This window comes from Sorex fumeus, unplaced genomic scaffold, assembly GCF_029834395.1.
Source record: "Sorex fumeus unplaced genomic scaffold, SorFum_2.1 ptg000009l, whole genome shotgun sequence".
In the NCBI taxonomy this organism is placed as follows: Eukaryota; Metazoa; Chordata; class Mammalia; order Eulipotyphla; family Soricidae; genus Sorex; species Sorex fumeus.
Window position 1 is genome coordinate 9,690,769 of NW_026606066.1, and position 288,358 is coordinate 9,979,126.

The 288,358-nt window shown below is 39.7% G+C and overlaps 1 protein-coding gene, 1 long non-coding RNA gene and 2 other non-coding genes across 8 annotated transcripts; 2 read left to right on the top strand and 2 right to left on the bottom strand.

Moving 5' to 3' along the window:
• The first annotated feature begins 48,951 nt into the window (after nucleotides 1–48,951).
• LOC130019886 (U6 spliceosomal RNA) lies at nucleotides 48,952–49,055 on the top strand. The gene has a single exon (XR_008791939.1). It is a non-coding gene; the product is annotated as a U6 spliceosomal RNA (small nuclear RNA).
• A 21,735-nt stretch (nucleotides 49,056–70,790) lies between these two features.
• On the bottom strand, nucleotides 70,791–71,001 carry LOC130019861 (small nucleolar RNA U3). The gene has a single exon (XR_008791919.1). It is a non-coding gene; the product is annotated as a small nucleolar RNA U3 (small nucleolar RNA).
• Nucleotides 71,002–83,713: 12,712 nt separating this feature from the next.
• ACVR1 (activin A receptor type 1) lies at nucleotides 83,714–224,788 on the bottom strand. 3 transcript variants are annotated; one of them, XM_056110142.1, is made up of 11 exons: nucleotides 224,470–224,581; nucleotides 165,111–165,225; nucleotides 137,107–137,180; nucleotides 119,947–120,210; nucleotides 117,479–117,690; nucleotides 113,191–113,290; nucleotides 107,987–108,133; nucleotides 102,024–102,299; nucleotides 98,197–98,394; nucleotides 85,684–85,814; nucleotides 83,714–84,924 (listed from the first exon to the last, which is right to left on the bottom strand). In XM_056110142.1, exons 3-11 carry the CDS (start codon nucleotides 137,171–137,173, stop codon nucleotides 84,790–84,792), a joined length of 1,530 nt encoding a protein of 509 aa, XP_055966117.1. In that variant the 5' UTR covers nucleotides 137,174–137,180; nucleotides 165,111–165,225; nucleotides 224,470–224,581; the 3' UTR covers nucleotides 83,714–84,789. The 3 variants fall into 3 exon arrangements, with proteins under 3 accessions (XP_055966117.1, XP_055966119.1, XP_055966118.1); XM_056110144.1 differs by lacking the exon at nucleotides 165,111–165,225 and having other exon boundaries at nucleotides 224,470–224,788; XM_056110143.1 differs by lacking the exons at nucleotides 165,111–165,225; nucleotides 224,470–224,581 and adding an exon at nucleotides 164,903–164,982.
• Nucleotides 224,789–224,977: 189 nt separating this feature from the next.
• On the top strand, nucleotides 224,978–228,068 carry LOC130019615 (uncharacterized). 3 transcript variants are annotated; one of them, XR_008791878.1, is made up of 4 exons: nucleotides 224,978–225,451; nucleotides 226,101–226,308; nucleotides 226,839–226,934; nucleotides 227,356–228,068. It is a non-coding gene; the product is annotated as an uncharacterized LOC130019615 (long non-coding RNA). The 3 variants fall into 3 exon arrangements; XR_008791879.1 differs by having other exon boundaries at nucleotides 226,101–226,185; XR_008791880.1 differs by having other exon boundaries at nucleotides 224,978–225,439.
• Nucleotides 228,069–288,358: the final 60,290 nt, after the last annotated feature.

Consider the following 288,358-nt stretch of genomic DNA (forward strand, 5'->3'; position numbering starts at 1 on the left):
CTCTTTTGACTGCAAAGGAAGACCCACGCGTCCAGACTCTTCAGACTGGCTGCTTGGAGTCCAGTCCCCGAGGGTTTGCTAAATAGACTGAGCTCTGCGTCACCCCGGAATATTCCTGCCGGGCTGGTCCCCACTACCCAGTACGTACTGCCTGGAACGCTCGTCTGCGGAAGGGCGCCCTCTCTGGCCAGCCTCGAAGTAACCCCTAGACCCCTTGGGCTAGCTAGATTTTTTTTTTTTTTTTTGGCTTAACTATCTTTCCAATGACCCTGTGAATGGAGACCAAATCTGGACATCCTGTGCCAGGGGGTATAGTTATTTGCAATGCACAATCCAGGTTTGTTGGTAGAAGAATGGAGGATATCTTGGAAGTGAACAATTTCAGGAATGGAAGAACTCGGGCGGAAGGGGCGGGTGCTACACACGTTATAAGAAACTAAAGAAATACTTAAGGAGATGTATTAGAAACGTGTCTGAGTACTGTTTAAATTCCTGGAGATGTATTTTTAAATGAATGTGTTTCTTATGCGGATTGTGATTAAAATATTAATAAGTGTAGCTACTAGAAATTAACATGAATTCAACGCACTCTTGTAACTTGTGCATGAAAGTAAATGGGTTATTTAACCTGAACCACCACACACAAAGCCAATACAAATATTTTGTTTTGCTGTTGCTGTTTATTTGGTTTGGGCGACGTGTAAGGTAAGTGCCCACTGTACGACCTCTCAGACCCAATACTGGTGATGTTGCTACTGTTAGGCTGTTCTGGGGCTCTCTGAAAAAGTGATTGTCATCTAAATACAAGTTTCTTTGGTATTGTGAGTATTACTTCCTTCTTCACCCATTTCCTCTCTGTCACTGTCCTGTTGTTCATCGATTTGCTTGAGTGGGCACCAGTAACGTCTCCATTGTGAAACTTCTTTTTATTGTTTTTGGCATATCGAATATGTAAGGGGTAGCTTGCCAGGCTTTGCCATGCGGGTGGGATACTCTCAGTAGTTTGCTGGGCTCTCAGAGAGGGGAGGAGGAATCGAACCCGGATCCACCGCGTGCAAGGCAACCGCCCTACCCACTGTTGCTCCAACCTGTTTCCTCTCCAAATAATGCTATTGTTCTTTCTAAGGTCTCTGGGAGACTTATAGTGAACTAATGCATGGGTTTGACATTTCCTTTATAGAGTCACGGGTTTGGGGGTGGTATGTGTGTTTGCTGTGATGCATGAACCTGACACTGCTGGGGAGCTCACCTCCATCACCCTCACCTTGGATGAACCAAAATACTTCTAAGCATAAAAAATTATTATTCACATTTTATTCTGGATCTCAGCAAGCAGAATATGGAGATGTGGGACAAGTCTGAGTCCTTCCAAACACCCACAAAACAGATGCTTTTTAAAAGGGTGGGGGCACAGAAACTTTAGGACACAATATATTTTGGCTACTGTGGCTTGCTCATTATTGGGTAAGAACCCAACTTAGATTGTGATCTACTGTTGGATGCTGAGACTTGGAACTTAAAGGATGATATTAGTGTCCTCCGTGGACTGCTTCCTCAAAAGTCAATAGAACTTCTTATCTCCCTATTTTGTAGAATCAAAAGGGTAGTGACTGTGTAAGTACTATTAAGTCACAAGACATTTTTATACTCACATCAGGTACTTAGTTTCCTGTTTATTTTGTCTCTGAACACGGGAAGCAATATCCCTGATAATTGAAAAGCCTGTGTTTTATAAGAAAGTAAGGTTATTAGCCAACAAAATTTGTTATTGAATGACTTCAATATTCTAAAGAGAGAAATGCTTCCTCTTAATCTAATGGTGCATTGTCAATATGGTATCCACTAGTCACATGTGGATTCTGAGCATTTGAAATGTATCTAGTCTAAATGGGTGTGTGCTGTAAATATAAATCAAGGGCTAGATTTTCAAGTCTTGGTGCATAATAAGAAATTAAAATATATTCCTTATAATTTTATTTTGTTTATATGTTGAAGTGTTATTTTTAACATTTTGAGCTAAAGTATATTGCTAAAGTTGCGTCAAGCTTCTTTTTATTTAAATATTACTATGAGAAAGTCTTAATTTTATTTTTCACTCTCAGCATATCCCATTAGAGTGTGCTGATCTAATGAATTTTCTTCCAATGGCAAAGGTCATTCCCTTTGTCTTATGTGCAGAGAAAACAAAGTTAGAAGGATTGTTAGATGCCTTGACAGACAATCAACATGTCTAGCCAGCAAATGAATTAGTATCGTTTGCATTCTCAGTACAAAGTTCTGTGACACAACAGTAACTACAGAAAAAAATGTCAAAAGCTAATTTATAGGAGTACTTTAAACTACATCCCCACATAGTTCTCTCTGCCTTCTAATACACGTGTCTTTTGCCTGCATCAATATTAGGAATTTTTTCCCAGAAAAAAAGTGCCTTTTATTTACATATTCTTTTTATTTGCTTATCCATGTTTTGGCAAAATTATAGAATGTCAGAGGTTTAACTTCACTCTTGTGAATATAATACTGTCACCACCAAAGTTCCAGTGCAATTTCACCAGCAAACATACCCCTGTACTCTTTCTTTCTTTTAAACTCTCCGTCCTTCTGGAGTCACCATTATTTTCCACGTCTTGCAATTAATTTTGTTGTTTCTGGTCAGTTGATTTGCTTTAGTTATTTACATTCCACATATTTGTGAAATTATCCTTCAGTGGTCTTTCATTTCTTATTTCTTAGTATATTCACTTTAAGGTCAAAATCGTCTCTAAAGCCATGGTTTCATCTTTAATGATAAGGGAGAGTTGCATTAAGTATATATGCAAGAGATTTTTTGTCCAGTTCTCTGTCAATGGACATTTAGATTGATTCCATGTTTTAACTATAGTGAGTACTTCCATTATGAATATAGGGGTACAAATACCTGTTTGAATTAATGTTTTTGTAGCCTTTAAATAAATGCCTACGAGGGGTATTGACAGATCATATGGAATCCCCCTTTGTTACAGTTCACTCTTAGTGGTACTCAAGACAATGAATACTTGGTACAGTGGCACTTGGGGTGCATCAGAACTAAATCCAGTAGCAACAGAAATCAATATTTTTCTCACTTGAGCCACATCTGAAGACCCTCCTTTTAATTTTTAAAATGAATTCCCATATAATATGAGACTGATACCCAAGGACAATAGACACAAGGGCCAGGAATATTGCTCCATAGTTGAAAGCCTGCCTCATGAGCTGTGGGAGAAGGCAGCTCGAATAGAGAAGGGATCACTAAGTCAATGATGGCTGGAGGGATCATTCAGGATGGGAGGTATGTGCAGAAAGTAGGTAAAGGACCAAACATGATAGCCTCTCAGTATCTATATTGCAAACCATAATGCCCAAAAGTAGAGAGAGAGTGTGTGGGGGAAATTGTCTGCAATAGAGGCAGGGGAAGGGTTGGGATGTGGGAGATACTGGGAACATTGGTGGTGGAAAATGTGCACTGGTGGAGGGATGGGTGTTCAATCACTGTATGACTGAAACTCAAACATAAAAGCTGTGTAACTGTGATTCAATAAAAATTAAAATTAAAGAGAAGAAAATGTATGCTGCGACTTTTAAAGAAATAAAATGTATAAACCATTAAAAATAAAAATAAAATAAAAAGAATTCCCATACCATTTTCTATGGGACCATCACCAATTTATATTCTCACCAATAGTATGCCAGAGTTTCTTTTTCTCCATATTCTTACCAATGTTGTTATTAATCTTCTTTGACATTGGCCCTTTCCCTGGTGTGATTTGTACTATCATGATTAACCCCTTGTTAGATGCATTATATGTGAAAATAGCTTCTCCCAGTCACTGTCTTTTTGTGTTTTGTGTTTTACATAGCTTATTTTGCTATGTAAAACCTTTTAATTTGATGAGGTGTCATTTGTTTAGTTTTGCTTTTGTTTCTCATGCTATTGGAGTTTAATCTTTCAATATAATCTAATGTTGTGGTCCTAAAATATATCACCTATGTTTGCTTCTATGTGTCTTATAGTTTGTATCTAATATCCAAGTCCTTAATCCATTTTGAGTTAATGGTGTTAAATTGTCATCTAGATTTATTTTTTGCATGTGTCAGTTTTGTTTTCCCAAAAACAGTAGTTGAAGAGGCTTTTCTTTCTTCATTGGAAGGTCTTGGCTACTTAATTGAATACTGTAAAAAATTTAAAGTAATAATTTGATCACTCTTAATATTTTAGATCCCAGAAGTTAGCAAAGTATAATCTTAGAGAATTGTCAATATTTCAGATATACATGCATTCTTAATGCACCTGTCATTAATGTCAACTTCATGCCAAAGAAGGAAAGACTATCATATTTATAATACCTTTCAATCTTTTACTTAAAAGAATATACACAGATGTGAGCAGATGCCTTCACACACACACACACATTTCTCTAGGGAAATTAGTCTTATTCAATATATTTTTAAGGGTTAAGGAAATAACTTAAAGGACTGAAGCACATGCTTGGTAAAGAATGGGAATCTGGATGTGACCTCTGACACCACATGATTTCCTGAACAGCACCAGTTGTGACCCTGGTGGCCCCAGAACTGCCGGGGTGGAACCTTCAAAATAATTTTAACTGTCATAAGTAAATATTCATTAAACTATGTTGACTAACACATGTCATTCAATATAAGCAAGGCTAGAGCTACAGTAGGGCACTTCCCTTGCACAGAGGGTTTGATTTCTGCCATCCCATATGATCCCCTGAGCACTGCCATGAGTAACCCCTGAGTGCAGAGCCACGAGTAAGCCCTGAGCATCATCAGGTATGGCTCAACAACAACAAAATAAATATAAGCAATAAAAATTTGTAGTTCAGCTTGTGCTGTCTTTCATATTTTTGGTACATAAAAATATTCATGTGACTATTTTCATTATTTACTGGAAAGGAATTTAAATGAGACATTTTTCTCAAGTTTGGCCTCCCTTTCCTTCATCTATTTGTGTATGTTCATTACCATAGCAACATTACATCATGACTCCTAGATTCTCAAAGTCAGAAGAAAACAACAATAATAAATAATCACAAGTTCAAAGCCCATCAGAAAAACAGGCTTTGCGTGAGTACATCTTACATAATCAGGACAGGCCAAGTATACAGACTAAAAATTGTAAATATGTGAAGCATTTTCAGAAAATTCTTCAAATTGATAAAGACAAATAAGTGTAATATCTTAACTATGAAAATGATCATTGGTGTGATTGAGAATATTTTTAATCACATAGACTTTCTTTTATCCTTTCTAGAATCTCCAATGGCATGCATCTTAATTTTATATTTTATCTTGGAAAATGAGCTTATTAAATGAACATATGGTGAGGAGGCATACTACAATGATTTGCTATATGCTATCAAAGTCTTTAATCATTTTGCTTTGTTTTTATTTTTTGGCTCCCCTAAATTCACATTCTCCATAAAGCTGTGGCAGTGTATTTTATTATTTTCATCTTTGCTCATCTCATCTATTAATCTCAGGAATCATTGCATTGGAAAAACCTCAATTTCATTTCTGTTCTCCTTCTCCTTTTATTAATCCCATCCCATGAAAGCACTCGTGTGTTTGGGGACCTTGGTTGACAATCTACAATATGCACCTTATATGTGTCTGCTTTATGGGATATTTTTTATAAAGAATAAAATGTATGAACCTTTTCAAACATTAATAATGGAGCATATCTAACAGTTTCTTAAATACCACTACTAGAAGTCTAGGAGTTAGTCTTTTTATAGTAATTACATTATCTGTTTCACCACCTTCCAAAATGGCTGTACCCATTCACTGATTTTCATATTCTTTTAGTACTATTAATATTATATTTTTGCCTATCTCAAACTTTGAGTTCCCTTCCATTGACCAATGTCAATATGCTAGACTATTTAGCTAAATTTAATCAAAGGTTCTCTTCAGAAAAAGAAATTCAGAGATTCAGTACTGCACTACACTGTAGCACCGTCCTCCTGTTGTTCATCAGTTTGATCGAACGAGCACCAGTAACGTCTCACAACAAATTGTGAGACTTGTTGTTACTGGTTATGGTATATCAAATACGTCATGGGTAGCTTGCCAGGCTTTGGCTTGCGGACAAGATACTCTCGGTAGCTTGCCGGGCTCTCTGAGAGGGGCGGAGGAATTGAACCAGGGTTGGCCTGAAATCAAACTACCAGCATTTGGATTGTTTCCTTAGAATAGACATATGAATAAAGTATGCCAGGGCGAAATCATAAGAAGGTAAGGGAGTTACATAATTCAGTATCAATACATCCTTCCTAAGTAAATACTACAAAAGAACAATTAGGGATAGAGAAATATCTCAACATGTAGAACACTTTCCTTGCACAAAGTCTATAAAGTTTCTATTCCCTAATGTTCCTCATGCAACATCAAAATATTCCCTGAGCACAGACCCAAAAGTAAGTCCTGGGCACAACTAAGTGTGGCCCCCAAATAGAACAAAACAGAACAGAAAAATAGAACAATTACTTTCAACCCCACATACTACATTCTGATGCACCTTGACTCAAGCAAAAGAGGAGCCTAAAGTCGCTATGGAGAAGCCACTCATGGCTGCTGAGTACTTGAAACAGGACTTCTCTGATTTAGTATGTGCAAAAATATAAAATATACACTATTTCAAGGACTTTATAAGGCTCAAAATATATAATTTTTATATTAACAACACGTTGAAATAAAACATTTTGAATGAGTTATGTGGGGTAAATTGAGAATATTAGGGTATAGTGAGTTATAGATGCATATATACTGATATATTAGGTACACTGGACTAGTATGAGTTACCATTTTAATGCAGTCAGTAGAAAAGTTAGAATTATATATATATATATATATATATAGCTCAATATAATTTCACTGGATATTGCTCATCTCATGAATAGTCATTAGATATCAAGGTTTATTTTTCCTCTGTTTAAAATGGTAGGAGAAGCAAGACCTTTCTATCAGCTACTTAGGTCCAACTCCAGTTATATAATTCTTTTCATCTCTTCATAACATATGCAGTTAATAATAAAGTCACACATTTCTTTCCTGTTTAACTTTGACATTCAAACTATTATTCCCACAGTTAAAATCCTTTGTAAATTCATACCTCAGTTGTTATAATTACCAACTAAATTGACTCCACAACTCTATATTATATCCATTATAATATAGCCTCAAGGTCGTCATAAGAATAACTTTCTATTAATATGACTGATTATGTTCTTTCTGCCTATAAATCTTTACTAAATACCCTTGTTTATAAAATCAAGGCAAAAGTACTCAACTTTTTGGTATCATGTCTTGTTTACTCTACAAAAATTTTAAAAGCCCAAAAAGTTTTTATGAAGTTAGATCTATCAACATTCATTATATTGAAATTTTAAACTGATTAATTCTTAAAACACTGAAACACATAAGAACACATTCCCTTAGCCTTCAGAGCAATGAATGACATTATACATGATGTATCCCTGAAAAATCTCCATTATATACTTGTGCCAGATTGAGAGAAGAAACAACAAATTACTTATTAGCATTATTTATCATGTTTATTTCTCTTCCTCCAAATCTGAAACATCCCAAGATTTTCCTGCATTGCTCCTTCGAAACTGCTACACTAGATCATTTCTTTACACTGACCCTAAGTGATCCCATCCATTTCTATGATTTTATATTCTATTTCTGTTAAACCTCAAAATTCCCAAATATTTGTCTCTAATTCTGATCTTGCTCCTGAACTCTGGATTTATGTGTCCTACTGTCATCTTTATCTCTGTAATTCACTATGGTTAAAACAAACATGTAAGACAGAATGTGTCTCCATACCCGTAAAAAAAAAGGCAAAGGCCCTCCCGTTGATCATCGATTTGCTCGAGCGGGCCCAGTAACGTCTCCATTGGAGACTTTGTTGTTACTGTGTCTGGCATGTCGAATGCTCTCGGTAGCTTGCCGGGCTCTCCGAGAGGGGCGGAGGAATCAAACTCGGGTCGGCCATGTTGGCCGCTTGTAAGGAGAACGCCCTACCCGCTGTGCTATCGCTCCAGCCCAAACCGAGGTTGTTGTAATCAGAGGTTGTTTCTGGTGCATTTCTCTCTCCAGGATGCTTGGAATTGAAGCTAGGCCTCCCACAATCAGAGCATGAACTCAAACCATTTGAGGTAACTTCCTGGTGCCAGAGGGTATTTTTTGGGGGGTAAGGGGGGCACACCCAGAACTTCCCAGGTCTTATTCTTGGTTCTGTGCTCAGGGATCTCTTCCAGCTATGCTAAGGGGACCATATGTGGTATTGGGGATTGAACTGGGTCAACTATGTGCAAGTCCAACATCATACCAGTTCTCCTATATCTCTGACCTCATATCTCTCTGACCTCATAAAAAGATTGTTTTTGCTTTGAGGGTCACTCAGGAACACTCAAGATTTAGGTGCTGACTCAGGAATCACGCCTGGAGAAATTCGGAAAACCAGATAAGTTGGGAACCTGGTCAATCACCTTACCTGCTATACTATCTTTCTCAAAAGAATAGATTTTTAGCACAAAAGAAAATGAAAGTTGTATGACATACTCCCACTTTGAACAGTAGCTGTTCTAATATTGACATCTAAAGTTAGCTTGGCACTTAATAAGAAATCAATAATAAATTTCCTGAATGAATGAGTAAATAACATTTAAGACTCTCAACAAATTACCCCAAACCTATTTATCCTAATGTATACAGTCTACTTTCCCTCTCTCCCCCACCACTGACTCTGCAGGTGACTTAATTCAAAGCAAGAGCCCTTTTATAACTGAAGATTCACCCTCCCCCCAACTTTGTACTCACAGTATCAAATCAGTGATGGTGGTTTAAGAAAACTACAGTCAGTGAGAGTAAATGCTAAAGCAGAGTGAGCTAACCTTGAAAGTGACCCCCCAAAATGATCTATCTTTAAAAGCTCTCTAACTTGTGGGCTAAGAAAAAAAAAACTTATAAAGGAAACAAGATATATATGTTTTTAATTCAAACAAAAGAATCCTAACTTAATCAATTTAAGCAGGAATTAAATACATTAATAAATAGTAAGTTCACAGCTTCTCCAGAAATACTCTAAAACCATGTTTAGAAGTTATACAGTGAGGGACCATATGCCACATTTTGTCACCTGGACTATCTCCTGTTGCTACATTGCTCCATTGGACAAAGACAGTGCATCTTGAATCATCTTCTAGAACCTCTATAACCAATACATTTTAGTATTAGATATTACTTTCTTCACCCTACCTGTAGCTTCAAGGAAGACTTTGCAACTGAGAATCAGGGTTCTATGGACAGAGGTTATTTCCTCCAAGTAGGATGAATGTTCAAAGTGCTGACGATTCAAAATAAATGGCATACTGGGTATCCAGAATCACGATTTAGTTTTACTTTTCTAGAATTTGGTAAGCAAATTGTTCTTACCAAAGTTAGGTCTGAAATTGAGGAAATGACCTTTCTCTAAATTCATTTTAGCCACAACTTCATCATATTTTGTGTTTCTCATCTATAAAAATGTAAAATATACTTCAAAGGCTTGTTTTGTGAAGGGAATGCTTTTAGAATATTATGCAGATATTCTAAAAATATTTCCTCTCAAAGTGATGATAATTTTCCCACACAAAACTTTTGGCAATGAGGTTAGACTATGTGGAAGCCCTTATGAATTAAGAGAGGTACAAATATACAAAGCAAACTTTTTAACCACTGAGATGAGAAATAAAAGAGTAAATCATATAAATGTAATTAAGAATTATAGAGGTTTCATATTGTTGATGAATTTTTTTTTTGCTTTTTGGGTCACACCCGGCGATGCTCAGGGGTTACTCCTGGCTCTTGCATTCAGGAATTATTCCTGGTGGTGCTCGGGGGACCATATGGGATGCTGGGAATTTTGAACCTGGGTCGGCCATGTTGACTGCGTGCAAGGCAAACGCCCTACCCGCTGTGCTGTCTCTCTAGCCCCCTGTTGATGAAATTTTTTAAAAAATACTGGACCATGTTTTTCTTTTCTGTTGTGATGATAAAATAAATTTATGCACAAATATTAGGTGCCATAAGTTTCCAAATGAAAGAAATTTCATGATTGTGTTTGTTCCTTTATAGTTGCCTGCTTTCTTGTCTGGCCAAAACCAGGTCCTCCATAGTTTTCCAATTAAAATGAAAAACATGAAATGAAAAAAGATAAAAATGGTTTCAAATTTTTAAATGGCAAAAATATTTATCAAATCTAATCACTTTCAGCTACCCCAGAGTAAGCCACTCAGAAGCCAAGAGTTCGTCGAGAACCTCGCAGGAAATGAAAATAAAAAGAAAATAACTACAGTAGAAAATGTTAGTATACAAAACTCTAGAGGTATGCATCTGAGAGTGATGAGAAAGACTGCGGGAAATGCCCACAAAATCAGACTCAATGATTTTTTGTTAGATTTTCCTATGTGTTCTAAATAGCTTTGACTTTCCTGCTTCCAAATGAGGTGTTTGACTTGTCATATGTCGCTGCTCATAAGAAGTCACAATTAAAACCATTAAATTTTTTGGATGATTCCTACACTAGAATTTTTGGGGGGGAGGCTGCACCCAGGAGTGTTCAGGACTCACTCCCAGTTCTGTGCTCAGGGATCACTCCTTCCGAAATTTGGGGCACCATGTGGAGTGCTGGAAATTGAACTCAGGTTGTCCATGTAAGTCAAGCACCATACTCACTGTCCTATCACTCAGGCCCTCAACATTAAAATTACTAAGTGTACAGCACACCATAACGTTTTGGGAGATGATTATTTGATTTACTTTTTGTCCCACTTCTCTTTATCTATAGTACAGACATATAAAATACACTTAGATCCCTGAGTTCTCTGTGAATCTTCTTACCACTTTTGTTGCAGTTGGAGAAAAAGTTGCCCAAAATTCTAAGCCTGTTAACTCATATCCAGTTGAAAGTAAATGTTCCTCACCCCAAAAATAAAAATAAAATTATAACATTTGTCTTTGATATTTTCTGCCCCTTTCACAACATTTTGCTTCTTTCTTCATAAGTTCCTCTTTATCCACCCATTTGCATTCAAATGAAGAAGGTTATTAATTCAAATACTGGCAGAAAAATTTAATTTCAGAATGGAAAAAAATCAATTATGCTGTTACTACAGTCAGGTGTTTCTATATTGTCTCTTTAAAGCTTTTCTCTTCTTTTACCTTATTTTTGAAGAAAGGTTTTTTTCTTCAATCACTTTCAAAAACAGAAATCTGATTAGAGAGAAATCCAAAGACAATAGAAAATTTTGAACTTTCATTCTAAAAAAAGACTCAGAGGTCTCTAAGTTGACCAGACCAGCTTTAGTAAGTCAACTTCAATATCCCTTAAAACTGCAGTGGAGACAATGTTATGTGAGAAGGAGGAGGTCTGGTGTCTCAATAATCAATTCTGCCAATACCACGTGAACCCAGAGAATAGACGAGAAGGACACAAGTAGAAGAAAATGTTCACCCTGTAATACTCTGCCTCAAATGTGGAACACAACTGTTCTCTAAATTCCTAGTATTAGAGTCGGCTGGAACATTTTAACAAACTACATTTAAAGTTCGGATATAATAATAAAAAAAGAAACAGAAGCATTCAATCAGGCAGTAATCTCTGTAAAATATTGTTCACTTATGTTATGTCTTGTTGTCTTTTGGAGAGGCAATTTACCCACCCTCACCCCACGCACATTTCCACATGACCCTGTGGCAGACCCATCTTAACAAGGAGAGGCTGACCTGGGAATGCGATAGACCTTTGCTTTTGCTTTTCTAAAGCTTCTAGAAGTTCATTCTTTTCTGCAAATTCTCTTCATCACATCATTAAACCTCAGAATATTCAACTCTTTAAAATACAACTCCCACTCTCTCACCCCAAGACTAATTATGGATTTACTAATCCACTGATAATCACTTCAGAATCCAAAGCAATAAAAGCATCCAACACACAAACACACACACACACACATACTCTAAAAATTTAACTCAGTGAAATGGGTTTATATCTTTGTGAATTAATGTCAATTATGCAAAGAAACATATCAAAGACAAGAGGTGAATAAGGTACTCACCCATTTACCCTATTTCTTCTTTTCTTGTTTTTTGTATTTGGGGTACAGCCAGCTGTGCTCAGGCTTTACTCGTGGATCTGAGCTCAGGGATCATTCTTCATGGGGCTCAGGGCACTGCATGTGGTGCAAGGGATCAAACTCAGATTTTGTACTCATGGCCTTTCCTGTAGTACTGTCAGATCCTGCAGCTATATCTTAAGTGAACAAGCCCCAAAAGAAAGACAGAAGCAGAGAGGATATATATATACACACACATACACACACACATGCACAAACACACACACATGCACACACACACATATATGAATATATATGCATATGTATATGTCTGTGATTTGCTTCTTCAAGGTCTTGGAATAAAGAATTATAGGGTAGACATATTTAGTAAAATTTTATGTCCTTGTAACATGGAATTAGATTCAACTCAGGAAATAAAAACAAATAAAAAAATGTTGGTTTTAAAACAAAAAACAGATGGAGAATAATGATATTTATTATGCTTCTTCAGAAACTTCAGAAGTTAAGGACTTTGCTTATGGCATAGAAAAAATGCTATTAATGCTATTTTCTGCCTTAATTTTATTAACACTATTTCCACAAATTTCTTAAGTCTTACTTAAATTTTAAAGTTCTATGTCATCTTCATATTATATAACAAAATACATGGTGAATTATTTTCTTTTTTCTTATTCATTTTATAAATGGAATCTTCATATGGAATTAAAACAGTTTCTTAACACTTGGATCAAATAAACTCAAATTTCAAAATTTTTTGTTAGTAAAAATCTATCACTGTATCATTGTCGATCTGTTTTTTCTGGATTTACTCGAGCAGGTGCCAGTAATGTCTCCGTTTGTCCCAACCATGAGATTTTAGTAGCCTCTCCTTACTCGTCTTTCCCAACGCTGCCATATTGGAGGCTCTTTCAGGGTCAGGGAAATGAGACCCGTTATTGTTACTGGTTTTGTCATATCGAATATGCCACTGATAGCATGCCATACTCTCTCTGCCATGCTTGCGAGATACTCTCCCGGGTAACTTAACGAGCATATATATATATATATATATATATATATATATATATATATATCTCCCACTATTATTTGTTTCCTACTGTCTGAACCCCATCAAATATGGTGTGGTAAAAATCTAAATAAACCAAAATTATTCAGAAATGTTTGCTGAATACCTAAACATGCAAGATATTTTTCCATAGTTCTATAATACATAAAAAGATTGAGGCTGGAGAGCTAATACAGGAACAAATACATGGTTTAAGCTTACCCCCATTGAAATCTGCAAGATCACATATTATCCCCTGAGAACGACTAAGAGGTGGTCCTAAGCACAGAGGCCAAAACAACCCTTGAACACCACAGCCTATCCCCCCAAAATAAAAGATAATTTTGGTACTATTTGAAAGGTATACATCTTTTGTTGAGATCTTTGGATTATAGCCATCTCTGCTATTTGTTAATTGTGTAATTATAACCAACTTATTCTTGAGATTGTTTTCTTTTTCATAAATTCTCAGAGAGTAATTGTCAAAATCACAGAATTATTATCACATGAATTTAGCATCTTATACATTGTAAGCAATCAACAAAACATAAATGTTTGTATTCTTCTCTCCTTTTTACTAAAAATTGTGCTTAGAATTGATTTCTTCCAAAATTATATAGTGATAATAACATTGATTAAAAAAAGAATGTCTCCCAGATGAAATCATCAAATTCTTTAGAGGGACATTTCATATCAAATTCATGCAAGTGACTCATCACTTGTTAGTTTATTAAGTACATATTCTCCACAATGTACTACACAGTGCAAAAAGAAATGTCAAGATATAGAATTTTTTAAAAAGACAGATGTCACTCACTTTTCCGAGAATTTATGTTGAACAAAAGGGAAAAGTTTAAACAGCTAGTTTTGTAATTAAATTGTGGTAAGAATTAGAAAGAGTAAATATACAGCTCTATGAAAATTGTAGTAGGGTAAATCTGTCAGAGGAGCAAAGTTTTTGCTAGGAAATGTGTTGATCAGAGCTTGAAATAACAGAAATTAGTAGTAGGAGGAGGAGGTGTGTGTGTGTGTGTGTGTGTGTGTGTGTGTGTGTGTGTGTGTGTGTGTGTGTAAGAAGGACTCAAAGGGAGAAAACACTTAGTTTTAGAAAAACTGAATGAGTCAATGCTACAAGGGGCATAAAATGGCATGAATCTGGACTAGTGTTCAGATCAGGTGGATGCCTTTCAGGTGACATTCAGGATCTATTATTGCTGTCGCTAGTATGTTCACCCAGACCGCCTTCACTGGATGGTATTTGCAGAGGTCATACCATGAGGGGGCGGGGGGCAAGCTCAGGACCTCACAAACATAAGGCATGTGATCTTTCTATCTTCTGAGTCACCTTCTAGTTCTCTGGTCTTAAATTTTTGTTGTTTGTTTTACAAAAGCAGCGAACCTCTTATTCTCCAGTTCTCACTCTCAGAGAACCCGGCAGGCTACTGAGAATATCATGCCCGCATGGGATCATCTGTAAAGGTGATTAGAGGCTGCTCCAAAAACCTCTATTCCTCTTGGAGAGCCCGGCAAGCTATCGAGAGTATCCCGCCAGCACGGCAGAGCCTGGAAAACTACCTGTGGCATACTCAATATGCCAAAAACAGCAACAATGATGGTTCTCATTCCCCTGACCCTGAAAGATCCCCCAATATGTCATCGGGCACGTGACAGGGACTAATGGAGACATTACTGGTGCCCGCTCGAGCAAATCGATGAACAACAGGGTGATAGTGATCATTTGTTTTAACACCTGGTGGTGCTCAGTGGCTACTCTCTTCTCTGGGAGTCGCACTCCACAGTGTTCATCAATTTCTAATGCAGTACTGGGACCTGAACCTCACAATCGTGCACACAAGGCATATATCCAAACCATCTCATTATTTCATCTACTCTCTGGGTTCCAAATTTTTAAATGATGAGAAGTCACTAAAATTTCCCCGCAAAAGAAATGAAGTATGATCAGACTTAAATTATTACTTAGCTTTTCAGAAGGGTTATGTCTAGGCAAAATAGAAATCTGAATTTCTAGCTGGGAGGATTATTCAGTCATCTGGATAGAAAAAGATATTTGGGGGCAGGGAACCACTTTGGATAGAAGAGGTGGAAAGATGAATATTGTGTTAAGAATGTAGGAGAGTGGGTGGGAGGAATACTGGGACTGATGGTGGCAGAGAATGGGCACTGGTGGAGGGATGGGTATTCGATCATTGTATAACTGAAACCCAAGCACAAAAATTTGTAAGTCTACAACTGTACCTCATGGTGTTTCACTAATACAAATTTAAGAAAAAAAATAGACTTTGTACAAATAAAAACAGAAATTTATTTTAAAAAATGTAGGAGGGAATAAAGGTATAACTGGTTCAAAGTATACCCAGGATTCTAATGTTTGATTCAAGGGTACAAAGATGCCATTCACCCAGAGAGGGAACACTGGTGAGAAATATATTAAATGTATATGTGAATGTGCTTTCAATATTGAGTTTGAAATAACTATCAGACACTGAGAAGAACTGTTGTCCAATAGTTAGATATTAAGTTTAGGATTTAGAAGACTCTCTTAGCAAACATTTGAAATTTTTCCAGGTAAGCAGGAAGTAATTGGAACCAAGGCTGTGGGTAGATTTTCTGGATCTATATTTAGACTAGATAAGCAGTAAAGCTCTTTCAAGGTTTCTCCTTATTTTTTAAGTCTCTCAACAAAGCTCACAATTGGTTCAACCTGACTTAAAAATGTTTTCAAATGCATGCTCTGTGGTACCAAGGTTGAGACTTTTAATCAATTACTTATTGTAACTGCTTAAGAAAATCCAAAGGTCTCTCCTGAAGAAAAAAATATGTTGACTCTGTGTAGATACCACTATATTGGCCAACTCTTCTACTGGTATGTTGATCTTTTGACTGGGATAGATTTCAAATTCATGTACACAACTGACAGACCTTTGCCCCCTTCAAATCTGAGGATTAAACCATATAGTTTTCAATTGGAAGGAGACAAATAGCATTTCACTCATATGTGAAACAGGAAAAAAAAAGTGGGGGGGGGAGGGAAACAAAACCAAAACAAACAAACAAACAAACAAAAAACTTGGATTTTAATTGCAGAACTAAGTTACCAGAGGTGAGTCTGAGAGAAGAACTGAGGATGAATGGAGAGAATTGAGTGGACTGTGGTGGGGTGGGGGGCGGTATTTGGAATTTGATGGTAGTTGTGATATGGTAGCATAGGTGTAAATGTAAACTCCTAAAACAAACAACAGTGTAAACTAACAATGCCTCAATTATTTTTTTAAAAATGATGTGAGAGAGCTGGAGAGGTAGTACAGTAGTAAAGGTGTTAACCAGCTTTCCTGATGCAGATAGCCTACCCCCTGATGCACTAATCCCAGGAACCACTTATGTTCTCCTGAGTACCACTGGATATGGCCAAGTCACACCCCAAAAAGATTTTAGAAGGCATTATAAGAAACATAAAATAAAATATACATTTGATACATTAAGGGCCCAAGAACTCTATTCAGAGAAGACATTTTGCACTCCTATGTTTATTGCAAAACTATTAATAATAGCCCAAATCTTGAAAAACCCAAGTATCCAAGAATACATGACTGACTAAAAAAACTTTGATACATATACACAATGGATTACTACTTGGCTATAAGAAAAGAAGAAATTATGCAATTTCCTGCTATTTGGTTGAATCTGGAGAGAATTATGATAAGTGAAGTTAATTAGAAGGAGGGGCACAGATATAGAATAATTTCCCTCAGATTTAGGATTTAAATAAACATAGTAAGAATAAAACAAAATACCAAAATGCAATAATAACTTTATATGGGTCTTTAGTAGGAAATATATCACTGTAGGGGACATGGGAAGATAGGTGATGGGGGGCACCAGTACAATGGTGGAGGGATACTGAAGGGTATGGTGTTGGAATGTTTTATGAATGACACTACATCATTTTCAATATTACAAATCATAGTGCCTAAAATAGAACTCAAAAAAAGAACAAATATATATATTTGATGTATATTATGCAATAACATTTTATTGTACATTTATGTTAATCACTATAGTACAAACACAAGGCTTATATAAATGCTAGAAATAATCTATAATTTATTGATAATTTTAATCAGTTATAACAAATATAATACCAAATATAAGTATATTTATATGATTCATAAGATAATAATATAAATAATATAACATTATAAACATATATTCAAATGAAAAATACAAATTGAAATAGGTGGCAATTAATGATAAAATGCAAATTAATATTCAAATTGATTCTTGACAACCACTAAAATTGGATTGCAGATTTGAGTCTGACATTTTAACTGTTCAATCTATTCAAATTCACTAGTATACATAGGGACTGGGCCTCCTCCACCCAGCTCTCCCACCTTCCAGTAGCTAGACAGTTACACCCACCAACTGCTGTGTAACCCCATCAACTGCCAGGATCCAGAGACTCTAAAACCAAGTTCCCGGAAACACAGCCTCTTATTCTCTAGTTCTCACTCTCAGAGAATCCAGCAGGCTACTGAGAGTATCATATCCACCTATATGCCTGATAGGAACACCTGTAAAGGTGATTAGAGGCTGCCCCAAAAGCTTCCTTCCATCCCTCTCGGAGAGCCTGGCAAGCTACCGAGAGTATCCCGCCTGCACAGCAGAGCCTGACGAGCTAACCGTGGCGTACTTGATATGTCAAAAACAGTAACAATGAATGTTTCTCATTTCCCTGATCCTGAAGGAGCCCCCAATATGTCATCAGGCTACACTAGCATGTAAATATAAATTATGTAAAAATAAATTATGCAATTTTCTGCTATTTGGTTGAATCTGGAGAGAATTATGATAAGTGAAGTTAATTAGAAGGAGAGGCACAGATATAGAAAGATTAGCATGTGACAGGGACGAATGGAGACGTTACTGGGCCCGCTAGAGAGAATCAATGAACAATGGGGTGAGAGTGAGAGTGATAGTGATAGTGATAGTGATAGTGAATATACATAGGGATGATGTTTTCTTTTTTTGGGAGATACTTTACTTCTTGGAGAATTGTTTAGAAGGCCTTGAAAGTTATATTAGAAAAGATACTAAAAATGTTCCTATCATAAAAGCAATAGTTTTCTATAGTGGTTTATGTTAATTTTCTTCTATTCAAGACTAAATGATAATTCTAAAACCCACCCAATCCCAGAAATTCAGGGAGGTGAGAGAAATGGAGGAAAAATGGTAAATGTGGCCCAAATATGTTGCTATGTGATGATCTAACAGTCCTAGCTAAAACTTGGCCTTGGCATGGTACATGACTTCTTCACAGTCTTCAGTCACCTATCCTGAGGGATCTGATGAAAGTTCCATAATGCCAGAAAAAAAATGCCTTTACGTGTTCACGCACAATGTAATTTTCGAATACAGAAGACTCACAGATCTTTTAGGACCCAAGTTGGAATGCCGATCTTAAGTGCACATAAAATGTTATATTATTATAAGATTATACTATATTATTGTGATTAGATTATATTAAAAATTATAGGTTGTGTGATTGATTACTTATGGTAGATGATCTTCAATTTATCTCTGGCACTAGTTCTTGCTAGTGATAGAACTGAAGCATGTTCTTAACTTCTTAGCTATTTAGCTTAGCTACTTTACTTCTTAGTTTAATTTATAAACTACTTAACTTCTCTAATTTATTTTCTTCATTTATATAAAATGGGATAAATAATATGATTTATAAGGTCAAGATAAGGATTAAATGAGATAATAAACATAAGGTGCTTAGCAGACAATATCCTTAATGTAGTAGGGAATTAATATTAGCCATTATTATTAGACCAATGAATTATTAGTTGGAGCTATTATTATCAACTCTTATATTTTAATGTATGACCAGAATATTATACTGTTGTAACCAGTCCACAAACCTAAATCTTGTATCTACTTTTTCATGGTAGAATAAACATAATCTTTCCAGATTTTAAATGAAGTCTATGAATGAAAAATCTACACACGACTTAAAAAGAGATATAAACTGGGCCTGTTATTTATGAAGTATAAACTCAGCCACTTTTTTCCCACTATCTAGTGTGACAGGACATGAACCCTGGGCACATGTTTATGTTTCATGTTTCTCCAACAAATTATAGAGGCCTCATGAGTCACTAAATATCACTAAGCTCTTAAAAATCTGATTCTATTTCTAGACATTCCATCCATTACTGAATCTGCCTGACACACCCCATAAATTCTGGGATGGGCCCAAGATTCACTGACATAAGAAAAGATAGAAGAAACTCTCAGGTAAATTATTGAATTTGCATAAAGGGTAAAGACCCTTCCCAAATGCCAGTGGCCGTAATTAATTCCTTTGCATTCGGCTATGCTCTACTTTTCCATTCTCTGAATTATTTCATCCCAATCTACTCTATTCCCTCATCCTGTTCCCCAAACCAGATTTCCATTTTTTTTACCTCAAGGCCACTATATAAAGCATGAATATTCTTTTTATTGTTGACCAAACAATTGACCAGATTCTAAGTCTAAATCTTTATTCCGTTCCATACTATGTATTTCATCATGCACAAAATGTTCCCTTTTGTGCTAGGCATCAAAACTGGTTTATTGTTTTCCAATTCAGAACCATTTTGGACACTTGAAAGAGTCTCCATTCATATGATCAAGAATGTACTGTTCTGCTATAAAAATTTAAAAGCTTTAGGATTGGAACCTTTCCAAATGCCTTTATAGAATTAGGCTTAGAGGGATAAGACCTGTAGATCTAGGGGTCAGTTATTTTTCTTTATGCCTTGCCTAACTAATGTGTTCGTACATTATGTAGTTCAAATAAAAGCCAAATTGTGATTTAAAGTCACAGTTTGTTTTTAACATTTAATATAAACATTACAGCCAGGTATTTAATGCTGAAAAAAATTTTAATATTTGATCAATATTCTCACTGCAAACAAATGAGGGACCTGAAAATTTGGGGAAAAAAATCCAGTAGTTACCTACTCTAATATATGCAATCATCTGATCTTATTTTTATCACTCTTTTGTGAAGACAACCATCCTTCCAATTTTTTCAGTGAGGTTCAGAGAGTGTGATTTGCCCTTGCTCATTGAGTATAAGGTTTGATTTTTAACTCAAATTTGTCTGGCTCTCAAGCCCTTGTTTCTGTGACTAATTACGAAGGATCCAACTGATTTCATCAGAAACAATGAAGTAGCTGTATAAAATTGTGTGCTTTTGAGCTGCTGAAAATTCTAATTCAGATCTAGGCAGAACTTGGAAAACTAGTTAGGAGCCGATTAATGGTATCTATTGTTATTGGTTATGCTGCTTCAGTTTTTCTAATTAGGACCAAAAACATTAGGGAAGAGGCTATTAATATTCAAAACATTGTGTGAATATGCAAATGTGTATCTCTCTGGGAAGGATTCCATAGCCTTGCTCAGATTCTCAATGGGATCCTTGAACCAAGAAAGTTTAAAACCTCTAGCTAGAAGCAAACACAGGTCAGTTTGTCCCCCCGTCCCCCTTTTTTGGACACTTTCTGTTCACCTGGCTACACTTTATTCATCCTTTAAGAATAGTGGTATGCCATAATGCTTAAAATGAGAGACAGATAGAGAGCAAGCGAGAGAGAGAGAGAGAGAGAGAAAGAGAGAGGAGAGGTGCCTGCCATAGAGGCAGGCTGGTGAGGGGGATGGCTGGAAGGGGTGGTAGGGAAACTGGGGACACTGGTGCTAGGAAATTACACTGGTGGAGGGATGGGTGTTGAAACATTGTATGACTGAAATGCAATCATGAACAATTTTCTAATACACTATCTCATGGTGATTCAATTAAAAAAAGAATAGCAGTATCTATGGGATGACAGCATCAGTATTAATATTTTAAAAAGTTAAATTAAAATTAAGAATCATTTATAACACCCCTATGCTCAAGGCATGAGTGTTTATTGCACGTTGTGTATTTTAAACTCTTTAAGGTAGAAAATGTTGTTAAGCCTTTTCATTGTTTGAATTACAAATATCTTGAACCATAACCTTTTTTTCACACAAATGTTCTTCCATCTATACTAACATCCCAGGAATTTCTAAAGTCCATGTGATTGAAATTTCACAGCCAAACTTAGGCACAACTAGAAGCTACTAAACCTCTTGGCATAACACTAATCCTCTTGCTATAACTAAACCTCTATATTAACAAGCAACAGTTACTGAACCAAAACAATAAGTTTTCATAAATATATCTCATATGTGCAGACATACTAAGAGCATTCTTTAAATAAGATAGATCTTGTCACCAACACCACCATATTTATGATAGTGATTGCTTTTGTTTATGTTTTATTCCTCAAGCTATATGTGGACATGTATATCCAATAATTAGAAATGTCATCTAGGATCTGTTCTTTGAATTAAGTTTTAGCTATAATGTAACACACATTGTTGGCTTTTGACATTTCTTATTACCTATTCTTTTTGATTTGTTGGGTGAAACAAGTTCAGCTCCTTAAGAAGAATGTTTTTTGTCTAAATTTCTCCTCTTTGCCCATAATTGTTTTAGTGGTGGACAGATACGAGTTCTCATTTCTTAACAAGTTTGGAAGATCAACAATATCATTAAGAACTAAGGTTCTAGGGCCAGAGAAATAGTACTGGGATAAAGGTAACAGCTAGCAGCTAACCCTGGCACCACATATGATCCTCCAAACACAGTCAGATATGATACACAGCTAATCAGAAACTCTTGGTGGCTAACTGTATTTCCTCAATCGGAGAATTTGTTAAAAACATAATTTGTAATTTAGAACACTAAGTAGTACTTAATAGCCTGCATTCTTAACTTACATGGGTAGTTTTTGTGCACTGCTGTGTTATAGAATCTAAGTTCCAAAGTACTCAGTGAGACCAAAGGGAAGGACAGAAATTTAAAGTTGCATAACTATGATCTATAACCTAAATTTAGCATTCATGTAAGTTTCATAGGGTTGGCTAACATGTATTACATATTTTTATTTATAGTTTGCATTTCCTAATGCACATTTGAGAACAGGGAGGAGGGAAGGCTAAAAGGAGGGGGACAGAAAAATCAGGATATTTTTGTTCTGTTAAAAAATTACAAAATCTGAAACATTTTACCTCCATTCATAAATGGTAACAATCAACTGAGCTTGGATGCTACCTTACTGTGCAGCCTAATGGAACGGAGCTGCCTTAGTCTACAATGGGGCAAGAATTTACTTATTTTTCATTGACTCTTGCCATTCCTTCATACCTCCCTGCTTCTACAAATAAGTAATACTGTTTACCCTGGTGTTTGTGTGTTTGTGTCTGTTTAATACTTTATGTAAGGACTACTAAAAAAAATCTGTCAACAATAGAACTTTAGACATACAAGGTTCCACATCGAATCCCACCAGCAGTATCAGCACCCTTCTACAAATGTCCCAAGTTTCCCTACCTCACCCTACTCCCAGATGACCCCCTTAATAGATATATTTCTAAGTTTAACATTTGTAGTTTGGACCATAGGATTACAGTTGTGTTGGATCAAGTGATTTTATAACTACAAACCCTCAACTCTATATTATCAGTGCATGAAAGGCCTCTTATCCTTGTCCCTAAGTATCTCCAGACTGCTGCTTCTTAATCCTGGTTCTATTTATCTCCTTCCCTGGATTTTCCATCTCTGCATTGTAGGGCCAAGGGCTTGCCATACTCTGGGCATGTCAACAATGCTCTGACATGTTTTCCTATATACTACAGATGAGTGAGAATATGCAACATTTGTTCTTCTTATTTTGATTTAGTTCACTTAACTTGACAGTCTCCTTTATGTTTTTACTAATGTATGCTTACTCTAACAAAGCTTACACAAATAAGAAGAAAGTAAAATACTCTTAGATCCTTGCCTTTTTTCAAAAGGAGCAAAACAAATACAAACCAAAAAGGGAGTCTTGTAGAGGGGAAATTCAATGATAATAGGGCATCATCTCTTTCTTATAAAATTTCAAGAAAAATTGATATCGTAGTGATATCAACTTTGTCAAACAACTCTATGTCCATTTCACAATGTTAATGATACTATGGAAATTTCATTATGCCAACATTTTTCTTATATGTTAACAACTAAAAGTTCAGCAGGATTGTAGCAGAAATAAAAAGTCCACCCCAGAATGTTACACCACTTTCTACAGTATAGAATTTAAAATGATTGGGGCCAGGAACAGTTTGTCAGCTAAATCACCTTATCATAACCAGACTCCAGCTCTAATGAGAACCTCAGCACTATCTTCAAACATGTTCTATTGAATGTCCAGTCCTAAATTTAGAGGTTTGTCTGCAATTTACTTATACACTCTTATTATTTTCAATGTCATAATTGATTCTTCAATTATATTCTGAAAAATATGAATTATTTCAGGATAGATGTTAGAATTCATTCCATATTTCATGGCACATAATGCTATAGGAAGATAATCGTGATTTTTTAAAAAGCTTTAGTTACACAAGTACACATGAATATATCTTAGTTTTCAACTTTCTAGAAACAAATATTTACTAAAAATAAAAAGTGAAAATCTTTCGTACTTGTTATCTCTTATTTTTCCAAAATAGAACACTCTCCTTATCAGAGCACTTGAAACTAACACTAAGATGTGCTTTTTTTTTCATTTATAAGATTCAATTATATAGATGTTCTATATACTTTTGCCAGGAGGATCTTTTATCACATATGAAATCGCACTATATATTTTATTTGACAACATACTTTATCTAATATTATAATGTATTGGGGAAATCATTCTACTGGAACTGAATACTGGACATAACTAAGGTTCTTAGAGCAGTGCAATTAGGGAACAAGCCTTTACATAAACAAGTTCTAAAAGCCACGTGGTTTGGGAGAGTGGAGTGTCTAGAGACGTTTAATTATTACATTCATTAATGTAATAAATGTGCCCCTCTGATATTTGGTATTCATGTTCCTCTCCAATCAGCAGAGGGCGCTACCTCGATGGGACCCTACCTAACAAACCAGTGATGATGATGACGATGATGATAATTAATAGTGTTGTTTCTGTAAATTATTAAGAGAATTACTAATAGAATAATAATGATGATGATCACAGTCTAGCATTGACTAGTTGCTGTATTCTTTTATTTAATATTCCCACCAACTTATCATGAAGACATCAGATTTCGATGACCAGAAGCATCTACTCACATTATGTGAAAATGACACAACTAGTAAAGAGAAGAACCCAAATTCAAATCAAAGTCTGTTTCCAGAAGTTATTATTTTATAGTCAAGAAATTATTTTTGCTTATATTCAGATGTTGAAAATCCTTTTGCATCATAAATAGGAGGAAACTGGAGAGATAGTACAGGACTAAAGAGCTTGCCCTGTTTGAAACTGACCATGACTGATTCCACCACTGCAAATGTTTCCTCTAGCAGCATCAGGATTGATCCTTGAGCACAAAGACAGGAATAAGTCCTGAGCATAACCAGGTATGGCCCAAAATAAAAAAAAGAGAAAAAGAAGATAAATATATGACTGATCACAACAAAATCACGACCATCCTGCTGTTCGTTGATTGCTTCGAGCAGGCCCCAGTAATGTCTCCTTCATCCTAGCCCTGAGATTTTTTAAAAAGTGCCACATTCAAGGCTCTTTCAGGGTTAGGAGAATGGAACCCATCATTGTTACTGGTATTTGGCATATTGGGTACACCACGGGGAGTTTTCCAGACTCTGCCATGTGGGCAGGTTACATTCGGTAGCTTGCCAGTTTTTCCAAAGTAGGGATGAGATAATAAGATGTCGCGCAGCCACAAATGTGGCTGCGTGCTTCCAGGAGCTGGGTTTTATATTCTCTGAGTCTTGGCCGTTGATGGGATTACACGGCGCCAGGGGGCCAGTTGGTGGGTGTGACCCCTGCCTACTGGAATTTGGAGGATCTGGGTGGAGGATGTTCAGCCCTGATCTGAGCAGGCTTGGAGATCTCAGCCCCAGGACCCGCATGCCTTTGTTCCTCTGCCAGTACCTTCATGCGTGTGAAGAGTGGTCTCAGCATGGTGGTGGCTGGTTCTGGAGGTCTTCGGCTGCTGGAGCCCTGGTCGGGGCAGGAAGGAAAACTCAAGCAGCTCCCCTCCAAGGGACCCCGGAGAGGACAGCCAGGCGTGGGGGCAGGAGACTTTGCACTGTTCTCTTCTGGGAGCTGGGTTTTATAGTCTCTGAGTCTTGGCCGTTGACGGGATTACACAACTGATATTTCTAATAAAAGACCAGTAGTAGCCTCAAATGTAAAGAGCTCACAATATTTAAGAAAAGTTAAAAAAAATCTCATTTTGGAAAATGGAAAATAACCACATGATAACACAAATGGGTATTATTAGACATGTGCATTACTTTTCAACCTGACAGATAACTTTTAAATACAGAAAATAGGATCATTATGATCTACCATTTTATTTACCAGTTTGGCCATGACGAGAGAAATTAGTTTGGATAGCATTGAAAGGGGAAAGGCATTATGTAAAATGAATTATTAAGTGTTTGCATCTTACACATTATTAATTTGTGGTCCTGTGAATCATTTATCATTATAGACAGATAAATAATCTTTAAAATTAAAATCTTTAGACCGTAAGTGTATTTAGAGAAAGGAGAAAGTCAGGGACATTGCTGTTACATAAATATAAAACTACTTTATTTGACTCTGAGTTTCCCAGGCACTAATGTTTTCTACTTAATATGACCCATATATTCAAACATTAGGGAGTGTTTATAAAATAAAAGAGATATATTTACTTGTTTATGACATGTTAAAGTTTATATGCTGACATTAACCTACAGTCACTATTTTGTCCCTACTGAAAAGAAATGTTTGATGCAGAGCTTAAAATAAAAAAATATTTTATTCTGTTAAAATATAAACCAACACTGGGATTTTAAGTTATGTTAAAAAAATAGCCTCAATTCTAATTCAGAATTTTTTACTATGTATTTATTCTTTTGAAGCCTTGTGTCAGGCCAATTTACAGATGGTCTGGTGAGCCACCGGAAAATAACCCTGCTAAGCTCATGAATCATAAACAGTTACTCTAAATAGTTATTAATACAACTTCTCAAGGCATCTGCTATACCCCAAAGGAATATTTTCCCCATAAGTTTGAATCTTGCTTCAAAATCAAAATAGGTAAATTGATGCCCTGCATATAAGTTAAGCTGCCTCATAATGAATTCCTTTGGGTACTTTCTAATCTAAATTCCTCACCACTGTGAATTATTAAAATAGTTCCATTTAACACAAAAAAATTATGTTATTTAGTGAACAGTATGTAAGAAAAAGTTTTGTACTACAATTTTCACTATAGAGCATTGAACATCCTAAAATACTAAAAAGATTTTTCACTTTCAGAATTTTTTATAATATCAGCAGAAAGCATTTTGAGGGGGGTCATGAATCTTACCCTGCATTCATTAGATGTAACCAACAGTAAGTTTTCAATTTTCAAAGGAAGTCACATATTTTGCATATGTTTCAAGACTGGATTAGAATGAAATTCTCCAAGGACTAAAGAAGGCAATTCAAGACCTATTTAAAGTTAATTAAATACTTAAAAATTTGTTCCAGGAATTTGGATATACAACTTTATTATTTTCAATACATAAAATTTACACCACATATTTTTCAATATAAATATATATGATTCACTATCAATTGACATTAAATAGAATAAGTGTAGAAATATTGGACAACCCTTTATAATTAAGGATATTGGCGATAAAAAGCTAATGATAGAACCTGGGGTGTGGCCCAAGTACTAAAGCACATAAGGACATGCACAGGACCATTAATTCAGTCTCCAAAACTACAAATCCACCTGAATATTACTGGGAATATCCCTGGTGGTCCCTAAGCACTGTCTAGAGCCATCTGGAGTAGCCCTGCCATGTGTGGCCTCCCACAACAATAGCTACAACTAATACATAATTAAAATTGAATGCAAGAAATAAACATGGATAACAGGGCCCTGTAGATTGCGACAAAATATAAAAATAGTCCACCAATCCTATTTTTTAATTTAAATTTATTTATTGAATCACTGTGGGAAAAGTTACAAAGCTTTCAGGTTTAAGTCTCGAAGCAATCCTATTTTAATCAATATGTTGTGTCTATATCTATCAAACATTTAATTTCTGGGAGAGTAAAGAGCCCTTGACCCCATAAAGTGGATTTTCTAGAAAATACAGTATTGTCCTACACTTGATCTTAGCCAAAAGGCCGAGAAGCAACCGTGAGTGTGGAAAGGTCGGACTACAGCTGAATCTTACGAAGACAATGTTTTAATGAGAAACAATCTCGTTCCTGACGCTCCATTCGCTCTCAACGGAACGACCATCTCGGAATGCAACAATTATGTGTACCTAGGTTGAGAAGTCAACATGACCAATGACCTGGCACCTGAGTTGCGCAGGAGGAGGAGAGCAGCTTGGAACGCTTTCAAGAGTGAAGAAAAAATAGCTAAGAGGACGAAGAACCTCCGGCTCCAGGCACATCTCTTTGATTCCACTGTTCTTTCTGCATTAACATACACCTCAGAGACCTGGGCACTACGCAAACACGATGAGAATGCTATTTGGGTCTCCCAAAGAGGAATTGAAAGAGCTATGCTTGGAGTATCACGTTTCACTCAAATGAGAGAAAGAATCCAGAGTTCCGACCTCCATCGATGATCAAGAATCCGGGACGCTGTCTCGTTTGCCAAGGCATCAAAAATCAGATGAACTGGACACATAATGAGATTTGGAGACAACCGCTGGACTAGAGCCATTACCGACTAGATTCCACGGGATGCTAAAAGACCACATGGCCGCCCACCTACCAGATGGTCAGACTTCTTCATCAAGATCCTGAATGATCAGTTTGAGGCTCTTCGTGTTCCTAGAACGAACAGACGCCATTGGGCTACACTAGCACGCGACAGGGAGAAATGGAGACATTACTTGCGCCCGCTCGAGCAAATCGACGATTAATGGGAAGTCAAGTGATCAAGTGACTGTATTGTCCTAGAAAATACGGACATGGCTATATAAATTAGAAAGTCCACTGGATGGGAAATCAGAATATTGTGACTGCTAATAAAAAACTCCGAATTGACCAAGGGTTAGGTTAGAGAGATATTAGAGTGAGTAAGATACTTGCCTTGTCATAACATGAGGCTGACATCTAAGGATAGTAGATACACGGGACAGATAGATTGCTCCATACCTGGAAGCCTGCCTCATGAACAAAGGGGAGAAGGCAGCTGGAATACAGAAGGGATCACTATGAAAACGATGGCTGGAGGAATCAGTTGGGATGGGAGATGTGTGCAGAAAGTAGATAAAGGAACAAACATGATAACCTCTCAGGGTCTGTATTGCAAACCATAATGCCCCAAAGTAGAGAGAGATTATGGGGAATCATGTCTGCCATGGAAGCAGGGGGAGGGTGGGAAAGGGGTGGTATACCAGGGATATTGGTGGTGGGAAATGTGTACTGGTGGAGGGATGGGTGTTTGATCATTGTGTGATTGTAATCCAAACATGAAAGCTTGTAAATACCTCACAGTGATTCAATAAAATTAAAAAAAGAAAAAATACTTGCCTTGCATGTAGCTCTATGCTTAAGGATTACTTACTTAAGAGTAAGTCCCAAGAACAACTGTATATAGGGGAAAAAAATAGCAACAACAACAAAAACGAATTGACTGAGGGCCAAAGAAAAGTCTCATCTTTTGTGATTCTTAGCTAGGTTAATTTGCAAAATAAGAGGATAAAATTAAGATATTCCTAGGAATTCCTTGGGTCTAAAACAATGTAGAACAATATTTAAGAGATTGTTCTAAAAAATATCCAGCAGTTTATTAAATCTTGGCAAGTCCCATGATTCAGTTCCCACATCAGGAAAATAAAAGTATATCTGTTATTGAATTATTTAGAATTACTAATGAGATAATATGTCAAGCTCTTAATAAATTTTTAATAATAATGATAGTAACAATAAAGATAATGATGGTATTGATGTTGGTAATGATGATGATTTTCCCCTTTTGCTTATTTTAAATTAAAACATGTATTGATCTACCACTGATTTTCAAACTATACTTCTGACCTACAATGTCAAACCATGATAAATGTATATGCAATAACTTACCAACCAAGAAAATTTTACTATTACTCTTTACACACATCCACATCCACACACCACACATACAACTGATAAAACGAGACTATATCTTCTCCCCCCACACCCCAAATTGCCTCTTCTCTGGTAACCATCATTTGCTATTAGAGTCTAAGGGTTGATTTTTGTGTATTACTTGAAACTGAGAAATACTTTTAAAAAACAAAAACAAACATTAAAACATTCCTTGATATCAACTTTAGAAGTAGTACTATCTTTGGTGACTTATTTCTAACAAAAATGGAAACAAAAGTAAAGGTTTTAAATATGGGACTATACTAAACTAAAATTTCTATACAGTTAATGAGGACATCATGTGGTGTGTGTGTGTGTGTGTGTGTGTGTGTGTGTGTGTGTGTGTGTGTTTATGTGTCTGTGTGTGTGTGAGAGAGAGTTGGGGGAAAGAGAGAGGGAGACAGTCAGAGACAGAAATAGAGATGGTTTCATCAGTATAACTATGTATAGTTATCAAAGGTTAATTTGATAAAGTTGGTAATATGTACCATCCATATTTACCATATGAAAGCAACCTGTACTTTATATACTTAATTATTAGGTAATAATACTCTAATTCTATAAATTGCTTTATTTAGGAAAAGGCCTTTCAGGCAGTCTCAGGAGACTTGCTTCCTCACAACCCTCAACTAACCAGGTCAGAGTATCAATGTCGACTGGAGGATAAGATGATGCTTTTGGGCCCTGTGGTGCTAAGGATTACCTGGACCAGTCTGGTGGTGCTCAGTGTCTTCAGGACTGCAATCAACTATGCTTGGGGAATTACATGGGACCAGGGATTTAACTGGGGTTGGTCCCATGCAAATCATGTACTTTTACCCTTATACTAGCATTCTCATCCACTGCTAATTGCTTTAAATACAAAATAACTGATCTCTGGAGAAGCCTACTTTAGTGACTGACAACATGAAACAATTTAGGCAGCCCACAAGGAAGCATTATTTTGCCAAAAGATGGTGAAACTCCAGCTTGGTATTTTCCACCTCCTCAATCCATGTCTCTGTGAAACTATGAGTGAGAAGTGTGAGATTAAAAGTATATCTGTTTTGTTTTTCCAAAGCTCTATAATTAATAATTAACTGGAACTATTATCAACCTTATGTAAATGCACACAAAATGAATGAGAAATGAGGAAAAGTAGAATAAAAGGGTAAAGGACACAATTAACTTTCATAATAGGTATGCTGTTTTAGAAAAAAAAAAAGAATGTTTGGGCCAGAGGAAACACTTAGTGGGTTGACTGGTCTGGGTTTGATCTCCAGTACTACATGGTCCCCTGGAAAAAAACAAGAGTGACCCCTGAGTACTGAACCAGAAGCAGCTACAGAACACTGCTATGTTTGGTCACTTTCAAAAAAAGGTTAAAAATTAAATATAATGTTCAACTTCATCATATTCCTTATGTAAATAGCAGGGATCAAAGATATTTATTTTAAACATTTTTTGTCCATTCAGTGTACAAGTATAAACAAGCTTCCCTTTTAGTTTAAAATGTTTTATTTAAGATAAAAAAATTTGTAAGAGTAAATTGGCCAATCCTGAAATTACTGTACTGCGACTAGCAGTCTTGCCTATAGGGAATAAGAACTGATGTGGATGAAAACTGAGACACACTTGCACTGAAGTGTGGATGGTGCCATCTTGAACATTTCTGCCCCACTTACGCTCCCATCTGATTACAGTAACCAAATACATCTACATGCAATTAACAGAGCTTTCCAGGCAACCATAGAATCAGAATATGTGGTGTGAATTTTATTATTTTTAAAGTAAAATTAGAATTTAGATTCAAGAGGCCCAAGGTACCAAACAAAGTAGACTCTAACAAAATAACACCAAGAAAAATAGTAATCAAAATTGTAATAAAACAAAGAGATATGCAGAGTACTTTAAGCATCAAGAGAGACAAAAACCCTGACTACCAGGAACATAACCTAAGAATCACAACAGATCTCCCATATGATACCATATAAACAGGACAAAAAAAATGGAATGACATTCAAAATGCTGAATGAAAAAAGAAAACGTTCAACATATGGGCTCCACTGTTCTCCACTAACATACACACTTCATTTAAATACCATGGTTTACAAAGTTCTTCATGATGATTTGTTACAGGCATTCAACATTCCAACAAGAATCCCACTACCACTTTCCTCCACCGTTGTCTCCTTTTTCCCAATCACCCCTCAAACATGCCCCTGTAGTAAGTCAACAACAATTTATTTTATATTGATTGTGACTAGTAAGTGGCTAACAAAATGATCAAAAAATGTTTCTTAGAAGAAAATTTGGAAAAATTATTGTATCTCACCATGAAGACATTAAGTCCTTGCCTCAAGTTTTAACTAAGCTGTTGTTGGAAGTTAACCTGTGTTAATGTTTTGTTAGTCAAGATTAGTTGATTTCAGTCTTACATGCCATCCATCTACTATTGAAATGTGAGTGTTGTAGATATTGGAGATGACATTCCAGAAAATTCAGAATTCTTAACTGGGCAGTTTGGCTAGCATAGACTCCACTATTCTGCAAAGCTGTCATTTAGATTTTATAAAGGGATATAAGTCTTCTCGGACAAACAAAGCTAATGATATTTGCTACAACCAAACTAACCCTGCAAGAATTATTGAAAGTCTGCCTTTAAAAAGCAATTGGCCAATTGCAAAGATAACTAACGCCTGGTCCCTTCTCACCTGCCTCTACGCCCTCCCCCCCACCCCCGCCACACACACACAAATGGCAACACTGTCCTTAAATACCAATAATCTCTCTAAATGGCAATGGATTAAACTTCTATCAAAGGCATAGAGTTTTTGCTTGGCAAAAGAAACACAGGTTAAAATTAATATATAACCAATTAAATGGGAAAAATATTTGCACATAACACATCAGATAAAGGCTTAATATCAAAGATTCTAAATATATTCACAAAGATCAAAAACAAAATATCCCAAAAGTTCCAACAAAAATGGAGAAAGTGAACAGACACTTCTCTAAAGAAGGCAGATGGATGAACAATCAGCACGTGAAAAATGTTCATCACTTATAATCAGGGAAGTCTAAATGACAGGACAATGAGGTATCATCTCACACCATTGAGAATTGCACATAGTATTGAAAAACTGGGAACAATCTGCATTGCGAGGGGATATTTAGGTGAAAAGGGAAATGTCATCTACTGCTGGTGGAAATGTTGGGTTCAAATCCAATGGAAAACAGTATGGCGATTTCTCAGGTAAGTAAGAAAGAATACAGCTGCACTTCTACAGCATTTTACTTCAGGGTATGTATCTCCAGGACACAAAAACATTCATTCAAAAGGTTGTATGTATAGCATTATCCATTGCAGTACTTAGAACAATAGCTGTGCTATGGAATCGACCTAGGTGTCCAAAGATATGAGTGGATTATGAAGGCGTAGTATATATACAAAGCAGCTGCAAGGAAGGATGAAATCATGAAGTTTGCTGCAACTTGAATGGAAATGGAGGGTATCGTGTTAACTGAAGTAAGTTAGAAGAAGGAAGACAAATACAAGATGGTCTCACTTAACTATGTTATACAGAATAACAGGAGGAGGGAATGTAAGGTATGAAAGCAGAGAAACCTAGACCAGCCTTGATCCTAGAGTAGAGAGAGGGCAGGGAAGGAAAGAAATTGAGGTGGGAGAGTAAGAAGAGGAAATGATGAAGTAATAAGGCAGGGGTCAAGAGCCTCAGGCAGGCACATTGGTGTGGTGGAGGTGTGGTATATCTACAATTGCAAACCACAGATTCAACAGTAGTGAAAGCAGAAGATTCAAATGACAGCAACCAAACTTGAAAATGCGTCTGTTCAAGGAGACAGGCTGCAAGGTAAAAGGAACCTGGGTATACAGGTGGAGGAAAGTTGGAATTAATGGTGAGATTGGTGGTAGAACATTGTGTGCTTGAAACTCAACTATAAATAAATAACTTTGTAATCGCAGAGCCTTAATATTTTTTTAAAAGTAAGGAAAAATGATTAGTGATGTAAAGCATTTTCTCATGTAACTTTTAGCCATTCAGATTTCTTCTTTGGAAAGGTTTCTGTTCATTTCACCACCCCATTTTTTGATCGTGTTAGATGTTTTCTTCTTGTAGAGTTCAATCAGTGCTTTGTATATCCTTGACATCAACCCCTTATCAGATGCGTATTGGGTAAATATCCTTTCCCATTTTGTAGATTGTCTTTGTATTCTGGTCACTACAACTTTTGAGGTGCAGAAGCTTCTTAATTTAAAATAGTCCCTTTTGTTTATTTCTGTTTCCACTTGGTATGTCAGTGGAGTGTTGTCTTTGAAGTTACCGTTAGCCTCAATATCATGAAGGGGTTTGCTGACCTTGTTTTCAATCTACCTTATGGATTTTGGCCTGTTGTTGAGATCTTTAATCCATTTTGATCTGACTTTTGTGCATGGTATTAGGTCGATCTCTAAGCCCATTTCTTTTTTGCATGTGGTTGTCCAGTTATGCCAGCACCATTTGTTTAAAGAGGCTTTCCTTGCTTCACATTTCTTGCTCCCTTATCAAAGATTAGATGTTCATATATTTGGGGTTGCATGTATGGATATTTCACCCTGTTCCATTGGTCAGCAGCCCTGCCTTTGTTCCAGCACAATGCTGTTTTAATTATTACTGCTTTGTGGTAGAGTTTGAGGTTGGGGAAGGTGATGCCACGCCACGTCTTTTTCCCAAGAATTGCTTTAACTATTCGTGAATGTTTGTTGCTCCATATGAATTTCAGGAGTGATTGATCTATTTCTTTGAAGAATTTGATAGGTATCCTTATAGGAATCGCATTGAATCTGTATAATGCTTTGGGGAGTATTGCCATTTTGACGATGTTAATTCTTCCTATCCTTGAGAAATGGATATGTTTCCATTTCCTCGTGTCCTCTTTTATTTAACGGAGTAACGTTTTGTAGTTTTATTGTAGAGGTCCTTTACCTCTTTAGTTAGGCTGATTCTGAGGTATTTGATTTTATGGAGCACAATTGTGAATGGGATTTTTTTTTCATGTCATTATTTGCGTATAGGAAGACCATGGATTTTGGGGCATTGATTTTATAACCTGCGACTTTACTGTACCAGTCTATTGTTTCTAGGAGTTTCTTGGTAGAGGATTTAGGATTCTCGAGATATAGTATCATATCATCTGTGAATGATGAGAGCTTTATTTCTTCTTTTCCTATCTGGATGCCTTTAATGTCTTTTTCTTGCCTAATCGCTATTGAGAGTACTTCCAGCACTACAGGGAGACGCAGATCAAAACAGCAATGAGACATCATCTCACACCACAGAGACTGGCTCCACATCCCAAAGAACAAAAGCAACCTGTGTTGGCATGGATGTGGCGAGAAAGGGACTCCCTTTCACTGCTGGTGGGAATGCCGACTGGTTCAGCCCTTTTGGAAAGCAGTATGGATGATTCTCAAAAAATTAGAAATTGAGCTCCAATTTGACCCAGATATACCACTCCTGGGAATATATCCCGGAGAGGCAAAAAAGTACAGTCGAAATGACATTTGCCCTTCTATGTTCATTGCTGCGCTATTCACAATAGCCAAAATCTGAAAGAAAAAAAAAAACCGAGTGCCCGAGAACAGATGACTGGTTAAAGAAATTTTGGTACATCTACACAATGGCGTACTATGCAGCTGTTAGAAAAGATGAAGTCGTGAAATTTACATACAAGTGGTACTGCATGGAAAGTATCATGCTAAGTGAAATGAGTCAGAAAGAAAGGGATAGACATAGAAAGATTGCATTCATCTGGGGAACATAAAGTAACAAAATAGGAGACTAACACCCAAGAATAGCTGGGATAAGTACCAGGAGTTTCACTCCATGGCTTGGAAGCCAGCCACACATGCTAGGAGAAAAGGCAGCTCAGATAGAGAGAGGAGCATCAAATAAGGGTCTTGGGAGGATCCTCCCGGGATGAGAGATGCATACTGAAAGTAGACTATAGACCGAACATGGTTGCCACTCAATGCCTCTTTTGCAAACCACAGCGCCCAAAAGGAGAGAGAAAAGAAAAGGGAATGCCCTGCCACAGGAGTGGAGTGGATTAGGGGGTTGGGGGGTGGGAGGGATACTGGGATCAGTGGTGGTGAAGAACGGGCAATGGTGGAGGGATGAGTACTTGATCATTATATAACTGAAACCCAAGCACAAAAAAATGTAATTCTACAACTGTACCTCATGGTGTTTCACTAATAAAAATTTTTAAAAATAATAAAAGCAAGAAAAATGAAATAAAATCAGAAAAGAGTAAATTGGCCCAACATGAGGATTTGAGTGGTTTTCTTGCAAATGAAGCATATGCATGAGTTTTAGTAATTATACTGAAGGATTTCTATTTTGATAATTCAAAGGCTGATTTTTCACTTACAAGAGTTATTTTTCAAATTTAAAGATTCTTAAATCTGTGAGTTGTGATAGCAAATGAGCTGATTTGTCATTTGCTTACAGTCGCTTGGTCCATCTACATGTTTATAACACTCTCAAAAAGCATAAATCCAAAAATAGCAAAGTTCTATATCAATGAACAAGTTTTATTCAGCATGGGCCGCATAGCAAGAATATTCTTAATACCAATTAAAATCAGCAAAAGAGATTTTAAAACAATTACACCTCAAGTTGATAATAAAAAATAAATTCTTTATCTTTTAAGTTGGCATAGAGACCTCATTGTGACTCAAGCATCTTTTTATTTACAGTTCCAAGCATAGTATATGTCATTATTTGTTAACAATAAGTGAATAAAGGTCTTTTTAATCTACTCATGATGCAGTGACTGGAATATTTACCCTCCATAAATCTGTTTTGCCCTCTGTAAATCAGCTGTAATGCTCCCTATACTGAAGTGCTGTGGTGAAGAGTAACTCAAGGAACATGTTTTAATTTAGGACCTGGACAGGAGCAGGTACATAGGGGTTATTTGCAGAATTAAAATTCTACATATTTTAAATGAATACATAGGCAAGGAAGGAGCATAAATTCACCCATCCACACAATTAATTCGATCTGAACAATCTGTTTCTGGGAGACAGGTAAATTTTCCTTTAACATTTATAGGTAGTCTATAGCCCATAGGTATGAAGATTCCATTCCATTCCAATAACAGTAAAGATTTCAATTAGAATAACTTGTAGCAGTCTAGAATCTTAAATCTCTAACATTGTGATCTGAATTTATGTGCTACTGAGTCATTAGTCAATACTGATTGGACTACAGAAATTATAGCTCTTAGTCTTTTTTGAATCAACATCTCCAAAACCCAGCCTGGCTCAGACACTACTTCAAAGAATCAATACAACCAGCATTATGTTTCTAGGCCTCTGCTCTTCTTTTTGGAATATCCAAGTTTCTTCCAGTATTTTTCTGCTGTTTTGACATTATTTTTATTTTAATTTATTTTTTTGAACCCCCATTTAGGAAATGGCTAAATAAGATAGGTAAATAAGATAGGTAACATTATATCCAAGTAAAGTGTATTATTCACTGGCAATAGAAGTGGATTTAGGAAAGGCATAGAAACAGAAAACTCTACCTTTAAAACTACCCATTCCACTTATCTCAATGAGTTAAAGCTGGTATTATTTTTCAGGTTCCAGAAAAATACAAACTTCTATCTTATAAAAATTAATAAGTTAATAGATCTTTCCCTTTGATAAAGGAATATGAGTCCAAGATGTGAAATGAAAATATTGGGCAAAACAATAGCAACAAAAAATAGATTAAAAAATAAGAGTTCTTGTACTTTCCTCATTCTGACCAAAAATCACAAAGATTGAGCTGATAATGAGATTTATTAAATATCCAATGTTGACGGGCTGGAGTGATAGCACAGCAGTAGGGTGTTTGCCTTGCACGCAGCCAACATGGCCGACCCGAGTTCGATTCCTCCGCCCCTCTCGGAGAGCCCGGCAAGCTACCGAGAGTATCTCGCCCGCACGGCAGAGCCTGGCAAGCTCCCCGTGACGTATTCGATATGCCAAACACAGTAACAACAAAGTCTCCAATGGAGACGTTACTGGGCCCGCTCGAGCAAATCGATGATCAACGGGAGGGCCTTTACCTTTGCCTTTACCAATGTTGACACACACAAAACACTTACTTATCATGAGTAAGCACTCTGTGTCATTGATTCTAGATTTTATTTTGGTCTGGTTTGAGAGGAAAAACAAATCTCCTAACCTAAGAGGTACACTATTTGCTATTGGAGACATTTCTTGACTTACCACTTAAGTAACTTATAGAATATTCTGCAATTCACACCAATATTCACATGGACGCATTGTGTGATGGCAATCAACTTATTTCTTATATTGGAACAGGCACTATCATGTCGTCCCATTACTTAGCACAATCCTACAAGGTTCCAGGAATTGTGCCCAGAAAACTATGACTCAAGAGCAATAGAAAAATAGCCTTGTATTGCATGATGTTTTTGTAGACTTTTTTTCTTTGGTGTTTGAGTCACCAAAACAAATTATAGGTAGACAATAGCTACTTTTTAAAAAATTCATCACACATTCCCTACTCAGAGTTTTTTAGGACCCACTGCAGTGAAGGGAAAGAAGGAATCAGAATAGTAGAGAGACAGAATGGGTAATTTTGTCCCTGCAATAAACAAAGCACTGAGGCATGGGATTTCTTCTGAGTGCAGCAATTTCTTATGAGCAGTACCAGTAGTCCCCATATCTTTTTAATTTCAAAAAGAAATGCTTGTCTCCTTCATAGTCAATGTACTTGACCACTTAACAGTATGATTTGAGGACTGTTCAGCATCTCTCTGGCTCATAATTCACAATGTCAATTTCCATAGCCCAAAAAAATCTATTGTTAAGATTTTTCCTCTTTGGATGAACACATATGCAGGGATTCCAGAAGCAATACTCCAGAAAGCTTTAAATGTGAGACCACCACTCCAATTTTCTATATATCTTAAAGGCAATGCCTTCTCAAGAGTTATTTAGCTGCAGGAGTTGGGGGAAGGTGTTATTCTTCAGAGGAATCTAGATCAGTGCTCTACAACTTCTATGTACACATGAATCTCATGAATATTCTGTTAAAATATATTTCCTGATTCAGCAGTTGAGTTTATACCCAAGATTTTTATATTTATAACAAATTCCTTGATGCTGATGTTGCTGATTCACAAACCACACTTGGAGTAACAATCTCTTAGACTCTTCCCCCAGGATCTCCTAGATTGGAGAATGATAATAGGGGGCAGCAACTGTTTACTGTATAGAGCCAGATAGTAATATTTTAGGTTTTTCAGGCTATGTTAGTGAATCGAAGATTTCTGAGTCACAATGCCGAGAGAGAGAGAGAGAGAGAGAGAGAGAGAGAGAGAGAGAGAGAGAGAGAGAAGGTTCTTTGTACAGATCAGTCCTCATATTCAGTGTGGGAATCCTGAGATTAAAAAAAATGAATCTTCTTGGTAACCCAGAGTCAATGCTATAAAATACTAGTAGGCAATGGTCTTTAAAGTTTCTAAAGGGGGTGGAGCAATAGCACAGCTGGTATGGCGTTTGTATTTCACCCAGCCCAGGTTCAATTACTAGCATCCCATATGGTCCCTTGAGCACCTCCAGGAGTAATTCCTGAGTGCATAGCGAAGAGTAACCCCTGTGCATCACCGGGTGTCACCCAAAAAGAAAAAAAAACTTTGTAGAATTATCTCTGTGTGATAATTATAAGGATTTATATTTAAGTTTTAAAAGTCGTAAGCTGCATAATTCAGAGTTGTGCATTTTACTATCTGTTAGAGCTCACATTTTACTCTTTTAAAGGAAAAAAATGGGATAGGAAGCAAACTATGCCCTTGAAGGGTAAAGATAACACTTAAATGAGATTTTCTTCATTGACAAAATAAGCAAACTTTGTCATCTCGAATATCCCATATGCTCACTTAGTTCTCTTATCTGATTAACCAAGATCCTTAAAGCTACAAGAATTTGCAAGTTTAACAAGTCAAATAAAACAGAACCTAAAAAATTGATATTAAGGCAGTTTATGTCTTGGTCCTCTAAAAACAATAATAGAGTCTGGGATACAGTACAGAAGAACTTTTTTCCTGGCAACATATTTCATTCCTGATAACATATGCTGTCCAAGCATCATTGGGTGCAGCCTCGGGTACCTTTGAGCACAAAAATATATAGAATTTAATAATTCTATATAAATTATGTTATGTATTATATATTATATAATATATAATGTAATTCAAATTATATTATATAAATTCTATATAAATAATTTTATAAAAAAATATAGAATTTACCATGGATGAATTCATTAAATCCTCACAGCAACTCTGTGATATTAATTGCATCATTATCCCACACTATATATGAAAAACAAAGACACTTTAAATTATTTAAATATATGCTAATCCTAAACAGATTGTCTCCAGAATTGTACTTTTTGTCATTATGCTATATAATCTCTCAACCAAGGTGGCTGCTGCCTTTGGAATCCAAATTTACACAAGGACTATAAAATAATCATTTTTTTGTGAAATATATCTTGTTTCTACCATATTTTATGGTCATAATTTGGTCAAAGACTTGTATTTCATGAATATATAATAAATATTTTGCAATGATATTGAAGTACACATAGAATGTGACACCAAAGCACTGACTTAAAAAAAAAAGCCAAAATAAACAAAATAAACTAAGCAAACTAAGCCTTCTGTTCAGCTAAGAAAAGATAAACAGAGGGAAAATGACAACCTACGTATGACAGAAAATAATTGTAAACCATATTTTTATAAGGAGTTAATATTCAAAAATATCCAATTAACTCCTACGATGCAATAACAAAAATAGATATTAAAAAACACTATAATCCAAAAAGGAGGGCAAAGGAATACTATTGTAAAAAAAAAAAACAAGAGCTGTTGACAATGTGAAAAAATTACGACATTTCTACACTTTCAGCAGAAATGCAAGATGCTACAGTCAGTTTGGAAAGCAGTATGGAAGTTTCTCAAGAAACTAAAAATATCTAACAAGAATAAACTGATACAAAGTGTGGTGTATATAAGAATAGAGTACTACTCAGCCTTAAAAAAGAAAGAACACTCATCACATAGAACAAGATGGATGAACTTGGAGAATATTATGCCAAGGGAAATAAGCCAGACAGCGAAGGACAAATATTACTTGATTCTGCTTTTATGAGATATCTAAAATAGTTAAACTTGTGGTGACAGAGAGAAAAGAATGATTTTAGCTGAATTTTGAAAGAAGGAGAATTGGGGATTTGCTATCTAATGTACTTAAAATGTTATTATAGAGACCCGTGCTACATTGTTCCTATAGACAACAATAACAATATGCATATTTAACTATCTGTTAAGTGAGTATATTTCATGTTGTGTTCTTACAGCAATAATAAGCAAAGGAAAGAGAAGCTATTATATAATTAGTTTGTTTCACTATCTCAGAACTTTAATAGCTTGATTATTGAATACGTCACTGAACTCCCATTCTTTCTTTATTTCCTTGTTATAACTTATCTATAAAAATATTCAAAACGTAGTTTTAGATAAGGCGTGTGTGCGTGTTTGTGTGTGTGTGTGTGTGTGTGGCACGAATTCGGGGAAATAACAGAAGTAAGAGCAGATAGTCAACTCATAGTCTCAAATGTCACTTCCTCTGTGGAGCATACTTTAAACCCCAGCTCAGGATGATTCTCTTCATTCTCTCTGTTCTTATAACTCTGTGGCATTTATTGACTAAATGTATGTCAAAGCACAACAAGATAAAAATGTGTCATAACCAGTCTGGCTGTTCATGTATATCTCGCACATAATGGGTACTAAATAAATATTTGATTGCTAAATGAAGTAAAACAATTTTGGAAGTTCTTGAAAACTGTACGTTTTTTCATATATAAACCTACTTGAATGAAAACTGATACAAAAGTATTAATATTAAGTAATGACTGATGGTTAATTATCTGTCTACTCTGATCGTTCTTTTATTGAGTTTTAAAAAAAACTCAAAAAGGCTTGTTATCGTTGAAAGAATACCATAAATATATCTACCCCAATTTCTCCCAAATTCTATGCCCAAACCAAGTCTTTTATAAGCTACTAATGTGTTTCTCATTTTAATTCCTAGGTGCTTGACACACTAAAACATTTTATGATTCTGATTGTCTGTTCTATGCAGTAATCTAAATATCAGCATTTAACTTTGATTTCTGGATAATTCCTTAGGCTTACACCATTCTACCAAATGCCCTTGAAAACACGACAATCTGCTTTCATCCTCCCATCCCTGACTGACCTTTTTTTTCTATAGCCTCTTCCCTGAAACTTCTGAAACCTTTCAACACAACACAGTAATACAGTGCTACTAAATAACAGGGAGCTCTGATGTCTAATATTTATCTCTGTAATTTGACTATCTTTCAAACCATTTTCCCCCAGTCATTGTCTGTCTCATCCTCTCTTATATGTCTCGGAGCCACCTAAACACCCTGAACTTCATAAATTCCAAGAGTTTTAGAGATTTTTTTCCTTTATCCCCAAGGCCTTGAAGTTTTGTTCTGACCTACAAGCTCTTACAGGTCTCAAAATCTCAATTTTGGACTTAGACTTTGAACCACATGAATTCCTCTTTTTATCAGTTTTTTTTTTCTTTCTGGAATGGTATACAGAAGATTTAGTTCTTCAACACAGTCTGTCAAGGTCTTACAGCTTGAATTTCAGCAAGCACAAGAAGAATTCCCTGGTGCTTCTGAATCTACAGAAGGAAAAATAAACGAGAATATGAATCTTTAAGAGACTCCTGGAAAACATAAAGCAGGCTTGAAAAATAATTTACACGTCTCTGCTGTATACAGAGAGTCATTTTTCTCATCATTAGCACACTACTGTTATGACTGCCATATTTGGTCATAATAGAAGTTGGTTCTCAAGAAATAACATATTCCTAAGAGTGGGACCTTTGATGTTTAGAAATAGCTAAAAGATTAGATGATTCATATCTTAGATGTAATATCCACAACTCCATCCTTTAACCTATGTCTAAGTCTGTGACTCATACTATATACAATTTGAAACTCAGGGAAGAGTCACTTTTAATTGCTTATTGGCATAAATTAAGCTAAAATGAGTAATTATAGGTCTAAAACAACACCTCTTGTCTCTCTCTTCTAAGCGCATGTTTTCACTGACAAATTGCTTTTCCCTTGTGCCATGAGACTAGCCTCAGCCAAATCATCCTTGTCCATCATTATTGGTTTACGAGTTAGGTTCTCATTAGCTCACACATTTCCTATATACAGGTGATAAGAATAAATCCTCTCTTACATGAGATGGAAAAGTCTACCAGTCACAGAAGACCCAAGATGATAAGTATAATCCTCATCATATATAGAAAATCTGCCTAATAAACAAGCACAGAGGAGAGAAAAACCAAGAGACAGATTCCTGAGGGTCAGTGTTGTGACTCAAAGAGCAGAGTGCATGCTCTAGATTTGATCCTAGGCACTTCAAATCCCTCAACGCACTGTGCAGAGTACACCCAACACACACTCACAAATGGAGGATATCTCTGGTGATATTTTCTGGGCACTTAGGCTCATTCATGCACAATGCATTTTAACAATGAGTTTGTCAAACTCACGGATTGGTAAAACTTTTTGCTTAAAGTCCATTATGGAATACTATGCAGCTGTTAAGAGAGATGAAGTCATGAAATTTGCTATAAATAGATAGACATTTAGGGGGTATGGTGCCGCCAGCAGGTCAATCTGTACCTGTGAGGCGAGTGCATCAGCAGCCTCATGGCGCCTTCAGACTTCCAGATACTCCCAAATTGCTGCTGTGCCTTTGGCCAGACCCCAAAAACTTGGAGCAAAGTTTACCAAGAAAGTTAATGGCCAAAAGTTAGGTATGTGGGAAACATACCCACAAGCCACCTCCGGCTCAGCTATATAATTGGAGGCATGGCCTCTCTGGTTCCTGATTGACCTGCTTAATGGCCATCATCCCAGAGACTCAGAAACAAATCTCGAAATCCAGCAGCTTTTGGCAGAAATACGTCTGGTCCCTGTAGTAGGTTACCGGTGCTGGGCCAACCCAGGTGGGAATAGGTTTCATGCCTTGGCCTGTTCCTCCCAGTGGCCCAGTGTCCACCATTCTTCAGAGGTCACTGGACAGTCAGGCTTGGGCCCCCAGTGACGAGACACGCAGGGCCTCACGGGATGGGGGTGGAGCCAGTCCTGTCCTCCCCACCCCAACAAGAACCCAAGTCAACACCCACGAACCGCCTCCTGGCTCCTGATCAAGCTGCTTAACGACCATGATCCCAGAGACTCAGAAACAAATCTCGAAACCCAGTGGCTTTTGGCAGAAATCCCTCCAGATTTAAGTGTGAAAATTTTGGAATTTCAAAATCACATGGCCCTACTTCAGCCATGCGACATCATATGTTATTCATAACCAGCAATAGAAAACAAATTGTCTATTGTTGCCTTTTCGGCAGATCTGAGTGTTGGGGTAAAATCCCAAATAATAATGGTGGGTCTGGTGTCAAAATATTGAATGTGATCAAAGTAGAGAGAGAGTAATGTGGAAATCATCTGCCCCACGGGTAGGGGAAGAGTGTGGGATGGGGGTACACTGGGGTTTTTGGTGGTGGAGAAAGGGCACTGGTGAAAGGTACGGGTGTTTCATTGTATGACCGAGACTTAGACCCGAAAGCTTTGTAACTGCTCTCATGGTGATTCAATAAATAAAATTATAAAAAATGAAAAAAAAAGTAAGGTGAAGTTCATGCACAATTCAATCAACTAATCAGTGGCTGAGTAAATAGCAGTACTCCTACATAAATAAATAAATAAATAAATAAACAAACGAACAGTATGATGCTAAGTGAAATGAGTCAGAAAGAGAGGGACAGACATAGAAGTACTGCACTCATTTGTGGAGTATAAAATAACATAACATGAGGCTGATACCCAAGGACAGTAGTTACAAGGGACAGATAGACTGCTCCATAGCTGAAAGCCTTCCTCATGAGTGGAGGAGAGAAGGCAGCTGGAATAGAGAAGGGATCACTAAAAAAATGATGTCTGGAGGAATCAGTCGGGATGGGAGATGTGTGCAGAAAGTAGATAATGGTCCAAACATGATAACCTCTCAGTATCTGTATTGCAAACCATAATGACCAAAAGTAGAGAGAGAGTATGAGGAATCATGTCTGCCATGGAGGCAGGGGGAGAGTGGAGAAGTGGGGGCTATACTGGGAATATTGGTGGTGGGTAATGTGCACTGGTGGAGGGATGGGTGTTTGATCCCAGAAGTGCTTATTATCTCATCCTTATTTTGGACAAACTGGCAGGCTACCGAATGTAACCTGCCACATGGCAGAGTCTGGCAAACTCCCCGTGGTGTACTCAATATGCCAAATACTAGTAACAATGATGGGTCTCATTCTCCTAACCCTGAAAGAGCCTTGAATATGGCACTTTTTAAAAAATCTCAGGGCTAGGATAAAGGAGACGTTACTGGGGCCTGCTCGAGGTAATCGACGAACAACAGGATGGTCGTGATCATGATCATAAAATATATTTTAAATAAAATTTTTTAAAAAGTCCATTATAGTGCATTTGACTCACTTTAAAATACTTGCTTAATATATATATGAAATACTTACCATTATATATAAAATATAACCTTAAAATTTGAAAAACCTAAACCGTATATTACAGTATACTCATTGGGGTTACAACTATAGTTGCTGCATATAAATTACTTCCCTCAATTCCTGCCATCTAAGACTTAAAGATTTGTCTCTGCATCTTTAATAAAGTCTTCCTACTTCCTTCATATTGCATCTAAAGTTTTCAACACCCTGACTGCTATTATGTACATACCATTCTTTTTAATAAAAAATGTCTTTTTCCTTGTTTAAATTATATTATCCTAAAAGTCACAGGATTTTACATTAGTTCAGGTCCCCAGAACTCATAGATAAAGGCCTAAATCTCTCAAAATGTTTTGGGGACACATTTTTAACAGCTGTGTAAAACACTGATTTTTTTAAAATAGCAGATTATTTCAGAGATTCATTCTGATTCAGAAGCTTCTGTTAGATGTAATAAACTTTGAAGCAATTACTAAAACAGAATCTGAATGAAAAATAACCCATGATTATTGAATGTAGGCTCAAACCTACATACAATTCTGTAGATTCAGCTTCTTCTGAACTCCCTAGTTAACTATTCTGGGAAATTATTCATTTATCTACTTCTGTGCCATGAGACAGAAACATTTTGGGGAATGGAGCATTTTGTTGCATGGTGTCTAGTAAACTTAAAATCCATTCATGCCCAACTCTTATTGTAAACCTAAATTGAAATGTCTAAAAGTCTACTTTATAATGCATATTATAGACTGAATGTAATTTTTTTATTTAATAGAATATATTATTTTAAGTTTATACTTTATAACAATTTTATCACTTACAGAGTACATCATGTGGCACTCCCATCTTTTCAACCCCAGAATACATATCAGAATTTTTACTTTTATCTTACTAAATTCCTGACATATTTGATATATTTGAATGTTCCTCTCACCTAGAATCTGATTAAAAAGAAAAACAAATCAATTTGAAGAATGTAGAACTCAATTCATTTAGATAGAGTGAAAATTCAGGAATGAGTTCTTGTTTTATACACTGTCTAGTGCTTTTTTTGTAACCCCTAAATAAATCAGAGTTGACATATTATGAGACACAAATCATATCATGCTATTAACACATAACCTAAAAAACTAAATTTTCTAACACTCAAGGAACAGTGGAATTGCTTCTAGACTAATCTGCTGGTGTCTCTGTTTATTAGAGTGGGAGGAAGAGTAAGCCTTCAATGAGCAAGCTTTTTCATGAAAAAAAAAAAAGAGAGAGATGTGTAAAAACTGACACCAAGACAACTACAGTAATTCCAGCTACAAATTTGTTAAAACTGGAAAATAAGCTTAGTAAACACACAAAATAAAAGCCTACACTGGTAGTAAGGAGAGCTGAGAACTCATTTCACAAAACAGAACCCCCATCAAAACACTGGAAATGTACTAGTGCTAGCTATAATTACCATTAGAGGTTGAATGAAGATGAGCTCCAAATTAGAATAATTCCATATCTGAGCTATTAGTTAAGTACTGCAATGAATAATAGTGTGCATATGTACTTCAGGTATAATGAATGTTTTTGTGTCCTGGGGTAGATACTACATAGTGGAATTGCTGGATCATATGGTAGCTCTAGTCTTACTTTCCTAAGAAATCTCCATTCTGATTCCCACAGGGGCTGAATCAGACAATATTTTCACCAGCATGGATGATTGTTCATTTTTCACCACACTCCCTCCAACACAGATTGTTCCCAGGCTCCTTAAGTATGTATCATTCTCAACAGTATAATATCTCATTGCCATCTTGATTTATATTTTCCTGACTGATCAGATGTGACGGTGAACATTTTTTCCCAATGCCTATTAACTTCAACCTGTCTTCAGAGAACTATGTGTTCATTTCCTTTCCCAGTTTTTGATAGGGAGTTTAAATTTGGGGGTTTTGAATATGTGGTATATATAAAGGAATGCAATGCAATTGCAAGGAATGATGAAACCATGCAAATTTCTGCAACTTGGATGGATCTAGAGGATATCATGTTAGGTGAAAGAAGTCAAAAGATGAAGGATAAATGCTAGATCATCTCACTTATCTGCATTATACAGAATAATAGGAGAAAGGAATATAAGGTATCAAAGTGGAGATACCCAGGTGACCCTTTTATTCAGATTATAGAAATGAGTAGGACAAAGTAGGAAATGAACAGAGGGAAAAATAAGAAGAAGAGGTCAGGAAAGATTAGGGGCAAGGGTTAGGGACCTCTAGCTCATTGGTCAGACAGAGGTGTGGTACATGTATAGATCTAAACCACACAGCAAACAACACTGTAAGCATGAGACCCACACCACAATTAAAAAAAAACTTGAAAATGTGCCTCTGAAGAGGCAAGTAGAGAAGTGGGAGAAACTTAGGGCCATTGGTGGAGGGAAAATGACACTGGTGATGGGATTGGGGTTAGATCATTGTATGCCTAAAACTCTACTATAAATAACTGCAAATCATGGCGAATAAATAATGAATAAATAATAAAAATAAAATAAGTGGTTCCAACTTTATTTAAGAAAGTTTTCAGTCTATGTCCCCAAATACAAAATAAATAAATGAATAAGAAAATAAATAACCACAACTTGGGCAGAGAAATAGGTACACAAAGCAGGACACTTTGTGTCTGACTTGGGTTCAATTTCCAGCACCATATATGGTCCCGTGAGCCCTGTCAGGAGTGATCCTTCAGCATAAAACCAAGAGTGAGCCTTGAGCACAGACAGATGTGACAAAAGAAGGGAAAAGGGGAGAGGAAGAGGAAGGGGAGGGGGAAGGACAGGGGAGGAAAGGGAAAGAAAAGGGGAGCGGAGGAGAGGAGGAGGGAGAGGGAGTGGGTAGGAAAGAAAAAAGAAAAAGAAAGAGAAGAAGAAAGAAAGAAAGAAAGAAAGAAAGAAAGAAAGGAAGGAAGGAAGGAAGGAAGGAAGGAAGGAAGGAAGGAAGGAAGGAAGGAAGAAAGAAAGAAAGAAAGAAAGAAAGAAAAAAAGATCTCTCTTTGTCTTAAGAGAAGACCAGTTTATTATCTGGAGAAATTAAACTAGAGGATGTCTGGCTGGGAGCCCTCAGAGACTTTGATAACTGAAACCCTAACCTGAGAGAGGAAGGAAAAATGTGTATTAAAATATTGGGACTCTCAACCTTTCACACCATTTAGATTTCAGAACATTGGCAATCAGGCATACACTCTCCAGGTCAAAGATCATGGATTTTCTCTAAGGAAGAGAGCCAAAAGAAAAAATATCTCTAGCCAAGGAGAAAAAATATTTGAGATAAAGACATTAGAAATATAGTTAATCGATTCACACAGTTTTTGATCAATTTATCAAAGCCCCTCTTAAATATAACCAGCAAACACCTGTAGAACAACTCAAATATAAATGTAGAGTCAAAAATAAGAAAAACACTGAAAGAAAGGAAACAAAAATTTTTCTCTTCATGAGGGAAAAAGCCTGGCAAGCAATGTATGAGAATTTAAAGACAAACTGTATCCAATGAACAGGAATAAAATCAAGTATCTGTAAGTATCTGTATGCATATGTGCATATATAAATATATATATTCAGTAAGTAAGTAAGTAAGTAAGGCCCTCCCGTTGATCATCGATTTGCTCGAGCGGGCCCAGTAACGTCTCCATTGGAGACTTTGTTGTTACTGTGTCTGGCATATCGAATACTCTCGGTAGCTTGCCGGGCTCTCCCAGAGGGGCGGAGGAATCGAACTCGCTCGCTTCGACAGCACATATACTAAAATTGGAATGATACAGAGAAGATTAGCATGGCCCTGAGCAAGGATGACACGCAAATTCGTGAAGCGTTCCATATATTCAGAGATAACAGTAATTTTTTAAAATTTAACTTACTATTAGTAAGTTAACAGCTTTACTCTTAAGCTAGAAAAGTTCAATGAGTCAGAGGTAGAGTTGAGAAAATCTCTCGAAAAATATAGGACAATATTACAGTATAAAAATAAGGAAGAAAACATAAGATTTCAGGAAAAATTCAGATTGCCCAAAACCTTATTAATAGGGTTTCTACAAAGGAAAACAAACACAAGAGAAAATCATCAAAAAATTGATAAAATTTCTGAAACTGAATGACATTTTTTTGAACTGAAAGGCTCATGACAATCTTCCTATGAAGGAAAGCAAAACTCTACACATCCATTAAACAAATATTATATAATAAATCAGATCTTAATGGTCCACCCTCTCTCTCATTTCAGTGTCTGGTAAGGCAATAAGATCTTCCATTCTCTGAAGCAACTCACAGATGTCTCTCCTCAAGCAATAAGATGTGTTCTTGCCTTCTTCCTAAGACTATTCTGCATTTTTATCCAAGGAATATGATGCCCCATTTGACAACCACACAAATACCCACCCTGAAATTGAAAGCAAAAGATTTGACCAGTAGAGATAGGGAATTAATAGATAAAATGTACTCCTTCTTACTTCATACGTGAGCTGGAGGGATAGCACAGTGGTAGGGCGTTTGCCTTGCATGCGGCCCACCCGAGCAACCCAGGATCGATTCCCCAACACCCCCTCTTGGTGAGCCCACAAGCTACCGAGAGTATCTTGCCCAGACGGCAAAGCCTGGCAAGCTACAGGTGACATATCCAATATGCCAAACACAGTAGCAATAATTGTCACAGTGGAGACACTACTGGGCCCGCTCCAGCAAATAGATGAACAATGGGAGGACAGTGCAGTGCTACTTCATACGTATTCTCCTGAGATATATTGCATGCTGAATGATATGAGAACATTATACTTATTTTCTCCTTCGCTGATTTTATGTGTCACCTCTGAATTCTAGATTTTCACTACCAATAAATCATAATAATAAGCTTTTACCTCACCCCACTCCATGGTTATTCAATATTAAAGTACAAGAAGATATAGAATAAAATTTTAGACTAAGTAAAGTAAAGGCCCTCCCGTTGATCATCGATTTGCTCAAGCGGGCCCAGTAATGTCTCCATTGGAGACTTTGTTGTTACTGTGTTTGGCATATCGAATACGTCACAGGGAGCTTGCCAGGCACTTGGGATAAAGAATAAAATCTTAAAACTTCTGGAGAGAGAAAAATAGGTCACACAGAAAAGATCACATATTAGAAATATAGAAAAAAATAAAGCAAAGTCTTCTAAATTCTGAGAATAAAATCTTCAACTTTTATATCCAGAGGCAAAAAGTAGCATCTGAAAATATCCAACATTGATTTATGGGGAAAAAAATTCTTAGTAATTTAAAACTAAGTGACAACAAAAACTAAGTGACAAAGTTAAAACTAAGTGACAACAAAAAAATTGAAAAATGAGAAGAATAGACACTTTCTCAATGGAGACCTACAGATGGTCAATAAATATATGAAAAAAAGTTCATCATTTATCAGGAAAATGAAAATGAAAAGTGAGAGTGACGATCACGGTCACAGTCACGGTCCTCCCATTGTTCATAGATTTGCTGGAGTTGGCCCAGTAACGTCTCCATCATGAGACTCATTGTACTGTGGCTGAGCCAGGTTCAATTCCTCCACTCCTCTTGGAGAGCCCGGCAAGCTACTGAGAGTATCTCGCCCGCATGGCAAAGCCTGGCAAGCTACCTGTGATATATTCAATATGCCAAACACAGTAACAACAAGAGATTGATAGACTTTTTAAAAAAAAAGTATGAACACAACAAGTGCTAGCATGGATGTGGGGGAAAGGAGCTTTCTATTGTTTGTGGGAATATTTATTGGCTTATCCTCTATGGAAAATAGTATGAAGATGTCTTAAAAAAAAAAACCCTAAGAATTGAACTTCCATACAACTCCAAAATTCCACTGTTTGGTATCTACTCCCAAGAATTTCAAAACACTATTTTGAAAGACATAGGTACTTCTATGTTCACTACAGAACTATTACAATAGCCATGATCAGGAAACAACCCATGTACCCAAGAACATATCAGCGGATTAAGAAATTGTGCATATATATATGTATATATATGTATATATATATTTGTGTGTATATATAAATCTTGGACATATAAAAATAAATAGTATATTATAGCACTGTAGCACTGTCCACCCATTGTTCATCAACTTGCTCAAGCAGGTCCAGTAATGTCTCCATTGTGAAACTTGTTGTTACTGTCTTTGGCATATCCAATACGTCATGGGTAGCTTGCCAGGCTTTGCCATGTGGGTGAGATACTCTTGGTAGCTTGTCGGGTTCTCCGAGAGAGGTAGTATATTATAAATATAAATATATAAATATATGTAGTATATTATAAATAAATAAATATATAATATATAAATATATGTATTTCTTCTCGGCAGAGCCTGACAAGCTCCCCATGGCGTATTCAATACGCCAAAAACAGTAACAACAAGTCTCACAATGGAGATGTCACTGGTGCCCACTTGAGCAAATCGATGAACAACGGGAGGACAGTGCTACAGTGATACATGTATTTCTTCTAAAAACAAACTAGAAATAGACTTATGTACAAGCATCAATAAATACTCTAAATGTAAATAGCCCAAATGCTAAAATTAAAAGACAATGATTATCAAACTGGTAAAAAAAGGAGATGAATAAACATATAGGGGTTCAAATAGGTAAAATATAAATCATGGAAAAAAGATACGTATTATGAAAAGAAAATTGGAGTTACTAAATTAAAATCAGACAATAAAGACTTCAATTTGAAGACAATTATAATAGAAGATATTTATTTAAAATGTTGAGAAGCCAATGTTTACAAAAAGTTACATTAATATCTATATGCACATAATCACAGAACTTCAAAATAAATGAAGCAAAAAATTGAAATAACTGAAAAGAGATAGAAAAAATATTACATTTAGATATTAAAAACTTCCCTCTTATAACTGGTAGAATAAACAGACTGAAAATCAAAAGATAGAAATTCTCCAACAATACCGTTACAAAATTTGTTTGAATATAATGTTTTACCTAAAATTGCACTGTTCTGTCTTCCCGTTGTTCATCGACTTACTAGAACAGGCACCAGTAACATCTCTATCGTGAGACTTGTTGTTACAATTTTTGGCATATCGAATACATCAGTTTCCTGCCCCTGCGCCTGGCTGTCCTCACCTTGGAGGGGGGCGGGTTGAGTTTCCCCCCTTCCTCCCCGAGCAGAGCCCCAGCAGCCGAAGACCTCCAGAACCAGCCACAGCTATGCTGAGACTACTCTCCACATGTCCAGAGAAGCCTCATGCATGAAGGAACCGGCAGAGGAACCCAGGCATGTGGGTCCTGGGGCTGAGATCTCCAAGCCTGCTCGGATTGGGACTGGGCCTTCTCCACCCAGATCCCCCATCTTCCACTAGGTAGGCGTCACACACACCAGCTGCCACGGGCGCCAGGTTGGTCTCATCAAGGGCCAAGACCCAGAGACTATAAAATCCAGCTCCCAGAAGTGCGCAGCTGCGCGACGTCTTACTATCTCATTCTTATTTTGGAGAACCTGGCAGGCTACCGAAAGTATGCTTTCCACACGGCAGATTCTGGCAAACTTCCCGTGTTGTACTCAATATGCCAAATACCAGTAACAATAATGGGTCTCATTTTCCTAACCCTGAAAGAGCATTGAATATGGCTCTTTTAAAATCTCAGGGCTAGGAAGAAGGAGACATTACTGGTGCCTGCTCAAGGCAATCAATGAACAGCAGTATGATGGTGATTGTGATCGAATACATCATGGGTAGCTTGCAGGCTTTGCTGTGTGGGCGGAATACTCTCAGTAGCTTGCTGGCCTCTCCAAGACGGGCGGAGGAATCAAACCCAGGTTGGAAGCATGCAAGGCAAATACCCTACCCACTATGCTATCGCTCCAGTCCACCTAAAACTGCAGAATACCTTTTTATCTTAAGTGCACATAGTAAAGTCACCAGAGTAGACCATATGCATGGCAATAAAGTAAATCTCAATACATTACACAAAATAAATCATACAGAACATGTTTACTAAACAAAGAGATATGAACATTAGAAATAAATAACAAAATCCTAAATACTTTAAAATTATAAAAGAACCTCTTACTTTAGGAAGAAATCATAAGGGACATTGGAAATATTTTCAACCACATTAAGATGAAAATATGCATCAAAATCTGTGGGATATAGTAGTATTTGAATATGTGTAACTAATCAGTATAGTAACTACCAGCTACATGAAACTCTACATTTCAATTTTAATTATTTTAAGTTAAAAAAGTTTAATTTAATAAATCACGATAGTCATATTTCAAGCTTTCAGTAGAAATATGACTACTATTGAACAGTTCAAAATACACTTCCAGTATCACAGAAAGGTCTATTGCTAGCATTGTCTTAGAGAAAGTAAGCAATCACTAAAAGATTACTTTGAAAACCAGAGAGATAGTTCAAAGGGCTTTAGTACATGCCTTGCATGTGGACGTTGTGAATTCAATCTCCAGCACCACACAGTCCCCCAGCACAGCTGGACCAAGTATTGCTAGAAGTGACCCAAGATCCTCTGAGTGGTGTTTGTGAGGCTCTTCACCCAAACCGATTACTTAAGTGTCCAAAAGCAATTATCTAAGATTGCCCTTTAAGAATTTCAAAAGACATATCTACATAAACATTTGTACATAAACATTGTTCACAGTAGATTTATTCATAGTTCAAAATAGGAAGCAACCAGATGTCCAACATCTGGTAAATGGAGAAACAAATTATAACACATTCATACAATAAATACTGAAGCCCCGACCAAAAGGAACAGATTACTGGTACACAAAACATGGATAACAGAAACATGCTGAAAGATAAAGCCTTATAAGAATACATGTGATGGAATTACATTTGAAATGCTAATCATGGTGATAGAAGATATCAATGTTTATGTCGGCTGATATAGGAAGAGGACTGGGAAGAGGTCCCGGATTGCCTTTTATGGTAATGGAAATGTTCTGGGTCTTGATTGTATGGTAAATACACATGCATGTGAGATTTTTCTAAACTCAGCACTTGCACTGCTTAAAAATTATGTAGTTTATATGTAAATTACATCTCAACAACACTGATTTAAGAACTAAATTATAATTACAAGGTGTTCACACATGGAGAGATAGAGAAAAAATAAGAAAAGGAGCATTCTAAATAAAAGAGAATTATGACCAAGTTAGGAAAATGAAGAAGAAAAGGCAAAATGAAGAATATAAAGATAAAATGAAAGGGCTCTCTAAGCCCCTGAGGACCTAATGATATAGAGTTGGTGCTTCATATTTCACTATATGTGATTTCAAGAGCAGAAACGGAGAAGCGTTCACACCAATAATTATAGTTATTGATGTGTCCTAGTATGTTTTATGTGCCAGATATGGTCCAAGGCACTGCAAGTTTTAACTCATCTGAAACTCATAACACCTTCTCTATAAAGGTAGGTACGCCATGAAATATTCATTTTACAACAGAAAAATGAGGCAGAGAGCACTTCAATTTGAGCCAACTGCTTATACTGGTCATTCAAGATGTGAGGACATTCAAGCTCCCAGAGTCTACTTTATTGGCTATTCTCCCTGTATCAAAAAGGCTTCCAGTACTTTGTTAGTGACATACTCTAGATTTATTTGTTCAAGTGCCACGAATCTATTTAAAATAGTGCCCTTCTGATTAAACAAGTCTTTCCCTCTGGCAACTGGTTCTGATGCACTTGGCCTGGAAGCCAACAGCTTTGCACACAGGATCCTCCTACAATAGTTCTAGACAGTGATGGAAAAGTTTTTTAAGCTGAAGCAAAGAGCCATCTTTAGGGAAACCAGAGTCAATTTACTTTGATTTTAAAATGAAGGGTTTGGGGTGCTGATACCCTGCCTCCACCAGACCCAGATCGGTCTGTAACACAATCTGACTCTTGAATACTTAAAAATAGAGATAATTGAACACCCCACGCTGTGATGTGGGGCCTTGAAATTCAGTGCTGAATTCAGTGGTGGGAGTGCTGATTTGCATTAACTTAGTCATGCCCACCTCAACAACTTAGGTAACTGATGTTAGGTCCCTAGAGTTTCCTAGGAACCTGATTGTTCTTAGGAACATGCTAGACTAGAAATCAGACCAAGATTTTATTCCTAGTTCTGTGTTTAAGTAGTTCTGCAACCTTAGACAGTTTATCCAGTTTCTCTGACTTTTAGTTCTTTTATCAATACATTTTGAATACAGTCACTTACAGCTAATTCCGCAATTCTTGGAAGTCAGTCAGAAAACTTTAAAAAATTGCCTATCTGCAATAAAAGTATCCTAAATAACATGTATGTATATATGCATGAATATCTATATACATATATAGATATAATTATATATTTATATATCTATATAACTACATAGATATAATTAAGACATTTTCCTGCCCTAAAGTATTTTTTCTGAGATTTCTTTATAATTATGAGATCCTATTAGATTTTTCTTTACTTCATAATGAGGCTATTAAGTGTTCCTGTATTAGTAACAAGAGGGTAATAGACAAGTCCCAAACGGGTCAGCGCTTCATAAAGAAGTCTACATGAGCTGTAGAAGTAGAGGTGGGGTTTGGGAAAGTACTCTACAGCAGGTCTGGGTAACTCAACTTACCTCCTTCATTGTTAAAAAGACCTCCTGATTTAAAAAAAAAAAAAAAAAAGACCAATGAGACCAATGACAACTCATCCTTCCAGCAGGAAAAAAACTCAAAGGACAAAAAGTGAAAAGATAGAAAGAAATACTAAAAATATCACAGAAAATATTGTCTGCAAAATGGTTTTAATTCAAAAACAAAGAAAGTAGAGTTTATGTCACTGTGTAGGATGTCATTTGAGTTCACTAGATTTCATTTACCTAAATCAGAAAGCAGTATTTAAATATGGATACCTTCAACTCAAGAAAAAAAAGTATAAGGATGGGACAGAAAAGAGTTCAGCCTGGTAAGGCTCTTGCTTTGCATGTGGTCAATTTGGGTTTGAACCCCAGCACTTCATTTAGTCCCCTTGAGAACCACCAAGAGTGAATCGAGTGCAGAACCAGGAATAAGACAAGCATCAACAAGTGTGGCACAAAACCAAAAAAAAAGGGATAGAAGGGAAATTTGAATGAAACCTTGGATAGACCTACTTCCCCATTTTAATGTTAGGAAAATTAACAGAGAAAAACTTCTTAAATAGCAAATTTGTTACAGATCTATTGCTATCACTATTGATGTGATTATAAATTAGAATGGTTTCATAATTTCTTTCTTATATTTTATTATAACACAGAAATAAACCTAATTTTAGAATACTGATTCTTGTAAGCTGTAATTGTATTGAATCCATTATCTCATAATCTTTTGGTATTATTTTTAGGATTTTCTATATATAACATTTATATGCATGTAGATAGTTTTTTTTGTTCATTGTCAATTTAGATACCAATGACAAATCAAATTTGAATTATTTCTGTCAATTTCCTTAAAATAAAGTTTTTGAATAAAAGCATTTTGTATTAAAATATTGTACTATTTCTAGTGCTCTTCAATAATCGCAGCAACTCACAAAAGATTCAGGAAGAAAATCAGCAAGGAAACAATGCCTTAAATGAAAATTAGATGAGACAGATTTAATGTACATTTATAGGTATTCACTTACTAGCCCCAAACAGAATACACATTCTCATCCAAATGCCCACAGAACATTTACAAGTAGAATGCTATGTGTCAGATAGAAGTCAGAATTAATCCAAGAAGACTGAAATAACGTCAAGTACTTTTATGGATCACAATGTCACGAACCAAAATCAAACCAAATCAACTTAATTGGTCATAAATTCAACCATGGGGGGAAGACGGGAAAACAACAATTATGTGGAGACTAAATAAATGCTTCTGAACAACTAAGAGTCAATAAAAAAATAAAGTAAAAAATGTACCTGTAGAAAATGAACTAAACATGGCATGTCAGTACCAATGAGCTGTAGCTAAATTGGTACAAATATGGAACATGACAGCAATATAGACTGACCTCTGAGAACAAGCTCAATCACAAATTAAGAAATTTAAGCTTATATCTGAAAGAACTAAAAAAAAGAAAATACAAAGACAATATAAAGGAGGAAAATTAAAATTAAAGCAGAAAGAAAATTCAAATGATCAGTAAAGGATATTTTCACTGTATAAATCGAGGCTCACATAGTTTTTAAGTAATTCCAATGATTTTTGATTTTCAATCATGCTAAAGAAGTTTGCATTGTATTATTGTTTTATCTGTACATTTATTTCCCTCTAGAAATATCCAATGTTTCCATCACTAACTTTCAGTATTTTACATATTATACATTTTGTAGTTTTCCTTATATTTCATTTGTATTTACCTGAGAATTCAATTACATATGTTAGAGTACTTGATATTGTTCCCACATTACTGAGGTATTCTTTATTGTATTCAGCTTTTTCTTTTATAGACCCTACTTTCAACTTTTATTGCTGTTTTATCAGATTTGCTGATGAGCTTTTAATCATGATATTAATATAGTTATTCTAGTGAATAAAATGAAATTTCCATTTTGTATGTTGTTATTTCATCTCTAGATGTTCCATTTGATGTTCTCATATATCTTATACCTCTCCCTATGTTATTATGAATACATTATATATATCTTTTAGCATTTTGCTTCATAATTTCTTTCATTTCTAGTTATACTATCTATATGTATATATACATACATAGATGTGGAGTGGCTCTATTCTCTGGTTATTTGTATTTTTGTTTTGTTTTCTGAATTTGTGCAATTTTTGGTGTATGCTAGGCATTGTGAATTTTATATTAGGCATGAGATTTTTGTTATATCCTTTTAAAGAATTTTGTGTTTTGATCTTTGGAGAGCATTCAAGCTATTATGAATAAGTATGAAAATTAGCACATTGCTTTATTCTTAAGTAGACTTATGAGAACCTTTATTCTTGAGTTAATTTAGCCCCATTACTAAAGCCCACTACTATAGATAGTCCTTCTGAAGTTTTTATGGGAAGTTTAATGTATTCAGTGTGGATTCTTTACACTGGCTATTATAAACAATTTCTATCACTGTATGAGATTGGGAATTATTTTGTTTCCAGCTCCTAATGATTATTTCTTAGAATGTTTCTTGGCTCATAAAAATTTACCTGAAATATGTACAAATTGTCATTCAATGATTCAAGCACACTCTCTATGTATATTTAGAGTTCTTTATATAATTCTATTGTTTATTGCTGTTTTTGTAGATTCAAGTAGCCTTGATTTTTCCATTCAGCACAGCAAGCAATGTTCTTCCGGGAAAGAATAAAATAAAACAGTTTAGGGTCTTTGAGATGTAGAGGACAACTTCAGCAAAAATAGAATAGGAAATTTTCATGATTCTATTTTAAGGGTGCCTGCTGATTGGCTATTTGAATGATCCCTTTGAATTTTTATATGTATACTAACTGTCCTTAATGTGTCTGTCAATTTAGACAATGGTGCATATGTTGGGAGCCAGTATGGGGTAGTGATAATGACTGAATAAATGGACTGAGTGCTCACTGATAGCTGCCTGAGGGACCTTAAAACTTGGACAGTACTTATGTGTTCATTTCACTCTTTGTGTGTGTGTGACAGACCCTGTTTGATAGAGGTCAAAGGTGCCAATCTGATTGGATTCATTATGGTATATTGCCACAGAGTCTAATATTAGAAAATTTTTATATATTTTTCCATTTTTCTAATTATGGTGAAAAGTAATTCAAAACATTGTAACTCATTGTTGAAACTAGATATCTGTGCTATATTTTAAGTGATTCATTACCATTTAAGACACATTTAATGAATAATTTAAGACGTGTTGTTTGTTGGCATAATAACACCAAACATTAGCCAAGCAGCACAAATAATGGCCGACTTCGACCATGAGTGTGGAAAGGTCAAATTACAGCTGAATCTCACAAAGACAATGTTTATGAGAAACAGTCTCATTCCTGACGTTCCATTCGCTCTCAAAGAAACGAACATCTCCGAATGCAACAGTTATGTGTACCTAGGTCGAGAAGTCAACATGACGAATGATCTGGCACCTGAATTGCGCAGGAGGAAGAGAGCAGCATGCAATGCCTTCAAGAGCGTCAAAGAAATATCTAAGAGGATGAAGAACCTCCGGCTCCGGGCACATCTCTTCGATTCCACTGTTCTTGGTGCATTAACATATGCCTCAGAGACCTGGACCCTACAAAAACAGGATGAGAACGCTATTTGGGTCTCCCAAAGAGGAATCGAAAGAGCTATGCTTGGAGTATCATGCTTCACTCATGTGAGAGAAAGAATCCGGGGTTCCAACCTCTGTCGACAGTCAAGAATCAGGGACGCTGTCTCATTTGCCAAGGCATCGAAAATCAAATGGGCTGGACACGTAATGAGATTTGGAGATGACCGCTGGACTAGAGCCGTTACCGACTGGATTCCATGGGACATCAAAAGATCGCATGGCTGCCCACCTATGAGATGGTCAGACTTCTTCGTCAAGACCCTGAAATATCGGTTTGAGGGTATTTGTGTTCCTAGAATGATCAGATGCCATTGGGCTACACTAGCATGCGACAGGGACGAATGGAGGCATTACTGACACCCGCTCGAGCAAATCCATGAGTAATGGGATGTCAAGTGATCAAATGATCAAGTTGTTTGTTGGCATAAGTAGTTATGATGTAATATAAAAAACACATTATCATCTTACATTTCTGAAATCCTAAATTCCAAGACAGGTCATTGACAGTGTTGCTTTCTATTTAGCCTTATTGAGTGCAAGGGTACTGGACAGGTTGTGTCAGGGCTTCTTAAAGTTTTCCTGCTCACAACCCCTTTTAATCTGAGAAATGCAACATGGGCAAGTACTGCAATGAACACTTTGGATTCATTACGTGGTTTTATTTTAATTTTTTGTTGTGCTTAAAAACCTTTTTTTTAGCCAAAATTTTCCTAACCTACACATTCAGTTATGTGATGTGGTATGGGGTTGTAACCCACAATTTCAAATGTCAGGGCTTGTTTCTTAGTTGTACTTTATTTAGATTAGTTGGTCAGGCAGGTTAAAGACTAATTAAGCAATGGTCAGCACTATAAAAAAATTTCCTTGCTCAATCTTAGCAAGAAAACCAGTTCCAAGACCAACTATATTATTTCAAATTCAACATGATGCATGCCTCATGTTCCCTCTCTTTACAGGACAACTGGCCTTGATCCGATGATGGTCACCTCTATCTTCTGGGCCCGTCTTCTCCAGTGTCTCTGGTCCATTCAGCTTTCCAAGTGCTCCTGCTAGACTTTCTGGTTCAGATATTCAAAAAACTATACCATGCAGCAGTTAGAGCTGCAAATTGGTTTCCCTACCTAAGCAGAATAGAAAAATTTGTTCCAAATTAGAAAAGGCTCTTTGTGATTTTCACTTAAACCAACGCACTCCAAAATTCTCTGGTCAAGTGGTACCACCTGTTTTGTTCTAAAGACAATCATCACTGTGTTCTGGCCATTGCTGGGCTAAATTTATTGTTTCTATGAGCTAAGTTCAGCACTTTTTACAGAGCCAGTTGTAATACACAGCAGTTGACAAGGCACTACATTCAATGACCTTCTCTGGATAGAGACCTATCTGTACTCCATTGATTTCCCTAATTAAATACTGTCACTCTCTTAGATATCTTGGATCTGCAGATGATCACAGCCACTGGTTGGGATTACTACATGAGAACTGTGGTAGGAACTTGGTGATGTTTAATTTGTTGCAAGCCATTCCACTTTCTCCATTTCAATCTATTTTCTGTTGATTGACAGTGCATTTTCCCATAATCTCTGTGTGCAAGACTGCAGCAGGGGCTCCCAAGATAGTTCTTTTCCAATTGAATGAACCATATGTTCAGAGAAAACCAATGGTCTAGAGATACTTTGGTTTGGGAATGTGGGGGTTCATGCAATCAGATTACAACCTTTGCTGCTATACAAGGGTGCTTCGGCCTCATCTCATAGTTTAGTATTTTCTCAGTAGTGTCTTTTTCATAAATTTGTTTTTTTATGTTTAATTTTCTTGGGAATGAAATTCAGGAGTGATCTATGTTGCTATCAAGATGATGTCATCTTGTGTTTTTTATTTGGTTATGAGTTTCACTTTCATGTATGTCAACAATTTCTCGCCTGATCACAGATATAATGTCCATTATGAACATGCTCTGAGAATGATTATAGTATAAAACCATAGTTCAGTCATTATATTAAGTTTCTTAAGAAACAGGTAAAATCTAATGAGCCTGGATATTGGTCAGTACTAGTGTGCAAAATTTTAAAAAAGACTGTTTTGTTTTTCAATTTCATGTAAATGGAGTATACAATGTTAATAAGCCTTTACTTAAAAGGAGTGACAGTAGAGAGGGAAGTGTGCTTGTTTTGCACAAGGCTGACCCAGGTTCAATCCCTGGAACCCCATACGGGCCCCTGAGCACTGCAAGAGTAATCCCTGAGCACAGAAGCAGGATTAAGCCTTGAGCACTGCCAGGGGTGTCTGCCCTTCTCCCAAAAAATAAAAAATACTTATTTGCTTCTCCAGTTTCTCTTCTCTTCTCCTTCCCATTTTGCAATTTCCTCAAATATATTCTTCTGTAATTGACTGTCTACTCCCAAGACAATTTTTACAGTTCTGAAAAGATATATATCACAGTTTTTATTTTTACCCATCATTCCTCAGTGAAAGTTGCTCACAACCACATATGGTGCATAATAGGTGTTAAAGAAACATTTATAAAAATTGGCAAATGCTTCTCACTCTCCTGAAAATGGTGCCATCTTCCAGGAAATTCTGTTTAATTATGTTTTTGAGGTCTTTTTCTTTTTATTGAGGTAACATTGGTTTTTAGAGATACAGCTTCACACCTCTTTAAAGTGAATCTATCTACACTCAGAACCTAAGTACCAATATCCCTCTATCACTATTCATTGAACCCTACCTGTCGAGTCCTATTACCCTCCCCCTGCCCATCATTTTGGTGAACTCTGCAGAGTAGAGGTTAAGGATTAAAAAAAAATTTTGTTTGACTTTGCAACTCATATACTGAGCTGATTTTTATATACTTCTTAAAATACATGTATTTATATTTGGAGCTCCACAATTACAATACTGCTAACGATAAAGCTTCATACATATAAGGATCCACCACCACACTCTCCACTAGTGTCTGTCTCCCTCCACCATTGTTTCACAGTACCCTCCTAAAAATCAATTCCCAAATTCTCACTCTGCAACCCCCATCCTTGGCAATTTCAGTTCTATAAACCAGTTCTCAGGTACTGGAATTTTGGCACTGCGTTCTACACACATATAGAGTGAGTCCTACACACTACGTAAAGAGGTATAAAACCATACTCCTGAAATTATATAGTGTTGTTATGCAATGATAAATTAATCTAAAATAGAAAATAATTCCATAACACAGAAAATCCCCCCCTCAAGAAGTCTAGTACATATACTCTACCAAGCTCCAAAGGAGATGAAGTTGCATGCCTCTCATGATGATGCTACAATGGCAAAGCTTTGTAACACCTGAGCTGTGTCCTACGAAATTACACTTAATTAAAAATATTTATGAAATGTCTTATATGGACTACTAATTAGATTTTATACACTTTCCCTTTGATTCCAATTATTCTCACTGGTTCCCTTCTTACCCACATACTCTCTCTCTGAAGTCTCTGGCTCTAACTTGGTTCACCTAAATGAGCCCTGTCTACTTTCTTCATGGATTGCTTCATCTATTCGGATCTGTTATCAATAGCATGAAGAATCACCATTTTCTTGAATTATCCTAAATGTGTTTAAATATGAACGTTAAATAAAAAAAACTAAACTAATATATCTTTTACAAAAGTAAAACACAGTACTGGACCAAGGATTTTCTTGGTTTTACAGTGCTTCTAAAAACTGGTGAATTTTATGTAACTACCCAGATTTGTGGCTTTTTATGACTCATCTTTAAAATTTCAGGAAACTTGGCAACACAGGGTCTTCATTCCTATATGACAGCAATCATCTGAAAAAAGAAATCATAGCTGTCTTCTTGTTTATTTATTTTGAAGTAAGTTCAGGCACCATACTCAGTAGTGCTCTGGTTACTCCCAGTTCTGCACTCCAGGGACCTCTTGTCTGTGCTTGGGGAAACATAAAGGCGCATACGCAGCACCAGGCAGCAAACTGTGTACGAACTGTGTGTACTGTCCTTGCCATTAGCAAAACAACAGAAATACAAATTGCTTTTTCACACTACTGAAGATATTCCTTAGGTTGCCAGTGTTTCCTTCCCAAATAAACATCTGTTCCACAAGAGTCTGGTTATTGAACGGTGAATAAATTTTCCATTTGACAAGGAAAAAGCAAGCCATTTCAAAAAAGAGCAGTGATATTTGTTTCTCTTCTCTGTCCTTTCTGTCTCATTCTTAACTGGTGGGTAGGACAGGGAGGGCCATCGTGTGGCCAGAGGAGACAATGAGAGGCCAGTGTGAGGGCTTCTGAACAAACAAATCTGCCTCTCCGGGAACATGGCCCACTGCTTTTGAAAGTTGCCTTTTCTCAAGATAATTCTTTTGCCCAACACTGTTGCAACTCTTGTTTAATGCACAGTGCCCTATGGCATAAACTCATCTCCCCTATTTTTGATGATGCCAACTCCCCCTTGAAGCCAATAAACTACTTACCGGATATGGCAGCAAGGACTGTGAAACTCCCAATATTGAGAATGTGGTCCCTGTGCACAGTACATTCATTAGTTTATCTGCTTTGAAAACATTAAATGCTGAACAGGATTAGCTATTGACAATCTCCACCTTCTTGCAAACTTCTCATCTCCTAAGCTCTATTTGCTACTAAGAAAGATACTTCTAACAAAGGAACTTTAATGCTATTCCCTCTTTGCTATATTCTCTTTGGCTTAAAATCTCTTTTGTAATCTTGAATTTTCTACCTCACTGGGGTTATCATGGTCATCATGTGTGCAGGTGAGGTTGACAGCTACCTAATAATAAAGATTGAAGACACTTAAAAGTTATCTAAGACTTAATTAACGTTTTGGTTCAAGGGTTTTAGTTCTCAAAGTTTAGTACCCACCAGCATTATCTATACTGTTAAAACACGGCTTTTTGGGTCTCTACAATGACACTTTATCCACTCTTTCCAATTCCACAGGTAGAGGTGCAACCTAGTACACATTTTATCTAAGTTCTCTGGTTATACTAATAACTTGGACCTATGGGGATCCTCACTTCAAGAGTCACTGTCCTAAGGTCTCAACTTAAAATATCAAACATCACATCACTGGAGAAAATACATGCTATGAAATAGTATAAAGATTTCAACTGAGATATTTGGAGACAAAGACCTAAAACTGTTTGTAGAGAAATTAGTTGATAGTAATAAAGTATTAATAATTTCAAGTATGATAATAACTCCCAACGGGTGGAGAAAGGTGAAAAAAGATACACAAAGATTTAAAAAGAATAACCATAAGGGCAGCAAATGCTCTTGGTCTTCATGCTGTGAGGGGGTTAATGCCCATTGGGGGCTGGAGCGATAGCACAGCGGGTAGGGCGTCTGCCTTGCACGCAGCCAACATGGCTGACCCGAGTTCGATTCCTCCGCCCCTCTCGGAGAGCCCGGCAAGCTACCGAGAGTATTCGATATGCCAGACACAGTAACAACAAAGTCTCCAATGGAGATGTTACTGGGCCCGCTCGAGCAAATCGACGATCAACGGGAGGGCCTTTACCTTTACCTTTATATGTACTAAGATTGAAAAATTCATGATTCATGAAGCATAGGGTGAAATACATAACAGTCTTGCACCGTTAATGGTGAAAAATTGTTCCTAAGTATGGCATAACTTCAGGTCAATGTAACAAAACTTGAAATGATAGACCAAAGAAAGTAGAATGTTTCTAAGTAACTAAATGTCAACTTATAACAAAATACCACTACCTCCACTACCTCCACTACAAAATACCACTACCTCCACTACCCAGCAGCCGCCACGCTCCAGGACGCTTTCCGGACACATCATAAGACACTTAATACCCATCTTCCAGGATTGTCGCACCATATTTGATAGGGTTCAAATATGGTTTGAACCATGGGAACACCTACAAGGGCAATTAGAGGCTGCCCTAAAAGCCTCTATCCTCTTGGAGAGCCTGGCAAGCTACTGAGAGTATCCTGCCCACACGGCAGAGCCTGGAAAGCTATCCATGGCATATTCGATATGCCAAAACCAGTAAATACAATGAGTCTCATTCCTCTGACCCTGAAAGAGCCACCAATATGGCAGCATTAAGAAGGATGAGGAAGGAGAGGCTGATAAAATCTCAAGGCCGAACTAGGCTGCTGAAACAAAGAAAGACAAAAATGACTGTACTTTCAATACACATATACTGGCATCAGATGCATCCATTGAGGACCTGATGGTACAAGCGCAAAAGATCAAGTACGACATCATTGGTCTGACAGAGACAAGAAGGCATCAATCACATCACGCTGTTTTCAACACTGGAGAACTGTTCCTCAGAACATGAGACAAAAGAGGCGTTGTAAGTGTCAGTGTCTTTGTCAACATGAACTTGGCCATGAGCATCCATTCATTCGAATGCCTAACAACCCGATTCAGACGGTTACACTTGAATAGATGTGGCTCACTGCTGGCAGTTTCTATCTTCGTTGTCTACGCACCAACATCCAATTATGATGAAGGAGAATTTGAGAAGTTCTACATGGAGCTGGAGAAGTTCTTAAAGAAGACCACACCTTCTACAAGATCATTGTTGGTGATTTTAATGCCAAGATAGGTCCGAGAAGATCAGCCAGAGAACTCCACATCGGGACCCATGGCCTAGAATGGAACGAACAGGGTGAGGGACTGTCTGAGTTCATCATGTCGACTAAGACCATCCATGGTATCTCACAGTTCCAGAAGGCCGAATCTAAACGTTGGACGTGGGAGTCTCCCGGTGGATGGTTCCACAACTAAGTTGACCACATCATATTCAATCGACGGTTTTGCCTGACCGATGTCGCTGTTGTCCCAAAATTCCAAACAGGATCGGACCACCATCTCCTTCTTGCAAAATTCTACTTCACAGAGCAGGGAGAAAGGGCTGCAAAGTTTAAGAAGAGAACTCCCAGAATCACCACCAACTGGGAGCTCTTTGGCCCTATTGCAGAAACATGGGAAGATGCCATCATTGCCAAAATTGACAAGGAATATGATCGACTGGTTCAGCACCTCCATGATTGTGCGAGGAACGCCGAGAGATAACCTCAAAAAGAGGCCTGTCTTTGAAAACTCTTGAGATCATTCACTATTGTGGCTTGGTGCAAGCCTCAGGCAACCGCAAGCGAATGTCCAAGCTCACAAAGCAGTGCAGAGAAGCCATCAAGGAAGACCTCAAAGAGAGAAGAGCAGCAGTGGTGGCCGATGTGGCAGAAGCTGGGAAAAGCATTCACAACACCTGTGTGTCCTTCGCCAACTACAAGACCAAGATGACTGCCCTCTGACGTCCTGAGGATCTATCACAACTTCCAGAAGGGCAATGGATATTATCCATGATTTCTACTCGGATCTCTTCGATAGCCACATCCACCTACCCATATACCAAATTCCGCAGAATGGATATGTCATTCCCAATGTTGTCCCTTCCGAAATATGACACGCCATTTCGTTGGTAAAGAAATGAAAAGCACCTGGCCCAGACAAGGTCAGACCCGAACACCTGTAGAATCTGCCGTTGGTACTCATCAATACACTGGCTGGGCTCTTCACATGCTACCTGTCTGAATGCAAGGTTCCATCCCAATGGAAACTAGCAGGACTGTACTACTGTACAAAAAGGGAGACATCCACGATATTGGCAACTATTGCCTGATCTACCTGTTGTCTGTCGTCTACAAGCTATTCACTGGAGTCATCCTGAATAGGATTGGCAGAACACTAGATGAAGGACAACAATGCTAGTAAGCTGGGTTCCGCAAAGAATTCAGCACAATTGACCATATCCTCATGATAACCAAGCTCACTGAGGTTTCTCAGGAGTTCAAGATGCCACTCTGTCTAATGTTGATTGATTTAAAGAAGACCTTTGATTCTGTTGAGACGGAAGCGGTCATCGAAACCCTAGCCAAACACCGTGTTCAAATTCAATACATCAGGATCCTCCTTGAGCTGTATTATGGATTTACTACCAGGATCTCACTATTCTACAAAGAAGTGATCATCCATGTCAAGAAGGGGGTTCGGCAGGGTGATACCATTTCACTGAAACTCTTCAGTGCTACCCTCGAGGACATCATGCGATGACTAGATTGGGAAGGAATGGTTGTGAAGATAGATGGTCGGCAACTACACCACCTCTGCTTTGCTGATGACATCGTTCTAATAACACCAAACATTAGCCAAGTGGCACAGATAATGGCCGAGTTCAACCGTGAGTGTGGAAATGTCAGACTGCAGCTGAATTTCATGAAGACAATGTTTATTAGAAACAGTCTCATTCCTGACATTTCATTCTCTCTCAATGGAACGAACATCTCCAAATGCAGCAGTTATGTGTACCTAGGTCGAGAAGTCAACATGACGAATGACCTGGCACCTGTGTTGCACAGGAGGAGAGAGCATCTTAGAATGCCTTCAAGAGCATTGAAGAAATAGTTTTAAGGGGATGAAAAACCTCCAGCTCTGGGCACATCTCTTCAATTCCACTGTTCTTCCTGCATTAATATATGCTTCAGAGACCTGGGCCCTATGAAAACAGGATGAGAACACTATTCGGGTCTCCCAAAGAGGAATCGAAAGAGCTATGCTTGGATTATGATGCTTCACTCAAAGGAGAGAATGAATTTGGATTTCCAATCTCCCTCGACGGTCAAGAATCAGGGACATTGCCTCGTTTGCCAAGGCGTCAAAAATCAGATGGGCTGGACACATAATGCGATTTGGAGACAACCGCTGAACTAGAGCCATTACTGACTAGATTCCAGGGGATGTCAAAACACCATGTGACCACCCATCTACGAGATGGTCAGACTTCTTTGTCAAGACCCTGAATGATCGGTTTGAGGCTCTTCGTGTTCCTAGAACAAGCAGATGCCACTGGGCTACACTAGCATGCAACAGGGATGAATAGAGATGTTACTGGTGTCCGCTTGAGCAAATCGATGAGTATCATGATGTCAAGTGATCAAGTGATCAAGAACAAAATATAAGTACAGTTATAAAAAAATACACATACATAAATGTGGCATCAGTAATATAAAATTCACAATGACTAACATTCAATAAAAACATTACCAGGATTTTAATGAAAAAGAAAGTGTTCACTTTAATGAGAAAAAAAATGAATGGAAACTTTAGCGGAAATGACACAGATTTTAAAATTAATAGGCAAAGGCATATCCTTGCCAATACTTATTTTTTATTTTAATAAATGCTATTCTAATGGCTGTAAAATACTTTCTCATTGTGACTTTGATTTGCTTTTCCCTGATGATTCGTAGTAATGAGTATCTTTTTATTAGTTGTCCATGTCTTTGGAAAGATGTTTGTTCAGTTCTTAGGCAATTTTTTAACTTAATTGTTTTTACTTTTTAGTTTGCTCCAAAGGCTTCTTTTGATACGAGTTATATGAGATATTTATGTAACTTGGGTGTTAACCACTTATCACATACCATTTCACCAATATTTTCTCTCCATTCCATAGGTTGCCTTATATTTTGATTTTTCCTTTGTGCTGGAGCAATAGCACAGCAGGTAAGGCGTTTGCCTTGCACGTGGCTGACCCGGGTTTGATTACTCCGCCCCTCTTGGAGAGCCTGACAAGCTACTGAGAGTATTCCACTGGCACAGCAAAACCTGGTAAGCTCCTCATGGCATATTCAATATGTCAAAAACAGGAACAAGTCTCACAATGGAGATGTTACTGGAGCCAGCTTGAGCAAATTAATGAACAACGGGACGACAGTGCTATAACAGTGCTACAGTGCTTCCTTTGTGCAAAATAATTCTAGTTTGACATAGTTGATTATATTTAATTTTATTTGCATCTTTTTTGTTTGGTGTACTATGCATAAAATCATCACCAAAACTAATGTTGGAAACATATTTACTTCTAAGAGTTTTATAATCAAGGTCTATTATCAAGGTTTTAATCCATTCTAAATTGATTTTTCTGTGTGGTGTCAGACAGAGATCCAGTTTCCTTCTTTGCATGTGGCTGTTTAGTTTCCTCAATACCATTTACTAAAGAGATCATCCTTTTTGCATTGTGTAACCCAGGATTCTTTATCATAACTTCATTAATCATATATGCACAGGTTTATTTTGGGATTCTCTCTTTTCCTCCATTGGGCCATGTGTCTATTTTCATATCAGTATCAGAGTTTGGATTACTGTACCATTGTAATAGTTTGAAATCAGGAAATGAGTTGTCTTAATCTATGTTAAGACTTCTTTTCAATCTGTGTTTTCATATAAATTTTAGAATATTCTATTTGTGTGAAAAGTGTCACTAGAATTTTGATAGGGATTACACTGAATCTATAGGTTTCTTTGGGTAGAATAAAAATTTTATAAAAATAGTAGTCTACCAATCTATGAGCACATTATCTCTTCCAATTTATTATTCTTTGATTTCTTTTATCAATATCTAATTTATCTCAGTATACAAGTCCTTTCCACTAATACTTAGTTCAAATTATGTAATTTTTATCATGTTTCTGTAGTATATTACATAAACTGAACCACTCCTGAAATTAATTTCACATGACTGCAGTATATTATCATTTGGATATATTTTGTTGAATTTGGTTTGCTAATGTTTTGTTTAGTTTCTTTTTTGCTTTTGTCTTCAGCTAGGATATTAGGTGATAATTAGGTTTCTGTGATTTCCTTCTTTTGTTTTCTCTCTTTTCTTTTTCTTTTGGACACCTAGGTTAATTACATATCCTAGCTTTTGTGCTCACACTACAATGAATAACTGTGTGCATATGTCCTTGTGGATGACTGGTTTTGTATCCTGAGGGTAGAAACCAAAAAGCAGAATTTTGGGGTAAGATGCCAAATCTAGTCTTATTTTTTCTGAGAAATCTCCATACTCTCCTCCATAACAGTTGAACCAGACAACATTCCCACCAGCAGTGTATGAGAGATCCTTTTTCATCACATCCCCAATTTTGCAATTTTACACATTACATTTGTAAGAATACAAATTTTTTTCTATCCCATAGCTTATGTTTTCTCTCTGCTATTATTTGTGCAGGTTACTCATTTTATATAGTTCTACATATTTCTTATTTTGTTTTTTGTGCTTTAGCTTTATCCCCATGTTCTCTTCTAATAGTATCTAATGTCTATTGAGTATTATTGATGCCTCATCAAATATTCATTGACAAATTATTCATGGAATTATTTAGTTCTGGGCTTTTAAGTATATTCCATCAGTCCATGTACATGTTACTTGGGTTTTATGGTTTTCTTTTTTTTCCCCAAGAAACCATTCAGACTGCATCTTCTCCTTCTCACTCTTCATAGGGAACAGAAGAATGGTCGTCAATGGTAAAAGGCAGTTGCAAAAGCAACACCTAGAACCGGCTTCATGTGCAGGGAGAGGATGCTCTGACTCCTCATGGTTTCGGTGCTCTACATCATCAAAGAAACTTCTCTAGCAAAGAACTATAGAAATGATCCCTGAAAGTATAGTCTTACTCTGTATCTGTTTTATGATAGTAGCACAGTTTAAAAAAAACTTATAGTTTTAAAATAAAGCTTAAAAATTAAGAAACCTCCCAATCTTTTTTCTCAGGATTTCTTTCTTCTTTGGCTATTGGGGTCATTTTGTCATTCCAATATATCTTAGGCTTGTTTTACTTATTTTATAAAAACTTCCTTTGGGAGCCTAAAAGGGATTGCAATGAATCTACAGGTGACTTTGGATAGTAATGAATATCGTAATAACATCAATTTTATGATAAATGAACACATGCTATTGTTTCATTCATGTCTTCAGCTTCTTTCATTGTTATCTTATGGTTTTTAGTGTGACTCGTTAAATTTATTACTGTATTTTTTATTTTTCACTCGCTACCTGTCTGAATGCAAGGTTCCATCTCAATGGAAAACCAGCAGGACCGTACTACTGTTCAAGAAGGGAGACATCCATGACATTGGCAACTATCGCCCGATCTGCCTATTGTCTGTCATCTACAAGTTGTTCACTCGAGTCATCCTGAATAGGATTGGCAGAACACTAGATGAAGGACAACCATGTGAGCAAGCAGGGTTCCGCAAAGGATTCAGCACCATCGACCATATCCACACGATAACCAAACTCATTGAGGTTTCTCGGGAGTTCAAGATGCCGCTCTGCTTAACGTTCATTGATTTAAAGAAGGCCTTTGATTCTGTTGAGACGGAAGCGGTCATTGAAGCCCTAGCCAATCAGGGCATTCAAGCCCAATACATCAGGATCCTCCGTGAGCTGTATTGCGGATTCACTACCAGGATCTCACCATTCTACAAAGAAGTGATCGTTGATGTCAAGAGAGGGGTGCGGCAGGGTGATACCATTTCACCAAAACTCTTCAGTGCCACCCTCGAGAACATCATGCGACGACTGGAATGGGAAGGAATGGGAGTGAAGATAGATGGTCGGCAACTACACCACCTCCGCTTTGCTGATGACATTGTTTTAATAACACCAAACATCAGCCAAGCGGCACAAATGCTGGCCGACTTTGACCGTGAGTGTGGAAAGGTAGGACTACAGCTGAATCTTACGAAGACAATGTTTATGAGAAACAGCCTTGTTCCTGACGCCCCATTCGCTCTCAATGGAATGACCATCTCCGAATGCAACAGCTATGTGTACCTAGGTCGAGAGGTCAACATGACAAATGACCTGGCACCCGAGCTGCGCAGGAGGAAGAGAGCGGCTTGGAACGCCTTCAAGAACGTCGAAGAAATAGCTAAGAGGACGAAGAACCTCCGGCTCCGGGCACATCTCTTTGATTCCACTGTTCTTCCTGCATTAACATATGCCTCAGAGACCTGGGCCCTACGCAAACAAGATGAGAACGCCATTCAGGTCTCCCAAAGAAGAATAGAAAGAGCTATGCTTGGAATATCACGTTTCACTCAAATGAGAGAACGAATCCGGAGTTCTGACATCCGTCGACGATCAAGGATCAGGGACGCTGTCTCATTTGCCAAGGTGTCGAAAATCAGATGGGCTGGTCACGTAATGAGATTTAAAGACGACCGTTGGACTAGAGCTGTTACTGATTGGATTCCACGGGATGTCAAGAGACCGCGTGGCCGCCCACCTAGCAGATGGTCAGACTTCTTTGTCAAGGTCATGAACGATCGGTTTGAGGCCCTCCATGTTCCCGGAGCGAAGAGATGCCATTGGGCTACACTAGCACGCGACAGGAACAAATGGAGACGTTACTGGCGCCCGCTCGAGCAAATCGACGACTAACGGGAAGTTAAGTGATTAAGTGATTAAGTGATTTTTTATTGCTTTCCATGCTACTGTAACAGTTTGGTTTATCTTAATTATCAGTATAGAGAAATGCTATTTTATGTTAATTTTTATTCTGCCTATTCGTTGAATTCAGTGATTATGTCTAATAAACTATTAGATATTTGTAATCTTTAGACAATTCCATAAATAAAATAGTTCATCTGCACACCCTGAAATTTGCACTTCCTCTTTTTGAATTAGGGAGCTGTTTACTTTTCTTTCTTGCCTGAATTCGCTGCCTTGACTTCAGTATTATACTGAATAGAAGTGGCTGGACTAGACCCACTTGTTTCCAATCTTAGAGTAAAAGCTTTCAACTTCAATATCTTCATACCATGCATTTCCTACTAAGGGAAACCATCCATGTTTCATGTGCCTATATGACTATCTGTGTATGTTCTTTGGAGTTGTCCAGATCCTCTGCCCACTTCTGTTAACAGGGCTACCTAGTTAATTTTTATTAACTAATTTTCCGCTCTAGTTTTGGTGGAGCTGGTAGGGAATCTCTGCAACAGTGCTAGGAGTGACTATCCACAACACTTGACCCAGCTCTGTTGGTAGGCCTATTCAATGCTCATGCCCCAGGCCAAACCCAGCAGTACTCCAAGCCCATAGGCTACATCTAAGCATGCTTGCCTCCAAGGCCTTAAATTCACATCCTCATACACACAAGGCATGCACTTCAGGCTATCTGGATGGATCCTGTTGGGTTTAGTTATATCTTTTGGATATCAATATATTTATATATTTGGGCATTTTGGATACCATTTTGAACATATGTAGAAACATCTCTCATTCAGAAGGATGTCTTTCTATTTGGTGATAGTTTCTTTTGTTGTACAAAGTTTTTCAGTTTGATTATTTTTCTCATTTGTTTTTGGTTTTGTTTCCCTTGCCATGAGTCAAATACCCAAACCAACTTCTAGGCTGATGCTGAGGTGTGCTGTGCCTATGCTGTCTTTAATAAATGCTAGTCTTGGATCTCACATACAAGTCTTTAATCCATTTTGAATTATTTCTTGTGCATGGAGTTAGGTAGTGGTTGTTTCATTTTTTCCAAATATTTACTCAAACTTTCCCTGTTTTATTTTATGTTCTGTTTCTTTTGTTGTCAATTAGTTCCTTCTGAGCTTTTAATTTTGATTCATTGATCTGAGACTATTTTTATTCTAGTACCAAGCAGTTATTTTGGTGATAGTTGCTATAATCCTCGGGGTTCAGAATAACTGCCTACTTGTTCTTAAGGACCACTTGGTACAAGTGATTAAACCCAGATCCATTACATGGTCTTGGCTCTTTTATCGTAAATAAATTGTACTGCTTAGTTACTGTATTTTTTAGTTGAAGAAGGCAACATATTTCCGTGTCTCTTATCCATTTGATTTTTTTGATGATTAGGAATATTTTCTAATGCATACAATTTTAGGATTTTTGTTTTATGTCGATTAAGTATGCAATGGGAATCTTAAGCCAAATATTAGCACACTGCTTTAGGTAGTTTAGGGAGTTCAAGATGCCACTCTGTCTAACATTCATTGATTTAAAGAATGCATTTGATTCTGTTGAGACTGAAGCGGTCATTGAAGCCCTAGCCAATCTGGGCATTCAAACTCAATACATCAGGATTCTCCATGAGCAATATTATGAATTCACTACCAGGATCTCATTATTCTACAAAGAAGTGATCATTCATATCAAGAGAGGGGTTTGGCAGGATGATACCATTTCACCGAAACTCTTCAGTGTCACCCTTGAGAATGTCATGCGACGACTGGAATGGGAAGGAATGGGAGTGAAGATAGACAGCCAGCAACTACACCACCTCCGCTTTGCTGATGACATCGTTCTAGTAACACTAAACATTAGCCAAGCGGGGGCTGGCCGACTTCGACCGTGAGTGTAGAAAGGTCAGACTGCAGCTGAATCTCACGAAGACAATGTTTATGAGAAACAGTCTTGTTCCTGACATTCCAATCGCGCTCAACGGAACGACCATCTCCAAATGCAACAGTTATGTGTACCTAGGTTGAGAAGTAAAATGACAAATGTTGTGGCACCTGAGTTGCACTGGAGGACGAGAGCTTTTTGGAATGCCTTCAAGAGCATCTAAGAAACAGCTAAGAAGACGAAGAACCTTCGGCTCCGGGCACATCTCTTCGATTACACTGTTCTTCCTGCATTAACATATGCCTCAGAGACCTGGGCCCTACGAAAACAGGATGAGAACTTGATTCGGGTCTCCCAAAGAGGAATCGAAAGAACTAAGCTTGGAGTATCATGCTTCATTCAAATGAGAGAAAGTATCTGGAGTTCCGACTTCCGTCAATGCTCAAGAATCAGGGACGCTGTTTTCTTTGCCAAGGCGTCAAAAATCAGATGGGCTGGATATGTAATGAGATTTAGAGACAACCACTGGATTAGAGTCATTACCACTGGATTCCATGGGACGTCAAAAGATCGCATGGCCGCCCACCTATGAGATGGTCAGCCTTCTTCGTCAAGACCCTGAACGATCAGTTTGAGGCTCTTTGTGTTCCTAGAATGAGCAGATGTCATTGGGCTACACTAGCACGCAACAGGGACAAATGGAGACGTTACTGGCACCTGCTCAAGCAAATCGATGAGTAACGAAATATCAAGTCATCAAGCTTTAGGTAATGATAGCCAATATTAGCATACTGCTTTAGGCAATGATAGCCACTTTAACAATGTTTAACAATATTTATTTATCCAATAGCTTTCTATTCCTTTCCATTTATTCAATAGTACCTCATAACTTCAGTACACAGAACCGTTAATTGCATTCCTAGCTATTATATTTTCTTTGATGCAGTCACAAAGGATAATGTTTCCATTTTCCTTTCTGGTAATTTGTTGTTTCAATGTATTCCTCCTCCTCCTCCTCCTCCTCTTCCTCCTCCTCCTCCTCCTCCTCTTCCTCCCTCCCTCCTACTCCTCCTCTCCCCTCTTCCTCCTCCTCTTCCTCCTCCTCCTCTTTCTTAAGGATACCTACCCGTTCTTGAGAACTACTCCTGACTTGGGTTTTGCTTAGAAAACCACATGTAGTAAGGGAACAAAGTTGGAGCTCCAGCATGGAAAGCATGTGTTCTGGTCCTTTGATGTACCTCCCTGGTCCTCATTTAATATTTCCAATACATTTTTGCTAAAGTCTTTTTTTCCCCCTCTAAATTATCAAACATCTTCAAATAGTGAATTTTATTTCTCATTTCCAATTTGGGTATCTTTCATTTCTTTTGTTTGCTTAATTCTCTGGTCAGGACTTTAAGTTCTGTTAAATAGTAGGAGTGTGACTTGCATCCAGGACTTGTTTCTGGTCTTAGGAGGAAAGCCTTGATTTTCTCACCAGAGTATGATGTTAGAAATCGGTCTGTTCTATACAGACCGATTGGTTTATTCTACTCTATCCTCTTATTTTTTTTTTTTTTACTCATGAGTGCTGAATCTTGTAAAATGCTACATCAGCATATATAGCAATGTTCACATTTTGTTCATTTTTCGATGTATCAATATTGTTGATAAGATTTGTTTACACTGGAATATCTGAATCTTTTGGATAAATCTCATTTGACTTTTTAAGATCTTTTAAATTTGATTTTCTAATATTTTAGAAGATTTTTGATTGTAGCACTGTAGCACTGTCTTCCTGTTGTTCACGGATTTGCTCAAGTGGGCCCAGTAATGTCTCCACTGTGAGACTTGTTACTGTGTTTGGCATATCAAATATGTCACGGGTAACTTGCCAGGCTTTGCCGTTCAGGCATGATACTCTCGGTAGTATATTCATCAAAAATATTGATGTTTAACCCCCTCCCCCTTTGTGGTATCTTTACTTGGGATTTTGGTCTCATAATAACGCTGACATTGAAGGATTTTGGAAGCGTTCTCAGCTCACTAAATTTTGGAAATGTTTTAAGGATGGGCATTAACCTTAAATGTCTCAAATAATTCACCCACTAAAGCTGTCTAATCTTAGGTTTTATGTGTTAGGATGTTTCTGATTACTGATTGAAACATTTTACTTGTTAATATGTGTAAATTTTGTATTTCTTCCTGGTTTGATCTTAGTAGTCTGTGTTTCTGTAAACCTGTCCATTTTGGGGGATTGTCTAATTAGTTGAATATAATTGTTCATTCAAATCTCTTATGATCCTATGTATTTGTCTAGTATCCATTAGTTGTAAATTCTCTGTTTTCATTCTAATGTTGAAACTCAGTCTTGATAAAAATACACAAATTATTCCATTGATCTTTTCTATTGTTCTGATTTTTATTTATTTATTTATTTGCCTTTTGGGTCACACCTGGCGATGCTCAGGGCTGACTCCTGGCTCTGTATTCAGGAATCACTCCTGGAGGTGCTCAGGGGACCATATGGGATGCTGGGAATCGAACCTGGGTCGTCCACATGCAAGGCAAATGCCCTACCTGCTGTGCTATCATTCCAGCCCCTCTACTGTTCTGACTTCTATTTCATTTATTTTTGCTATAACTTTTTACTTTACCTTATCTTCTACTAAATTAGGATTTGTTATGCTCTTTCTAGTATCTTGAGGTACAGGTGAGGTTGTTTGATATTTTTCAAATCTCAATATCTTTATATATTCAGTAAATTGTTACAGTTTCCTCTCAGAATGCTTTTATTGCACCCCCTGCATTTTAATTATTCAAATCAAAATTCTTCATTTAAATATTTCTAACTTTTCTTTGATTACTTGGTTGTTCAAAACTGTATTATTTTCCATATATTTATAAATTTACCAGCCTTCCTCTTATTATTTCTGGTTTTATACCGTTGTGGTAGGAAAACTAATTTTTTAAAAGCTTGAGACAATACAAATAATTATTTCATGTCCTAGCAAATGACCTATACTTTGTAATGTTCCTTGTGTATTTGTGCATTCTGCTGATATTGAACAGAATGTTCTGTAAATCTCTATAAATGTATTCTATAACAGAGCTTCTCAAACTTTTTCAGGTATGACCCTTTTCACCCAGGAAATATTTTAGGCAATCACAGATATATAAATCACATTTGCTGATAAAGAGCCATAAATTTAAAGTAAAATCTTCAGAACTTGCCACATTTAGTTTCATGATCTCAAAAACTATAAAAACCTAGTTTTAGAAGCCAGGTTCTAAAGCATGATTTAATCTATATCTTTTTCGTTTCTCTACCTGGTTGACCCATCTATTGCTGACAGTAGGACATGGAAGTAGCCCATTTTATTGTAGTTAACTATTTCTCTTCGCAGAATTATTAGTATTATTATTATTATTTCAGTGTTATGATATTGGGTATATCTGTATATACAAAATGCATATATAGATACATCTTGTTGATGTACTTACACTTTTATTATTATATAATGGCCTTCTTTGTCATTTATTTTCTTAGTCTATTCATCTAGTACAACCGTGGTTCCACTCTGCTGATTTCCACCTGAATAAAATATCCTTTTTTGACATTGAGCTTACGTCCTTAGAGCTGTGTCCTTTACAGTCAGTGTCTAGTTGGCTCTACTTTTATTCCTTCCCCTTTCACATGACTGTTGTTGATAGTGTTGTGATGATTGGGAATTGCACTCTATCTGGACACAGTGCTTTGCACACTTTTAGCTACAGTGCCTGGTGGGGGCCACGGGACAGGTTGCAAGGTGCACTCACTTAGCTGTTGTACTCACAGAAGTTTGCAACCCTTTATTTGCAGTATATGCGTATCTGCTTGCTAGTGTTAACACTCTTTAGCTGAAGTGGTGTTAGAAATTGCTTATGGCACCAGCGATTATAGATAAGACTTCCCAGACTCAAAGAGCAGAGTTGCTAGAATTGAGAATTGTTGTCACATGTGAACACTAGGTATTTGAATTCATGGTTTGCAAGTTATGCTTGAAAGTCACACACTGCATTGTTCCTTCAAGCCTGAGTCTATTTTATTTCTTAAATTCATCCTGCTACTCTGTAACTTTCAATTGGTGAAATTAATGCATTTCAATTGGCAATTATTGGTATGTAAGAACATACTACTGCCACCTGTAATCCAGTTATTTTGTATCTTCTGTTTCTCCCTGTATTTATAAACTGTTAATTTTCCCTGGTCATTTGCACAGTCTCCTCACTTTTTAATATTTCATGAATTTAGTTTAGATTTTTGCCTTATGGTTATAATTAAGTTCACTTAAAATACTGCACAGAAAAAATCCTTTTTTACATTAATCATCAAATTATCTTGAAATATATATAAATTTTCATAATAGTTTTTCTTTACCAAAGTGTTATCTACTTTCATTTTTGTGAGTCACTAACTTTTTATTTCCGCTTAAAATCCTTCCACCTTTTTACTGCTTATGCATTTGGTGTCAGAATTTACCTTTTCAATTAACAATTAAAAATTACTATAGTTTCCAATACTTTTCCTTTAACGCTTATACTAAGTAGTTAATACATGACACAAGCACACTTCATTTCCTACTTCTAACTTCTCCTTACCAATTATTATGTACTTTCAGTTTTTGTCATTAACTTTTTTTTTATTCCAGCTTAAAGTCCTTTCATTTTTTTCGTGCAAGCAAACACAATAATGGTAAGTTTCTTCAATTTTTGTTTAAGAGAGAGTTTGTGCATTCTTTATATCTAAATATACATTTTCAGGTGAATTATTTTTACTTGGAATTTTTTTTTTTTTTGCTTTTTGGGTCACACCTGGCGATGCAGAGGGGTTAGTACTCTTGGCTCATGCACTCAGGAATTACTCCTGGCAGGGCTCAGGGGACCATATGGGCTGCTGGGAATCGAACCCGGATCAGCTGAGTGCAAGGCAAACACACTACTTGCTGTGCTATCACTCCAGCCCGTTTTGGCAATTTTTATCTTTCAACATTTTGAACATAATCCCTCTCTCTCTTGGCCTAAGATTTCTGCTGAGAAAATGGTCTAATAGGGATTTCTTTATTAATTGCTTTCTCTATTCTCCTTACATCCTTTAGCATTAATTTTTGGCAATATCATTATTGTATGTCTTCAAGGTCTCTGCATGGAGATAGTCAGCCATTCTATTAGTTTCCTGAACTTGTGTGTCCAATTTTTTCTCCAGGCGTGGGCAGTTTCAGCTATTATTTCTTTAAACTCTTCTCACTTCCATCCATCTTCTTGCAAAGCAATTATTCTTGTATTTGCTTTTTTGATTCAAGTAGATCTAATAATTTTCTTTGCTTAAGAAAATTCTTAGTTCTCCCTTCTAATTGAACCATTCCTAAACTCCCATCACCAAAGTCACTTATTCATTCTTTCATCTCATCTGTTCTGATCTCAAGTACCTTCTTCATCTCATTCATTTAATGTTGAATTTCAGAATATGGTTTTTCTTTAAAATTGAATGCTTATTGTAAAGAACTTGTGTTCATTAATTTTATTCCTGAGTTTAAAGAGTTTCCTGTAGTTTGTTAAATTTATTTATACTAGATATTTTGTTTTTTCCCTCTGAAGTATTTTATTTATTAATTTTTTATATTAAAAAATTTTTAATAGTGAGACATCATGAGGTACAGTTGCAGACTTATTGAAACCCAAGCACAAAAATGTGTTAAGTACACTAGATATTTTGAACGCTATCAGTTAGATTGCAATACTCCATTTATCTGAGTTGGGTTTTTGAAAGGTACTTCTGATACATATTTCCTTGAATTTTTCTTTATGGTTTGTGAAAACTCTTTGTGAAGCAGTTGTTTGTTTGGGTTGTTAAGAATCAATAGACTGGCAACCAGAACTCCTTATATCCTAGAAGGTGCAGCTATAGTTCCTTTTGGTTTCACCCACTAGAATTGAATCACAAACGCTCACAAATACAAAGTTGAAACTCAAATGGAGATAAAGTCTAGTTTTAACACTCTAGGGATACCTGATAGGAACATCCTTGACGGATTCCCAGAAATCTACAGGTGGATCACCTGTTAAAATCAGAAGGTAAGAAATCAATTTCTTCAATGCTTTAGGTATTCTCATCTGCCTTCTCTTTTTATTGGGATGGGGGGTGCTTTTTGGGTCACACTCAGCATGCGGGTTATTCCTGGCTCTGCACTCAGGAATTACTCATGCCAGTGCTCAGGGGCCCATATGGGATGCTGAAGATCGAACCCAAGTTGGCCACATGCAAGGCAAACTTGCCCACTGTATTATTGCTTTAGCTCCTACCTTCCCTTCTTTACCTTTTCCAAGAGAGAAGATTTCCTCCTGAGAAACTGGAAACAGATCCTTCAGTTTCAAATTCACTGGAAAAGCTTTACTCACCATTTACTTTATACCTTTTCTGGCAGTGAAGTAGCTACTATTGCCTACAAAAGCTTAGCATATTCCAATGGTGCCATAGGTGTGGCCAAGAGGAATATCATGGATGGTTATTTCCCCTCTCTTTTCTCCAAACTTGCCTCTGTTGGACTAGAATGCAAAGATCCAAATCCCTATCTCCTTTGGGTACACAAGGGTTTTGTGCTCTCCATGCTCCCTTTTCCTGATCACAGCAAGTAGAAAACCTGCATCTTTCGAAATCCCATGCACCCACTTTTAGATGAAGAGGAGAGTGGATAGCCTCCAGTTGTTCAGAGAAAATTTTCAGTTCAGTTATATATTGAATAAGTTTTAAATTAAAAGGGAAAGGAATGATAACCTGCTCTGTTTACTGATGGAACTCTAGAGAAATAAGGGTCTGCTCCTTAATGTGGACTTGTATATTTATAAAAGTACTTCTGTAAAAATAAAATACTTCAATAAAAGTTAAATGACTCCATTCCACTTTGGAGTATATAGTCAAAATAACTGAAACAGGATTCAAATTCTTTTTTGTTTGGTTCTGTTCCCAGGGCAACACCCAGATGTGCTCAGGGTTTTCTCCTGATGATGCTCAGGGGTCAATATATGGTGCAAGGGAAGAAACGAAAGCACCTTTACCCCTTACTATCCAGTCCCTCAAAGAGATTTTTAAGAATCCAAGTTCAGGAAGGGATTATTATTCAGAATAGGCAAGAGAGGGAAACAGCAGATAAATGGATAAACAGAAGATATAATATATATACGATATAATAATGAATATAACAGAATATTGCTATCCATATAAAGGAACTATTTATTTAAATTAGTTGTTACCCAAATAATGGAACTTCTGATATGTGCTACTATAATAGTTAACGTTGAGGAGCATTATGCCCGATGAATATATCCACACGTGTATTTTGGAGTAACCAAACAGAAGAAAGAGAATATTAGGTTGAGAGTAAGTTAATTATATCACTGTCATTGTCACTGTCCTCCCACAGTTCTTAATTTGCTCTAGCAGGCATGTTAATTATACACAATACTTAATTTTTTAGGTGTTTGGTCCACTCAGAGATGCTCAGGGGTTATTCCTGGCTTAGCACTCAGGAATCAATCACTCCTGACCGTGCTCAGGGGATGATATGAGATGCTGACGATTAGACCTGGGTCAGCTGTTTGCAGGTATGCGCCTTACCTGCTATACTATTTCTCTGGCCCCAGAATTTCATTTTTTTAAAGCAATGCCACACACATGCAAGGTAAGTGCTCCACTGTTGAGTCACACCACATGTCCCCAGAGTTTCACATTTGCAAAGTCTGTGGATGATGGTACTACACTTGGCCAAGACTCAGAGACTATAAAACCCATCTCCCGGAAGAGAATAGCACAGAGTCTCCTGCCCCCACGTCTGGCTGTCCTCACCGGGGCCCCTTGGAGGGGAGCGGGTTGAGTTCTCCTTCCCGCCCTGACCAGAGCTCCAGCAACCGAAGACCTCCAGAACCAGCCACCACCATGCTGAGACCACTCTCCACACACATGAAGGAACCGGCAGAGGAACAAAGGCATGCAGGTCCCAGGACTGAGATCTCCCAGCCTACTCGGATCGGGGCTGAGCATCCTCCACCCAGATACTCCAAATTCCAGCAGGCGGGGGTCACACCCACCAACTGGCCCCCTGGCGCTGTGTAATCCCATCAACAGCCAAGACTCAGAGACTATAAAACCCAGCTCCCAGAAGCGTGCGGCTGAGCGACATCTTATTATCTCATTCCTACTTTGGACAAACTGGCAGGCTACCGAATGTAACCTGCCCACCCGGCAGAGTCTGGCAAACTCCCCGTGGCGTACCCAATATGCCAAATACCAGTAACAATGATGGGTCTCATTCTCCTAACTCTGAAAGAGCCTTGAATATGGCACTTTAAAAAAAAAAAATCTCAGGGCTAGGATAAAGGAGACATTACTGGGGCATGCTCAAGGCAATCAACAATTAACAGAATGGTCGTGATCGTGATCGTGGATGATGGTAGAAATTGGCAGCATAACGACGAGTATACTCAATACTACCAAACTGCTAACTTAAAGAGATTTATGAATACAAATTCCATTAGGCATTCCTTACATGTTTTCAAAAAGTTAAATAGGACATTAATACTATTTAATTTAAACTGATGAACATTCCAGGATGTTCATCTCTCTACTCTTATTGCGTTATATTAGCTCTTCCTTTTTAACACAAGGAGAAGATAAAATAACAATGAATTTGCCCCTAAGTAGCAAAGAAGATGTGTAAGACCACTTTTCACTCACCTTTTACTAAATTCATCAACACTCTAAGGAAGGAAGGTCAGATGAGAAAGCTACCCTTACTTCAAAATCAGGGGAAAAAAGGAATTCACAGTCAAAAAAAGAAATAAAATTCAAACCTTCTGATAGGAAATGCAAACTGGAAAACATCCTTACAAACTAGAACTGAAAAAAAAATTCAATTTACATTAGTTTTTTTGTGTTTTCATAATTCTCATAAGAAAATGCTTTATATCAGATTTATACATTGAAAAAATTCACTTTTTGACTTGAAAACATTTTATTTAATTTATACAAATAACTACTAAATACAAAAAGTAGATTAAAACAAAATAGTTATTTTTTTCTGGCAGAGTTTAAATGCACATAATGGATAATTCCGAAGAAAATGCATTTTCCCCACAGCGTTCAGGACTAAAATTCTACTGAAATCTTTGCTTCTAAATCAGTAATATATTCCGTGGTGTCACATGGGTAATGGCTAAATACGTTCTGCATATGAACGGAAAAAAAGTTACAGTCTACACACATACAAATGTGAAGCACTTAAAATGTGAATTTAACTGATAACAAAAGAAAATGTCCATTTCAGAGTATAGTGTTAAAAACATTTCGGTAATAAAATCATAAGACCACATAAAAATAAGCTTTAACATATGCACGTGGCAGTTTTGTAAAAACTGCTAAGTGCACAAGTAATAAATAATTTGCAAGGTTGAGTATAAACAATTCCTAATGTTCAGCATCATTGTAAACATCAGCACATGTGTAAAATGCAGCAAAGTCTGACATTAGATTTTGTTTTGCCAAATTGAATTCCTATTATCCAAAGACAGACCAGTGGAGTACGAAGCCAACGTTTTGGCAAGTTGGGTCTTTAAAATTAAGAGTAACAGTGCAAGTAAGGAATGCAAAGAATTCCTAGTGCAATAAAGAAGAGAAGCACAGGCAATATTGCTGATTAAAAATTCACCACCTCCTTGAGTTTCCCGTGGGGAGTGTCTAGGAGACCTGTGAAAGATACGCGAAGCCACTGTCTTAATGCCCAGATCTCTTTAGGATTTCTCTGTTCCTCCAGTTCCCTACCTTTGCAACAGTGTCTGTCCAAACATTAGTCTCTGCGGTGTGAACAGTTGTGAAATGCCCAGTTCACAGTCATTGAGCGAGGTTAGGGTGGTTTTGGTGTCTCCCCAACTCGTGGCTGGGTAGATGTCTGCCATGTCCAAGCAGCCATGTAGGGAGGGAGACAAATGGATTCTGTTCTGACAAACCAGTCAGGCCAACATTAGGTCCCAGCTGGACAACATCAATTCTTCCTTCTTCACATGATAAAAATGTCAACAGTCAGCTTTCAATTTGTCTAGGGAATTATCAATTTTGGTCAAAGTCTTTTTGATACGCAGAGCTGTGAGTCTTGCGGAGGGATTCTGATACCAGCATTCTTTCATCAGCTTGGCCAGAGAGGTTAATGTCTGAGGAGAGGAAGAACATACAACACAGTGAAAACTGCTTTTCGGTGTGTGTGTGTGTGGGGGCGGGGGTAACTGTGTCAACCACTTTTGTAGATTTTTGTTAGTCTTGTCAAGTTAAGGTAATACTATGTCACCTTCAAACCAATAATGCTTTGCTGATTAATAAAAAAAAAACTATTCTTGGGTTTCTTTAATTCAGTCTTTTGGAATACTCATGCCAACCAACTGACTTTATCGGGTGAATTGCATGGAGCTCTTTAATGGTTTTATGGGTGCTAAAATCACTAATATTAACTCAGAGTTAATACTAAAATTTTCAGAAAAGATCACTTATCACTGTTTCAAGTAGTTGCAAATCTAAGCAGCGCAATAAGGATCCTCAGCACTGAAGAACTTGTACTTAGAATTTCAGATATGCAGAGAAAAAAGGTTAAAATCAGCACTCAAAACTCTTGGGTTATAAATGAAATTGCAGTTCTGGTCTAGTGGCACAATGAGTGTTCTAATTCCTGGAACTTGTCAGTCGTAAGAATTCTAGTGGATATGATATTCATAAGCAAAATCTATCATATATGTCTCTTTCAAGAATGAGACTATTCTGGGAACCTAATTAACGAAGTCTACGACCACCTATTACATAAAATAGGGATGGCAAGCAATAAATAGAACGTACAGATCTTTCAACTACTAAACCAACTGAAACTCAAGAGCAAGCAAAAGGTAAGGTCAGAACTAAATATAAGAAACTGGCATACTTACGGGGTCTGAGAACCATCTGTTGGGTATATTTGGCCTCTGTTGATCCACACAAACCACCTTTCTCATGTCTTCAAAACTTGGGTCATTAGGAACCACATCATAAAATGGTGGCTTGTAGTCTTCCACAATACCTATGCACATACACAGACAAGAATAGTGCTGGGTTGGCCAAACTGTAGGTTTTCCCCCACCCCCAAAGGTTTTAATGACGGATGACAAGAACTGTAATATAAAACAGAAAGTATGATTACTTTCCTCAAATATCAATGTGATTCTGAAAGCTACAGCTAGATCTTCAAACAAATATGAAACAAGGTAATAAATAGCAGCTTTAAAGAGAACTGGAGGAAGAATAATTGTGATATAATATGGTTATATCTTACGTAATTTGGTTGTTAACATAAAGCTTCAATAACATGAATAAAAAGACATGATGCTCAACAGGGCAGAGAACAAATATCCCCTTGGTAATAAAAAAAAAAAGACATCAAAAGAATGTATTTTAACCTTACATTTAGGCCATAAATAGAAATAAAACATAGTTCACAAACAAGAGGCAAACTAATAACTCAAGACATCATTATGTTATCAAATGATTTGGGGGGCAAGCTATTTCTACAAAATAATCCCTTCCATTAGAAAGGATGATAAGAATACCCTCATTCATTCACACTGGATAAGAGATGAGGGTTAAAAGTAGGTAAAGGATATTCTGGATAACCTTTCAGTATCAATGTTGCAAACCACAGTGCCCAAAAGGAGAGAAAGAAAGAAAAGCACCTGCCATAGAGGCGGGGGGGGGGGGGGGGGGGGAGGAGCAGGGGGTAATGGGAGGGAACCTGGGGACACTAGTTCTGGGAAATGTACACTGGTGGAGGGATGGGTGTTGGAATAGTATATGACTGAAATCCAATCATGAACAGCTTTGTTAAAACAATTTAATTTAAAAAAATAAGAAATCAGAAAAAAAAGAAAACAACAACTGAATACCTCTAGTGCTGGGCTTAGCTATGTGTGATGATCGTATTAATTACTCTCAGGGGAAGTCACAAATGCAGAGGAGGAAAGTCATTTGGGAAGGCTGACGGTGCCTAGAAAGGGAAAGTATCTCCCTGACACTCAAGCAAATAGAGAAATGGCTAGTTTCAGCTTCTGCCACCACATGGTTTCCAGAGCTTTAGAAACCTTTTATCCTCAAGAAAACCTACATCAATTCCCTTTCTCTAAGAAAAGAGTAATTCTACAAATGGAGAAATTTAAAGCTTTATCATTTGGAATTAAAGAACTGGCTCTTCCCTATCTGCAGATGAAAAAAACAAGGGTATGGCAAGGGGGAAGTATGATTTTTCTTCCATCCACAAAGGCTTCAACAATGAAGACAGAGATCTCTTTCCTTTCTCCATGTAACACTGTTCTTTTTCTAAAGGCCTAACAAGTGACTGGGAAAGACATAAAGAAGCTGTGAGAAAATATATATGCTTCTGGTTAGTACAAATCACCTAAAAGCCTTCGATACTCTTCATTTATCTAAGAAATGGAATTTCTTAACCTTGAGAATCCATTCCTATAAATCTCACATAAATATAAAGTGTTCATACAAAAGTATACCTTTATGAGGAGCATCTACTAAGAACATGCTACAGATATTTTTTTTCCTTAAACTTCAGCCAACTAAATTTATGTTTATTTTCAAATTTGAAGGCAGAGCAACTTATGTACAAAAATTAGCTAGCTGACACTCTGACTTAGCCTCTTGGTTTCATTCATTTAAGAACTAGTATAATAGCCAGCTATTTGGGAGCAATTTGACTGAGACAGGAATAGTTAGTTATGTGAATGTGAACAGTAATTCTAAATTGGATTTTTCTATAAAAAAATTTTTAAAGGCATGTCTTTTTTTTCAATAATTTTTTTTAAATAGTGATACCTTAGTGATGAATTTCAGAATATTAAACTGAAGAGGTTCTCATGTGTTGATCCTGATCACATTTTTATCTTACTATATATTCCCCATGATTTGTTTATCTTAGTTTATTTTTGGTGTCAGGGACGGATATTGAGGCCTCACACAGGCAAGGTCTGTGCTCTCTTCCACTAATCTCTAGTCCTAACTAGAAGCCCCCAGATTTTAACAAAAAGAATCATGTTAAAATGGAAGACCATTTAATTGGTTATGCCTGGGACTTAATCATACTTTTTCAATCACCAACTAATTATTGTTTCCATCTGGGCATGCTTTTCCAGAGGAAAATAATCCTGGTATTAAACTCATGCAGTCACATGGAACTCTCTCTGGCTGAGGAAAACATGCATTTCAACAAATGAAACATACACTACACACGTTCTTCTTGTATACAGACCACAAAATTACATGTTTAACCTTAGAAGTCTTACTAAAAAAAATAACAATTTTTTCCATTTCATTTCTATTTCCACCTACTTTCTACCTTAACAGGCAATAAATAGATCATAAAATCTCAATATACTTCAGTTGCAAGTTCCTAAATTCACTCAATAAACCAGTCTAGTCCTTTTACTTGTGAGTGCCAAAAACTGTGCTTGGCATTAAGAACACAAAAAACGAGAAGGAAACAAACCAAACCCCCAAACAAAACAAAATAAAAAGACAACAGATGCTACTATTGAGGAACAGAGTAATGGGCAAAGGAGATCACAAACTAATAGTTGCAGTAGGTGAAGACAGGGGGGATTTGTGGGTGACTCAGGAGTTGACAGCCTCTGTGTTGCTTTCCAGAAGACGAAGCTTGGGCAGACAGGGAAAGCTAAGGAGTTCTCAAGACAGAGACAAGGATGGGTGTGAGAAAACATCAAGAAGAGACATTTCAGGCAGATGAAACAGAGGCAAAAGGAAGAAGTTACATCTCAGCCCCATTTTTGAGAGATCGAGTGGGCTGGGGAATCTCTGTGAAAACTGGGTACACATAGGTGGGGAGTGGAAGATCAAAGTCAGAATGAAATGACTTGTGTCGTCACAGAAAGAAATTACATATAATTGTTTTCTTATTCCTGCCAAACCGACAATGTGAATAGCCAAGCCAAAAAAAAAAAAAAAAGTGAACTCTAAGTCCTTTTAAGACAGCAGCCAATGAACAAACCAGAGTACTCCAGTGCCAAGTGAGTGGTAAAACAACAAAGAATCCAGGAAGACAGGGGAAGCAGAGATCTGGAATAGTGGTCAAAGAAGGATGAACAATGCCAGCCCTTGCTTTTCCTTTGAAGGCAGCTGGTGTGACTCAATGGGGCACAGAGAAAGAAATCAAGGAATTATTCATAACCTAACTCCCCCACACTTTTTGGCATGTGTGTTTGATTTATGTGATTGTTTTTTTCCTGGGCATATGTCTAATTGAAAGTTTTCTCTGGAGCAAAACGATCCTTACCAATATGTCTACCATTAATTTGCTGCATGGTTCTGGGTAACCCCTTAATTGCCATGTTTTAGTTCCAACATCTTGAAAGTGAACATCACAGATCAATGAATATGCTGCTTCAAAAAGTATGAAATGCCAGTGTGGCCTTTCTAAAAGGCAGGTCTCCCAGGACCAGACCTTTCTCGGGCCCCTCTGCACCCATACCGTGGACCAGGGTCCCCAGCTCTTCTTTCCCCTTGACAGGGACATCTTTGAACCTAAAGCTCTCAGTCCTTTACAACTTGCTATTAGGGAGGGCAAATGACTAATAAATAAATATATACCAGGAAATAAGTTTAAGCAACGAAATAAAAGACCTGTATAGTAAAAACTGTAAGATACATTAAATGAAAGAGACAAATGTATACAAGGCCTGCAAGAATTAACAATGTTAAAAAGCTATATTATTTAAAGCAATATACAAATCCAATGCTTATCAAAATCCCTATGGCATTTTTCAGAGATAAAGAACCATAACCCCCAAATTTAGATTTATTACAAAAATATTTTTATTTGTGTTTTATGGAAAGAGCAAACATATGTAGAGCAAAAATAATTCTCAGCTAGGAAAAAAACTTAAATGGATGATTTAAATACCCAAACAAAAACTAAAACTATTTTATTATTTTTTAAAATTTTTATTAGTGAAACACCATGAGGTACAGTTGTAGACTTATAAATTTTTGAGCCTGGGTTTTAGTTATACAATGTACGAGTACCCATCCCTCCACCAGTATCCATTCTCCACCACCAAAGTTCCCAGCATCCCTCCCACCCCCTCTTCCCCCCCATCCCACCCTACCTCTGTGGCAGGGCATTCCCTTTTGTTCTCTCTCTCCTTTTGGGTGCTGTGGTTTGCAAAAGAGGCACTGAGTGGCAATCATGTCCGGTCTATAGTCTACTTTCAGCATGCATCTCCCATCCTGGGAAGATCCTCCCAACACCCTTTATTTGGTGCTCCCTTCTCTATCTGAGCTGCCTTTCCCCCCTAGCATGTGCGGCTGGCCTCCAAGCCATGGAGTAAATCTCCTGGTACTTATCTCGGCTATTCTTGAGTGTTAGTCTCCTATTTTGTTACCTTATGTTCCTCAGATGAACGCAATCTTTCTATGTCTGTTCCTCTCTTTCTGACTCATTTTGTTTAGCATGATACTTGCCATGTAGAAACATATGTATGTAAATTTCATGACTTCATCTTTTCTAACAGCTAAATAGTACTCCATTGTGTAGGTGTACCAAAGTTTCTTTAACCAGTCATCTGTTCTTGGACATTCAGGTTCAAAAACTAAAATTTTATTTATTATTTTTTTTTTGCTTTACACCCAACATTGCACAGGGGTTACTCCTGGCTCATCCACTCAGGAATTACTCCTGGCGGTGCTCGGGGGACCATATGGGATGCTGGGAATCGAACCAGGGTTGGCCACGTGCAAGGCAAACGCCCTACCCGCTGTGCTATTGCTCCAGCCACAACTAAAACTATTTTAAAAGAGACAGCAACTAAACCAGCATGGTATAGAAATAAAAATAAGACATATAAATCAACTTAATACAACTCACCTAAAAATAAACCCATGTGTATGGAAAATCATTTATGACAAATGAACAAAAAACAGCTCTGTAGAGCAAGAAAATTGTCCTCAAGGTGGCTGGAAAATCTATACAGCTGCATTCAAAAGAGAACAATTTGACCACTAACACTATTCAAATATATTGATTAAAGGCTTGATTCTACAACCCAAAATCATAAAGTACACAGAAGAAAATTAGCAATATACTCAACAGCAAGGGAAATTAAAGCAAAACTAAAAAAATAGGATTTCAAACTAAAAAGTTTCTGCCAACAGAAGAAACTCCACAAAATGATATACTGAACAGAAAAGATTATACATTGCATGTTTGACGAAGAGTTAATAACCAAAAGGTATAAAGAGTTCACAAAGTGACAACAAAATAAACTCTGATTAAAATACTAGAACTGAGTTTATAGCGCGAAAGGATGAAGAAAGGTGCTGGTTTGATCCCCAGCACCACATATGGTCTCCCAGCACTGCCAGGAGTGACCCCTAAGCACAGAGCCAGCGGTAATCTCTGAGCACTGCCAGGTGTGGCCCCCAAACAAAAACTGATTATAATAATATAAAAATCCTAACTATTGTACTATTTATCCCGAGAACAGCAATTTAAAAAGATGAATTCACATCTATGTTTATCATATTACTATGTTATTTACAGTATCCATTAGCTGGAAACATCCTAAGTGTCCATCATCAGTTGATTGCATAAAATGATGTGGCATATATTAATAATGGAATGCCACTCAGCTGTAAAATTGACGTAATCCTGCAATTTGCATGAAAATGTAAGGTATTGTGCTTAGTAAAGTAAGTCAGAGAGAGGGAGAAAGAAAAACTCAGGATTATTTCCCTCATATGGCACAGCAACTTCTGAATGATCTAAATAGAACAAAAGTAACACTTTGGCTCTAGACCCACTAGTTGTTAAAGAATAAAAGGGGACTAAGGGTTGGGAAGATTGAACAAAAGGAGTTAAATGTACGGTAAAAACATAAGTGGACTACTTAGTGGTGAAATTAATGTGGTATTTCAGATGCTGATTTCATAATAATGCAAACTTGAAACCAATAATATAATACAATGTTATTTCCATTTTTTAAGTTTAATTTTTAAGTCTAAGCTCCCCATGGAATATTCAATATGCCAAAAACGGTAACAAGTCTCAAAATGGAGACTTACTGGTGCCCGCTCAAGCAAATCGATGAACAATGGGAGGACAGTGCTACAGTGCTAATTTTTTTTTATTTTTTTTATTAGTGGAACACCATGAGGTACAGTTGTAGATTTACAAATTTTTGTGCTTGGATCTCGGTCATACCACGATCAAATACCCATCCCTCCACCAGTGTCCATTTTCCACCACCAGGATAATATCCCTCCCCCCCATCCCCCCCCTGCCACTGTGGCAGGGCATTCCCCCTTGTTCTCTCTCTCCTTTTGGGTGTTGTGATCAGCAAAAGAGGCATTGAGTGGTGAACATGTTCAGTCCAGTCTACTTTCAACCTGCATCTCCCCTCCTGGGAGGATCCTCCAAACACCCTCCACTTGGTGTTGCCCTTTCTATCTGAATTGTCCTTTCCCCTAGAATACCCGGCTGGCCTCTAAGTTATGGAGTAATTCTCCTGGTGCTGATCTCAGCTATTCTTGGGTATTAATCTCATATTTTGTTACTTTATATCCCCCAGATGAATGCAATCTTTCTATGTCTATCCCTCTCTTTCTGACTCATTTCACTTAGCATGATACTTTCCATATTGTACCACTTGTATGTAAAGTTCATGACTTCATCTTTTCTAAGAGCTACATAGTACTCCATTGTGTAGATGTACCAAAGTTTCTTTAACCAGTCATCTGTTCTTGGGCACTCAGGTCTCTTCCAGTTTCTGGCTACTGTAAAGAGTGCTGCAATGAACAAACAAGTGCAGATGTCACTTCGGCTACACATTTTTGCCTCTCTGGGATAAATTCCCAGGAGTGGTATCGCTGGGTCAAATGGGAGCTCAATTTCTAATTTTTTGAGGAACGTCCATACTGTTTTCCAAAAGGGCTGAACCAGTGGACATTCCCACCAACAGTGAAGGAGTGTCCCTTTCTCACCACATCCGCGCCAGCAACGGTTGCTTTTGTTCTTTTGAATGTGGGCCAGTCTCTGAGGTGTGAGATGGTATCTCATTGTGGTTTTGATCTGCATCTCCCTGATGATTAATGATGTAGAGCATTTTCTCATGTGCTTTTTTACAGTGCTAATTTTTAAGTCTAAAAATTAGACTACGTTTTTGTAAAGAACAACACAGTATTGGAGCAACACTGACATGGAGTTTTTGTAAACAACACCAAGAAGCGCATAAGAGCAAAGGCTGAGACTTGAGAGAAAGTCTTAAACTTAAAGAGGGAACAATGCTGCAGGAACACTTGCAAGGGATGTTGAAGATTTTGACCAGACCAAAACTAAAGGATGGAAATCTACAATTCTGACAGACCCACCGGTTTACAGAAACACGATGTAGAAGTTCACCTCAAACTGAAGTGAGCTCAAGCAAGCAGAAACAAATGTGCTTAGGGAACTCTCTAAGAAAAAAAAAGAATGTGGCCAGAGAAATAGTATTTAGAGAGAAAGGTCAATGGTTAAACACAACACTCTCAAAGGAGGAATGAACTCCTTGTAGCTTTAGAAATTCCATCAGACCTTGCAAGCAGTCTTGTTGCTTAGCCTGAGTGAGCATTTAAACATGGGGCCTTGAATATGTAGTCCTTGAACAGCAGTACCAGCATCCCCTGAGGCACCAATAAGAGAGAAAATTCTCAACCAAGCACCAGATTTATTAACTCAGAAATTCTAGGTGCCACAATCTAGTTTAAGAACTACCAATTCATGCTGTGAAATGCAAAGAAATACAGTAAGAGGATAACAAATGGTCAAAGGCAGCAGAACATGAGAACTGGTCCATAGGACAGAGCTCACCAGGGGAAATTATGGGGGTTGGGGCGGGCGGTGCAACCCTTTAGCAATGGTGAAGGGAAGTGAACCCTCAGTGGAAGGAGTAGTATTAGAACTCTGTGCACATGAAAGCCTGCCATTAACATTCCATTAACAGTAAAGCACAGTGCCTAAAATAAAAATTATTTATATATACATATGTGTGTATCTACATATATATATACACATATATACATATGTGCAAAACTCTTAGTTCCTTTCACACAGAAAGGAAGAGAAAGTGACTTTCCTTTTTATCAATTACAAAAGACAATATTGAGAAATTTTCAGATGTAAAAGTGAACATTTAACTTTCATTTCCTGTACAGAAAAAGAATGAAGTTTACTATTAATAGCTAACAAAAGTAAAATTCCAATGTAAACAGAAATGCAACACTTTTATACTCCTGCTTCACTTGAGGATCATACTGCTCCAGGAGAAGTATCTGGCCATCAATTCTTATAATGAACTCAGAAACTCAAAGGACACATAATTATAATGACCTTCCTAAGATATTCATATATTTAAATGAGGAAATTTTATAAGCAATAATTTCAAAAATATATATTCCTTCAGTGACAATTCCTAAAGCTGCTAAGATAGTGAAATAGGTATACTGCACCCTAGAGTCAAGGGATATTATAAATTAGTATGAGTCTTTTGGAAAGCAATTTGGAAATACTTGTCAAGTCACAGAAATATCTACACATTCGGACATAGTAAGTATACTTTAAAAAAAATAGTTCTGTGTTAGTTGCTACTGTTGGGGTGGAGATGGCGGGAGCTGCAGCACATATGGTAGTCCTGGGGCCACTAGAGACATAGAGTACTGGGGACTGAACTCAGTGACTTGAGCCATATCCCTTGCTCCAAATCTATACCTCTATTTAGTTAAGAATCCCCCAAATGTAACTTATGTGAGCAAACATATCTATATCGACCCAAATACAGGAGGAGACAGGACATCTAATATACGGAAATGGTCATTAAGAAAACATTACGTGAACATTAAAAATAAGAAGAAACATTCAAATAACATTAATAAACACAAAAAGAAATCTGTATGATAATCACCAAGTAAAAATAAACATACATGTGGGCAAATAGAAGAAGCAGAATGAAATATAAACATTTAATATAAGTAGAAGCAATGTTACTCTATCATTATTTCTCCATTTTGGGGTAGTGACAACTAAAATATTAGCACTGTAGGATGATCCTCCCGTTCCTCCCATTGTTCATCGATTTGCTCAAATGGGCCCAGTAATGTCTCCATTGTGAGACTTGTTGTTACTGTTTTTGGTGTATCGAGTACGTCACGGGTAGCATGCCAGGCTTTGCTGTGTGGGTGAGATACTCTTGGTAGCTTTCCGGCTCTCTGAGAGGGGCGGAGGAATAAAACCTGGATCGGCAACGTACAAGGCAAATGCCCTACACGCTGTGCTATCGCTCCAGCCCACTAAAATATTAATATTAATAAAACAGGTTTTCAAGCTGCACCATGCTTTTTTTTTTGAGGGGCCTAACAAGCAGTGTGTAGGAGGCCAGGGGGCCCCTTCCTATGGATCTCAATTAGGCCTATGGATTAATATGAGAGTCCAAGCATGTAAATTATCCTGCTCAACCCAATGGTACTGGGGTAGGAGAGACAGGGTGTTGGGAAGTGCAGGGCCATATCCTGCAGTGCTCAGGAACCACCCAGACTATACCCAGTGATGGTTGGGGACCATTTGGGGCCTCTGATAGAAGCAGGGTTGGCTGTATTCAGGACATACATCTTAATACAGGTCTCTACTTGTCTCCCCACCACTTGACAATTTTAGTTTAGATTAAGTATCTTTCTTTCCCTTTTCTTTTCCTTCCTTCTTTCATTTTTTCTATTTATTTATTTACTTTGGTTTCTGGGCGACACCCAGCGATGATCTAGACTTACTACTGGCTCTGCACCCAGGGGTCACTCCTGGAGGGTGCCAGGGAATCAAACCTGGGTCAGCCATGTGCAAGGTAAGCACCTTCCCCCACTGTACTATCTCTCTGACCCTAAGATAAAACAATTTTGTGTTACAAGTGTGTGAATATTTATATATACCCCCCGAAATTTAAAAAAGAAAAGAGGGAGGGTGTTTGCCTTGCACACAGCCAACCAGGGTTTGATCCCAGCATCCCATATGGTCCCTCCAGCACCAGCAGGAGTAATTCCTGAGTGCAGAGCCAGGAGGAACCCTTGAGCATTGCTGGGTGTGACCCAAAAAAGAAGGCAAAAAAAACCCCACCAAAATACTCCTTTTCCTTTATGCTTCATGATCTGTTTTTTTTTTTTTTCAAAACTAATGTTAAGAAGTAGACAGATCAAGCAACCAGTACCATTTGTTGAGATAAATTTTAAATAGATGTTTCTAATTTCCAACTAGTATTAATCACAGATGATCTTTAGAAGTCCATCTGGGTTTATGTCTGTGACACAAGGAATGAGTTTGTAAGATGAGTTCTTACAAAGTCCCAACCCCAAATTTCTGCCAAGTTCAGCTTTCGTCATACACACTTGCTTGGCACCATTCTGGACACCCACTGCTGAAAACAGCTCTATACTGTCTTCACTTTCCTCTGTACCTTCCTCTGTATACTGTGGGCCAACTTCCCACCAGACATTTCAGTACAATAACAAGCCTCCTCTCACTTTTCTCAAATAAACAGAGTAGAATACAATTTTGAGTTCCAAGTACTAAAGAATGATTGGGAAAGGAGAATGGAGACATGGAGCTGATGTGCAATTTCAGGCAAAGTTCAGAACACTACAAATCAGCAAAAACAAGGCCGTTGGCAACAGTTCTTAAGGCATTTGAATGCTACAAGATGCAAGTTAGTAGCTCTCAATGATTGAGAAACACTTACCAAGAAAATATTCATGATTTCATCAGGAAAAAAAAAATGCTCAATAAAGAATTGCCAGGTTACAATACACGTATGTTTCTGTTTAATCTGAAACACTGGCTTTAATACTCGTAGTTTGTTTGTTCAAAGCACAAACTCAGCAGTTGGAGAGTGGAGGGGAGAACCAGAAAGGCAAGCCAATTTTAATTACTGCACATTAAAACTGTATTCAATTATCCACATTTCACTTCCCTCACAGAAAGATGCTCTTGTGTTATTCATGAATATTATGATCGCCCCTAAGAATCTCAATCCTTACAAGAAAAGATCAGGAGAAGGTGGGAGAAAGCACAGATGTTAAGAGATTTCATGCACTACTTTTTTTTTAATACTTCAAGTCCAGAATTCCAATGGGTCACAGGAGGGGAAAGTGTCTTTGAAAAATAGTATTAATAATCGATGAATGAAGCACTTTCTTCTGTTTTCCTGGAATAATTTCAGACATGGTCTCTGTAAAATAAGATTTCCAGTTGTGCAGCTATGAAGAGGCTGATTTAGTCAATTCAAGAGATTCTGCTATAATAACCATGCTGGGCACAGGAGGCATGTGGAATTTGAAAGAGTATAGGCAGTGCTTTCAGAATACTACGAACTTACTGTAAAATTCAACAATGTATTTGTGGCTGATTTGGATACATGAAAGACAAGAGAGAGAGTTAAAGCAGAGGAGTAGAGGACAGAGATTCGAAATGACTGACAAATATTTTGAACTGCAAGTCAACACTGAAAATTGTAAGAAGACCTGCTCAGGCTTTTCAGGGCTCCTGAATTTATTCATTCATTGACTGATTGTTTTTGGTTTTTAGGTCACACCCAGTGATGCTCAGGGATTATTCCTGGCTCTGCACTTCAGATTTAATCCTGGCAGTGACCAAATGGGAAAGGGGTTATCCACTGGTACCCCATGACCAATGGGACCAAATGGGATACAGAGCATCAAACCTGGCCTACCCACTATACTGTCTCTCCAGCTCCGGACTCTTGAATTTAAAACTTCACTTATTCAGAAGGTAAAGTTGCTTTTACAAAGGAGTGAATTTTAAGTATATAAACTGAGCCTTTTGTCAATAATCTATGCTTAAATAATGATATATAACAAAGCAAAACACATCTTGGATTTATGTAAGCATTTGCCTCATACTAAATGTCACTTGTGAGAACTTAGGTGGGGAAAAGAGTGAGAAGAAAGAAAAAAAAAGATGGAAGAATAAAAAAATGTGGGAGAATCCAAAGAAAGGCAAGAAATAATTATATCCTCTTGTGTGGCTTAAAACGAAACACTATCACATTTCACCTCCCACCTAAAACTTATCTAGCATGATTCAAGGAACAATGTGGACTAAAACACTGAACAATTTGTCCTTGTTTTTTTCTTTTTGGGTCAAACCTGGTGCTGCACAGGGGTTACTTCTGGCTTTGGACTTAGGAATTACTCCTGGCGGTGCTCAGGGGACCATATGGGATGCTGGGAATCGAACCCAGGTTGGCTGTGTGCAAGGCAAACACCCTACCCACTGTATTACCGCTCCAGCCCCAATTTGTCCTTTTAAAGGTGCAGCACCAAGAAAGCTTGGACACAATAGATCAGATACCTACCATTGCTCACCATCCGCCTGGCCACTTCCCACAAAACAAGTCCGAAGGCCCATATATCGACTCTCTTGTAAGAATCGAAACAGTCCACCTGAATGGTTTCATCTAGAACTTCGGGGGCCATGTAACGTTTGGTGCCCACACGAGGGTTGTTCCCCACATCAAGCTGATTGGTGCTCTGGGAATGCATAACTGCTAGGCCTAAAAGAAAGAAAAGACAAAGGGTCAATCAGCAAATAATCAAGGGTTGCTGAGAATTTTAAATGCACCTGGTTAAAAGCGCCCTCTTGTGGTATCAATGTCACTGCTCCATTACACTCAACACTACAATGCCCATTGTGATGGCTTCTTTCAAGAGCAGGGAAAGGAACTCATGCCAGAAATACTGAGCCCTGTAAATTAATACATGAACCTGTTATATGAAAAGTTGTGGGTAAAAAACAAACCAATATGAATCCAGTGTTCAAAGTCCAGAGAAAAATGGGCTCGTGGTAAAAGGTGAGTATGAAAGGGGTTCGCAAGAAGCAAATGAAGCTCTCTACTGTACCTCCTACTAGTGCGAAGTCATTCTCCAAACAATGGGAGACAGAGAATTTGAGGTCATTTATTACAATGTAAAGAGCAAACTGTTACAATCAGTGCTCAATCCCTGAAGAAGAGCTATTCATTTGATCATTAATGATCACCAAACCCATCCGACTCCACCCCAGTCATGCAATCAGAAAACATTAAACTAACTGCACCTCAGTTCAAAGCACAATCATCTAACCAAATGGCCTTGCAACATTTTCTTAAACCATATAGCACTGTAGCACTGTCCTCCCATTGTTCATCGATTTGCTCTAGCGGGCCTAGTAATAGTTCCATTGGGAGACTTGTTGTTACTGTGTTTGGCATATCAAATACATCACAGGTAGCTTGCCAAGCTCTGGCCATGCGGGCGAGATACTCTCGGTAGCTTGCCGGGCTCTCCGAGAGGAGCTGAGGAATCGAACCTGGCTTGACCAGGCCGGCAGCTTGCAAGGCAAATGCCCTACTGCTGTGCTACTGCTCCAGCCCATTCTTAAACCATGACTTATAAAAATTCCTGAACAACTTGGCACTACTCACAGATTTGGGGGTGGGGTAGGGGACAACACACAAATACCTGGTGTATTTGACAACAGAACAATGGAATTAATTGTTGATTACTTGTTGAAGCCTAAGACCAACAGAAAAACAACACAAAATTATAGAAAGTGCCAAACTGGAACAAAAGTCCCCTATAAAATTTTACAACCTAATAAACACCATGGGAGCCTTCAAGCCAGCTAATGAGCATGCTTCTCCTCACCCGAAACGGCTTTGTATGTGTTTGGCTTCTCTTTTCTTTTACAGTTGAACACATACATTTTTCTATGCCCACCACGAACCTTTCCCAAATTACAGAACTCAACAGTAGGGAACAGAAGTGAGTGCGGATCATCATTAATCCTTTTCCCAACTCTTCCCGCTCCCCCCCACAAAAGTTTCTGGCATTTGTCCTAGAAATCTTTGAGAATGGATAGTCTATCATAGTTTTAAAATATAACTTTTATACTTTAATATATTAATAACTTTAGGTGTAATAAATGATGAAAGAAATATTGTGTTAAACATTTAGAACTGTTGTGATGTCATGACTTATTTTCAAATGAATTAGCAATTATATAATCGCGTATGTGTAAGTATAAAGTATGTATGTAAAGGAGGCAAATTTTTAATAGTTTTAAAAGAATATAGGAGTTATGGATATGAATTATTATTAAATGATTCTATCCTATTTAAATTTTTATAAAAAGTTAGAAAAATAAATATGATACTGGCATTTTGCAGCATTGATAATAGAATATGACTTTTTATGAATGACCCTTATTTTCTGAGTATAAGACTGAAAATAAAATAGAAATTATGATCTTAAAAGGACCGTATCTTGTAGTTTGGAAACACTCCCTGAAAAATAAGCCCTATATCAGTTATGTGGAATCCATATATCCCACCAAAAATGCAGTTGAACAACTGTTTACTAGGACTTACTGCAAGACCTCTCCTTCCCCTAACTCTTCCTTGTTGAATCCTATAAAACAAAGCCAGCTGCTTCCTGAATTTGTCTATCCTGATCACTGGAATACAACAACAGTTATGATGTGAACTGCTTATTTGTTAAGTATTCATAATATTTTGCCAACCACTTACAATGATTTCTGAAACTTACACTGATCCTGAGGCAGACACAAATGATTTTCAGTAACATGAGTAAAACATAATAAAAATCATAAACAACATTATGGGAATTTCAAACAATTCAGAAGTCTGGCATAGTGTCAGATGCCAAAGTTCCCCTTGCAGAGGCCCCTGTGCTAAAAGTGAGCAGGACAGCACTTAGAGAAAAGAAATAAATGAATGCAAAGAAATGTCGGGTATATAACTGGAAAACTAAATCATCCTGACTCTCAAAGTTAAAGAACTACCATGAGTCCCCACACAACAGCTAGTCATGGCCTTTCAATGTTTTCCTAAATAGTTTTCTGCTCATAATTGGAAAACACTGTAAAAATAATTTCCAAACATGAAAACAAAGGGATTTGTAAGAAAATGTCCTGACGTGGCAAATCCCTTGTGTTTAAAAACAAAAACAAATGGTTTACTTTACATAATTAGATCTAACATTATCTAAACTTTTATCAGCTTGACAATAACTGCAATGTTCTAACATAAACCATTTTTTAATCAAGTAGAGTGAGGATTCTCAATAGTACACTGAAATGAATAACCAATATTGCAATTCAGGTTCTCATTAGCATAATTATTCAGCCAATATTCTAGGGCTTTAAGAGAAATATTACTTTATATAAAATGCCACTATAAGTGAAAATAATCTTATTTACAATATAATTAAAGCTACAGTTTAGCACTATTATCCTAACACCATAAAAATGAGAAAGCCTTGCAGAACAAAGTATAAACCAGTGTGTGGAGTTTTCACTCCTCCCCTCCTTTTTGTATTTTTGCCTTCATTACAGAAGAACCACTTCAGAAAACATTTTTAAGCCAAGCTCATTCCACAGAGTATTTAAACATGCACGTACGCTGTACAAAGGTTTGTAAAACCAGAATGCAACCATGCTGGTTCCTCTGTAGGTGGGTTGGCCAGGGCCTCACTGAACAAGCATGAGACAACCTTCCAAGGGAATGGGAAAGTCGTATCATCATGGACTTTTGACAAATGTGTAAAGTCTACAACCCTGAGAATGCATTCTTTAGATTTGTGAACTTATGACAAACATAAACTTTAGCCTGAACAGGAAAAGAAAATGGGGAAATCGGGTGCATGATGGTGGTGTGAATACTGATGTCCACACTTCAGGCAGGGCATGGCAGGACTCTCATCTGCAACTGACTTGGAAATATTTATCTGCTATCTTCATTCTATTCAGAATGAAGATAGCAGACAAATGGGAGAGGGATGACCATGACAAACTTAGAAGCAGCTGGGGGCCAGATAGGTAGTATAGCAGGTTCAATTCTCAGCACGCCTTCTGGTTCCCCAAGCACCACCAGGAGTTACTGTTGAGTGCAGAGCCAGGAGTAACCAGAGCATCACTAAGTATGGCCGAAACAAAGAAGAGTAGCAACATATTAATGTGAAAATAAGGGGGTTGGCATATTTCACTGTGAACTCCTTTCAACTTGTCCAAAAGTTAGATATTTTGCATAACAAAATATTAGGGTAGTAAAAAAAAGCAGAACCTGGCTACAATGGAATATAACAAAGGGAAAATGGCAATTAAGATGAATTTTAAAAATTTTACCCAAATCTGCTATGCAACACTGTCCATTCTTCTTAACTAGAATGTTTTTGCTCTTTAAATCACGATGAGCAATGGCTGGTTTCCCTTGGGTCCCAAATATCTCGATGTGCAAATGTGCGAGACCACTAGCTATGGAGAGCACTATTCGCAGGCAGCTCACTGTATCCAGAGTAGTGAGCTGCAGATAGTCATACAACGATCCCATTTCATGATAATGTGTGATTAACCACAACTGGGTACTGGAGTGTCTCGATGTCATGTCTGAAGCAATGAAACCTAGAGAGAGCAACAACAAAATTAAGAGAATTCCAAACTTTCAGTAAATTTAAAACATTAAACTATATATCCAGTAGATATCATCTACCCCCCCAAAAGTAATTAAACTCATAAACTACCATGAGAGGAGATATACAAAGGATTCAACAGAGAAAAAAAAATACTTTAAAAGGGCATTGTTAGAATCAGAATGAGAATACAGCAGGTAGGGCATTTGCCTTGCATGCAACCAACCCGGGTCCAACCCCCAGCATCCTGTATGGTCCTCCAAGCCCACTGGGAATGGTCTTTTAGTGCAAAACCAGGAGTAGGCCTTGAGCACTGCTGGGCTTGCCCGCGACCAAAAAAAAAAAAATTAAGGGTATGGTTAATCAAAACATTTCTTGTACATTTCCATTATGAATTTATCCTTTAAGAATATTTAAGATTGCATTAAGATTTAAATAGGAGTAATATCTTTGTTACGAAGAATGTATGCCGACTTTATCATGTTGACAGCCCAAGCACAGAGCATTCATCAGCAACCCTCAAGTGACACAAAGCCTGGTACCTAGAACCTCTATTCCAACAACTACACTGCCTCTGATTTGCTCCGTAATCTTGAGAAGTCCTCTGGACCACACATTTTCAGAGGCAAAATAATGAGGTCAATTTACTTAAATAATTGATTCATCAATTTTTTAAAAAGGATAGAATATAACAAGCACCGTAATGTTCTTTATCAATCATACAAGAAAATCAAGAAGGCTGTGTTAGTTGGTGAGAAAGAGGACATAAAAAAGGAAAGACAATGGTAAATGAGAAGTACTGTTACATACACATCTACACACACACCAGGGCACATTGAGCCCAGAATAGGGAACCAGAATTCAGATCAGATGTCACAGCAGGTTTCCATCAGGAATGGCAACTGGTCTTGAAGAGGAATAAGATACCAGCAAATATAGATGGAGACAGGAAAAGATTTTTTTTTAAAGATATCCTGAGGCAACTTTTGAGCAGCACACTAAAGCATCTTAAGAACTCACAGGCATTTCCAAACCATGACATAAATTGTGATATGTATTCTTGCCTTTTCTGTTAGAGGTGCTTTCCTAACACTATCCATATACATAGCTATGTGAATAAACCTTATGGACAGTAAAGTTTGAGACTTAAAAATAGAAAAGAAAAATGTCTCTGAAAAACAGATAAGGACTGAGAAGAATTAAATGACTTGTGAAAGTGTAAAGTAAAAGGAAAATAGATAAAAATGCTTTCCATTTGCATAGTCCTTTATATAAAATGTATATTACTTTCCCATATATTTTCTCCTGGGTTTTTCTCCAAAGAACAGTTGAGACTCATAGTCTTTTTGTTTGTTTTTTAGGCCACACCCAATGGTGGCTCAGGGATTATTACTAGCTCTGGGCTCAGGGATCACTCCTGGCAGGGCTCAGGGGACCATATGGGATGCTAGGGACAGAATCTGGGTTGGCTATATGCAAGGCAAGTACTGTTTGCTGTACTACCTCGTTAGCGCCTCATTATGTCATTTTTACAAATGTATTGAGTTGCTATTTGAGAATTTAAGAATCACACCAACTTGTTACCAACTCCAAGTTGGGTGTCAGTTGTCTTATACATCAGACCTTGCTTAGGGAAGCTCCAGAAAAAGGAAGCTCCTCTGTTAGTTTATCATCATCATCCACAAGCACAGAAGCAGCTAATAATGGCTGAGTCTTTGCTATGTGTCTGGTACTGCACAGGCAGGTCCATGACACAGAGGAAGTGATGGGTGGATAACTAACAGGAAGATCAGCAGCAGCCATGAGTGCCACAGGGCCACAGTCCCCACTCTGTCTGACACCACAAGTTGACATCTACTGAGAGCGAGGCATGTTCCACGGAGAACATATGTGAACTGGGCAATGTCTCCACACTTTGATCCCTTCCTCCCAATCAGTTCCCCCAGTTCCTAAATCCTCATTCCCTCTCTCCAGTCTGCCTCTGTTTCCTGAGCTATTTCTCCTGAACCCCCCATGTATGGCTACAGCATGAATCAAAATGTGTATTGGACATCAGTGACCTTAACTCAACAAAATGTTTTCACTTCATTTTAAACCCATTGAAATGCATCTTTAATGAGTTTATCAAAATAAGTACTCCAAACTACAGCTGCATACCTCAAAAGAAACCAAATGAGTACTGTGCATTTGTGTAGCCTCTCATATCTCAACCCAAGACTTAGCAGATAAACACATTTCTATTTTCTCAGTTTCTGAGAGGTCCCCAGGTCCCGTCCATCTCCCTTACTTCAAGAGCTCAGCTGCTCTTGAGAAGCTGTGACTAATTAGACAGGCGGCTCCAATTTTATACAAAGGGGCTCTCTCGCAATGCTCTCATCAGTCCTTGGAGACAAGGGGGGGTAACTTGGCCCAGAAATGCAGGTCCGACAATCTAGAGTTTGGGCCTGGTTGTGCTGGGGGCAGGCACGCAGTGCAAGGGATACAAGACAAACTCTACTGAGCAATTTTCTCAGCCTCTGGCAGCCTAGAGTATGTATCTCTTGGCCGTTCTGAAATGGATAGAGACAGCTGCATGATGAGTATGGAGTTCACATCACTGAGTGAGCTGTACACCTACTCGGACTAAAATGATATTTTGTGTTGCATAAAATTTTTTCTAGATAATAAGACTTTGGAGTCAAATCCTCACGTAAATTCTCATGAACTGCCTCAGAGTTAATGATGAGAAAGCAAAAGCTCAGAGACATATAACTTTGGCCAAAAGTCACAGTTTTGAGAATGCTGAACTTCTAAGAGTACTAACAATAGAAATCAGTTTCCAAATTTCCAGATCACTGACCTATTACCTTCAAAACTGCACACAGCAGGAGAGTTGAAATCCCAAGTATCCATTTGAAAGATTCTGTTTGACTAGTTTAAAAAGGATTAAAAACAAGATCCCAGGCTTTTACAGGTCAGTATATAATTGGATCTATGCATGACAGGTATGTCCACATGTAAGTGATTTAATTGTATATTTTAAGGGGAAGAGTTAACAATGCTGAAGGGGTGGGGGAAATCATGATTATGCAATAATCCAAATCACAATATGTTCTTTTGAAAGAAAAAAATAAATTGTCAGAAACCTTCAAGTCTCTACATCTCAAACACTGATAAAGCAGGGAAAGAAGTTGAACCAAAAGAGATGCATTTCTAGAAGCCTCGCAAAAAAAAAAGACAATGGAGAGAAAGATCAAGCACGGAGCTGTATTATGACAAAGGGTGAAAGATTACAGGAATTTTGAATTTCAGTGTAGCATTAGTTAAGAAGAAACAGACAATGCTTTGCCACTGTGATCATCATATTGCAAAGGTGCCTTTTGAACTTCCCTCGTGATTAAATCCCTATTTACTAAGTGCCTATCATGAGCAGAGTACACCATTCCTCAGAACTGGTATGAAATGCAAAAACAATGGGAGTCATTTTGTCCTCTGAGTACGGTAACACGACATTGTTGATCATTTTCTTCAAGTGCAGGGATATGATAACTATCTGTACAGAGTGTCACTAGCTAGAGCAACTAGTCAGAAACTCTGTGGGTGCCCTAAGTATGAGAGGAGATACTAGCCTATGCCCTTCCTTTGGGGAGGCTGAGATTTCACAGGCTTCCTTTTTGTTGGAGGATTTCCACTGTTGTTGCTGCTGCTGTCCTGGGTTGTTTGTTGTTGTTGTTGTTGTTAAGTCTCCTTGGCACTACAGAGGGTCACTATGCTTCCTTTTTTGGTGTGTGCTCAGGGTTTTATTTTGTGAAAGAGTTCGGTTTTTTTGTTTTGGGGGGTGGGACTCCCTAGCAGCACTAGATGTCACCACAACTACACACAGTGGTGCCAGAGATCAAACATTGGGCCCTAAGCTTGACAGGGATGTACGGCAATCCTGTGTTTTATCTCTCAGGCCCTCACCCTGACATCCACATACTTCTGAAGTGTGTTCACCTGCCCAGTGGGAATAATTCTAGAGCTCAGTGAGAAATAATTCTTTCACATTATAGCTGCTAGTAGCCAATGCTTTCTCTTTAGCTCGACCTCAGTGTGTTCTAGTGCCAGAGGAAAAACTGGGACAATAAAGGGCAAGTTTGGCTACAGGTGGATTTTCACCTCATAAGAAGACTCTAAAATCTCATATTTATAACTACAGTGAAGGGTTCAGAACCCTGGTTAAGCATTAGATGGCCTGGTAGGAATCTCAGTTCCACTATATACCTACCCTTCTTATGGTCATGATGAAAATTAAAAGAGAAATGGCAATCAAGAACAATGTGGACAGAGCCAGCAAGATTGCTCAAAAACCCAGTGCACATGCCTTGCATGTGGAAGGCCCAAGCTCAAACTCCAGCACTACTGGTCCCCTGGGTACTGCCAGGAGCGATCACCAATCAACAAGCCGAGAACAGAATGTGAGCACAGGTGGGTTTGGCCCCTAAAGAGCATAATATAAACAAAGACATAGATTTGGATGTTTAGGGAATTCAAGGAATAACAAATACGAGCAGTAGCTACCTATAAACATGTATATAAAGGAAATATCAAAGACTTCTTGGAGCCTTACAAAAGCTAGTTGGCATGACAGACCCAGAAGTCATACATGTAGCAGGTAATGCGGAGTCATCTATGACCAGAAGATTCTCTGCTTCCCAGTAGACAATAACTCAATGTGGCAAAAAAGCATTTTGGAAAGGGGAGACGATTAAAAGCAGCATCACAGAGAGGGCTAAGTGGTGGCTGGGTTCCCAGGCATTAGAAAAGGGATGAAATCATCAGAAATAGAGGTAATTCTGAAATGGAAATGCCATATAAAAATGTTAGAGCAAAGCTTTGGGAAAAATTTTCAAACTATTTATTACTTACATAAAACCAGGTGTACTACTAAATTTGGGAGAACTGATGAAGTAAATTCTGGCCACAGCCTACCTACAAGGCCAACCTAATCCAACAGCCATTAAGTGATTAGCAAACCTATAGAGCCAAGTTCTATATAAACTTCCCAGCTACTCTTAAGAAAGTAGTCCAGGCAGTGTTCAGTATATGTGCATTATTATAAACTCACTTAGGGAAATTTTCAAAAAGAGAGAAGCCAGTGGACACAAGGACTATTCTTACCCTTTATACACTTGTAGCTATATCTCACATATTTCACCAACATTTCTAAGCTTCAGTTTCCAAATTAAAATGTACGCTAAATCCCTCAGAAAATCTGGGCTTGAAAAACTATGCCTCGTTTGAGGGGAATGTGCATTTAATTATGATGTCCCTGGGAGCTGTGAATCTCTAGGAAATCGTCCAAAGATCTTAATTTGATTCAAGTAATAAATATTCAAAAAGGGTGAGGTAAGTAGAACGCCCGGGGAAGCCTGGAAGTGAACAATATGGGGCAAATTTCTGTTGTTTAAATAAAGACCTACAGGCTAAGAATTAGCAATAATGACTCCTTTTTCATCATCCAGAGACTCTTCCGCTTAGCTTATTTGCAGATTTAAACAAGAAATTTGTATAAAAAGAAAAGAGGACAGTACAGAAGTGATGGTGTTCCTCGTATCATCTTCCAGGAGACACTGGCCAACTGTAGATTCTGAGCATAGAGGATAGACGCAGGGCATTATGCTTTCAAGAGAATTCGTGAGGGGCTATTCTCATACTCACCTAAAATGTTTTCATGCCTCAGCATCACAGTGTTGTACAGCTCTGTTTCCCTGAACCATGACTTCTCATCCCGGGATGAGAAGATCTTCACAGCAACATTCTCTCCTTGCCAGCTGCCCCTCCACACTTCGCCATACCGGCCTTTCCCTGTGAAAATCAACATGGAATGACCATGTACAGTAGGTACAGGGCAGGTAGCCAGTAACTTTAGGCCTCACCTGAAAACTCAGTTCAGGAACACAAACCCCCATGATCTTTCCACTACAGTCAAGACTAAGGGGACCCTGCCCTTCCCACCCACCCGGTGCAGACAAAGAATTAAATATCCGCCTTCAGTGTCTCTGCAGTACAATTAGTAGCTAATTAAAATTTTTAATTTAAATTCCTGTATTAAAAGGGATAAAACGCATATGGTTTTTAAAAGCACCGACATAAAACTTAGAAAACAGAATATATAATAAATTTGCTATATGCCTGCCAAGGGGATAGGCTGAAGATGACAGGGGCCTTGGGGACACTGGTGGTGGGATTGGTGTTGCAACATTGTATGCCTGAAATAATTCTATTATGAACAACTTTGTAAATCACTGTAGTTTAATTTTAAAATGAACATATTAAAAATTAAAAATAAATTTTAAAAATTTAAAAAGAAAATGAAGTAGATTATTAGATTAATAGTAAAAGTAAAAGTAAAGGCCCTCCCGTTGATCATTGATTTGCTCGAGCGGGCCCAGTAACGTCTCCATTGGAGACTTTGTTGTTACTGTGTCTGGCATATCAAATACGTCACGGGGAGCTTGCCAGGCTCTGCCATGCGGGCGAGATACCCTCGGTAGCTTGCCAGGCTCTCCGAGAGGGGCGGAGGAATCGAACTCGGGTCGGCCATGTTGGCTGCGTGCAAGGCAAACGCCCTACCGCTGTGCTATTAATAAACAACAAAAAATAACATAATGTCGCTAAATCAAATAATTTCCTTGATTCCTGCCCTCCATACTGGATCCACATAAGCATCTTTGAGTCTAAATTCTTCTGAGTTTAAAATATGTATTTTCAAAATCTCTTACAATGGAGTCCATTAAAGTTTGAGAGGTATGTTCTGGAGGATGACACATTAAACAGAGAAACAACAACACTGCCCTTTTCGGATGCAGATCGAACCGATCAACAAACAACCACTGCCAAGCCCCTGAAAGACTAAGTGGTGAAAGATCTATTTCAAAAGATAATTTACAAAGTCTAGCCATATAATCGCAGGAGAGGTGGCATCTGCTCGTTAGTCCCTGCAATGCCACAAGTAGGCTACATCAGAACAGTCGCTTGGAGATGACATTTCCACACTGCTGACTCAGGTTGTGTTCTGGTCTGGTTGGATACGTGCCCCCTTCTGCAGCAACACAACTGCCAGCTTGTCAACTACAGGCCCCTTCTTCCATTATTCTCTTTAATTATAGGTAGGTCGGGAGGAGGAGGTAATTACCACCAGACTATGGGGATCAACATGGGGTATAATTAAGGGTAAAGGCATATGCAGCACCTAGATAACAATGCAGTGGGAGCTACAACTGGCTGGGCAGAGAGCAGGCTTTCTGTCAAGGCAAGAGGCTGCTGGGAATCATGGATTGTAAGAAGCAGCTGCAGCACCATCTGCATCCATAGCAGCACAGCTTTGTACTGAAAAACTATGCCACCGAGAACCCAAACATGGAGCGAGGAGGCATGTCTGAGCAGGTGACTCACCTGAAGTATAATCAAAACTGCTCAATCTAAACCTTCTGTTAATATAATAAAACAATGTCCTTCTTAAAACCCTATGACTAATTCCAAAGAACATCAAGTGTGGTCAGCAAATGGTCATTAAGGGCACTGTCAGGTGACAAAAATATTCTTTAGTGTAGGATTCATTTTCGTATTAATGGCCCAACATGCGTAGCTAAAAATGAATGTTAAGATACTACAGAACCAGTAGATGCTGGTTTTTCGAATCTCTTCCTGCTTTTGCTTAAACTCAATTTATATGCTTCTTATCCTCACTCACAGTCTGTTAGAAAAGGGGGATGGGGGAGGAGGAGGGAATATTCTGGAGAACTTCTAACATTACTACAAACTTGCCTTAAATACTTTCTTTAAAGAAGACAGAGCTGGATGTCAGATTAAGTAATTAGAATTTAAAAAAGAAACCTACTTTAATGGTTTTCAAAATCTCTTAAATTGTCAAATGCTTTCAGCAAATGCAATATCTTGCAGAAAGTCCCTCAGAAGAGAAGCAGAATTCCCCCCAAAAGTCCTGGCTGTGGTGGCCCAGACAGAGGAGAACCCAATGGCACTGAAATTTCAGTGCTTGTGATTATCTGCAAATGAGTGATCTAACTCAAACTCCCACCATGGTAAACTCACAGTAATTTACTGTCCAAGCAATTGATTCTACTTTTAATCCAGGGTTGTACTGAAGACAACTGAGGTTGAATATTAAGAACTACTGAAAAGTACTTTTACTGAAGATACTGCTTTTATTAATATCTTCAGCAGTAAGCAACAAAATGCTACAATGAACTGACAACATTTGAAAAAAATGCTGAAGAATGTCTACACAATCAATGACAGCATGTACTTTAAAAACTTTTTTTTTGTTGTTCATATGTTTTCTCATTAATAGAATGTATTTTAAAAGGTGAAATATCATTTTGCCTTGAGAACAGGGGGTGTGTGTGGGGGCTAATCTTTGTAATCGTTGATGACTGTTCTAGAGGTCTCATGCTGCTCTGTGAATGGCCAGTGGCCATAGTTCAGAGGGTTGAAATAAATCAGGCAAGTAAATGACCCCGTTCATGGACTTCTTAACATTGCCCAGATATAAATGTTCTAAATCAAATCAGCTGTGAGCTGGTACAAGAGAACAACCCTGGTTGCATGCAATGAGGTACCTAGGTGTATAAACACAAAACCTAAGCTCTCGGTAACAAGGGAGAAAGAACAACCTATGTTATCCTACACCTAGGGTTCATATATGTATGTGTGTGTGTGTGTGTATGTATGTGTATATATATATATATATATATATATATATATATATATATGTCTTTATCTATCTTGGAGCGATAGCACAGCGAGTTGGGCATTTGCCTTGCATGCGGCCGACCCGGCCTACCCGGGGTCAATTCTTCTGTCCCTCTCAGAGAGCCTGTCAAGCTACCGAGAGTATCTCACACGACAAAGCCTGGCAAGCTACCCGTGACATATTTGATATGCCAAACACAGTAACAACAAGTCTCACAATGGAGATGTTACTGGGCCCGCTGGAGCAAATCGATGAACAACCAGAGTACAGTGCTACAGGCAGTGCTATCTATCTATCTATCTATCTATCTATCTATCTATCTATCTATCTATCCCACCCTCAAATGATGCTTAGGATGATGGGGCCCTCTCCTAGTAATTCAGAGGATTATTATTCAGGCCTCTCTAAGCAGTGCTCTGAGGCCTCCAGCACACCTGACCATGCTCAGGGGTATTCAGGGCTGCACCTAATGATGCTTGGGGACCACCTGGTATAGGAGATCAAACCAGGGTCAGCAGCATGCAAAGCAAGCACCTTAATCCTTGTACTACCTCTCTAGTGCCTCTTCAATTTTTTTTCCATTCATAATTTACTCTAGAGAACTGTGAACTAGGTTTAAAACAGTCACAGTGGCTACAGATCCAGAGAAAAGGCTGGCTGCCGTGAGCCTAATGATCACAGTTACTGCTTTTCTGACCTCTCTGCCTGAGTCCCCTTTCCAATACTGGGTTTGAAGGTATCCTGGTTTCCATAAAAATAGGAAGAAAAGAGGTCAGGAGAGACGGGTCCATGGCTGAGTACATGCTCCCTTACAGGCAGGAGGTTTAACCACTGACTTATATGGTTTCACCAGAAGAGGCCACCACGCAGAGTTGGGAATAGCACCACCAAGTATGGCCCAACCCCTTCCCCCCAACTCCCTATCACCAAGAAGAAGAAAAGTCAAAAGATAGCAGCCAAATGGTGACGGCAGCTTAAAACAATCAATTTCTCAAAGGTGTAAACTTTGACCTAAAGAAAACATCTAGAGATGCTGCCAACCCAATATTGCTCCTGGAGCCATCAAGACATGACCTCACAATAAAAATTTATGCGTATAAAGAACCATGCGACTGTTTACAAATACCTGCCACACTAGAGTCAAACTAATAAAAATCAAGAAGACTTAAAAAAAAGTGGGAGTGGGCTGCACATGGCAGTGCTCAGGGCTTACTCCTGGCTCTCTACTCAGGGATGGGTCACTTCTGGTGGTACTCAGGATGATCACATGTGATGCTGGGAATTGTACTGGAGTCAGACGTATGCACAGCAAGTGCCATAACCTCAACATTATCTCTGTGGCCCAAACTCACACCATGTTTCTAGAGGGCATTCTAGCAATCTATGAGATAAATCACTAAAAACATCACAAATTTTGTCCCAGAAACCCCAATTCCTGGAAAATTATTCTGAGCAATTAAAACTAAAAAAAAAAAAAATTGTGCAAAAACTTTTTCAGGTTGTACTGTTTAATCATCATTCAATAGACAGCTAAATTATACTCTTTTAAAAGATAATACAATCTTTTAAATTATTTGTTATGCATGAGTTTAATCTGTTTTAAAACCCCCAAAAAAGAGAAATCATATTCATATTGTGATTGTATCTCCATGTAAGTATGCTATAGAGAAATGTATGTGACTCCTGTTTAAATAAAACATTTAAAAAGTAGTTTTGGTGAAATTTGTGTTACATTGCTTTCAACGGAAGAAGAATGACAGGAATTACAGAATTTTAATAAACAAGCTTATAGTCCAAAAGTCTACTTATTTCAGGTTCTGCAATACTTTAACATCAGGAATAACCCTATTAATTAATTTTTCAAGCACTCCCATGCCTTAATGAGTCTACTTTCAACTGTAAGCTTTTCACTAGGCTTTTCTATACAAACAAGTGGCAAGATTCCACTAACAAGAACTTCAGCAAATTCAGATGCTCTGACATTAAGTCACAGAGAACAGACATAAGTAGTTACGTGGCTATCCCACATCTCCTGAAGTTTCAAGCAATGAGAAACATGATGCTATTTTTTCAAGTTCAATCCCACTTCTAGAACCACAGTGAACAGTGCACATCAAATCACTAGCAAAGGAAGGAAAAATAAATTTACCGACACACTCCAACAGGGTAATCTGACGAGCCACTGTTCTTTGTACCAGAAAAGGAAGACCGGAGCCACTTCCTGATGTACATGAATGATCCAATAAATCCTATGTTACAAAATAAGAAGGAAAACGATTAAGAAACTGCTCCCAAAACCTGGGGCTATGCCTCAGAAGTTCAATTCCCAGGACCATAACAGAGAGGGAAAGAGGGAAGGAGGGAGGGAGGAAAACAGGGAGTTAAGGAGGGAGGGAGGGAAGAACAGAGGAGAGAGATAAAAAGGAGGGAGGGCAGCTTCTCTCAATCCAGATGTGAGCATGCACATCACTGAGCTTGCATCAGAGAGAAATCCCAGATACATAGCTGATTGTGTGCTGGGCAGTCTCCCTAGAGGAGAGACTGGCTTTATTTCATAGAAAAACCAGAAGCCAGTCCTTTTCCTAATACATGACAGGCATTCCTGGAGGATATATGGTCCCTTTTTGCTCTAAAATCCCAAAATTTTAGAACCAACACTATTTTAAAAAAGTGAAGAAAGTAAAAGAAATAAGGGATAGTCCAAAGAAATTCAGTGGAGCCAATGAAGGCAGAATGAGCAAGGGGAGCAGAGAGAGGGAAATGCCTTCAGCTCAAAGTACTCAAAGTACTTTCCAGTACTTCACCATACTCTGCTCTGCTCATAAATAATTGTCTTAAAGGATCTACTTAGGTGGCATAGCAATTCCAGTAAAAATATAAATTAGGAATAATAAACAAATGACTCTAATATCTGCACTGAGAAGATCTAACAGTCATGAAACTGGTCAAACTGATCCAACTTAAGCAAAAGAAATGCCTGGATGGAGATGATAACCTTTTGATGGGCAAAGAACAAAAAGATTACAAAGGAATAACTACATGTTCCTTCTTGATGTGAACCAGTCACAAAAGAGAGAAAAAACAGATTTGTATTAAAAACATAAACCTATGCATAAAATCAAATTCTACAACTGAACATATTGTGAAAAAATTCCCAACTTAGTTCGTACATTTTTCCTTTCTCTCCGCAAGTCAGGAAGCAGAGTCTTTGTATCAGGAGTACATTGTCTGTAATAATATGACTGTGCCCATGAGGATGGTGGTTAGGGGATAGTACTGGTAAACTAACATTCCCCAAAGCTCACACTCTCCCCGGCACTATAGCTGGCTGGCTAAAGCAAAACACTGATCTGTTTGAATTTCATCTTCTTTTACTTTCTCTGAGCACCATCCCAGTGAAGTACCGTTGATCAGCAAAATTACCACAAGCTGAACATCCAAAGAAAGAAATTTGAATTCTTAAAAATCACAAAATGGATAATCAACAAGAAACTGAATGTGGATGAAATGAGAGTTTCAAATCTCCCAGCCAGTCTCTTTTGCTGATCTTTTTTTCTCATCATTCACTGAAATTTTCTGGGAGAATAACTCTTAAAAGTAAACAAATGTCTTGTTGTTATTTAATGTGTTTAATCCTCATTCAAAACCTAGTTCAGAGACATTAAAGAAAGAATAGTCACATGCTTCACATGCCCCAGGCATTCCTATAAACAAGCTCCCAGAACATTCCACTTGAGTTCTGGGATCACGTGTAAAACTTTTCCTTTTTAATAAAGAGCTTTATTTATTTATTTTTAATTTTTGAAGGAAAAAAAAAGATGGGTGAAAGTAAGTTGGTGGTAGGAGAGTGGTTTCAACCAAAGGCTGACAAATAACCACTTGAACCCTGGATTCCAAATCCTTTTTTACAATGTAAGGAACCTTGTCTACTACCATATGCTCTGTTGAAGCACAGAAATGAGTGTATTACTTAAATAAGCAATAATGTAAAACAGTAATGGTAACTTGCATTAAACAAAGTTGTTTACCACATCACTCTATCGTGATATACTATCATCTTAATATGGTTAAGAAAACTGTTTTGGCATACATTCCATTCCTCTTTCAAAATTACAGAAGCTGTTTAAACAGTAATTTACACTAGATATTCCTATCATTGCCCATGGTAATTAGTTATGCTAGCAGTTCTGAAGATTCTGACTAATCTATTTTAAAAATCTTGCTTTGCTAAAGCTTTGCCTCACATCTTCATGCTATTAACTGAACAAACTCATTTCATCTTTAGACTTGAAATAAATTTCAAGTACGTGTCTAACAAAAAGTGCATTCCTCTACTTTTTAAAAGGAATGGCCTTATATATCCTCTTTTTCCCAGTTCTGCTGTGCCACAACTTAAGTAGGTATAAAAGAGAGCTAAACAAATTACGTTTATATATATATATAAACTCAAGAATCAGGGACGCTGTCTCATTTGCCAAGACATCAAAAATCAGATGGGCTGGACACGTAATGAGGTTTACAGACAACCGCTGGACTAGATTGGATTCCACGGGACATCAAAAGATCACGTGGACGCCCACCTATAAGATGGTCAGACTTCTTCGTCAAGACCCTAAATGATCGGTTTGAGGCTCTGCATGTTCCTAGAACGAACAGATACCATTGGGCTACGCTAGCACGCAACCGGAATGAATGGAGACGTTACTGGCACCCACTCGAATAAATCGATGAATAACGGGGATTAAGTGATTAAGTGATGATATATATATGTAGCTCTGTCCTCCCGTTGTTAATCAATTTGCTCGAGTGGGCACCAGTAACATCTCCACTGTGAGACTTGTTACTGTTTTTGGCATATTGAATAACTATGGGGAGCTTGCCAGGCTCTACCATGAGGGCAGGATACTCTCAGTAGTTTGCCGGGCTCTCTGAGAGGGATATATTATATATATGTATATACATATATATAGTGTGTGTGTATATGTATATGTAATAATTACAATACATAATGATTATCATATATATATTTTTAAGTGCACATGTTCAGTTGTACAATGAAGGGGAAGGCACTAGGAAGAGATATTTCCCAGTCTGCACCAAATGCTTCAACAAATCTTAACGGTTGCCACAGTTGGGTCTGGAAGTAATATCTGAGCTACAAAAACAGGTCAGGCAAAAGGGAAATTCAGGGCAGGATTAACCACAGAACTACCAGGCACTTTTAAGGTTGTTTACTAGCAGAACAAGACCAAATTCAAGCTGACCTATGTGATCAACTATTAGGGCATGAAAAAATACTGAGTCACATGATAAAGTTCTCACCTTGGATTATTTCTCAGTTCATTAGATTTTGACAAGGAGAGAACTTCAATTTGGCTGTGGTGGTGTCCAGCACTTCTCTAAGACGCTCTTCTCATCTTTCAGAGAAGTTCAAACCCAGCCCCAAATCCCTTGAGAATGTTTTAACTTTTCTTTCGCACTTTTAGTGCTAGATACCCTTCTCTAACTTCAAATTTAAGGTTTTGTTGAAATGAACACTTGAGGAGAAATTTTCACGAATAAAGAGCATCCCTCTTAAAAGGAATTGCACCCCTTTATAATGTGCACAAGAGTAATTTACAATGTATAAATGCAATGGTTTTAATCCTGACCTACTCTAAGGGTTTATGTGGATATAATAAACAAATGAACTGCACCCAATCTGGAGTGATATAAATTGTAAGTGTAAATTACACATTGGGTTTTAAAACCTTAGTTCAAGACGAAATCAAGAATGTAGAATTTTTATTAATAGTTCTTTGATTATGTACTGAAATAATTATATATTTATATAATGTTAAATAGATTATAAAAATTAATATCGCCTAAGTAGCGTTCCGCTTTTCGAGCTGGCTACTAGAACATTCTAAACTACACATGTGGCATGCATACATCTATAGCTACCAGTCAGCAGTGGCTTAACCTAATAACTGCACTCCACCAGGGGGCAGCACAGGAGCATAAAAAATTGAACAGCTGCTTTTTTGGATGTCAAGTTTTAAAGCCTTTAATTACAGGGTGTTGAAAATGTCTAAAAGAGAAATTGATTTCTAATATTAAGTAAAAGGTGCTTCTATTTAAAAGGCACTTTTATTGCTAAAATTAGAATGACAGAATACTATAAGCTCATAGCTGCCCCAAATTACAGGCAACCCTTTTCCATACCCTTTTCCTTACACTGCCAAGAAAAACAACTAGCAAAACCCGTCCCCCGTTCTCTGTTAAGGGAGTCAACACAGTATAAGCAGTTTAAACTTGCTTGGGAGGGGAACAACTGGTAGTCTGCATGCATGTCACCAGGTCAACACCAGGTTACTGGCAGCATTTGACGCTTGAAATAAAAAAGCATCTTCAATTGCCAATGTTCTGTTTGGGATTCTCTGGGGTCACAAACTCACTGCTAAAGTGCTGTCTCCAACATTGGTGGTGATGAGTCCTTCGATGGTCCCGTACTCCACATCTCTGGGGTTGAGGCGTTCTTGGTTTCGCCTTTTGAATTTCCGGAGAGCAACACCCAGTAGACAGGCTAGAAGGCATACAGCAAAGACGACAGACAGAATAATGAGGCCAACCTCCAAGTGGAAATTCTGGGTGCCAGGAAAGGATTTCTCTGGAGATGGGGGAGAGAAAGATGATTGGCCATAAGAATCACTCTTTATTCTTTAGGATAACCCACACTCTACCATATACTTTCTGGTCCTGACCCTAGTCACAAATGTCTCACAGTGTTAAAATTAAAACTCTTCCTAACAGCTGGCTGACATCACAGTCAACCCCTCTTAATTTAGGAACAAGTGGAGATAGAAAAAAATTTCACGGAGAACCAACAGTATTCTTGCCATTTATATGAAAGTGCCGTTAAAATAAGTGCTGCACAAACCAGATATCACTCACATTGACGTGAATTTGATCCACAAAGAAGTTTTATCAACACGTCCTTATACACAGGTATTACATGCTGTATTCTCCACATGACAAAGTGTTATCCGAACTAAAACCCAAGTACCCCGTCTGTGACCTCTCTTGTCAGTATATTCTGGATATTTACTGCGAAATTCTCATTGATCTTGTCACATGATTTTTGCCTTAGGACCTATTATTCACACATCTTTTTTCATCCACATGTTTATCGACTCACTGGAAACATTCATTCCCTGATTCACTCGTTTGTCCCCTTATTCAGACACTGTTACTTTTCAAACATTTGTATGTATTCTAAGACTTTATTTTCGGAGAGCAACACCCAGTAGACTATTAAGCCTTTTTTGTGCTAATTATCTTGCCTAGTAAGCCAAAGAAAAGGTCCTTATTTAAAAGGTCTCCAAATAATCACTTCTCAATCTCAGATACCTCATCACACTGTGTTCCCAACTTAAGTTCTTCCCCACATTTGTCTCATTCCTTACTACCCAAGGATGCCCTTTCAGTATCCAATCTCAAGACTAACTTCCTTTGTGCATCTTTTAAATTCTAATCCAAAATAATGACTTAGAATATCATTTGTGTAATAACGTAAAATTAACTATATACCATTTTAAAATGTAAATATTGTACTTCCCTAATTATAATCGTTGAAATAAATAAAAATAAATTCTCTACAACAGCTCAGAATCTAACAGTATTCTGTAAGTATCTTCTCATATGGTAGATAAACCTTTTTTGGTGAATGCAGGCATTTCTTCATATCCAGCCATGATTTAACATATAAATTTGAGTAAAACTGATTCCATCAATACCATTCAAGGATTTAAATAATGAGCTGTCTTCTTAGAATCTTAATTTATAACTCAACCCTCTCTGTCGATCGAAATCTAATTTTTTTGTACAGGCCTTAAGAGTTTCACCGTCACTTCAAAAACTGCTGCAACTTGACCCTGTGATCAGTATTTTTTTCATTTTTGTCTTTTTCTTGCTGGTTGACATTACTGACATGGATATTCCTAGTCATCTCTTCTGCTCTACTGTCTTGGGTCATTTCTTCCTTTCTGAGTGCAAATTTAAATATAATTGTGCTTGTCAGAAATATACTAGAGGGCTAGAGCGATAGTACAGTGGTTAAGGCACTGGCACCACATAGTTGCATGAGCACTGTCCAGTGTATTCTAGATGATCCCTGGCACAGCTGGGCTCAAGAAGTAGTAGCAGACCCTGGCCCTTACCTTTTACTATTAACCATTAAATTACTGGTCAGTTTGGCTGGGAATTACCAAGAGAGGCCCCTGAGGCTCCTGAACATCATTTGGGAGGTCCAAAATAAAACAAACTATACACAAAGAGAGTGTATTTGGTGTGTACTCTAGTACACTAATATTTGCAGGGTCTTTGAGATGGGAATGTAGGGGAACAATTTCAGAGAAGGACGGATTTTCATTAGCATACAGAATCCGAGTTAGATACAGTTCAGTGAATATTACACATAAACAAAAAGGCTCATGTGAACTCTTATCTGCCTGCTGAGACTCAGGAATAGAACAAAGTTCAGGAGAGCCTTTCTTGATCTTCTTCCTCAAAAGGACAGATCCCTCTGGGGCCTGGAAGCTTAAGTTCCATCTTCTTCCCACAGACATCACAGAGACGAATAGCTACTAAACAAAAGTTGTTTCAGAAATGGTGAATGACACCACAGCTCCACCTGCTCATCATCCCTGAGCTATCATTTTAGTCTATTCTTTAAACTACATCCATCTCCCTTTCAGATTCCAAAGTGACTCTTTCTTTCTCTCCTTCACCTAGAACTCTCTTCCTCGTCGCCCACTGCCTTTGCTTTAAAGAGTCAGAAGAAAGCCTGGTGGCAATTAAGTCTTTACCCACACAGTCTCAATCTTAACAAGACTTTTGATCTAGAAATAGAAAAGTCCACGGAAACCTTTAGTGGGCAGCTGGGCCGTGATGTTCCTGTTACACCAGTCTCCTTGGCAGCACTCCACGGCTTGGCCAGGTGATGGCGGTGTCTTACAGGTCATCTTCCCCTGCTCGTAGACCTGGAAGCAGCCCTTCTGGTATACATGAAAGCCATCATTTATGCTCAGGGAGGAAAAGCACTGCTGGCCTTCACAGTGGTCCTCGTTGCCACAGGACAGGCCTTCACACACACACATGTAAAGCTTGGGGTTTGCCTTGGGCTTCTCATCTGCATAGGAAAAAGTGGAGAAAAGTTTTTAAAAAAAATTAAAGTCACCAGATGAATTTTTACCTGCACTGGAGAAAATAATTTCTCCAACACCAATTTCTTAACTAAACGGAAATTCAGGCTATGCAACATCATTAACCAGAATGTTCTCTTATCCCGTTTCTCTTGCTTGACTAACCACCAAATAATGATCACATCATTCTATATTTTTAATATATTTATATGTAAGTCATGTACTCTTTCAGGTCATACTAGGACAAAGTGCTCTAATTATCATCTGTCCAGAGGCTTCTGAAAATGAACTTCTTCACTGTAGCTTTCATATTACCTTTAGTTTGATGGAATCATGTATTATAATATCTGCATCACAACAAAATGTTTTACTAGATCATAAAGTGCATCACCTCTATTTTATGTTTTTCCAAATAGTAAAGATAAAGATACAGATATGGTAGGCATTAGTGCTGGTTTCTCTTAGCTCCATACAAACTCCCATCAATCAACAACACAAGGCCTGATGGTCCTGCTGCCATTATCTATCTGCTTCAGAAATATCCTAATTGATTAAGGGCACATAGAGATGCACACTTCTGAATTCTAAACCCATATTATCAATTTTGTGAGTCCTGAGTATCTTTTTCCACAGTTATTATGTCCATTTGGTTTTGGGTATTTTTGTGGTGCTGGGGGTTGAATTCAGGGCCTCACACATGCCAGGGAAAGTGCTTTGTCACTGAGCCTCATCTTCAATTACCCTCTGGCCCCCATAATAAGTTCAATAGTATCATCACTGACGTTTTTTATGTTGATTACAATGGAAACTCATCACTGCATTTTCACTCTTTCAACTGGTAGGAAAAAAATACATTGCCACAGTTAGTGAGGATGAGGTCACAGGAGGGAAAAAAAAGGAACTGAACAGTGTTTGAACAATAAGGTAACAGGTGGAACCAAAGGTGCACCCCACACCTGGTGAGTCTAAGGTGCAATGGAAAAAGGCAGAAATGTATCATTAGTGAAGCACACCTTATCAGATCTGCTAATTGCCTCTTGCTGAAAACATTCATTTGCAGGTTCATTTTTCAAATCACTCTTTTCCCCTCCCTTGTTAAAATGATTAGTTCAAACTTGCTGGTTCCAAAGTTTCCACTAGTAGGGAAGGAAAGAGAAAATGGAATGTAAACAACCAAGTCAGTGAAGCAGAGGCCACATGAGGGAATCCAGCTCCCAGAGTAACCTCTCACGGCAGAAATGGGCTACCTTCCAACCGCCGAACCCCCTGAAACAGGTCTGCATGACAGAACTGCAGCTTTCTTAAAATAACAGGTCGGGTGTCTGTGCTTTAAAGAGGAGACCTTAAGGTAAGGTCTTGAAAAATGTCAAGTTCATTTACACAGATTTGTGTGGGTGTGTGTGGAGATGTGGGTTATGTCAAAAAAAGAGAGGGAGAAAAAAAGTGTTCTTAATCTTTCTTCTTTCCTCTTCAAAGAAGTGAAAAATAGTTCACTGCCCACTGTAATGTGGGAGCCTCGTCCCACAGAGTAAGTGCACGCAGACACACAGACAGAAGCTTTCTATTTATAATTGACTTGCTAGTTCTTTTGAAAACCACAAGGGGCTCATCCAAGAGCAAAGACATGCCTGAAAGCAGAAAATCCAAAATAGCCGCTGACACTGTATGTATGTCACCAGTCTCACCCCCGAGAATCAAGAGCCCTCAGACATTTTTTAATGAGCAAAAATTTTAATGAGCCAAAAGATAGTCTTCATTTTCCCTGCCTAGAGAAATTCTAGCACCAATCTATTTCTATGAGGATGAGAAACATATATATCTGTTGACATAATCCAGCAAAAAGTTTACACTTGCCAAAAGCAAGTTGAAAGATAATATTTCTAGGGAGTCTAGACATGCTTGCACTCTTGAATGGCAAAAAGCTGGGCTGAGAGTTGCCAACTATGCTGCCCGACAGGTGATGATTCTTTGGCGGAAATGGATGGGCGGGGTCAAGGAGTAAATGGTGTCATATGAATGCACGTGTGATCTAAAGCTGAGAAATAGAGTATATTTTAAAACTATGCAGTACTGTAATTTATCTAAATTTGAAACATAAAAGTATATTCTAAACTCCTAAATATTTTTTAAGTCAACATATCCAAGGAAACATACCTAATTCACTGAATATATGCCTGCTGATGCAATGCTAGAGCTGTGGGGTTTACTCTTGGGAAGAGTTTACTTTTAGGATATTAGAGCAAAATGACAGTATAAGACTATGTAGCTCTTCATAGGCTGACAATGGATCGATACCTATAAATCTTATTCAACTCTCTACCTACCTTCCACTAAGACAACAGCAAATGCCTATCTCCAGATGATAGAGAACTCAAAACTCAGTCCGGAAATAGATGGCCCAGGGTAACAAAGAATTAATGTCACTTGACGGGTTTTATTCTTAATGTCGTGTTTTTCAAGTGAACAATTTCTCTATTGTACTCTCAGAGTGAACGACACTTTTAAAGTTCAACCCCAAGTTGAATCCTAAATTCACAGATGCAAAGGTTGCTGCCTTTCCCAGGAGTCTCATTTTTGACTGGACATGGGGATAGTTTGACAGATGTTTGCCTCCAACAGGAAAGAATTTTGCTAGAACTAAGCAGCCCTAATATATACTTTCCACACTCAGGTTTAAAAAAGGAAAAAGAGAGGAGGAGTAGGGAGGAAAAAAAGACGGCTAATGACGTGAAATAACTGATTCAATCTCTGATATGGAGGTCCCACTAGCTCAGAGACAGAGAAGATAAAAAGTATAAAACTTTTACCAACTTCTCTTCCTACTCTTTCGCTCATCGGCATTAATCTTCTTACTTTTATATTCCCATACAATCGGTAAAGCTCCATCGATATCTATTTTTTATAGATAGCCAAATACAAATGAAGATCCTAAATTCTTAAGACTGTAAGAATGAACATATATGCCTGCATGCACAGCAGCGCGCGAGCACGCGCGCACACACACACACACACAGAGAGACACACACACACAGAGACACACACACACGTTAATTAAATGCCACTTGGGCAACTTCATCCAGCAGAGTGCATTAGTGGAGGATATGCCAAAACAATTCTCTGAATTAGGATCACTAATTTCACAAAGGTTGAAAGTAAGGTAACAGCATTTTCATATCTTCAATTTTAAGAAACACAGCAGGCTCCTCAAATGCCTGTGACTCATTATTCTGTCTGATCAAACTTTGAAATAACCACGACTGTGGGCCTGTGCTATTTTGTTTGGCACAGTCATGAGGGGTGGGAGAGTGGGGAAAAAAGAATGATCACAATCCCTTTTAAGGCCACAGGTAGGGTTCTGTGCACCTCTAATCTCTCAATCCCTGAAACAAATGCGGCACATCAAGGAATACCAGGGGAAGGATAAGCACATTCTGTGACTCATTTTTAACAGACCAGACAGGAAGCACCCTATCTGCCACCAAGTATTTTACACTTGTCTGTGCAAATAGCCAGGAAGTACCCTGGCAGAAGAGGCAAGTCTCCTCTACCTAATTGACATTCATTTAAATAATTCAGTGATGTAAATGTCAAGCCAGAGGTATTCCCTCTCTGCACAGCTCACCCACATTGTTTATTTTAAAAGGCACCTCCCGGCATTACTCAGTGTTATGGCTGGCACCATGTGCCCTTTGTATCACCAGAACCAGGCCCTGTGAACACACTCGCAGCCTGGGAGTCTGGTTGGCAGTAACAGGAAGTTCTTGACACCGCCTGGGAGGATCCGGGGCAGACGCCACACACCAGAGGCACAGGATTGGAATCCCAGGAGTTCACCACGGCCAAATCTTTTCAAAGATGCTTATTCTGGGTAATACTCGCTTACCATCTGGACACACCTACTCTTACAGCTTAATCTTAGACTGCAGAGGCAGAGGCAGAGCAAAGAGCATCACGGGCTTTTTCAGACTGCCCACAGTTTGGGAAAATCTTGTGCCTCATAGTAAAAGTGTGCTCGTCAAGTTGTAAGTGGGATGGGGACATCTAGGCACAACACTAAGGACTCAGCCCCAAGCTTCTCCCTCCCACCTGCCCAGTCATGCGCTGCAGGATGCTGGATGGCATTTAAACTGCTTCTCGTCCTACAGGGTGTCCCAAACCCTGAATTTCTCACTCAAGTCTTAGATACCAAAGACAAATGAGAACAAAGCTAAGAGTAAACTAGGATGTCGTTCCTGATCCTAGGGTCAGTAAAAGGAACAGACTGAACTTCTTACAAGCTCACCACCAAGTGGCACAAGTAACAAAGTGGTTACCAGACTGACATTAGAGAAGTACAACAGTTCCAAACTCCATAGGCTAAAAAGTGAACCCCAAGTGACCCTGGACTCTTCTCTATGGTATAAACAATCCATTCATTTGAAACAGCAGCCTGTGTTAGGCTAACAGACATGGGAGTCCTTCCATCGTCTTCTAATCCCCAAGTACAGTTTGGCACTTCTCCAGAATCTGAAAGCATCTGAGATCTCTGGCATTAAACAAAGGCTTAAGGAAGGATTTTTCAATGCCACATATCATTGCCAGTAAGCCCACTCCTTAGACAGAAACACAAAGGCCTGTCCGAAATACGGACTGAAGGGCATTTGGTGGTCTGACAAAAAGGCAGGTTTTATGATTAGGGATAAAATACATAACATGTCTAAATGCTCTCATTTGGGAAACACAAATGGGGTGTGTCCCCTGCCCAACCACAGAGGAATTAATCAATAGTTTGTAATGTTGTAGAGGCAAGAAGAAAATATATTTAGGAGTTAAAAGAACAGAGGTATTCTAATGAGATCATTTATGAGTTAAACACCACTCATGCGTGCACATACACACACACACACACACATTCACTTTTCTAAGATTCAAAACTCCCAATGTTTGTTCTCCAAGTGTTCCCTAACTCAGCAAATAAAAGATCTCTGCCTGCCTTTTCAGCTTCTCCTTATATCAATTACCTCAGTTCTTGGAAGGCCTCTTCCTCCTTTAGGATCCCAGAATTGTGAGGTGTGGAATTCCTCCCACAGGGAACGCTTCCTTTCCTCCCTGTCAACACCTCTCTTCACCTAGTTAGTACCTATCTTCCCCTCAGATCTCATAGTCATCTCCTCAGAGAAGCCTTCATTCACACACTCAATTAAGGTAGAAGCACCAGTGAGCACTCCCATCGTGCATCTGTGTGGCTGCAGGATGTTCACTCTTTCTTCAAGACCGTGAGCACCATAAGGGTAGGAACTGAGCCTCTTTTGTTCACCGCTATGCCCAACAACTGCCTCAGTACTTGGCAGGGGTATCTGTCTGATGAATATTTGCTTCGGAATGAATTTTTCTCTTCACAGAAAGGATTTAGAGGTGAGAAGAGACATGATGCTGGTTTTCAGAGCAGACTGAGCCTATAAAGTCTTTAAATGTCAGCAGAGATCTTAAGGCAAGGCTTAGTCACCCAGCCAACAAGTCTGTGCACACCACTTCTTCCTCAACTAGCTCACCATAGCATCACATCTGTTCACCTACTAGGGCTTACAAGAGAGGAAAATCAGTACTTTCTGTCATGTGATTGAGACTCTTTTTTTGTTTGTCTGTTTGTTCAAATATATAAGGTAACACCCCAAAGTTTCTAGAATAAGGATTTAATTTATTAATGAATGTGCAGAGTTCTGATTGGGTGGTCCTTCCTTGGGTTAATTTGGATGAGGGCTTTGGGCTACCAGAACGCTACATTGATCAGGATGATCAAACACAATTGGGTTCCTTGACTTCAGTCAGTTTAGAGGGGTCAGTGCAGAACTTGGCTACTTAACAGCGAAAAGGACACCCTCAGTCTTTCCTGCCAAATCTCTCCTACCCGTGAACATAATGGATGTTTTCAGCAGGGAGTGGGAAAGAGTGAATTACATCATTATCCTCTTCTTGCTTTACTGAAGGTGATAAGGTTTCCCAAGTCATCCTGCATTTGAACTGCAGAAGCTGAGAGAGGGGGAAAAGTGCCATCTGTTTATTTTGTGTCTGGGCTGACTCCTTGTCTCTGAAATAATCCCTGTAAAATTAAGCCTATTGCAGCAGCCACACCTTCCATTTCAAAGCCAAAAACTCTGCTGTTTTTAAGTGACAAGTTAAAGCAATCTGTGGCAGACTGACCTGAAACAATATTGGCCTGCCTTCTCCCTCCTTTTTATGATTTCCTGAAAGCAGTAAGGATTTAACATTCTCATAAACACCCTGTCTGGGGAGCAGCTCCTAATCTGGGGGGAAATCATGACCCTTTTCTTCATCTGTCTTCACACTTCTTGGATCTCTGCCCCAGAACAACAAATGATCCAAGGTCTAATGGAAATTACCCACCAAGGAAATCTTTCAGAGACCAGATATGTTCCCACTTCTTGCTATAGTGACAATGTCCATGTCCAGACCAAGTTTCACTTAAATGGAGAGAAATAGAAAGGACCAGGAATGAAGCAAGGAGGAAAAAAGACCTAATGAATTATAAACAGCACAGAAGTTATGGTTTGGATGTAAAAAGCACCACAGAAGCCATAGTTTAGAAGTAAAAAGCCCCCAGCAATATGGTAATAGGGTAGCATCTATTGATTGTCTCCAGAAATTCTTTTCACTATCTGCAAAGAGGTCATTCTATTGGATTAACCAAGAAAGACATACAGCCATGCCCAAAAGGATTTTGTCCTGGGCTCTACCTTAAAACTTTACAGGAAACTTTACACAGGCCTCTGACTGAATAAGTCAGAGAACGAACTTGGGGCATCATTGTTGCAGGCTCCAAACTAATTTCCCTACAAAACCCTACTCTACACAGAATTTTCTCTTGTAATCTGAGCTTCTGAGTTGCCAGTCATGCTCCACTCATCATCAATAAGGCCCCAACACTTCTCATACCCAGTCAACTCTTCAAAGATAAAACGCTGGATATGATTCCAAACACTGAACATGCAATCTTAAAACGTCATCCTCTAGGTACTGTTAACACATAAAGGGAAAGGTAAAATTGCCGAGAGTTAGCTAGGTCTTTTCTAGGCTTTTCTCTTTGCAGCTCAGATGAAATCAATAAGATAAGAGAGACAGCACAGAGGTTAAGATACTTGACTTGCATATGGCTGACCCAGGTTCAATTCCTGGACCCACCAATGGTCCTCCAATCACTACCAGGAGTAACCCCTGAGCACAAATCCAGGAGTAAGCTCTGAGCCCCACTGGGTGTACCCTCCTCATCTCCCCCACTAAAATAAGATTTCCAGGAGTGAAAAACTGAGCAGAGTCCTAAGTCCCTGCTATATTCTTTCACTACACCTCTAATTGCCTAATGCATGCCCCACAGCCCCACCAGGTCCAGAACTCCATTAAATGTTAATAACGAAAAATCCCAGGTCTTCTATCACATGCATACACGCCCCAGGACTGTGTATTCCAGACCTGAATACTTGATTTTTGCTTTGGCTATCTTTTTTCCCTGCAGGTCTAATTCATATGAATTATAAGAATTCATTAAAGTTCTCAATGTAACACACTTAAGAAGATTACCTCATTAGTCACAGACTACAGGTCTTAGAGTCACCATGAGTCAGTTGAGTTTGGGTCATTTTGAACTTGTTCTCTTTTACCACTGAATCTATAGGAAGGCTCCAGGAATGTGCACTCAAAAGGTAGACACGTAAAGCATTTCTTCAAGAGTACTGTGAACCAGAACTGATTTCTCACACAGACATTCCCACCTCCACAATCTTTGTGGTACAGCACACCATTCCCAGCTTCCACAATAATCTTGCGCCTTGGCAGAAGAAAGGCAGCTAAATCTGAGCTGTGTCACGAGGCCCCTGGCTAAGGAGCTGGGATATCTAAACACACACCAAGGCAGGAGCCCATGTCCAGATTTTCCACAAATTCCCGTCTCCTTCTAGAGCTGCAGAGCACTGATGGCCTAAAGATAACCCAAGAATCTCCAAAGGGTCATTTTTAAATAGTAGCTTTAATACCCCCCCGTCATTTCAGAAGTATTTCCTTCCAGAGCCTGCTTCCATCCACACTGGCGTGCCAAGCATGACCAACAATGGCAAGCCCGCCAAAGAGATGAAAGCCCAGAAGGAAATGAAAAAAAATCCCAAAGGGAAACAGGCAGCTCCTGACTTGCAGTAATTCTATTCCGCATCCACTTTTCGACTGCTGAGAAAGAATAATCAAGCCAAGAGACAGCTTAGAGAGGTGATCTACAGATGAGGGGATAAAGAGCAGGTCCAAAACAACATCAAACTGTTGCACTTAATGCCCACCCCACCTTTTCTGAAAGAGACAACAAAAGTCAGGGATGGTCACCCTCTAGGAGTCATTTAGGAAAGCATTTTACTCTAAAAGAAACAGAAGCCCCTCAGTCAAGTGGATGGTGGTTTGACTGAATGAGAACTGTAGGGAGTCTTCAAGACACACTCACAAGCCACGGTGGCAACCCATTAACCACAAGGAACAAGTGCAACTGCTCAGTATCAAAAGCCTGTCACTTTCTTTTCCTTCTTTTCTTGCTTTTTATCCATGTTAATGCTCCCCCAGATCTTCCTGGGAACCATGAAAATCGACTCAGTCCTTCACCTAGACCACAAGTGCGTCCTCACGGTCCTGAAAGGCAGTTGGCCAGGGGCGGTGGACGAGGGACAGGTGCTCAGTGGGCTATTTTCAGTTGCTATCAGCTCCATCAGTGCCACACATGCTCAGAAGGCAGCCAAGTTTTAGTTCCATTTTAAATGCTGGCCAGCCAAGATACATACACCTTTCAGCGCAGCCAGGGCAACCAGCTGCCCTCTGCTCCTCCTGAGACGCGAGCAATGAAGAGTGTAACCTGGCCAGCCAGCATGCCAGTGAGCAAGTTGTACCTCTCATTTCACGGCTGGGGTTATTCTGAGCTGGGCTTATTGACACTCCATGGTAACACAGGAACAAAAGGGCTAGCTACAGGGATTTAAATGTCTTGCAAAAGTTGCAAGAAAAGTCAGCAGCTCAGGCTTCTTTTCTCATAATAAAAGTTCGCAGTGGAACTGTTATTAGGTTATCGTTGTCTGCCACTATTGGCATTATCATCGGGAAACTAATTCAATATAGGTTTACTCTTTGAACGAGGGTTTTGTTGTTGTTTGTTTTGTTTGCCACCATTAAGTTGCCATAGCCAAGAAAGCTTTGCAAAGGCAGCATGTGGGCTCGTCTGTCCCAACAGTGCAGGAGAACAGTTTTCCTCTCAGTCTTTATCTCTAATCTTGCCATAAACTATGATCCACTTCCACCGCACAGCTCAAAATTTCACTAACCCTGACAGTCCTAGACAAACTCAAATACAAGACAAACACCTCTGGCATAAGGTTGTGCTACCAATCCCTTCTCGGTACTGTCTAATACTCTTTTTCCAAACATGATACATTCTCTATTGTTTTGCTTTGTTTTCTTTTGGGGCCACAACCAGTGGAGACCAGGGGTTACTCCTGGTGGGCTCAGGGGACCATATGTGTGCCAAGATCAAACCTGGGACAGCCACACACAAGACAAATGCCCTATCTGCTAAATACTATCACTCTGGTCCCCAAGAGTAAGTTCTATGAAAGGATATGATTTTTTATTATTTCCTCAACCTAGATCAGTCCCTTCTTACCAACAGTATCTTTTCAATGTCTTTATAATTACCACAGCCATCATGATTTATTCATTTCTTTCTCAAATATTCACTAGGCAGCAACCATGGCCACTGGATGTTGAGTACCACCAAGTCTTGGCCACTAACAAATTGCTCATGACTAAACACACACACACACACCACACACACACACATCATATGAAAGGACAGTAACACAAATACAGTAAAAAAAGAAATGCTGCTCACAAAGGTGCTAGCTTTGTTACTCTACTGAGAAAGCTCTGATTCCCATCTGTGGCCAAGAACCTTCCCTTCTATAGACTTATTTGATTAGGCACCATTTGCCTCTTAAAAATTACCCTCTTTGAAAACCTTTGTAAAGTACATGAACTAGTACATACTGCAAAAGAACAGCCACAACTATATGATTTCATGCATTTTGCAGTATTCTGTGCTTCACAGAATTCAGATTCTAAACTCTAATCTAGTCTTAAATCCCCAACTTTCCTGAATGAATATGATTTGTTTTCTCCTTCCATTCAAACCAACTTGTAGGTACTAGAATTCAGAAGAGGAAACAAATGAAGCAAAAGTAAATAAATAAATAAATGAGGCCATTCATTTCCTTCCCAACTCAAAACCAGTACCTGAATTACAGGCAGAGAACCAGAGAGATAGCAAAGGGTTGTTAAGGAACCTGCCTTGCATTTGGCAGACCCAAGTTTAATACCCAGCACTGCAAAAGCGGCTTCAAACCCCACCCCAACCTACGCCCACATAGCAACAACAAAAAAATACAAGGTCATAAGAGAGAACAAAGGTCAGTGTGCATGCCTGGTACAAACCCAGTACAATGTTTGACTCTTAGTACCATATGGTTCCTGGTACAGCGCTGGAGACCCCCAACACCTCGGGGTTGGTCCGGGTATCCCCAGCACTGCAGAGTCAGAGCAGTCCCTCAGCCTTAGACTCTTGAACTGAATCAATGTCATGGCTGGCTGAGAATCATTGATGAGACCCCCATAACTCCTAAACACTGCTTGGGAAACTTTCCCTCCCACACACACACACACACACACACACACACACACACACACACCACAGAGGTTGTCGCTCAAGTGGCAAGAGTGTGTGCTTTACATGCCAGAGGCCCTGGTTTCCAAGCAACAGTGGGAAAAAACCCTGAGCCCTGCTGGGTCTAACCCCAAAAGCTAAACTAGCAGGCAGAGGGCCTAGGATGTGGTTCCTGCCTTCATTCATGAGACCTGAGTGTGATCGCCCCCACTGCAAAAGGAAAAAATGAAAAGATGCAGGCAGAGTTGTGTTTTCTTTACGTCTGAAAAGATTTCTACTTAGGGGAGTTACAACTCACTGTAGTCAAGGTTGACTCCTGGCTCTGTATTGGGCATTGGGCCTGGACCTGCTGCCTTGGACTAGCTCCCCAGCCCCGGGCTTTTCAGTTTTTAAGGTGAATTTCACCAACCTCACCCTAAGAGATATGTCTCATTATTCCTTCATTCCTTCTCTCCTCATTCTGCAAATAGACATCTCTGACAGCGCCTGCTCGACGCTAAGCCATAACAAAGGAATCAGAAGCAGCACTGCTGTGGCTCTACATTCAGCTGATTAGAATCAGGCAGCAGTGGCTCCGGTGTTGTCACCAAGGTTGAGAGGGCACACACGTGAACTTCCCTCTTCCTGTGAAAGCGCCGCTGGGAGAGAGAGACAGGATGCCCTGGCCACGCCACAAGGTGAAAAATCAAAAGGACCCAGTCCAACATGACTGGAGTAAATGCCAAATGACCTCAAGTTAGCAGCCTGCACCGATCACCTGAGGGCAACAGGGCCTTTTGGACACAAGCTGGTCGCTTGTGAATAGATTGAGTTGCCTTTAGAAAATTATGGATTATGACCTATTTGGAGGTAGTGAAAATGATTCATCAATTCAACAAATTTCAGACATGGTTTTCTTTTTAACTAAAATCAAAAACAAAAAACAAAACCCCCTGAATTGAAGGGGGAGGCGGGAAGAGGAGGGGGATATACGAACACTGGTGGAGGGTGGGTGTGGTACTAGAATGTTCTATGCATAAAACCTATCATTCACAGTATTGTAAATTACAGTGTCTCAAATAAATAGCCTTCCAAAAAACCTACCAGATTATCGTATATTAAATAGTTCATGTGAATAAAATTCAATCTCTTTGGGAAAAAAAAGGAACAAGAAAACTGAATCTAACTTTTAAAAAGAAATAAGTAGATTAAATATAGTAGAGTCACTCTTCCATGAAATTTTCATTCCAGAAGTGTTCAGGTCCTATCTAAAGTGTTTCTGAATGTTGTTGTACATTAAGTCCAACTCTTAAAATGTTCCTGGCTGAGTCACTTCATGCCGAGTCTTACACTTTCTTGGAATGGACTTGAGTTCTGAGTAATTATGACTGTTACGTATAATCATTATCTATAGAAGCTTCCCTAAGGCCATGCCTGGCTTCAGAGAAAAGTTCCAGAGGATAGTTAGCAGAGTTAGGGGAAGCAACAAAGGCATTCTGGGTGGAGGAAGAAGGGATGTCCAAGACAGACGTCAATCTCCCTGTGTCAGGGCCCTGGGGCATTTCCAGCAATGTGGATCATGGGGACAAAGGTACAAAGTGCCAAGGACCAAACCCTGGGCCTTCCACATGCAAGGCCTGAGATTGACCACCTGAGCTCTCTCCCTGGTGCAGGCAAACTTATTTTCAAATGTGTTTTATTTTCCTTTGTAGCACCATAGCACTGTCCTCCCGTTGTTCATAGATTTGCTCGAGCGGGCACCAGTAACATCTCCATTGTGAGAATTGTTGTTACTGTGTTTGGCATACTGAATATGCCATGTACATTAGGTCCAACTCTTAAAATGTTCCTGGCTGAGTCACTTCACAGCTTACCAGACTCTGCTGTGCAGGCGGGATAATCTCAGTAGCTTGCTGGGCTCTCCAAGAGGAGTGAAGGAATTGAACCCGGGTCTGCTGCATGCAAGGCAAACGCCCTATCTGCTGACTAACAGTTCTATATATGACACCACTACAAATATGCTTCACTCATTTTTCCATAAAGAGGAGACAGCATCCATCTTGAGACCTTGCCTTATGAGAAGCTTAAGGTTACTGTCATGCCCACACAACAGATAACAAGGTGAGCATTAATAAGCTTGGATCTTGGAGTTGTTTTTCAGCTCGTCAATATTTGACTCTGAGAGAGTTTTTGAGTCCTCTCCATATCTACTTCTACCCCCTGCACATATCACTGTCACTGTCACTGTCCTCCCTTTGTTCATCGATTTGCTCGAGCGGGCACCAGTTATGTCTCACAATTTACTGTTTTTGGCATATTGAATGTGTCACAGGTAGCTTGCCAGGCTTTGCCATGCACATATTAACAAATAAAATCTGAATATTTTAAAATATGCTTTTAAAAAAAGGGTGGGGGCTGCAAGGTGAGTCAGCAGAAGAGCACATTGCTTATATGTGCTGTGTAAGACCCTGGGTTTAATCCCAGCATCCCCACCCCCGCCCTACCTTCCAAAACAAGATGACTGTTAAGAATCCATCACCGACAAAAACATTTCCCAAGAAGGAAAGGCCAAGAGCTTTGTCATCGCTCACCTTGCATGAAACCATCATCCTTTTATTTGGTAAGAGAGTTTGATAACAAAAAAAAGCAGTCTCTTAAGAATGTGCCAGACAGATGGCACAGGAGGCAAGGCATTTGCCCTGCATGTGGCTGTGATCCTGGTTTGAAACCCCAGCAGCACATATGGTCCCCTGCACACTGTCGGGTCACTCCCGAGCATAGAGCAAGAATAGCTTCTGAGCACTGGCCAGGGTGGCTGACACACTGTCCCCAACCTTCAGTCATTACCCCCTGAAAAAGAACGTGCAGCTTTATTAGATGTCAGATTCTAGCCGTGGCAAACAGCTCATTTCATCTCTCTCCCGTGAAAGTCTCACTTGGTAACTTGTCGGTAAAAAATATTTTATTCTGAACAAAAGGAATAAATTAAAATAGTGGGAAATGAGAGCAATAAATGTAATGCTAAGATGTTCCTCTAGGTTCACTCAACTCTTCAAAAACTTTCGGAATCCTTGCATATGAACAATTCAAAGAAAGACTTATTCTTCCACCCCCTACCCCCACTGGCAAAGAGCGGTACCTTTGTGGATGTTAACAAAAAGTCTATTGAAGTCAATCTCCCTCTTTCCCTCCCTTCCCATTGGATAACTGCGCTGGAAAGTCTGAGTGGTGATGGCTTTGGAAATACTGAAAATCAAGTCAACACAGAAAATAACTTAGGATTTAGTGATCTTCTTCAGGACAGGTCAAAATCTCCTGCAGCAAAACTAGTAGTCTATTCTTCCAAGCCATATAATAAAATCTAAATATGGCTTGCAAATTTAATAAAATGTGGGTCATAAGAGCTTTGAAATATTTCTGAAGAAGCAATGTATCTTTTTATATACTGAGTCAGTTTAAACCTGCTCAAGGGGACAAAGGGAAAGCCAAAGATTTTTGAAACAAAAACAGACTTCCCCCAATGCTAAAAGAAAAAGTATTAGAGCATGATTAGTCTTATTAATGGGAAAGAAAAGAAAGAATATATGAGTAATTAGGATTCAAGTGCTCTTTTCTGTGAGAGCAAATAAACTCTTTCTGTAATTAGAGTTTTATATCTAAAGAACATGATAAATACATACTGGTTTGAAACACAAGAGAAATTAAAAAAAATTTTTAAAATCCTGGTGAAGGGCCCATATCATTTGCTATGAGATACTCTAATCTCACTCAAACAAGCAAACTGGATTAAGCTGGATTCCAGCACAGGCTACACATAATATAAATAAGGCAGTAACTGATTTAAGGTACCAAGAAATGCAAAATCCTAAAAGGATTGATAATGACTGAAAACCTATCATTCTATTTCCCACTAGATGTTGCCTGTAACCTTACATACGAGTTTTAATAAATTCAAAAGTTAAAGTCCCCAAAACAACTCATTCGGGTAATCATTAAAATTATATAAAATAAAGTAGTAAACTAACGGCCTAGCAGATATTAAACTCTTGTTTTAAATTATTTGTTATCATCATCAAAGCACTAGTAACGATACGCAGTACTTTCAAATGCATTTGATCTATTTTTAACCTCAACACCTAACGTCCCACAAAACCTGAGAAATGTCCTAAAAAGTAGACTTGTACTAGGACTAGAAAATGGTACTATGAATAAAGTGCTTACTTTACATGTGACTGACCCAGGTTCAATCCCTGGTATATATCATATGTACCCCCCAAAGCATGTCCAGGAGTGATTCCTGAGCATAGACCCAGGACAAAGCCCAGAATACTGCCAGGTATGGCCCCAAAACCAAAACAAACTAACAAAAAGTAGACTCATTCTAGCCAAACTACCAAGATTATTTATTAGGGCATTTATTTTACTTTAAGTATTACTATCAGTATTTGAAAGACCAAGAGGAAGAAGAAAAAAACTAAACTAACAGGCAAAATGTAGCACTGTAGCACTGTCTGCCTGTTGTTCATCAATTTGCTCGAGTGGGCACCAATAACGTCTCCATTGTCAGACTTGATGTTACTGTTTTTGGCATATTGAATACGCCACGGGGAGCTTGCCAGGCTCTTCCATGCGGGCGGGATATTCTCAGTAATTTGCCGGGCTCTCTGAGAAGGACGAAGGAATCAAACACAGATTGGCCGCGTGCAAGGCAAAATGCCCTACGTGCTGGGCTATTGCTCCAGTCCAACCGACAAAATGTATTAAAATATAATCTATGACTTTTTTGTTGTACTCCAACAATATTCCCTGGTTTCACTGAAGCACAATTAGGAATGCGTCATAACCATTCAATAAACCTCAAGCATGGGTCGACTCCCCTTTTTTTGTTTTGGGCCATTCCTGGCAGTGTTTAGGATTACTCAGGGGACCATGCAGTGCCAAGATGGAACCCACAGATCCAGTATGGAACTCAGCCCTTTTGAATTCTGAAACTTGATCATTTTTTGTTTAGCACTAGACACCCTATGAGAACGAACAAAGATGTTCGGTTATGTGGCCTATTGTTTACCTTTTGGTTAAGTATTTTGTAATTAACATTTGCTTTATGACTGATGTTGAATGCATCAGAATGTACTCAATTACAATGAAGGGGCTCTTGATGGGGGTTTTTCCCTCCCAGTTCCTAATAAATATGCAGAAACAAAGCATCTTTTCATAGAATAGGCTACTGACAGTTCACAAGAATTTGACTCACAGAGAGAAGACAGGACTAAAGCAACCACGGGTGTGATTAGAGCACTTCAGTGGCAGCACACCCTGGAGAGTCTGTCTTTTAAAAAGCACATACATATTACATATTACAACTTAAAAACGATGTGGTCTTTTTCCATATTTAAAAGTATCTGAATGGGGGTGGGATACGGATAGTAACTTGTGAAGATCTTTTCCATTTTAGCCACACTAACTGGTTTCGCTACGCATCTTCACTGTGGCATTAAGAGGGCATTTGTGGAATTCTCTGGGAGGCTAAAAGGCTTAAACCAGAAAAAAAAAGGCATGGTTGCTCATAAAGCTCCTTTCCTTGTTTTTATCCCCCATTCTTCCTCTATTTCCCCTTCACTGTACATAATGCATTTCCAACACCAATCCTTTTCTAGTCTTCTTCTTCTACAAGGACTATATCAAATGTCCACCCAGGAAATCAAATGAAATCCAAGGTAGTCTTTAATATCAGAAGAAACTAATGCTATACCTAGGGAAGGACATGGAGTCTCAAAGAACTATGATAAATTAATGTACATGGTTCATTATACATCTGTCCAAACCTCCAGAATGCACAGCACTGAGTCAACAGTAACATACAAGCTGTGGGTCATAATGTACCAATATAAGTGTATTCAGTTTTACTGAAGTGGGGGATGTTTTTTATTCTAGTGGGGGGATGCTGATAATGGGGATGACTATGCATATGTGGGAACAACAGTTATCATCATATCTCCCTCTCAATTCTGTTGCAAATCTAAAGAACTGCTTTTAAAGGTGAAGTTTAAATTTAAAAAAGGAGAAGAGCAGGAGTTTTAAATTGAAAATAACTAAGATGCAACTAGTTTTAAAGTCAAACAATATATAATATAATAATCCTACACTAAGTAACAGAGCTACTTACCTTCCATACTAGGGGAAGGGAAAGTAATCATCATTAACACAGGAAGAATCATCACTCCATCTACCATTGTACAACTGTGGAAAGAAAACAGACATAAGTTTTAAAAAAACTAACAGCAGAAAGACAAATTAAATTTAGCAAACCATTTTCAAACTGCCATTCAAGACCTTTCCTCCAAATCTCTCTCACATATGCTGCCTTATTTCTTAGTACATTTAAACATGCACCCTTTACACAAATCTAAATAATCACCTTAAGAAGTCATCGGATTTATCTTCTACAGGTAGCCACTCTAAGATGAATTTCTCTCCCTGAAATCTACCCTCTTACAAAAAAATGAAGAAAGACATGAAAAATTCTCAGCTTTAAGACTACGCATTCCTAAAGGATTTGGGGTTTGAATTTTCTTATCTGATCAAATGCAAAATTGGCAGTAAATTTAAAACTCTGAGACATTTGAATAGTCTGTTTTAACATGATGCAAAAGATTGCTTGACTGAATTATTAAAGCCAAATTACTATATTTGAGGCTATTCCTTTAAAAGTATTGGAGGTAAAACAAACTACTTCATCATATAGCCTAAAAAGGGCAAGGCAGGGTCTGACATGGAAATGAATGCTTACATTAGTCTCAAATTCAACAAAGAATAGCCATAACTAAGACAGAAAGAAATTGGTAAGTCTGTAATATATAATTATAACCAAATAAGATACCTGACATAAAATTTGAATTGCTATTATCACAAAACTACATTAGCAGGAACTCAATTTTCTCAAGCTAAGTACTGTGAAAAGTAACTTTTCATGCGCACGGGTTCTATAAAATTTAGGAATATAATACACATTTGAGTCTACCAATGTTTCACAAGATAAAAGGAGTGTTTTTATTTTTAATTAGACCTTTGACTAGTTGTGATTTTCTGGATGGTAAAAGAGAAAGATGGAAAAATTCTTTAATAAATCGGTTATTATACTAACTTGCTCAAACAGCTTTAAAACAAAAGCAAATAAGCCCGTTATTAACTTAGGTATGAAGATGAGAACATGTTCTCATCTATGTTCTTAAAATCAAATTTTTGAGTCATTTGATTACCTAGTCCATACCTCCCAAACTGATCTTACCACCACTCATTTGTATTTCAAATGAAATGCCTTCTCTAAATATTAGGTGAGAAAAGGAGGGTACAAAAGACTTGGAAAATATTTTCTTAAAAGCCTGTGAAACTCTGGTGAGACCCTTTCATTGTGGATGTCTTGTTACAGTAATAATCATTAAGAGTTCTGTGTTCACATAGGAGTTTTCTCTAGCAAGATCTTATTTGTGACATACAAGTGCTTCATCAGTATCCTGAAGGCACTCCCAACTAGATACCCACTCCTCCATCAGCCCCTTGTCTTTGTGCCTTTGAACATGCCTACACAGTGGCTCCCCCTTCCTCCAAATGCCCTCTTTTTTACCTGAGTCCCTCCTGCTGTGTTTCAAGATCTAGTTCAAAAGGCAGGTGTGAAGCTAAATAACCATCCTCATCTGTAGTGATTCCAACCCCCTAGTACTGGTCCAATTCCTGTTACCTATCTCAGTCTCTAAGAGCATTCCTCTTGTTTCTTAAAATGGTACACATTCAAAGGTCATGCAAGATAGATCACTAAAGTGGGAGATGCCAGTACAAATTCTTGATCTTTTTAAAAAAATGTTTTAATTAATAGAACAATACATATAATGAGCCATCACTCTCAAAAGAAACTGTCTTTTAGAAAGAGTGGAAGGAACATAATAGAAAAAGACAGATACGTTTTATTATGAGTACAGCATATACTACAATTTTGAGGGTTACATTACACTGACTAGTTATAATGGAACCAAGCCCTTCCCAACATTAAAGTACTCTAAAACCAATAAACTCCAGACTTTATCAATGAAAGCATTAGAGAAAAGTAAAAAAGCAATGAAGCAAACAACTATATTCCTAGTGATTCATTGTTAATCCCTATATTAGAGAAGCACAATTAACATCCAGTTCACAAACTAAAATTTTTTTCAATATTTGAAAAATTAATAGTATAGCAGGTAAGGAAATAGCACAATCATGCACAACTGACATGGGTTCATCCCCAGTGTCATATATGGTCCCCTGAGCACTGCCAGGAGTGATCCCTGAATACTGCTGGGTATGACGCCCCGGGAAAAAAAAAAACCTTCCCCATCCCCAAAAAAAGAATTTGCATCCGCCATACCATCAAGAGTAAACATCTAAAATGCCTTTGAATCAATACTTTAAATTTTTCACTCTTAATCTTTTAAATTCCTATTTCTATATGCTTATATAAACTTTTAATCGACATACATATTGAAGATGTAAGCTCAAAAAAAAACCTTTAATTGATAGTAAATATCATCAAAAGCCTCTGAAAACCACTAGAACATCCTCAGTCTTGCCTCTGAATTCCCAGTTTTTCCTTTATTTATAACTTTTTGATCACCTACTGTGTACTAGACACTAGAAATGTAAGGGGGTACAAATATACTATCATGGTCCTTATGATGATGTGACCACAATGCCTCTACACCTCAGTTCTTCCCACTGATCTCTTGCCATTAACTTCTCTCACACTCCAACCAGCCATCCGCAATCTTTCCTGTCTTAGACAACACAAGACTGCCCTTTTCCAAAGTCCAGTCCAGCATGTTCCTATGCATAAATTATCTAAGCCCTTATATGCCCTCATTACATTCTCACATCCCACTCTGTTCATTTTCATCCCCCAAATTTATCTGTAGCACCGTCCTTCCGTTGTTCATCAATTTGCTCAAGCAAATCGTAACGTTTCCATTGTGAGACTTGTGTTATTGTGTTTGGCTTATCGAATACATCACTAGTAGCTTGCCAGGTTTTGCCGTGTGGGCAAGATACTCTATGTAGCTTGGCGGGCTCTCCAAGAGGGGCGGAGGAACCGAACCTGGCTCTGCCAGTCCGGCTGCATGCAAGGCAAACACCCTACACCGCTGTGCTATTATAATTAATAATTACATATTCATATGTATCTGTGCTTTTGATCATCGTTTTCCATACTCAACTGCAAACTATGTGATGGCAAAATCTCCTTTGTTCAATTCACTACTAACAGAGACAAGTTGGGTGTACATTTGATATTTGCTGAATTAGAACTTTCCCCTAAATTAGCGAGCTCAATTTGTTTAAATTCTAACCAAGTAGCATTTTCCGTCTGTCCCTCCACACACAAGCTCATACAGCAGGTTGCCAAACAATGCCAGTTTTTCAGCATCATTTGTGTTATAATATTAATAAGAAAGAAAGAATCTCAGGGACAGGATGTGACTTCTGTGTGGTGGAGCAAAAACTGTGCATGACCCTGGGTTCCATACAAAACAAAGACAAGAATCCCAGCCAGGAATGAAATGTTATTCAGGATCTGCTTTTTGTTACATGTCATCCTGCTTAAATTCTCAGTTTCACCAACCTACTGATGACATTAAGTGGGGACTTTAATGTACATACCTGAAAAGGAATGACAGAATGAAGACATTTGTCATCTCTGTAACTTTAATCTCCAGAATTTCAGGCGATAATAAAAGTGAGCAGTTAACAAGCTTTGGGCTTCATAATTAAGAATCCTTTCACTATTAAAAAAAACAGTCTAAAAGACAATCACCACTGGCATTTTTTTCCTGTCACAAAGCCAACAAATATGCATGCCCCAAAATACCTTTTAACAGACTATTATTGCAAAAGCTAAATTAAAATAATAATTTATGATCATAAATAGGGGGAAAATGAGTTATAAATTCAATCCCCAAATATATCTGCCAAAATTCTTTGGGAAAAAAAGGTGTCATTTACTGACTGTCATGTTTTCAATTGTCTAGAGCAGTTTTTCAACGGGGGTGGAAGGAGAGGGGTACACCAAGACATTTTAAAGGAGCCACAGGTGAAAATCACATAAAGGGGGAATGGGTGTGTGCACCCCTTTGCATCTGTCCCTCTACTGGCTAACTTCACTCACACCCACAGAGTAGGAGAAAATATAGCATGAGACTAAGGGGGCAACCCCTAGGACAGAGGTTCCACAGAAAGGAAATGAGGTCGAAGGAGACCACAGTAGGAAAAAGGTTAAGAAACACTGATCAAAAGAACTTCTGTTGAGCAATTATTTCAGCAAGTTTTCTTTTATGGGGTAATTTTTTTCCCTATGAGGTTTTCCAACTGCTTTATAGGTCTTAGATATTAACCCTTTAAGTCAGATGAGTGGTAATAATCTTCTCCTGGCTTGTGGGTGAGTGAAGTTAGCCAGCATCAGACGCAAAACTGCAGAATAATCTCTCATATGTTATGAAGAAACACAGTAAGGGAATAATAAATGGCTAAAAGCTCTAAATAGAGCCTTGAGCTTATCAAGGTGATAGGGACATGGAAACACAGAGACAGTGGTAGAGGGGCGTACAGACACTCTGGAGGGAATGGTAATTATATGATTTTTTTTAATGCAATGTCATCCCTAAGAGGAAGGGGGGGATTAGGACATAGAAAAGAGAACATTAGAATAAATTTATGGTTATATTTTAGTTATTCCAAGCCGCTCTCTTCCTCCTGCACAACTCAGGTGCCAGGTCATTCATCATGTTGACTTCTCGACCTAGGTACACATAATTGTTGAATTAGGAGATGTTCATTCCATTGAGAATGAATGGAACATCAGGAATGAGAGACCATTTCTCATAAACATTGTCTTCGTGAGATTCAGCTGTAGGCCGACCTTTCCACACTCACGGTCAAAGTCGGCTATTATTTGTGCCACTTGGCTAATGTTTGGTGTTATTAGAATGATGGCATCAGTGAAGTGGAGGTGGTGTAGTTGCCGACCATCTATCTTCACTACCATTCCTTCCCATTCCAGTCATCGCACGATGTTCTCGAGGGTGGCACTGAAGAGTTTCAGTGAAATGGTATCACCCTGCCGAACCCCTCTCTTGACATGGATGATCACTTCCTTGTAGAATGGTGAGATCCTGGTAGTGAATCCGTAATACAGCTCACAGAGGATCCTGATGTATTGAGTCTGAATTCCCTGTTTGGCTAGGACTTCGATGACCGCTTCCGTCTCAACAGAATCAAAAGCCTTCTTTAAATCAATGAACATTAGACAGAGCGGCATCTTGAACTCCCGAGAAACCTCAATGAGCTTGGTTATTGTGTGGATATGGTCGATCATGCTGAATCCTTTTCGGAACCCCACTTGCTTGCATGGTTGTCCTTCATCTAGTGTTCTGCGAATCCTACTCAGGATGACTCGAGTGAACAGCTTGTAGACGCAGACAACAGGCAGATCAGGCGACAGATGCCAATGTAGTAGATGTCTCCCTTCTTGTACAGTCCTGCTGGTTTTCCATTGGGACAGAACCTTGCATTCAGACAGGTAGTGTGTGAAGAGCCGAGCCAGTGTATTGATGAGTACTGACAGCAGGTTCTTCAGGTGTTTGCATCTGACCTTGTGTGGGCTGGGTGCTGTTCGCTTCTTCACTGACGAAATGGCGTGTCGGATTTCAGAAGGGAGAACACTGGGAACGACATATCCATCCTGCGGAATTTGGTATGTGGGTAGGTGGACGTGGCTATCAATGAGAATGGAGTAGAAGTCATGAATAATCTTCTCCATTACCCTTCTGGAAGACGTGATACATCCATAAGGATGTCAGAGGGCAGTCATCTTGGTCTTGTAGTTGGCGAAGGACAGGTAGGTGTTATGAATGCTTTTCCCAGCTTCTGCCACATCGGCCAGCACTGCTGCTCTTCTCTCTTTGAGGTCTTCCTTGATAGCTTCTCTGCATTGCTTTGAGAGCTCAGACATTAGCTTGTGGTTGCCTGAGGCTTGCACTAAGCCATGTTGACGAATGAGCTCGAGAGTTTTCGAAGACAAGCATCTTTTTGTGGATATCTCCTTTGGCTTTCCTCGCACAATCATGGAGGTGCTGAGCCAGTCTATCATGTTCTTCATCAGTGTGGTCAACGACGGCATCTTCCCATGTTACCATTATAGTGCCAAAGAACTTCCAGTTGGTGGTCGTTCTGGGAGTTCTCTTCTTAAACTTTGTAACCCTTTCTCCCCGCTCTGTGAAGTAGAATTTTGCACAAAGGAGACGGTAGTCTGATCCCATTTGGAATTTTGGGACAACAGTGACATTGGTCAGGCAAAACCGTTGATTGAATATGACGTGGTCAATTTCATTGTGGAACCATCCATTGGGAGACTCCCATATCCAACATTTAGATTCGGCCTACTGGAACTGTGAGTTACCACGGATGGTATTCAAGAGCGTGGAAAGAGGACAAAGAACCTCCAGCTCTGAGCACATCTCTTCGATTCCACTGTTCTTCCTGCATTAATATATGCCTCAGAGACCTGGTCCCTACGAAAACAGGAGGAGAACGCTATTCGGGTCTCCCAAAGAGGAACTGAAAGAGCTATGCTTAGAGTATCACACTTCACTCATGTGAGAGAAAGAATCCAGAGTTCCGACCTCCCTCTACGATAGAGAATAAGGTATACTGTCTCATTTTCCAAAGCGTTGAAAATCAGATGGACTGGACACATAATGAGATTTGGAGACGACCACTGGACTAGAGCCGTTATTGAGTAGATTCCATGGGACGTCAAAAGATCACAAGGAGTGATTCAATAAATAAAAAAATCAAAAAAAAAATCAAAAAAAAAAAAAGATCACAAGGCCGCCCACCTATGAGATGGTCAGACTTCTTCGTCAAGACCCTGAATAATCGGTTTGAGACTCTTCATGTTTCTGGAGCAAACAGACACCACTGGGCTACACTAGCACACGACAGGACCAAATGGAGATGTTACAAGGCTCCTGCTCGAGGAATCGATCAGTAACAAGATGTCAAGTGATCAAGTGATCAATTTAGTTATTAAAAAAAGAAAAATCAAAATGCTAAATTTCTAATTTGAACACCCAAGAATCTATTTGGAATTTTAAAATACATTTGAAAAATGTCTTTACAAGTCTATCTTCAGGGGCTCGAGCAATAGTACAGAGGGTAGGGTATTTGCCTTGCATGCGGCCAACCTGGTTTAATTCCCAGCATCCCATATGGCCCCTGGAGCACTGCCAAGGGTAATTCCTGAGTGTAAAGCCAGCAGTAACTCCTGTGCATCATCGGGTGTGACCCAAAAAGCAAAAAAAAAAAAAAAAAAAAAAAAAAAAGGAAAAGTCTATCTTCAACTTCTCTGTTCTGAAGTATAGGAGTTTCAGATAAACTGGGGGACAGAGACAAGGGGGAACTGTGTTGAAATGAGAACAGTCATCATTCAAAAGTGCACAGATGCTTTCCTTTAATGACTTTCAAACATTTTGGGTCACTGATGATTTTCATCCTTGGGGCTTGGGGATTTGGTGGCTTAGAGCACACTGCCTCGCACGCCTATGGCTGTGAGTTCCATAGACCTAAGAGAAGGAAGGAAATAGTACGGATGAAAAAGAAACGAAAGTGGAGGGTCCTAGGTACTTCAGTGGTCATGGTGTGCAGTAACACTGTACATCAATACCATAAACAAACACAACTGTAACTCTAGTCCCTATAGTCTCATATTAAACATTAAAGAAAACAACTGAGTTCGACCTCTGGTGCTGCCATGTACACAGCACACACCACTAAGGGCTCTGCTGTTCTCTGCTCTCTCTGGCAGCCATGGTGTCTGAGATTCCCAGCATGGGAAGTGATTTCTGGCCTGCAGAATAAATGTGCAAGCATCAAAACTAAAGGACGTAAACCCTGAAGAACAACTAAAAGATATATGAGTACCACAGCTATTACGTGGAAAGCAGGGTATGAGAATAGCACTACCACTCACAGTGAACACCTATACATGTATTGGCAGAACTTACTGATACTTGAATTTGCTGGCATCCCCCAAAGTACACCACAACTAAAGGTGTGAACGTCTAACAATCATACATACACGGGTTCCTGGTCACAAAAATATAATAATAAGAATAAAGGAAAGATAAGAATACTTAAAGGGCCAGACAGATAGTACAGTGGACAGGGTGCTTGCCTTGAACAAAGCTGATGAGAGTTTGATCTCCAGCACTGTCTATGGTTCCTTGACCTTCACCTCAGGGTGATCCATAAGCACAAAGCCAGGAGTAAATCCCGAGCACAGTCAAGTATGGCCCAATAACCCAAGAACCTTTCAAAAAAAGAGAGTATTTTCATATTCTTGGAATTATTGAGGACCCTAAGGAGTTTATCTATGTAGATTATATCTATCAACATTTATTAAAAATTAACATGAGGGATTTCTTAAATAGTTTTTCTTTTTCAATATGAATTTATTTTAAAGAACTATGATAGAACCATGTTAGAAAAAGTGGTGGGGGCCAGAGTGATACGACAGTACAGTGGTTAGGGCATCTGCCGTGCATGCAGCTGACCTGGGTTCGAACCCCGGTATCCCTTATGGTCCCCTGAGCACCTCCAGGAATCATTCCTGAGACAGGAGTAACCACTGAGCAGCATCAGGTGTAGGAAAGAACGAAAGGAAGGAAGGAAGGGAGGGAGGGAGGGAGGGAGGGAGGGAGGGAGGAAGGAAGGAAGGAAGGAAGGAAGGAAGGAAGGAAGGAAGGAAGGAAGGATGGTAGAGTGGTGTTGTTTTTGAAGGGTTCTGTTTGGGGGCCACATCTGGCAGTGCACAATGTACCTATGTGGTACTGGGAATCAAAACAGGATCGGCTGTGTGCAAAGCAATATATATAGAGAGAGAGAGAGTGGATATACCTTATCCACTATATTACCTCTCCAGGTTGTTTTGATTTTTTTGCAAATCTCCCTTGGTTTGGCTTGGTAGAAGCTAATTGGTATCTGATACTGTATTCGGTATGTTATGACAAGCATATGCAGAAAACCCAGCCTTATACATATATGTCGCTGGAAGAAGGACCTTGCAGAACACCTGTGTCACTGTCACTGTCCTCCCGCTGTTCATCAATTTGCTCGAGTGGGCCCAGTAACGTCTCCATCGTGAGACTTGTTGTTACTGTGTTTGGCATATCAAACACATCACGGGTAGCTTGCCAGGCTTTGCCATGTGGGTGAGATACTCTCCGTAGCTTGCCGGGCTCTACAAGAGGGGCGGAGGAATCGAACTCGGGTCGGCTATGTTGGCTACATGCAAGGCAAACACCCTACCCGCTGTGTTATCACTCCAGCCCAGAATACCTGTGAAAGTGTTAGAATTTAGAGAATTTTGGACCTCACAGCAGAGAACCACTGCCTTCCTCCTTCAACAATCTGTCCTTCCACCATACCAGACACCAGATGGTACCAGATATTTTAGGTGGAGCATTTTTACCTGATGCCTAACAAAAATGTTACTCTTCCCAGGTTTACTAACATCAAGAAGTCAGTAAGTCAAAGAAAAAAGCATTAGATTTCATTTCAATGTAGGACTTGCATTTGATAGGCTGTTATATTTTACATACTAAGTTTCTTTTTTTTAATGAGACATAAACCTGTGATAAGGAGGTACTTTAACTACTCCTCTACTGTAGGTTCAACAAAATGCTTATATGATGTGCTATGGTCAAATCCTTGATAATCAAAGGCCAATGGGAATGATAGGATATTAAGCGAAGGGTTCAGAGCATTATTTTTGTATGAACTACCTACCTTTTGCTCTCACTCTGATAGCTGAAACTTCAGACATAAGAAAAATAACTATTCCAAATAAGAATAGGTATCTGACCTCCTAACTACAACATTCTTTTAACTATGGCACCCTGTTTAAATCACATTCAATGTCCAAGGCCTACCCTCCTGGAAAAAACATTCACTTGGTATTTAACTTAAAAAAAAAAAAGATAGCACCAAGGCACACTGGAACCAATTTCTAAATCCCAGGACACTTTTCAAACTCCATTTATAGACCAAACTGATATTCACTGAAGTAGCTAGCGTTTAGATCAATTCCTAACATGTGTGGGCTTGAGACCAAGTTTGGCACTTCTTTTGCTCATCACAATTTTATAGTTGGATAAAGTCACACCTATACTGTAATATATTACCCCCAACCCACCCACCCCCAAAATTCCGAAGCATTTTGATATTAGCTATGCAATTCATATTTAGCAATGTAGTTGATAATCTATTATAAGAATTCAGGATACTTCTAAATTCCAGTTTTATCAAAGCTTATATTTCATTATCCATGATACTGAGGATGAAGGGAAAGTTGAAAAATGAACACTAAAATGCCTTCCCATTGCTACAATATGTTCATTTGTCTGGCCTGGTGGCCTACATTCCTTTGGTTTATCCATTTGTTCAACACATAATTTACTGCCCAGGTCACTACCTACTCATTCAACAGGCACTTGCTTGAGACTATAATCATTTCAACTCCTAACATCCTCCAAGTTAGCACGAATTTTGAAAGACGGGATGTACATTCACTATCACTATTATAAATGACCTTTCCACCATCCACATAAACTCACTTGGTTTCCATGGGTTGAGGGTCAATGCAGCAACTTCCATGAAACAAGAAAAGCATTTATTTCACATCAACAGAAGCTCTGTAGCACTGTCCTCCCATTGTTCATCGATTTGCTCGAGTGGGCATCAGTAATGTCTCCATTGTGAGACTTGTCATTACTGTTTTTGATATATCGAATACGCCCCAGGGAGTTTGCCAGGCTCTGCCTTGTGGGTGGGATACTCTATGTAGTTTGCCCGGCTCTCCAAGAGGGACAGAGCAATCGAACCCAGGTTGGCCACGTGCAAAGCAAACGCCCTACCCTCTGTTCTATCACTCTAGCCCATCACTCCAGTAGAAAATTTAAAAAAAAAAAAAAGAGGAAGAGGAATAATTCTGCTTTCTCTGTGTGTCTGTCAGCATTACGCTGATATCACCCTAACAATAGTGACAAGTATTAATCAACCAGGTATCTTGCTTAGGGATCATATGCAGTATCTCATTCAATTTCTCTCCCACAAACACTCTAAACTAGTGATATTAACCTCCTAAGAAAATGGGGGGATAAAGTAACTTGTTCAAGGGCACAAGACAAAATCACCTGACTGGAGTCCACTCTCCCAATCTTCATTAAATTAGACACCCATGGCATAACAATCTGCTTTTGTCATCTTTAACTTTTTCCTAGTTCTCTACATATTCTGAACTTGAACCATCCTTATTTTCCTCTTAGAAAAAAGCTTTTATTCATAGGTATGTGGGAAACCTTTCAATCATGCTGTCTTTCTATATCTCTCACCATAAAATAAAATTGCATATGTTCTCAGATCATTTCTCTCATGCCCCATCCCCACTTTTTCCTTCTCTTATAACTCATACTTCAAAATAAAGACAGAAAATAGTGTAGGTCCATCAAAAAGAAGAAGAAGAACCAGTACTGGCACAGATGCAGGAAGAAATGTACTCTCATTCATTGCTGGTGGGAATACTGACTGGTCCATCCTTTCTGGAAAACAATATGGACACTCCTCAAAAAAATAGAAATTAAGCTTCCATCTGACCCAGCAATACCACTTCCAGGAATATATCCTAGGGATGCAATAAAGCACAGTAAAATGACATCTGCAATTTTATGTTTATTGCAGCACTGTTCACAATAGCCAGAATCTGCAAACAACCTGAGTGCTCAAGAACAGACAACTGGTTAAACAAAGTATGGTACATCTACACAATGGAATACTATGCAGCGTTAGAAGTGCTGAAGTCATCAAATTTGTTTATAAGTGAGTGGACATGGAGAGTATCCTGCTAAGTAAAATGAGCTAGAAAGAGAGGGACAGACATAGAATGACTGCTTTCATCTGTGGAATATAAAATCACATCATATGAGACTAACTCCCAAGAATAGTAGAGACAAGGGCCAGGAGGATCACACAATGGTTTGGAAGCCTGCCTCATGTGCTGGGAGAGAAGACAGTTGGGATGGAGAAGGGACCACTAAGTCAATGATGGTTGGAGGGATGGCTCTGGATGGGAAATGTGTGCTGAAAGCAGACTAAGACCAAACATGATGGCATCTCAGTATCTGTATTGCAGATCACGATGCCGCAAAGTAGAGAGAGTAAGAAGGAAGGTAACTGCCACAGAGGCAGGGGTGGGATTGGGTGGGGGTGGCAGGAGGAATATTGGGGACATTTTTATGAAAAATGAACACTGGTGGAGGGATGGGTATTTGATCACTGCATGGCTAAAACTCTATCATGCAAGTTTTGTAACTGTATCTCATGGTAATTCAATTAAAAGGGAAAAAAAAGAAATTGGTGTAAGTCAGCCACATTATGGGATAAGGTTTGGCCCAGAAAGACAAAATCTAGATATACAATTTGAGAGAAGTATATATACAACAGCTATCTCCAAACGGAACAAAAATTCATCACATGACAACAGTTATGTATCTCCTATGCTTGTACGCTTGCTAGACAGAGGTAACCCAAGAACAACTTGCTCCAAAACTATCTGCCTGGCCTTGCAGAGAGGCAAAAAGGCAGTTATATCAGAAGGAAGGAAGGCAGAGAAGAAGGGAGAAAAGGAGGGGAGAAGGGAGGGAGGGAGGGAGGGAGGGAGGAGAAAGAGGAGGAAGGAAAAGAAAGAGAAAAGAAAAAGGAAAAGCTAAAGCAAAGTTATACTATAAAAATTAAGTTATGGTCTTTCCTCCAATTCACAAATGACCTGTTAAATATATTTTTAACACCACACTTTGTCTGAACTGGCAACCCCCAAGTTGCCAGGGTTTGGTTTTATATAGACTTCACTGCTGCTGGAAGGTTTCTGGTGGTGTTTCACTTTCAGAATATTAGAATGCAATTTGATCTTTCATGATAAATGAATACAAATAGTTCTTGGACCAGTCCTACAGAACTGAAACCCAGTCCCTGGATCCACTCATCTTGGAGTTAGAGGAAATACAGGTTATTTCAGCAAAGAGTTACCACCACCAACAATCTAGCTGTGACAGATGGACCCAGGCAGAATATGGTGTGAAAAAGTAAAGAAGGAGAAGTACCATTCGTAAATGATGGGAGTAAGAGGTGTGGAGAAAAAGCTTTATTTTTAAAAAATTTACATGAATGACTTAAGTAAGGCGACTCTGTAAGAACAAAAGAATCTCCAGTAAATTCAGCTTAATTGTATACATCATGAAATCGACTTACACCCCTAAAAGAAATACAAACAATAAAAATAAGCTAAGCTTCTGCCATTCCAATATTCTGATCAACCAACCCCTGCCCTCACCCACATACCTTAATTATATGTACAGACTTTTTATTTCAACACTTGACTACATAAAAAATGCCCTCCTTTCCTACTTCATTTCCTTTGTATCAAATAGCCATGGCTGGGGCTGGAGCGATAGCACAGCAGATAGGGTGTTTGCCTTGCGCGCAGCCAACCCAGGTTCGATTCCCAGCATCCCAGGTGGTCCCACCCAAGTACCACCAGTAGTAATTCCGGAGTGCATGAACCAGGAGTAACCCCTGTGCATTGCCTTGTGTGACCCAAAAAGAAAAAAAAATAGCCATGGCTTCCCTGCTTTATTCAGTTGATAGGACCCCATAACTTCCCACCTGTTTTGTTCCATTCTCTCAGGCACCTGAGCATTAAATAATCTTCCCCCTCCACTTTACAGAGAGGGCATTGAAACAACTGCTTTACCTATTAGTAAGATCCACGCTATTCCCCCTACCCTCTTCCACACATTTAACTATCTTCAAATCTATTTTTAAAAATCATACTTCCTTTCTCAAAACTTTGCATTAGATGGTGTCTCGTTTTCAAGACTGCCTGAAGTTGTCCCTTAGACCTATAAGCACAGGCCTTTTGAAACCTTCCTCCCTAGCCATGGTTTCGTTTCCGGTACCTACTACCTAACTCAACTGTCCCAGATCTAAAGTTAATAGGATTAACCTAGAATAACTGGGAAAGACAAGTCAGGAAAATGCAAGAAATATAACAGAGGTAAAATTTCTTTCTCTTTTCTTTAAAGAATATATTTCTGTGAAAGTGAGAAATACAACACCCTTTATACCCTAGCCTGACATCCCACCCATACCCAAGTCCATTTCTGCCACAGACCTCCCCACCCTTAACCCTACATTGCACAACCCTGCCTTATCTCCTTCAGAGCATGAAACACCATGTGGAAAGTGTCTAACTTTACTGATTTGTTTTTGGCATGACCCCTTATCCCACTCCTCCTTCCCCCATACACTGAATCAGAAGCAGCATTGGAGTCAGGATCTGTCCCAGAACTGATTACCTTGGCATACATGGCTCCTAGTGAACACAAAGCAGAAATGAAAACTTCTTTTTCTTAAACTCTTTGCCTATGCGACAGTGGAATTCAGGTAGAGAGAGAAAAGAGAGGTTTAGGGAGTTTATATACCCTGGCAAGAAAATGACTGCGGATTGAGGAAGCTGGGGTGCTCCAGGTCCTCAATTTAATATAGTAACAACTGGGCAACTGAGATCAATTAAAACGTATTGTTTGTAACTTGGATTTCAGTTTTCGGGGGTGTCATCCAAGAGGAGCAGCCAAACAAAAAGACGACTGGCAGACGCTGGGTATACCAGACAACTCCCTGGTGGACAATATCCCATTTGGAAAGGACAGCTTGCATCTCCAGTTGCAGACACCAGCTGATCCGCACACAGCCATCCCCAGTGACCTCTGAGATGCTTTCTGGAGCATGAAAATACAACCCCGACAAGTCAGAAATTGACGTATTCTCTCCGCCACCCCCACCCCCAAGTCTTCTAGCAGTTACTGACGCTATTTGGAAAGCCATACTTCCCTGTCTATTAATAACCTCCAGAAAGAACCCGAAGGAAGTGTCAAGAGAAAAACAGATCTGGCTGATGGAAGCCAAAGATTCAATCAGAGGTTATAATTAACAATTAATACATCTGAAGAAAAAGTAAGTTGTAACATCTTCTGTATCATACACTGTCTATTCAGAAGACTTAAAATAAAACTCTTAGCCAATGAATTCAAGGAATACTGAGTCAAGTACACTAATCTTTACAGAAAAGAAGTCTTTTGAAGACCCCATGTCTATTGAAATAGACCAGCACCAGCAACAGTACCAGCAACAGTACCTGTTCATCAATGATTTCAGGAAATTTTGCCTTTAAGACTATTATCACTAAACCTTTTCTCTTATTTTTGGTTGCTTAAGCTGTTAAGTTTCTCCAGGTGACATCTTAAATAGCTAGCTAGCGACCAAATCATTCTACTATAAAATGGAATAAGTAATTAACACAACTCTTTAAAAAGACTCTCTTTAGTGGTCCTCCTCCTTTCCCCTCCCCCAACTAGAATGCAATTAATGGAATTCTCTCACAACTTAGCTTGAAATAAGCTTTTGCCAGTCGAGCAGCTAAAGCAGAATCAGATAATTGTGGTATGACTCAACAAACGCACAGCTGTTCATTTAAATATATCCATCAAAAGTATAAATATGATCATGAGAAAGAAAATGAGCTCGGTACACAGGTTCAGTGCACAAGCTGAACAGGCTAGCACTGAAGTAACCACAACAGAAACAAGGAGATGGGGAGAGGAAGCCAGGAAAGGTTCTGCATAGAGCCAGTGGGAAACCCCAAGACCCACCCACCCCACCCAAGCACCCTATATAAGAAAACCAGGCAAATTTAAAGGGAAAACAAATTTACTCTATAGGTAGAGAGACAAAAAGAAAATGTAGGAAAGTGATCAAACTCCCCAGGAGACAGGCAGAAAACCAAGTGGGTAGAAATGGTGAACCTGGCCTGATTAAAAACAAAGCAAAACTGAGACCCTGAGGCAGAGGGAGAAAAACATGGGAGGAACAAGACTGTTACCTCAGTCCTCTCTCTACAAACTTCAGACTGTGATTACAAAATCACACAATAGGGGAATTTCTCGAACAGTCAATCTTGCAGGAAAAAGAAAAAAAAAACAAGAAAACACTACTTCATATCAGACAAACCCTTTCAGAGGTTCCCACAGAAGAGAGCTTCACTAGAATGAATAAGTTAAAAAAGAGGAACTAAAGAGGTAACAATGTGAAAAATAATGTGAAGAACCAAGAATGTATACTAGAGAAAACCCATCCCTTCTGCTTAGAGACCATCAAAACAGAAGAAGCAGAGTTATAAGGCCTGAGCATCTCTCCTCTTTCATAACTGATTCAAGATAATAACAAAAACAAATCTCATCACGATGACAACTTTCAAGCCCTCAAAGAGCCATCAAAAACTAAATTGTTGATGATATTGGAATATTGCATGACTAAAACTCAATCATGAACAACTTTGTTACTGTGCATCTCATGGTGATTGAATTTAAAAAATGAATAAATAAATTCTCCCCCCCCCCCAATTGTCCCTCAAGAGTGTGGGCCCTAAGCTCAAGGTGAGCCAAACAACTCAGGCTCTACTCATTCTCACAGAGAACCATTTCTGCTCTAGCTACTGACAGGCAAACTTCTCAGGGTGTTAAAAGCAACAACCTACTTCAATAATCACCACCTCCCTCCAACCGAGATGCTCCCCTGGCTCTACTACTTTGGTCCACCTGCAGAAACGTCCTACAACACAGCTCTTCCACATCCTCCCTCCCATCCGGGTCCTCTAGCTGTGGGATTCTGCCCCAGCCAGTCACTGAACTCTGGTTCAGATGATCACAATGCAATTCTAAGGTCATTCTAAATGTCTTACCTCTGTAAACCTTTGTTTATTCTTCAGATTTGCAAGGGAACTGCCTTAATACAAATTCCCAAGCCTCACCCTCAGAGACTTCAACCTGAGATGAGGCCTCAGGACCTCCTCCACATACACAGCTCCCACGAATTTCAGGTGATGCTGAGAAAACTGAGTGATCCCCCTCATTCATTCTGGAGCAAGACTGTACTGAAGAGTCCCTTTATCCCTGAATACATCTGAGGCAGAAACTCAGAAGCACCATTCTAATGCCCCTCTTTTTAAAAAAAATAATAATAATTCATTCTTGGGCTGGAGCAATAGCATAGTGGGTAGGGTGTTTCCCTTGCACACGGCCAACTTGGGTTCGATTCCCAGCATCCCCTATGGTCCCCCGAGCACCACCAGGAGTGATTCCTGAGTTCAGAGCCAGGAGTAACCCCTGAGTATCAGCGGGTGTGACCCAAAAGCCAAAAAATAATTTTTTTTTCATTCTAAAGTTTACTCCAAGGGAGGTTTCTTCTTTTGTGACTCATTCCTGAAACTTTGGTTTCCCTCATCGCTCCTTCTCACTCAAGAATTGTCCAGTTGCTTAGAATTATCTAGCTACTGAGCCATAGCCAAAGTACATCTGCTGTTTTTTAAGTCATTGTTCTCCTCCCTGTCTAATCCATCCTTGTTACCTTCTTCCCCTGGTGTATGTCTTTGTCTTTCACTATTTGTAAAAGAAAACTGTTGAAAATCTTTTATTTCAGATATATACATATAAAAAAAGAGAAAAAAGAATAATATCCATTTTTATTTTTACCACCCAAATTCAAAGTAAGCAACAGCCTACCTACCAACTCATTCTTTTACTTGTTCCCAAAATAAGCAATCTTATCTTCTCTATTCTGCTTATTACATTCCTGAGATATTTTCAGAATTCCAAAGATCCCATCATTTAACCCACATACTGTAATACATAAAAAGCATCTCTAAATCTACCAGACCAATATTTTAGCAAACAAAATCAAAAGTACTCCTGCACTAAATATCATCTAAATAAGCGAATCTATGTTTAAATATGCCTGATTTTCAAAAACCATAAATAATCTTTGCACACACAAAGCTCCCCCCCCCAACACTGACTGCAGAGAGAATGCAGAAAGTATTCAAAAAAGAAAATGTTTTTATTACTTTTCAGTTAACACTATTGGTGTTCCCATACTAAGGCTGCAGTGATACTTTGAACTGAGTGTGTATAATGTGGAAAAGGAGTGAGTTATCAAGATGGATTTTAATCCATCATACCCAGTTCTGGCGAGCCAGAATCTTGTCTGTGGAATTAAGAAGATATAAATGAAACACAGAGAAGGTTTGATAAGAACTTTATAAACGAGATTGACTTAAAAATATCAACATGAACTTATAAAGCATTTCTTATAAATGACTCCTCTGTTCACAGGACTAAAAACAGAGAAGAACAATCTTGGGCCAGGAACCATTTCAGAATGAAGAAGTTTCTATTCACCTCAACTTCTTTGCTGAATATGGAAATTAAAAAGGCAAATTTCTGAACAGATAAGCCTCGAAGGAAATGTAGAAATCCACAAATAATTCTGGAGATGGTGGGGTATTGGTAAATAAAGATCCTCAGCAAAGGAACCAAACAAAAAAAGATGAAGTTTTCTGTCCACCAAAATCAGCACAAGGCAATGACAGAGGGGTGAAGACACTTGCTCCACATATGACTCCCCAAAGAACTAACGGGAGAGCTAAATCCCTGAGCACAGAGCCCAGAGTAAGCACCTAAGCATCTCGGGGTTTTAAAAAAAGAAAGGTGGAAGAAAAGTCTAGGAAGATCGCTTAGTGGTCAAGATCACATGCAGAACAAATTAACAGGCCCCATGTTTGATTCCCATCAACACTGGCCCCAAACACGTAAGTACCACCAGGTGCAGCCCTAGAGGCCCCTAAGCAACTCTACGGTGACCCTGGTGGTCCTCAGCATAGCAAGATCCAAATAGGAGAGCATTCTTGGGTCACCACATTGAATAACACAGTCTGGTATTCCCAATATCAATGAGAGTAGTCCCCATATCCTCTGAACAATGCTTGAAGTGCCCCCCCCCGCTGGCCCCCCAAAAAGGGAAAAGAAGATATGATCCTTCCATTGTTCTTTACAATTCTACCAGCCAGCCTGATTCAGCAGGACACAATGTAGGTCTGGTGTCATAAATTAAAGCTTAGTACCAAATGCCAGAAATTAGAAGCATATAGACAGGGCCCCAAAGATGGCACAGCAGCTGAAATACTTGCTTTGCAAGCATGAGGCCATGAATACATTTCCTGGTAATTCCATATACACTAAGTCGATCCTGGCAGCTCTGCTGTTTGTGCCTGGCAGTTCTGCTGTCTGTGATCCCCAGTGCCACACGCAACTTCCAGATTTCCAGCTATATACTGCAGCTCTGTGTGAGCAAGGTAATGATGAAGGACACTACTAGAGGGTATGATACACAGCAAGCAAGTACACAGGCACCACAACTAAAGAAGTCTAACCCTGGGCCCAGACATTGTCAGGCATCAAGATCAAGTGTGCAATCACCACAACCTAGTATGCAATACCCAGTGACCAAAAGTACAAGAATTGCAAGCAAGCGTGTGCCCAATCCCCAGTTGCTCCAACAATATTAAGAGGGAAACAATAGGGCAGGAAAGTATCTATAAGAATCTATGACTATAAAATAGGAGACTAACTCCCAAGAATGGTCGAGATAAGTACCAGGAGGTTTACTCCATGGCTTAGAGGCCAGACACGCATGCTAGGGGAAATGGCAGCTCAGATAGAGAAGGGAGCACCAAATAAAGGGGGTTGGGAGGATCCTCCCAGGATGGGAGATGGATGCTGAAAGTAGGCTATAGACCAAACATGATTGCTACTCAATGCCTCTTTTGCAAACCACAGCACCCAAAAGGAGAGAAAGAACAAAAGGGAATGCCCTGCCACAGAGGCGGGGTGGGATGGAGGGGATGGAGGGCGAGGGGTGGGAGGGATATTGGGTTAATTGGTGGTAGAGAATGGGCACTGGTGGAGAGATGGGTACTCAATCATTGTATAACTGAAACCCAAGCACAAAAATTTGTAAGTCTACAACTGTACTTCATGGTGTTTCACTAATAAAAATTTTAAAAAAAAAAAGAATCTATGACTGTATGTCTGAGTCAAAAAGACAGTCCTAAGAATTCAAAAGAAGACCACAATGTGGACACGATCTCAAGGCAAAAATAGATATCAGGGAAATAGCTCTGAAAACTCGAGAGGCTACAAATTCTCCTGCAATACCTGCTTGCCCTAAGGAGCAGGGCATTTGCCTGGAAGGATCTATTGCTCTCCTTGAGGGAGCTGATAAGATGGTAAAGACAAGCATCTACCCCCAGAGACCATGTCTGCCTCTGGAACCAGGATTCCAGCTCTGGCTGGAATCACAGAAGTGGAAACGAAATCAACTAAGAATCAAAGGGTGCCAGTGGTGTATGTGGGACCCACGGGCACTGTCTCTGCAGACACACAACGATGCTCCCGCTGCAGTTTTATGCGGAACATACCTAGTACCTGAGAAATTAGGGCAAATGGTGCCAGGTTCCTTCCTGCACCCCAAAGATATGTCAGGCCCCCAAAAAGGTCATACCTCACATTCCAGAGAAATACGGTGTTGGCAAAAAAAGATCTCCAAACTGACTGGAGTATAAAGTGTTACAAGTAAGATTAATTAATAATGAAAAAATCTATAATCATAACTCATCAGGCCACTGACATCTGAAGTCCAGGAGGCCCTTCCACACCCCATACACTTTCTGAATTTTATGTTGAATGGTTTCAGTCTTAAATTTTATTTTAAGCGGCAAGGAAAACTGTTATTCTCTCCCCACTCCCCCAAACACTTAACACATAAAACAACCTTTTAAGAATGTTTTTTTAACTTCTTGAAAATAGCTAAAGTTTGGCTGGAGAGATAACTCAAAAGGCAGAGTACATGCTCAGCACGCTGGATGCCTGGACTCCATCCTCAAGCACCACCAGAAGCAAGCCCTGATTTGTTTTGGATGGACCATAAATTACCAAAAATTTAAGGTACCTAAATTGCAGGTAAAATATATTGAATTTTAAGTATGTACATAAAAAAGTTCATTACTGGATCAGAGCAATATTACAGTGGGTAGGGTGCTTGCCCTCATGTGTCCAACAGGATTCGATTTCCAGCACTCCAATGGTCCCCTAAGCCTTACCAGGAGTGATTCCTGAGCACAGAACCAGAAACAAGCCCTGAGCACTGACAGATATGGCCCCAAAACAAAAAAGAAACAATTTCATTAACTATTGTATTTTAGAAAATAAATTTATTGTGTTGAAATTATGACAATTTTGGTAGGAGTGAAGCAAACTCATACTTCTCTCTTGCAGATTTTTTTTTTACAACTTTTGCCTTTGTTTTTAGACCATAGCCAGCCCTACCTGAAAGCTGCCTTGAACAAGGCACCTGGGGTCTGGGGGTCTCTCCCACAGGGAACCATGTGGTGCTGGGGCCAGAACTTGCATGCAAAGCTTGTACTCCAGCCCTTTGAACCAACTCCCTGACCTGACCCCAGATTATTATTTTTTGACACTACCCGAGGATGCTATTTAAATAAGTTAATAAATAAATAATAAAAAGGTCAAAGCAATGCTGTTTAGAAACAAAGTTAGAAGCAATGAGCAACCGGGAGCAAGAGGCATCTCTTAAGTTCAGGAGGTAATATGTCACTTTCCACTATAGAAAAGGAGCCACTAGAATGCAATTGGCAAAATCCAGACAGTGGGAAATATCAGGGTTGAATGGCCAGGTTTTTTCGATGAATAAATGGGAAAGAAGACAAAGGCCCGGAGAAAGAAACTGATGTTTAAGAGACTCAAAGACTTCTTTTTAAGTGTGTAAAATTAAACAAGAAATATAAACATGGGTAATAAAACCATAAAGAATGTGACCAGGTAATTACTATCTGAGTCAGGAAAGTCTGCGGGGACAAGGAGGAATAGGGAGGCCATGACAAGGGGCTCTAGAAAGGTACAGGTTATCTGACTCCTGATATTTTTCTAAGGTAATTTTTTTTTCACTTAAGTGATTAAGTGAAATTTTTTTTATTTATTTTTTTATTAGTGAAATAAGGTGAATTTTTGATCACCAAAAATTTACCTTAGAATAATTAATCAAACTCTGTATGCATTGCATATGCACTTATATCTGTCCTTTACAGTAAGAAGGTAAAAAAGAAAAGGCAAACATTCAATGTTAAAAAAAAAAAAGGCACCAAGGGGCTGGAGTGATAGTATAGCAGATAGGTTGTTTGCCTTGCATGTGGCCAACCCAAGTTCAATCCCTGGCATCCCATATGGTCTTCTAAGCACCTCCAGGAGTAATTCCTGAGTGCAGAGCCAGGAGTAGCCCCTTAGCATCACTGGGTATGACCCCCCAAAAAAAAATAAATGTCACAGACTAAAATACATAGAGGAAGTTACATTGCTTATCATGTATGTTTGCAAAAACATATATGTCCACATCTACAGATATAATGTATATTATATATATGAAGTATGTAATGTAGGTTACAATATATTTTATATTATATATGTATGTGTGGAGCAATAGCACAGCAGGTAAGGTGTTTGCCTTGCACATGGCCGACATGGCCGAACTGAGTTCAATTCCTCCACCCCCCTTGGAGAGCCGGGCAAGCTACCGAGAGTACCTCGCCCGCACGGCAAAACCTGGCAAGCTACCCGTGATGTATTCGATATGCCAAACAGAGTAACAATTATCACAATGGAGATGTTACTGGGCCCGCTCAAGCATATCGATGAACAACGGAAGGACAGTGACAATGATATGTTTGTGTGTGTGTGTATATATATATACACATATATATCCCAACAGCTACCCAAAAAATGGATAATGTGATCCTGTTACTAACACATAGGTAGAGAGACCAATGAAGCTATGTGGAGATCCCAGAAATAGACCAAAAAAGATATGGGGATTTATAGTTTGAAAGAACCAAAAGAAAAGCTAAAGTTATAATACTTTAGTTTATAGTGGGTAAGGTGCCTGCCTTGCACATACAGCTGACTCAGATTCAATCTCTAACACCTCATGAGGTCCTTGAGTCTGCCACAAGTGAGTGCAGAGCAAAAAGTAAGCCCTGGGCACCACTGGGGGTAGCCTCCCCCACAACACCCAGGGGGTAAACAAAAAAAAACAAGAAACAAAAACAAATAATCGAAGAATATCTGGAACTCTTTCGTAAAGTAGGAATGGCTAGGCAACGTGGCAGAGACTGCTCATTCCCCCTACAACCGCTTCACTTCCTGAGTGTGTGCTAAAGAGCAGGGAGTCACTTGCCCTCCCCAGCCTCCCATTGCAGCTAGTTATGTCCAGGTGACTTCCCACCAACAGAACAAAAGGGATGTGTGCATATGTGCAGCTTCTGATCATGTGGATCCATCCTTTGCCCTCAGCAGTGAGAAGACCAGATATGACAGCAACTCAGTTAGGACCATGCAGATAACCACTGAGGTAACTGTTGGGGCTACAGAACAAAGGCAGATTCAATCTCCAACACCCCATGAGGTCCTCGAGTCTGCCATAAATGATGCCTGAGTGCTGAGCAAAAAGTAAGCCTTGGGCACCACCGGGTGTAACCTAGAGCAGCTGAATCACTGACAAGGCGATTTTGCTTACCTGATGTTCCCACTCTGGGCTTGTTAAGTGAGTGGGAGAAAAAAATTAAGGTCATTTTTTTTTAAAACCATGGCATATTTTGGTCACTTGTTCACAGCAATCCAATTTTATTGTGATCAGTAGAGCATCTAGAAAAAATCAAGTTAAATTCATGCTTAACATTCTAGATGGATCAAAGATTTAAACAAACAAAAAGAATCACAGGATACTACAAGCAGTCATGAGATAGGTTTTTAAAAGTATGAAAAGGTCTTGTAATCAATGAAAAATACTGATGCCTCATATAGCTTGATTAGACATTTACCTCTATAAATCTATGTATACATCTTTTATTAACTATCTCTAGCACTCAAATAAAACCTCTATGGAGTAAGAATGAGAATCCGTTTTATTCTTTCTTTCTTTTGGCCTCCTAAAGATGGCTCTGCGACTCTGGGAGCCACCCTCAGGGATACTCAAGTAACCAGACAGCCAGATTACTGCAAGGGCACAAGAATATGACGCTCCTCGGGCTCTTTGGTGCCAGGGGCCACATCTCGTGGCCCTGGTACTCAAAGACTACAGGGCTATACCCAGTGGTGCTCAGGCTAACAGTGTTTAGGATCAAACCAGGGTTTCACATACATCCCAGGCACCTGTGCTATCACTAACTACCGCCTTCTGTATTTTTTATTTCTCTTACAGCCTGCTGCACAGAAGAGGTCTAACACAAAAGAGACAATCGATAAATATTTATTAAATGAACACATGGGTAAACCTATTAAATAACTACTCATTAAATAGAAATTAAATAACTTCCCAGAAAACTAATCACTTTTTATACATGTGATAAAAGGTGGGGGGGGGGGGGGACGGGTATCCTGGATATCCTATATCACAAGGAAAAAGGAAGGAACTAAATTTGTTGAACTTAATTTGTTGATGCATTAATAGTTCCTTATGAAATGGTAATTTAACAATAAGTACACCAATGGTAGGAATGTGGCTTAGAAGTAAAGTGCATGCCTTGCCCATAAGATGCCCTGAGTTTAATTCCTACTACCACATTTTTTTAAAAAAATCAATATATAGGAAAATAGGCAAAAGATAAAAACACTGAAGAACGGGAAATATAAATGCCCTTTATACTTATGAAAAGATGTTCCATGTCAATCAAAATTAGAAAAATGAAAACTTAAGTCACATCAAACTGTCATTTTTCACCTCTTCATTTGGCAAAGGAAAAAAGAAATCCTATCAGTTTGGCAATCTGTGATTGGCAGGTACATGAGAAAGTAATGATCTTCTCCTCAGCTGCCGAGACCTACAACTTGAACAGAGCAACTTGGTGATATATGTATACCCGAATCAGAATGTACATAATGTTTAACCCAGCAACTGCATCACTACAAATGGATCCCACACATACACCCGAACCTGTTAAATAATATATAGGAGGCTATTCCTTACTGCTTCACTCATGATAAAACTAGAAAACTACCTATTTGGCCATCAATACAGCACTGGTAAAATAATTTACACTGAAATAAGGCATCCACTTGGAAGGAACACAGGTTAATACAGAAGAACTTAAAAAATATCATTTCAATGAATAAAACGGGCTGGAGAAACAGAACATCAGGCAAGGCACTTGCCAGAAGTTAAGAGTAAGGAATAAGAACCAGGAGTAAGCCCTGAGCATAGCTGGGTATAGCCCCAAAACAAAAACAAATCCATGACTAAAAGGTACAAGGTAGTATATCTTGTTATCATTTGTGTAAAAACAAGTGCACTCATCTTGGTTGTATGCTGGTACACCACACATGTCCTGAAGTCTCCAAAAAGACCCACATACTGTTCACAGTGATGACCTTTAGGGAGAGTTATCGGGTACTAGGACAACAGAAAAAGGAGGGGACTTGCTTTTAACTCCATACTTTTTTTTTTCACTTTTTGGGTCACACCCAGCAATACACAGTGCACAGGGGTTACTCCTGGCTCTGCACTCAGGAATTACTCCTGGCAGTGCTCAGGGGACCATATGGGATGTTGGGAATCGAACCTGGGTTGGCTGTGTGCAAGGCAAACGCCCTACCCACTGTGCTATCACTCCAGCCCCGAACTCCATACTTTTGGGGGTATCATTTTCATCTTGCGCACATCAATTATATGCCTTTTTGAAAGAGAATTTTTATAAAGTAACAAAGACACAAAGAATCATTCTCAAACCCAGATATATGAAAACTTCCCTGGATATTTTTTATAACCACGCTAAGAAATTACTAAACCATTTTAAGCCTGTTTCATAACTAAGAACCACAAAGTTAGCGATTAACTAAAAGCATCATCTTCTGCTGCTACCTTGCACTCTCAAACAAATATATGTACAAATCACAATCGGTCCTTTAATTCCATCTCAGTTATTCACTACTTCCTCTTTAAACTAATTCAACATTTTGCCACTATAAACAGGAATGAAAGTATCTCAAAATACTCCAAGGATGGAGGCCAGAACTAACAGCTATGCTAATGTATTAACGAAAGAAGTTTCTTTCCGGCCTGTGGGGGAAAAAAAATCTAAAAAACTGACTTAACGAACATTTTCAGCAACAGCCCAGAGTTCTGTATCAGCTGCCTTAGAAAATAAATTCACCTCCTTATTGATCAGAAGTCCATGGTCAAAAGTCACAGCTTTGTTTTTCCTTAATGGAGTTCTCAGGGTCCCCAAACCCAGCCTTTTTCAAATTACATACACCTCATTTGAGGAATGATTATTATTATGTGACATCCAAATAGTAAAGAACATTATGCACTTATTACTCTAAGATTCTGCTGAATAAGAAAAATCCTGTTTAAAAGAAATATAATAGAAGGAAAAACAAGTTTGTGAAACAAAATGTGCTACCATGTTCCAGCAATGTTGAAACGTAACCTAGAGACATATTTTGTGTATATATGTAAAGGTTTATGTTTCTAATTATTAACCAAAGGAGAGAGAGGAGGGAAAGTCCTTTCTTTGAGGTTGACTCCCAAGCAGTGCTCAGGGGAACCCAGGGCCTCCTCCCAGTGATTCTGAGTTAATAGAGTTTTAGGGTAGAGCCCAAAGATGTGGTACTACTCAGGCCCTGTGGTGCTGAGCACCACCAGAGCCACCAGTGGTGCTCAGGGAACTTTCCAAGCCATACCTAACAATCCTGGGTGAGGTGAGAGGTCATGTTGGGCTGGGGATTAAACTGAGGTCAATGCATTCAAAGAAAGCATGTTAAACCTGGACTATCTCTCTCGCTCCAGGAGAAAAGTTAAACAAATTAAAAGTAAATAAATAAGTCAATAAATTACTTTCCTTTAAAAAGGAAAGCACTGAGCAGCTACTAATGACCTTCCTCCCAAAGTACTAATCCTAACAAGACTGCATAGACCAATCCCGGCAGGTGTTAATGGAGTGACTTGCCCCTGTCTCTACAGGAAAGTCCGAGGGTCTATCTGAGTCATGCACTAAACCCAGAAAAGACATGCCTACATCATTCAGCAATCCAGACCTCCCCACACAGAAACGTTGTCCAGACTATTCTAAAGCAAGTATTTGCGTTATCCCAATAGCTTAACACAACCCTAACAGCTTTTCATTCTATAGCCAGAGACTTCCATACAATGATTTCAAATTTAATCACAGGGAACATATTATGAATATGTAGCTCAAGGAAAGGCCTGAGTCTGGAGACAGTAAGAAGACTAGTGGTTGACAAGTTGGGGGAGTAGGCGTGCAAGGAAGTAGAGGTGTTGAACACTGTTGCGTAAGATAAACCAATGGAACAGAAAGTATCAGTAAGGTCATTGAAACATTTCTGTGTGCTACCTTAATGATACATACTGGTTCCAACCCACAGAATACACAACACCTAGAGTGAATCTGCAGTCAACTACAGAACTGGCTATAGGTTTAGATAGGTCTATGTAGATCTGCCATGGGTCTAGGTAAGTCCATTCACTATAATAAATGCACCACACTGCTGGGGATTGTAATAGTGAAAGAGGACTCCTTATGTGTACAACTTTCTGTAATTTGTGCTCAATTTTAGCTGTGAACCTAATGCTGCTCTAAAGTCTACTTAGGGGGAAACAGGAAATACAGTGGCTCTATACAATGAAAAAGGGTAACAGAAACTTTTTATATGTAGGCAATATAGGTAATATTTGAACACCTTGGTTATACAACTGCAGCTCATACTTCCTCCACACAAGTCCCATCCCCTCTTCCCCAAGGTGGGGGGGCGGGGGGACAACAACAGAACAAAATGGGGGAAAAAACCTACCTTCAAGGCAATGTAAGAACTATTAGGCTGGGTCCTAACTTTCTTATATTGAATTCAGGTAAACCAACAGAATCATCACTGCAGCCTCAAGTTACCAAGCAGATCTGATCTCTACCACAACACATTAGAGATTTGTAGAACTGGCTCTACTGAGGGTTCTGGCAAGGCGGCTCTCTGAGAGTTCCTGGGTAAAAGCTGACTCAGCTACCTTAGAGCTGGCTCCTGGGCATAGCTTCCCGAAGTCCTTCAGGCAGTGTGCTTCTCCTTCAAACAGCGTGTTCTCCAACAGCTCTCACTAGAGAAATGCTCACAAGTGGATGAGGCTGCAAGGGAAAAAAGAAATAAAACCAGCTAAGCAAAAAAAAAAAAAAAAAAGCTGCAGTGCGAATATGCTGGCTACAGGAAGTGAACACTGGACAATTCTTTCCATTGGGACCCCAAAAATAAAACCCACTTACAACAGATGCAAGGAAGGGAAGGGTGGGAAAAATACTGATAGGCTATATGTTGAGGTCATAGGTCTAAACTGGCCTTTTAGATCTGTGGTTGGTAAACTTCAAATTCAAGTTCTTTAGAATCTAGCCCATTCTTAAACAAACAAAAGATAATGACATTGCACGTAGCAATTTTTATGTGTTACTCCAAAAAAAAAAAAAAAAAGCTAAATTCAAACAGGTCGTGAAGTATAAAATTCTCTCTCTGAACACCAGGCCACTCCTGGAGATAGCATAGGTCCCAAAGTAACCAATTTCTTGTTTATCCACCCAGAAATAATCTGGTTTGGGTCCATTTTCACCCACCATTGCCAGTCCTAGTGAGATTGAGTTCAAAGGCTCGGAATACAATAGCGGGGAGGTCCATGCTGCAGGAAGGGAAGGGGCTCCAGAAAACTAACAAAAAAACAAAACCACCCAGAGCTCCCTTTTCCTTTAGGAAGATTTTCAAAACATCAACATTTGCCAAAGGAAGAGGAAATTTTTATTAAAACCAAACTTTCCCACTGAAACAGTTAAGTAGCACACAAAACACAGAAGAATGTATTCCTTTTGCAAAATAGCACCTTTTGTTTTTAACCTCAAAGAACATTTCACCAAGAAAACATTGATGTAAATAAATGGAAGTCAAAAACAACCTCAGCATTCCTAAATAATTATTTGGAAGGAAAATCTTATCAACCTTGAAATCCAAGGGGTATGTTTGGCAAATAACATCAAAACTTCTCTAGCTTCAGCTAAACTGAAACTCAGAATTTGAAAAGCAAGCTTAGAAATGGAAAAGGCACACAAAATACACACACAAAAATCACACACACACACATAAAGGTCAACCACAAATCTGACATTTTCAGCCATCATTTAATAAAGTTAAAGGGTATAAAAATCTATTCTCAATGTGGGCATCCATAAAAACAAACTCATCAGCTAAGCAGCATCTACAAGACTGGAGTTTCAGAACAAACTGTTGAAATCCTGGTATTTTCCAAATGCTAGGGCCAGAGAAATTTGGCAGATTCACACTCAAGTTGCTTTTTCCTCTGCCAAAGAATAACAACATTTTAGGAGGGGTAATGCTAAGCCACCCTGCCCAGAAGCAACAGTGCCTGTAAATTACATCTACTGTTTGCGGGTAAGGGTATTTAGATTAGCAAGAAAATTCAGATTAGCAAGAAAATACACTTTCTTTTGGAAATACATACATTTCTGATTCTCTCTTTAAAATCAAAGACTGACTTTCTTTTTTAACTTACAAAGGTGCTTTTACTTCCTTTCCAACTTCCCAGCCCTATCACCATCTCTGCAGGGAATTCCTTGAAAACCCTGTCCAAGTACTCCTGCCACTGTTCAACTCTCTCTAATTATTCTTAGTCTTTCCAGAACTGTTTATTCACTGTTTATCCTAATTCTTTCAACATAATTTTTTTTAATTTTTCAACCTGACATTGCTTAGACCTGGACTGATCTCAAAATGAACTGAAAACTAGACAAGAACCACACATTATTGGACATAGTACAAGAGGGAAAGCACTTGCCATGGATGCAGATACTTTGACCATAACCTTAGTTTGATCTCAAGCATCCCATATGGTGCACTGAGCCCTAGCACAAATGACTCCTGAGCACAAAGTAAGCCCTGTACAAGAATGCCTCACCCTTTCTTTTCTCATATCTAGCACACTATCTAAAGGTATTGGATAAAAATCAAGTCTCCAAATCAAATATAATTTTATTATTTATATGAGATTCAGCAGGCTATCAAGTAATACACAGATTGATTGAGGTCAGAACTGAAGTTCACTGCAAGGAAGAGCAGGCCAGTGAAATGGAAACTAACATGCATGCCAATTCTAAACTCCCCAAATACTCTAGTCAGAGCCTGTCTCCCCACAAATGCCCATCAGGCCAATAAGTAAGCTTGGCATATTTTAAAAGGCAGTGTTCAGAACCCCCAAGCATAGATTAAAAATACAATAATTAAAAAAATGAACCCATTAAAATGGGTACCATAAAATAAGTACTGCTATAGCAAGTCCTAGCAACTTATCACAAAACCTGCCTTGAACTTTTTCTAAAATCTTAGTCAACTCTTTTGTTCAGCTATGGAGGTTTAATTATTGGCAGCCAATCATACCATGTGAATCAGTAAGCGTGCCAAACCCTGACAGTAACACATTTTAAAAAAAAAAATCTGCCCCCCTTACTATCAGTCTAACATAATAATACACTTTCCTTAAATTCAATTTTAAGGAGCTTGCATACTTTCTTAAGAGTTATTGTAATAAGATGGGACCCGAGTAACAAGAAGCATAAAAGGGGATTAAAAAAAAATCAAACAAGCACTTAGCAGTCAACACAGCAGCCAAGCAGTGGAAAAAAAGGGTCAGCGCAAGATTTCCCCACTGTCTCACTGGCTTCTTGACACTGTCATTTCCAAGTACAGAATATCTTTGCTCTTTCAAGACACCATTTCATATCTCCCCTGTCTAGCTATCCAGCCACAAACCCAAATAACCATGGTGTATTATTCTAAATTACTGTTAACTCAGACTACTTAAAGAAGTAGCTCATGGTAACAAAAACATGAATTTGAAAATCTTCAAATCCAGTTTTGCAAACTACTGAATACAATCTTACACAAATCATTTTACCCTCGGGTTTCAGCTGCCTAGCCCATGAAATGAGGTAAATAACCTCCCACCTCTGAGAGTGACTAATGATGCCAGCTATCATTTAGCAAACCCTTTGTTCTAGAACTGTGCTAACCATGTACTTATATTTATCTATTTAATCCTAATAGCAAAATATTTGGAAGGCATTATTATTTCCATTTCAAAGATTAAAAATATAATAATAAACATAAGGGTGGTCATTTCCTTAAGAAGTGGCAAAATCACGAATCAATCAAGTTTTGTGGATTCCAAAAATCTGGGTCCTCAACGCCCAGTAAATTAAACTGCTTCTTGACTATTTGTAAGCATTGAAACTAAAGGCTCAGAGTAGATATTCATAGTTCACTTTCCTGACTTCTACCTCTTTAAATAATTGAAATGCCAAAACATCGTGGTAGCAGTAGCATAAAGTGCCCCAAATCCTGACAGTAACACAAATCATCTGCCTAATACTATAAATGTTCTCGTGTTCTGTCTTTAAAAAAGTATTGTTTCAACCAAGCATAAATGGTGAAGCTCTTCAAGAATAATTTCCTTCAGATGCTTGAATATGTGGAAAAGATAGGTAAGCTCTGTAAGTAATTCTGGAGAAAGGGAATGAGGGTATCAAACAGTCCTAAAGAGTCTCAGTCTCTCAGAGGAAAGTGGTAACGTCTCCAGTGCTAGGGTATACTGACATTCAGGGATACCATGGAGCCAAAGAACAGAACAAACCACATTAAGTTGAGAAAAGGCAAACCCCAGTTGAATCGGGAACATGGGATTAGCGTAGACTCCCTTCTCCAGCTATTTCCAATTGCCCAGCACTTTTGAATATTTGGGATCTGGGGTGTGAGAAGCGGAAATTACCAGGAATTTTTCCAGAATTTCCCCAAATTATAAGCTATCCTTAAAAACTTTCAAACATGCTCTCCTCGTATGGATGTATAAAAAAGCATAAAATAAGAAATAAACTTGATAGCATTTACAAAGAATTTTAACCTATACCAAATATTCAAATGCTGGAAAATACCAGCAACATTATTGGGTAGTATGCCAGTAATGGGCCAACTCCAGCCTGTTTTAGTAAATAAAAGTTTTACTGGAACACAGCCCCACTTGTTCATTTTACATATCGTCTATGGCTGCTTTCACACTAAAACAGCAGAGCTGATAGCTGTGGCCAAGTCCATATGGCCTGCAAAGTCTAAAATATTTACTATTTGGCCCTTATGAAAAAAAGTGTGTTGACTTCTGCAAAAAACCTGTAGACCAATCAATAAGGAAGGTAACAGCATTACAAAGCCTCAGTGAAATTTACCACCTCAAAAGCTTATTTTGCTTCAGAAACTTTTATCTTAGAATCCCACTCACAGGATTTGTATACAACATGTTATGCATATAAACTTATATTTATTTTATTTGCAAGAATGACTCATGAGTAGCAGAAGGCAGGGCCACGAACACACATTCATAACATAGCAACAGCAACAAGCAATCATGACCAATTTTGTTCTGCAGGTTCCAAGTCTGGCCTGACTCTAGGAAATGGCCAACAGTCTTCAACCAACTTGGATAAACTTTTCCTTCCTTGCTTTCAACTTGATATTAGTAGATTCCTGTATCTGCCAATATCTTTGTATTGTTTTACTTCTCACAGGAAAATTGCAATACATTTTCCCATTTACCTGATTTCATCCAGAATTTAGAAAAAATAAAAGTTTTCCCAAGAATCATGGATACCAGATTCTTGCCACATGTGTTTAATAATGAGTGATCACTCTCAGCGGAAGGCTAATGAATGGAGAAGGGGGAATTGGAACAATTTTTCCATGTAGGAAGAAAAACAGACTCCAGGGTGTTTGAAAGAAAAGATGAAGGCCTACCTCTTCTCACAGAGAACAGTCTAAGAACAGAAAGGATGAAGATTTAATGCTTCTGCTGCAGCCAACAGATGTAAAGCCCAAACATCAAAGCACCTTCCTCTTCCAGAATTTACATTGTAATTTGTCTAAGAGGAGAAACTTTCAGTGTACACTATGACTGGACTGAGCATAATTAAGTCCCACACTACATTTCTGAAGATAATCTACTTACAATTTAGAATCTCAAATGCTCTCATCTGAAGTGGTCTGGTGACCCACCAAAATCCCATTTGGAGTTTTTATCTGCCAAAGACTTCTTTATTTGTGCCAGAAATATAAAGAACAAGGATCAAATCCAAGGGAACAAAGACCGTAGTAGCACCAGGAGAGTTTCCAGGCTTGAGCCAGAATAGAGTCTTGGGTTGAATCCCAGCCTGCCAATCACCAGACATGTGACCTCAGCCAACTGTCCGAGCAATCTCCCACAGGCAAAATGAACATTGAAATTTCTTTGCAGGGTTGCCATGTGTGACATACACAACATACAGTAGGTGCTAATAAACAGCTCTTATTATAAACTCAATATTTAAGGAACAGCTGTCAGAAGAGGAGACAGTGATGAAGACAGAATAATAAGGGTTGCATTTTTACGTTGAATCATATAAAATTACTGAAACTTGACCGCTTTGACTCATAAAATTAGCAAGTTTTAAATAAATATTATCAAAGGTTCTACAGGGAATCCTAAAAGGAGAGAACATGAAAGACTAATAGTCCATACTCATTTCCTCACTGTTGGCAGCTTAGAAGAAATCCAGACACCAGATGGGAAAGCTACAGACTAAAATAGAAAACCCCTTAGTCAATTCCTCACTAGATAGAAGGTGTGACTCTAGGGAAGAGAAAATTCTGCAATAGACAGACAGACAGAGATGAAGAAGCACACCCACACCTCACTCCTAGGTAACCTGAGTAACTCATTCTCTCTCTCTTCCTTCTCCAGTCCAGCCCTCTCCTTCTCTTTCCTGACTTCTCTTCCTAAGCAAGGCCCAATGGTATCATTTGTTAACCAGTTTGGAAAGGAAACAGATGCAGCATTTCTGGTCAACTGATATTACAGATTGCATAGCAGGCCTTTCAGCAAGTCTTACAGATTGTAGCTTGATAAAGAAATCTAATCAAAGAAAATGGAAACATTTGTTTGAAAAAATATATGCACTCCTCTGTTCATTTCAGCATTTTTTTACAATAAATTGTTATAGAAACAACACAACTGCCCACTGATGAACTGATATGTGAATGTATATGTGGTACGTATAAATGTACTGCAGTATATTTAATATATATTTACGCATATATATGTACAGTACTGTATTGTTTAGCCATGGGATACACTCAGAACTGCTCTCCTGAATAATTCTGTTGTATGCAAGAAGTGTAATTACACAAAAATTCACAGGGATGCGACCCACTCCACACCTATATTATAAGATAGTATACTGGGCACAGGCATCATTGCTTATGGGTACAAGCATCATCATATGTGTGGTCTGCGACTGCCAAAAATGCTAAGAAATATATATACACGTTACACTCAGTTCCCTACACACACACACACACACACATGCGCGCGCGCGCGCGCGCGCGCACACAAACCCTTAACTTTTTTGGCAATATAGGTTAACCTTGAGTCTTATGCTAAGTGAAATAAGACAGAGAAAGAGACAAATCTTCTACGATTTCACTATCTGGATTCTATAAAACAAGTCCACTAACTAAGCTAAAATGATAGAGGCAAAAAAAATTGATAAATAACAAACAGAAGAAGTTTGAAGAATGAACAAAATTGGTGAAAGGGATCGATTGATACGAGCTGTAAGTTAAAAAGCAAGTTACAATAAGCTACAAATATTTAAATTATAAATGTTTAAATTAGTATTTAAGGAGCCAGAGCAATAGTACTATGGATAGGATACCTGCTTTGCATGCAGCTAACCCAGAATCTATTCCTGGCATCCCATATTGCTGATCAGCCCCACCAGGAGTATTCCCTAAGCATGGAGCGAGGAGCAAACCTGGAGCAGTTGGGTGTGGCCCCAAAACCAAAATATAAATAAATATTTAAGTTATAAATAAGCCAAGCATATATAACTTACCATAATCAATATGTTGCAAATGTGAAAGATGCTAAGATGTTAGACTTACTGTGATAATCACAATATATTCAATTGAGTCATTATATCATACGATTTAAAACTATGCGTCAATTATACTTCAACATAGATAAGTACAAAGAAATCAATGAATATTATGTTATCCCTCTCTTAATTTTCTATATACACTTCATACCAGAGGTATTAGCTTTTTCAAGTCCAGTTAGTCAACACCCAGTTAATAGATCTGTCAAATCAGCTCCTCAATGAGATACGAATTTGAATACAAGTAGTTTTGTTTGTTTGTTTGTTTACTTTTTGGGTCACACCCAGTGATGCACAGGGGTTATTCCTGGCTCTGCACTCAGGAATTACTCCTTGTGGTGCTCGGGGGACCATATGGGATGCTGGGAATTGAACCCAGGTTGGCCATGTGCAAGGCAAATGCCCTATCCACTGTGCTATTGCTCCAGCCCCACAAGTAGATCTTTTGGCCTGTATCTAATTCTCAAAAAGGTTCTCTATAAGGAATGAAAATATCTCGAGTAGAGGGTGGCAGAATTGTCCTTTCTTCCATCCCAGCCCCCTCTTTTGAACAGAGTCCAGCCTTGCTGGTAATGAACTCGGCTTTCTCGGGCTGTCCAGTCCAGCCTTCATATATGTAGCTCCATTCCTGTGGCACATCAGTACTCTCTCCATTACCACGAGACATCCATGTTTTCTCTGTCCTCTCACAGCAATGTGGTAATCCTTGATGATTACTCTCACACATAATACTATGGAGGCTTTCATCAGCTGATGATCTCAAAGCACTTTTACAAGAGTTCACAGGGATGCCACCCACCTGGGCTAGAACTAGATTTTCTAGTTTTCTAATGGGGTGTCTGGCATTTTGTTTTTCCTTAGCTTGTCTCTGGGGTTTCTGTGTCTGTTTACCCTCTGAGACAGATAATTAGCAGAGCTTCAATGGGGAACCTCTTGAAAGCAGTTCTGTATACCCAACACCTTACTGTCACCTTCAATGTCTGCTCTAGAATCATGCCCGAATTATTTAAATATTTGCATAATGAATGGAGCTTAAAATTACAAACTGAAAGCATTCACATTTCCACTTCATAAACTTGGTAATGAATACTTCTTTATCAACACATAAACACTTTCTACCAAGACTTGAACCCAAAGCAGTGTGAAAGTGCTCATTTATTCGCTAACAAGGTTAAGCTTTTCCAAAGCATTATCTTCTGAAATTTTCAGAAACATTGAAGGAAGTGGCAACCAAAAAAGGGAGGGTATCAAAATAAAGAAACAGAACTGATACTTTTAAATGATTTTCTGCCAATGTTCTCTGTAAATATCTGTCAGTTATCAAGCAAAATATAATCGTCTCTATAATACGCAACATAATTATGATTCAACAAGAACAAACTGAATAAGAGGCATGCAACATTCTTTTTCAAATTGTTCAGTTTCATTTATTATTTGCCTACAGGCATATAGGCCTTTTCAAGGCTAGGTAGGAAGCCTCTTGTCTCTGCAGAGAATACAGTAACAAACAAAAAGACCCAGTACAATGACATGTAAAGGAAAAATGAATGTTTTAGATGTGTTTATTTCCTTGTTGCTGTCATAGTGTATGGGGTATATGTGTGTATACCACACATCCATAATTATGTCAGTCAAGCAGTGCATTTTATAAAAGGTAATTGCCAGTCCTGTATTAAGTTATCTGAAAAACTATGTATTTTACTACATACTTGTCATGGGTTTTATACTTTCATTCTTTCTGCAAAAAAAAAAAATAGTTCAACCATATGTAAAGGGCAACCATTATGTGAAGCTATATATTCAATTTATATGCATATAAATTGTACTGGAATTACTTTAAGAAAATAGTGCAGGGGCTGGAGAGATAGTACAACAGATAAGATATTTGTTTCGTATACAGCCAATCCGATTGGATCCCCAGCACCCCAGAGCCTGCTGGGAGAGATCCCTGAGCAGAGCCAAGAATAAGCCCTAAGCAAAGCCAGGTGTGGCCCAAAAACCAAAACTAATAATAATAAATAATTTTTTTAAAAATTAGGGTGCAATGATTGTGTTGGTGACAATAATGAAGTGAAATATGGTAACCTGCAAGTCTCTTAAAAAGAAATGGAATCTTACTGTCTTTTAGATCATATTTAGGGTAGCTTTCCTTCTATACCAGATAATCAACAACAATGACTGATGAACGGTGAGATTAATCTGAAAATAAGGTTAAAGTCAGAATTCCAGTAACTTTGGGTTTATCCCTGACTGAACAACTTGACTCTTCTCCAAACTATTATCTTGATAAGATTACTGCAGGAAATGCAAATGGAGAGAATGTGAACTCACAGGCTAGAAACACCCCCCACACCACAGCAATGGAACCCTGGAAGATCACTGACACTCACTAACACGCAGTTTTTCTCTCTATGAACGAGGGTCATGGTCCAAGTCCCTCAGTAACCTAATGACTTCAAATTTCCCCCACTTCAAAGATTCTACCTAGTCATTTAACTACTGTTAACAGGATTCCTCAAAACTCATGCCAATAGAAAAAGGATAACACTTGAACTGAAGACAGTTGTCCAATCACTCCTGTACTGAAATAGCACCCAACCCCCTCACTTAAAAATAAATAAATAAAAGTAGGTCAGAGAGCTACTACAGGGATTATGTGCTTGCCCTGCATACGCCCAACCCTAGTTCAAACCACATTGTCCCCTGATCACCTCTGGAATGATCCCTTGGTAAGGCCAGGAGTAGCTCCTAAGTACTTTCTCCCCACAAAATATGCCCCCCAAAAGCAGGAAAAAAATAATGTGGGGGCAGCGGGTATAAGGAGTTATCAAGAACAGTCTCTGAAGGGGTATGAGAATGGGCACAGATTCCCATGACATGTTATGCAGGGGAACAAAACTAGAGTCAACATACCCACTTTCCCCTGCCACTCCAAATCTCATTTTGCTTGAGTTCTCTAAGGGCAGTGGAATTGCATTTGAATCTTGATCCCCAAGCCAGAAACATGAGTTCATGGCACAAACCCCACCACTGCCTTTGTCCCACACCTCATTCTCCCAACAACTGGACTCCCAAGATCTGTCTCTTTTCTTATCTTTAATCTTCTGCCAATGTTGCAGTCTGTGGCCACTGAGCCACCTCACCTCTGCACAACCATCAATGGCTCTCCTGATGATGAGAGTAGATTCCTGATTTCCCTGATCTGGCCCAAGATGTCTGCAACCTCATCTAGCCATTCCCCATAGATAACTTATCCCTAATTACACCTGATAGTTCCCAGAGGACACAATGATCTCTTGCACTTCTTGCCTCTGCTTTGGTCTACCTGAAATGCCTTTCTTCATCCAGCAGGTTCCAATGCTGCAGAACCTCCTGAAGGAAGGAAACCTCCTCTATGCCCAGAAGTTCACTGATCCATCCAATGCCTGCTGCTCTAAAACTTTATGGACACAGAAGGTAGATCCCAATTTTTTTCACTCTCTTGCTTAGTGAAATCAGAGCTCTAAACAATAGGTTCCTAACATGTTGGCAGATGAATGCATAAACACTGATAATGGGCTTAAAGGGTAAGAGGAACCCTGTAAGGGAAATAGGAACAATCAAAATTATAAGAGAAATCATTATATTAATGAAAGAAAAGGCAGGCCTACCAGAATTCTTGTTTATTGTTGTCTTTAAATTCAAAGCAAAAAAAAAAAAAAGAAACAAACAAAAAGGAACTTATCCAACTCTAAAATACAGAAACTAAAATAATACTAAAGCATTTCTTATTCACACAAATAAATAACGTGTGAACTAATGTATACACTAAACCACAGCTTCTTACTGACTACAGATAAAAACAAGGAAGTATTTCCTTATTCCAACACTTCCAAACACCATCTTCACTCAAATACCATACAGACCCCATTAGATGACGAGGGAAAAAGAAGTGAGATGCCTCCTCTTACAAGAAAAAATGCTGTTTTTTTTTCCCCCAGAAAATTATTCCCAAGATGGTCACTTAGAACAGGTCCGCAGACAATTCCCAAGCACAGGGCCCCTGCCTGGCAGACTTTCAGAGGTCTTCTGCCAAGGTGGCGGGAACGGGAGTGGAAAAAAGATGAGCTGCAATTTCCCTCTGACAGATCTGCATCCTTAATGGTTCTTCGCCACCCCACCAGCTCTTCTGCCAGCCCCAACCTTTATACACCACACAGTGGGAAGAAAACAAACACATCAATTGCTATCTAATATAATTCAATCTAATTTATTAAATCATCAATAGGTAACAGAATGATGCAACAGTCAAAGTTGAAATTAAAAAATTTTAAGAAAAGAGGTGTGGGGGGATAGCAAGGAATAAACGTGCCTGTTATTAGCACTTGCTGGCAGGGATCATTTTAAGTTTACACATGAAACTGCTTAATGCATGAGTCATTTCAAATCATGACTATATTGATTCATTTAGTGTGCTCAAGCAAACCTGCAACAAAGATGACCTAGAAGTCTTAGGATGCAGGCGATGCTCCTGCTCAAATGAAGGGGGTAGTAGATAAATTATAGAAACAGCAAGGTCATTAATAAAGATGTATTGGGGAGTGGGGAGGAAGCTTTATATAAAGTTGTTTTTGTAATCCAAAAGGGCAGGCGAATGTGAGATTTCTGAGTTTATCAGAATTAAGTTTGCATTTAGAAAACAAAAGTGGTTCATCATGTCCTATTCTGGAGGATTCTGTAACAAAGCAAGAACAGCGGGTTCCCACTGCAGGCTTGGCCCAGGAGCTCAGCAGTTCCTCCCCTCAATCAGTTCACAGAATAACTGGAGCCAATCTTGACTTGGATTTCAGTGGGCTTAGCTTTGCAACTGCTCTTCCATACTGACAATTCTTGTTGGGTGATGAAAATGTTGTTCCATTAAATAGTGATAACCTTTGTGTACCTGATAGATTTATTAACACTGTTATACACCATGGATGGGGAAATCTTAATGTAGGAACAAACTCAATAAAATTTATTTTACAAATTAGTATTAGAAAGCGCAACTTCTTCTGTACAGTTTAGACCATGAGTGCATCTTATGCTGGGTCTACTAGTTACACAGATATGCTTTTATCTCCCAACTCTTTAGGATGGAAATTGAGGGGCAATACCTGGCTGTGCTCATGGTTTACCCCAGAGGTGCTAAGGGAGCCAATATACAGGGTTAGGGATCAAACTAAGTTAGCCTCATGTAAGGCAAGTGTTTTACTGTCTGTCTTCAACTCCTCCTAACTCATCTCTGGAAAGACCTAAAACTTTGGAATCATCCCATTTGGGAAATGAAATGTAACTAGGACTGTTCCTTCCCAGGCACTTGAAAACTTGAGCATAGTACTCCTAGAGTCCCAGCCTCCATCTATTAAACAGAAAGACATACATCACTTCCCTATCAGGTGAGGAAACCGGGAATCTGCAAATCACTACCAGGCTTAGTCTGAAGGCAAATGGCAGATAATTAAAATACAACAGACTAAAAGAAAGAACATTATCAAATACCTGGCAAAAATGAAGCAGAAGCAACAAAGGCAGGAAGCATGGATGCCAAGAGTCCTGGCTAGGAGCAATCAATCTGAAGTCAAGGGAAACCTTCCTGTGATAATCCTCTTTTTTGGTTCAAAAGGTGCTTGAGGGAGGTGGTGTGAGGTGAAGCAGAAGGATAGACATGGGTCTGATCCAAGAAGCATGTGCTATTACCAAGACTCCATTATCTCTGACACTTAACTCTCTGGATTCCTTACTCAACTAATTTTATATGAGTAACCACAACACAGAGACGTTTTCTATACTTTTAATCTCCTCAAATGTCTTTAAACATTCTGTCTACGAATGGAATTACAGCCTCTTAATATGGGTGACTATTAATTAGAACACATCGTTTTGCACCAGGGTTCATTTTTTACAGATTAATTCTACATAATAAAACATGTCTGAATTTGATTGTGTTAGCAGTCTTTTCATCACAAGCCTCAGGATTCCACACCTGTGATTAATTTACATCAGCGCAAGTTGAAACATCAGCTTTTCGATTATTTGTGATATTGCAACTCTTAGGAGCAACTTCCCTGACAATTAATACGAACAATCTATATTTACCATCAATAACCCAAATTCCCAACTGGGCCAGAATTTCTAATGTGAAATTCTTTCTTCACAGTGGCTTCAAACAGCACCATTCTCATTTTATAAGTGCTCTGTCTAAGCAATAAAGAAGGAAAAAATTTAATATGCATATTATGCATTTATCTGTGTGCACACACATAATTGTACAAATACATAAACTTTATGCAACAAATGTTTCTACTCTTAAAAGGCAGCTAGACCTAAAGACAGGCAAGCTGTCAACCTCAGGTAAAGGTTACACAACAACCAGCAAAATTCTCTTCCTCCAAGTTTCTCAGGAGCTAGCTCACTAGGTGAATAAACTCATCTTCCCTCAGTGTTAGGTTGAAGGAGTCGAGATTGCTCTCTAGGGGTGCTGAAGAGTGAGTGGGATATCACAGAGATGGGATTGCTTCAGTAAAAAGGCAGAATGAAGCAAACACAACATGAATATAAAAAAGAAATTAAAAAAAAACTATTCACAACTGCTTGTGTTGGCCATTCATGCTATCAACAATTCTCAGGGGAAAAAAAAAATCTAACTGTGCTTCAGGTCACTAAACTTTCATCTATTTCATAAATTTCTATCTCCCTGAGTTTGCTTTTTGCTTTTAAATCCCAGAGGAAAATGATAATGTTCTATAAAGTTCTAGCCTGGCTTATTTTCTAAAATTGGCAGGAAGGAAAAGGCTAGCTTCTGTTAGTTCTAATTTTGAATGCATTAAATATTGGGGGAGGAAACTCTTAGAAAACTAACTTTTATTTAACATTTTGGTTGTTCCATGTACAGCATTTTTGTTGGTTCTACCAGCATTGATGTGTAGTCAGGTTTATTTTAAGACATTCTAACATAAATTCGACAAAGTCTAGAACTTATCATAAAGTTTGGTCTGGTCTAACACATTCCTTAGGTGTCCGTCCATTGGTTTTCCCTTTGGACATATAAAGAGTATCTTAGGGACATGTTCCAAAGATACTTTATTGTTAAGTATAATTCTACATGAACTTACCTTGCATATACACAAGGCTTTAATTTCTACTTCAGAGTTATATCAACTTTTAAGGCCTTTGACCAAAAAAATTTAAAAAAAGAGGACTCAATCAACAAGTACAGTAATTCTGCAAAAAACTGGCAAAAAAACATGAATCTCCCAGAAAAGTAAGGGCATGCTAAGGTGAGGAAGTTTCCATAGCTTCCAAACACAAATATGTTCTTTCTCTAAAGGGAAATGAATACTTCCCAACCATGGTTTCTTACACATCAAACAGCAAGAATGGGAAAGATATTATCATTTAGTCATATATATACACTGTCACTTCTCAAATATGGTATGAATTCTTGGACAGATTCATACGCACAGATATGTAATGCATATTGTGTGAAAAATAATATTAGATCTATGAACACTAAAGGAGCAACTAACTGCAGCCTTTCATGAAGGCCCTATTTTTCATTTTTTATAAAATTATCAGCACACCACCCCATCCCAAGGTGTCCCCAGTCATAATTTTCTTCGTCTACTACACTCTGGTTAAAACCCCAAACAAAGGCCAGGCTGCCAGGTTATAATCTAGGTCCAGCCTTTTACAACATCTAAAGTCTTAGGCTCATAAGTTAAAGTGCTTCATTTCCCTCATTTGCAAAATTAAAAAGTTGTCCCTTCACCTCAAAAGTTATTTTAAGGATTAAATGAAAGATTATAATATATACACATCTGTAAAGCACTCAGAACAGAACCTAATACCTAAGAACCTTTAAAGGAGATACATTACTGTCACTGATCCTCTTATTATTAAAACTATAATCTTGACTTTGGAGATACTCATTTCCTTCCTTTCCTTAACAGTTCTTGTTAACTACTGAAAAAAATATAGATTATTTGACTTATCTTCAAACTCCCTTCTTTTCTCACTCTGGAAGACAGAACAGAATACATCAGAGAGGGTGGTGCTAAATGGGCTCTTAAGTACATCAAAACTTCTTTACCTCAATGATAAATAATAAATTACTTGTAGTGCTCACAACAGACTGCAATCCAGCTGTGCCCCCACAGCAGCGCAGAAGAAGTAAAATGGTAAAAGTCAGGATCCCTCAACCAATGGAGTTTGTTGACAGAATAAAGAAACACCTTAAAGTCATAGAGATGGTATAGTGGTTAAGGCACTTTTCAATCCCCAGTATATGGTCCTTCATGCACTGCCAGGAGTGATCCCTGAGCTCAGAGTCAGGAGTAAGCCTTAAGGATGGTATGGTGCGCCTTACTTTGCCATCTTGTGTCAGAAGAAAGCATATGAGATTCTATGGTCACTGGTGACTTGTAAATTGCAAAGGAAAGGTCTACAGTGGGACCCCTGAGATCACTCACAAGTCACATTAGTTTTCAAAAGGAAGCAAGCTGGACTAAAAAGATGGCCTAATGCCCTTCCCTCCTACTGTGTCCGGTATCTTCACTGTGTTCAAGGCCCTGCATTTCAAGAGGATGCCCTGGACAGGCTTCCCTCCCAGCCAAGCCCCCACCGAGTGCTTTCTCAACATCACTTCCCCTGGGGTGCTTAAACTCACCTCCCCTGGCTTTGTCCAGCAGGAAATGATGGGTTTTACTCAAAGAACAGGCTCAGAGAGCACATACATGGCCAGGGAGACATCTTAAAGAACTGGAGCCCATGTTTTGCATTTGGGAGCTCCAGATTCAATCTTGGTGCAGCATGGTCCCCTGAGCAGTGAATTGGGAGTAGCACAAAATCCAGAAACAAAAGAAGAAAGTACACAGAGAATGAATGTCACTAGCCAAGCTTGGCCACCCTCCAAAACAAAACATTTTGCTACTAATTCTGAGCATGGAGATGCAAAGATATTTGGAGGAAAACTACAATATTTGCTTTGTGGATACATGACAGGTCTCCGGATTAAGTGGGGCTATCAAACTTTCAGATCGATCACCCTTGGATCCCATGTATATAAATTACAATTTCTAATGTCACAAACTCAACCCCATGAGGACAAATTGGCTTGGTAACCACCAGCCAACTTCATTCTGTAAGTAACCATTAGGTTTTCATCAGATGTGGTTCAATTTCTGGAACAGCGAGCATTAAGGAAGGCTTACGGAGGAAAATGGGCCCAAGTGGGAGGAGGAGGAGGTGAGGAGGAAGAAGAGAACAAAAGATCCGCCCCCCAAGCCAATCATTTCACACAGACTCTTGACTCGAATCCTCTGCCCCTCTTTGCAGCTGTTGTCTCCTGCAGTTGGCACAAAGCACTGCCAGTCTGGGACCGGCTTCCAGTGAGGACAGCATTGTTTTATTGGCTACTTAGGCAGTGCACACACCATTAATGGAGTTTTTATCTCTCCATTTTCCTGTCAGTACAGAACCAGCCAGTCTGACTCTGTTATTATCATTAAGAAAGCCTTTTTCCCCCCCTCCCCACACACTCTTTAATCCAAACAACATCTGGGAACTTCAGCCTCTATCATATAAAAGGGAAACAGATTTAGAGGGAAAGAAGGGTGGGGGACGGGAGAGAGAGATAGTTCCCGTCACACTCAACAGCCAAATTCTAACAACCAAACTGATCTGAAGTCACCCCGTATCTCTGAATTGCTGATGACCTCAAAACAGTCAGGTACTTCCCACCACACTGCTTTTCACCTCCACTAGATCTTTATTATATTAGAAAACACTCAGTGGTCCCATTTTGACAGAGCGCTTTAAAAAGGGGGAGAAAAATGTATATTAGTTCTACTGTCCCAAATGGGAAGTGCAGTTGTAAAATATGTCAGATGGCATATTTAAAGGATCCTTTTTTTTAACAATGCATTTTTAATAGAAAAAAATATATAACCTTCATGAGACATTAGCAAGCAAACAGGTAACGAACAAATAGGGGGAAAAAAAACTGGCGCCATTATACCCAGAAAATGTGCTCAGCAACAGACAGCTGTCTCCACTGGAGTTTAAGTGTGCTTTTTGCTGAGATCATGCTCCATGAGTCATGGAATCAATACAGGAAAATGCACAGGCCCAGCCACAGGGCAGATTCATGCTGGAGGCAGGTGGAAGGCACCCAGTCCCTGTTCCTTTCCTGCGCACAGTATACACATCTGGGGAAACGCACTCCCGCCCTCTTCCTACCACACATTTGAACATGCCTCATCAAGGGTTCTCATCAAGGGTTCTTTCAGCATTGTTTATGGAGACACAGAACTGAGAGTTATAGACAGATGAGCAGTCCAACGCGTGCCCCAGCCCTCCCTTGCTGACCTCTAAGATGCAACTCTAGCAATCTAGACCGGAGGGGCTGGAGCAGCAGCACAGCAGGTAGGGAGTTTGCCTTACACGTGGCCAACCCAGGTTCGATTCCCAGCATCCCAGATAGTTCCCGGAGCACCACCAGGTGTAACCCCTGTGCATCACCGGGTGTGATCCAAAAAGAAAAAGAAATATATCTAGACTGGAGACTCCCTCCAAATGCCTGTCGCCTGGAAGAAGACAAAAACTGGAACTCAGTCGTTAGGTGAAGCTCAAATAAGAGTGCCAGTAAAGGTTAGTGGTTTATTTTTAATTTCCCTTCTGGTTCCATACAGTAAAAAAAAATAAAAATAAAACCAGGGATGTGCGGGGAGTCACTAAGTGTCTGGGCCTCAGGCTCCTGCTCTGTGGAAGCTTTGCCCAGAGCCCCTCTCAGTCTGCCATTAATGACAGTCTCCGAAACCTGATCCTCTCACAGTGGGCGACTTGAGTAAGCACTGAGCCATCTCTGGTCCCTCTTTCCATTGTCCCGCCTGCAGGGCCAGCTGTTTCTGACAGCCAAATTGCTGCATGCTAAGCAATGGATGCTGTCAGAGAAGGAATTTTCATTTCTGTAATGCATGAGCCTCCGTGGACAAATTATAAAGCTTATGGTGCTGGCTGCACAATGCCGCTCCAGGCTTGAAGTGGGGCCAAAAGGCAGCCTTAGCTCCCCTCTCCCCACCCCAAGCTGACAAGACAGCCACCCAAAGTGCCTCTGAATGACAGAGAGCAACCAGGACGCATCTTTTCTTTCATGGAGAGACAAAACGTCAAGAATAGGTGTCCAGCTACCAACTTTTGGTAGCATGGAGTACAGTGAAAGTGAGCTGGCACTGTGAGCCTTCCAGTGAGACCCACCATGCCCCGGGTGCCCTGAAGTGAACATCCCTGCGGCATCAGCAAAACTACGGCCACTCGGCTCTTTCCAGGAGTTACCTCAAAAACACACTCGAACTTTGTTAGCTCCTGAAAGCCATGAGGGTAAAATCATCAAGCAACAACCCAGAAGATCCAAGAACTACTCTCTTAGGAGAACAAAGTCCTCGCTATGTGTTTTCCAGAACCAGTCTGTCTCCTTCCACCCCTCCCAGCAGCAAGTGCAGTCCTTAGGCCAGGACAGAGCAACCTCCTCTATTCTGAGTGCATGCTGGTAGCGAAGCCAGACCCATCAGTACCGAACTTCTTATTCTGGTGGTGATGTTATGGGTTTTGGCAGAAAGAGCTTGATCTTCTCCTTACACTTGTATCTGGGCAGATATGCCACAACCATTTTTGCTGTCATAAAAGGGAGAAAGGAAAAAAAAACAGGCAACAGATCACAGGGCTACAGGGATCCTGGGTTCACCCATGCCTAAACCCAGCCCAGCCTGGACTCCCCATTACAGCCATTATAGTCTCACTGCCACAAACCTGGCTGGCATATTCTGTCCCCTGCAAGTGCAAACTCAGAGGAACCACCATTCTGCCCTAAGGACATCCTCCATCATCCCAGTCACACATTATAAACTTACCAGGCAAGCAACAGAAAAGATCTCTTTTGCATTTTTGCAAAAGGGCAGAGGATTTATCTTTTACATTTCCCTTCTAGCTCTTATCCTCTAATATGAGAAATACCTGCTTTGGGCCCTTTCTGAGAGACAAAACTAAGTATCTAGCCTGAATGAAAGGAAGCTAAAATTGGGGAGCCACATTTTTCTTTGGTGACACAAATCTTAATGCCACTTGGATCGACAGAGCAGAGAGAAGGTGGCTTCTGGTTAAGCAAATGGTCGGTCTGTCAGCACCGCGTCAATGAAGCCAACTCAGGGGAAGGCCAGGAAGCCACTGCGGGCCAGACCAGAGGGGGGAGGCGAGCACCTGCTCTTTTGCCGGGGAGTTCAGGTCAGCCAAGTCGCAAGCACCTGCAGCAGAGAGCCGCCAAGGCCATCACGCGCCCCACACCCTGCAGTCGTCACTTTATTGTGAACTATTGTCTGGCCAACAGGGCAGGGTTTGGTTCAAGAACACGGGAACTTCAAGGCAGGAGTTGTGTCCAGAACTAGGGTGGGCTCTGAGCCACTCACGGACTATAAATATCCTCCTGGCTGCCATCCCAACAGCAACCACAATGCCCGCTCTCTTGATGGCAACACACTGCAGGGCTTCCCACCCACCCCCCCAGCAAGAAACTCAGCACAACCAACCAGGTCTGGTCAAAATTCTGAAACTTGCCTTTGAAATAACTCAGGGCACTGACAAGTCTCATTTCTCAGCCTCCTCTTGCTCACACTTGGTTTCTACTCCCCAAGATCAAAAATGAGGCTTTGCAGTTGGAATTTATATATGCGAGGTATCAGTTTGGTACTCAGAAAAAGCTGCACAGGGCCGTAAAGAAGGTACAGCATTAAGGCACTTGCCTTGCCTGCTGCAGACCCCAGTTTGATTCCCAGCACATTATCCCGGGCACTACCAGGAGTGATACCTGAGTACAAAGCCAAGAGTAAGTCCTGAGCATGGTTGGGTATAAAAAAAAAAAATTGAACAATAGAAGGAAGGGAGGGAGGGAGGTATAAGATCAACTCACTCTGAACCCTGTTTCATTAGGAGAGTCATTAGGAATTTTAAGGCCCAGATAGATTTTTCTGTGGGAGGATGAAGAGGGGCATGAATACATGAATGGAGGAGAGAACTATCCCTGAATCCTCACTTGAGCAGAAACAGAAGCAACACAAGAAAGACTCTAAAAAGCTAGAGAGATAGTACAGCAGGTAGGGTATTCATCTTGTATACGGAGTAAGTCCTTATTACCTGTGGCTGTGCCCATTTCCCCCCTCCCAAAATAAAAAAGAGTAGAGGAGGAGGAAGAGTAGAAGGAAGAGAAGGAGGAGGAGGAAAAAGATGGCCACTAAAGTCATAAGGAAATCATGGAAATAAGTGACCTATTTATCTAGAGGCTTCTCAGGGACAGTAAAACAGGCCAGAATTCACAGGACTGCCTTAGCTTAATTGATCAAGATATGCCCCAATCTCTGAACCCAGACATCACCCCATTCCTTGAGGACATTCCAAAGAACTGTCCCTTCTTCCAGTCACTGTTAGAACCAAAAACGAAAAAGGGATGTGAGTCTGTACATCATTTCCAGCCCCTGGCACAGCTCTGGTGTGTCAAGATACAACTTGTCCCTAGTATGGAAATACTCCCTTCCAATCACCTTCTTGACTTCAGGAAAGGCTGTGCTAGAATTCAACTGCAGAGTACAGAAGATATTCTAAACCAGTGGTCTGCAACTGATTTACTCTTGCAAACACGCACGGATGCACAAACGGGTGCTGAAAGCCAGTCTCCTAAGCCCGACCAAGTTCCCTGCAGTTGCTGCCCATGATCAAGCCCATACCTGGTCAGAATGTACTGAGCAACCCAACGGGGAAAGAATGACAAATGGGACCAAGTTCCTCCTCTTCTGAAGTTTGTACTCAAGACACAGAAAACTTCACATGGAAGTTGCTTCATATATTTAACCCTATGTTTCTGCTCTTAAGCCCCAATTTTGAAAAAATTTTCCCCACTGTAAGAACATATGTCCCAACATAAGGAATTCTTCGGTTCATGAACTCGGGAAAAAGTCTTTAACATACAGTCACAACATCAATTCTCAAGGTCAGGGGGATGACCTGACTTACCCAATTCCATATCTTACCTCCCTCCGTCACCTCCCCAACAACAAAAACAGATCAGATACACAGAGGGTCTTAGGAAAAGCAATTGCCATTCAAAATTTTGGTTATGGTCATAGAACTGAAGTAAGGTTCATCTATTATGATTTTTCCCCTTTAATCATAAAACCAGGAAGACAGTGTATAAATTCAAGGTTTCCTAGTACAAAAAACAATCTATTTAGCTTACATCTCTGTTAAGAAACCAAGTTATACAAGATAATACTTCAGAATTTAGCACTCAGAGAATGATTTTGAAAAATATGAAATGAACAATAATAAAAACATGCTCTAAATTGTATCTACCTATTGGGTTTGGGAGTCAAGACCTTCAACTAGTGAGCAGTGCAACTTCACAAAGAATAATAAATGCTCCAGGTTAGCAATGAAGTCAGTGTTTTCATTCATGTCACTTACAAACTCTCTACAAACTAACCAAAAAAATACATACAAGTCAGACAATAATGACAGCCATATTCTATACTGCTTTACCCAACACACTAATGATTCTTTTACTAAATCTTGAAGTTAGACTTTTACTGTGGGTGAACTGAAACTACCCGTAATTTTCTGGTGCTCTGGTTTTCCCTGAAAGTAAGTAATAACCGTAAGAATTTTTTTAACGCTTCCCAGATACCAGACTATGATTATGATAGAACCTGCCTGCATGTTACCACACTCAATTTTCTCAATATACATAATAACACAACAATATATTTTAAAAAAATCTCTATTTTGTAAATGAGAAAAAATTAAGACTCTGAGAGGTTAAGTAACTGTTGTAAAACAGCAAAACTGCTCAGTGGAAGACTGTAATTCAAACCCACCCCAGCCTGACACTATAAGCCGTTCTTACCCATGAGAGAACAGGCTTTGAATTCCTTTCTAGGTACTATCAGAGGAAGATTAACATACACCATATGGAACAACCTTGCTATAGAATGCTGTCACTGAAGGCGACAGCTACATTTCACAGACTCCAGCAATTCTACTAGGGTTCATGGGCATAATAAAACACGAAAGTATCACCAGTTTGAAAATACCAAAAAGGCTGGAAATCAGTTATCTCCAAACGCTTAGTACAAAAACATCGCTTAAATTTTATTAGGTTTAGACTACCAGCATTCATTTAAAGTAAGCATACCACTAAAAAAAAAAAAGAAAGAAAGAAGAAAAGAAAAGGAAAAAAAGAAAGTAAGGGAAAAAAGGATATTAGGAGATTATCAGATAACCTTGAAATTAAACAAAGTTGGGGGGGGGTAGAAAGACAAGAGGTGGGGAAATAGCTAAAGACCTGTGCTCAGTGCTAAGTTTTAGAAAGCAGCTGTGCTTACAGGGAAGGCCAAGGAGAAGAAGGCTAGAGGGCAGGAGACTATGAAGCATCTTCTCAGGGGAAGGGGAAAGCAAAGTTGGAGGGAGATCAAGATCAAGTCCAAGGGCCTCTGTAAAATCCATCGTGAAGATAACAACTTCCAAGAGACCAGATAAAACAAATTTCCAGCTCAGAGTGCTCCAAGCTTTGACTGGCAGACCTCCAAACCCACTGCCCCAGCTAGCCCTTCCCTTCCCTGCAAACTCTTCTGCTCTGTTCTATTTCAGCTCTGTGACCCACTATCAGCTGTGTTCCCTTTCAACTACTCAAGGTTCCTAAGAAGAGTACCAGAAACTAATAAACAAAAAACTTGCCATGAAAAAGATCACTTGATATAATCAAATTATCACACCAGAATTTTTTATAAACACATACACACAAACACACACACACACACACACACACACACACACTTCTGTTTCTGTTGTTGTGAGGACCATAACCAAGGGCAGACACTTGGTAACAGTTGCTTGCACACCTGCCTGTGGTGCCAGAGATGCCAAATCGTAGTGCCATGGGCACTTCATGGGCCGCTTGTGGGACAATGACAGGAATCAAACTCAAGGCCTCACACCTGTAAAGCAGGCACTGTATCCCTGAGCTATCCCCAGGTTCACTTTCTGTGTGGTTTTGTTTTGTTTTTTATTTTGTTTGTTTGGGGCTGGAGTGATAGCACAGCTGGTAGGGCATTTGCCTTGCATGTGGCCAATTGGGCTTACTGGAGTTCTATTCCTCCGCCTTCAATTCCTCTGCCCCTCTCGAGAGCCAGGCAAGCTACCGAGAGTATCTGGCCTGCATGGCAAAGCCTGGCAAGCTACCTGTGATGTATTCAATATGCCAAACACAGTAACAACAAATCTCATAATGTTACTGGGTCTGCTTGAGCAAATCGATGAACAACGGGAGGACAGAGCCAGGAGGAAGCCCTGAGCACTGACAGGTATAGACACTCCCCCTCCCCATATCAAAAAAAGTAACAGGGCAGAGACAGGGTTTCAAATTATGCATTTAAGCCAGTAACACAAAGGTCAGAAAGATAAACCAGACTAGTGGTTGGGGGGCCGTAGCAACTGAATCGTTGTCCCCCCCCAAAAAAAAATATATCCACACGTGTATGTGGTTTTACAGAGAAAAGGGGTCTCTGCAGGTGGAATTCACTTTAAGAATGTAGCACTGAGCCCTTCTGGAAAACAGTATGGACGATTCTCAAAAAATTAGAAATTGAGCTCCCATTTGACCCAGCAATACCACTCCTGGGAATATATCCCAGAGAGGCAAAAATGTATAGTCGAAGTGACATCTGCACTTGTTTGTTCATTGCAGCACTCTTTACAATTGCCAGAAACTGGAAGAAACCTGAATGCCCAAGAACAGATGACTGGTTAAAGAAACTTTGGTACATCTACACAATGGAGTACTATGTAGCTCTTAGAAAAGATGAAGTCATGAAATTTACATACAAGTGGTACAATATGGAAAGTATCATGCTAAGCGAAATGAGTCAGAAAGAGAGGGATAGACATAGAAAGATTGCATTCATCTGGGGGATATAAAGTAACAAAGTATGAGATTAATACCCAAGAATAGCTGAGATCAGCACCAGGAGGATTACTCCATAACTTAGAGGCCAGCCGGGTATCCTAGAGGAAAGGGCTATTCAGATAGAGAAGGGAGCACCAAATAAAGGATGTTTGGAGGATCCTCCCAGGAGGGGAGATGCATGTCGAAAGTAGACTATGGACTGAACATGTTTGCCACTCAATGCCTCTTTTGCAGACCACAACACCCAAAAGGAGAGAGAGAACACAGGGGATTGCCCTGCCACAGAGACGGGGGGGATGGGGGGATGGGGGTGGGAGGGATATTATCCATGGTGGTGGAAAATGGGCACTGGTGGAGGGATGGGTATCTGATCATTGTATAATTGAAACCAAAGCACAAAAAATTGTAAATCTACAACTTTAAAAAAAATAAAATAAAATAAAGGGAAAAAAAAAAAGAATGTAGCACTGTCAGAAAGAGAGGGATAGACATAGAAAGATTGCATTCATCTGGGGAACATAAAGTAACAAAATAGGAGACTAACACCCAAGAATAGCCGAGATAAGTACCAGGAGGATTACTCCATGGCTTTGAGGACAGCCATACACACTAGGGGAAAAGGCAGTTCAGATAGAGAAGGGAGCACCAAATAAAGGGTGTTGGGAGGTTCCTTTCAGGATGGGAAATGTGTGATGAGAGTAGACTACAGTCTGAACAAGACTGCCACTCAATGTCTCTTTTGCAAACCACGGCATTCAAAAGGAGAGAGATAACGGAGGGGAATGCCCTGCCACAGTGGTAGGGTGGGATGGGGGGATGGGGGTGGGAGAGATACTGGGACTGGTGGTGGTGGAGAATGGGCACTGGTGGAGGGATGGGTATTTGATCATTGTATAACTGAAACCCAAGCACAAAAATTTCTAAGTCTACAACTGTACCTCATGGTGTTTCACTAATAAAAATTAAAAAAAAAAAAAGAATGTAGCACTGTCCTCCCATTGTTTATCGATTTGCTCCAGTGGGCACCAGTAATGTCTCCATTGTGAGACTCGTTACTGTTTTTGGCATATCAAATATGTGACAGGGAGCTTGCCAGGCTCTGCCAAGCGGGCAGGATAGTCTCAGCAGCTTGCCGGGCTCTCCGAGAGGGGCAGAGGAATTGAACCTGGTTCGGCCGCGCTGGCACTGTGCTATCGCTCCAACCCAACTTTAAGAATATCTAGATAAATTTATCCTGAATTATCCAAATGGCTCCTAAATCCAGAGACAAGTTTCCCTCAAAGACAACACCCAATGGAGTTGAAGGGAGAAGAGAAGCCAGTGGGGAGATGGGTGCAGAGACAGAAGCTACAGACTTGGCAAGCCGAGAAAGAGCAGCCAGAGGCTGGAAGAGCCAAGAACTGGTAGTACCAGAGAGCCGTCTCAGAGACTACGCCAGAATCAACACCTGACTTCAGATTCTGGTCTTCAGAGTAGGGAAAGAAGACCATATTGTTGATTTTGCTTATTTGTCTTTTAAAATCCCTATCCCAACCTTCTCTTCCTTCTGTCACTATTATCATTACAATGACCATAAATAGCATCCTTGGTGGTAGTGGTCCCTGGGAGCTGCCGCCAGGGAGGCACTTGGCATATGGGTGGTGTCAGGGATCAAACTCTAGGACTAGTGCCTGCAACACAAGTGCTCTATCAAAACCCCTGTTGTTTCCAACCACAGAGCTTGTAACAATCTGCCTCGGAAGCCGGAAGAAACTGATGCAGATGGTGTGGGATATGCTGCTGGGAAGGCCTTGTAGGAAGTTCAGGTGAAGGGCATTACAGCAGGGGGAGCACCAGGCAGCTGGAAGCTGAAGAGCAAGGAGGGCTGCACTGAGAGAGAAAAAATTTAACAAAGTAAACTCAGGGTGAAATAGAAACTCGAGTGTCTATCTAGGTCATATTAATTTTATTAGCTAATATGGGAGTCACCAAAGATGTATGAGCAAGGGAATTAAAGGTACACTGTGGTGTTTTAGGAAAATTAATCTAATATTAAAAAAGGAAAATTAATCTAATTTTTTTTCCTTCCTTTTGTGAAAATTCTAAAAGAATGGAAACTTAAGTATCCACATCCTCCTCCTGAGACTCTGAATGTGGCAAATGTGATTAAATGAAGGAACTGGAGATGGGGAGGCGGGTCTGGGGAGAGAGAGGAGGCATCCTTTGGAGAGGATGGCTGTGGGGGACACAATCAGACAGAAAAGGGCAACACAACAACAAAAATGGAAGCTGAAGGTACATACACGAAAGATGGGGCAGGGGTGCCAGGAGTCAAAGGATGCTAACACTCCTCTGAGAACTTCCCCATAAGAGAATGCGTTTGTGCAGTTGAAAAATAGTAGGTTTGGAATCACTTGCTACAGTAGCAATAGCAAACCAAGCTCAATGTTCTCTTCTGAAATTTAAGACCGATTCTTCTTGGTCAGAATTCTTCCCCAAATGATTCTGTCATCACCCTCCACCCGCCCCCCCCCCCACCAACCCCCTTGAATTCTTGACATTCTGTCAAGACACTTTCTGATGCAATGGAACTACTCCTTTATGTTTCTCAAAACTGAACTTTACTTACAGCACCATACTAGGCAGAGAATCTACTAATATACATACTCAGTATCAGCTGTTTACTGCAGGGGTCATGAAAATACTTCATATCTTTATCTGCTTGGCTTTTCTCCTGATGAATGCAGACAGACACATTCACTGAGCTGTGTATTAGGATCTGTGTACACTAATTTTTATTGTGTATAATAAAAACCTAATAGGGAAAATCAGCTGATTCCACTTTTATTGAGGTCAAGAATCTCCACAGAAGAAGGATGGAAAGATATTGCATGGGGAAACCAATGTTAATTATAAAAAGAATTTGAGTATAGGGCCAGAAAGGTAGTGCAACGGGTAAGAAGCTCACCTTGCACACAGCTGACCCAGCCCATATGGCAGCCCATATGGTCCCCAAAGTATGACCAGGAGTAATACCTGAGCATGGAGCTAGGAAATGAGGAATGCTACCTGAGCATTCCCAGATGAGGCTTAAACAAACCAAACAAAAACTTTGCATCCAAAAAACATGTATACAGCTAAGCCCACAGGAAGATATCAAAAACGATAAACAATGGGCCACTGAGCTATCTCAACAGGCCCTACTGCATGTAAAGTTCAGTTGCTGGAACCACATGGTCACCAGAGTACGGAGTATAGCCTGGAGAGACACTCCCCCTCACCCATCCAGCACAGAGTTGGGAGTAGCCCTGAGCCCCAGTAGGTGTGGTCCAAAACCAAACAAACAAAAAAGGAAAAGAATAAACAAGGGATGGATGCAGCTCAAGAGTAAAGCTCTTGCCTTACATTTGTGATACTGGGTTCAACCTGGCACTGCATAAACAAAAACAGACAATAAAAAGAATGAGCTAAAATACCGAGTTTGGAAAAGGGTTTTGGACCCAAAAAATATTCTGACTCAAAATTTATTTACCCCAAACACACACACACACACACACACACACACACACACACACACACCCCACACCACACCACACACACACACACACACCCCAAAGGGGAGGGGGGGTGAAATCCTCTCATGTTTCAATTCATTACAGTCACTCACAGAAACAAAAATCTTACAAAGCAACTCATCTCCCATCTTCGTAACACAGCTTCTATTCAAACCTTAAAATCCTTTATTCCTGATACTATGACTTGCTAAACTGAGCCATTTATTAGTCTCTTTGCATAGTGCTGGGAATAGAACCCAGGGCCTCATGTATGCGAAGCTAAGGTTCTGCCACTGATCTTCGTGCCCCCCCTAAAACTGACCCCAAGATAGATCTCATCCCATAGTGCAAACAGTAAAGCAAGAGCAGCAGACATGAGCAGGAAGAAGATATGGCATCAAAATCTACCACCCTCCAATTTTATGACTATCAGGGAGAAAAGTTTAGAAGTTATCTTTTAAAACACGGAGCCAGTTTTTCTAAACAAAACAATCTGTATTAAAAGGAAAAAATTAATTTTCTCATTAAATTTTTTACTTAACCGTTGCCAAGTTTCAACCCATCTGGGTCCCAAATCTGAGATTCACTTGGATATTGAATTTTCACTCGGCAAAACCTACATGCTGGAAGACAAGCGAAATAACAAGGTCAGGTGTAGGGGCTGGAGACAACTTACAGGGGTTTGATCCCTGGCACCAAATGACCTCCTGAGCACTGACTGCCAGGCGCAGCCCGCCTGGGCCCCAGCACCACTAGGCATAAGCAGCACTGGCTCCTAGCTCTGAACCATTTGCTCAGTCACTAGGAGGGTTCTCCAAGCCTCCTAGTACTGCTTAGGAGACACCCCAAATATGACTCTAACGTTCAAGGGGGTTATAATTTACCAATCGAAAAGGAAAATAAGTCATCAAAGAATAGGCTGTGCCTGTCTAATGGTGGATAGATGGCTCCAAGATTCTTGGGTTCCTTTCCTACTGAGTGGTGGGATCTGGTGGAGGAGGAGATGGCTCAGTGACAAGCGGTACCTTGCAAGTGCGTGGTCTCAAGTTCAATCCCAATGCCAACCACATGCCCTGTGCAGCAATTCCAGTGGCTCCATTATCTGAGACCTCAGGCACTGCAGCCAAGTGTGTAACATAGGGAACCCAGCAGCCAGGTACATGCAAGCAATACAACTAACGGGTGCAACACACAACAAACAATCCAACTAAAAGGAGGTGTGTACTTACCGCAACCTAGAAGATGACCCCAGACATCACAGAAGTGAGCACCAGGGGCACCCCCTTCACATACTGCAACCAAAATATGCAGAAGCATCACAAGTAAATGAGTGAGGCTTGCAGCTATAGTACAAGCACTAAGGCTAATGTAGGCGCCCCTCTTGAGCATCAGAAACCATCGTGTGTGCACCACAACCAAGAGTGTGTGAGATCAGTGGTCATAACACCGGGAAAGGAAAGGGAAGGTGAGAAGGGGAAGAAGAATCTATATTCTCTTCCCAGAAACTGGGCTCTGTGACAGCTTCACCAATTAAAAATGACAGAAGCATACCAGGACCAATTCTAGGATGAAGCCTTACTCAGAAATTCAGAGCTTACAACTCCTGTGTCCTGAGACATTTGTTCTGGGAACTCAGTGGAGATGCTCTTAGGTGTTTCAGCTGACAGCCCCAGAGGAGGTTCCAGCAGACACACAACATCACTCAGCGGGCATGTGAATGAATGAGCCTCCAGGGAATCCAGGCTCCCAACCTTCAAGCATTCCCTGTTGAGGTACCGGATATGCTAGAACAGAGACAGGCTGTCCATGCTGGCTACTTTCCAAATCCCTGATTCAACTGTAACCATAAAAAAATGGTTGGCACTTTACGCCCCTAAAATTTGGGGTGACTTCTTGTACAGAGAGATAATGAATAAAATAGCATACTCTAGAGTATTAATGGACACAGCAGGGTAGAAGATGGCTATGGAGAAGTTTCAAAGAAGGATGCCCCAGATACTAAAAATTACCTAAGCAATTCTAGGGCCAGAGAGATAGTACAGCAGGTATGACGCTTTCCTTGCATGTGGCAGAGTCAGGCTCAATCCCCTGCATTTTATATTGTCCCCTGAGCACAGCCAGGAGTGTTCCTGAGTATAGAGCCAGGAGTAACCTGAGTATAGCCAGGTATGGCCCAAAAACTGAAACTAACAAACAAACAAACAAAAAATCTACCTAAGAAACTTTAAATTTAAATTGCATTATATGCAATGGCGAGTAGCTGATAGATTCAAGGTCAAGGAAGCTAAACGGCTGAGGAGAAAGAGTATATTAGCAGGTGACAAGGAAATGTCCAGCAAGCTCAGAGACACAACAGAACAACTCTGCAGATAGAACAACTTTGAATGCGGCTCTCATACTTGTTCCCACTGTACAAATAAAATGCTATCTAATCCAGTAACAAATCACATCGGCTCTAATTTCAGAATATACACTGATTCCAAAGAGGTTCACACTCCCAGGTATGATATATGACTATCATCTAAAACAATACTTTGCAGCTAAATATACCGTAAGTAATGGACCAACTGTAAAACCCTCTGTAGAGTAAGCTGGACACATTAACGACACATTTAATCACAGATGGCAACATTAGACTGCTTTAACAATTTCTAAGCTCAATTTTTGTAACTATCACATTACAAATCAGACACAAACTATTCTTGGGATAAGTGCTATGGGCTACTGTTTCAAACTTCCCTACAATCTTTGGGATTTGGGAATGAGATACTGAAATCACATGTATTTGTTGTGTTTTGCTTTGGGGCAATACATAGGGGCCTTCAGGGGCTACTCTTTGCTCTAAACTCAGAAATCACCCCCGGTGGGCTGAGGAGATCATACGGGATGCTGATAACCAAACCAGATTGGCCACAAGCAAGGCAAACACACTACTTGCTATACTATCTCTCTGACCCCCATTAATCCTTATAAAAATACTTACCAATGTTCAATTCCTCGGTACTATTATGAATAATTTTTAAAAACTGTATTAAAAGTGAGAAACTTATTTAAGCAGTGTTTATAAAAACTGAAGCAGAGAGCCAATATGCAAACACAGGAAATTGTGGCAAACATTACTATGTGGTAATTGAATAACCTAATAAGTTCAACAGCACTATGAAAAATCACATGTCAAAATTGCCAATTTAAGAACTTATTTTTCTCCTAGAACCTATTATCTCTTGGCACACTGCACATAGGATTTATTTTTAAAATACTCTACACATAAAGTATTAATATTTATTTTCAAGATGACTCACTGTTAGTAGCAGACAGGGCCACGAACATACATGAATAACCTGGCAACAACAAAAGCCAGTCTGACTAGTTAAATTGTGACCACGTCACTCCTTCAGGCTCTTCCAAATTCCCAGAAGAGTCGATCTTAACCTTCTATTCCACATGTCAGCATTTCTTGCTCTGGTTTTAACTCCAAGTCAGTAGATTCTTCAGAGTCAATAAAAGTAGAGGGGGCTGGGGCATAGCTCAAAGGGTTATTGAACATGCTGAGTTTCTGGAGCTCTGAGCTTAATCCCTGACACCAGATGGTCACCTAAAAAATACTGGAGCAACCCCAGAGCACTGTGCCAGGATTACCCCTGAGTACCACTGGATGTGACCCCCAAATTCTACACATACACACACACAAACACACACACACACACACAAAAAGAATGCATACACAATATACACACAAAACTCTACAGAGACTGTGGCTAAGGGTAACATTAACAGATGATGCAAGAAATATTAAGAATCATAGAGAATAGAGACAGAAGAAAAGAAAAACAAATGATTTCTAAAAATCAAATGGCCAGAGAAGTGACTTATAGGTACAACACTCACCTGTGTGAGAGCCTGGGTTGGATCCTCAGCATCACAAAACAAAGTTTAAAAAAAAGCAAAATCTCAAAATTTAAGTGAAAGTAATCAGGAAAAGAATGAAGTAATCAGTAAGTGCTTTGGAAAAATTTAAATATGAGGAAATGTCAGACCAGAAACATTGACCACAGTTTCAGGCAATAGCTGAAAACAGATTTTAACATTTATGAACTGGTAGTACCTGGGGTCCCCAATCCTAACAGGAAGTCATTCAAGGTTAACCTAATTTCTTATTTCAGCAACATTCTGAAATCTGACATTCAAAGAAACATACATGTCTAGATTCTAGCAAGGCATCTGACAGTCTCCTATGAAATATAGGCGAACAAGATAGAACAAAAGGGGACTCGAAAGACTGTACAGAGATTGGACCAAAAGATAGTAAAGAGATTAAGGCACCTGCCTTGAATGCAACCCAACCAGATTTAATCCTAGACACCACATATGATCCTCTGAGCCCCACCAAAAGTGTTCCCTGAGCAAAGAGCCAGACATAATCCCTGAGCCCAGTGGGGTATGTCTCCAAAATAAAAACAAATGAAAAAAGACAGTCCAAGGGAAAAGGCACTTGCTTTGCATGTGGTCAATATGTTGGATCTCCATTTTTGGATAACCAGTACCACATATGGTCCCCTAGCACCACCAGGAATAACCCCTGTGCAAATGTGCAAAAGCCACTGGGTATGCCCCCCCACCCATGCCATTCCCAAAAGACCAAAAGATAAGCATCCAGAGGCATCTCTGAGTTATGGCCTTCAATGGGGCAGGTGTTATCAAAAACTCGGATTCAACAGACTACTCTCCCGGTCAAGGCCAAACTGGAAATCTATCAAGATAATTTAAGGTCCTCATGTAGTAAAGATAATCAAAGATAGGACACAAGCAGAGTGCAAGAAAAACAGATCAGCAGCAGCATCTAGGATGAAAACGTGGATTCCTGTTGGGAGGCCAAAATTTAGTAACTCCAAAGAGGTTATACAAATTATGGCCATTTTGAATCCATGTTATGAGCACAGAAGTCGAAAAGAGTAGACAAAATTCAATCAGCAATAGAGTAATCATCTCCTGAAACCACTTCTTATTTCACTTTATTCTTTTTTTTTTTTTTGTATTTAGGCCACACCCAGCAGTGCTCCAGGGCTGCTCCCTCCCACTTTGTGGTTCACTTTGATCCACTCTCAAAATGGAACTTGCCAGGCAGTGAACTGTGCCTCTTGCGTTCAAAGTAAGTGATCCAGTCCTATAAACCACCTCACTGACCCTGACACCAATTTTTTTGGGGGGTTGGTTTTGGGGGTCACAGCCAGGCAGTGCTCAGCGGGTACTCCCACCTTGATGCTTTCTCAGGGGTCATGTTGGCTGGTCGTGTGATGCCAGGGATTGAACCCAGGACTCCTTATATGTAAATCCTGTGCTTCAATCCACTGCAAAATCTCTGCAATCAAAGGCAAGGGGTAATGAGGTGATGCCTACCTGGAAAGTCTGGAGAAAGTATTCTCGGATAAAACTCAGGATGCGCATAACAATTCTAATCACATAAAATATAATACAATGCTCTATTCTGTAGATCTGAAAAACAAAATTCTATTACCAAAAGATAACCACCAGCTGCATTTTATTATAGAAAACAACAATAACAAACCAACCTTCTGAAAGTCAGAGCTGTTCAAAGACAGAGTAGGCTCAGAGCAGATGTTGCATCCCCTAGCTTTGCAAAATTTGAACAAAGTCTGGGGCTTCATTCAGTTCTCCATTGCAGAATATGTGCACTGAAATGTTCACGAAATAACTCTTCCCAACCTCATTACCAGCACTAAGCAAGTCACAGACATTTCTAGCAAGCCCATTTCTAACCTCAAGAAAAAAGCCAAGAGAGCGTAGAGCCAAAAACTAGAGAAGGGAGATAGAGAAATAGTACAGGCGTGCAGGGAGCTTGCCTTGCACAGAGTCAATATGAGTTTGATCCCCAGCATTGCAGTTGTTCTTCCAAGCCTGCCAGGAGTGAACCCCGAGTACAGAGCCAGGAGTAAGCCCTGAGCACAGTTGGGTGTGGCCCAAAAACAATAGACAAAACCAAACTGGAGGAGGTTGGGGGGCAAAGGGCAGAGAAAAAATGAACAAGATCAAAAAAGACTGTAGGCTCAGCTAAAAAAACACCAGGCTCAGAATAGTTTTGGACAACATGTATAATACACATCTTCACAAGATGTAAACTAAACTTTACTGTAAACGAAAGCACTAAATTAAGTTTCTCTTAAGTAGTTCCTCAAACACATACAATTTTTCAATAAACCTGCCATAGTTCCATGAATTACTAAGTGATATTAATACCCAGTAAATAAAGCTTGACTGGAATTCTTAAACCATATAAACAGTGGAATTCCTTTGAAATAGTCTAAATCCCATAATACCAAAATTAGATAAAACAGGGAAAAAACAACTCTCAGGATTTAGATTCTGATGACTGAACTGTACCAAAATGCAAATAAAAGACGATGAAAAGGGGCAGAGAGATTGCTCAAGGGCTGTTGTGTATGCGATGCATGAATGAGTTCCAAGTTTGGTCCTAGCACATGGTACCCCTGGCACTACTGGAAGTGAACCCCAAGCAATGGGTCTCAGGAACTGCCCCCAAGTACCATCAGGTATGACTCAAAAAGAGCTCTTAATTAAATTTTTTAAAGACAATATAAAAGAGGATATAGATTTTTTTTAATTTCTCCCAAAGAGCTTATCACAGTAGTGACATCTTAATGATAACAATATTTAATGTTGAAAAAACTAGATTACAGTTAAAAGGAAAAATTCATGTTCAGTTTTCAAAACAAGTTAAAGAAACCAAATGACTGTTACCAGCTTCAATTACTAAGTATGGGGATTTTTTTTAATTTTTTTTTAATTTTTTTATTAGTGAAACACCATGAGGTAAAGTTATAGACTCACAAATTTTTGTGTTTGAATTTCAGTTACACAATGATCAAGTACCCATCCCTCCACCAGTGCCCATCCTCCACCACCACGGGTCCCAGCATCCCTCCCACCCCCGTCCCCCCCATCCCACCCTGCCTCTGTGGCAGGGCATTCCCCCTTGTTCTCTCTCTCTTTTGGGTCCTGTGTTTTGCAAGAGAGGCATTGAGTGGCAATCATGTTTGGTCTATAATCTACTTTCAGCATGCTTCTCCCACCCTGGACAGATCTGTGTCTAAGGGCACTAATCCCATGTGAGGACTCACCCCAACAACTCATCTAAGTATCTCCCAACATCCATCTGCAAAGACTATCTCTGTGTGGGTCAGAACATCAATAAGCTAACATTGGACAATACATACAATTTAGTGCATTAGATAGCTATAAATAGGCAGCCCCTGTCCCACCCTGCCAAAAGTTATACTTAGAGCCTCAAAAATGTACAGCTCTGCCACTGAGATACACTATAGAAACTGCAAAATATTTTTTGTGGTGTATGCGTGTGTGTGTGTGTGTGTGTGTGTGTGTGTGTGTGTTACTAACGATCAAACCCAGGGCCTCATACATACAAGGCAAGCACTCTTTTTTTGTTCTGCTTTGGGTGCTACACCTAGTGATGCTTAGGGCTTATTCCTGCCTCTGCACTCAAGAGATCACTCCTGATAGGCTCAAGGGACCACATGGAATGCTGGGGATCCAACCACGCAGGTTGGCCACATGCAAGGCAAGCACCCTACCTGTTGCACTATCTCTCCAGCCCAGGCAAGGCAAGAACTCTTAGAGTAACATTCCCATCATAGAAATAATTTTAGACGAACATTCTCAAAAGTGCAGTGAGCGACACTGTGCCAAAACCCAAATCGAATCAGATCCCTCCCTTTTCTGCCAAAAATGCCCTCAAAACTAAGATAGCACTGCACTGTAGCACTGTCCATCGATTTGCTCAAGGAGGCACCAGTAATGTCTCCACTGTGAGACTTCTTATTACTGTGTGTGGCATATCGAATACGTCACAGGTAGCTTTCCAGGCTCTGCCATGCGGGCAGGACACTCTTGGTAGCTTGCCAGGCTCTCCGAGAGGGGCGGAGGAATCAAACCCGGGTCAGCTGGGTCGACCACGTGCAAGGCAAACGCCCTACCTGCTGGGCTATTGCTCCAGCCCCAAAACTAAGGTAGTTTGGGAATAAGAATTGTTCAGCACAGAGTAAGGAATCTTCTTGATGTAGCCTTCACCCACGTGCCAGTGAAGGTCTCATCAGTTCCACGTGTACCTCAACCAGAGCAAACTGAAAGCAACCACAGTTCCCTACACAGGGCGTGTTCTCCTTATCCCAACAATCCTATCGTGAAAGTTCCCCAACTCCCCTCACTCTTCCCCTATAATGCCCAGCAACTTTCCCTAATTTCACACTCAACAATATTTGGGTGTGACTCCACAAGCTGGTGCTTAGGGGTTACTCCCAAAGGGCTTGGGGCCCTTGAAGGGAAACCCAAATGCAAAGTATGCCTTCTAGCCCAGTGACTGCCTCCAGTCACTCTTAAACGAGCCCAAACTCCTCCTGGAATCGGCGATTTTCTACATCCTGCTCCCCAACACCAGCAAGGGGTTCCTCTCCTGGACTCCTGCTGCACCTTCTTCCTACACACCTCTGTGACAGCCAGCACTTGCCAGGCTGTACTGTCACCACTGATTCATGTGTCTCCCTTACTAAGCTGTGAATTCTCCTGAGGCCAGGAATAGCTCCTTTGGTCCCTGTGTCACCAACACGTAGCAGCAGAGGACCTAACACACAGTTGTATTCAAAAAGAAAACGGAACAGATAAAACCATGAACCAAAGAGAAGAAAGAGTCCATCAGAAATAAAAGAAAAAATGGATGCATATTCACTCCTAACACTTCACACCCATCTCCCTTTGCGATAGCACAGCGGTAGGGTGTTTGTCTTGCATGCAGCCGGCCCAGCCAACCCCGGTTCGATTCCTCCACCCCTCTCAGAGAGCCCAGCAAGCTACCGAGAGTATCTCGACCGCATGGCAAAGCCTGGCAAGCTCCCCGTCACATATTCAATATGCCACACACAGTAACAACAAGTCTCACAATGGAGACGTTACTGGGCCCGCTGGAGCAAATCTATGAACAACGGGAGGGCAGTGCTACATTTCCTTCGCACAAAATTCTGATGATAATCTCCATTCCCAGCAAAATGGGTTACAACAAAGCAATCACTGAAAGATCAAGAGCAAAAAAAGAGAGAAAAGAGAGGAGAGGGAGAGGATGATAGCACTTCACCACAGAATTGGCAAATACAAAAGGCACAGCAGGTTTGATCCATAAAACAAACTCTATGCTTTTCTGTGACAGATTAGCGTACTGCCTTTTAACATTTTTCATAAATGCCAGCAAATGACTGATAGGTGCCATACAAAGAAAACTATCCCATTCAGATGGGAGAATGGCAATTTCCGGTTGCAACTGATCAAAGCAACTTCCCCATAAGAGCAAACTCACCTGGATGCAGTACAAGGACCAACTTCTGTATAAGTGTCAGAGCGAAGACCAGGGTGATCCGGGAAAAAAGCTTTACAAACTGTAAAGTGACTACCAGTGCCAGCAACCAACATCAGAACTGAACATGCTGCATTGCTGGTCCTTCGGGAGGAGGGTGTCTGAATCAATTACATGGACATGATTTATGCTCTGTCTGTCTGACTCATATTTTGCCTTTTCTCTTCACAGGAGAATTAAACTCCTAACAGCACACTTTCTGATGACCAAACACTAACTCATCCACCTCAATCACTTCAGTGATGAAAAGTTCCTCACTACAGAATGAACCAGCAGCTTGAAATTTTACTGTAAATGAAAAGGAGGGGGGCGTCAAATTCGTGTTCCTCTTTCTCAGCTCAAAAAGCTGTAAAAAATAATTTTCTGGGGCTGGAGTGATAACACAGCGGGTTGGGCATTTGCCTTGCACACAGCCAACCTGGGTTCGATTCCCAGCATCCCTTATGGTTCCCTGAGCACCACCAGGAGTGATTACTGAGTGTAAAGTCAGGAGTAACCCCTGAGCATTGCCGTGTGACCCAAAAAGATTAATTAATTTTTAAAATTTTAAAAAATTGTTTTAGATTTTGGTGGGGTGCCATATCTGGTGGTGCTGGGGCAAGGGTGGAAGAGGGGGACTATTCCTGACTTGCTACCTGAGGGTCACTGGAAACAAACCAGGGGTACCTGCAAAGCATGTGCTCCAGCCTACTGAATCACTTCTCTATCCCTTAAAAAGAAAAAAAAATCATTTCCCTGTACTACACAAAAGAGAGTATACACTACCAGCCCTGAGCAGAGATAGAAAAAAGTGCAAGAATATCTTTTTTGTCCTGTGGCTATAATTAAGGTTGGAAAAGGCCCGCAGTTCTCCCTCTAAGACATCATCACACCTGAATTACTCCGATTCACCCCACTTTCCCACAGTTAAAAGTGTTTCTACATCTTTTCAGTGTCCCCCTGAGTGACTCCCTCTGGATTTTTTTCCTGCTCACTCAAAACCTCTGATCTGTTTCCTAAAATTATCTAATTCTAATTGTTCTGGAGGGGACCAAGGGACCAAGGGACCAAAGGACCAAGGGACCAGTCCCAGCAATATTACGTCAACCAGGCCGAACAGCTCAATGCCACTGCTGGGGATTCCACGCTGCTGAAACCCTGCAGTGTTGAGACCATCAGGATAGACACCAGTTTTCCTGGTGTGGGGAGGCAGGGGGAGGATGTGGTGGTGGGGATCAAACCAGGACCTCACATATGCAAGGCATTCTCTCCAGTTCTTTGAACTCTCTCCCCTGTCCAAATGTTTCCTTCTTCTCTTTAATCATTCCCCCTTCCTCAAATAATAACACCATATCTTGAATCGCTTATGGAAAGATCTCTCCTGTCCCATATCCCGGAATATAATGAACTAACACTACACCAGGCCACTAGATGCATCTGGGGCATATCATTAAGCCATTGATCTTGGACTGGTCTTTCTGGGTTTCTTTTCCACAGAAAAGTGAAATTGTATTCTTTTGGCCTTGCTTTTTGGACAAAGATTATTGACAGGCTCACGTAAGAAGTACTGATGCTTCGGAAAGCTGTAAAGCCTCCACAAAAGTGAGCTAACAATGAAATTTGAATACTTAATAACAAACTGTCATAGCATTGTAGCACTGTCTTTCCGTTGTTCATGGATTTGCTCGAGCAGGCACCAGTAACGTCTCCATTGTGAAACCTGTTGTTATTGTTTTTGGCATATCAAATACATCACAGGGGGCTTGCCAGGCTTTGTCATGCAGGCGGAATACTCTTGCTGGGCTCTCTGAGAGGGGCGGAGGAATCAAACGTGCAAGGCAAACTCCCTACCCGCTCTGCTATCACTCCAGTCCACATACTGTCGTATCACCATAAAAAAAATAAATATTTTCAATTACATTTACAAACATAGAAATTCAGAACTGACGGTGTTGTGTCCAGGAAATAATAGCAAAGGTTCAAGGGAGAAGAGGAAAAAGTGAGTGACTATAATTTGAGAGCAAGACTGATTTATGGAGGTTGAAGCAATTTTCCTGTGAATAACTGACCGTTCCTTATCTTTTTCCTTATTGAAATAACTCTCCAGAGTAACCAAAAGAATCTGCCCCAAATACAAATTTATTCCCCAAGGACCCAAGCTATCCCAGATTTTGTGTTCCACTGAAACTCTAGGCAATGGGTGACAACAGCCCACAGGATTTGAGTGTGGGTTGCATGAAGAAATCTAGGACTGAAGTCCCAGGTTTGATCTGCAAAACCCTATGGTCTCAAATTTAACCAGGTGTGGGGCTGGAGCGATAGCACAGTGGGAGGGTGTTTGCCTTGCATGTGGTGGACCCGGGTTCAATTCCCAGCATCCCATATGGTCCCCCAAGCACCTCCAGGAGTAATTCCTGAGTGCATGAGCCAGGAGTAACCCCTGAGCATCACCAGGTATAAAAAACCAAATACAACCAGCTGTGGGTGGCCCCCGCCTGTGACAAAAATACCTTCTAACAAGAGTTATCAGCTCAAACCAACTTCTAGATGTCAACATAATCTCATTCTTCCCTCATGCTAAACATACACTGACATGTCTAATGGGGTCCTAATTACCAACGCAAACCAAAGGCAACCTCAGCCTTGTCAAAAACTACAGTCTCCCAATTCACCATTGTTTCCTTCCTGAGGCCTGAGGCCCCCTGTCAAAGAGGTTAGCCCTCTAGCCTGTTGCTGTGTTTCCTACCCCTGATGTCCCCATGGGCTCTTTCCCCAGGCTGAGAAACACTGCACTCCAGTCAGCCCTTCTGCATCTAGCTCCCGGCCTCTCTCCAGGAACCTTGCCTTCCACTGGCAAGCAGAGGAAGGCGGTCTCCTACACCCCCGATTGTTTCCGTATCTCCTCTGAGGGTCCCACTCCCTTCACTGAACCCTGGGACAGATGGACCTTTCACACTCCACCGCCACTCCCAGAGTGCTGGTCCCCACCTGCAGCGGTTCTCCACTGTCCCCAGTGCAGTCCCACCTTCTGAGCGAGTGACTCTTCGCTCCCCACTACACATTGGACAGTAGCATGGGGAGGGTCTCAGGCAAACCTATCAAAGGAGGCTGATTCCATCCAGCATTCCCCACGCTGCCTTAGTCTGTTGAGTGATCACCATTCACCTCCACAGAAGATATGCCTCTTCTCCCTGCACCCAACCCCACAGATAAGATCAGTTACGGCAGCTCAGCTCCACCTCTTGAACAGCACAGGACTTGCCGTCACTCTGTCTAAACAAGTGTCACTAAATAATATGCAGCCTTGTTTCTTTTCTTTTTTAAAAAAATTTTTATCAGTGAAACACCATGAGGTACAGTTGTAGACTTACAAAGTTTTGTGCTTGGGTTTCAGTTATACAATGATCGAGTACCCATCCCTCCACCAGTGCCCATTCTCCACCAACACTGATCCCAGTATCCCTCCCACCCCCCATCCCCCCCATTGCACCCCATTGCACTCCTTTTGTTCTTACTCTCCTTTTGAGTGTTGTGGTTTGCAAAAGAGGAACTGAGTTGCAATCATGTTCGGTCTATAATCTACTTTCAGCATGCATCTCCCATCCTGGGAGGATCTTCCCAACACCCTTTTTTTGGGGCTCCCTTCCCTATCTGAGCTGCCTTTATCCCTAGAGTGTGAGGCTGGCCTCCAAGCCATGGAGTAAACTTCCTGGTATTTATCTTGGCTATTCTTGGATTTCTTGACCTAACTGTGCTCCCTTTAGCTCCCATGAGTGTGTCCCAAAATGTGTAAGTTGTACATTTTACATTTTCAGTGGGAGTACCCCAACATGGGCTGGAGCGATGGGGCGTTTGCCTTGAAAGCCACCAGCCCAGCCGAGCCAGGTTCGATTCCTCCACCCCTCTCGGGAAGCCCAGCGGCTACTGAGAGTATCTCGCCCGCATGGCAAAGCCTGGCAAGCTAACCGTGACATATCCGATATGCCAAACACAGTAACAAGTCTCACAATGGAGAAGTTACTGGGCCCGCTCAAGCAAATTGATGAACAACAATTTGCTTGATGAACAACAAGGAGGACAGTGCAGTGCTACCCCAACATGACCTTTGTTTTCTTCTTTTTAATGGTTGTTTTTATTGCTTGTTAAAATTATTTTTGTTTTTGTTTGGGGGCCACGCCCAGCTGAGCTCAAGGCTTACTCCTGGCTCTGTGCTCAGGGATCACTCCTAACAGTGTTCAGGGGACTCTAAGACGTGCCAAAGATAGTACCAGGGTTAGCAGAGTGCAAGGCAAGGACCTTTATCCCTGTGCTCTATCTCCAGCACTAAATTACATTTGTAAGTTGCATATCAAGATTGTGTTTCCAGGGGCAGAGAGATAGCACAGGGGTTAAGCTTTGCATGTGGCAAGTGGTCTGATACCATGCATCACATATGATCTCCTGAGCACACACCAGGACTAGTTTCAAGGAAAGGAAGGAGAGAAGGAGGGAGTGAAGGACAGAATGAGTGGGGGCAGAGGGAGGGAGGGAGGGACAGATGGAAGGAAGGAAGGAAGGAAGGAAGGAAGGAAGGAAGGAAGGAAGGAAGGAAGGAAGGAAGTTGTTTTTTCCAGAAGTACAAAAGTTTTGAACACTGTCATGCAAGTTAGGATGACCTGGGAAGTTTTTAAAATTCCACCTCCCAGGGTAAATCCCAGACCAATTAAATCAGTCTCATGGGGGTGGCAACAGGAATCAAGTCTGGAAAGTCTCCAGCTGCTTCCTATCCAGATTTGGGAAAGACTCCATTAGAATGAGAATGAAACAGACATCTAAGGGAAAAAGCTGAGCCCATTTAAAGAAAATGAAGTAATCAGACATCTTTACAGAAAACAGGCAGCAGGACTTACTGACATCTTTACAGAAAATGGGCAGACAGTCAGGACGCAATTCATTGTGGCCCGCCAAGGACTCCCACACTGGGAGCCAAGCATCCTGGGAGGGCTCTCAGTTCCAGGCCAACCCAGACTGCTGGTCACCTTCCAGAGACCCAGCAGGTATGAAGTTTGAGAATGACTGCTAGCATTTCCTAAAGCCTGTTCTGCAAAACACTACCCACTCTCCCTGGGGTGATAACAGCTATGTGGCTACAGAGGGTTCCACTGAGAAATTAACTTAAAAGACCCCAGGGATCACCTAGAAAAAATTATTAAATTAATAGCTTTCCTCAACGCTGACTTCTCAAACTTTCAATATACTAGGGTCATTTACTTTATCTGGAAGAAACATTATGTACACCCTGCATTTCTCAATCTGATTTGTGGACTTTTTGTGTGGCACACTTGATAACAGAGGTTTCAAGCAATGCCTAGTTAGATGTTGCCTCAAATCTGTTTCCCGGTATGTCTGATAATGTCACTTCTTTATTAGCAATCCTAGGCTTTAAAAATAAATTCAAGTTTGTTAGCAGGTGGAGTGTCTGACTTTCCCACTCTACCTCTTCCTTGCTTTCTAGCCCCTGTCTTCACATTTTTAGAAGCATTAAATTACCTGGACATAGAGCTGGGATGCTGATTCCTACTTAGCTGAATAAGGGTGGGCTTGAGCATCTCATGCCTAGTGACAGCAGGTCTCATTACTGCTTATATAAATACCACGCTCTGGTAGCAGGGCCCTGGTGGCATTCAGTTCTAAAGGTTGTGTTCCTTCCTATAAGCTTCTGTGCCTCCACGGCTCCTTCCCACTTGTTAACTTACTACTTGACCTTCAAGACACAGGAAGCATCATTCCCCTGAGAGACCTGTAATGCCCTCTCAGAAGTGTACACCCCAACTTTATTGATGTTTAGAGCTCCATTCTGGTGCTCTGTTCTGTTGGTTGCATCTCAGCTGTTTATTTTTCTGCCTTTCCCAGGGTAAACTCTCTAGTCTTTCTATTCCCAGAGCCTGCTGCTCAACAGTTCCATACAGAAGGAAGAAATGGCCACATACAGGAGAAAATGCATGAATTAGATCTCAGGAGATATCCAGAAACAAGATAGTTATGCAAAATCAAGTCTGTTGGTGTCAAGTTTTGTGATTGCAGAACCTCAGTAAGAAAAAGAAGAAATCTATATTATGGGTCAAAGAGATTAAAGCATTTGCCTTGTATGCAGACAAACCCATGCTGATCCCACCACTGCACATCATCCCCCAAACACTATCAGGAACAACCCCTGAGCACAGACAAGAGTTGCCCCTGAGCAACATGAGATGTGACCCCCCCAAAAAATATTAAACCCAAAATAAAACAAAACAGAATCCATGATAACACTGCAAAAAAGCAAATTACAAAGGATGATCATCACCTATTTTTATACAGTAAAAAATAATAAAGTTCCTAGATTTCTTGAAGTGAAAGTTAAATCCAGATAATCTTCTGATTAACATTTAATAGATGAAAATCACCAGACACAGTGGGAAATGAAACACCATTTGACCTCTAAATCTGTGTTCATCTACTTTAAGGAGAATTCTTCTGACAATCCTAAGTTTAAACAAACCTTTGTGAAAAGAGTACTCCAGCAGGTTTAATGTAGTCACAGCTGTCAAAATCATGGGCAATGTATCACACTTAAGAGAACATTTGAAAATGTGTCAATAATTATAATTAGACACTTGTACCAGATCTAATATACTTTCACTACCCTTTAACTTCAGTTGATGTGAAATTAAAGCCAGTTTCTTAAAAGTGCAACTCTCAGATCATAATTTAATTCTAAAGTAGACATAAAACCTGTCACACCACAGAGATACAGTACATTTTATTCAAAAGGAGAAAAGGCCATGTTATAGTCATACATCATTTTAGGTGAGGTGACCACCTTTAACGCCAAAGGCTAAAATACATTATCAAGGTGACAGAATCTTCCAATATTTACCTCACTCATTTGTATTTAAAGATTTTCTCTGCAAAATTATGCATGACCCACAGCCCACAGAGGATAACTGTAATATTCCAGTGTATAACCTACCCAACCTTTTTCTTCTCTAAATTCATGTTTCTAACTGCAAATCTGGAACTGTACCATTTGAAGCCTATGTTCACTAAACTGAACATAACTTCTGTGTATGAAAACATTCTAGTTCTAGTGAACTGATTTTTCTACTTACTGTTGTTTTATACCCCCTCTATAGTATTCTTTCCAGAAATTTCTGCATGCAAGTTTTAGACACAAGATACCACACACAGAGGAAACCAAACAGTAACGGTCCCTCTTCACATTAATATTTACCCCACAGATACATATCTTGTATACACAGTAGCATATGCAAGATATAAAAAGGTAGCAAAGATCTAATTAGATAGACTAGCCCATCAAATTCTCTTTTTGATGTATAGGAACTACACAAAGCAGTGTTCAGGGAGCTATATGGAGCTGGGGACAGAACTCACCACTTGACCAATCTCTACAGCTAGAGAAGGAAATTTGAAGAGGTGAAAGGGAAAAGCTATACCAGCAAGTTATTGGGGAAGGAGGGGGGAAGGGTGAGGTCACAAGACTCCTGGTAGCACCAGGAACCCAGCGGGTACTCAGGATCCAACTTGCCACTATCACACAAAGTATGTGCACTAGGCCCTTAAACCATCTCCCCCCACCACAGAAAAGGCAACTTTTAAAGTGAGATATGTCCCTAGAAATTCACTTCATAGTATTTTTAGTGATTATATACATTAAATTTGTGTGTGTGTGTGTGTGTGTGTGTGTGTGTGTGTGTGTGTGTGTGTAGCATAGCGGATAGGGCGTTTGCCTTGCACACAGCCAACCCGGGTTTGATTCCTCCGCCCTTCTCGAAGAGCCCAGCAAGCTACCGAGAGTATTCAGCCTCCGTGGCAAAGCCTGGTAAGCTACCCATGACATATTTGCTATGCCAAAAACAGTTAACAACAAGTCTCACAATGGAGACGTTATTGGTGCCCGCTCAAGCAAATCGATGAACAACGGGAGGACAGTGCTACAGTGATATATAAATATGTTACCAAAGAACATTTGTTTCTTTCCTCTTTTTTGGGGGGTGGGGTGCAATACCAGGGAAATCATATTTTTATTAGCAATATAAAACTTCCAAGTCTTTCCAAATGCAAAGTTCAAGTATGTTGCTAATTTTGAGACAGACAAATCTAAAGGAAAAAGAAAAGAAAAATGTTATATACAAGGCATAAAGATGAATTTAATGTAAAGTCTTATTTTCTTGGGTAAGAATTGCTTTTCCCAGGTCGGGAAACCAAATCCACAGTCTCACATATAGTATGGCAAGTTGTACTGCTGGATTACATCCTAGTCTTCTACTTTGATATATTTAAAAATCCAAACCCAATGGCTGAGGAATAGTTCAGCCAAAGAATACCTGCCATCCCTGTGTACAGTCCTAGGTTTAATCCCTGGCACTGCAGACATACATACATAAATAAATAACAGGCTTGGAGAGTTAGTGCGGAGGTTCAAGGCACTCTGTCTTGCAAGAGAACTGGCCAACCCCAGTTCAACCCACAATACTACATATGGTCACCTGACATATGGTCAGAAACTGCCCCTGAGAACTGCCAGATAAGACCCCCAAACCCAAATAAATGAATAAGCAAGTAACTATATCTAATTGAAACTATCAGGAAATCCAACTATCACATTAAAATATTCTTGGTAAATACTTTAAAATTCCCAACTATTTCCTATTTTACTCTCTTGTTACAAAATACTTTGAAAGATCAAATGCTGGGGCGGGAACGATAGCACAGAGGGTAGGGCGTTTGCCTTGCACGCAGCCAACATGGGCGACCCGGGTTCGATTCCCAGCACCCCATACTCAGGAGTAGTTCCTGAGTGCATGAGCCAGGAGTAACCCCTGAGCATCGCCGGGTGTGACCCAAAAAGCAAAAAAAAAAAAAAAAAAAAAAAAGATCAAATGCTGATTATTCTGGCTTGCTCCAAAGTCATAAATAAAAATTTGCTGTTTCTTAAAGACTGCCTATCATGAGCTATTGGTTTTTCCCTCAAAGCTCTTATAAAATAAAACTTTTTCTCCTTAAGTCTAAAAATCCATTGCCTCAATTCTTGATCAATAATAAAAAAAGCTGACGATATCAATTTCTTGGTCAGTAAATGCCTACTTACCACTCACCATAAAAAAAAAAAAAGAAAAAATATAACCAGCCATATTAGCTCTGCTTTTAAAATAAAGCACAAACCAGACATGGTGTTTTAAAACAATCAAAGTACAGCTGTGGTTAGCAAGGTTTCCAAAGACCCAGGTTTTCATAGCATCAAACTTACATAGGGGAAAAAAAATCAAATTCTACTTACTGGAATGGCCAAAAAAGGAGAGAGACAAGAACAATGAACAAATTACCAAACTTTAGAAATAGCAGACTCTACGTCCTTCTTGATAGCTAAAGAAAGAAAAGTATCACCAAAACCAACAAATCAAACGAGAAAAAGAAATCAAAAATGGACTTTCTTGGGCCATAAAATTGGCTTATGCCAGAGAACAGATCTGTATTGGTGTCTTATGCATTTTCTGCTCATTTCTACCTGCTACACTGTCTCAGAATAAAACAAATACCCAATTTCTGGGGCCAGAGAGATGGCTCAAATAATTCAAATCCGTCTTGCATCCAGAATCCCTAGGATTGCCCTCCCACACACACCAAATATGGCATGTGCATGGGTGCACGTGCACACTCATACACACACTCATACATACACACACACACACACACACACACACACACACTTCCTAGTACAAGCTTTATGGTCATTTGTAATATAAATACCCAGGACCAGGGAGGTAATACATGTATAAATGCACTTGCCTTGCACACAGCCAACCCCAACTTGATCCCTGGCACCATATATGGCACCCTGAGCAGAGCGAGGAATAAATCCTGAGTACAGCTGATGTATTGAAAAAAAAACTCAAATAAATAAATGGATGAATAAAAATTAAATATAAATATGCTTACTTCTATGTTTTCAATCCTTCATAACTGCTCCAGATCAGATATATTAAGTATAGATCTACAAGAACACCTCTCTATTAATCAGATTAGTAGTTCAAAGTAAATACAGTCACTGGTAACACTGTTCACACAAAACTTTATATGGAACAAGTAAAAGAATGGTTAAATAAAGTAGAGTACAGTCACACAATGGAATCACTTTTCAAAAGAATGAGGAAAGTCTGTTCCGACTGATAGGGAAAAAACTTCTAGATAACTGTTAAGTGAAAAAAGCCAGGTACAGAACTGAAATGTGCATAATGATGCCAAACATACAGGAGAAACGCATTTGCATATGTTTGTAAATCCACAGACTATTGTTGGAAGAATATATGATTAGTTTTAATAATAGGTTTTCTTCAAGAAGGGAAAGTAGAAAGCTGGAAACAAAAGTTACTTTTCACTTCATAACATTCTTGTACTAAGTAATACTCCTTTTATCACATCATTTCCAAAGCATAAAATATCTTAACATAAGGGCGGGAATACAGCTTCGAAAGGCAGGGAAATTTTTCTACCTTAGAAAGAGGTAGAAAAATATGGATTGCATATGAGATGCCCTAGACTTGATGCTGAGCACCACAAATAATTTTTTTTAATTTTAATAGTAGAGCACACATTTTAGGGAAAACTTAACAGGCAATTATGTTAATATGCACATGTAAAAAATAGTGCTATCTATAAATTTAAAATTAAAACACAATTTCTTTTCTAAAAAAAAAAAGCACTGGGGCTGGAGTGATAGCACAGTGGGCAGGGTGTTTGCCTTGCATACAGCTGATCAGTGTTCGATTCCTAGCATCCCATATGGTCCCCCAAGCACTGCCACAAATAATTCCTGGGTACAGAGCCAGAAATAACCCCTGTGCATCACCGGGTGTGACCCAAAAGCAAACCAAAAAAAAAAAAAGCCCTAACAACAAAGAAAAACCAGTCATATGACCCAAATGGTGACTGATATGTCAAAGCCAAAAATGTCTATGAGAACAAAAGACAGGCCCACCAGGAAGATTTTCACCCTCAATACGCTCACCATCTGAAAAAGATGCAGTCCACCTGGATTTGAAGGGCTGCAACAATATAACCCTTCAAGAATCAAGTGAGAGCCAAAGAGGAGAAGAGGAGCAGCTAAGGTGGACCTCTCTGATGAAGGAAGAGTAAACTGGAGATAATCCTAAACAAACAAGTCAAGATAAGAAAAAAATAAAAATATAACTCATATGAATTTGAAAGAACATTTCATTCTAAATTAACTAAAGGCAAAAATAAAATCCCAAGCACAGTCATTCTCTGCCAGCATTTTCTTTTCTCCTCAGGGATACAGCAACCATCTTTATCAATCATCTGTGTTACAAAAATTTGGGATTGTTGGTATCTCTTTCCACCTAAATAAAGCCTAGAGAAATGGGCATGAGAAAAAGTTATAGGTATCACCCATCAAAGTGTCTACTTTTGATTCTCTGAACAGTCATTTATCTGTTTCTATGTTCAAAAGTTGAAAACTATTATTGTAATCCTTGTTAGGATAAACATCTGATTTATTTGCAAAATAGGGTTCCTGACCCCAAAAACGTCAATAAGAAACTTTGAACTGTTTGTAGAAGATCTATTTGATCATTTAGACCTTAGCCTATTTCTTCCCATTTCCAAAAGCAAGCCTCCCTCTCCCACAAACACAAATGTCTTTTCATCCATTCCCACAGATCCAAACATCAACACCAACTCACAGGTCCAAACCCTTACCACCTTAGGACAAGTACCAACCATGTTTCCAAACCTTACTAAACTTAAGCAATCTTCTTAAAGATCTGACTTATTCACAAAACAATGCACTTTACAAAATAAATAAATAAATGTCAAGTACACCTCCTTTGTGCTTGCGCCACCAAAACTCAAATCCAATACCATAATCTATTCTCAAACCAGTTTCTCCTGCTAACTTTCCACTTTCTTGTTTCTTTCTTCTTTTTTTTTTTGTCTATTTAGGGTTTTTTGATTGTTTTTAATTGCCCTCCCCTTTTCTGGGGGGTGGGGGCACACCTGCCTGTTCAGGGCTTACTCCTAGCTCTGGATTCAGTGATCACTCCTTGTAGTGTTCCAGGGACCATATACAGTGCAGGGGATTGAACCCAGGTCAGCTACTCACAAGACAAGTGCTCTACCCACCATGCTATCTCTCTGGCCCTATTTCTGCTTTCTGTGGCTGTGCTCTTCTGGTGTGGTTCACAGCAGTGCAGGGCAGAGACACTATAGTACTGGGGGTCAAACCTGGGCCTTCCACATATACATACAGTCAAGAGAGCTCTCTCTGCAGCCCCCAATTTTCTTAAGGATCAACATTCTTCCCCAGCCACCCAGATTCCCAAAGTCATATATTTTTACCCCTCAACTTATCTGCCCTCTGCAGAAAAGAAATGATTCATAAAGACCTACTGCTTCTGCAACCCAAAGTTGACATGCTAATTTCACCCACTCTTATGTCCCCTTAGCGCCTGTGTATCTACACTTACAACTAGACTAAACATCTATGGCCAACAGAAAGCTGATAGCCCAGGGGTCAGAAAGGCTTAGGCCGACAAGACAATGCAGGTGAGATGTCCAGGAGGCAAAGCTAGGAGGATAAACAATCAAAGGCTAAACTGCAATGGACACTGGGCCTCAGTGTCTGGGAGGGAGAAACAAGAGGGACTGGGATGCAGCCAGCCTCAGCATGAAGGCCCTCATACACCATCACCTCAGAATGGTCTGGCAAAGAGGTTCCCTCAAGAACACAGGCCAGGCGCTGCCAGATCTTTCCACCTGACATGAAAACTTTTTGTAGAGAATCTCCTCCTATTTAAAGGCCGATAACCATTTCCAAAGGGAGGTTTAACAATAATATCAAATAGGACACAACTACAAAACCGTGAAAGGAAGTCAGCACCAAACCATAAGTGTTCAACCTGTAGCAGGTACCCTTCAAGCTGCTAAATGGCACGAAGACTTCCACCTGGCTAAAAGGCACACACGGGACTAAACATAAGTTTCCAGCCCCCATCTGAATCTCTTTCTTCTTCTGCAAAATGGAGATGATGAGAGTAGGTTCACTTCATAAAGCGGTTCTTATAGTGAGAGAATGCCAGGTAGGGAGGCCCGATTAAGGTGCCCCACACATATATTATTATCTTCTTGATGCTATTTTGGAATCAAGCCTAACTCCCTTAGCCTGGCTTTCTGAACAAACCAGACTGGGTTTTGCATTTCCCTTTCGAACCTTCCTTCTCCGATGTGTACCTTAATTGACTCTGTACGATCCAGTTCTGTCAAAAGATCTTGTACCATCTGCAAGTTAGCATATATGCTGAGCATAAACAAATAACTCTGGGGGCAATCTCCCATTTTAATAGTACTTGCCATTCTACTCAGAACACTTTGGCCTGATGATAGTGCAGAATCAGAGACCTAAATCTGCTGATCCTTTCAGCTGTCTTGGGCCTGTCTTTAAGAAGTTGCCCCTCAAGGCACAGAGTCTTGATTCTCATGATTAAAATGTGCAACTATGACGTGCACAATTTGGCTCTTAAACAAGAGTCAACCACCTCCTATTTACTTGCCCCATCCCCAAGATTTGGAAAGTTGCCTATTCCGCAACCTACACACATAAAGCTATCTCTCAAAATGATAACATCAAAATGGTACCTCTATCAAAGCAGCCAAACAGTCACTTCCTCAAAGGTATTAGTTGATCCTTATCTCTTCAAGGCCTGTGAACAAAATACTTGGGCATTCTACCATTTATAGTTAGATGGATAATCCTTCAATCCCCGACTAGGAGTGCACCTTATGATCAATTTAGTTTTACTGAATGTTCCATGGCCAGACTAAACACAAAAAGTCTGGACAACTGTTTAGTCACTGAATTATGAAGTTAGAAAAAGACAGACAAGCAAGCAAGATAGAAAAAAAATGATGTGAATGAACACAACAATGAGGACTACAGTCACCTTCAAAGATAAAGCTCTATATTTGAATACAAGAGGCATCCCCAACTAATTTGCTTTGTAGATGAGAACTATACAGGTGTCTGGTTCATCTTCACCTAACACCATCTATCCTTTTGGTGCACAAAACCTACAAGACACTCCTGACATGCCCCTGATTACTAAGTCACCATCACATTCAAGCAGAATGTAAAAGAACAGAGAACTAAATGGCTCCTGCCACCAGTTTAAATTTAGTAGCTAAACATCTGATGCTGATTGAGATCAAGATGACAATGGAGGTCCAAAGTACATATTAGTCACTTTAATCTGATCAGAGAAGAAAGGGAAGACCCCTATCCTATACTGAGGAAGAACAACAGGGTGGCGGAGGGAAAAAGTTGGGGGATGAGAGAGATAATCTTTCTGCAGAACTCATACAAAAAGGAACACAAAATTCTCATCCAATTAAAAATAAACAAATCTAATTTTCACGACACCTGGAAGAGTTCTATTCAAAATGCGGGTTAACCCCCTAGGTAAAGGTAAAGGTAAAGGCCCTCCCATTGATCATCGATTTGCTCAAGCAGGCCCAGTAACGTCTCCATTGGAGACTTAGTTGTTACTGTGTTTGGCATATCGAATACATCACGGGTGGCTTGCCAGGTTCTGCCGTGTAGGCGAGATACTCTAGGTAGCTTGCCGGGCTCTCCCTTGTAAAATCACTTGAAGAGATGGAATATTTAGTCACGGTCCTCCCATTGTTCATCGATTTGCTCGAGCGGGCCCAGTAACGTCTCCATCATGAGACTTGTTGTTACTGTGTTTGGCATATCGGATATACCACGGGTAGCTTGCCAGGCTCTGCCGTGTGGGTGAGATACTCTCGGTGGCTTGCCAGGCTCTCCGAGAGGGGCAGAGGAATCGAACTCAGGTCGGCCATGTTGGCTGCGTGCAAGGCAAAGGCCCTAGGAAGCATTGATTGAAGTATCATTTTATTAAACTTGTATGTCAGCATTATTTTCAGTATGCAAGTACATATGTGTACTGTCATGATGCAAAATGTATTGTGTGAGTCAAAACTTTTTATAACAATGAAATGGAACATTTATATCTATACAATGTGTACTGCCTAAAAATACTCATCAAGTAAAATGATATTTGTTCTTACTCCTATTGTTCACAATAGTTTAGTTTTTCAAGTTCAAAAAGGCATCTAAGAATTATCATTTGACAAATATTCCCTTAAAAGGAAAATATGAGTCACTCTATATCCTAGCTTCTTGAACATAACTCTGCTTTAAAATAAATTTCTTTGTAATTTGTTATCAGTGTTTGTTTATCTAAATTATATAGCTATACACCGGGGATCACATAAAAATTTCTCAGAAGAGAAACATACTTCGATTTTATAAAACAGAAATCTCCCTAACATCAAATCACAAGTTCAGAAGCTCTAGCATTCTTGATGATATCTGCTTACAAATATTAATGTAACACTTAAGGTCAGTGGTCAAACACTTTCTATTTTCAACTACTCATCTAAAGCAACAATAGGGGAAGATTCAAAACTTGGCTAAAATTATTTCATTAGGAGCAGAGAGATAGCACAGGGGGAAAGATACTTGCCTCATACTCTCACATGACCCTAGTTTGATTCCCACACCCCATAAGGTCCCCAGAGCACTGTTGAGAGTGACCCCTGAGTACAGGGTCAGGAATAAGCCCTGAGCACAGCCAGTTGTGGGCCAAACTCTTCTCAATAAAATAAATTCTTGTACAAGCCCATTCTGCCTTCCAGCCTCCCCCAAACCAGAAGTGCTTTTGGTTCTTTTAATCTCTAATTCTTTTCATCAAACCTTTTTCTCAGCTCTCAAACTCCAATGTTACCCCAACCCTAATACCTAGCTTTGACCAAGATCATCCCGACCACTTTGCTTTACTTCCTCTGTGTATTTCTCATCAAAGCTAAGATATTTTTAGTAATTCCAGAATAAGCCAAAAAAGAAAAATGATGATAAACTAGTACAATGGCATCTACATTGCTTAGGGGCTACCTGAAGCCATCCTGGCTTTCACGGATAAGCAAGGCGTCCAGCATCAAGTATTCAAGTAAATAAAGTCTTCCTGATATATCCATTTCAAGTCAATTAGTGCAAACCTGTCAAAAAAAGAGCTTGCTTTGGATTTTTTCCATTATCCAGAGAGGTTATCCACGGTCCAGCACTCACACAAGCACTTGCCTCCCTCACTGTGTCTCCTACCAACCATCAACAAACAAAGGAAAGAACAGAGGAAAGGTAAAGAAGACATTTCACCAAGACTTTGGGTCCCAGGTGTGTTACCACAGATGAATTGCTTTGCAGAATATAGAAACACTAGCTGATCTATTATCTCCCTGTTCTCTGTAAAGGAGGTGTCACCCTTAAATTCAAACACCAAGAAAGAAAATATGTAATGAAAAGAATACATACTTGTTGAATACACAAGTGTAAGTTAGAACACCAAGCACACAAAAGGGGTATCAAAGGTCAAAGAAACAGCTCAATGTGATGGAACACAGGCTTTGCATACAGCAGACCCCGGGTTCTATCCACAATAGTGCTGGCAAGAGTCCCTGGAAAAGATCAGGTAACTCCCATCCCCAAAAATGGGGAGGGTGTAATCAAAAAATCAATCCTTTCTATTTCAAGTATGTGTCTTTCTTTCTTGCTTCCCACACTTAACCTTAAGAAAGGCTGAAGACTGTGCCTGGTATCATCTCCATGAATCTCTAGTGAATCCGTAAAGAACAGGATTCATTTGCCCCTCTAATGTGTAATCATCCATTCATTTTTCTCTCAGCAATTGAAAAACGATTTATTGTCTATGCGGTCTGGGCCGGGCATTGTGTTAGGTGCAAAAGATAAACAAAAGATAAATAAGACACAGTCCTTGCCTCAAAAAGTTCAGTGAAGAATTCAAAAAGTTTTAAATTGGTGAAGGGGAATAAATTGTGTGGGGGAAAAACACATGGAAGAATGAATACCTTTAAGTTCTTGCCCTCAAAAAAGATCAATCAAGCCCTAGAATGGAGGTGTGAACATAAGAAAAAAAATAGAACCTCAAAAGGCCAAACCCAGAAAGTAATTGTACTATTACTCTGAACCCTATGGATCTGACCATCCCCAAAAGTGGGGCGGAGGGAAATGTTGTGATAGAGAACAATCAAGATCCAACTTCATGATGAGATCTAAATTCTTAAAAACCCATTAGGACACCCCTGGAAAATGAAACCTCCAGTCTCATCCCAACCTCCAAAACAACTTTCAAGAGAACAGGAACGTCAAAAAAACTGGTAAAGGTTGAATTTTAATGTTACTTCCAGTCACCAAAATAAAGGCCAAATGCCCACAGCAAACAATGAAGCAACTCTAATGGGCAAACTGGAATGTTGGTCAGAGACTGAAACCCAAAAATCAAACAAATGAGTAGCAGTGACTCTGGAAAACAAAGTTCTCATGGATCATGAAGGAGCCTTTAGACATAAAAACAAGCTCAGATTTCCAGAAACCATGTGTGAGCTATATGCTGATACACATACACATATTATTCAACTCTACATCTTGTTTAAATAATAGAATAGGGAGATTATTTAACTTTAAAAAGTTGCTGGTTCTCTCATTAATTTGGGGAGCAAAAAAATACCTCTCATCTAAACCAAAGATTCAGATGATTTATCAAACCACAGCTTTTTAGAGGAGTCTTGAATTTGAATACCTTTTCCAACAGGCAGAAAAATTTTGTTTTGTGCCCAGGATCGAACCCAGGGCCTCTCACATGCAAGGAGTGTGTGCTACCACTGAACTGCTTCCTCAGACGGTACCATCTAATTCTTAAAAGAGCATGGTAAACAAGAATAGTCTATGACCAACTCTTTAAAAAATAACTTCTTCCACTTGGTTCTTCTGAAAACTGAAGTTGGCCACAAAAAGAAACACAAAGTTTTCATTCCAAGGGATCAAAAGAGTCATTTTGTACCAGGAATCCTCATTTCCAGGAATAAAGCCACATAGCCCAATATTTGCAGGAGAAAATAAAGAAGGAGACTATGTGGACTCCAAATAAAATCTCTGGTGGCTTGATTTTCCAGCCTCGCCAGATTAATGCTCTTAACATTTTACCCAGGGCACCACTTTAACTTAAATACCAGCTTCCTGCTGTGAACAGTAACACGCTTACCAATGAGTAAAAATCAAATGCATTGGAGCACTTTGCACGGGCATTCTTTGCTACATCCTGAGCACTAGATCTCATAAGACAGGATGATCTTGAGAAATGCAGCTTCAGTCCAGTCTGTGTCTTCCATAATTACAGTTGGGACAAATAAAGCTACAAACCCATGCATTTATTGCAGTCATCATACTGAAATGAAAGTTTAAGTGAAGAAAAGAGAAGAGGAAACACACCCCAACCTTACTTAAGTATCACAACAATCAACTTGCTTTAAAATGATCAGCTGGGGTTCTGTGACAATCAGTCAAAAGTTCCTGAATGTCTATTTCACAGGAGTACCAAGCTAAGTCTATAGTCAGAATAGTGCAGAGAAATATTCCCCAAGTAACCATTATTCTAATGGTTATGTGTTTAATTTTCTTTAACTTTTTACAGAAAAAAAAGAAAGTATCATGTATGTAAATTACAAAGCCTAAAAATAAAAGCAGTACCAGGAACCTATCACTCAATTCAAGAATGAAAATACCACTAATTCTATATCATCTTTCTACCTTATATCCAAGTCCCTGCCAAACACACACACACACACACACACACACACACACACCCCAACATACATATACATTCACACATGCACATTCATATACATACATACAAATACACACAGAGACAAATCATCACCTAACTCTGATTTTCAATACAAGCATGATTACATCTTTAAGATTATACCTCCCATCCTTAAAGTAAGATGGCTTTCCAAATATGGCAACAACATATTGTTACCTTTTAAAAGTTATGTCTTAAAGATTGTAAGTGTTGTTTTAAGGTAAATTGTTTAAAATTAAAAGCAAACTGCTTTTAAAACTAGTATGTTTGGTCAAAGAGATATTAAAGGGAGGAAGGGACTTGTCTCTGCATACACCTGACTCAGCTGGGCACCACCTATGGTTACCCAAGTATCACTAGGAGTGAACCCTGATCAGAGGACCAGGAATAGCACTGAACATCACCAGGTGTGGCCCAAACTCTCCCCCAAAACTAAATAACAGACTAGCAAAACTTAGCTACAAATAACTCATGAAGGCAATGAGTGTGTGAATAATGACGGTTGGCATAAATTGGCAAAGAGGCTAAGAGAAGGGACCAGAGAGTTAGTACAGTAGGTAAAGCACTTGCCTCATACTTGGCCAATCTATGTTTGATCCTTGACACCCAATGTGGTCCCCAGAGCCCACCAAGGATGATCCCTGAATGCAGAACTAGAAATAAAGCCTAAGTACCGCCAAGTATGGCTTCCTCCCAAAAACAAAACAAAACAAAAAAGTGTCTAAGAACATAAATCCTTGAGTACCCAGACTTCCTGGTTCAAAACCCCTCACTTCATCATTGACTACATCTTTGGGCCACTCACTCATGTTTGCCAAGCTTCATTTTCTTATTGTGAGACAGTAAGAGAATAAAATACATTTTACGAAAATAAAATAAAGTATATGTGAGGAGCTAAGCACACAGGACCAGGCACAGTCCTCCACACCCCAAATTCATCCAAATCATAGCAAAAGGTTTTGTCACTATCTCAAGTTCACTTTTCCATATCTCTCGGAGATATATGGTAGACGTCTTCATTTAAAAATAATCAAGATGCAGGGATCCAACAGCAGAAAAAGCACAGCGGACAGCTCCCAGTCTCACCTCCTTTATGTCCCAAGTACCACAGAGAAGTATTGATTCTACCTTTTACCCCTTTGACCTTGAATAGTAGAATCCTTTTTCACATCTATTTCTGCCTTGTCCCTCCCACCGTCCAAAGATCAATCCAACCTTGCCTAGAAAGACCATCATGGTCATCAGAGGACGACCATCTCATTGTCACCACCACATAATCCCTATACCCTGATTTTTAAGTAATGCTGTAACAATTTTTTTAAAGCTTAACATAATGGTTACATCTAACTTTTCTGCAAAAGAGAAAATAAAACTGTCATAATACCTGCAATAATCATGTGGTGCAATATTGTAGATTACTGCAATCTAAGGTAGACCCTCTAGTCTGTATTTACCAATTCAGTCACTGGTATCTGTTCCTTGAAAAGACGCAGCAAATCTGGTAAATCTCTACTTTACAAAAATCACAATGTTGCCAAATGTAATTAAGTTCCTCACTTGTGAAATCAATTGCATTTCTTGAATATAGCTATTCCTCCTTTACTCCAAATGCTTCATACTCTTTCAACATTCTTAGAGCTAACAAGAAACTCAGATTCAAATAACCACACTCTTCCAAGGCACAAAAGTTCTAAATCAACTACCTAAATCACAATTAATGTAAAACCTCTCTCTCCCCATTTCAAGTTAAAATCACCTATAAGACCAGAAAGGAACATAAATCTAATCTTTGTTCATCCCGGCCCTTCATGCCTTGTTACCCATAATTTATCTCAAAATCACTCAGTGCCTTTGAACATTTGGCATGAGAGGTAGCAGTATAACAGCTATGGTCCAGTATGCAATTCCATCAACTTAAGGCATCAACTTTAACTTCCCTTTTTAAACACTGGGACAGAAGACAAAGACAAGGGAATCCCCACCAAAGAGATGTGCTCTCTGAGGCAGAGTGAGCCAAGTGCTGACCAGGCCTTGGAGAAAAGCTTCATCCCCATCCCATCTGTAAGATGGGTGAGGAGGGTGTCTCCTACTGAAGCAGACTAGAAAGAAGGCTAATGGCAAAGCCAGCGGCTGAGGTCAGCACGAGTCTAGTGTCTGCGGGCTGCCCAAGCTGGGCCCCCAGCCAGCCAGCCAGCCGCCCACCTCCAGAGAGACAAGTGCCAGGACATACTATAGTGTTTCCATTTAAGGCCCGCCACTCGGATCTGCCCAACTCAGAAACGTCTTAACACCACCTTTCCAGGAAGAAGTTTTTGGGGGATTTGGGGGAGGTGGTGGTAGGAGGTAGCTATTTTTTGCCACCGCCTTCCCCTTGGGCTGTCAAAGCAGTCTGAATCTCTGGGACAAGAGTCTTTAAAACCTCCGGGTTATGTCTCAGTGTAAGGACCTCTTTTCAAATATATACAAAACATGCGTGGGATTTTTTTTATCATCCAGTGAATTTTCATCACACACACAGACACCTCGAAAACGGAACACAAGAAAACCGGGATAAATTTAACAAATCCATTGTATTCCTTGGTTCTTCTCCCCAAAAGCTAAACTAAGGACAACTTTTTAAATAGGACTTTCCTTCTGCTACCAAGTGGAATATTTTCTTCCCTAAAAAAGCTTCCTCTCCAATTTCTCTCCCATGCCTTCAAAGCTCCCGGGGAGGAAGGGGGGGGGGGGGCGGGAGAGAGGTTGGTGACCCTTAGCTAGCACAAACTGGACAGCTAAGGGGGGGGTCTTGAACCAGATTCCCTCGGGGTGTTTGGAGGCGTACAGCTCTCCTTCAGCGCCCCCCTGGTTGGAGGCTCACTGTTTGGGTTCCAGCGTTGAAGGAAGGGTTTTAAACTTGGCAAAGTACCGTGCAACATCTGTAACCACATTTGCCTTCTGGGGATCGGAAGATGAATCCCACATTCCTGGCTTTGAAGCTTTTTGAAACTGCAGCTAGGAAGAACGGAGGGAGGAGGGAGTTGAGCAGAGTTTATTGGCTGTCTCGCTCGCTCTCGCTCTCTCTCTCCAGCAGAAAATTCCTCTTGGAAGAGACGGGATATTTTGAGGGTGGGGGTGATCCGCTCCATCCCTTTACTCTCGACCAGACTCAGCCAGGAAGGTGAGCCTCGGGGCCCGGCACTGGTTCAGATCGATTTCCAAGTCAGAAGTGCACACCCTAAAGGAGTTCACCGCGTACACACACACAGACACAGACACACACAGACACAGACACACAGACACACAGGGAACCAGGGACACCCCCCCCCATCACCGCCGCCACTCCAACCCTCCTGCCCTCTCCCATATCCCACCAGCAGTTCAGGCCCACAGCAAGACAGTTGTGCTCGAAGGCTGCTCCCCCCCCCACCCCCCGCACTCGAGCGTGGATCCAACGGAGGGTAGAAAGGAATGAAAGCGAGGGGGTGGCACCCGGACGCCCACCCTCCCCGGCGCCCGACTCTTCCCGGGCGCAGCGCCCTCCTCCTCCCTCCGTCCTCCCGGCTCGGGCCGACGCGGCCGGCGACCTGCCCTCACCTCTGGTCCCGCGGCGGCCGGGGGCTGAGCCGAGGGAGGCGGAGTGCGAGCCGGCCGGGCGCTGCAGGTCGGCGCGGGGCGGGGCGGGGCGGCGCAGCCGGCGAGGGAGCCCGGAACTCTGCGGGGCCGAGGGCGGGCAGCCGGCCCCGAGCGGCGGCCGCAGCGGAGCGCTGCGTGGGGCCAGGGGCTTCCCAGCTCCCCGGCCGGCGCGGAGGGCCAAGGAAGGAGCAGCAGGCTGGCAGCGGCGGCGGCGGCGGCGGCAGCCACCCCGGGGAAAGAGCCGGGGGAGGGAGGGGAGGCGGAGTGAAGAGGAGGAGGAGGTGGAGATGGGAGAGGAGGAGGAGGAGGAGGAGGAGGAAGGGAAGGAGGGCGGGCGGAATAAACTTCCCGAGGCGCCGCAGCTCGGGCTGGAAGGACGGCTGCGGGCGGGGCGGGCGGACCGGGTCGGGGGCTGGATCAGGGAAGGGAGGGGGCGGGGGCGGGGGGGACTGCCGGCCGGGCGGGAGGAGGCGTTGGGTGGGGGAGGCGGTCACAGAGAGTAGAAAAGTTCCCCCAGCGCGGAGGGGGGAGGCTGCGGCGGCGGCGGCGGCGGCGGCGGCAGCGGCGGCTGCAAAGCGCAGGAGCCGGAGCGGGAGGAGCGGGAGGAGGAGGAGGAGGAAGTGGCTGCGGAGCGCTCGGCCAATGAGTGTCTGGAGCTGTGATTAACCAGGCAGCAACACATCATTTCCTCCCGGCGCCGATCCAGGGAGCCGGGAGGGAGAGGGAAGGCGGCGGGGCGGGGCCGTCCCCCGCGCCCCCTGCAGGCGCCCCGGCCGGGGGCGAGCCCGCCGAGCCCCGCCGAGCCTGACCGTGCCGCCCCCGGCGCGCCCCGCGCCGTCTGGCTCGGCCCGGGAGGCTGCGGGCGGGGAGGCGGCGGGCCGGGCCGGGCGCTCGCGGCCGGGGTGGGAGGAGGAGAGGCGGCGCGGCGCGGGTGAGTGCCCAGGTAGGCGCGGGCGGGGCCGTCTGGACAGCTCCAGGAGGCGCGCGGGGCGGGGGCGGGCGGCGGGGCTGCCTCCCGGGCCCCGGGATTGCGGGCGGCGCACGGCTCGGAGTCCCGCGGGCCAGACTCGGGCTGCCTTCTCAGACAGAACCCGGTGCCTTTGCACTCCGACCGTTTTCGGACCTGCTTCGGATCCCCCTTCCACTTTGCTTCTTTTCCTTGCAAAGTCTGGGATCACGCAGCTTGAACCATTTTTCTCAGTCGGCCCCCTTAGTAATAAAAAAAATATGCAGGGCGGGCAGGGGTCGGGGGAGGAGCTGCAGATTCTGCAGTGATCTAGCCCTGTCCTAGGCGCCATGGGAGTTTACAATGGAAAAGGGGGAACATTCCCCCGCCGCAGAGAGGCCAACAACCGTAGATAGCAAAAAAAAAAAAAAAAAAAAACGCTCCCGTGCGCTGCTAATATTATCCAGAGTATCAAAAAAAGGCATGCAAGGATCAAATTTTGCATGGTGCCTGCTGAGTGTAAGGAAAGCACCAAGCCATTTTCTCTGCCCTCTGGAAGCTTATAATGTACAGTCCTATCACAAAGCAGAAATAAAAGCGTGAAACCAATAAACGGGAATACCATAAAGCATTTTTATCTCTACAGGTTCATTCAAACAGCAGCAGGCATTTATTGGGTAACTGCAGCACTGCAAAAGGTTGCAAAAGAAATGAAGATCTGGTCCCTGCAGGTCAGGAGTTTACAATCTAATTAAAAATACAAAGCAGAGATACATGAAACAACTGGAGAATAATTCCTAGGTGGCACATAAGCAAGGAGATGGAGAAGACTACGGCTTTTCATATATACATATGTAAGGGAAAGGTTTTGTACCTGTGTGGTTGGTAAGGACCAGGAGAAATTCCAGACCAAATTAAATAGATGTATCCTAGCTCCATAGGACAATGCTATTGGGATCTCAGAGCTGTTACTTGGCTGATGTTTTTTGTTCAGTTTTTTGATTGGGAGTTATACACAGCACTGCTCAGGTCATACTCCTGGCTCTGTGCTCCTCGATCACTCCTGGAAGAGGTAGGAGGACCAAATACTGTGCTGGGTCTAGAACCCAGGTCAGCTGTGTGCAAGCCAAATTCTTTATCTGCTGTACTGTCTCTCCACCGCTTGGCTGAAGTTTTAGCACTGCCATTTACAAAGTGTGACCTTGGGCCCATTTTTTAAACTGTCTGAAAAGGGTACATAGCCTACCCTGAGAGATATGTTCTGTGGTTCAAATGAGATTGATTATACATATGTGTAAGCTTTTCAAGCTGCTGTGTAAATGTTTCTCAATAATGTACATTTGCTAATCTTCGTACACTGGCCTCTTTTCAATAATCTTTATAGTTCCCTCCAATAAGCTCTATGAAGACAGACACAGGATTTGGTTGTTTTTCCCATGTATCATCACACCTGCCTTGGACATTCTCAAAGGTTTGCTAAGTGAGTAAATGAACTAATGAATCCTATCATGCTTTTAAGTGTTTCATATATCTATCTGTTCTTTCAGTAGCAGCCTTATTGTGTGGCGGGCTCAATGCAAAACTGAAATCTTCTCTCCCTGTGACTAACTTGCTAGACTACATCTAGGAAGACTACATCTGTGTCTGGGTAGTTTTTATAACCCTGATTCTGACTGGTGTGGGAGCTGGGGGGTGGGGGGGGGATTGTGTGTGTGTGTGTGTGTATGTGTGTATGAACTTTGGCATTAATGACGTCTTTGACTGGATAATTGTATGGTGCTATCCTTTGCATTATAAAATGTTTAGCAGCATCCTTGACTTCTGTCCATTAGATGCCATTAAGACATCTTTGCACAGTTATGACAATCAGAATATCTCCAGATGTTGCTAAATATTTCCAGGGGAGGAACTTGATCCACTTTTTGAAGAGCACTGCCTTACCCCAGCATCTTACCCACTGATTTAATTCTGGAAGAAAATCACACCAGGAAAGTAACTTGGAGGAAATACATCTTCTGTCATTGTAAGATTATCAGATCTCCTCAATCGTATGTTTCAAGGAGCACGACTCTTGTTAATTAATTGCCTGCTGCATTGTGAATTGGCATCTCTTCTGTTTTCTGCATATCCTCCTCCTTTACGCCCAGATCAACATGTTCATTTCTAAAAGTCAACAGCTTTCAAAAACTATTAGGAAACTAGATCTTGAGCAATGTATGAGTCCTGTATAATATTTTCCTATAAAATTTAGGGAATTTATTCCATACAATTTTCCAGAAAGCTTCCTCTTATGGTTAAGCTCTTAAGCTTACCAACAAAAACCACAGCTATTCTGTCCTCAGATGATGAGTGATATAAAATGTAGATTGTAACTTTTATAAATTGCTTCATTGTATGCTTTCTTTCATCTTGAAAATATTTCTTTTTGGCTACAGAGTTTTGTTTTTCATAATAGGATAAGAAAACATAATTAAAACCTACAAAGCAAAATTCAGTTTACTGATCAATTTATTTAAAACTTCCAGAAGCAAATTTTTGTTTTGTTTTGGTTTGGTTTGGGGGCTACACCTGGCAATGCTCACGGGTTACTCCTGGCTCTGCACTCCGGAATTACTCCTGGGTGTACTCAGAGAAACTTGTGGAATCCCACGGATCTAATCTGGGTCAGCCACATTCAAAGCAAGTACCCAATCCGCTCTACTATCTCTCTAGCCCCAGAAGCAAATATTTTTTTTAAATGGTGGGATATTTGAAAGCTGGAGGTGTTGGTAAATATTAATATATTAAAAGCTGCTGTACTGCAGTTCAGTCTCTAAAGTTTTCTTGAAGAAAAACTAAATATTAACATTTGAAAAAAAATGAATCAATTCTGATAAGTCTGTTCCATTGGTATAGGCACAGTGAACCCAAAAACCTTACTCCTAGGAAGCAATCGTACCCGGTTTACAATATGAGCAGGCATTTCTGTTCAACAAAATATACCATCTGTCTCTAAAATAGTTACTTGAAACTTATTTCATAATTTAGCCCATGTTTAGTTTTGGTTGTATAGCTATATAATGATTATTAGCATATGGAGATGAGTTTTCTAGTTTGGTAGTTGTCCTCACTGGGTGAAGACTGGGTATACATCCAAATTACTTAGAAAAGGGTCAAATTACTTAGAAAAGGAGAGTAGAAACAAGGGCCAGGAGGACTGGTCCACTGTTGGAAGATTGTCACAAGTAGAGTTTGTTGGGGGTGGTAGAGGGGAGTTAGGCTATAGAAGGGGCCACTATGACAGTGATAGTTGGAAACTGTCACTCGGGACGAGAACTGAGTGCTGAAAGTAGGTAAAAGGACAAACATGATAATCTTTTAGTACCTGTACCGCAAAACAAAATGTCCAAAAGGAAAGAGAGACAAAGACAGAAACAGAGAGAGAGACAGAGAGAAGTAAAAGGGCCCGCCATAGATACAGGCTGGAGGCAGGGGTTGATGTTGGGAAGGAGACTGGGGACATGGTGGGTGGGAAATGTCCACTGGTGAAGGGACTTTTGTTGATACACTGTATTACTGAAACCCAATTGCTAAAACGTTTGTAACTGTGTATCTCACTGTGATTCAATTTTTTTAAAAAAAATAGATTTTTCAGGGGGTATTCAGTTATTTTCTGTTTTGTTTGTTATAAATGGGGTCAGTAGACCAAATATGTTTGGAAGCATCTATCTTAATCTCCAGATTCTCTGAAATTTTTGCTTCTGCTCAGGTACAATTTTTTTAAAATAAATCACTAGATTAAAGAAATCTGCATATGTTTGCCTTATAACCATGATTTTATTACCCTCATCTGCTGTCCACCTGTAGGAATATGCCATTTATTTAACCGATATTTTAATGAAAGATCAAAGACAAGGGATTGGTAGTACAGTTCAGTGATAGAACACTTTTTCATGTAGGAGGCCTTCAGTTTGTTCCTAGCACCATAAAAAAATAAACAATAATTTCTCACAGAATGCCCATGGCGATTTATTTTTCTTCTAAGGGTTTCTCTGTATTATTAAAATGTGAGAAATGCAAACCCCATTGTATCATAACCATTCTTGGGGATTAATGAATTGAAAGGATTCTAATCCCATTATTCGGAGCAGAAGAGAGAGCTGTGTAAGATGCCTGCCTCATGTGTTTGACCCAGTTAGATCCCAGGCACCACATATAACACCCCCCACTACCCCCCAACAACCCTGTACTGCCAAGGGTGATCCATTAGCACACAGCCAGGAGTAGCCCCAAGCACTTCTGAATGTGTCCCAAACTCCACTCCTGAAAACAATATAATGTGTGAAGAATCAGTGTCTGGATCAGAATAGTAAGCAGGAGGTGGAAAAGAAAAGCTTAAGCTAAGAAGGTCACTAAATTACTATCGGGCTTCACTTCCTTTTCCCCAAAAGGTAAACATTTAACCAGTCTGGGCAGACACTTGTTTATCTTCCAGTTAAACTTTCCCAGTTTCCCAATGACTCATTAATTGTTCGTTTTATACAAGAGGTTATTGAACATCTACCATATGCAGGGGACAGGGGAGTTCCACAGGGAGACCTCATGCTGCCAGAACTTCCTCCCAGGTGGGGAAATCCATCTAACTACTCAGGGCACAGAGGTCATCAGAAACCAAGTGCCACCATGGGCCAACCTGGTGATAGAAGAGGCATTACAAAATCGTTGCAGACTCAAGAGATTATTCATTAAACACTTGGGGGGAAATCCTGTGAGTGCTCCCTCCCCCAACCACTCCTAAAAATATTTCCAGAAAAAGAAATTAGTTATTTAATTATAAGTCAACTCACATCAAATATACATAACTGTTTTGTTGGAAAAAGGAGGTTTTCTTTAAAGCTATAAAAAGGCTGGAGACATAATTTAGTGGGTAGGGAGCTTGCCTTGCACAAAGCTCACTCATGTTTTGATTCCCTTGCACCATAAAAGGTCCCTGTGACTGCCAGGAATGACCCCTGATCACAGAGCCAGGAGTAAGTCCTGGGCCAACCAGGGTGTGTTCTAGAAAATGAAACCAATTTTAAAAGGTGATTGGACTTGCTTATGCAAAATGTTCCCTAAAATTTTGTCTTATTTTGTTTTATTAAATTTTATTTAAAAGTTTTGTTTGGGGGCCCATGTGATTGTACAGCGGGTAGGGTATTTGCCTTGCACGCAGCTGACCCAGGTTTGATCCCCGGCATCCCATATGGTCCCCCAAGCACCACCAGGAGTAATTCCTGAGTACAGAGCCAGGAGTAGCCCCTGAGCATTGCTGGGTATGACCCAAAAAGCAAAAAAAAAAAAAATTTGTTTTGTTTTTGCCACATTCAACAGTGCTGAGGGTTGCTCCTGTGGTGCTCATTTGTCAGAGTATCTTGCAGTGCCAAGGATCAAACCTGGGATTCTCGTGTGTGAAGCATGCACTCTGTCCCTATGAGCAATCTCTTCAGCCTATGTAAATTTCTTCTAAGTAAACAATCAAGTAAAGGGCCATGAAGGAAAGAATGGAATGAAGGAAAGGAAATACATTAAAAAAATGAGATCAACATTTTTTTTATTAGTGAAACACCATGAGGTACAGTTATAGATGTACAAATTTTTGTGCTTGGGTTTCAGTTATACAATGATCAAGTAACTATACCTCCACCAGTGCCCATTTTCCACCACCACAGGTCCCAGTATCCCTCCCACCCACCCCCATCCCACCCTGTCTCTGTGGCAGGGCATTCCCTTTTGTTCTCTCTCTCTCTCCTTTTGGGTGCTGTGGTTTGCAAGAGAGGCATTGAGTGGCAATCATGTTTGGTCTATAGTCTACTTTCAGCATGCTTCTCCCATCCTGGGAGGATCCTCCCAACACACTTTATTTGATGCTCCCTTCTCTATCTGAGCTCCCTTTTCCCCTAGCACGTGTGGCTGACCTCCAAGTCATGGAGCAAAATTCATGGTACTAATCTCGGCCACTCTTGGGTCTTAGTCTCCTATTTTGTTACTTTATGTTCCCCAGATGAATGCAATCTTTCTGTGTCTATTCCGCTCTTTCTGACTCATTTCGCTTAACATGATACTTCCCATGTAGTACCACTTGTATGTAAATTTCATGACTTCATCTTTTCTAACAGCTACATAGTACTCCATTGTGTAGATGTACCAAAGTTTCTTTAACCAGTCATCTGTTCTCAGGCACTCAGGTTTTTTCCAGATTCTGGCTATTGTAAAGAGTGCTGCAATGAACAAACAAGTGCAGATGTCACTTCAACTATACTTTTTTGCCTCTCTGGGATTTATTCCCAGGAGTGGTATTGCTGGGTCAAATGGGAGCTCAATTTCTATTTTTTTGAGAATCGTCCATACTGTTTTCCAAAAGGGTTGGACCAGTCGGCATTCCCACCAGCAGTGAAGGAGGGTCCCTTTCTCGCCACATCCGCGCCAGCACCAGTTGCTTTTGTTCTTTTGGATGTGGGCCAGTCTCTGTGGTGTGAAATGATATCTCTTTGTTGTTTTGATCTGCATCTCCCTAAATGATCAATGGTGTAGAGCATTTTCTCGTGTGCCTTTTAGCCATTCGGGTTTCTTCTTTGAGAAAGTTTCTGTTCATTTCCTCACCCCATTTTTTGATGAGGTTGGTTGTTTTCTTCTTGTGGAGTTCAACCAGTACCTTGTATATCCATGATATCGACCCCTTGGGATCAATATTTCACATAGTTAAACATTTTGGTAAGATTAACTTTATAAAGAACACTTACTTGCTGTGTATGGATATAAAATGGAAAATAATTTCCTAAAGGTAATTAGATGATATTTTTCAAACTTCTTAAAGATATTTATATGCTTTGACATCTTCGACACTTTATCCCTATTTCCGGAATTCATGCTATGAAAATTTGCAGTTTCATCAAGTTGCATAAAAAACAATCATCTACTAATTTGGAAATGCACACAATAATCCGTAAGTTAAAAACATGTTCAAAGTTTGCAATTCTATGACCCTTTTAAATACATGGATTCCTGATGGTCAAAGATAAAATAATTGGGTTGAAGAGATAGTAGAGCGGGAAGACTCTTACCTTGCATCAGCTGACCCAGGTTGCATTTCCAGCACTGCACATGGTCTGAGCACTACCAAGAATGATCCCTGAGTACAAAGCCTGGAGTAAGCCCTAAGCATAGCTGGGTGTCACCCAAAAACCAAACAAAGAAAGTCTAGAAGAAAATATTCCAGGATGTTTAATACTTATCTACGGATCAATCATGGACTATGATTGACTTTTCTTTATTCACACAACTTTTCAACTATTTGTTTCCATATTTTATAAACAAATCAATACAGATGTGCATGTATTTGAACAAGGTCTAATTAATCATAAAACCAAACCTAACTTGTGAAGGATTAACAAGTATTTATATTTGTGGAGTGGGAGGGAGGGGGTAGAGAATGGAACTCAAATTTGATTGTTGTGTATTCTTCCTGTAGATCCATTTCCTGGAGAATTCCACCATTTCTATATTCCCTGCCCATAACTCAGGTTCTCTGTGACCCATTCCTTTAAAGTCTGGCTCATTCATGGTCTTGTTCATATTCTGTCGCTCCTCGGGTTTCTAATTTACTTAACTAGAGTTAATTTAGCTACGTTGTCAAAATGTGAATTTTTAAAAGCTTGTCCCATGGATGAATACCCTCAGGAGGACCAAATTAATTTCTTTTAAATTAAACAAATATATTTCCAATCTAATTGCATGTTTCTTGGTAGAATGAAACATCATGGTTGCTTTTCACTGGGGGTGGAAGGGAGGGGACACTTTTGCCTCATTGGTCCCCCAGAGCATCAGCCTCATGAAGACATTTTCATGGATAAGGAGTCAAATTAATTTTCCAAATCCTTCTGTAGCCCACTCTCTCAATATCTAGAATCTAAAGACTTCTTTTTTTTATTAACCTACTTTTGTTGGATGAAACTCCAGAGATCAGCTTCGAAGGTTAATTACATAGAGCAGAGAACTACTCTGTGACCTTAGGCAGGTAACTTCAGATTGTAGAGCCTGGCTTCTCCTTAGGTATAAAGAGGGAGAGGTGAGTTGCATCTCAAATATCTCTGTTTGGAAATTCCTAAGAAGCTTATTTTCTACAGTTGTTCATGCAGCTTTGACATTTCCGTCAGCTTCAAACTTAAAATCTCTAGGAACTGACTAAAGGCCGGGGTGACTGCAGTGAAAGGAACGGGTGGGAAAAGGAGGTCCAAGGCAACCTGTCCCCACAACACAATATCTTAAAAAATGAGTCAAGGTAGGCAATTAAAGGGTTTTAATCAAGGGATAAATTCACGGTTTTGCTTAGCATCATTTATACTTAGGCCACTGTGTAATAAGAATTTTTTCCCTAATAAAATTATTTTGCTACAAAAAAAAAATAGATACAGGGCCAGCATAACAGCTGACACTTTGAGAGCACGTACTTTGTTCACAATTTTAGAGGACTGGATTTCATTCCTGGCACCTGTAGTTACTTGACCTCTGCCAGGAGTGATCACCAAGTTAATTGTGTAGGTAGAAGCCCCTAAACACTGCCAGTGATTGAAAAAACAAAATAATAAATAGTACACAACAGACAAATACAGAGGCTATTCTATAGAGAAAAGAAAGTTCTAGAACCACCATGTTACCCAGACACCCAGTTCCTTCTCCTTAATGCCAGATAGGGTAGATATGAAAATAAACGTGATTTCTTTTTTGCTTTAGTGTAGAGAGTAGTTTGCCATCCATTCTTCTTTGTCTTCTGTTTTTGTCAACAGTATCTTGAAGATGACCAACTTTTCACCTTGTTGGATGGAAAATCTTTGCCAGTACTACAAACTTATTGCACCCAAGATTTGTTGTTATTGTACCACCTACTCAGAAACAGAGACTCACAGTTGTCTAAGCTTGGGAGGGATCAAAATCTCATCTAGGGGCTTGAGAGAGAATACACAGGTTGAGGTAGTTGCTTTGCATGCAACAAGCCCTAGCACTACCAGGAGAATCCCCTCGTCACAGAGCCAAGAATAGCCCCAGAGCATCATTCAGTATACCCACCCATGCCCCAGCAAACATTTAGTCATAGGCGCTGCCTTTTTAAAATGATAAATATTGTCCCTGAAAAATCATGTAATTCCTGAAGCTTTCACAACTGATTAAGGTAAGGCTGCAATTGAAACTCCTCTGCTTCAATTGTAATTTCTAATTGTAGTTATATATGTTGTAGTTAAAAATACTCTTTGAAATGGTGTGCATAGTATGTGCTGATGTTTTTCTTTAAACAATTACTTTTGATGTGCTAAAATGAATTTGCAAGTCTGGAGCATTAGCACAGTGGTAGGGGGTTTGCCTTGCACGCAGCCGGCCTGGCCGAGCCGGGTTCGATTCCTCCGCCCCTCTCGGAGAGCCGGGCAAGCTACCCGTAAGGTATTCAATATGCCAAACACAGAGACAACAAGTCTCATGATGGAGACGTTACTGGACCCGCCAGAGGAAATTGATGAACAACGGGAGGACCATGACCATGTATACACTAAGATCTGACTGGAAATCCTGGGATGGCGGTAATGCAGTTAATCGTTATGCTCTTTTGGTTTTCATAACTACTTTATTGAGTAAAGTTTATATATCATACAGTTCACTCTTTTGGGGGTGAGGCCACATACCCGGTGGTATTCAGGGTTTATTCCTGGCTCAGTGCTAAGGAATCACCCCTTGCAGGCTCAGGGGACCATATCAGGTACTAGGTACTAGAGATCAAACCCAGGTCATCTGTATGCAAAGCAAACACCCTACCCACTGTGCTATGTCCCCAGGCCCTCATGCCCACCCCTTCCCCACAGCCAAATCAAAACAAGCAGGGTTTGGTCCCCAGCATGCCATAAGTACCACCAGGAGGGATTGCTGAGCACAGCCAGGTTTGTCCCAGAAAACAAAAAGAAAAAAAATTTGATCACTCCCTTATAAAAACTCCCATACATTAGTAGTCTCTCACCATATTTATTCTTTTTTATACTGACGTCTCCTCAATATTCTGTAATTATTGTTATTATTTATTTACTTTTCTAGGCTGTAGAACTATGCTGGGCCATATTCAGGACTGCTCCCAGGATATTGTGGGGTAAAAACTGCAGTCCAGAAGTAAGCCCAGACCTTTGAATACAGAGCAGGTGCCCTAGCTTTTTAAGCTATCTCCCCAGCCCATAATTGTTATTTTTATAACAAAAATAAATCTACTAGAAATAAAATTTTTAATTGTGATAGTCACATCAAGAGAAATAAACAGGAAATAAAAGTATTTCATAGTAAGTAAACATTTACTATATGATATAAAAAAAATATTTTGGATGATTTTCTGTTGGTCTTCTCCATGCCCATCTGCATATAAAAGTGTGCACAGTTTTCTTGCCTGAATTAACTTAAGATCATTTCTCCAGGGGCCAGAGAGGTAGCACAGGGGTTTAGAAACTTTTCTTCCTTATAGCTGACTGCAGTTCAAATCCCTGGTACCATATTTCCTCCCCGAGCACGTGCCAAGCATGATCCCTGAGCACATCAGTATGTTGCTCCAATGCCTGCACACTACCTCCTACCCAAAGACCATTTCCCCAGGTCATTAGCTATTCTTTAAGTACAGTTTTTGGAGTGATTTAAACCTACAATTATTGTAACTTTTGAAGGCAGCTCATTATTTTTATAGAATAGAGTCCAAAAGTAGCATTTCACACTTTGTATTTCATACAATTTCATAATTGTTAAGAAATTCAAATGATTTTCTGTGACTTGTTCATCCCACCAGGTCTTTTATTTTGTTATATTGTCCTTGCCAATTTGGGAATATTTTTAATTACATGTTTTAATTGTATTTATCTGATTGCTAGTAAGTTTGTATCTTGCTCATAAATATATTTCTGTTATTTATTTTTCAATTAGTGTCCTTTACTTATCATTTCATTGGAATGTTAGTATTATTTTTAATGATAAATCTAAAGAGCTTTCTCTTTTCCTTTAAAGCTAAGTACTGACCTGGTAGAAGTTATAATCTGTAGACACCTTTTAAAGATTAACTTGGTTTCCAATTATTATTTCCCACATGTTTGATTTGGCTGCCTTTCTTTTCCAGTTTGGGGAGGGGAGGGGAGGGTGCCCAGGGGAGGGTGTTCATTTCTGTTACTATGAAAAACTCCCCGGGGATGAGAGAGGAAGTGGTCTGTGAAGTTTCTTATATTTTGATCAAATGGTAGTTTGCCTATTTCACTCTGAAGCTCCCAAAGTAGCATTGTATTTACTCCCAGTAGTATCAAATCTTCCTTAATGAGCTTTGATTTTCTTAAGGAGCCAGGTAAGTTGTATTTAACCCATTCATTCCTTTATATAATTAAGGGCCACATCAACCCTGGGCCAGGGAGTACAAGAGTATATAAAATGTACCAAAGTTTCACTCACTTTTCTTTTAACAAACATGAGTCTTTAAGCCAATGAACAGTGTGAAGTTTAACTATGACTCAGTTCCTCTTAGTGCTCCGCTGAGAGTACAAAAGGCTACCCAAACCTCCAGTTTCAAATGCAGAGATCCAATTTGGAATGAAGGAAGTAAACATCCCACTCTTTAACAACTAAAGATGTTACACTGATCACATCTAAGAAATTGGAGTTTCAAATTTTGAATCATGAGAGCCTTTAAATCTCCCTGGAATGAAAAGGACCTTGAAAGGAGAAGAGGTACACATACAGTAGAAAAAGTATTAATACAGTGATTATCTGTCCATAGAAAATGGTGAAGTGCCATTTCCTGGGAGAAAGGAAAACAGAAAATGACAATTTATCAATGTGAATGAACACACAGCAAAGGCTGCTGAACACTCTCCTAGACCTGAGACCAGCTCTCCCTCTGGGAAAGCCTGGTCTATTGCTGCTAAAGGTCAAAGGTTCCCTAGTGACCTAGCAAGGGTGCATTTGTTGACAAGTGTTTGCCAGAAGTTCTTTCACCTTGAATTTATCTGCTTTCACTTGATTTTCAGTTAGTTACAGATCAGACACCAGCAAGATTTAGTCATTGAAACATAGTTTAATTAGATACTATTTGATTTTAAAGATCAAAATTGTAATTGCTTTATATTTTTAGAGGCATCAACCAAGCAGTCTTGAAAGTAGAATATTGAAATTTTCTATCTTGAAGATAATTAAGAGATAATTTAATACCCCTTCACTTTTCCTGGTACATTTTTTTTTAGGCCTTTGACAATATTAAGGTTTCTTTTTAGTGAAAAGTTTTAAACACTAAAAGAAACATAAAAGTACAGGTATCAGGATGATATTACAGTGGGTGGGACACTTATGTTGCACACAGCAACCCTTGTTTAATGCTGGGCACCCCGTATGGTTCTCAGAGCCCACCAGGAGTGATTCCTAAGGACAGAGCCAGGAGTAAGCCCTGGACACTTCTGGGTGTTATCCCCCAACCCCACAATAAAATTGTGTTGAATCCCCTATTCCTATCACTGGGCAACAGTGCTCACTGTTAGGCCAGACTTAATTCACTTATTCTCTGTATGTAATTATATATGTATTTATTTACTCTTGATTTTGGAGCCACACCTGGCAGTGCTTAGGGGCTATTCTTGACTCTGTGCTCAGGAGTGACCCCTAGTGGTGTTCAGGGGACCATATGGTATGCTGGGGACTGATAAAGGTTGGCAAGTGCCTTACCTTCTGCATTCTCTCTCTAGCCCTTTCCTCCACTACTTAACTGGAAGAAATAAACACTTAAAGAGCTGGAATAAATTTCCTCAAAAGAGCTGGTTGAAAAGCAAAGAGTTGAACTCAAGTGTTCTAATCCTATTTTATCATGTCCTTTTCCATATATATAATGTAACCATACCTCATTTTAAAATATCTGGCTGGGGCCAGAGAGAGAGTACAAGGCTAAGGCATTTGTTTGGCATAGATCAAAACCCTATTTCAATTCACACACAGTCCCCTGATTGTCATAAACTTCATCCCTGAAAGTCTCCTAATCACCACTGCGTCCAACCCAGGAGGCCCCTTTCACCTCATGCCCATGGCCCAATAAGCCCACCCCAGTCTTCAGACCTGATTGGCTGAAAATCACCCAGAGATGATTCTTGAACACCTAGACCACTTGAATACCACTTTGAAGGCTCTTCTTCCCTCTTGCCTTTGTTATAAAAAATACAATTTTCTTGATCTGGTGATTTAGAAAGTATTATAAAAAGTTTAATTCTGTTTGTTCCAGGTTCATTTATATTTAAAATTTCTAGTCTTTCCCAAAAGTTATTTGGATTTAGATTGCAATTTGCCAACCCCCCAACCTCACGCCCTATGGCTAGCCCATTAAAGTTCTCTAGAACTATTACCTTCTGAAATAGACCAAAATTAATTTAAAAGCTCCCAAGTTTTTTTTAAAGACATCATAACAGATCAATACAACTTGCTAGATAGTTCATTCTGAATTTGAAGCACAGTTAATCAAAACTGCATGTCTATTAAAACAATGGGGTTAAGCATTAAAAATTCAGGAAAACAAAATAAAGTAGACTTACTATAACCTACATTAATTAAGCAAGGCTTATGATGTTTTTATTGGTAATACCTTGGTTCATGATATAAAGTGTGATTTTTGTTGCTTCAACTCTTTGTTCCCAGGGAATACAATATGGAGATGGGAATACAACAGGAGCTCCTTCATCATCCACCCCTTAGAGCCTCCACAGAGGATGGAGAGAGAGAACAACAGTTGAAATCCATTTGGATGACTTAAGCTTTGTGTGTGTGTGTGTGTGTGTGTGTGTGTGTGTGTGTGTGTGTGTTACCACTCAACCAACAAACTATCTTAAAAAAAAAACTGGTTTAGATGGACTTTTATTTAGATATGCTGGTTCAAAACCCAGAGGGACATGGGGCAAAAAATTCTGTATTCTAAAATTTTGATGAGGAATTGATTCAAACACCACTTCCTCATATAAAATTTTTTTAAAAAAATTTAGTCTAAGGGGTAGTTGCTACACCAGAGGTGCTCAAGACATACTCCGAGCTCTGCACTCAGGAATTACTCCTGGCACTGCTCAGTGGGGTGCCAGCATCAAACCTAGGTAGGCTGTAAGCAAGGAAAATGCCCTACCTGCTACACTATAACCCTGTACCTCGCACCCCCCCCCCAAAAAAATTCCTGACCACATTTTCCTCCCAGCTTTTATAAGGCTATTCAGCAAGAGGTCACCTATTACTCCCTGGAGTTTGTTTCAGTGATTAGATACATCTTAAGAGATTTGAAAGTTATTGTTACAGTGGGGATTCTGCAGGGTTGCTGTTCAATCTCCTTATGTACTAAGAGAGAAAACACATTGTTTTCTAAAGCATGTTTTTAAAATAATTTTTATAGATTGCAGATTTTGTAAATGATCATGCTAATTGTTGGGAGGGGGTTCCCAACCTTGTTAATGTCCCCTTAGCATAAGGCTTTTGTTCCCCAGCCTTGAATATGTCATTTTCTCCTACAGACTGCATTTCTAGGGGTATAATTGCTGTCTCCATGTAAAAGACAACTCATGTGCATAAATTTCCACTCACTGAAACAAGACTCTGCCTCCCCTAATTTTAATGCAGATGTGATCCAGGGGGTAGAGTTACACTTACTTCCCCAAGCAAAATGAACAGATTACACATTAAATATTGTCTTTGGAACCAGGTGCACAGAAACAACCAATTACCTAGACAGCTCATCAAGTCCTGATATGTTTACCACATTGTTTTTTGTTTTCTCTTTAAACATTTGGTGAATTATTCTGAGGCTTTCATTTCTCTATAATGAACTGAATATGCTTATTAATAAAGGCCGCTTTTGTGTGATTCACTAACAGTTGACTCACAAAAAAAGCCTTTAAACCCATGTTTTAAAGTTTCTTAACTGAACTTGATTTCCTGTGAAGACAAGACTTCACACTACAAAGGAGATGCTGGTTTCTGGTTCTTCATTCCTAAATAATTGATATCTAAAAATGACTTAAAGGGAAAAGGATATAAATTTGCAAGAGAGAGATGAGATGTTTGTTGGGGTGGGAAGGTTTGTTCCTCTTTTAGACATTTTCTGGACATTTCATACTTAAAGGTCAGTGGTCATATTAATCAGATTTTGGCCACTGCTCATTATGCCTTTTAGAAATTTTATGCATATCATTACTTCTTCTGGAGGGACTTAAAAATGTTGATGAATCTAAGAACTTTTTCTCAATACTTGTTTCTGTTCTTCCAAGAGACTTTTACCACTTCCTGAGAAGGAACTGTTTCAGATTTCCACAAAGTCATTAAACTCGCCAAGAATGTGAAGAATAAATAGACTGGTGTGGCAGCAAAGATATAACTGGTTCAAACTAGTAAAAGGTTAGAGGCAATAGGTTTGGTGATGCTTGGTGATAGGATGCCTGACAGTACACCCAGCTCCGAGCACCCAGCACCCAGGGAAGAAAGGCTTGGAGAGAGGAAGAAGGAAGATGTCCTTGGAAACCCCTTACAAAGATAGTGCTAAATGGCTTGGAAATCTAGCATTTCCCTGATGAGTGATCACACAATGCTGATTTGCTGATAGAATCCCAAACTTTTTGTTTGTTTGTTTGTTTGGGGGTGGGCTGGACAAAGAATGTATGCATGGCTCAGAGACTGAGCTCAGAAATTACTTCTGTTAGACAGAGGATCATATGATGATGCCAGGAATCGAAACCATGTTGGCCACATGCAAGGCAGGCACCTTACGCACTGTGCTATCGCTCTCATCCAAGAATCCCAAACTTTAAGGGGCTGTTCTCGGAGCCTCCTTTGGAAGTAGGAGGGAGCTCTAAGCAAAGTAGGTGAAATGCGCAACCAAAGTATTTCTGTATATACGTGAAGGTACTTGACCAGAGGGATTGTGACTGAATATAAACCTTTTTCATGGTTTTCTTTCTGTTTTGGGGAGCCATCGCTGGCATTGCTCAGGGGCTACTCTCAGATCTGTGCCCTGATATTACTCCTGGCAGAGGAACCCTGGTCTCCAGCATGCAAAGCTTATACTCAGCACATTGAACCCACGGAGCCATCTTGCTAACTCTGGTGTAAATCTTTTGGTATTCTTTTAAGAAAACAATTTGAGGTCCAAGGCATGGACGAATAGTCTGAAGCACACAGTTTCCATACAGTTTTTCCCTGGACCACATGGTTCCCCAACCAACCACTGCAAGCACTAAGCCAGAAGTAGCCCCTAAGCTCTAAAACACATGAGGGAAGAGGAGGGGAGAGCAAATTAGAGAAAGAAAAATTTTAAGTGTGGGTGTAGAAAAAGAACTTGAAATTCTCAACACTTTGTTATTGTCATATATTAAGGTAAATATAAAAGTTGGAACAAAATCTATGGAGGGCTGACTGACATTGTCTTGCAAAATTACAAATAAATCCACATTCTCCCATCTTCTAGCCTAGGAATGGTTCTTGCTCTTTTCTTTCCCAATTGTAATGTGTGGGATGCACAAGTTTTCATTGTAGTAATATGTGTAAGAGCAAATGGTTTCTTTGATGACTGTCAATAGCCTACTGAGTCTATACATTATGGTGGCATTCTTACAGTGGAACAATTTGCTTAAAATGTTTGCCTAAAAATAGCTTCTTTAAAAAAGTTTTATTTTTCCATTTATTTTTATTGAGGTAATGTGGTTTGTAATCACTTTGTAATTACAGCTTCCATATTACTATTTTATATTTGCCATGCTGCTCCACTACTCAGCAGTGTCAGTAAGCCTCCACCACTGTCTTGCAGCCCCACCGATGCAGCCTCAGTTCACTATTCTGTTACTAATATCTCAAGATTTGTTTTGTTTTCATTGGAGAGTGTCCGTTCTCTTGCTCTGCTTCTTTATATTCCACTTATAAACAAGATCGTGCAGTATTTATCTTTCTCGCTCTACCATCCAGTTGCAAAGGGAAAGGATTTTGGATCGAGAAGAACCAAGCTCCTCAATATAATGATAAAAGAACAACAACAACAATACCAAAGTTCAGGAAATTGGATCCTGCGTTATTTTCCTTTTGTGGGAAAGGAGAGATGCAAGTCTACACTGACTGGTATCCCTGGACACAAATTCTTAGAGATAGTGAGGGGGGGGGGTTGATGAGAACCCATGAAAAGGCAGAAAGAAAGGTATGATGTTTCTCTATTTCTAATAGAAAAAGCTTACATTTTATGTAGGGAGCAAGGCATTCTGGCTTGCTAGCACTTTCAGGTTCTGCAACTTGAGTTTCCTCATCTAGAGAGTAGAGACAAGATTGCTGCCTGCCTCTGTGGGAGACAAGGCTGCTCATGAAGGTATAGAATGGAGGTGGTCCAGGATCGAATATGATAAGCAAGGGCTAATGCTCATTATCACTCTTCTTAGCAGTCTTGCCACCCCTTTCTCATTAGTGACTTGGTACTTAGAGAAGAGAATAGAAAATGCAGTGGACATTCTGAGAGTGATTACTAAGAGACCGTTTTCCTCTCCCAAGGGGTCTGCTGAGGGAATCAGTAGCATCCAATGCCTCTCTAACCCTGATACTCCACTCTGCAGAATTAACAAAGAAGGAGCCTCTCACAGTCTCTTCGGACACTTCTCTTTTCACATTCTGTGTGGGAAGTTGTGAGAGGTCTATCTTGGGGCAAGTCAATGATAGCCAAAGGAGAAGCATGTGTTCTCACAGGTACCCCTTTTCTGGAGTGGGGGAAAGCAGATCTAGGTGAGCAAGGAGGTGAGCTGGGCAAACAACAGATCTCAACAGCACATATTTCTGTACATTCATGAATTTTTAAAGGGAGTTGGGGAAGAGACTGGTTGATTTCAGTTTTAACTACATAATTATAGACAGCAAGCTCGGTGATTTTCCCATGGCAGTCAGTGAAGGAAAATGGCGTTGTTTACAGAACATGGAAGATGTGACCTAAGGCCATAGTTGGCTGCTAATCTATGAACTCAAGAAAGCAAAGAAAACAAAGAGACTGAAGAGATAATTCAGTGGAGCACATATTTTGCACGTAGGAGTCTCAGATTTGATCCCTGTCAGTGCATGCTTGCCCCTCCCCAGTACCTCCAGGAGTAACCCCTGAACAGAAAATAGAAGAAACTTCTGAGTACTACCAAAAGGAAGGAAGGGAGGGAGAGAGGGAGGGAGGAAGGAAGGAAGGAAGGAAGGAAGGAAGGAAGGAAGGAAGGAAGGAAGGAAGGAAGGAAGGACCAGAGCAATATCATAGCAGGTTCAGTGCTTGCCTTGTGTGCAGTCAACCCAGCTTCAATCCTTGGCATCCCATATGGTCTAATTGCCAGAAGTAATTCCTTAGTAGAGAGCCAGGAATAAGCCCTGAGCACAGCTGGTTGTAACCCAAAGCCAAAGAGAAAGAAAGAAAATGAAAGGGAGAGAGAGGGAGGGAAGAAATGGGGGAGGGAGGAAGGATGAGAAAGGCAGAAAGGGCCAGAAAAGTAGGTGTGAGTCCTTGAGTTTAGTACCCAGGTCCAAAGCCCTATGCCACCCTACAAACACTCTTAAATGTAGCTCTTACTTTTAATAAGTAAGAAAAGGAAAGGCAGACCAGAGTGATAGTACAATGGGTAAAGTGCTTGCTTGCCTTGCTCCCAGTCCAAGTTTGATCCCTACATACATACATATTTACATACATACATATGTATGTACCCCGGGGCTCTGCCAGGAGTGATCCCTGAGCACAGATCCAGGTGTAATACAAAAGCCAAAAGCAAAATAATCATCATCATCATCATCATCATCATCATCATAGAAAAGGCTAAAAATCAGGTTGCCGTGAGGAGGGTGCAGCCCTGGCCTTGTATATCCCAAATCCACAGAAATCTACAGTAGACTTTTAAGTTGTTCTAAAACACAGAAATCATATGAAGAAGTTTACACACGGGAATATACATTCTGTTCTGGGGAAATCCGTAATTTTCATCAGATTCTCAAAGAGGGCTATGATTACAAGGCCCTGCTAGACCAATGATGATAGCGTGCTTGAACTCGTGGATTAGAATTCATTCATCTAGCACTGACAGCCTGAGGCTCAAACAATAAAGTTTTTTTTCGACAAAATTTAAAAGAACCCCAGTGCTGCTATTGCTGCTTTCTAAGCAGCCATCCTTGTACTTCTTTTGTTTTGCGGCTGGAGCGATAGCACAGCGGGTAGGGCATTCGCCTTGCACGCAGCCAACATGGCCGACCCGAGTTCGATTCCTCCGCCCCTCTCGGAGAGCCCGGCAAGCTACCGAGAGTATTCGATATGCCAGACACAGTAACAACAAAGTCTCCAATGGAGACGTTACTGGGCCCGCTCGAGCAAATCGACTATCAACGGGAGGGCTTTTACCTTTACCTTTTCTTTACTCTAATTTACTGAATAGTGTTCTTTAAACAGCATTCACTCTTTTAAACTTAAATACCTAGTTTTGCTTCATCCAAACAAAATTACATCTGTGAAGTTGTGGCTACAGTGTATATCTACAAGCCCTCCCTCCCCAACCCCCACCACACACACTCACAAAATAGAGGAAATAATATTACTTTTAAGATTTAAAGAGGTTTGTCATTTATGAAATCATGCATAGCAAAGCACAGAATGAACACAGGGGCAGGGCCCTGTTTGGAAAATCCTGTCTCTGTGCATTCTGAAATTCACATCACACATTCCAATCTATGGAGAAGAAACCTGGGGCATGAGTCAATTAGCGTAACATAGGAGAGATTCTAAGCAAATGTGGGAGAATTTTGTCAGGGACTGGGCAATGAGAATCTGCTAATGACCCAGCCATACTCTCAATCATACTGCTACACAGACAGACTAAAACGTATTTTACCTGTTCTTCGAATTCCCCATTACCTCATAAAGAGAACCAACTAGATGTGAGTTAAAACTTGATCAATTTAGTACTCTGGTAATGATCCCAGTACAGTGTGTGTGTGTGTGTGTGTGTGTGTGTGTGTGTGTGTGTGTGTGTGCAGGGCGGTTGGGGAGGAGGGGTTGCTGAGGAGGGAGTGGGGAGCCAGTGAGTTTCTTTCTACTCAAATTCCATCTCATTTTTATTTTTTCTTAATGTTTTTTTGAATCCCAAGTTCCAAAACCTGTCCCCTATTATGCAGTGCAAACGAGAACAGATGGGGAAAAGTTATGTTGGAAAGGGCTTTGGAGGGCCACAGAGAAGAGAAATATGACTACTCAATGTGTCACACACCAACTTGCAGCTGCCACCAGTCCTTCCACACGACACACTGCGTATGGAACCAGCCTGCGGTACTCAGAAGGAGCAGGCAGACTGCAGGAAGGGAGCGCAATTAGAGAACAGTCGCTTTACTTGTGTTTCCTTAAAAATATGAATAAAAAGTGTAGCAGCAGCACAGCCAACAAAAGAGAAATCAATCCAAAGGCCAGCCTGGAAAACGGTTAGCTCTACCCTGAAGTTTCCCAAATGTTAACCTATAATCAGCTTTATCCTGCCTTTTTCTAGCCAGGATTGCCTCAGCATTTCTCAAAAGCACCATTCAGATCTCTCTGACTAGGAAACATTCTTTGAGAAAGGCCATGCTAGCTTACATGCATGATGTGGCTTCTGACAATAGTTCTCAGCATCACAGAATGCGTGTGTGTTCACTTATTATTTGCAATGTGAGGTGATTGATCTGTTTCCAGTTACTCTATGAGATCTGAGGCAAGTCACCTCACTTCTCTGAGCCTGAGATCCATCATCTGTCAAACAGAACCAACAGGATTTTTTTTACTTTCTCAATTTTATTTAGGCGTCGTTCTTTTGATTTCATTAATAATAAGGCCCCGGGTATAGGGTGCTCCTGTATAACACTCACCACTAGAATAGCAGAATTTGTTTGGGGTATCAAGGTTATGTATATGTTTCTGATACTAGAGCATTCCTCAGTATGACTTTGACTACCAGAAAGCATGGACAATGCCTCTTTTTGAATTCAGTCTGAATACACTGAATACACGTGAAATAGCATATATATATGGAAACACAGTAAGTTGCATGTATGTATATCTCTATATATCTCTGGGAATCTGTGTTGAAAGTAGTTGTAAGTTCATTGTGGCTTAAATTATTTCATTCCAGTGGTGGTTTGGGTCTACAGTTTCTGGGAACACATCTTTGTGCTGTAAGCAGTTGCATTGTTAAGTCCAGGCGCCTGTCTATGCAGAATAGATGTGCAAAAACTTTGTTTTATAGAACATTCTTTTCTTTCCTAAGAAATTTTGTAAATCACCTACATTGAAACCTATTGTAGGGTATTAAAATGCATTTTCCTGGATTCATTGTAGACTATATTTTTAGTATCTCTGAGGAATGGAGGAGAATGAGACTTTTCAATTACAATACAAATAATGGTGATTCTTAGGCACAGTGAAGTTTGATGACCATTTCCATAACAGGGATTTGTGAGTCATTTCCTTAAACCTGCTCTTTCCCACCACAAAAAAACCAAGTCCAAAAATGAAGTGACTGCTTGCTAGGCAGAGACTTGCACCTGGTGGTTCTAGCAATTCATCCCACATCCTCTTTTCTCTTGTTTTGCGAAGTGATTAGTTAGGGGTGAATTATTCATGCCTTCTTTGCCTCCAGAAAATGCTAGTGCTGTTATAGTTCGTCCTAAGAGACAGCCCAAAAGGCTGACACACATCCCACTCTGTCTGAGACCAACCAGGGTTGTCCAGCATAATTAATAATAGCAGTCCTTTCCATGTTCTATAGCTTCTAGGAGCAGATAATAAATTAAATCAACCATCACCTTAGATGTAAAGGACCTTTGATTAGTTCATGCAGGATATAAATAAGTGAAGGCCAGCAACATGTCTGGGATGTGTTATTCACTCATGTAGGAAATATATACTCAAAATACCATCAGCAACAAGAAGATGGTGCTCTGAACTGAAATGATGTAAGAAAAGTACACTCTCCAAAGTTACTCTATAAAACGGAGCCAAAAAATTCAAAACGTGGAAAACTGGGAAATCAAGGTGCACTCATCCTCTGTTCTCATGTCAGCAGCAAAGTAAAAGGCCTGGATCCCAGCACCCTTACAGAAAGATCCTTTCCCCTTTTTCAGCTTATTGTCTGTGAGGTTGGGCAAGTTATTCATTATCTCTGCACCTCACATTGCTCATGTGCAGAAAAAAAATAATAAGGCTGATTTTAGTTTTGAGGACTGAATAAAATCAGAGTATAAAGCAGCTAGCACAGTAGTGAGGTGCTTGATGGTAGTTACGTCATTGTCCTTTCCATTCTGACCGCTGTCCATTGTGTTCCACCAAAGATACTGGAGTTTTGAAATAAAGAGCTCTTTTAAGAAGCATCATGGGGGTGTTGTGGTAATGGAAAAAGTGTCCAGGCTCTAAAATTTTTTCTTACTCTCTTTCTTCCTCCTTCTTTTTAACAAACTCGGAATCACAAACTTTGTTGGTGGGGAAAAAAATAAGAAAAGAATTAAAAATATAATCAGACACTGAGGTAAAAATCATTTAAAAAGGAAAGAAAGCAAAAATGCAAGAGAGAAGAGAAAATGGAGGTGAGCTGTAATATCTAGTCAGCAGAGTCGAACTAGAATTTGGCTAGAGATCTTCTGGAAAACATCCCGGCTTTTTTTTCCTTTGAAGGGGAGGGTGCAGGGTGCAGGGTGCAGGTGAGGGAGAAGTAGGGTGAGACATAGTTGGACCAATGGAAATGATGTTACTGCACATCTCACTGTTGTCTCTCAACCATCCAGACTGCTGTTTGGGTGGGCGGGATGGAGAAATACTATTCTGTTCAAAGTAAGAGCTTTGAAGTGGAGACAAACACAATCTGGTAGTATTACGAAGGCATTATTCACCCTGATGACTCATGCTCTTTGGCTCCCACACAGCAGAAGCAAGAAGTAACATCAGTGACCTTGAAGATGTTGTCCAAATGCAGACCCAGCTCGATTTCTCAAATGATTGCACATATGGTAAAGACAATAGGGTGTGTGAGTGAGTGTGTTTGTGTGTGTGTGTATGTGTGTGTATGTGTGTGTGTGTGTGTGTGTGTGTGTAGAGAAAAGGATCATACATTAGAGTAAGCATGTGTATGCAGGGCATTTCTAAAACGGTAATATAAAAAATCTTAATATTTAAATATCTACTCAACTAAATAGGGAGTCATAGTACACCAATAGTACAGTGCGTAGGATGCTTGCCTTGCCTGCAACCAACCTAGGTTTGATGCCCAGCATCCCATATGGTCTTCTGAGCCTGCAAGGAGTAATTCCTGAGCTCAGAGCCAAGAGTAACTAACCCCTGAGTATCACCGGGTTTGGCCAAAAAAATAAAAGCAAAACAAATTATGTAAATACTTATTCAACTAAATAACAAGTACTTAGAAGGAAATAACCATTGTATGAGCAAGTCTCAGTTCAAGTCATTGAACTGGTAGTTCAATGTGGGAATATTCTAAATAATTCTTAGCTAAGAGTTCCATATGGATCTCATCCCTACTCTTGTACTCAAATCTCTCATATTATTTCCTTTCATCCTGAGTTTCCATGAATCCAGTTTGCTGTGAATTTGCAGTAATGTGTCTATGTTCAAAGCCACATACTGCCCTATGCTCAGACAAAGCACAGAAAAAAAATTAAACAAAATTAAAACAGATGCATTTCCCAGGGTTTTGACAACATGTAAAAGAAATCAGACAATAATAAAAGGATGCAGCAGAAGATACAGATGTGTCTGCAGCTGCACCAATGGCAAACAGGCATGGCCTTAGACCAGATGTCCCCTGTAGCCTTGTGAAAAATTATCTGCATAGAGCCTCAGGACAGTTATAGGCCGTGGTGACAGTCGTTCTTGGAATTGTATTTAGGACATTGAGGAAAAAATAAAAGTAAATAACGATATAATTGGAAGCTAATCAGGAAAAGCATGAGAACTGCAAGTTAAACACCGCACAGGTAGAATTGAAAAAGTTTTATGTTGTGAAGTTTATCAAATTTTCCACAGGGAAAAATTAGGGAATGGTTGTGAAGCATAGTACTGCAAACCTTAAAAAATTTCTTTTTTGCTCTTTCTTTTTTTTGTGGGGGGGCTTTTGGGGGTCATACCTGGTGATGTTCAGGGGTTACTCTGGCTTCTCACTCAGGAATTACTCCATGTACCATATGGGATGTCAGAGATCTAACCCAGATTGACTATGTGCAAGGCAAATGACCTACCTGCTATATTATCACTCTGGCCCAACACTGAAGAATTTCTCTTGACCACTGTGTTTGTGTAGACAAAAAAAAAAGAGAATTAAATAAAAGATTATAAAGGATGGCATGAAGGTAGACTTTTAACAACTGGTATCGTGTACTTTGTCTTTGGCCCAAGTTTCTAAAGGCTTACAATCATGTTTTGTACCATGTATGTTCCTCAGTTTTTCCACTTTATATAAAATTCTTTGTATTCATGGGTGTATACAGAGTTATAGGAAGTAAGATATAAGGTTGCTCAGAAATCACTGTTCTAATAAAAGCTCTTGGGATCATAGCAATTAGTAGTTCAAAAGGGATTAAGAAAAGAATAAAGCCTTAGGAAATCATGTGTGTCCCAGAGCCCCTAAATTGGAATGTAGACAAGTATCAACAACAAAGGGAGGGGGCTGGAGCAATAATACAGAGAGTAGGGCATTTGCCTTGCATGTGCTCAACCTGGATTCGATCCTTTGCACCTCATATGATCCTCTGAGCACCACCAGGAGTAATTCCTGAGTGTACAGCCATGAGTACCCCCTGAGCATGAGCAGGTGTGGCCCAAAAAACAATAAAAAAGGAAAAAAGGAACCATAATGCTCACTGAAACACCATGAGCGTTCTCAATCCTTTTGGAGGGGGAGGTGTTGAGCCACATCCAGTGATGCTCAAGATTTACTCCTATCTCAGGGATTACTCCTGGTGGGGCTCGGGGGTCCATATGGTGCTGGGATCAAACCTGGGTTGGCTTGTGTGAGACAAACACCTTGGGACTCTGTACTTTCTCTCTGACTCTTTCCAATATTTTGTCTTTGTTTCTCCTGGAACTTCCTTTATTCCATCCTCGTGTTGCCAGCTCACCTGTTTGCAATATTTATGGCTACACTTGGGAAATACAACAGTCAGACTACCGCAAATTCATATTTCTTCTGTTCAAAAAGCAGCAAGATATCCTAATTTAATTCCAAATTCCTTCAGAAGGACTGTGACTGGTTCTGTGTAAGCCAGGTACACCCAGTCCCAAATGCATGAACTGTGTCTCTAGATTTACAGTATATTAACTTAATTCCTGACGTGACTATGTTGGCACAGGTATGAGGGGACAGTTACCAGAGAAAGAAGGTGCCATCACATCCTATCTGTGTAGCACGATGTTTTTCAGTTGCATGGAAACAGATTTCTTTATAATCTCATACAACAAAAAATAGTCTTGTCTGAAATTTGGTGAGTCTTAGATTCAAGTCAATTTCATTAAACTATATGTTGAGCATTGCTTGAGGTGTTAGAAACAGGTAAATAAAACAGACAAAATTCCCACTTTCATGGGACTGGAGCAATAGCACAGTGGGTTAGGTGTTTGCCTTGCACACGACAGAACTGGGTTCAATCCCTGGCTTCCCATATGGTCCCCCAAGCACTGCCAGGAGTAATTCCTGAGTACAGAGCCAGGAGTAACCCCTGCGCATGACCAGGTGAAACAATAAAACATCCCTGCCTTCAGGGAACTGACATTCTATGGTTGCTTATTTTGTGACTCTGCAAATCTCCAGGTTTTTATTTTTCAAACTGTAAAGACCAGAAAATCAGCTATAACAATCCCTGAAGGGAAAAATAAAGTCAAACTGTGATGCACAATTCTGTGTTTTAGAAATCTATCATTTGTAACTTGATGAGTTGTCATAAGTAAGAGGTGAGGTGGAGAAAAGGATTTGAAATTTGATGTTCCCTTCTTTCCAGAAAGACCAAAAATTTTGGGTTTCTGATCTTAGCTCCCTAGCAGTGCTCCTTGTAATCTTTGCAGTTATGGTACTACTTGCTCTTCCTGTCTTCTGCCCCTGTGCGATTTTCCCCTTTACATTTGAGAAGTCTGTTGCATCCTATAATTTGCCACTGCCCCAATTGTACCAATGAGTGGGTGTAGTAGAAATTCAATATCCACTGGTATGTGTCATTGTTCCTGAGTCAACTTTGCTTTTCAAAAACACAATATGTTATTAAACAAAACCTTTCCACTATTCTGAACAACAGACTAGTGGTTGGGTGATATTTTTTAACATAGATTTAAGAAAAGAGTGTACATGCTTAGTCCACTCAAAGACTAATCACCTGCCAGGATTTATTGAGAGTTGCTAGGGTAGGTTCCCCCCTACACCGCCCCCAATACCAGTTTTTGAGGCACATAATGGCAACATTTTGCTATAAAAATGCTAACTTCTCTTCTGTTGTACTTCTGCTGTTATTCAAAAACAGCCAAATGGATGTTATTGAAATCCGGTCCCAAAAAAGGTTGAAATTGCTCCCCAGCTGGGCCTGAGACCCGTGTGCCAAATTTCAGCCTAAAGAGAATTCTTATATTTGAGTCACTGTGAGCAGCTGAAAATATGAGGTTTGGGGTGGAAATGCTAACAGACTCTTAACTATCATTTTGCAAACCATGTGATTATAACACAATGCAAACCTCCTCTGGAGCAACTCTCTGGCAAAAGCAACAGAAACAAGACGTCTGGGCCCCAAAGTTCTGCCTTTGCAAAGCTTCTGCTGGGCTCACAGCAGGCAGAGGAGCCCAGCTATGGCACTGCCTGCATTTCTGTTCTTGCTGAGGTTAAGGAAAGGGCCTCGCTGATGAATTTCTGTGAAATATCAAGAAGTGTGTGCTGCTCATTCCTTTACAGGGCTCCTTGGAATGTGGGTTTGTGGTCACCCTTCCTTGCTCTGGAAGTGTTATCGCCAACACAGCGCTTGGTTCCAACCAGACACGGATTGTTTGCCACCTCTAGTCCCATTGGCTTAGTCACACTTGCTCCCATTCCAACTTGGCAAAAAAGCCTGCTCCGCTTGGCCACTTGCTTCTGTCATCTGGCATTTAAATGTAGGCTGAATCTCTCCTCAGTTATGTCCGGGGCCATGAAGATGCTTTGGTTCCAGACTTCAAACACATGTTTCAGGCAGCGAGTGCCCAAATGTAGGTAGAGTTTCCATAGGCTGATATATTTATGGACCTGCGCAGGGTGGAGAGACAATCAGAGCATCTTGAGGGCAGCCTCCCAGAGTGATGTTGCCAGAAGGGTGTCCTCGCTACACCTCCCACAACACCCAGCTTTCTCAAGAGGCAGCGACAGAAAGCAAATCATTCCCAGAGTCCAATCAGAATCTGACTCATTTCTTTCTGCCACCTCACAGCCTGTCTACACTGGGTAAGACACTTAGCTGTACAGAGTCTCAGTTTCTCCATCTATAAAACAGAGAGGATACCTGTCTTCTAGCTAGCTCTCAGGGTTAGGAATCTAACCGTGTTTTCTGCATTGCAAAGCATGATCCATATTTTTAGCAGTGGTCTTATCTCCAGAATCCCATGATGACTTTAAAATTATACTCGAAGTTGACGTCAATAGGAATGGATTTATAAGATCTACTCCCATTAAGAATAGCAAGCTATAGGCCCTAAAATTCATTAAACATTTATTTATCTGATGACTCATATATGCTCGGTTCTCCATTTAGAGCTATAGAGCACACAGAAAAAGTGAAGACCTGATGCCTAACTTTAAAAAAGATTAAAACTTTGCATGAAACACAAAGAGATGTCTAAGTGATAGGCACTCCTAATGTAACATGAATTCAGTATAGAAGAGCTGTAAGGGCTAAATAAATGAAGGTGACTTCATGGATTATGGTGAGACAGATCCTATTGTTTGTGTTCATCAGGAGCCTTTCATCACAGAATCTACTGGTTTTAGAGGAGTTTGCCATTCACAGTATCATACCTTTCTGTCTACAGATGTGGACATAGACCCCACAACCCATCCCTTTCACCAAAATATTGACTTAGACAATGACCTGATTGATGTCACACCAGTGAAAAAAATACTTGCCAATATATTACAAGTGGTGGTAGGGTAGGGAGGAAAAGTTCTTTCTTTGTGGTTATGCATAAGAAGAGATGATGTGAAGGGATAGGGAGATAGTTCAAATGGAGCCTATCTGGGCATATGCAAGGTTCTGAGTTTCATTCTCGTCACCACATGCCCCACCAGTACCACTCCTGTAGCTCTTATACTCCCTGAGCACTGTCTGATCCAACCATCCTACCACAGGTGGGATGAGCACTGTACTGCCTGGCTAAGTATTGCTCAGCCCCCTGAGAACTGCTGGTGAGGGCCTTATTAAACACTAGGAGATGATGAAGTTTTCTTTGGCCCTGTATCAGTCTTTTCAGTGTCCAAAAGATGGTCTATAAATGAAAACAATAAACGCAATGCAGGGTGAAATAGACAGGATGAGAGAGAAACCTAACAGCATTATCTGGGTATAAAGATCCCTGAAAAATGTTCTACTGGTCTTCCTAAAAACAAATTTCCCTTTTGTGCCTATGGAAGTTTGGTTTGGATTTTTTTTTTCATTCAACCGAGAATCCTAATTCTTAGAGAGTGGGAGTTGATTCATGTAGTACAACAATAGACAGTATTTAGATATGCTCAAGGAAACAAGGCAGGGCCGTCTAGTAAAATTCCATTAATAATGGTTCAGAGATGAAGGCAAAGGATCTAAGATTGAGTTCTGTGCTAGAACTCCTGCCTTGCATGTTTAAGGGTCTGATCCCTGATGCTACAAGAGCATGCAAGCAAAACCCTCAGAAATGAAAATGAGCATAATACATCTGGGGAATCTAAGAGAATCAACCACAAGTGGAGCAGAGGCTTCATCTGTTAATACACTTACATGGGGATGGGATCAGGGTGGGGGAGGGGTGAAGGGTGAATGGGGAGGGGGGATGCTGGGATAGGGCTTCAACCATGAATTTTTAGGTAGACACACTTCAGTCTATCTATATATGACACCTGTCAAAACTAAGAGAAAATTAGGGTAATGTGGACTCTCATCCACTTCTCAAATTGGGAAAGTAAATAAGAAAATTTACTTAGAAGATAGCACTGTAGCAATGCAGCACTGTCCTCCTGTTGTTCATCAATTTGCTCGAGCAGGCCCAGTAACATCTTCATTGTGAGACTTGTTGTTACTGTTTTTGGCATATCGAATATGTCATGGGTAGCTTTCCCGCCTGGTGGGCGGGAAACTCTCAATAGCTTGCTGGACTCTCTGAGAGGAGCGAAGGAATAGAACCTGGGTCGCCCGGGTCGGCCATGTGCAAGGCAAATACTCTACTGCTATGCTATAAATCCAGCAAAATCTAGTCATGCTGGAACATGCATATTCAGACTCAGTCTACTCAGAGATTTATAATCTATGGTATTACTGTACCATGGTATATTTAAAAGTGATTTTTATAGCATTAGCTTTATAGTCTAAAAACTAGGAATAAACTAAATGTCTATCAAAATTTAAAAAATAAATAATTATAAATCAACTCTATTACACAGTAGAAGTGAAAAATAGAACTACACTAGAAGTACATGTGACAAATGAATACATCTCAAATGTAATAACGTTGAGTAACAATAAAAAAATCAAATTACTGAAGGACATATAGAGAAGTATAAAAAATTAACAAACTAGTGGGCGTTGGAGTTGGCTCACACTTATTGGGCTCATCTGTTCCCAACTCCTTTCACTGACATCATGTGGTGGCTTGAAATTGGCCATGGTGGGAGTATTTACACCATGAAAATTGGCAGATGCTTTAAATTCAGACTTTTTCTCCCTAAAGAGCAGTTGTTAAACATTTACCAGGATACCATTGGATAACATGTTTACAAATATTAAAGCATATCTATTTAAATACAATATACCATAGGAGCTATATACAGGCAATTAGTTGGTGGTATGAACACACCAGGATAGTGATTCCTTCTTGAGATGAAGGAAAATACATAATTAGGAAGGAAAAAAATCAACTCATTTATTTGGGAGGGGAGCAGTAGGGAGCACACCCAGGATGCTTAAGAACTATTTCTGGCTCTGTGCTGAGGAGTGATCCCTGGCAGTGGTTGGAAGAGCCCAGGTGCAGTGTCAGGGATCTGAACCTGGGTCAACTACATGTAAGGCAAAAACCTTAACCTGGCACTATCTCTCCTGCCCTAGACTCATTTCTTAAGCTGAGACTCCAGGACATGTATGTTGTTATTTTATCCTCTATACTTCAAGGTTTTCTGAAATATTTAGTAAACCAATGAGATACAGTAACAAGTTATTCCCCAGTAGATACATAGGTAAGGCAGGGGAAGCAGGTGAAACACTCCTCTTGGTCTCTGTCTCTGGATCACCTTGCAAGCTCAGAGGACTGTGGCTTTCAAATTTGGTGACTGCTGGGGGTGCCAATCAATCTGCAGTTTCTGCAGTGCCACGTTGGATCCTGAGGTTCTAAAAGAAAGAGCAAGTACATACCAACACAATGATGATGGAATAATTTGAATGGAATGAATAACTTGATGGAATCGTTCAGCACAATCTTTCCAAATGACCCTTCCCAGATGATCCTCCAGCTCTACCTTACCTCTCCAGACTACCCAGCAAGCAAGGGGGTATTATTGGGTTTCAGGCAACAGAGCCTATATTGTTATAGGTGTTTGCTACTAGTCCACTTGTCTCGTAAAAGAGTTTGGGTTCTCCTAGGAAGGGACACATGTGGGAAATGTTAAGGATAGAGCTATACAAACATTGGTCAGGAGATCTTAGAAGCAGGCGATTTTCTCTTAGCTTTCTTTTTTGACTTCTCAACGTTTTCATTCTTAGGAATGAGAGACTGAAGGGCCCTATTTTAGTTACATTCCTGTGCTTTTGACAGCAAGATCATAGAAGCTACCATAAACTGGTCTTAATTTTGTTCCTCTCTCTGACCTCCCTCCTCTCTTTCACATTTATTGATACAGTTTTCTAAACAACCCATGCTGCTTTGCACATGCTGTACTTTCTGCCTGGAATCCACTGCTCCACCCACAGCCCTTCTCTTTCTTTAAGTTCCTCCTGTGTGAGAACTTTCCTCCCACCCCTCCACAGGAGGAGTTTCTCTGTCTCCTCTGGGATCTCCTGTTCCTAGTACAGCCCTTCTTTTCTCTTGGCACAGTGTGGTACTTGCTGCTCCTGTATTCATCTCCATGCTGCAATGCTGAACTCCTTCACCCAAGATAAGACTCCTGTGCTATTTAACTTTGTATCTCCAGAGCCTAGCATCCACACCCCTGTTCTGTTTTTTTTTCTCTTTAAAATTGTTAACACTCATACAGAAATCAGTTGTAGGCAAAAAAGCAAGACAAGAGCGTGGGGTATGCCAGAGACAATGAAGCAGACACTTGCTGGCACAAAAGGCAGAATTCCATTTATTTGTAGAACTTTATTTAACCCAATGCAATTAGTGACAAATAAACCACCCAATGCTCAAACTTGAGATGCTCAAAAAGCAGGACTCGAGGACAATAGCAAATCTTTTAGTGATTCTCATTCCCTTTATTCTGTCAACCTCACCTACACACCGTGTTTCCTCACCTGGTCTAAATCTCCTGAATGACTGTCAAAAAGTGGCTATTTCATGTATGCTCTGCCCAGAATTCTGTTCTGCATCGTACAACCATAGTAGGTTCTACTAATTAATTACATTTTACTTCATAGACTTGGAGTCAGGTCTCTTGAATACAAGATGCAAATTTATGCAACATATGCAAATCACTCATGTTCTCAAATTCCATGAACAAAATCTGGTAGCCTTGAGATAAAAAAGCCCCTGCCAAGCATCATCTCTTCTAATTATTGCTTAATTCCCCCTCCCCCCTTAACATTGAGCTAACACTTTCAGGCTTGGCAGAAACTAGAAAAACACAATGAGAGTTGATTTTAAACAGGAAGTTCCTTAAGGGCAAAGACCCTGTAATCTATTTATTTTATGTTCTCCAGTGACTTCTAATATAATGTGGAGCACAAACTCTTGCATAAGGAACACCACTAGCCCTGACTTCTATACTATAGACAATTCAGATAAACAGAAATGAAAAGTTCTACAAGCTTGACAAAACATGGCCTTGTGTCTAGGAATAATATGATGACCTGTGTAGTCTAATAAATGTGGGTAAATACATTAGAGTTAATTAAAATTTCAAATTCAGTTTTTCTATTAGCCAATAGCTGAATGTAGCTAGTGGCTTTCTTATTGGGTGGCACAGATACAGGCCATTTCTGTATAGGAAGTTCTATCATCTCGTCCTTGGACTGTCAGTATGGCATCACATGGGTAGCTTATTAGAAATACAGGATCTCATGTGCTACCCCAGATCTAGTGAATCAGAATTTTCTGCATTTTAACAAAATTACCAATTCATTCACACACATATCAGAGTGAGAGCCTTGGTCTGGATCTAGAATAGAAAGAAGTGATTCTTAAATTTGGCATGAACCAGAGTAGTCTGAAGGGCTAATTAAACATGAATTGCTAGGCATCAATGTGAGGATTTCTGTTTCTGTAGGTGGATAAATTTCCTAGAGCAGCCATAACCAATTGCCACAAATGGGTTGTTTTAAGAAATAGGGGGCTGGAAAGATATTTACAATGGGTGAGGCACTTACCTTGCATGTAATGAACCTAGCTAGGTTCAATCCCCTGGACCTGTAAGATCTCCAAGGCTCTTCCAGGAGCAATTCTTGAGCACAGAGCCAGGAGTAAGCCCTGAACCCCACCAGATATGGTCCCCAAACAAATCAAATCGCAAGAATAAAACAATAAAAATAATTTCTCTCCATTCTGGAGACCAGAAGTCTGAAACCCAGTTGATCATGAGCTTCTACAGCCTCGATGGAAAAATCTTTCCTTTTTTCACTTTATGATGCCCATCTCTACCTCATCTTCTTATGGCATTCTCATTAGCATAACTCTACCTCTATGCCTGTCTCCTCTTATAAAGGTCCCAGACTAATGGGTTAAGGGCCCAGCAATCCAGTAGTACCTCACTTACATATGCAAAGATCTTTTCTCCAAAAAAGATCACATTCTGAGGTACTGGGAGTGAAATTTTCAATATATCTCCTAAGGGACACAACAGAGCCCATTAGAGGAGTTCTGGGGTGGGGCCTGAAAATGTGCATTCCTAACAAATATTAGGAGATACTGATGCTGCTCTGGTGACCATACTTAGAAAACCACATATTGTTGCTGGAGAGATAATACATAGGTAGAGCAGTTGTCTTACATGTGGCTAACCCAAATTCAATTCCCAGCACCCCATATGGTCCTCCAAACACTTCCAGGAGTGAACCCTGAATGCAGAGCTGGGAGTAAGCCCTGAGCACAGCTGGGTGATGCACTCAAACCAAAACCAAGAAAAAAGACAAGAAAATCACCTACTAAAGTAGCCACCAAGGAACTGAAACTTTAGAAATAACTGTGTGCCATTTCCCATGTGTTCAGATTTCTATTTTTTATTAATTACCTAATATTTTTGTTTGGGGGTCACAACCTGTGGTGTGCAGGAATTATTTTGGGCTCTGTGTTCAGGGGTCACTCCTGGCAGTGCTCAGGGGATCAGATATTGGGCCGGGAATTAAACTGGGATAAGCTGTAATCAAAGTTGGTGCCTTAGTCCCAGTACAATCTTTCTGGTCTGCACAATTCCATTTTAAAGCATTCCTGACCATTGTCATCGAATCTGTGTATGAATACTTCCAATGACAAGATTCTCATGATCAACCTTCTCGACAGCTCTATCTTTAAAAATTTCTACTCTTTGAATTTTTTGAGCATCTGATTTCTAGATACCTGATGGCAGTTAAATGTCTTAGTATTAAATTCTCTATTTCCCTTGTGTAACAGAGCTCCCAGAATCCTGTAGTTCTGGCTTGTTCCTAATAGTGCATATGCTGAGGTTTGTAGGAATCATCTACATGCCTCCCATTGCTTATGAATCAATTAGAAATAGACACAGAAATTCAGCAGATGCAGATCAAAAAAAAGTTCAGCTTTATCTCTAGTAAACATAGATTGAAAAGCAGAACTTGGACACTGCTACGTCAGCCTTTCTGCTAACCCACACCGAAATAAACGTATGTGACACAGTCAGCTACAAGCAACTGAAATACTCCATTGTGCAAGGTTATTGAGAGTAAACATTATGGCTTTACTCTGGCAAATAAAGCCATGGCAACTAAAGACAGACTTCCCTGATGTAGAAAAAGAAAGCTAACTCGCTTCTCTTTCCATAAGTTCACCAAAAACTTCCTTCTCCTCTGTTTGCCTACAGAGCATCTATTCACATTATTCTACTTTTTCAAAAGGAGCCTTTAGTCTCAATTCAGTCATAGTTACTCTCATCCTCTTTCAAGAGATTGTTTCCAAATTTTAGGCTTAACCCAGTCAGTTCTCAGCATTATTCCAGACTGTTGTTGGTTCAGAGGTGGACATAGAATTCATGGTTGCTTAATTAGAATGAAGGTGAGAACTGTTCAGTTGCTGGGAGAAGACATTTTTAATGATGAAGCATCTTGTCCCAGGTGCTGACTATAGGCATCTTCCAACAGAAGAGAAACCAGCCTGAAGATAAGTTCTCCACTTAGAGAATGGAATAGTATCTAAAGAGCAGGGGAATAGATTCATGGCTCCAACATATGTTTGCTCAATCTTTGAATGATTTTTTATTATAAAAAATAATAAACGTTTTGGGGGCTAAAGAGATAGTACAATGGGCAAGGTGCTCATCTTGCACAAGATTGACCCAGACTGGTTCCTTAGCACCCCATATTGCTCCCAGAGACCCTCCCTCAAGGAGTGATCTTTAAGCAATGTCATATGTGGTCCAAAGACTATATATATATATATATATATATACATTTATGTTTTCTTATTATTTAAGCTAGCCATGCCAGAGAGATCCATTTATTTTCAGGTTAAGGTAATTCTCACGTAACAAATATTAAAAATATTACTCCCATTTGTTAGTATAAATAGTCTTATGGAAGACTAAAGACGTTTGAAGTAGTAAGTTTCCACTCACTAGAGCTTCATTTTAATTCTTTAGTGTTGATCTTAAAGTGTGTGCCTTTGCACCAAATAAAGGGTGTTGGGAGGATACTCCCAGGATGGGAGATGCATGCTGAAGGTCGACTATAAACCGAACATGTTTGCCACTCAATGTCTCTTTTGCAAACCACAGCACCCAAAAGAAGAGAGAGAACAAAAGAGAATGCCCTGCCACAGAGGCAGGGTGGAATGGAGGGGGATGGGGGTGGGGTGGGAGGGATACTGCATGGTGTTTCACTAATTAAAAGCATTTTTTAAAAAGTGTGTGCCTTTGTTGGACAGATTGCTCCAGATACTTTGGTACCACCAATTCCCAGAATAATATTTGTCACAAAATATACTCTAAGCAAATATTTACTGAACAAATGCCACTGGCAATTTTATTAATATTCTTAGCAGACATATAATATTTTTTCCAATATTAATTTTAGACAAACTAAAACCCTAGAACTTTTTTTTTGCTGGTACGCGGATCAAATCAAATTCAGGGACTTGCCACTGATGGCTGGAGGGATCACTCGGGATGCGAGATGTGTGTGGAAGATAGATAAAAGGCCAAACACTATCGCCTCTCAGTATCTGTGTTGCAAATCAAAATGCCCAAAAGTAGAGAGAGTAAGAAGGAAATTGTCTGTCATAGATGCAGGGTTTGGGGTTAGATGGGGAGGTTGAGGAGGGGCGGGAGAGATACTGGGAACATTGGTGGTGGAAAATGTACAGTGGTGGAAGGATGGGTGTTCGGTCATTTTATGACTGAAACTCAATCATGAAAGCTTTGTAACTGTATCTCATGTTGATTAGAAAAAAATTCAGGGACTTGCACAAACAAAGCATATTCTACCACTGAGCTGCGTCCTCAAAGTTTTGGTTTTGAGGGCACACATGGTTGTAGACAGATTTATCCTGACTCTCCCCTTAGGGATCACTTCCGGTGGGGCTCAGGAGACCATATGAGGTGCCAGGGATCTAACCTGGGTTAACCTTATGCAAGGCAAGTTCTCTGCCTACTGTATTATCTTTCCAGTCCCCTCATTCTCAATTTTTATATAAATAAATGTTAAAGATGTTTTTATTCTTTATTTATGTAGTTGATTTATGTATGGAGAGTTTTTGTTTAAGTATTTAAAGGGGCATGCCCAACAGGTCTCTGGAGTATTCCTGGCTGACCATTGTGGCACAATTCAAAGGACCATTCCTCATGCAGCTATCAATCAAACCCCTGTACCATGTCTCTGGTTCACTTAGTCAATTTTTAAACTTAAAAAGCCCCGATAGTTATTGTTCATTTAAATCTAGAAAATTCTTTTCTATGTTCCACTTAGTTGAGATGATTGTTTTGGGAGGTATGGTGCAAGGGACAGCATCTGGTGGAATATCCACTATTACTGGGCTATATCACCAACCACTTACTTTAGATAGTTTTTAGTCATGGTCTATCATTTACCAGTTCAATTAGTCTTATTTTGGTAGCAACTTCAAAAAAATATGTTCTATGTGTTCACACGAGCCAAAGAGCAAAATGTTGACAGATGCAGCAGCAAGAGGACTCTAGGTTATCTCATGGTTGTTAAAAATAAATCTTTAGCCTTGTCTGTGATTCTCAGCTAGACTCATAAAATCAGAACTTCTGCCCTCCCATAAATGTCAGAAACAAGTTCTACCACTTTTAGTCTATTCTCTCCACCTCCAGTCATGGTGGGCGAGTGGTGAATTTTGCAGGAAAAACACAACAACGAAAAATCAGAAAGTAATAGTTTTCTTTGAGTTCCTTTAAATTGCTACTTCTCGGGACATATCAAATTTCCTCTGTCAACAAACCACGTTAGCTTCAAGAAAGAAGCCTGCAGTGGTCCTTGCATGCCTACGACTAGACAGGCAAGTTTAACTGGGAGAGCGTTGGAATGTTACAATTCATGTATTAGGAACCAAATTGTGGGCACATAACCAGCTGTGTTCTTCTTTCGACTTCTTCATAAACAAAGTTGAGATTTTTTTTCCATCTCAGGTTGACCCCTGTGTTTATTTTTAATTGCTTCAAAATTTAGGCATTTCATTTCATTTCATTTCATTATCCTGTTATTCGTCGATTGCCTTGAGCAGGCCCCAGTAACGTCTCTTTCATCCTAGCCCTGAGATTATATTCAAGGCTCTTTAGGAGAATGAGACCCATCATTGTTACTGGTATTTGGCATATTTGGTATGCCACGGGGAGTTTGCCAGACTCTGCCCTGTGGGCAGGCTACATTCGATAGCCTGCAAGTTTGTCCAAAGTAGGAATGAGATAATAAGATGTCATAAAAAAGATGTCATAGTAAAATTTAGGCAGGAAAGTACAATTTATTATTTTTATTGTTATTATTATTATTGTTATATGGGCCACACTCAGAAGTGCTTTGGGGACCATGCAGCATAGGTGTGATAAACAGGTCACAGGGATACATATACATTCCAGGCATGGGTTCTATCACTTTAGCCATATCCCTAGCACAAGGGCAATAAATTATCAATTATTCCCAAAGTACAAACATCAATAGCACTCTGCACTTGGTTTTCATATGAATCAAAACATATGACCAAGGTCTTCCCCATAATAAAAATTAAAGCAGGTTTAAGGTATGACCCTAATCTGGTAATTTAGTAGTTCAACTGATAAAGGAAAAGACATGAGTTAATATGAAGTATTTTGAACAAATCATAATTTGAAATGATTGTTGTCTTAATTCAGACTGCTCTAATAAATTGTCATAGAATGAGTAGCTTACAAAACCCATATATCTATTTACCTGAAGACAGAAACACCTAAGATCATGGTGTTAAAATGGTGTAGGACCAGAGAGAGAATACTGTGCCTAAGGCATTTGCCTTGTATGTGATTGAGCTATGTTCTCCCCCATTTCCATCCTGAGCATCATATGTGGTCCGAATGAGTACTGCTAGACATGATTGATCACTGAGCAAAAAAATCAAGGGTATGCCAGGTGTGGCTCAACTATATGCTTGGGTTCTGGTCAGAGTTTTCTTTTTCCTTTGTGGACAGTTATCTTTTATATATATCCTCATATAATGGGGGATGAGAAGAGAGACAGGACAGTATCTCTCTGGTGTCCATATATCATACTGGAAGTCAAGGCTTCAACATATGGATCGTGGGGAGTGACACAACAATTAGCAACTGTGTTCTTTTTAAAAGTTGTTAATAATCTATCAATTAGTAAAGTCTAGATGATTATTAAAACAAACATTTGTAGATTTCCACTTTCTTCCCTTTCTGAAAAATCACATGATGTTCCCATAGCTTGGCTTTTGAAGTCACTTGCACTAGCCAGAATCCCTTTGAGGTAGTTAGGTGGCTGTTGAGCATTACTCAATTTCTTGGAACACAAATCCAAGGTCCAGAGTCTTTTTTTTTTTTGGCTTTTTGGGTCACACCTGACGATGTACAGAGCTCAGGAATTACTTCTGGCGGTGCTTGGGGGACTATATGGGATGCTGGGAATCGAACCTGGGTTGGCTGAGTGCAAGGCAAACACCCTACCCGCTGTGCTATTGCTCCAGCCCAGGTCCAGAATCTTAAACTCATAGAAAACACCAAGTGAACTCCTTCCAAATTTTGTCTCCTGGGAAAATTAAAATTAACCATGGTCATTGTTACTCCAAGTTTCCAACTATCTGTGAGATCTCCAGTGATCCATGGTCAGTAACAATTGTTTCTTTGCTGAGGCCTCTGGCTCTAACCCAATCTCACTCATAATGGTACACAGCATCAGCGACTCAATCAACCAACATCTCCATTTCAGCTCTGGTTTTTGTGTTCTTACTCTTGATTCCATTATGGTAATTATAATTTATCTGTCTTTATCAGTTGTGATGAAAGCAAAAAGTTTTAAACAAAAGATTAACATCCTTGAATGTGGAAGTTTATGATGGTCTTTAAATAAAATGCCTGAATATCAGAGGCACATACACATTTGTGGTATGATAATTTATTGAATTATTGACTTGTGCTGGGTTATTTGTTGTTTACTTCTTCCTTTATTCCCAGAAAGTGGTTGGATACTTAGTTGAATGAACCTAAAACTGGTTCAGGGTAACTTTGCTTCTTATCTTTGATGAATACAGATCTTGTTGAAAGATTATACTAAGAGTTATGGAGAAAGAACAGAGAGTTTTGGGAGAGAGAGTTTCCTCAGATAGAGAAGGGCTAGAATTGCATAGGTCCATGATACCTTTTCCAGAAGTGGCAAGATCTCAGAGACTTCCAGTCTCATTGCATAAGGACCATGTGACCTGAAGACTAGAGATGCTGGTAGAGATGGCTGAATTTCATCAATATCTCTTCTTCCTCTCTCTGTCTTGAACGCAATATTTGACCCTATTATTCTGCAAAATGCCCCCTCCCTACTTTAGATCAAGGTATTGTGAAGTGAGTGAGTTGTTTGGTTGTTGGAATGTGGGGCTGAAGCAACGCAATTTTAGGCTTGGCCTTTAAAGGTGTCCTCATGATCTCTTTTCCTCTCCAGTGTCTGTCTGGTTTGAGTGACAGGAAGCTGAGAATTACAAAGACCAGAGAATGAGTGGAAGAGTCCCTGATGGAAAGAGCCTGGATCATGGAGCTACTGCTGAGAGCTAATCTCAGCAGTAGCTCCATGATCCAGAGCAGTTTGCTGGTCTCTAGCTAGTGCTGTCACCTGAAATAGGGCCTGCCACACACAGCTACTGCTGAGAGCTGCCCAGGATGGTTCCTGATGAGGAACATCCACATTGGACTTGGTGTAAGACATAAGCTTATTATCTAAAGTTATTGTGGTTTGCAGTTCTTTGCATAATAACTAGCTTAATTATCCTGCCTAATTCAGATGTCTTGCTCTTCTTTCCCAAGTTACCCATATGCCTCCCAGATGCTTATATCTGGAGGAAAGGGGAAGACCCAACAAATAATAGCTTTGAATGATTTCATAACCTGCTCAATGAACTCCTGTATGAAACATTAATTTGATTTAAAGAAAACACATGAAATAAGCACTGTTTAGAAATAAACATTGTAGACTTAGTGTTTGACCTCATTCATCCCCCTCATTGTAGACTTTTTTCTCTCATTCTCCCCCCAATCCCATGTGCCTAAACTCAGTTGTTCCTCTGGGGGAAAAATGGAGATTGAAGAATTCTGGCCTTTTGGACAAACAAGACATCCCAGCACACACCCTGCAGAGATTCCTTCTGCCAAGGGAAGCTGTGGTTTCCTGGTTTTTCCATTTCCGTATCTTCTCAGGACTTCTTTGTCCAGCTAAGAGAAAAGAATGAGGTTTAGAGGTCCAGAGAACAAAGAGTTAAGCCTTTCCTTCAGGTCTCCAGCTGCTTCTGCCAATTAATTAGATTGAAATTTCAACTTCAGGTGGCTCTGCTGGTCTCTAGCTAGTGCTGTCACCTGAAATAGGGCCCGCCACACACACGCTTTTCACAGCAAGAGCCGCTCAAAAGGCTCTCCATGCCTTGATTCCAGGAATAATCCAAGGAAAAGGTTGATACCTGTGAGAGCTGAGTGCTGAAGCCTCTCTGTCCAGCGCTTCAAAAGAATCACTACCCTACAACCTCCTTTATTGTGCATTATAACTCTTCTTTTTTTCAATGATAAGTCCCTGCTCTCTATTCATTATAAAGAATAAAGAGCTTTTCAAGTGTGAGTTGCTAAACCCAGAAGGGAACAGAGCTATTTTTAAGAGGGTTTGGACTCTGAGCTTGTATCCAGGGCCAGCCTGCCAGCAGCGGAGGTCTTCCAGGGAGGCTGAAGGCAATCTCAGCTTCACTTCAGGAGCGGGTGTTCTGGGAGGAAGTTCCTGGGGCTGATCCAGTCTAGCTCTCTGGCCCACAGATAGCACTGGTGCCTCCTTACCTGGCTCCTCTACGCAGAACCTCACCAGGGAGGTGGGGGAGCATTTTTTTCCTTCTCACCCATTTGAGGTTTGCCTGCTGCCTGAGGTTTCTCACATCTACTTCCTCCAAATAGGAAACAATCTGCTCAATTCTCATCCGGGAGCATAGAGAAGATGGGGGTGGGGGGGTGCCTTTATGTCCTCTCCTATCTTCGTCAAGCCATATGCAACTGGCAGCCACCAGGCTTTGCTCTGTGGGAAGAGGATAATCAGAGCTGGATTCCCGAATGAAATGGGGAGCATGCAGAGCTGCCTGCTTCCTGGCCAACACGAGTGGTGTTATATCTGTCCTGAGTTCCTCTGAAATTCTTGCAGGGCAGTAATGGGCTTTCCCGTGGTATTTAGAGTTAGAGGGTCTGGGTTCAAGTGTGAGCTCTCTGAGCTTGTATCCTTAGGATACAATGGGGATGACAAGATCTCCCCTGTGAAAGCACTATGGGGATTAGGATTCCCATCCTTCTGTGAGATGAAAGGTTTGTCACTACTCTAAAGACCTGTGGGTGCTAATGGTTATTATAAGTTTTGGTGAGATTAATAAACTCTAATTTCTTTCAGGGCTGGAGTCATAGCACAGCGGTAGGGCGTTTGCCTTGCACGCAGCCAACATGGCCGACCCAAATTCGATTCCTCCGCCCCTCTCGGAGAGCCCGGCAAGCTACCGAGAGTATTCGATATGCCAGACACAGTAACAACAAAGTCTCCAATGGAGACGTTACTAGGCCTGCTCGAGCAAATCGATGAACAACGGGAGGACAGTGACAGACAGTGACAATTTCTTTCAAGGCCAAAAAATGGATTGAGGGATGTCAAGAGAGACACTGACAATGTCAGAGAAATTATTGATTATTCAGGAAGATTGAGATTATGTTTTGGGTTTTTGTTGTTGGTTTGGTTTGTTTTTGGGCCACACTCAGCTGTACTCAGGGATTACTCCTGACTCTGTGCTCAGGGATCACTCCTGGTTGGTTCAGGGGACCATATGGGGTGCCAGGAATTGAACCTGGGTTAATCATGTGCCAAGCAAGTGCCCTACTCACTATACTATTGCTCCAGCCCCAAGACATGTTTTTTTTTTAAATCCTCCCATTCCATTAGTTCTTCTCCATCAGAGAAAAAAGGTTCAGGAATGAAAATTATTCCATTGTTCTGATTGTTTTTTATAACTGAAAGACATATATGTATACTAAAATAGTGAGGGGGCAACCAAAATGATGAACTAAATTCATATAAAGAATGGCTAAGGGGAATAGAGAAATGTATTTGCTTCTAATATACCTTGTACCACAGAGGTACAGAGCTTGCAGAAATATATTTTACTGAAAAAATGAAAATAATAAGTATTTTTAAAAGCCAAAAAATGGTAAAATAAGTGATTTGATTTAAGGCAGAAAAGGGTACTTAGAGATGTACCAATGATAAGTTTATATGATAACGAAGACCCAAAAAAGCCTGTTAGGCTCTGAGCTTCCAAAAGGTCAAAGCAAAAAGGGAAATGATATCACCAAATTAGCATATTTCATGAGGAAGCCCCTGCTGCTACCAATTTCTTATCCCTTTTTTTGTCATAAGACTACTTAGCGTGAATATTTAGCTTCAGGAAAAGAATTTGTAGGGAGTTTCATTACGGTCTTCTTCAAATATTTGATGGGCTGCCAAGCACAAAAAGGAAAGATTGCTTTGGATAATTCCAGACCTCAAAACTAGAATCATTGAGTATAAGTTAAGAGGAACAGATTTTGGTTAAAAATAAAGAACTTTCTAACAATTAGAGTTGTCCATAAATGGAATATGCTGTCTGGCAAAGAAGTGAGCTCCCTGGTACTGGAAGTGATCAAACAGAGGCTGGTGAACCATCTGTTAAGGATAAAAAGGATTCGGGCATAACGAGAGAATTATGCAACAACACAATACAAGATCTTTCATGACAGTTTTATTTATAATAGCAGGAAAGAAAATAGACCCAACCTAAATGTCCAACTAGAGGGGATTAGATTATATATGATGCTTTTAGGGTTTACTTTTAACTTTTTAACCAAATATTATGGAAATTAAAAAACAATTAAATACCTTGGGAAATGTTTATAATCTATCACTAATTGAAAAACATTCAAACTACTAAAAATATATATATACATCATATAGTGATATTATTTTGTAAAAAATAATCTGAACATGGGGAGATTACATAATTGTTATGCTATATGAAAATATTAATAATGATTCATAAAAAACATTAATAGTGATGGTCTGATTGTCATTAGGTATTTGAATTTTGGGTGATTTTCTTCCTCTGGTTCCTCAGCTTTTCCAAGATATTTACTTTGAACATTTATCAGTAAAATAAGTAGAGGGGAAAAATGTCACTGATGAAGGAATTGGTGGTAGATCATTATGTATACCTGAAAATTAATAATGATTAAGCCTGTAATTCCAGTGATTCAGTATTTTTAAAAGTACGCTCCATGGCAGGTTAGTGATTAGGATTTGGTATTTTCACCTCCATGGCTTGAGTTTGACTCCCAGTTAATTAAAAAAAAAAAGTGTAATGACCAAATCAATATAGTATAGTCTTGCATGCCTAGAGTTGAGGGGACTCTACAGGGTTCAGGCTCAATCCTCTAAACCCTCTAGCATCCCCTGAACCCATCAGGGGTAATCCCCTGAGCACAGAGCCAGGAGTAAGCTTTGAGCACCTCCAAGTGTGGCCCCAAAACAAAATAAAAAGTAGGGTTAGAGAGATAGTGTAGGGGTAAAGGTAGTTCCTTACATGTAGCCAACCTAGGTAAAATCGCCAGTATTGCTTATGGTTCTCCAAGCACCTCCAGGAATGATCCCTGAGCAGAGACAGAGTAAGCCCTGAGCATCTCCCAGTGTGTCTCAAACCATGCCCATCCACTAAAAATGTTAAAGGAAAGAAAAACTTTTAAAAAGTATCTTACTAATAGTTTAAACTAGACAAGTCCTTTAGTTTTTCTAACCTAAAATTATAGGTTTCTTCTTGTAAATTTAGACTATTTTTTTCTTTCATAAAGCAACTTTCTTTTTAAACTTATAATTAAATATACACATCTTCCAACCCAAAAAGTTAAACAATGAAATTTAGGTAAAAGTTAATGCATTTCTAAATGGCATAGCATTTTCATCTGTAGCCTCTTTTGGAAAAATGGGAAATATGAATTTAAAAGTCTATACAGGGGCTGGAGTGATAGCACAGTGGGTAGGACATTTGCCTTGCACTCGGCTGACCCGGGTTCGATTCCAAGCATCCCATATGGTCCCCTAAGCACCGCCAGGGGTAATTCCTCCGTGTAGAGCCAGAAGTAATCCCCGTGCATGGCCTAATGTGACCAAAAGAGAAAAAAGAAAAGGAAAATCTATACAAATGATCACAGTCACAGTCCTCCTGTTGTTCATTGATTTGCTCCAGCGGGCCCAGTAACATCTCCATCGTGAGACTTGTTGTTACTGTATTTGGCATATCGAATATGTCACGGGGAGCTTGCCAGGCTCTGCCGTGCGGGCGAGATACTCTCGGTAGCTTGCCGGGCTCTCTGAGAGGGGCAGAGGAATCGAATACGGGTCGGCCATGTTGGCTGCTTGTAAGGCAAATGCCCTACCGCTGTGCTATCGCTCCAGCCCATACAAATGATAATGTAGAAAAAAACTTTCATTCTAACAATAAGACATCCCAGTTCTCAATTTTTGAATCCTCCACACTTGAACCTCAAATGTTTTCCATTTTAATATGGAATAACTATAATTGCTAAAATATATAAATATTTTATATTTATATAAATATTCTATGCCTGGAATTATTTAAAGCCTTATTATGCAATGGAATCCTCAAAAACAATTGGCTGAGGTGAAGTTGATTCTCATTGTTTAGATTAGGAATTCCTAAACTTACTGAGAAAGAGAGGTACAGACACAGAATAACTGCACTCATTTGTGGAATATAAAATAACATAAAGTATGAGACTAACACCCAAGGACAGTAGAAACAAAGGCCAGAAGGATTGCTCCACAGTTGGAAGCCTGGAGCTGGAGGAGAAAGCAGCTGAGATAGAGAAGGGATCACTAAGTCAATGATAGTTGGAGGGATCGCTCAGTATGGGAGATGTGTGCTGCAAGTAGACAAAGAACCAAACATGATGGTCTCTCAGTATCTGTATTGCAAATCAGAATTGCCTAAACTTATTTGGTCAATTCCCCCTTTTCAGAAAAAAAAAGTTCTTGCAAGTACATCTAGCATCATTAAGTGTGCAAACAGAAAACAAAATGCCTTCGATTATACCTGAAACTATTATTGGCTCCCACATCCTTCCAGCACTCCCTGGGGATGGGGATGGGGGAAAGCTGAGGAGACAGTATTGCTCACTTTGAGAAATGCTGTTTTAGATGATACAACTAAAGAGGATCCAAGTATCTTGCCAAAATCAGACGAAAGTGATGGAGTAAAATTTCTATCTCATTCCCTTCAGCCTTAGACACCCTCTTAACCATCATGCATACTGGCTTCTGAAGCAGGGGAAGGATAAATTCAATCAGCGTACATGAAGCGCAGAGTAGAAAAGTGGGCACTCTGTACAATATTTTATACTCAGACCTTTTCACAGCTATTTGGTCTCAGAAAGACTTTTGTTTCTCTTCCCCAGGACTGCACTTAGCCACCACACAGGGTCAGTGTGACTCTGTGGGAGTTAGTTTCATAACAAGTTCCTTGTTAGTGACACTTATGTCAAAGTTGGGGTTACTAGAAATCATGTCCCACAGGACTCCATTCTGGGATTCATGCTTTAATATTTCATCAATGATTTACATGGATAGAACAAAAAATAAGCTCCTCAAACTGACAGATGATACATGCTGTTAGCAGATGACACCCATCGTCAGTTAAGAAGGCGAGCATCCAGGACAGGATTAGAATTCCAAATGGTCTGGCAAGATGGAGAAGAGGTGGAGGCAAAAAGAATGAAGTTCATTAGCAATGAGCACAGAGCAATACCCTTATTAAGAACAAAAATACACCGACATAGGACAGTGACTAACAATGAATGACTGCTGTTAGAAAAAGTTAATGGTTAAAGTTGCTCGCAAACAGGAAATGAAACCAAGTCTAGTATGATTCTGGAATTTTTTTTGTGGGTTTTTGTTTATTTGTTCTGTTTGCTGGGTTTGGAGCCACACCCAGAAGTACTCAGGGTTAATTTCTGGTTCTGTGCTCAGGAATCATTTCTGGTGGTGCTTGGAAACCTTAAGGGGTACCAGGGATTGAATCTGTGTCCACTTCATGCAAGGCAAATGTCTAATTCACTCTAATATTGTTCTGGCCCAATGTAAATGTATTTAATAAATAAGGTTATTTGGGCAGAAATCCATTATCCTATTGCATACCATATTACAAAGAATTTTTTTTTTTGGTGAGGGGGCAACTCCCTACCAGCTGAGGACCATCAGAATTAAGTTGGCATATTTTGGGTCAATCATTTTTGATAGGGTTAAAACCTGGGACCCAGAGCATGTTCAAGCCAGTGCTCAGTGATGTGAACTATATTCCTGGAAATACTAATTTTCAGTGGTTGTATTTTTCCCTTGATATTATTCTGGAAAACACACAGAGAAATCAAAAGATGTCTTTAGTTTGCAATCTGAGATCTTATAATTGAAGGAGACAAGTTAATTGCGAATAATATACTTAAGAATTATTTACTGACCAGGCCTATATGCTGGCCTTTTTGATGGCTTTAAGATACCACGAATATAAAAACTTGGTTTCTGACCCAAGAAGCTGAGAAATAAAGTAGTTATTTGTTGGTGTTTGGTTTTGGGGTCACAACTAGAGCTTTTGGGTGGGGGCTACTCCCAATTTTAGGGCTCAGGGATAAGTAGGGGCTCATAGGTATTGGGGATCAAATCCCTGCCTCCTTCATGCAAGCATGTACTACAGTTCTTTGTACTATTTCTCTTGTAGGGTCACCTTTATTTTTACCAAGACTTACAGAAAATTCTGAACTGAAAGTTCTGACGTGTGTGAATTATTACTAACTCCTATGCATATGCATATATCTTACTTCCCTTCCATGTTTACTTCTTCTTTTCTCATTTCCCACCTTTCACCTTTCTCTTTTCCAGCCTTTCACTTTAGGTCTGTAATAGGTACTGCTAACATGTCAGGTTGATCTGATGAAGTCAATGAAAGCCTATCTGTGACTTGTCCAAAATACCTGTCTTACATTTCAGGATATTTCCATAAAATTATATTTCCTTCCTCAGATAAGCCAATAAAATTACCATTAGTATAAGAAAAAAGGATATTCCAAGATGCTAAACAAATCAGTTTGTATGATTTACTTTTGGGGGGTTGGGGGAGTGGGCGGGATGCTAGACAGTGCTCAGGGCTAACTTCTGGCTCTGTGCTAAAGTATCACTCCTGGCAGTGTTTAGGTAACAATGCACATTGCCAGGGATTATACCAGATCAGCAGCACGCAACGCAAGTGCCTGACCCTCCATACTATTTCTATGACTCCTAATCAGAGCAGTTTAAAAAGAATGCTTGACTGGACAAATTATGAATTTTATATTGGAGAATTTGAATTCTTTTTTGTTGATTTTATACATTCAGTGAAAGTTAGTGAGAAAGAAAAGATTTATTTACACTTCTAGGAAGAATAACCTTATTGTGGTAGATAGAACAGGTTCGTAGGGAACAAACTGGAGACAAAGATTTCATTTACAGGTTGTTATTATCCTATAAAAATATATAGACCAAGCTATAAAATACAAGGACCAGAATAAGGCAATAAGTTTGAAAAGGCACAACTATGTAGAAGTAAATGACACTGTAAAGAGGGGCAGTAAGATTTGGTGCCTAAGAAAAAGAAGAGCATCAGGAAAAGAGAGGAATTGAAAACAACCTACAGGTCCTAAATAAGGAGACAAAGAAGTGAAAATATCATTAGCCAAAATGGGGTGGAGGAAAGAGGAAAATGCTTTGTGGTAAGGGAATCTTGATGGGTTCAGGGCTAGACAGGCTGTCTTTGTGTTGAAGGGGCATATATAAATAAAACCCACACATCCAACAGGAAGCTAGGAATAGATTTTCTAGCAGCTCACTCTCACTGAGGTAATAGTATGTTTGAACCTCCCCACCTGTATATCCTACTGGCACATCACATTCTGCAAGACTGAGACAAATCTGTCATTTGCAAACACAAAACTTAATTTGTGTTTCTTTTTAAGACCCATCATGCCTTGAAGCACCCAGGCTACTAAACTTGTAGTCTTTGGGGCCATCTTCTTCCCTCACCCTCCCCACTGCCATGAGCAATTAATCACCAAAGCCAATTAATTCTAAGAGCAAAATATATCATCACATATTACCAATCCTTATTGCCAGAATGAATGCTCCTTCCATGAATTTGTTTCCATAAGAGTCACACAACTTTATAAGTAAGTTTTCTTGCCACATAAGTTTGTATTTTTCCATGCTTACAGAATGAAATTTAGAGTCTTTCAAGAAGAAACGTACCTGTGGCTGGGGGCCAGCTGGAAGGACTGAAGTGTGGCTGGCATGTATAGGACCCTGGGATTTATTTATAGCACCTTGTGGCCTCCTGAGTACTTCCTGATATAGCCCTGAAAGGCCCCCAGCATGGCTGGGAGTGCTCCCAATATGTCTAGTCGAATCCCTATGAATATCTATATCTACCTCCCCCTAGAGCCCCGCCAGCCTCCTTGTGTTTCCTTAATGATGCCAGGAATTTCTACACCTTGGTACCTTGATTGATGTTATTCCAGAATTTTAGGATAACGGTTTCTACTTTAAGGAGATTCTCTTTCCACTTCTCAGTCATATGCTAGTTTTGCTGTAAAGACTTTCTCGACTTACCACTGCTGGACTCTCTTCATTCTTGTTGCATTTTTGAAAAACAATTTCTGAAACAGGTAGACTGAAGTAGAAAGAGGAAGAAACAAAGAATAATAAAAATCCAGGCCATGGGGGCTGGAGCCATAGCACAGCGGGTAGAGCATTGGCCTTGTACGCAGACGAACTGGATTCAATTCCCAGAATCCAATATGGTCCCCTGAGCACCACCAGGAGTAATTCCTGAGTGCAGAGCCAGAAATATCCCTCTACATCGCCAGTGTGACCCACAAAAAAAAAATATCCAGGTGAAGGATTGTGGGCACCGGAATACAAAGAATGAACATAGCAAAGATAAAGATGACAATCTTAGTTAGATCTGGTTGGCTGGAGACAATTAAGATGTACCAAAAAACAATAATAAAGCCAAAATAATTATTTGGCTGTGAGCCGTATTTGGGTTGAGATGCCATGCCAGTAATAAACACAAATTGATAATTGAAATGTCTTACAGAAATGGAAAGAGTGGTTGGGATTGGGTAAATTATCAACGGACACTGCTGGTTCCCTACTCAAACTGGGTTTCTTTGTGACTATAAATCTTGAAATTAGTGCTATAAAAATTAATGTTTTAAGGAGCTATTCTGTTGTTAAAGAAACTATGTAACTCAAACCAACAACAATCAAATAGGAAGCCTTAATATTTAAAGATAAAAGATAATAGGAAATGATTTTCATGTTATCTGATATCATATTTGCGTGGAGATTTGATGGTGGTGACATCCTGAAATTAGACATGTTAAGATGGATTAAATTTGACCTAATTATAGGAGTATTTGGGGGAAGGATAGGTACTCCAAAGTAGTACTCTAGGGCCCTGGAGTCATTCTCAATACTATTCAGGCAAGCAGAACAGATAGTTCAATGCTAGGTAGGACTCAGCAGTGTAGTGCTACTTAGGCCCAGCAGTGCTGGGGTCTACAGGGTTATACTGGCAATGTTCAGGGAATCGGGCAGTACTGTGGCTCAAACTTGGGGTTTTTGTGCATATAAAGTTAATGTTCCAGTAATGGAGAGATTGTACAGCGATTCGTTCTCTTGCCTTGTATGTGGCCAATCCCACTTTGAAACTAGGCACTTTGTGATCTCCATGTTCTATGAGGTGTGGTCCAACCAACCCTGAAGCTTATGCTCCAAACCACTGAGTTAATCTCTCCAGCCACTAAATCGCAGCTTTGAAATATTTATTCTTTTTATTTTATTTTATTTTGCTTGTTGGGTCACAAACAGCGTTGCACAGGGGTTATTCCTGACTCATGCACTCAGGAATTAGTCCTGGCGGTGCTCAGGAGACCATATGGGATGCTGGGAATTGAACCTAGGTCAGCTATGTGCAAGGCAAACACCCTACTCACTGTGCTATCACTCCAGCCCCAATAATTACTCTTTTTTTTTGGTTTTTTTTTTTGGGTCACACCCGGCAATGCTCAGGGATTACTCCTGGCTCATGCACTCAGGAATTAACTCCTGGCGATGCTCGGTGGACCATATGGGATGCTGGGAATCGAACCAGGGTCGGCCATGTTGGCTGCGTGCAAGGCAAACGCCCTACCCGCTGTGCTATTGCTCCAGCCCAATAATTACTCTTTAACACAAAGATTCCTTGTAGATTTTAGAAGAATTTCTTGAAATAAAAGCATTATAAATATATGTTTGTTATTAAAGATACAAATAAGACACAAATATAGAAATGAACATGAAAGCCAGTTGACAATTTGGAATATATTCTTTTAGACTTTTTAGGATGAATGCATAATCATATATGTAGATATCTGTTCTATATTTGATTTTCCCAACTTGTACCATCCTGTGTCCCAAAGCTATAGCAATAAATAATTATATCAATAAATGTTAGATTTATAGGGCTGAAAAGATAGTACAGGGAATAAGGAGCTTGCTCTGCATACAGCTGGCCCTGGTTCCATCTCTGGTACTACATATGGTCCTTCAAGCACTGCCGCAAGTGATATCTGAGCAGGCTCAGAAGTAAACCCTGGGTATAGCATGTTGTAGCCTCAAAATGTAATACTAATAGTAATAAGAATTACATGTATATAGCACATCTATATGCATTACATCCCACATTCATTATATCTTGGATCTTTATTTTGATAGTTAGAAACAAGCAGGTTACCATAATTGATGTCTTTTTTAAAAGTTATTATTGTGAATTATCACACCAAGCTCCCAGAAGAGAACAAAGCAGAGTCTCCTACCCCCTGCCTGACTGTCCTCACCAGGGCCCAGCAGCCGAAGACCTCCAGAACCAGTCACAACCATGCTGTGACCACTCTCCACACGCATGAAGGTACTGGCAGTGGAACAAAGGCATGCGGGTCCAGGGGCTGAGATCTCCAAGCCTGCTTGGATCAGGGCTGAGCATCCTCCACCCAGATCCTCCATCTTCCAGTAGGTGGGGGTCACAGCTACCAACTGTTCCCCGCCCCCCCCACCCCCCCCCCCCCCCCCCGCCTTCCCAGCGCTGTGTAATCCCATCAATGGCCAAGACCTAGAGACTATAAAACCCAGCTCCCGGAAGCATGCTGCTGCGAATGCCTTATTATCTCATTCTTGCTTTTGACAACCTGGCAGGCCACCGAATGTAACCTGCCCACACAGCAGAGTATGGCAAACTCCCCGTAGCATACCCAAGATGCCAAATACCAGTAACAATGATGGTACTCATTCTCCTAACCCTGAAAGAGCCTTGAATGTGGCACTTTTTAGAGTCTCAGGGCTAGGACGAAGGAGACGTTACTGGTGCCTGCTCGAGGCAATTGATGAACAACAGGATGATCGTGATTGTGATTGGGAGACCTAGAAAAGATACCAATTAGGTTAGAGAGATAGCTCAAAGGGCTGGAGTACTGGAGTATAAACCTGGCAAGAGTATGATCAAGTTACTTGGATGGGCCATGTGTTAGACTAAACTTGGAGTGGACAAATCCAAGACTTTTTGAGCCACATTCCAGGTGCCTGAATTGGTATCTTCTGAAATATTTTTATTTAGTAGCCACACCCAGTGTTTCTGAGGGCTGTTCCCACCTAGGTGCTTGGGAATTGCTTCAGGAAGGGTTTAGGGGACCATAGAGTGTCAGCCAGGGATCACAATGGGGGATCATACTCTTGCCAGGTTTATACTCCAGTACTCCAGCCCTTTGAGCTATCTCTCTAACCTAATTGGTATCTTTTCTTGAGGGTGTAATTTGTCTAAAGCTTCAGTTACTTATGCTGAAAAAACAGTGCCTGAGCTTGTGACTTCTTCATCAAATAACAGTATTCTTACATCACATTTTCTCCCACCAGGAGTTCCACATCTAGGTCTCCCAATCTCTGCTAACGAGCTGTACAGAATCCATCAACTCAAAACTTGGATTAGGATATAATTGAACACTACTATGCAAAGGCCTGATAGTTGTCTTTAGAGAGGAAAGGGGCGGTCTTCCTAGCTTGATCTGCCAAGTATCTGGATTACATTTGAAGCAATGACAATAGAAGGTACAATGAAAACTCTGCAGGGCCCCACAGTAATGTCTCTGTATGTAACCCACTTAATAAATAAAGCTGGCAAGAGCACATCCACTCTTCAACAAGATGTTAATGAAGGGAAGAGGGGAAGAGATCGAAGATTTAGTGAAATGCAATGAACATGATTTTAACTCTGATAGATGAAAATCTTCCCTACATTTTAAAAACTTGGAAATAGGCATTCATTTTACATGACATGGGCTTTTGATTGGAAAAAAATCCAATAAAGGGAGACTCGTTAAAACTAAATTCTTGTCTTAACTCTCATGGTCTATATCTTGGGCAGGTCATTTAACCTCCCAGAGTTGTAAATATGTGGTAACATATATAAAACTCACTGCAGGCAGCTCTGTGGGTGGTCTTGGTAATAAGTAACATTTACTGAGGGTGTGCCCTGTTTCAGTTATTTTCTTAGTACATTGGGAGGGTTTTCCCATTTAGTATGAACCTCACACAAAACTCTTATAAATATCCCAGTTTCATAAATTAACAAAATCAAATGAAGAAAATTCAAATGAATGTAGCTTTTGGTTTAAAGGGCCCAGCATGTGACCAACTAGTAGAGTTCCTGCCTCCCAGATGTGAGGTCCTAGGTTCAATCCCTAGCACTGTGAACGGAAAAGAAAAAAAAAAAAAACAAAGTAAAAGTAAAGGAAAAAATACCAAATGGTAAAGCTGGGAGTGTAATGAGGTAGTATATGACCAGTAGCTCCCTACCTAATCCTGATATAATCAATCTATATCCACTACTTAGAATTTCACATAATTGTCTTTCCATTTTCTTCTTTCTTTTTCTTTTCACAAGTTTACTAAATGTTTTTGTTGTTATTAATTCAGATGTCATTATGTTAATAAAGATGCATGTAGGGAGGGATTCAAGCACAGCAATGATAGCAATGATCCTCAGATTCACACAAACGCGCACACCTACACATTCACATGCACATATCCATCCCGGAGTAGCCTTTGGATTACCTTTTTTATAGTAGCAAAACCATTAAAACATAAAAAGGAAGAAAATAGTTTTTAAAAAAAGAATCTTGGAGTAGTTCTTAATTCTTTTTTGTTTTGGCAACACCCAGTAGTGCTAGGGGCTACTGCTGGCTCTATTATTGGGGAAGCAAATGTGGTGCCAGGGTGTAAACCAGGGTGGGCTGTATACAAGGCAAATAACACCTATACTATTTCTCTGGCCCTGAGCTGCTCCTGTAGATTGTCAGACGTATTTATTCTTATTAGAAACTTTTTCATGATCCTCTCAAAATGTATTGGGTTCAACTATCAATTTTATTAAATCTCTAAGTAATAGTGTAGATTTCTTTGAATGAAGGTAATACCTGCAAAAATTACAGCAACTGTAAAGCAGATACTGAAGAGGATAAATTAATTCGATGTGGACCTAAAAATTCCAGAAAGGAGGTTTTTTTTTTTTTGAGAACCTGTGAAATACTCTTAGGTACAAAAAGTACATTGTAAACTGCAACTTAGATTAAAGTGAGACCTTGAATTGTTTTGTTCACTGTAGGGCAGAATTTCTATTTTGCTTATCAATGTTGTAACTAACAGATATTAAACAGGGATCAGAAAAGTAGAAAAGGACATAAGGAGTTTGCCTTACGTCCTGGTGACCCAGTTTGAATCCCACCACATATAAATGGAGTGGCTCCATCGTACTACCAGTTATGGCCACCAGTTTGAATCCCACCACATATGAGCCTGGAGTGGCTCCATCATACCATCAGTTATGGCCTACAAAACAAAACAAAAAAGAAAGAAAATACAAAAAAAAAAGGCAGAGTGAGAACAATTGACTTTTTTAGGACAAAAAGTCCTAAAAAAAGAGATTTCTAGGTTCTTTAATCTTTATATCATCTATGTGGAAGAGGGATTGGAAATCCTATTTTACAGATCACCCAGTTAAGGCTTTAGGGAATGAGTAATATGTCCAAAGACTTAAAAGTCTCAATTTTTCCAGTACACTTGGCCTGGGGTGAGGGGTTGAGGAATGGGGTAGGGCAGAAATGGATATATCTTAAGCTGGAAAAGGGTGACCTTTCTCACCAAAGTCTCTACCTGGCTTTATTCAAAGTTTGTTTTCTGTTTCTCAGAGACAATTTTGCAAATGGTATAAAAGTCATGCTCCCCAGAACGGAGTGGATCCATGCCTTCTTGGGAGTCATACAGTTGAGATGATAGTCCCCTTCGAGACTGGCAAGCGCTTGGACTCCGGCTGTCTCTTGGGTAGCTGAAGAGTTCACAGATGCCCAGAAGTACTACCTGACTTTTTATCTCAAGCGCATCCCTTGAAGGCATTTCCTGGAAAATTAGTGGTTTTGCCCTCTTATGCTGATTTATCTCACAGAAAAGTTTGGAGGGCAATATTGACTTATATTTTTCCAATTTAGGATTTTCTATTAACGAGGAGTTTGCCCCTTGCCTGCAGGAAATGATATGCCTAAAGGAAGGGGCGTGGATCCCTTCCAGACCTCTACAACTCTCAGATTAGATGCAACCAAGAGCCAAAGCCCTCTTTAGCATTTGAAAGGAAAGGCAATTGTGTTACTAAACCTCACTCAGCCGCCTCCAGATTTTCCTCTGCCTGAGAACAAAGGGGAAAAAGCAAGCAGCACTTCACACCCCTATTCAATAGAGGTTAACAGAGACCTCCCACTAGACAAAAGTACTCCTAAAGGTCAGTTGGGTGCTTCTGGAGGAGCAAGCTATTGGCTCACAAGCAAAATGTTTACCACCATTATCTGCCAGCAGCTTCTGTTTTCCTTGCAGCACATGCACTGGGCACCTGGGTCACAATTAGATGATATCACCCCTCATCAGCTTTACTAGTGGTCAAATTATACTTCCTTGGCCCTCCTCTCTCTTTCACAGATTTTTGACTCTAGTTGAACTGTTATAGAGCGCCTCCATTCTTGATCTCAGGCAGTCAAGATTGAAAACCGAGGCCAGGAAACACCCCAGAGGTTAAGGCATCTTCCTTGCTTGCAGCAAAACTGGGTTCAGTCTCTGGCACCAGATATGGTCCCTTGAGCACCTCCAGGAGTGATCCCAGTGTGCTGAGCCAAGAGTAACCGTGGACTGCTGGGTGTAGCCCAGCTCCCTCTCACACACACAAAGACTGAAAGCAAGAGGACTGGAGACAAGATGGCTGGTTTCAGTAGAAATTTTCTTTGGGGAAAGGAATGAAGGGAAGGGAAGAGAGGCTGGAGCGTGGAGTATAGTTAAATAGAAATCCTCAAAAACTGAAAATTCTCTTTCTAAAGCTCTTAACTAGATGTCTGAGCACTCTGCATTGGGCTTAAGTAAACGTAAAGAGGTTGGGCAGAGCAGTCTGTTTGAGGATTGTCTTCTGCACGTCCTGAGTTAGGACAACTCCCTGGGTCCATCTTTGGGTCCTTCTGTTTCTAATCTCATTCTGTCTTTTCCCTTTCTGTCCCTGGATTGCTGTAGAGAACGGAGAAAGCAAGACCACCCTGAGTTAGGACAACTCCCTGGGGATGATTACTGATTCATATTCATAAGTCAACAGCTACTCCTTCATGGAGCCCTCATCGTGTACAAAGCCCCGTGTGTGGCTACAAGGTTGCCAGGCTTTGAGGCACTGACTCTCTGAGGATACAACAATGTAAGAGCCTAAACTTTCATTTCTTGAGGGCCGGAGGTGGTAGTGGTGGTGGTGGTAGGAGAGGAGAGGGAGGTAATGGGGAGAGACTGACATTAAACATTGGAATACAAACTTCATTATTTCAATATATCTATGATAAAGGGTTGAAGGAGTGCAGTGTGTCTCCACACTGCTTAACATAAGGGCTGCTGCCCTCACATTGTGCTTCTGTGAATGTAAGAGAAGAGGTTTCTTTGAAGAAGAGAAGAAGTAAGAGTTGGGCATGTGCCAGGGCCTTTGAGGTCATGCTGGTATAGAGCGGGCAGCAGGTAGAAAGGTCCTGGCTCAGGAAAGATATGACCTGGCACGGCAGTGGATGAAAACTAATGTGGCTGAGGCATAGGGCAAGTGAGACCAGAGCTGGGGGAGGCAGGAGGGAATGTCAGCCACCCTTTGTGTTCTATAGGCTACTTTTGTATTCTATCTCCTACGCAATAAGCTAGTTGTAGGATTTAATGAGGGAAATGACTTGGGTTCATAGTAAAGTAAGAGAGAGAGAGGTAGGAAGACCAGTTAATAAGCAATGTCAAAAGTCAGGGTGAGAAATTCTCAAATTATAATGAATTGCCCTAGGGACCTGTTAAACTCTGGATTCTGATACAGATAGCAAAGGATAAGGTTTGAGAGGTGCTTTTAGAAGACATGAGCCCAAGTGCTATCCTCAGCACCAGCATTTTAGGAATAAAGTTTTAGATGAAGAGGTTTACAAAAAAGAATAAATAAAAGCTGACCCATTATCATGTGGGAAATTATCATGTGGGAAATTATCACGTGGGAAATTTATGGTCTCTTATTTGGGCAGTTTGATGGAATTGAGTGGTATTTATTCAGACAAGACACACCAGAAAAGAAGGAGCAAGTTTGGGCTGGAGATGAGGAGCTCTTTTGGACATGTAGAATTTGCTGTGTCTTAGAAATAGATTCTAGAACATAGAGGTCTAAAACTCAAGAAAGGAAGAAAGCTGAAGATAGACATTTAAGAGCTAACAAAATGTATTTGGTGGGGCCAGAGCAATAGTACAGTAGGTAGGGCATTTGCCTTGCACAGGCTAGACCTGGGTTCTATCTCTGACACCTCATATGGTGTCCCTGAGCACTGCCAGGAGTAATTCCTGTGTTCAAAGCCAGAATACCCCCTAGCATTTCTGGGTATGACCCCAAAAAAACAAAATAAATTAATAAATTAAAATGTATTTAATGTTTGGGATTATGAAAATGTAAGCTGTTGGTCTGGGGAGACAGTACACTGCAGTACCTACAAATTCAAATTTGCCTTTCTGTTGGCTATCTGCTGGTTTTATGGTAAGTACCCTGGGAAGAGGCAGCCCAAGATGTTGCAAGTATTTAGAAGAAAGGAGAAACAGCAGGTAAATCTGAGAAGAAAAGGCCAATAAATCAATAAATCCTAAGAGTCATCCTCTTGTTTCTTTTTGACAGAACAAGGTTTAAAGAATGGAGGGGCCTGAGGTCCAGGGAAGTAGACACTTTTGCAAAGCAGTCCCCAGGAGCTGTGGTAGATGTAAACTAGACATTATAATCTCATCCCATGTGGTCAGAAGATGATCATACAGTGGACTCTGATCAGTGGGACAAAGATGGAGGTGAACTGGGCGAGTGGGGAATCTAAAGAGAGGGCTCTTCATCTCCCACCCAATAATCATTCTACATGTCCAAAGGGGCTCTTCAGCTTCCACCTAATAATAAGAAAAGAGCTTGGTGGCACCTCTGTTTCCCGCTTTACTTTGCTCTGAACTGTGGCGTGGTGTCAGAGTGGTGTGAGCCATTCCAGGGTGAGAGGAGAGGATGGGGTGACAATTCAGCAGCCAAGCACAGTGAAGCAGAAAACAAGGAAATGCCTTTAGAGTTTCAGAACTGCTGACCTGCTCAAGAAACGTTTTTGTGCAGAGTTTTTGTTAATTAAGATGACTAATTTCATTAATTCCAAACTTTAAGCCACATTAAAAGATTCTGTCACCACTAATATACTTCAAATGATAAATTGGTGCACATTGTTCAGTGATATCATGTATTCTATTTCTGGAGTATATAGTATAGTTCCAGAATTAGGCAGATATGATTGAAAGAATGTTTAACTTCGGACATTTGGTATGGTTTCTCGGTTTTCTCATCTGCAAAATGGAGAGAATAGAATAACTCCCCCAAACTCTCATATACTGTGGATGGGAGTGTAAATGGGTAAAGATAATTTATAATTTGTCAGGATTTACTAAAATTGGAAATTCACATGCAGCTTAAAACCCAGTAATTCCACTTCTAAGTAAATATTAGGTTCTTGCACAGTACACTGAAAAAAACATAAAATTCATTGAAATACTTTCGAAATAGAAAACAATTAGAAATAGTCTAGATATCCAGCAGGTATAGAAAATCCACATGATTATGCGCAGTTTGTTGCAGTTCAGTCAGATGAAGGGGCTCTCTCTTCATTAACATGGACAGATCTTAGAAACATCATACTGAGTTTAAGAAAGCAAATTTGCAGATGAGACAAGAATACGTTTTAAAAGCAGATACGACATTCTACTACACATTTTTGTGATCTGTGTGTCTGTGGAAAATGGACTGGAAGGACACGCATTAAATACACTTGGGGATGAGAGATAAAGAAGATGAGAAAAAATAGAGGTCATGTCTAGACAGATGATTCTGTCATGCCACTAATGGAAGAGTGACTGATTGAATCAATTCAGTTCTGCACATCTGCAGCTCAACCTTAGATACAAAATAAACAAAACAAAACACAATAGTACTCTCTTCTGGGATTGAACAACATAATAGCCAGGGGGTGGAGCACACAGTAAGAGATAAACAAATGGTCATTGGCATTATGATGGTGCTCACCTGCTGTGCTCTGCTGTTTTTCTTTCCTGAGGCTTTTCCTTGGATAACAATCTTGAAAAGAATGGGAGTTTGGTTGGGTATTTCTCAAAATTTCTAATTCTTATAGTTCTTATGGGCTGGAGCGATAGCACAGCGGGTAGGGCATTCGTCTTGCCTGCAGCTGAGGTGGCCAACACAGCAGATCCGGGTTTGATTCTTCCACCCTTCTCAGAGAGCCCTGCAAACTACCGAGAGTATCTCCACGTACGGCAAAGCCTGGCAAGCTACCCATGACATATTCGATATGCCAAACACAGTAACAACAAGTATCATAATACTTGTTGTTCTTGGGCCCGCTGGAGCAAAATCGATGAACAATGGGAAGACAGTGCTACAGTGATGGTTCTTATGTTCTGGGGTCCCATAGTGGGGAGGGGGTTTTATTCCTGGGTCTCTGCACAGGGATCACTCCTGATAGGTTTCAGATGACCACAAGTAGTGCTGGGAGTTGAGAATCCATCACATTCTAGGCAGGTGAATTAAAGCCTGTCCTAACTTTCTGACCCTAGTTCTTACTGTTTTGAGGGCTGTGAAAGCAAAAGGCTTGAACTGAATCACATCTTTTTTTTTCTTTTTTTCTGGGGCTAGGAGGACACACTGTGCTCAGGAATCACTCCTGGATATACAGGAGGAACCATATTACCAGGATTGAACTGGGATCCCTGTAGCATCTTACCCATAATACTTACTAGTTCTTGGCCCTGGACCAAGTCTTGATGTGTGCTGATGGGTTAAAAGAATCAACAATAGAGTAGCTGGGCAAGGGAGGGTTCAAAGGGTTGGCGATTATGTTTTATATGCAGGGCGCTGCAGGGGCTGCCAACATGGGAGTGGCCTTAGACATCACTCACTGTGCCTACCCTCAAACAGAAACACAGGAGAGCACAGGACACATCCAATGGCAGCTTCTACCTGCCAGTTTCCCCAAATAAGCTTAAAAGAGGCACACATTACCAGTGTGAGTTCTGAAATTTTTCATAAATAGCTTATAGTCCCCAGACCTAAATAAGCAAAATGAAGAAAATTATGATTTAAGAAACAAGGACTAGCCTCACTTTCTCTATGGAATTCTGCTGTTTTCGTGCATAGGAGTCTGTTGCTTGCAGTGTCCACTTCCAGGTTCGAATTTCTGATCCCATTCTGCAAGCAACTGAAAGGAGTCTAAGTGAGAAAAGAAATTAGCTGGTAGCTGCTCTATCACTTAATAGAATGAAAAAACATGCTAAGAGTCAGATCCTGAGAAATAAGGGAAGCAGAAAAGTTCCAAGATCATAAAGGAATACATCGTCTGCTAGCCTTGAGTGGAGCAACTGGAATAATTAGCCCCACCTACCTAGAGACAAAAGAGAGACAAAAGAGAGACAGAGAGAGACAGAGAGAGATAAGGATGGATGGGTGGGAGGGAGGGAGATAGAGAAAGAAAGAAAAAGAAGAAAAGATGGGAGGAAAGAAGGAAGGAAGGAAGGAAGGAAGGAAGGAAGGAAGGAAGGAAGGAAGGAAGAAGGGGGATTGATGGACAGATGGATAGAGGGAGTGATAGAGTGGGGAGGTGGATAGAGAGCAGGGAAGAAGGCAGAGAGGTGGGAGAGGGGATAAAGGGAGAGATATGATGAATTTGATTTAGCTTTACTGAAGCTTGACCAACCCTTTAGATTGGTCATTCCCTTGAATCAATAAATGTTGTTTGCTTTAAGTTTCTTTGAGTTTTTGCTTCTTACAATCTATGAAACAGGCCCATCTCTCATGGGAGGCTTCACACAGCCTCTGCAATGCTTAGCAGACAATATCTGCTCACAATATATATATATACACATATATATATATATAATGAATGTACGATGAAAGTTCCACTGCATAAATAAATACTTTTGAAGGTCTCAAAATTCACTACAATATTTAAATATCATAATTCTTCCAGATACACTCATGTAAAAACTGTTTTTTTTTCCTCACATCTCTGATTCCTTGCTGCAGTTGGTACAGTACTGAGAATAGGGCATTGGCTAAGTATCTGTGCTCTGGCCAGGGTGTTGCTCCATGGATGTGGCTCCATGGTAGGCACATACCTCATACCTCACATATGTCAAACCCTCTGTGTCTGCTCCCTGGTAACCCAAGACCCCTTCCTCTCCCAAAAAGAACATCTTGTCTTTGGGTTGGATGGAATCAGGTTCAAATTTGGGCCCTACAGCTATTGAGTTGGAAATTCTCTGAGACTCCTTTTTTCTTCAATCTGTAAAATGAAGCAGGAATTACTTATGAAGCTATGATCTTTTTGGGTCTTCTCTGTTTCTCTTTTTCCCTCTTTATTTATAATCAAACCTGCTGCTGGACATTTATGCCCAGACAGGGCTGATGCTAGCAGGGTCATATGATCTCTATTCGCAACTTAAACGAGGAGTAAAAGTCCACAGAGATTGAAAGCAATTGAGAAAGAGTCCTCACGACAGACCAGAGACTGATTGAGAACTGGGGGTGACTGAATTCTGAGAGTGGTTGGCATGTCTGTCTTTGCTTATACAGCTCTTCTGATTCATGAGCCAGTCCTGAGGCCTTCAGTGAAACTTTAATTTACGGAAAAGACAGCCAAAGAGGCTCTGTGTCTCACTCTACCTCACAAATTAGCATTGAGAGTTAAATACATGTGAGGTAATTTTCACAGGACAGGGGATAATATAAAATCTTAAACATGTTAGATAGTGTTCTTACTCCAATATAATTTCCTACTTGGTGGATTCAGTCACATTTATACCATGAAGTCAGCTCTATGAGGTTCACCATGTGAAAAGCAGATTGAAAATGGAGCTTATACTTCAAGGCCTATGCTCACACATTGATTGAAGGAAAGAGTTAGAGGGAAAAATTTTGATCAGTAAACAAAGGGTTGGAGGAAATTTCTAACCATAAATTTGAAACCATCAATTATTTTCCTATCCATCTTGTTTTAATCTGTATGGCGAGTCTTTTCTGATTGGTAGGCATTGCAAACTCTCATTATTTCTCAATTTAGTGGTCTATAAGTTGATTGTTCTTGGAAAAATCAGAATACCCTCTGCCACAAGTCTATTTCATATACAGGATATGCTTTAAATCAGTCCATCTGTAGCAGGATGGATAATGTCCCCAAAGGTGTCAAGTCTTAATCTCCAGAAACTGTCAGCATTAGTTTATAAGGATGAAAAGGATAAAGGGTATTTGTAGAGTGATTAAATTAAGGTTCTTGAGATAGTGAGATTATCTTGGATTATTGGGTTGAAAATTATGAGTGGCCTTAAATATTACAAGTGTCATAAGAGAGAGGCAGAGGGAGATGATCCCCCACAGAGAGGAGAAGGGAATTGGAGTGATTTAGCCCCAAACCAAAAAAAATACTGACAGTCACCAGAAATTGGAAGAATCAAAGAATGAGATCCAGGTTTTACCCTGGAACCTCCAGAATGGTCATAAGCCTACTGAGGCCATAATTTCTGACTACTGACACTGGTTTGGCATTCCTGGCCTGCAGAATTACCAGAGAAGACATTGCTATTGTTTGAAGCCACCAACTCTGATAATTTGTTACAGCAGCTGCAGAAAACTAATACATCGACTTAAATACATTTGTCTAATGTGTTGAAAATATGTCTAAGCAACAGCTGTGAGAGACAGATACTTTATTCTATTTATATAGATTATCTGACCTTTTC

What these genes read in the sequence shown, in the direction of transcription:
- ACVR1 (XM_056110144.1), bottom strand. Translation starts at nt 137,173, where the DNA reads ATGGTAGATGGAGTGATGATTCTTCCTGTGTTAATGATGATTACTTTC. An exon ending in GGCCCAGCTGCCCACTAAAG is followed by an intron (nt 117,691 to 119,946) that starts GTTTCCGTGGAC and finishes CCCCATCTCCAG; the next exon opens with AGAAATCCTTTCCTGGCACC. An exon ending in TTGGAGACAGCACTTTAGCA is followed by an intron (nt 113,291 to 117,478) that starts GTGAGTTTGTGA and finishes TTTGTAACATAG; the next exon opens with GATTTATTGGATCATTCATG.